The sequence below is a fragment of the Artemia sp. Qi Xiang Cuo genome, chromosome 8 (assembly GCF_049724085.1).
Source record: "Artemia sp. Qi Xiang Cuo chromosome 8, ASM4972408v1, whole genome shotgun sequence".
Taxonomy (NCBI): Eukaryota; Metazoa; Arthropoda; class Branchiopoda; order Anostraca; family Artemiidae; genus Artemia; species Artemia sp. Qi Xiang Cuo.
Window position 1 is genome coordinate 70266982 of NC_142801.1, and position 288358 is coordinate 70555339.

At 34.5% G+C, this 288358-nt stretch overlaps 2 protein-coding genes across 2 annotated transcripts in view; one reads left to right on the top strand and one right to left on the bottom strand.

Annotated features, from left to right (window-relative positions):
* Idh3b (isocitrate dehydrogenase [NAD] subunit beta, mitochondrial) overlaps positions 1-56385 on the top strand; it is a 302997-nt gene extending 246612 nt beyond the window's left edge. Inside the window, exon 9 of the mRNA XM_089093086.1 lies at positions 56241-56385. Coding sequence (XP_088949212.1) covers positions 56241-56318 — 78 coding nt within the window. The 3' untranslated portion in view covers positions 56319-56385. The remainder of the gene's footprint in view (positions 1-56240) is intronic.
* Positions 56386-92625: 36240 nt separating this feature from the next.
* Positions 92626-229988, bottom strand: LOC148949759 (alpha-1A adrenergic receptor-like). Its single transcript, XM_089093728.1, has 4 exons — positions 229734-229988; positions 224022-224207; positions 127072-127654; positions 92626-94953 (listed from the first exon to the last, which is right to left on the bottom strand). Exons 1-4 carry the CDS (start codon positions 229986-229988, stop codon positions 94745-94747), a joined length of 1233 nt encoding a protein of 410 aa, XP_088949854.1. The 3' UTR covers positions 92626-94744.
* Between the last annotated feature and the right edge of the window lie 58370 nt (positions 229989-288358).

The window sequence follows — 288358 nt, forward strand, 5'->3', positions numbered from 1 at the left end:
CTGCTGTAAGTGTGTACCTGGAGAAATCTGTGGGAGGTTAACATAAAGGGTGTGCGAAAGTACAGGATGGCTGGCCCCCAGCCGTCCCTGCATTGCACTTCCTGGCTGAAGGGCCATGAAACGGAGATCAGCGCTGCCGGTAAGGACTGTAAAGGCCAATGCCATATTCCTTACCTCACCTTTTACCATTTTGCAGTGGGCAGAGGGTCGAGTATTCCTGCTCTTCCACAGCCATTATTCTAGCTTGTGTTGATGCGCCCAACCATTTAGATTTACACTATAACTTAATCCCCTGTTGAAAGGGCATCTCCATGTGGAAAGCTAATACTTTTCCTTGTTGTTGTCATTTTTACATTTCCTTTTAAAGGAGTCTAGGGACCAAAATAGAAAACATATTTATTCTATGATAGATGGTATCTTTATTGGCTCAACAGTTGACTGAAATGTTGTCAGCTCCTTCGAGGCTAGGAAAAACTTGTAAACGTGGTATACTGAATCATATTAACTTGCAGTATTCAGGGATATGATTACATTCGTTATTGAAGGGGTCCTTTCTCTTGGAAAGTTTATAGCTGCCATATTTCGAGTTTTCTTTTTTCTTATGTTTCTTCCTAAAAGAGCCCAGGGCCACAATCAAGTCTGTCCTTCTTCAAGTACATATTTGTTATGAGATTAATAAAGGAAACAGTTTTTTTTTACTTTTTTCGTTTCTTTTTATATTTTATATTCTCTGTTTCGTTATGATAGAATAGTATAGTATATTTGTCACAAAAAAATCCGCAGAGCCATGGCTACAAAAAAAAACAACAACAACAACAAATACAAATGGAATTAAAAACTTACATTTATAATTAAATGATTCTATTTAAACTTTTGATCAAAACGATTAAAGTACAGAAAACCGTTGAAAAACACTAATACAAGCAAACAAACAAAGTCATCACATAACACCCTCACAGTGGGTTATACCCACACGAACAAACCATATCAGATTCTTAATACTAATAAAACACCCACTTCCCAACAATTTATCCATCCAAGGCTCATCCCCCTCATCTACTCCAAAAATCTCTTTTTTAAAACCCTTAACCCTTCACACTTCCCCAGAAAATGTAGCACAATTTCCTCGTACTCTCCACACATCGGGCAACTTTAAGGGCCACTCTTCATTCTTAACCCGTGATTCTCAACGTGGGGCACTTGCCCCTCCGGTGGGACATGACAATATTTTGGTGGGTCATGTGCACCCTTCGGTTGACTTTACTTTAGAATCCAACCCTTCCCAAATATCTTCTTCTTACCACATGTGGCATAAAATTACCTCTACAAGAAATTACCCACTTAATATCCTCCCTAGGTAGCCCAGCTCTAAAAATATACCTCCTTTCCCCTTTACATTGTTACTTACATTGTTTATTTACATTGTCTGCTATCTTTTTTGGTTGTATTACAGCATTTACTTTGTAAAAAATATTAGGGCCGTTCTTTTGCTCTAAGATCTCACATCTTAGTGGAAAGATTTCCATTCTTTTGCTCATCTTTGTTCTAAGATCTTACAGCCCACTGATGTTAGCAATAAGTGTGAAGGGCGCCATTTTTCTGCCGCATAGAACAATGATCAGAGAACTTTGATAATATACTCATCATTGTTCTTAGACCGCTGATCAGAGCAGAGTGATGAAAGATGGTTGCAAAAGAATGCCACAAGATTTAAGATCTTAGTGCTAAGATTTCACTTTTAAGCATTCTTTGTCAAAAGATGTAAGATCTTAGCACAAAGATGAGTAAATACTATTAAAAAAAAAAAAAAAAAAAAAAAAAAAGGAATCTGTTGGTCCTATGCAGTCAGAAAAAATATTGCTGATCCCACAGTCATTTTCTCGACTGACTTCTTATGTGACTATGACATAGTCATAGTCACAGTCATTTTATGCTGGTATTCTAAACCGTGTCAATTTACAGTAGTACTTCAACATACAGGCACGTACCCATGGTGAGAGAAGGTCCTAGCCTATGTCCCCTACCTCAATTCATGATAGTTTTACGTTTGTTGCTACAATTTCTTGTGTATTTCCGTATAATTGATCTATTTTTCCCTTTTTTTTTCTAAGTTGCAAGCCCTTCTCTCCTTCCAAGAGAAATTTTGTGTACGTGCCTGTGTGCATGACTAAACTCATTGTTGAAAGACTCCTCTGGGTTTAAAGGTAAATAACTTTCCTTGTTTGTGTCAGGTTTTTATCCATTCCCTAGTCAAAAGAGCCGAGGGACATTGTCAAAAACTCTTTTGATTTAAGCGAGATGCATTCTTTATTGGCTCAATATTCTTTGTAATATTTTTCATTTACAGGATTTTTCATGACTGGAAAAATATATTCTGACATATATATAATAGTTTTCGTCTTTTTTATGTTTATTTGATAAACTGGATGAATCCTTAATGTACTTGCAAATAAGTTGCAATTTAACAAGATTAATGTAGTCGTAGCAACTGGTGTTCGAAGAATTTATTCCGGGACCACGTGTTTCTTGTTGGATCGGGAAAGGGGAGGGGTTCAAAAAGGTTATTTATATGGAACTGATAAGCGATTACAGGGGAAATCGCATATATCGCGAAATATCAGCTGAGGAGGGTTTTAGATGCTAGGGTGGAACGAAAATTCCTTTTTGTGCTTTTGTGCTTTTTCGACTAGTTCTTTTGGAATGATAGTAAATGCATACAAAACAAACGCTATGTGCTGCTCGAAAAAGCCGCAGAATGTAATAAAGCCATACATGAAACTAAACGACGAAAGTACGTGCTCAATGGATCGACGAGTTCCCCTACCTTGGTAGCCAGCTCACCAGCGACAACAACCACTCGAAAGACATAAAAAGGCGGCTCGCCCTTGCGATTTTTAGTTTCAAAGCCTGCATTCCCATTTGGGTTAGCAAGGATTTGTCTCTACGGCAAAAGTCAAGACTTTTACGTTGATCACCCCCATCGCAATCTACTCTTTTGAAACTTAGGACGCTGAAAATGGATGCCCAGTATTTGAAACTAAACTCCTCCGACGAATCGTCGCGATCACCTAGCTTGATAGAATATCAAATATCAAACTCGTTAAGTGCCTTTAAATCCAGCAAACAATCCCAGCGAAGATTCAGCAACTCTGGTGCCTCGATCATGTCAAACGAATGGATTTGTCTCATCTCCTGAAAATCATTTTTATAAGCCAAATTCACGGTTTTCGCCCTTGTGGTCGTCCTCTAAAGAGGCAGAAAGATAGCTGTGCCAAATTATTTTCGTATATATATATTCATCATAGGCACGCCGGTGTGATGAAGGATACAACTTCAGACAACTCAAGAAATTTTTGTGAAGCGAGTTTTTAGCGTTAATAAAAACTTGTGTTAGGATAGAAAATATGGAAAGAAAGCTATAGGATAGAAAGCTATAGTTTATTATATATCTTGCAACCGTGAATGTAATGATAACAAAAGTAAATTGAATTCCAACATAAGGTCCATTTACAGTAATATTTTGCTAATACCGAGAGAGTTTGTGCTGATTCAAGCCAATCAGGAATTTTCTAGAATTTTCTGATTGGTTGTGAATGAGTCTGTATTTGGTCATAGGTCCAGTCATTATGATTGGGGAGCGTTGTGAATTGTTATGAATCATTCTGCAGTCTTTATGAGATCGTCACTAATTGTTGTTTCATTTTTTAACTCATTTAAATCTTGGGTACGACAACTAAACAACTAAATGAATACAACTCAAGAAGACTCCAGAAACAATCTGACAAAAGTATTTTTTTAACGTCAATAAGAATTTGTGTTTTGAGAAGGAATTATGGTTAATTAAACCACTTGCAACCGTGTATGTAGTAATAACGAATACTAATTAATTTCTTGTGATAGAAACAATCATAATAAGGGGGGAGCAGAAAAATTTCGCTTGGCTAAATTCCAAGCCTGATATAGCTGAACTGTACGCTACGTTTTAAGGCCAGAAGTTGTCAGTTACACAGTGATCTGGGGTCCCTTCTTAGGGATGGAGTGTGGCTGTGTTTAGATGTGTAGTCTAAGATGCTTAATTTCATCATTTATTCTATACTAAATATAATACAAAGAAAAATGAACAAAAAAGAAACCGGGCCCCCAGAAGCAAGCTTGTGGAGGGATCCATCAAATATTTGGAGGGATCCTTTGCTTTATTTTCTTCCATAACTTTATTTTCTTTCGATAATTTCACCACTGACTTTGGATACACTAGGAGCTTGAGTTTTAAATCTTTTTTCCGGCAGAAAAAGATGCTAGGATTGAAGACAAATAGCTATTATCTTTTTACTATTATATTGTTTTCTTTCTGAATCCCTGTTGTGGAACTTTATTTATTTTTTTACCAACAAATTGTGTTTATACTTTTTCACCTTCTGTGACATTATTTATGAGAAAAGTGTCTTGAAAAAATGGAAAAAAATGGCACAGCCTTTTATAAGATAAAGTTGCATTCAATATTTTAACCAATGATAAACAGCTACTGAAATTTTACTCTCTTATGTATGAAAATGTTATTCTTACTGCCAATCCCTCATAATCTTCTGTGTTTTTCAACTATACTTGTTTTCCGAAAAAGACAATTCCCATAAGCCGAATACCAAAACAAAATCATAGAAAACTAATAATGAAGTTACATGGGGAGATAATAGCATATTTTAAAGCGAAATGCTAGGCCGCTGTCTTTTTATGCACCGTATAATATTCTCTCGGTCAAAGAGCTGAAAAGGAGAAATATTTTTTTAAAGAAAGGGGAAAAATAATAAGAAATAGGGTCGATTATTCCAATTTTACTGTTTTATCCGTTTTTAATTTTTCAGTAAAGACATAGATAGGTAGATAGTTCGTTTTAAATTATCCATTATTATACTACTGGGGACCGGCCAGTAGAGCTAAATATCTTTGTGAAGTTTTTTTTCCTTGTATTTTTTGTTGTTCTGTAATATAGAAAAAAGAACTGAGAATCTAGGAGATAACCTAAAAGTGAATTATTCAGTTTTTACATTGTAACAGCTGCTCTAATCGAGCGTTTTCGATGGGATGAATAAGTAATGAAAGGCTCCTTGCTCTTACTCACCCAGTGCCATTTTCAACTCAAATTGCCTTAGCGAACCCTCAGATTGTTTGGGCAACTCCTCCAGATACCACCTGCAGCTCCTGCTCGAGTTACTTATGACTTTGACTCCGTATCGTCTGGTTCATTGCGGCCGAGGAAAAACCTTGGACCAGGTGGACGGTCAGCCCTAAGAAGTTTCTAAGGATGGCCGGCATTACCGTTGACGAGGCTCCCTCATAGTAGCCGATTGATCTGGCCGGAGGAGTAAAGTTGCAATGCTCTCTATGCCGCCCACCATGCGGTAGCATTCTTAAATAAAAAATCAAGTTATTCAATATTTGCCCTAAACAATAGCATTGCAAACAAGTAAAAACTTCAATGTGAAGCAATAAAGGTCAGTTTTCAAGGTCACGTTAAACACTATTATTGTGAAGAAAATCTGGGAGAATTTCAGGATGTTAACTTTTAAGTTTCATGTTGTATCTAATTTTTCATTCCTATATCAAGTACTTACGTGTAATATGTAATTCCAGTTAAATTAAAGTAAAGTTTGAATTGATATTCTATGGTTATTTATGGCCTCACACAAGGCAAAACTTTAATTATAGCGACAATAGGCGGTTTTCAAGGTAACCTCAAAAGGTATAAATGCCCCTAGAAGGTTGCTTTTCTGACCATTCTCGTTGTTGTATGTCGCAAAAAAATAACTTATGAATGTTGATTAATGTGGTTTATAAAATCACGAAGTCGTTAAATTTATTTTGATCAGCTGCAATACTTGTCTTAGCGATGTTATATTCTTTTCATCTGCTAGTCCACTGCTGGTTTGCGTGGCAGTTTCGTTGCCTTGCTCCTTGGCCCTGGGTAGCCCAACGATAGCCTGTGTGTACCCTTGTGATTTGATCTCTTTGTGATTTGCTGCATAGTTTGAGGTGCAGAGAGCCTGTAAGCACACGCACAAACGCACACACACTCACACACACAAAAACTAAAGCTAATATAACTGCTTAAGATCATTCAAATGCTTGAGTGCCACAGGCCTGCTTGAACATAATTGTTACTTCGCAGAAGGAGGGGTACTTATGCCTTGGGACCGTCCCTCGGATGAGTGTCTAGATACTGATCTGTAGTCTAAATCAGGGTTCAGTCAAAATTAGAACAAAGCATGTTTGCTGGTTAGGCATTAACCTTATTCGGGGAATCATAAGTTATAATGAACTGCTTGCAAATTTGGATGAATGTGGTGTAGAAAATCCCAGTTATCCGTTTTACTCCACTCCAATATTTGTCTTGGCAATATCTGCCAAATATTCTTCCAGTATTAAATTGGTAACCGAGGCGACGTGCTTAGTTTTTATCCTATGAACTAATTTCCGAGTCTTTCCTCATCTGCTACGTAACTATAAATTGAATTTAATCTCCTTTAGGTTTCCATAGTTAGTTTTCTTAGCTTTAATAAAGGCTTTTCCTCCTACATGTGGTTGGTTCGTGGGTCATGCTTCCAATAAGCTCCTTTTCTTAACCAAATTAGAATTGCTGTGGTCATTCTATCGAAGAAGACGAATAACTTGAAACTTTACTGATAGTTTCTTTTCATGAGTGAGAATGTGTCTGTACTGTTCTAGGATTAACAGAAAATATTGTATAGCTAATTAACTCTTTCTAAATAGTCCTAATTATAAATTGTATACAGGCTGCCGGTGCTTATACATATTAAATAAAAAACGAGTTTTTTCAACTAAAAGTAAGGAGCAACATTGAAACTTCAAAAGAATTGAAACTATTTCGTATATGACGGGGGAGGATGCCCCTTCGTCAGCCGTTGCTCTTTACGATAAAGTCTTAAAGCTCTTCAATAATACTTCAATACAATGGTAGTTGTGTTTCAGGTGTCTTTCTTAAATAATGTGGAATAAAATTCAAACTAGACCGTAAAGAGCAATGGATAAGGAACGGACAACCCACTCTTATGTGGAATAACATCTATTCTTTTGAATTTTCAATGTTTGTGCCTACTTTCAGATGAAGAACTTCCCCCTTCCTTCCCTAGAAGTGTATTGCAATACCACGTATAAAAATTTACTTTTTTTTTTCTTAGCAAGACTTAAGGCGCTAAAAACTCTTCTGCTTGCTATATGGATTGTTCTCAAAATTTAACTTTTCCTCCGTTAATTGATACTCCTATCGAATAGTCCTAGGAGAAGCATATTCTTCTGAAGATTTTTTCCCGTATTTTTGATAAAACTAAACCAATATCATTTTAACTTTCTGTTTCATTTTGAATTTAGCCCAAAGAATAGCAATATCATTTTTTTTTTTTACTTAATCCCTTTTTTTTTCACTGACGTTATTTATAAAAATTTATAACCTGTACATAACCATATCATTGCGATTCTTTATCCTTTATTCAAGCATGTTTATTATTAAAAGTTATAAATGCTGCCTCTTAGTTGGATAGCACCATAATGATGTTGATTTTTGAAAAATGATACATTTTTAATTTGGTTCTATCTTCTTTTGTAACATCTTCATTAAATTGTATCGTTTTTGCTCATTAGAATGTGTAAAATAAATCATGCCTCTTCCATTTTGAAATGCTAGGTTAAGGAATTCCCTGGATGTAATTTCTCGTTGGAAATTGGTGCTTGTCTTAGAGGTTCTTAGAAGAAAGTGTTTTGTGTTTTCTCACGGGAAAATACTGAAAATATTTTTTCTAAATATTTTGACGTTAATTTCTTTTTTGGTATCGGGAAAATTTTTATTCTTCGAAAATATGGTATATCTCCTCAACTAATTCGCCAAAATGTTTGGAAAATTACGCTTTAGAAAAAAAATGAAAGGTTCGTTGTAAAACCTGTTTTACATGAAAATCTGTATGTAAATACATTCTAAGACCACATTGGCTATACATGACAAATGAAACTCAGAGAGGAAAGAAATAACAAAATGAAAAATAAAATAAAAAAAGACCAACTGGTTGACAAAATCCTCGTTTTTTCACCTTTTTTTATTTTATTTTTCATTTTGTTATTTTCTTTCCTCTCCGAGTTTCAAATCTGTATGTATGCTACCAATTTTGTATTACAGGCCATCTTGTATGTATTTATGAATCTTATGGCTTTTTTTTGCCTTATAATAAATCGTCATCATTAGTATTATTGGTTTTATAGTAATTTACAACAAAGCTAGAAATCTATTTTCAGTTTTTCTGCTCTCCTGCAATAATTTATGCAGTATAGCCTAACGCCATTTAGATTATCGTGTCCAAAGTATGTCGGGATACAATAAAAATACATATATTGGTTTGCAAAGAAGACCAGTAGGCTATGACTCTAAAATACGCAAAAAAAAACAAAAAACAAAAAACATTTAATGATAAACGTAAAAACAAAAATCATATATCAATCTACAAACATTTATTAATCCTATATCAATATACAAGCAATTGTTAGTTAATCAAACCGCCTCGCCCTTCTAATTACTCGTCACTCAGTTAAAAGGTGCAAGGGAGGGTTTATAAGACTTCAATGCATGGGTGGACTGTATAAGATTTCCAAGCCTCTTGCCCATTAAAAAATGGTAAATAAAATCGCACTTCTTTACATTTTTACGCAGAGACTGAGAAGAATTCCAAATTGCTATGCAATTCTCTTCCAGGAATTCAAGAGAATTTCCAGAAATTATCTCCAGCATGTTATTCCTTTTTCAAATTGATACTTGTGTTAGATATTCTGGGTGAAAGTGTTTCGCACTTAAGATTTTTTTTTTCTTGGCTACCGTCTTTTTCTGCTATAATATTTCTAAGGATATCCCGTCTTGTTTGCCTCGAAATACTATAATGGATAATATATATTTATCTGAACCAAAGAACAATGGACCATAACTATAAGAAATGTAAAAAAGTAGATTTATGTTACTTGGCCTACGAGAAGGGCTAGAACAACGTTATGTCTGCTTCGCCAACAAGTTTTGAAAGAACAGGACAGTAGAAAGGGGTCAGGAGGTCGTGATAGGGCTCCATATATGGGCATAGAGTCCCTAGGGAGAACACCTGTGCTGTCAGTCCGACGGGTCACCATATCTGGGCATAGAGTCCCTAGGGAGAACACCTGTGCTGTCAGTCCGACGGGGCACCATATATGGGCATGGAATCCCCAGGGAGAACACGTTTCCGAGAAATGTCTCCGGGCGAAGTTTATTAATGTCTTTGGTGTTCGTCCAGGAGAATTGTTTCCGGGCGAATGTTATTAATGTCTTTGGTGTTCGTCCAGGAGAATTATTTCTGGGCAAGGTTTATTAATGTCTGAAGGATGATGTCAAGGTTGATTGATTTGTTGGTGTTCATCCAGGAGAATTGTCTCTGGGTGAATGTTTTGAACTTAGAGATGAAGAGATTAACGCGGGAAAGGGTTTCCTAGGAATTTCAAATGTGACAGCGCAGGGATGTCAAAACAAAAGGAACACGCTGAAATTACGTTTAGAGATTATTTGGGCGAAACCGTTTTAGGCATTTTAGGGATTATTGGGCGAAACCGTTTTAGGCATTTTAGGGAATTATTTGGGCGAAACAGTTTGAGGCATTTTAGAAGATGATTTTAGAAAACAAAAGAGGAACTTTTAAAATCACAACAACTGAAGGTCAGTAAATAATTCCTTTGTTTTTTTTTGTTAAACACGATTGGCTGAAACAAAAGATTTCTTTCGTTGAAATGCAAGAGTTGGAATATTTCAGTAGTGTCTTATCGTGGTTTACCTTGTCACAGTTACATTCTCTTGATTTTTCAAAGTTCATTTTGAATTTCTTTCGTTGAAATGCAAGAGTTGAAATATTTCAGTAGTGTTTTGTCGTGGTTTACCTTGTCACAGTTACATTCTTTTGATTTTCCAAAGTTCCTTTTGAATTTCATTCGTTTAAATGCAAGAGTTGGATTATTTCAGTAGTGTTTTGTCGTGGTTTATCATGTCACAGTTACATTCTCTTGATTTTTCAAAGTTCATTTTGGATTTCTTTCATTGAAATGCAAGAGTTGGAATATTTCAGTAGTGTTTTGTTGTAGTTTACCTTGTCACAGTTACATTCTCTTGATTTTTCAAAGTTCATTTTGAATTTCTTCCGTTGAAATGCAGGAGTTGGAATATTTTAGTAGTGTTTTGTTGTGGTTTACCTTGTCACAGTTACATTCTCTTGATTTTTCAAAGTTCATTTTGAATTTCTTTCATTGAAATGCAAGAGTTGGAATATTTCAGTAGTGTTTTGTTGTAGTTTACCTTGTCACAGTTACATTCTCTTGATTTTTCAAAGTTCATTTTGAATTTCTTTCGTCGAAATGCAAGAGTTAGAATATTTAAGTTGTGTTTTGTTGTGTTTTACCTTGTCACAGTTACATTCTCTTGATTTTTCAAAGTTCATTTTGAATTTCTTTCGTCGAAATGCAAGAGTTGGAATATTTCACTAGTGTCTTGTCGTGGTTTCCCTTGTCACATTTACATTCTCTTGTTTTTTTAAATTTTAATTTTTAATTCAGTTCTTATAAATGAATGAGTTGGATTATTTAAGTAGTTTCTTGTTTTGTTTTAAATTTTCACAGTTACATTATGTTGATTTTTCAAAGTTCATTTTGAATTTCTTTCGTTGAAATGCAAGAGTTGGATTATTTCAGTAGTGTTTTGTCGTGGTTTACCTTGTCACAGTTACATTCTCTTGATTTTTCAAAGTTGATTTTGAATTTCTTTCATTGAAATGCAAGAGTTGGAATATTTCAGCAGTGTTTTGTTGTAGTTTACCTTGTCACAGTTACATTTTCTTGATTTTTCAAAGTTCATTTTGAATTTCTTTCGTTGAAATGCAAGAGTTGGAATATTTCAGTAGTGTTTTGTTGTGACTTACTTTGTCACAGTTGCATTCTCTTGATTTTTCAAAGTTCATTTTGAATTTCTTTCGTTGAAATGCAAGAGTTGGAATATTTTAGTAGAGTTTTGTCATGGTTAACCTTGTTAGAGTTACATTCTCTTGATTTTTCAAAGTTCATTTTTTGAATTTCTTTCGTAGAAATGCAAGAGTTGGAATATTTCAGTAGTTTTTGCTGTTGTTTACCTTGTCACATTTAAATTCTATTGATTTTTAAAAGTTCATTTTTGAATTTCTTTCGTAGAAGTGGAAGAGTTGGATTATTTCAGTAGTGTCTTGTTGTGGTTTATCTTGTCACAGTTACATTCTTTTGATTTTTTCAAAGTTCATTTTGAATTCCGTTCGTCGAAATGCATGAGTTGGATTATTTCAGTAGTGTTTTGTTGTTTTTTACCTTGTCACAGTTACATTTTTTCGATTTTTCAAAGTTCATTTTTAATTTCTTTCGTTGAAATGCAAGAGTTGGATTATTTCAGTAGTGTTTTGTTGTGGTTTACCATGTCACATTTAAATTCTCTTATTTTTTCAAATTTGATTTTGAATTTCTTTCTTTTAAATGCAAGAGATGGAATATTTTAGTAGTGTTTTGTTGTAGTTTACATTGTCACAGTTACATTCTCTTGATTTTTCAAAGTTCATTTTGAATTTCTTCCGTTGAAATGCAGGAGTTGGAATATTTCAGTAGTGTTTTGTTGTGGTTTACTTTGTCAAATTTAAATTCTCTTGATTTTTCAAAGTCCATTTTGGATTTCTATAATAGAAATGAAAGAGTTGGAATATTTCAGTAATGTGTTGTTGTAGTTTACCTTGTCACAGTTACGTTTTATTGATTTTTAAAAGTTTATTATGAATTTCTCTCGTCGAAATGCAAGAGTTAGAATATTTCAGTTGTGTTTTGTTGTGGTTTACCTTGTCACAGTTACATTCTCTTGATTTTTCAAAGTTCATTTTGAATTTCTTTCGTCGAAATGCAAGAGTTGGATTATTTCACTAGTGTTTTGTTGTGGTTTAACGTGTCACAGTTACATTCTTTTGATTTTTTCAAAGTTAATTTTGAATTCAGTTCGTCGAAATGCATGAGTTGGATTATTTCAGTAGTGTCTTGTTGTGGTTTACCTTGTCACAGTTAAACTCTCATGATTTTTCAAAGTTCATTTTGAATTTCTTTCGTTGAAATGCAAGAGTTGGAATATTTCTGTAGTGTTTTGTAATAGTTTACATTGTCACAGTTACATTCTCTTAATTTTTCAAAGTTCATTTTGAATTTCTTTCGTTGAAATGCAAGAGTTTGAATATTTCAGTAGTGTTTTGTCGTGCTTTACATTGTCACAGTTACATTCTATTAATTTTTAAAAGTTCATTTTGAATTTCTTTATTTTAAATGAAAGAGTTGGAATATTTAAGTAGTGTCTTGTCGTTGTTTAACTTGTCACAGTTACATTCTCTTAATTTTTAAAAGTTCATTTTGAATTTCTTTCCTTGAAATGCAAGAGTTGGAATATTTCAGTAGTGTTTTGTCGTGCTTTACCTTGTCACAGTTACATTCTTTTGATTTTTCAAAGTTCATTTTGGAATTTCTTTCGTTGAAATGCAAGAGTTGGAATATTTCAGTAGTGTTTTGTCGTAGTTTAACTTGTCACACTTACATTCTTTTGATTTTTCAAAGTTCATTTTGAATTTCTTTCGTTGAAATGCAAGAGTTGGAATATTTCAGTAGTGTTTTTTCGTGGTTTTCCTTGTCATAGTTACATTATCTCGATTTTTCAAAATTCATTTTGAATTTATGTCGTTGAAATGCAAGAGTTGGAATATGTCAGTAATGTTATGTTGTGGTTTACTTTGTCACAGTTACATTCTCTTGATTTTTAAAAGTTCATTTTGGATTTCTTTCGTTGAAATGCAAGAGTTGTAATATTTCAGTAGTGTTTTGTCGTGGTTTACCTTATCACAGTTACATTCTCTTGATTTTTCAAAGTTCATTTTGAATTTCTTTTATTGAAATGCAAGAGTTGGAATATTTCAGTAGTGTTTTGTTGTGGTTTACCTTGTCACAGTTACATTCTCTTGATTTTTCAAAGTTCATTTTTAATTTCTTTCGTTGAAATGCAAGAGTTGGAATATTTCAGTAGTGTTTTGTCATGGTTTACCTTGTCACAGTTACATTCTCTTGATTTTTCAAAGTTTATTTCGAGTTTCTTTCGTTGAAATGCAAGAGTTGGAATATTTTAGTAGTGTTTTGTTGTGGTTTACCTTGTCAAAGTTACATTCTCTTAATTTTTCAAAATTCATTTTGAATTTCTTTTATTGAAATGCAAGAGTTGGATTATTTCAGTAGGGTTTTGCTGTCGTTTACCTTGTCAAAGTTACATTTTCTTGATTTTTAAAAGTTCATTTTGAATTTCTTTAGTCGAAATGCAAGAGTTAGAATATTTCAGTTGTATGTTGTTTTTGTTTACCTTGTCACATTTACATTCTCTTGATTTTTCAAAGTTGATTTTGAATTTCTTTCGTAGAAATGCACGAGTTGGATTATTTGACTAGTGTCTTGTTGTGGTTTCTATTGTCACAGTTACATTCTCTTGATTTTTTCAAAGTTCATTTTGAATTTCGTTCTTCGAAATGCATGAGTTGGATTATTTCAGTAGTGTCTTGTTGTGGTTTACCTTGTCACAGTTATATTTTCTTGATTTTTCAAAGTTCATTTTGAATTTCTTTCGTTGAAATGCATGAGTTGGAATATTTCAGTATCGTTTTGTCGTGGTTTACCTTGTCACAGTTACATTCTCTTAATTTTTCAAAGTTCATTTTGAATTTCTTTCGTTGAGATGCAAGAGTTGGAATATTTCAGTAGTGTTTTGTTGTGGTTTACCTTGTCACAGTTACATTCTCTTGATTTTTCAAAGTTCATTTTGAATTTCTTTCATTGAAATGCAAGAGTTGGAATATTTCAGTAGGGTTTTGCTGTAGTTTACCTTGTCACAGTTACATTCTCTTGATTTTTCAAAGTTCATTTTGAATTTCTTTAGTTTAAATGCAAGAGTTGGAATATTTCAGTTGTGTTTTGTTGTGGTTTACCTTGTCACAGTTACATTCTCTTGATTTTTCAAAGTTCATTTTGAATTTCTTTCGTCGAAATGCAAGAGTTGGATTATTTCAGTAGTGTCTTGTTGTGGTTTCTCTTGTCACAGTTACATTCTCTTGATTTTTTCAAAGTTCATTTTGAATTTCGTTCTTCGAAATGCATGAGTTGGATTATTTCAGTAGTGTCTTGTTGTGGTTTACCTTGTCAGAGTTATATTCTGTTGATTTTTCAAAGTTCATTTTGAATCTCTTTCGTTGAAATGCAAGAGTTGGAATATTTCAGTTGCGTTTTGTCGTTATCTACCTTGTCACAGTTACATTCTCTTGATTTTTCAAAGTTCATTTTGAATTTCTTTCGTCGAAATGCAAGAGTTGGATTATTTCAGTAGTGTCTTGTTGTGGTTTATCTTGTCACAGTTACATTCTTTTGATTTTTTCAAAGTTCATTTTGAATTCCTTTCGTCGAAATGCATGAGTTGGATTATTTCAGTAGTGTCTTGTCGTGGTTTACCTTGTCACAGTTACATTCTCTTAATTTTTAAAAGATCATTTTTAATTTCTTTCATTGAAATGCAAGAGTTGGATTATTTTAGTAGTGTTTTGTCGTGGTTTACCTTGTCACAGTTACATTCTCATGATTTTTCAAATTTGATTTTGAATTTCTTTCTTTGAAATGCAAGAGTTGGAATATTTCAGTAGTGTTTTGTTGTAGTTTACCTTGTCACAGTTACATTTTCTTGATTTTTCAAAGTTCATTTTGAATTTCTTCCGTTGAAATGCAGGAGTTGGAATATTTCAGTAGTGTTTTGTTGTGGTTTACTTTGTCACAGCTAAAGTATTTTTATTTTTAGAAGTCGATTTTGGATTTCTTCAATTGAAATGAAAGACTTGCAATATCTCAGTAATGTTTTGTTGTAGTATACCATGTAACAGTTACGTTCTCTTGGTTTTTCAAAGTTTATTTTGAATTTCTTTCGTAGAAATGCAAGAGTTAGAATATTTCAGTAGTGTTATGTTGTTGTTTACCTTGTCACAGTTACATTCTCTTGATTTTTAAAATTTAATTTTGAATTTCTTTAGTCGAAATGCAAGAGTTGGATTATTTCACTAGTGTCTTGTTGTTGTTTATCTTGTCACAGTTACATTCTCTTGATTTTTTCAAAGTTCATTTTGAATTCATTTCGTCGAAATGCATGAGTTGGATTATTTAAGTAGTTTCTTGTTGTGGTTTACCTTGTCACAGTTACATTCTCTTGATTTTTCAAAGTTCCTTTTTAATTTCTTTCGTTGAAATGCAAGAGTTGGAATATTTCAGTAGTGTTTTGTCATGGTTTACCTTGTCACAGTTACATTCTCTTAATTTTTCAAAGTTTATTTTGAATTTCTTTCGTTGAAATGCAAGAGTTAGAATATTTCAGTAGTGTTTTGTCGTGCTTTACATTGTCACAGTTACATTCTCTTAATTTTTAAAATTTCATTTTGTATTTCTTTCTTTTAAATGCAAGAGTTGGAATATTTAAGTAGTGTCTTGTCGTGGTTTACCTTGTCACAGTTACATTCTCTTATTTTTTCAAAGTTCATTTTGAATTTCTTTCTTTGAAATGCAAGAGTTGGAATATTTCAGTAGTGTTTTGTCGTGCTTTAACTTGTCACAGTTACATTCTTTCGATTGTTCAAAGTTCATTTTGGAATTTCTTACTTTGAAATCAAAGAGTTGGAATATTTCAGTAGTGTTTTGTCGTAGTTTAACTTGTCACAATTACATTCTTTTGATTTTTCAAAGTTCATTTTGGATTTCTTTCATTGAAATGCAAGAGTTGGATTATTTCATTAGTGTTTAGTTGTGCTTTTCCTTGTCACAGTTTCATTTTCTTGATTTTTCAAAGTTCATTTTGTATTTCTTTCGTTGAAATGCAAGAGTTGGAATATTTCAGTAGTGTTTTGTCGTGGTTTACCTTGTCACAGTTACATTTTCTTGATTTTTCAAAGTTCATTTTGAATTTCTTTCGTTGAAATGCAAGAGTTGGAATATTTCAGTAGTGGCTTGTCGTGGTTTACCTTGTCACAGTTACATTCTCTTGATTTTTCAAAGTTCATTTTGAATTTCTTTCATTGAAATGCAAGAGTTGGAATATTTCAGTAGTGTTTTGTTGTGGTTTAACTCGTAACAGTTACATTTTCTTAATTTTTAATAGTTAATTTTGAATTTCTTTAGTTTAAATGAAAGAGTTGTAATATTTCAGTAGTATCTTGTCGTGGTTTACCTTGTCACAGTTACATTCTCTTGATTTTTCAAAGTTCATTTTGAATTTCTTTCATTGAAATGCAAGATTTGGATTATTTCAGTAGTGTTTTGTCGTGGTTTACCTTGTCACAGTTACATTCTCTTGATTTTTCAAAGTTGATTTTGAATTTCTTTCATTGAAATGCAAGAGTTGGAATTTTTCAGTAGTGTTTTGTTGTAGTTTACCTTTCACAGTTACAGTCTCTTAATTTTTCAAAGTTCATTTTGAATTTCTACCATTGAGATGCAAGACCTGGATTATTTCAGTTGTGTTTTGTTACGCTCTACCTTGTCACAATTAAATTTTCTTAATTTTTCAGAGTCCATTTTGGGTTTATTCATTTGAAATGAAAGAAGTGGATCATTTCATTAGTGTTTTGTTGTAGTTTACCTTGTCACAGTTACGTATTATTAGTTTTTCTAACTTTATTATTTATTTTTTTCATCGAAATGCAAGAGTTGGAATATTTCAGTTGTGTTTTGTTGTGGTTTACCTTGTCACAGTTACATTCTCTTGATTTTTCAAAGTTCATTTTGAATTTCTTTCGTAGAAATGCAAGAGTTGGATTATTTCAGTAGTGTCTTGTTGTGGTTTATCTTGTAACAGTTACATTCTCTTGATTTTTTCAAATTTCATTTTGAATTCCTTTCGTCGAAATGCATGAGTTGGATTATTTCAGTAGTGTCTTGTTGTGGTTTACATTGTCACAGTTACATTCTCTTGATTTTTTCAAAGTTCATTTTGTATTTCTTTCATTGAAATGCAAGAGTTGGAATATTTCAGTAGTGTCTTATCGTGGTTTACCTTGTCACAGTTACATTCTCTTCATTTTTCAAAGTTCATTTTGAATTTCTTTCGTTGAAATACAAGAGTTGGAATAATTAAATAGCGTCATCTTGCGGTTTTCCTAGTCACATTTAAATTCTCATGATTTTTAAAAGTTCATTTTGGATTTATTTCGTTGAAATTCAGTATTTGGAATATTTAAGTAGTGTTTTGTCATGGTTTACCTTATCATAGTTACATTTACTTGATTTTTCAAAGTTCATTTTGAATTTCCGTCATTGAAATGCAAGAGTTTGAATATTTCATTAGTGTGTTGTTGTTGTTTAGCTTGTCACAGTTACAATCTCTTGATTTTTCAAAGTTCATTTTCAATTTCATTCATTAAAATGCAAGAGTTGGAATATTTCAGTAGTGTTTTGTAGTGGTTTACCTTGTCACAGTTACATTCTTTTGATTTTTAAATGTTCATTTTGAATTTCTTTCGTTTAAATGCAAGAGTTGGATTATTTCAGTAGTGTTTTGTCGTGGTTTAGCTTGTCACAGTTACATTCTCTTGATTTTTCAACGTTTATTTTGAATTTCTTTCGTAGAAATGCAAGAGTTGGAATATTTCATTAGTGTTTTGTTGTAGTTTACCTTGTCACAGTTACATTTTCTTAATTTTTCAAAGTTCATTTTTAATTTCTTCCGTTGAGATTCAGGACCTGGAATATTTTAGTATTATTTTTTTATGGTTTACTATGTCACAACTAAATTCTCTTGATTTTTAGAAGTCGATTTTGGATTTTTTCATTTGAAATGCAAGAGTTGGAATATTTCAGTAGTGCTTTGTTGTAGTATACATTGTAAAAGTTAGGTTCTATTAATTCTTCTAAGTTTATTTTGAATTTTTTTCATTGAAATGCAAGAGTTGGAATATTTCAGTTGTGTTTTGTTGTGGTTTACCTTGTCACATTTACATTCTCTTGATTTTTCAAAGTTCATTTTGAATTTCTTTCGTCGAAATGCAAGAGTTGGATTATTTCACTAGTGTATTGTTGTGGTTTCTCTTGTCACAGTTACATTCTTTTGATTTTTTAAAATTTCATTTTGAATTCAGTTCTTCGAAATGCATGAGTTGGATTATTTCAGTAGTGTCTTGTTGTGGTTTACCTTGTCACAGTTACATTCTCTTGATTTTTCAAAGTTCATTTTGAATTTCTTTCGTTGAAATGCAAGAGTTGGAATATTTCAGTAGTCTTTTGTCGTGCTTTACATTGTCACAGTTACATTCTCTTAATTTTTCAAAGTTCATTTTGAATTTCTTTCGTTGAAATGCAAGAGTTGGAATATTTCAGTAGTGTCTTGTCTTGGTTTACCTTGTCACAGTTACATTCTCTTAATTTTTCATAGTTAATTTTGAATTTCTTTCATTGAAATGCAAGAGTTGGAATATTTCAGTAGTGTTTTGTCGTGCTTTACCTTGTAAGAGTTACATTCTTTTGATTGTTCAAAGTTCATTTTTGAATTTCTTTCGTTGAAATGCAAGAGTTGGAATATTTCAGTAGTGTTTTTTCGTGGTTTAAATTGTCACACTTACATTCTTTTGATTTTTCAAATTTCATTTTGAATTTCTTTAGTTGAAATGCAAGAGTTGGAATATTTCAGTAGTGTTTTTTCGTGCTTTTCCTTGTCACAGTTACATTCTCTTGATTTTTAAAAGTTCATTTTTAATTTCTTTCATTGAAATGCAAGAGTTGGATTATTTCAGTAATGTTTTGTAGTGGTTTACCTTATCACAATTACATTTTCTTGATATTTCAAAGTTCATTTTGAATTTCTTTCATTGAAATGCAAGAGTTGGAATATTTCAGTAGTGTTTTGTTGTTGTTTACCTTGTCACAGTTACATTCTCTTTATTTTTCAAAGTTCATTTTGAATTTCTTTCCTGGAAATGCAAGAGTTGAAATATTTCATTATTGTTTTGTCGTGGTTTACCTTGTCACAGTTACATTCTTTTGATTTTTTCAAAGTTCATTTTGAATATCTTTCGTCGAAATGAATGAGTTGGATTATTTCAGTAGTGTTTTGTTGTTCTTTACATTGTCACTGTTACATTCTCTTGATTTTTCAAAGTTCATTTTTAATTTCTTTCCTTGAAATGCAAGAGTTGGAATATTTCAGTAGTGTTTTGTCGTGGTTTACCTTTTCACAGTTACATTCTCTTAATTTTTCAAAGTTCATTTTGAATTTCTTTCGTTGAAATGCAAGAGTTGGAATATTTCAGTAGTGTTTTGTCGTGGTTTACATTGTCACAGTTACATTCTCTTAATTTTTAAAAGTTCATTTTGGATTTCTTTCGTTGAAATGAATGAGTTGGAATATTTCAGTAGTGTTTTTTCGTGGTTTACCTTGTCACAGTTATATTCTCTTAATTTTTCAAAGTTCATTTTGAATTTCTTTCAATGAAATGCAAGAGTTGGAATATTTCAGTAGTGTTTTGTTGTGGTTTACCTTTTCACAGTTACATTCTATTGATTTTTCAAAGTTCATTTTTTAATTTCTTTCGTTGAAATGAAAGAGTTGGAATATTTCAGTAGTGTTTTTTCGTAGTTTAACTTGTCACACTTACATTCTTTTGATTTTTCAAATTTCATTTTGAATTTCTTTCGTTGAAATGCAAGAGTTGGAATATTTCAGTAGTTTTTTTTCGTGCTTTTCCTTGTCACAGTTACATTCTCTTGATTTTTCAAAGTTCATTTTGAATTTCTGTCATTGAAATTAAATAGTTTTAATATGTCATTAATGTGTTGTCGTGGTTTACCTTATCACAGTTACTTTGTCTTGATTTTTTCAAAGTTCCTTTCGAATTTCATTCATTGAAATGAAAGAGTTGGAATATTTAAGTAGTGTTTTGTTGTGCTTTACCTTGTCACAGTTACATTCTCTTGATTTTTCAAAGTTAATTTTTAATTTCTATCGTTGTAATGAAAGAGTATGAATATTTCAGTAGTGGGTTGTTGTAGTTTAACTTGTCACAGTTACATTCTCTTGATTTTTCAAAGTTAATTTTGAATTTCTTTCTTTGAAATGCAAGAGTTGGAATATTTCAGTAGTGTCTTGTAGTGGTTTACCTTGTCACAGTTACATTCTGTTGATTTTTAAATGTTCATTTTGAATTTCTTTCTTTGAAATGCAAGAGTTGGATTATTTCAGTAGTGTTTTGTCGTGGTTTACCTTGTCACAGTTACATTCTCTTGATTTTTCAAAGTTGATTTTGAATTTCTTTCATTGAAATGCAAGAGATGGAATATTTCAGTAGTGTTTTGTTGTGGTTTACCTTGTCACAGTTACATTCTCTTGATTTTTCAAAGTTCATTTTGAATTTCTTCCGTTGAAATGCAAGAGTTGGAATATTTTAGTAGTGTTTTGTTGTGGTTTACTTTGTCACAGTTACATTCTCTTGATTTTTCAAAGTTCATTTTGAATTTCTTTATTTGAAATGCAAGAGTTGGAATATTTCAGTAGTGTGTTGTTGTAGTTTAAATTGTCACAGTTACATTCTCTTGATTTTTAAAAGTTTATTTTGAATTTCTTTCGTCGAAATGCAAGAGTTGGAATATTTCAGTAGTGTTTTGTTGTGGTTTACCTTGTCACAGTTACATTCTCTTGATTTTTCAAAGTTAATTTTGAATTTCTTTCGTAGAAATACAAGAGTTGGAATATTTCACTAGTGTATTGTTGTGGTTTAACTTGTCACAGTTACATTCTCTTTATTTTTTCAAAGTTCATTTTGAATTCAGTTCGTCGAAATGCATGAGTTGGAGTATTTCAGTAGTGTCTTGTTGTGGTTTAAATTTTAACAGTTACATTCTCTTGATTTTTCAAAGTTCATTTTGAATTTATTTCATTGAAATGCAAGAGTTAGAATATTTCGGTAGTGTTTTGTCGTGGTTTACCTTGTCACAGTTACATTCTCTTAATTTTTCAAAGTTTATTTTGAATTTCTTTCGTTGAAATGCAAGAGTTAGAATATTTCAGTAGTGTTTTGTCGTGCTTTACATTGTCACAGTTACATTCTCTTAATTTTTCAAAGTTCATTTTGAATTTCTTTCGTTGAAATGCAAGAGTTGGAATATTTCATTAGTGTCTTGTCGTGGTTTACCTTGTCACAGTTACATTCTCGTAATTTTTCAAAGTTCATTTTGAATTTATTTCATTCAATTGCAAGAGTTGGAATATTTCAGTAGTGTTTTGTCGTGCTTTACCTTGTCACAGTTACATTCTTTTGATTGTTCAAATTTAATTTTTTAATTTATTTCGTTGAAATGCAAGAGTTGGAATATTTCAGTAGTGTTTTGTCGTAGTTTAACTTGTCACACTTACATTCTTTTTATTTTTCAAATTTCATTTTGAATTTCTTTCGTTGAAATGCAAGAGTTGGAATATTTCAGTAGTGTTTTGTCGTGCTTTTCCTTGTCACAGTTACATTCTCTTGATTTTTCAAAGTTCATTTTGAATTTCTTTCGTTGAAATGCAAGAGTTGGATTATTTCAGTAGTGTTTTGTCGTGGTTTACCTTGTCACAGTTACATTCTCTTGATTTTTTCAAAGTTCATTTTGAATTCCGTTCGTCGAAATGCATGAGTTGGATTATTTCAGTAGTGTATTGTTGTGGTTTACCTTGTCACAGTTACATTCTCTTGATTTTTCAAAGTTCATTTTGAATTTCTTTCGTTGAAATGCAAGAGTTGGAATATTTCGGTAGTGTTTTGTCGTGGTTTACCTTGTCACAGTTACATTCTCTTAATTTTTCAAAGTTCATTTTGAATTTCTTTCTTTGAAATGCAAGAGTTGGAATATTTCAGTGGTGTTTTGTCGTGCTTTACATTGTCACAGTTACATTCTCTTGATTTTTCAAAGTTCATTTTGAATTTCTTTCGTTGAAATGCAAGAGTTGGAATATTTCAGTAGTGTGTTGTCGTGGTTTACCTTGTCACAGTTACATTCTCGTAATTTTTCAAAGTTCATTTTGAATTTCTTTCATTGAAATTCAAGAGTTGGAATATTTCAGGAGTGTTTTGTCGTGCTTTAACTTGTCACAGTTACATTCTGTTGATTGTTCAAAGTTCATTTTTGAATTTATTTCTTTGAAATGAAAGAGTTGGAATATTTCAGTAGTGTTTTGTCGTATTTTAACTTGTCACACTTAAATTCTTTTTATTTTTCAAATTTCATTTTGAATTTCTTTATTTGAAATGCAAGAGTTGGAATATTTCAGTAGTGTTTTGTCGTGCTTTTCCTTGTCACAGTTACATTCTCTTGATTTTTCAAAGTTCATTTTAAATTTCTGTCATTGAAATGCAAGAGTTGGATTATTTCAGTAGTGTTTTGTCGTGGTTTACCTTGTCACAGTTACATTCTCTTGATTTTTCAAAGTTCATTTTGAATTTCTTTCGTTGAAATGCAAAAGTTGGAATATTTCAGTAGTGTTTTGTCGTGGTTTACCTTGTCACAGTTACATATTCTTGATTTTTTCAAAGTTCATTTTGAATATCTTTCGTCGAAATGCATGAGTTGGATTATTTCAGTAGTGTTTTGTTGTGCTTTACATTGTCACAGTTACATTCTCTTGATTTTTCAAAGTTCATTTTGGATTTCTTTCGTTGAAATGCAAGAGTTGGAATATTTCAGTAGAGTTTTGTTGTGGTTTACATTGTAAAAGTTAAATTCTCCTAATTTTTCAAAGTCCATTTTTGATTTCTTTCATTGAAATGCAATAGTTGTAATATTTCATTAGTGTTTTGTCGTGGTTGTCAGTAGTGTTTAGTCGGGGTTTACCTTGTCACAGTTACATTCTCTTGATTTTTCAAAGTTCATTTTGGATTTCTTTCATTGAAATGTAAGAGTTGAAATATTTCAGTAGTGTTTTGTTGTGCTTTACCTTGTCACAGTTACATTCTCTTGATTTTTCAAAGTTCATTTTTGATTTCTTTCATTGAAATGTAAGAGTTGAAATATTTCAGTAGTGTTTTGTTGTGCTTTACCTTGTCACAGTTACATTCTCTTGATTTTTCAAAGTTCATTTTGGATTTCTTTCATTAAAATGCAAGAGTTGAAATATTTCAATAGTATTTTGTTGTGGTTTACCTTGTCAGAGTTACATTTTCTTGATTTTTCAAAGTTTATTTTGGATTTCTTTCATTGAAATGCAAGAGTTGGAATATTTCAGTAGTGTTTTGTTGTGCGTTACCTTGTCAAAGTTACATTCTCTTGATTTTTCAAAGTTCATTTTGGATTTCTTTCGTTGAAATGCAAGAGTTGGAATATTTCAGTAGTGTTTTGTAGTGGTTTACCTTGTCACAGTTAAATTCTCTTGATTTTTCAAAGCTCATTTTGGATTTCTTTCATTGAAATGCAAGAGTTGGAATATTTCAGTAGTATTTTGTTGTAGTTTACCTTGTCACACTTACATTTTCTTGATTTTCAAAGTTCATTTTGTATTTCTTTCATTGAAATGCAAGAGTTGGAATATTTCAGTAGTGTTTTATTGCGGTTTACCTAGTCCCAGTTACATTCTCTTGATTATTTCAATGTTCATTTTGAATTTCTTTCGTTGAAATGCAAGAGTTGGAATATTTCAGTAGTGTCTTGTCGTGGCTTACCTCGTCACAGTTACTTTCTCTTAATTTTTCAAAGTTCATTTTGAATTTCTTTCGTTGAAATGCAAGAGTTGGAATATTTCAGTAGTGTTTTGTCGTGCTTTACCTTGTCACAGTTACATTCTTTTGATTTTTAAAAGTTAATTTTGGAATTTCTTTCGTTGAAATGCAAGAGTTGGAATATTTCAGTAGTGTTTTGTCGTAGTTTAACTTGTCACACTTACATTCTTTTTATTTTTCAAAGTTCATTTTGAATTTCTTTCGTTGAAATGCAAGAGTTTGAATATTTCAGTAGTGTTTTTTCGTGGTTTTCCTTGTCACAGTTAAATTCTATCGATTTTTCAACGTTCATTTTGAATTTATTTCATTGAAATACAACAGGTGTAATATGTCAGTAATGTTATGTCGTGGTTTATAGTATAAAACCTAAATTTTCGTTATTTTTAAAATTTCATTTTGGATTTCATTCGTTGAAATGTAGGAGTAGTTTTATTTAATGAATGTTTCATCGTGTTTGACCGGGTCAAGGTTAAAGTCCTTCAATTTTTAGAAGTCGATACTCGATTTTTTTAAATGTATTGCACAAGTTAGAATATTTCAGCAGTGTTTTTTTTTGGTTTCCCTTCTAACAGTTACATTTTATTGATTTTTCAACGTTAATTTCTAATTTCTTTCATTGTAATGCAAGAGTTGAAATATTTCAGTAGTGTTTTGTCGTGGTTTAACTTGTCACAGTTACATTCTCTTGATTTTTAAAAGTTCATTTTGTATTTCTTTCGTTGAAATGCAAGAGTTGAAATATTTCAGTAGTGTTTTGTCGTGGTTTACCTTGTCACAGTTACATTCTCTTGATTTTTTCAAAGTTCATTTTGAATATCTTTCGTCGAAATGCATGAGTTGGATTATTTCAGTAGTGTTTTGTTGTGCTTTACATTGTCACTGTTACATTCTCTTGATTTTTCAAAGTTCATTTTGAATTTCTTTCGTGGAAATGCAAGAGTTGGATTATTTCAGTAGTGTTTTGTCGTGGTTTACATTTTAACAGTTACATTCTCTTAATTTTTCAAAGTTTATTTTGAATTTCTTTCGTTGAAATGCAAGAGTTGGAATATTTCAGTAGTGTTTTGTCGTGCTTTACATTGTCACAGTTACAGTCTCTTGATTTTTCAAAGTTTATTTTGAACTTCTCTCGTTGAAATGAAAGATTTAGAATATTTAAGTAGTGTATTGTCTTTGTTTACAGTGTCACAGTTACATTCTCTTGATTTTTAAAAGTTCATTTTGAATTTATTTGATTGAAATGCAAGAGTTGGAATATTTCAGTAGTGTTTTGTCGTGGCTTACCTTGTCACAGTTACATTCTATTAATTTTTCAAAGTTCATTTTGTAATTTCTTTCGTTGAAATGCAAGAGTTGGAATATTTCAGTAGTGTTTTGTCGTTGTTTAACTTGTCACACTTACATTCTCTTTATTTTTCAAATTTCATTTTGAATTTCTTTCGTTGAAATGCAAGAGTTGGATTATTTCAGTAGTGTTTTGTTGTGCTTTTCATTGTCACAGTTACATTCTTTTGATTTTTGTAAGTTCATGTTTGATTTATATCTGTATAATGTAAAAGTTGGAATATTTAATTGGTATTTTTTCGTGGTTTACCTTGTTATTGTTATATTTTCTTGATTTTTCAAATTTAATTTTGAATTTCTATCGTTGATATGCAAGAGTTGAAATATTTCAGTAGTGTTTTGTCATGGTTTACCTTGTCACAGTTACATTCTCTTGATTTTTCAAAGTTCATTTTGAATTTCTTTCGTTGAAATGCAAGAGTATGAATATTTCAGTAGTGTTTTGTTGTAGTTTACCTTGTCACAGTTACATTCTCTTGATTTTTCAAAGTTCATTTTTAATTTCTTTCGTTGAAAAGAAAGAGTTGGAATATTTCAGTAGTGTTTTGTCGTGGTTTACATTGTCACAGTTACATTCTTTTAATTTTTAAAAGTTCATTTTGAATTTCTTTCTTTGAAATGCAAGAGTTGGAATATTTCAGTAGTGTTTTGTCGTGGTTTACCTTGTCACAGTTACATTCTCTTGATTTTTCAAAGTTCATTTTGTATTTCTTTCATTGAAATGCAAGAGTTGGAATATTTCAGTAGTGTTTTGTTGTGCTTTACATTGTCAAAGTTACATTCTCTTAATCTTTCAAAGTCCATTTTGAATTTCTTTCATTGAAATGCAAGAGTTGGAATATTTCAGTAGTGTTTTGTTGTAGTTTACCTTGTCACAGTTACATTCTCTTGATTTTTCAAAGTTCATTTTGAATTTCTTTCGTTGAAATGCAAGAGTTGTAATATTTCAGTAGTGTTTTGTCGTGGTTTACCTTGTCACAGTTACATTCTCTTGATTTTTCTAAGTTCATTTTGGATTTCTTTTGTTGAAATGCATGAGTTGGAATATTTCAGTAGTGTTTTGTTGTGGTTTACCTTGTCACAGTTAAATTCTCTTGATTTTTCAAATCTCATTTTGGATTTATTTCTTTGAAATGCAAGAGTTGGAATATTTCAGTAGTATTTTGTTGTAGTTTACCTTGTCACACTTAAATTTTCTTGATTTTCAAAGTTCATTTTGGATTTCTTTCATTGAAATGCAAGAGTTGGAATATTTCAGTAGTGTTTTGTTGCGGTTTACCTAGTCCCAGTTACATTCTCTTGATTCTTTCAAAGTTCATTTTTAATTTCTTTCGTTGAAATGCAAGAGTTGGAATATTTCAGTAGTGTCTTGTCGTGGCTTACCTTGTCACAGTTACTTTCTCTTAATTTTTAAAAGTTCATTTTGAATTTCTTTCGTTGAAATGCAAGAGTTGGAATATTTCAGTAGTGTTTTGTCGTGCTTTACCTTGTCACAGTTACATTCTTTTGATTTTTCAAAGTTCATTTTGGAATTTCTTTCGTTGAAATGCAAGAGTTGGAATATTTCAGTAGTGTTTTGTCGTAGTTTAAATTTTCACACTTACATTCTTTTGATTTTTTAAAGTTCATTTTGAATTTCTTTCGTTGAAATGCAAGAGTTGGAATATTTCAGTAGTTTTTTTTCGTGCTTTTCCTTGTCACAGTTACATTCACTTTATTTTTCAAAATTCATTTTGAATTTCTTTTGTTGAAATGCAAGGGTTGGATTATGTCAGTAGTGTGTTTTCGTGGTTTACCTTGTCACAGTTACATTCTCTTGATTTTTCAAAGTTCATTTTGAATTTCTTTCGTTGAAATGCAAGAGTTGGAATATTTCAGCAGGAATATTTCATTGAAATGCAAGAGTTGGAATATTTCAGTAGTGTTTTGTTGCGGTTTACCTAGTCCCAGTTACATTCTCTTGATTCTTTCAAAGTTCATTTTTAATTTCTTTCGTTGAAATGCAAGAGTTGGAATATTTCAGTAGTGTCTTGTCGTGGTTTACCTTGTCACAGTTACATTCTCTTAATTTTTCAAAGTTCATTTTGAATTTCTTTCATTGAAATGCAAGAGTTGGAATATTTCAGTAGTGTTTTGTCGTGCTTTACCTTGTCACAGTTACATTCTTTTGATTTTTCAAAGTTCATTTTGGAATTTCTTTCGTTGAAATGCAAGAGTTGGAATATTTCAGTAGTGTTTTGTCGTAGTTTAACTTGTCACACTTACATTCTTTTGATTTTTTAAAGTTCATTTTGAATTTCGTTGAAATGCAAGAGTTGGATTATTTCAGTAGTGTTTTGTCGTGGTTTACCTTGTCACAGTTACATTCTCTTGATTTTTCAAAGTTCATTTTGAATTTCTTTCGTTGAAATGCAAGAGTTGGAATATTTCAGCAGGAATATTTCATTGAAATGCAAGAGTTGGAATATTTCAGTAGTGTTTTGTTGCGGTTTACCTAGTCCCAGTTACATTCTCTTGATTCTTTCAAAGTTCATTTTTAATTTCTTTCGTTGAAATGCAAGAGTTGGAATATTTCAGTAGTGTCTTGTCGTGGTTTACCTTGTCACAGTTACTTTCTCTTAATTTTTCAAAGTTCATTTTGTATTTCTTTCGTTGAAATGCAAGAGTTGGAATATTTCAGTTGTGTTTTGTCGTGCTTTACCTTGTCACATTTACATTCTTTTTATTTTTCAAAGTTAAATTTGGAATTTATTTATTTTAAATGAAATAGTTTTAATATTTAAGTAGTTTTTTTTCTTAGTTTATATTTTCACAATTACATTATTTTGATTTTTCATATTTCATTTTGAATTTCTTTCGTTGAAATGCAAGAGTTGGAATATTTCAGTAGTGTTTTTTCGTGCTTTTCCTTGTAACAGTTACATTCTCTCGATTTTTCAAAGTTCATTTTGAATTTCTTTCATTGAAATGCGAGAGTTGGAATAATTCAGTAATGTTTTGTTGTGGTTTACCTTGTCATAACTACATTCTCTTGATTTTTCAAAAAGTTCATTTTGAATTTATTTCGTTGAAATGCAACAGCTGGATTATTTCAGTAGTGTTTTGTCGTGGTTTACCTTGTCACAGTTACATTCTCTTGATTTTTCAAAGTTTATTTTGGATTTCTTTCTTTGAAATGCAAGAGTTGGAATATTTCAGCAGGAATATTTCATTGAAATGCAAGAGTTGGAATATTTCAGTAGTGTTTTGTTGCGGTTTACCTAGTCCCAGTTACATTCTCTTGATTCTTTCAAAGTTCATTTTTAATTTCTTTCGTTGAAATGCAAGAGTTGGAATATTTCAGTAGTGTATTGTCGTGGTTTACCTTGTCACAGTTACTTTCTCTTAATTTTTCAAAGTTCATTTTGAATTTCTTTCGTTGAAATGCAAGAGTTAGAATATTTCAGTAGTGTTTTGTCGTGGTTTACCTTGTCACAGTTACATTCTTTTGATTTTTCAAAGTTCATTTTGGAATTTCTTTCGTTGAAATTCAAGAGTTGGAATATTTCAGTAGTGTTTTGTCGTAGTTTAACTTGTCACACTTACATTCTTTTGATTTTTTAAAGTTCATTTTGAATTTCTTTCGTTGAAATGCAAGAGTTGGAATATTTCAGTAGTGTTTTGTCGTGGTTTACCTTGTCACTGTTACATTCTCTTGATTTTTCAAAGTTCATTTTGGATTTCTTTCGTTGATATGCAAGAATTTGATTATGTCAGTAATGTTTTGTCGTCGTTTTCCATGTCTCAGCTACATTTTCTTAATTTTTCAAAGTTCATTTTGAATTTCTAACGTTAAAATGAAAGAATGGTAATATTTCAACAGTGTTTTGTCGTGGTTTACTTTGTCAGAGATACATTTTCTTGATTTTTCAAAGTTTATTTTGAATTTCTTTCGTTGAAATGCAAGAGCTGGAATATTTCAGTAGTGTTTGGTTGTGGTTTAACTTGTCAGACTTACATTTTCTTGATTTTTAAAAGTTAATTTTTAATTTCTTTCTTTGAAATGCAAGAGTTGGAATATTTCAGTAGTGTCTTGTCGTGGTTTACCTTGTCACAGTTACATTCTTTTGATTTTTCAAAGTTCATTTTGAATTTCTTTCGTTGAAATGCAAGAGTTGGATTATTTCAGTAGTGTTTTGTCGTGGTTTACCTTGTCACAGTTACATTCTCTTGATTTTTCAATGTTGATTTTGAATTTCTTTCATTGAAATGCAAGAGATGGAATATTTCAGTAGTGTTTTGTTGTAGTTTACCTTGTCACAGTTACATTCTCTTGATTTTTCAATGTTAATTTTGAATTTCTTACGTTGAAATGCAAGACTTGGAATATTTCAGTAGTGTTTTGTTGTGGTTTATCTTGTCACATCTAAATTATCGTGATTTTTTGAAGTCCATTTTGGATTTCTTCAATTGAAATGCAAGAATTGGAATATTTCAGTAGTGTTTTGTTGTAGTTTACATTGTCACAGTTACGTTTTATTGATTTTTCTATGTTAATTTTGATTTTCTTTCGTTGAAATACAAGAGTTGGAATATTTCAGTTGTGTTTTGTTGTGGTTTACCTTGTCACATTTACATTCTCTTGATTTTTCAAAGTTCATTTTGAATTTCTTTCGTCGAAATGCAAGAGTTGGATTATTTCAGTAGTGTCTTGTTGTGGTTTATCTTGTCACATTTACATTCTATTGATTTTTTCAAAGTTCATTTTGAATTCCTTTCGTCGAAATGCATGAGTTGGATTATTTCAGTAGTGTCTTGTTGTGGTTTACATTGTCACAGTTACATTCTCTTGATTTTTCAAAGTTCGTTTTGAATTTCTTTCTTTGAAATGCAAGAGTTGGAATATTTCAGTAGTGTTTTGTCGTGGTTTACCTTGTCACAGTTACATTCTCTTGATTTTTCAAAGTTCATTTTGAATTTCTTTCTTTGAAATGCAAGAGTTTGAATATTTCAGTAGTGTTTTGTCGTGCTTTACATTGTCACAGTTACATTCTCTTGATTTTTCAAAGTTCAATTTGAATTTCTTTCGTTGAAATGCAAGAATTGGAATATTTCAGTAGTGTCTTGTCTTGGTTTACCTTGTCACAGTTACATTCTCTTAATTTTTCAAAGTTCATTTTGAATTTCTTTCATTGAAATGCACGAGTTGGAATATTTCAGTAGTGTTTTGTCGTGCCTTACCTTGTCACAGTTACATTCATTTGATCGTTCAAAGTTAAATTTTGAATTTCTTTCATTGAAATGCAAGAGTTGGAATATTTCAATAGTGTTTTGTCGTAGTTTAACTTGTCACACTTACATTCTTTTGATTTTTCAAATTTCATTTTGAATTTCTTTCGTTGAAATGCAAGAGTTGGAATATTTCAGTAGTGTTTTTTAGTGCTTTTCCTTGTCACAGTTACATTCTCTTGATTTTTCAAAGTTCATTTTGAATTTCTTTCGTTGAAATGCAAGAGTTGGATTATTTCAGTAATGTTTTGTCGTGGTTTAACTTGTCACAGTTACATTCTCTTGATCTTTCAAAGTTCATTTTTAATTTCTTTCATTGAAATGCAATAGTTGGAATATTTCAGTAGTGTTTTGTTGTAGTTTACCTTGTCACAGTTACATTCTCTTGATTTTTCAAAGTTCATTTTGAATTTCTTTCGTTGAAATGCAAGAGTTGAAATATTTCAGTAGTGTTTTGTCGTGGTTTACCTTGTCACAGTTACATTCTCTTTATTTTTTCAAAGTTCATTTTGAATATCTTTCGTAGAAATGCATGAGTTGGATTATTTCAGTAGTGTTTTGTTGTGCTTTACCTTGTCACAGTTACATTCTCTTGATTTTTCAAAGTTCATTTTGAATTTCTTTAGTTGAAATTCAAGAGTTGGAATATTTCAGTAGTGTTTTGTCGTGGTTTACCTTTTCACATTTACATTCTCTTAATTTTTAAAAGTTCATTTTGAATTTCTTTCGTTTAAATGCAAGAGTTGGAATATTTCAGTAGTGTTTTGTCGTGATTTACATTGTCACAGTTACATTCTATTAATTTTTCAAAGTTCATTTTGAATTTCTTTCGCTGAAATGCAAGATTTGGAATATTTCAGTAGTGTTTTGTCGTGGTTTACCTTGTCACAGTTACATTCTCTTGATTTTTCAAAGTTCATTTTGAATTTCTTTCATTGAAATGCAGGAGTTGGAATATTTCAGTAGTGTTTTGTCGTGCTTTACCTTGTCACAGTTACATTCTTTTGATTGTTCAAAGTTCATTTTTGAATTTCTTTCGTTGAAATGAAAGAGTTGGAATATTTCAGTAGTGTTTTGTCGTAGTTTAACTTGTCACAATTACATTCTATTGATTTTTCAAAGTTCATTTTGAATTTCTTTCGTTGAAATGCAAGAGTTGGAATATTTCAGTAGTGTTTTGTCGTGGTTTACCTTGTCACAGTTACATTCTCTTTATTTTTCAAATTTCATTTTGAATGTCTTTCGTTTAGATGCAAGAGTTGAAATATTTCAGTAGTGTTTTGTAGTGGTTTACCTTGTCACAGTTACATTCTCTTGATTTTCAAAGTTCATTGTGAATTTCTATCATTGAAATGCAAGAGTTAGAATATTTCAGTAGTGTTTTGTTGTGCTTTACCTTGTCACAGTTACATTCTCTTGATTTTTCAAAGTTCATTTTGAATTTCTTTCTTTGAAATGCAAGAGTATGAATATTTCAGTAGTGTTTTGTTGTTGTTTACCTTGTCACAGTTACATTCTCTTGATTTTTCAAAGTTCATTTTTAATTTCTTTCGTTGAAATGCAAGAGTTGGAATATTTCAGTAGTGTCTTGTAGTGGTTTACCTTGTCACAGTTACATTCTTTTGATTTTTCAAAGTTCATTTTGAATTTCTTTCGTTGAAATGCAAGAGTTGGAATATTTCAGTAGTGTTTTGTCGTGGTTTTCCTTGTCACAGTTACATTCTCTTGATTTTTCAAAGTTCATTTTGAATTTCTTTCATTGAAATGCAAGAGAAGGAATATTTCAGTAGTGTTTTGTTGTTGTTTACCTTGTCAAAGTTACATTCTCTTGATTTTTCAAAGTTCATTTTTAATTTCTTACGTTGAAATGCAAGAGTTGGAATATTTGATTATTGTTTTGTTGTGGTTTAATTTGTCACAGTTACATTCTCTTGATTTTTCAAAGTTCATTTTGAATTTCTTTCATTGAAATGCAAGAGTTGGAATATTTCAGTAGTGTTTTGTTGTAGTTTACCTTGTCACAGTTACATTCTCTTGATTTTTCAAAGTTCATTTTTAATTTCTTTCGTCGAAATGCAAGAGTTGGAATATTTCAGTTGTGTTTTGTTGTGGTTTACCTTGTCACAGTTACATTCTCTTGATTTTTCAAAGTTCATTTTGAATTTCTTTCGTCGAAATGCAAGAGTTGGATTATTTCAGTAGTGTCTTGTTGTGGTTTATCTTGTCACAGTTACATTCTCTTGATTTTTTCAAAGTTAATTTTGAATTCAGTTCGTCGAAATGCATGAGTTGGATTATTTCAGTAGTGTATTGTTGTGGTTTAAATTGTCACAGTTACATTCTCTTTATTTTTCAAAGTTCATTTTGAATTTCTTTCGTTGAAATGCAAGAGTTGGACTATTTCAGTAGTGTTTTGTCGTGGTTTACCTTGTCACAGTTAAATTCTCTTTATTTTTCAAAGTTCATTTTGAATTTCTTTCGTTGAAATGCAAGAGTTGGAATATTTCAATAGTGTTTTGTCGTGGTTTTCATTGTCAAAGTTACATTCTCTTAATTTTTCAAAGTTCATTTTGAATTTCTTTCGTTGAAATGCAAGAGTTTGAATATTTCAGTAGTGTTTTGTCGTAGTTTACCTTGTCACAGTTACATTCTCTTAATTTTTCAAAGTTCATTTTGAATTTCTTTCATTGAAATGCAAGAGTTGGAATATTTCAGTAGTGTTTTTTTGTGGTTTACATTGTCACAGTTACATTCTCTTGATTGTTCAAAGTTCATTTTTGAATTACTTTATTTGAAATGAAAGAGTTGTAATATTTCATTAGTGTTTTTTCGTAGTTTAACTTGTCACAGTTACATTCTTTTTATTTTTCAAAGTTCATTTTGAATTTATTTCGTTGAAATGCAAGAGTTGGAATATTTCAGTAGTGTTTTGTCGTGCTTTTCCTTGTCACATTTACATTCTATTGATTTTTCAAATTTCATTTTGAATTTCTTTCGTTGAAATTCAACAGTTGTAATATTTCAGTAGTGTATTGTTGTGGTTAAACTTGTCACACATATATTTTCTTGATATTTAAAAGCTAATTTTGTATTTCTTTCTTTTAAATTAAATAGTTGTAATATTTAAGTAGAGTTTTTTCGTTTTTTATAATTTAACAGTTACATTCTAGTTATTTTTAAAATTTCATTTTGATTTTATTTCATTTAAATGCAAGACTAGGAATATTTCAGTAGTGTTTTTTTGTTGTTTACCTTGTCACAGTTACATACTCTTGATATTTCAAAGTTCATTTTGAATTTCTTTCGTTAAAATGCAAAAGTTGAAATATCTTAGTTGTGTTTTGTAGTGGTTTACAGTGTCACAGTTAAATATTCTTGATTTTTTCAAAGTTCATTTTGAATATCTTTCGTCGAAATGCATGAGTTGGATTATTTCAGTAGTGTTTTGTTGTGCTTTACATTGTCACAGTTACATTCTCTTGATTTTTCAATGTTCATTTTGAATTTCTTTCGTTGAAATGCAAGAGTTGGAATATTTCAGTAGTGTTTTGTTGTGCTTTACATTGTCACAGTTACATTCTCTTGATTTTTCAAAGTTCATTTTGGATTTCTTTCATTGACATGCAAGAGTTGGAATATTTCAGTAGTGTTTTGTCGTGGTTGTCAGTAGTGTTTTGTCGTGGTTTACCTTGTCACAGTTACATTCTCTTGATTTTTCAAAGTTCATTTTGGATTTCTTTCTTTGAAATGTAAGAGTTGAAATATTTCAGTAGTGTTTTGTTGTGCTTTACCTTGTCACAGTTACATTCTCTTGATTTTTCAAAGTTCATATTGGATTTCTTTCATTGAAATGCAAGAGTTGAAATATTTCAATAGTATTTTGTTGTGGTTTACATTGTCACAGTTACATTTTCTTGATTTTTCAAAGTTTATTTTGGATTTCTTTCATTGAAATGCAAGAGTTGGAATATTTCAGTAGTGTTTTGTTGTGCGTTACCTTGTCAAAGTTACATTCTCTTGATTTTTAAAAGTTCATTTTGTATTTCTTTCCTTGAAATGCAAGAGTTGGAATATTTCAGTAGTGTTTTGTAGTGGTTTACCTTGTCACAGTTAAATTATCTTGATTTTTCAAAGCTCATTTTGGATTTCTTTCATTGAAATGCAAGAGTTGGAATATTTCAGTAGTATTTTGTTGTAGTTTACCTTGTCACACTTACATTTTCTTGATTTTCAAAGTTCATTTTGGATTTCTTTCATTGAAATGCAAGAGTTGGAATATTTCAGTAGTGTTTTATTGCGGTTTGCCTTGTCACAGTTACATTCTCTTGATTCTTTCAAAGTTCATTTTGAATTTCTTTCGTTGAAATGCAAGAGTTGGAATATTTAAGTAGTGTCTTGTCGTGGTTTAGCTTGTCACAGTTACATTATATTAATTTTTGAAAGTTCATATTGAATTTATTTTCATTGAAATGCAAGAGTCGGAATATTTCAGTCGTGTTTTGTAGTGCTTTACCTAGTCACAGTTACATTATTTTAATTGTTCAAAGTTCATTTTTGAATTAATTTCTTTGAAATGAAATAGTTGTAATATTTCAGAAGTGTTTTGGCGTGGTTTATCTTGTAACAGTTACATTCTTTTGATTTTTCAAATTTCATTTTGAATTTCTTTCTTTGTAATGAAAGAGTTGGATTATTTAAGTAGTGTTTTTTCGTGCTTTTCCTTGTCACAGTTACATTCTCTTGATTTTTCAAAGTTCATTTTGGATTTCTTTCTTTGATATGCAAGAGTTGGATTATTTCAGTAGTGTTTTGTTGTTGTTTAACTTTTCAAAGTTTCTTTTCCGAGATTTTTAAAATTTCATTTTGTTTTTTTTTGTGTGACATTTAAAATTTGGATTATTTCAGAAGTTTCTTGTCGTGGTTTACCTTGATACACTTAAAGTCCCACGATTTTTCGAATTTCATTTTGGATTTCTATCGTTGAAATGCAAGAGTTGGAATATTTCAGTAGTGTGTTGTTTTAGTTTACATTGTCACAGTTACATTCTCTTGATTTTTCAAAGTTCATTTTTAATTTCTTTCGTTGAAATGCAAGAGTTGGAATATGTCAGTAGTGTCTTGTCGTGGTTTACCTTGTCACAGTTACATTCTTTTGATTTTTCAAAGTTCATTTTGAATTTTTTTCGTTTAAATGCAAGATTTGTAATATTTCAGTAGTGTTATGTAGTGGTTTAACTTGTCACAGTTACATTATCTTTATTTTTCAAAGTTGATTTTGAATTGCTTTCATTGAAATTCAAGAGATGGAATATTTAAGTAGTGTTTTGTTGTGGTTTACCTTGTCACAGTTACATTCTCTTGATTTTTCAAAGTTCATTTTGAATTTCTTCCGTTGAAATGCAAGAGTTGGAATATTTTAGTAGTGTTTTGTCGTGGTTTACTTTGTCACAGTTACATTCTCTTGATTTTTCAAAGTTCATTTTGAATTTCTTTCGTTGAAATGCAAGAGTTGTAATATTTCAGTAGTGTTTTGTTGTAGTTTACCTTGTCACAGTTACATTCTCTTGATTTTTCAAAGTTCATTTTGAATTTCTTTCGTAGAAATGCAAGAGTTGGAATATTTCAGTAGTGTTTTGTTGTGGTTTACCTTGTCACAGTTACATTCTCTTGATTTTTCAAAGTTCATTTTGAATTTCTTTCGTCGAAATGCAAGAGTTGGATTATTTCAGTAGTGTCTTGTTGTGGTTTACCTTGTCAAATTTACATTCTATTTATTTTTTCAAAATTCAGTTTGAATTTCGTTCTTCGAAATGCATGAGTTGGAATATTTCAGTAGTTTTTTGTGTTGGTTTAACTTGTCACAGTTATATTTTCTTGATTTTTAAAAGTTAGTATAGGATTTATTTTGTTTACATGCACGAGTTGGAATATTTCGGTAGTTTTTTGTCGTGTTTTAAGATGTCACAGTTAAATTCTCTTTATTTTTAAAAGTTCATTTTGAATTTATTTCTTTGATATGCATGAGTTGGAATATTTCAGTGGTGTTTTGTCGTGCTTTACATTGTCACAGTTACATTCTCTTGATTTTTCAAAGTTCATTTTGAATTTCTTTCGTTGAAATGCAAGAGTTGGAATATTTCAGTAGTGTCTTGTCGTGGTTTACCTTGTCACAGTTACATTCTCGTAATTTTTCAAAGTTCATTTTGAATTTCTTTCATTGAAATGCAAGAGTTGGAATATTTCAGTAGTGTTTTGTCGTGCTTTACCTTGTCACAGTTACATTCTTTTGATTGTTCAAAGTTAATTTTTAATTTCTTTCGTTGAAATGCAAGAGTTGGAATATTTCAGTAGTGTTTTGTCGTAGTTTAACTTGTCACACTTACATTCTTTTGATTTTTCAAAGTTCATTTTGAATTTCTTTCGTTGAAATGCAAGAGTTGGAATATTTCAGTAGTGTTTTGTAGTGGTTTACCTTGTCACAGTTAAATTCTCTTGATTTTTCAAAGCTCATTTTGGATTTCTTTCATTGAAATGCAAGAGTTGGAATATTTCAGTAGTGTTTTGTTGTGCTTTACCTTGTCACAGTTACATTCTCTTGATTTTTCTAAGTTCATTTTGAATTTCTTTCGTTGAAATGCAAGAGTTGGAATATTTCAGTAGTGTTTGGTATTGGTTTACATTGTCACAGTTAAATTATCTTGATTTTTCAAAGATCATTTTGGATTTATTTCATTGAAATGCAAGAGTTGGAATATTTCAGTAGTATTTTGTTGTGGTTTACCTTGTCACACTTACATTTTCTTGATTTTCAAAGTTCATTTTGGATTTCTTTCATTGAAATGCAAGAGTTGGAATATTTCAGTAGTGTTTTATTGCGGTTTACCTAGTCCCAGTTACATTCTCTTGATTACTTCAAAGTTCATTTTGAATTTCTTTCGTTGAAATGCAAGAGTTGGAATATTTCAGTAGTGTCTTGTCGTGGTTTACCTTGTCACAGTTACATTCTCTTAATTTTTCAAAGTTCATTTTGAATTTCTTTCATTCAATTGCAAGAGTTGGAATATTTTAGTAGTGTTTTGTCATGGTGTAACTTGTCACAGTTACATTCTTTTGATTTTTCAAAGTTCATTTTGAATTTCTTTCGTTGAAATGCAAGAGTTGGAATATTTCAGTAGTGTTTTGTCGTAGTTTATCTTGTCACACTTACATTCTTTTGATTTTTCAAAGTTCATTTTGAATTTCTTTCGTTGAAATGCAAGAGTTGGAATATTTCAGTAGTGTTTTGTCGTAGTTTATCTTGTCACACTTACATTCTTTTGATTTTTCAAAGTTCATTTTGGATTTCTTTCGTTGAAATGCAAGAGTTGGAATATTTCAGTAGTGTTTTGTCGTGGTTTTCCTTGTCACAGTTACATTCTCTTGATTTTTCAAAGTTCATTTTGAATTTATTTCGTTGAAATGCAAGAGTTGGATTATTTCAGTAGTGTTTTGTCGTGGTTTACCTTGTCACGGTTACATTCTCTTGATTTTTCAATGTTCATTTTGAATTTATTTCATTGAAATGCAAGAGTTGTAATATTTAAGTAGTGTCTTGTTGGGGTTTACCTTATCACAGTTACATTCTCTTTATTTTTCAAAGTTAATTTTGGATTTCTTTCATTGAAATGCAAGAGTTGGAATATTTCAGTAGTGTTTTTTTGTAGTTTACCTTGTCACAGTTACATTCTCTTGATTTTTCAAAGTTCATTTTTAATTTCTTTCGTTAAAATGCAAGAGTTGGAATATTTCAGTAGTGTCTTGTCGTGGTTTACCTTGTCACTGTTACATTCTTTTAACTTTTCAAAGTTCATTTTGTATTTCTTTAATTGAAATGCAAGAGTTGGAATATTTCAGTAGTGTTTTGTTGTAGTTTGCCTTGTCACAGTTACATTCTCTTGATTTTTCAAATTTCATTTTGAATTTCTTCCGTTGAAATGCAAGAGTTGGAATATTTCAGTAGTGTTTTGTTGTGCTTTACCTTGTCACAGTTACATTCTCTTGATTTTTCAAAGTTCATTTTGAATTTCTTTAATTGAAATGCAAGAGTTGGAATATTTCAGTAGTGTTTTGTTGTGGTTTAACTTGTCACAGTTACATTCTCTTGATTTTTCAAAGTTCATTTTGAATTTCTTTCGTCGAAATGCAAGAGTTGGAATATTTCAGTTGTGTTTTGTTGTGGTTTACCTTGTCACAGTTACATTCTCTTGATTTTTCAAAGTTCATTTTGAATTTCTTTAGTAGAAATGCAAGAGTTGGATTATTTAACTAGTGTCTTGTTCTGGTTTATCTTGTCACAGTTACATTCTCTTGATTTTTTCAAAGTTCATTTTGAATTCCTTTCGTCGAAATGCATGAGTTGGATTATTTCAGTAGTGTCTTGTTGTGGTTTACCTTGTCACAGTTACATTCTCTTTGTTTTTCAAAGTTCATTTTGTATTTCTTTCGTTGAAATGCAACAGATAGAATATTTCAGTAGTGTATTGTCATTGTTTACTTTGTCAAAGCTACATTCTCTTATTTTTTCAAAGTTCATTTAGAATTTCTTTCTCTGAAATTCAAGATTTGGAATATTTAATTAATGTATTGTTATGCTTTACATTGTCACAGTTACATTCTATTTATTTTTCAAAGTTAATTTTTAATTTCTCTCTTTGAAATCCAAGAATTGGAAAATTTCAGTAGTGTCTTGTCGTGGTTTACCTTGTCACAGTTACATTCTCTTAATTTTTCAAAGTTCATTTTGAATTTCTTTCATTGAAATGCAAGAGTTGGAATATTTCAGTAGTGTTTTGTCGTGCCTTACCTTGTCATAGTTACATTCTTTTGATTTTTCAAAGTTAATTTTTGAATTTCTTTCTTTGAAATGCAAGAGTTGGAATATTTCAGTAGTGTTTTGTCGTAGTTTAACTTGTCACACTTACATTCTTTTGATTTTTCAAATTTCATTTTGAATTTCTTTCGTTGAAATGCAAGAGTTGGAATATTTCAGTAGTGTTTTGTCGTGCTTTACATTGTCACAGTTACATTCTCTTGATTTTTCAAAGTTCATTTTTAATTTATTTAGTTTAAATGCAAGAGTTGGAATATTTAAGTAGTGTTTTGTCGTGGTTTACCTTGTAACAGTTACATTCTCTTAATTTTTCAAAGTTCATTTTGAATTTCTTTCGTTGAAATGCAAGAGTTGGAATATTTCAATAGTATTTTGTTGTGGTTTACCTTGTCACAGTTACATTCTCTTGAGTTTTCAAAGTTTATTTGGATTTCTTTCGTTGAAATGCAAGAGTTGGGATATTTCAGTAGTGATTTGTTGTGCATTACCTTGTCACAGTTACATTCTCTTGATTTTTCTAAGTTCATTTTGGATTTCTTTCGTTGAAATGCAAGAGTTGGAATATTTCAGTAGTGTTTTGTAGTGGTTTACCTTGTCACAGTTAAATTCTCTTGATTTTTCAAAGCTCATTTTGGATTTCTTTCATTGAAATGCAAGAGTTGGAATATTTCAGTAGTATTTTGTTGTAGTTTACCTTGTCACACTTACATTTTCTTTATTTCAAAAGTTAATTTTGGATTTCTTTCATTGAAATGCAAGATTTGGAATATTTCAGTAGTGTTTTATTGAGGTTTACCTAGTCACAGTTACATTCTCTTGATTCTTTCAAAGTTCATTTTGAATTTCTTTCATTGAAATGCAAGAGTTGGAATTTTTCAGTAGTGTTTTGTAGTGCTTTTCCTTTTCAAAGTTAAATTCTTTTTATTGTTAAAATTTCATTTTGGAATTTATTTCGTTTAAATGCAAGAGTTGGAATATTTCAGTAGTGTTTTGTCGTAGTTTATCTTGTCACACTTACATTCTGTTGATTTTTAAAATTTCATTTTGAATTTCTTTCGTTGAAATGCAAGAGTTGGAATATTTCAATAGTGTGTTGTCGTGATTTTCCTTGTCACTGTTACATTCTCTTGATTTTTCAAAGTTCATTTTGAATTTCTTTCGTTGAAATGCAAGAGTTGGATTATTTCAGTAGTGTTTTGTCGTGGTTTACCTTGTCTCAGTTACATTCTCTTGATTTTTCAAAGTTCATTTTGTATTTCTTTCTTTGAAATTCAGGAGTTTGAATATTTCAGTAGTGTTTTGTTGTGGTTTACCTTGTCACAGTTACATTTTCTTGATCTTTCAAAGTTCATTTTGAATTTCTTTCATTGAAATGCAATAGTTGGAATATTTCAGTAGTGTTTTGTTGTAGTTTTCCTTGTCACAGTTACATTCTCATGATTTTTTCAAAGATCATTTTGAATTTCTTTCGTGGAAATGCAAGAGTTGAAATATTTCAGTAGTGTTTTGTCATGGTTTACCTTGTCACAGTTACATTCTCTTGATTTTTCAAAGTTAATTTTTGATTTCTTTCATTGAAATGCAAGATTTGGAATATTTCAGTAGTGTTTTGTATTGCTTTTCCTTGTCAAAGTTACATTTTCTTGATTTTTCAAAGATCATTTTGGATTTCTTTCATTTAAATTCAAGATTTTTAATATTTGACTAGTGTTTTGTCGTGGTTTTCAGTAGTGTTTTGTCGTGATGTACCATGTCACAGTTACATTCTCTCTATTTTTCAAAGATCATTTTTTATTTCTTTTATTGAAATGCAAGAGTTGAAATATTTAAGTAGTGTTGTGTTGTGGATTACTTTGTACAAGTTATATTCTCTTGATTTTTTATAGTTCATTTGTGATTTTTTTCTTTTAAATGTAAGAGTTGAAATATTTCAGTAGTGTTTTGTAGTGCTTTACCTTGTCACAGTTACATTCTCTTGATTTTTCAAAGTTAATTTTGAATTTCTTTCATTGAAATGCAAGAGTTGAAATATTTCAATAGTATTTTGTTGTGGTTTACCTTGTCACAGTTAAATTCTCTTGATTTTTCAAAGTTTATTTTGGATTTCTTTCATTGAAATGCAAGAGTTGGAATATTTCAGTAGTGTTTTGTTGTGGTTTACCTTGTCTCAGTTACATTCTCTTGATTTTTCAAAGTTCATTTTGGATTTCTTTCGTTGAAATGCAAGAGTTGGAATATTTCAGTAGTGTTTTGTAGTGGTTTACCTTGTCACAGTCAAATTCTCTTGATTTTTAAAAGTTCATTTTGGATTTCTTTCATTGAAATGCAAGAGTTGGAATATTTCAGTAGTATTTTGTTGTAGTTTACCTTGTCACACTTACATTTTCTTGATTTTCAAAGTTAATTTTGGATTTCTTTGATTGAAATGAAAGAGTTGGAATATTTCAGTAGTGTTTTATTGCGGTTTACCTAGTCACAGTTACATTCTCTTGATTCTTTCAAAGTTCATTTTGGATTTCTTTCATTGAAATGCAAGAGTTGGAATATTTCAGTAGTGTTTTGTCGTGCTTTACCTTGTCACAAATACATTCTCTTGCTCGTTCAAAGTTCATTTTTGAATTTCTTTCATTTCATTGCAAAAGTTGGAATATTTCAATAGTGTTTTGTCGTAGTTTACCTTGTCAAACTTACATTCTTTTTATTTTTCAAATTTCATTTTGAATTTCTTTCATTGAAATGCGAGAGTTGGAATATTTCAGTAGTGTTTTTTTGTGCTTTTCATTGTCACAGTTACATTCTCTTGATTTTTCAATGTTCATTTTGTATTTATGTCGTTGAAATGCAACAGTTGGATTATGTCAGTAGTGTTTTTTCGTGGTTTACCTTTCCTCTGCTAGAGTTTCTTGATTTTTTCAGGTTTAATTTTTGATATCTTTCATTGAAATGCAAGATTTTAATTATTTAAGTAATGTTTTTACATTGTTTACCTTATCACAATTACATTTTTTTGATGTTTCAAAGTTCATTTGGGTTTCTTACATTGAAATGCAATAGTTGGACTATTTAAGTAGTGTTTTGTTGTTGTATACATTGTAACAGTTAAATTCTGATTATTTTTCACATTTCATTTTGAATTTCTTTCCTTGAAAAGCAAGAGTTGAAATATTTCATTAGTGTTTTGTCGTGGTTTACCTTGTCACAGTTACATTCTCTTGATTTTTTCAATTTTCATTTTGAATATCTTTCGTCGAAATGCATGAGTTGGAATATTTCAGTAGTGTTTTATTGTGCTTTCCCTGTTCAGAATTAAATTCTATTGATCTTGCAAACCCCATTTTGGATTTATTTCGTTGAAATTCAAGAGTTGGAATATTTCATGACAGTTTTGTTTTGCTTTTCATTGTCACAATCACACTTTATTAATTTTTAAATGTCAAGATTTATTTTCTGTCGTTGGAATGCATGAGGTGGAATATTTCAGTAGTGTTTTGTCGTGGTTGTCAGTAGTGTTTAGTCGTGGTATACCTTGTCACAGATACATTCTATTGATTTTTCAAAGTTCATTTTGGATTTCTTTCATTGAAATGTAAGAGTTGAAATATTTCAGTAGTGTTTTGATGTGGTTTACCTTGTCACAGTTACGTTCTCTTGATTTTTCAAACTTCATTTTGGATTTCTTTCATTTAAATGCAAGAGTTGAAATATTTCAATAGTATTTTGTTGTGGTTTACCTTGTCACAGTTACATTCTCTTGATTTTTCAAAGTTTATTTTGGATTTCTTTCATTGAAATGCAAGAGTTGTAATATTTCAGTAGTGTTTTGTTGTGCATTACCTTGTCACACTTACATTCTCTTGATTTTTCAAAGTTCATTTTGGATTTCTTTTGTTGAAATGCAAGAGTTGGAATATTTCAGTAGTGTTTTGTAGTGGTTTACCTTGTCACAGTTAAATTCTCTTGATTTTTAAAATCTCATTTTGGATTTCTTTCATTGAAATGCAAGAGTTGGAATATTTCAGTAGTATTTTGTTGTAGTTTACCTTGTCACACTTACATTTTCTTGATTTTCAAAGTTCATTTTGGATTTCTTTCATTGAAATGCAAGAGTTGGAATATTTCAGTAGTATTTTGTTGCGGTTTACCTAGTCACAATTACATTCTCTTGATTTTTTCAAAGTTCATTTTGGATTTCTTTCGTTGAAATGTAAGAGTTGGAATATTTCAGTAGTGTTTTGTCGTTGTTTACCTTGTCACAGTTACATTCTCATGATTTTTAAAAGTTCATTTTGGATTTCTTTTTTATTGAAGTGTAAGAGTCAGGTTAGGTTAGGTTTTTTGAAGAAGCGCAAAACGTTCAAGTTCTCTTCTGAATTTTCTTAAAGAAAAGAAAAAAGGTATATTCCAATTCTAATTTTTACAAAGAAAATAATAAATCTCCAACCTTTTAATAAACATTCTAAGCGTTTGACATGCTAACATATCCTAAAATAATGGAAATATAACAAAGTAATGTATGATATATTTTTAATGAAATGACAACATGTATCATATTAACACAAAAATATGTTTAAGATATTATTATACATTATTAACATCGTTGAACAACGTTGGACATTTTGAATCTGTTCCATAAAATAATTTATAATGTTCTCTTTTGATACTAGAGTTACTCGCTTCTCTTAGTTCATTACCAGTAGAATAATCATTCATCCATTTTATGTCATATACAATTTTTACAGAGGTGTCACCTACTGGCTCAATCTGTATATCTTCTTTAGTATTATTTGATTCATTGACTATATGATCTATAGTAGTAATAATGCTCACTTATGCTTCATTTTCCATCAATCTATCTTTATAATCATTGATGATATTGTATGCCAATGCCCTTTTTATTTTGCCAGCGATTTCACTGTCTATTTTCACACTGTGTTTACACAGGTAACAGTTCTGGCAGGTAGACATGATATGATTTATTACACTAGTGCAACAGTAGGCCTTTTTTTCCTCTTTGCTTTCATTTGAATAGTAATACCAGAACGATGGGAATAGGATCGCTCAATAGGTATCGTGTTACCAGAACCATTAGCAAGAAGATGACCATCTTCATCAACTATTATTTTTAAGTTGGCATTCTCCTTTAGCACTATCATCTCTGGTGCTCTCACTCTCGCATATCCACCTTGAGCAATGTTGAATTATTTCGATGGTCCAAAGAAATTTAGCTTTTAAGTATCATGACAACGCACACATACATTTCCAATAAGATCTCCATTATGCTTGTCTCATAGTTTAAATAACGATCTATGTCGGCATTCAACACGACGATGATTTTATCGTGTGTACACACTTTCGATGAATAATTCATTTTCACTTTTTTTCTAAGTATGATACAAGGTGTTTATAATGCCAAAGTGTGAAAATTACTGATTTAATGCCTACATTTAACTAGGTAGTGTCGATAACCCGCCATAGAGCATCACTGAGACAGCCGCATATTTCCAATGAACTTTTCATCCAATGAGCCCCTTCTGAAGTTTATACGATCACCCTTTCTATACAAACCTTATATGCTCCCTGGGCGTAACTTACAACCCTTACTCTGAAGGCTCTGGGGGGGGGTGTTATCCTCAAAGACATAATTTCCAGACCTTTCAAATACGTTGAACAAAATGGTTATCTCAAAATTTTTGATTGGATGTGTTTAGTTGCCCTCCAATGACTTTCGACTATTAAAAAGGGCACAAGCCCTTCCAATTTCCAATCAAGTTAGCCCTTTTGGAAGTTTCTACGACAACTCCTTCGATACGAAGTGTCCTGGTCTAAGTGAAAAAAAAATAATAGATTGTGCTCACATCACTCTTTACTTAGGCAGCGCTAATGCGCTGCCTACGCAAATTGGTTGGGAGAAATTGGGGGGATATGAATCTGATAGGAACCTCCGGCTCACTTTATTTCTCCAATATTACCAATCGAAAATCCTTGGTGATTCTTGTTCAAACAAGATACACCATGCCTGCTTTTTAACTAAAAAGGTGGCGAGGAGGATGTTTTTGACGGTGAAGAGGCCTTGGGTCACCAATTATTTGGTCTCCCAGTCATACAGATGCCAAATTAATACTCCTAACTAAAAATTGGGTTTTGGTTTTTGCTTAAGAATTCAGTTTTTTGCGTTTACTTTACTTGCATTTGAAAAACAAATTTTTTCAGGGAGAAAGTTATTTTCATATAACTAGATTGAGACCCACTACTGGATATGGTCATTTATCAATCAAAAGACATTAGAGAAAAAGTCTGGCTGCCTTTAAACCAGTTAAAGCTTGATTTCCGGAATTTCCTTTCGTATTTTGTACCATGCTTTCTTTGCAGGAAAGAAAGTACATTTGAAGAGTCGCTACTTTAATAGGCTTTGAAGAAGTTTGTCCAAATCTATTGGAGTATTTAATCTTTTCTAGGGCCAATTTGTCTTCAAAGCTGGAATTTTTTTAATTTAACGTTTTATGGGATAGGAAAAAAGTAATTCTCCCCGGGTTTCTTTAGGTATCCATTTTGAGCTAGGTCGACTCTGGCTAAGCTTACAGAGTCACAGCACTGACCCTCGTTCCAAACAAACTCTAAGTTAAATTAGAGCACTAGCTGCATCTAGATGGGATTAAGTTAAAACTCTCATATAATAGATTTCTTTAAAGATAAGTGATCTTTTCGCTTCGAAATGCAATCAAACCGTTTATGGTAACGAGTGATCTAGTATAAATTATATCTAGAATCAATTATAAAAACGTAATTCGAAAAACAATATGCACACAAAATGAATCTAATTTGCATGTTTAATCCAAATGTGTAAAATTCTTTAATCTTAAACTTTTCCATCAGAAGTCGTTAGCATAAGAAAAAATATATATAAGTTCATAAAAATGGGGAACCGCGTACAGAGGGAGTATGATCTTGATGAATATTGCACCATCAAATTCAATATGTCTGCTAATCCTAGAGAGGAAGTCTCAAGCCCCTATGCTTAAAAATATAAAATTTTGGATTTTTCCCGAAAAGGTTGGTTACAGATGCAGGTTTATTTGTATGTTATTTTTCCTCCCAGGGATGATTTTGTCATATCAACCACAATAGAACATCAACTACATAGAAATTTAAATATCTAGTAGCTTTTAATTGAAAGAAGGGATCATGCCTAAAAAAATGATAATGTTCGCAATCTTGTGTCATAAAACAGTAATATTAACCTGGACAGACAAGGTTGCCACCAAGTTTAAAATTAAACAACTATGAAAGTGGAAAAGCATCACTAAATAAGCCAAAAAATCATTAAACTCATAACTTGCCTGCTCTCTTATTGGAAGTGATAGAAAGGGCGTAGTTTCTTATTATACAGGCTTTTATAACAGGCCTAAGGTTTTTTGTTGAGGAAGTACGAGGTATTTACAATATCGTGAATGATGGTGGTGCCATTTTGCATGTATATCATTGCCATATTGCGGGGGGACAAACAAAAGTACGGATCTCATCAACGACAGTTGGCTCTATAGTTGTGACGGGCTAGCTCTATGGTCCAGATCGAGATCTCTTAGATGCGATAGATCAAGTGAACGCCTGTCAATGAAAATTGGATGATGTCGTGGTACCATATCTTGTATATGATGCCATATCTCATCTCTTTCCACCAGGCTGAATAATAAAGTCTCGCAAATCAACTAAAAGAACCAAGGTGCAATTAAAGAGCAACATTAACTTACAAGAGAGGAAACTTATGCTAATATTGGTTAATTCAATCACCAACGCCATCTAGCACTGGGCGTTTTTTGTCGTTTTTTCAAGTTTAATAATTATGTTTCTTTCAGAAACTAATATCATACACTTATTACTACACTATTCTCACCAATTACGCGAATTATACAGATTTTGCCTTATTATTATACTGAAAAAAATACCAAGAAACGCCATGGTGGTGATTTTTTTTTTTTCGACACTAGCGCCAATTTCCACTCTTGTAAGTCACCCATACTCTTTGCGTGCAACAGTAAAAAAGCACAAGCGAAGGGCTTTGGATGACTGGGACATTTGCATTCAGGCTGTGTTCTCAATTGTGGTTTAAACGTTTGAATTTTCGGGATATTTGCGATTCTATAAAAAAAAATTCACTAGACAAAACAATTTGGCAAACAAGAAGAAAAAGCCACACAAAATAATGATTTATCACTAGGGGTGGCAACCCTACTATTTGGGCCAAAATGCTATTGAACGGAAATTATAATATTAGAACTATTTAAACTCGGCTTATAACCACTGAAAATTAGTTCACCCAACCCTTTCGGTGGTCATAATGCCTTGCAGTGGCCCGTTGGTCCCTAAACGTGTCAGCTATTAAGGAGAGAGTAATTGATCTTTCTAAGTAGGGAGGAAGGATAAAGCCTCAATGAGTAAATTTATTCTTACTAATTTTTAATAATTACTAAATTTTAATTCTTACTAATTCTTCATATCAGTATGGAAGGGGGGTAATTACTCCTAAGTTCTATTAATTTAGTGGAATTTAATAGAGGTTCTGAGGGGGTAGACACTCCCTTGATAAGGCCAAAGTATCCTCTAAGAACGAGATTTGTTTAAAGAATCCCTTCTTCGGCATTTGCCTAACTTAATGTGGAAATTAATTTTTGCCCCTCCCCGCAGGAAATCTTTTTGAATATTTTTTATATTCGATAAATTGTCATGGTATTTTTTGATTCTAAGAGACTTCATGCTTCTTGAGACGAATCTCTAATTTTCTTTAGAAATGCTGTTTTTTAGTCATGGTCTTTATTTTCATAATCGTTTTCATCGTTGACATGTAAGGGTCTACCATTAACTTTACAGCTTCATTTGTAAAGAATAGTTTTGCTAAATTATGAAAGTTCTTTGGGAATTTTCTCACGCCATACGAGGGTTGACGTCCGAGAACTCCCCTAAAATGGGCAGAGGAGGGTGGCGACAAAATGCGAGTGAAGCGGGTTTTTTCCTGGCCTTGTTTCTCTCTGGCTTGTATTTCTAATCTTCTACTGTTCATTTATTTCTACTAGTTTGAAAAGAAAGTCCTGGACTGAAAGATTTATTTTCCTGTATACATTTATATTCACGTAAGCAATTTGATACGATTATTTTCTGACCAAAAAACGAAAAAAATAAAGAAGTAGATAAACTATAAATGAATTTTGCTCTTGATCAAGAACAAGCTGAGACAAAGGAAAACAAGCAATTAATCCTAGAAGTTGATTCTTCTATTTGTGCCACGTTTCTTTTCTTACACAAGGAAGCATAATTGAACAATCGTTGTTCCCAGTAGATCATGAGGTGAGTTGTTGCAACCAAGGGAACATTCTTGGAAGTTTTTGTTAATTCGCTATTTTAATAGAAAAGAGGGATTAGTAGCATAAAACCTGTGATTTTTGCTATACTTTTCTGAACGTTTGAAAGTAAGCTTCAAAAACGGAAAAATAGGCAAATTCTAATTAAATGTATAAGAAATTTTAGTTAATTTGTAAAAATTGTCTTTTTGGTGTGAATGAGAACGGGTGAAGTAGTTGCTTACTGCTGGTTTTGATTTGGTCACTTAATATTTGATATGATTAGGTCACTTAATAAAATGGTTACTTCCCATGGTCGTACACAGGAATAATATTTCGCGGGTGGGGGAAATAATAAATGAAAACATTTTATTTGGTAGTTTGGATAAGAAGTGCAAAGAAATTTGGGAAATTTGTAATTGTTCTTGGCGAAGGAAGGCATACCCCCCCCCCCTCTTTGTTCGTGCATGGCACCTGCAGTAAAGAAACTTCTTTTTCAGGAGCCCTGATTTTAATAATGATATAATGATGCTTCTTTACAGGGTCTTTTTTTATGTGTACTATGTTTACAATCAAGGACCGCTATTGACCTTTTTACCATTCTTAAACAATTTACCCTTTGCGTACAAAAGAAGTTGAGTCAAGTAGTTGACCACTGATGGCTTCTCTTCTACACCACTTTATGCTTTCAACTTGTCCTTGTGGACTCCCATGTTTCAAATTGCAAATAATAAGTGATATGATAGAAGCTGGATGAACAGTACAGAAACTCCTAAATGAGGGATTTCAGTTTCATGTCAATCAAAATTATTCTGTAATGTCGTAATGCATTGGGCATGCGACAAGGTATTTGCACATAAACTGACTTTCGGGCCTGGTATTCTGAAGGGGACCCAAAAAATCAACAAAAGCAGCAAAATTATATGGATTAAAAGCACCTTTAGCGAAAATAATAAAGCTATTGCTATTTCTCGGGTTGTAAGAGCCAAAGACCCCTTCCCGTGCAGGCATGTCTGCATACAGACCGCGCAAAAAAAAAATACATTGAGGCACAATCCTGTCTCTTAGTTCAATTTTCTGTTAAATTCATAGATATATCTAATTTATACAAATGGCCGGTGCTCGCTTTTTAGGGACTCAATTTCCTCTTTTTTCATAGCGAAAGACTTCCAATAATTAATATTTGATATTTTGGTATTAAATAAACCTTATTGACTAATTTGATTGACTAATTCCTTATTCCTTTTATTCCTTGTAATCAATTATATGATTTTCAAGTCATTAACTGTAAAATTTTAATAACAAAACAGCAGGAATTGATCAGTTTGTTTCGACTATCCTACTTTGAGAACAATCAAATGAAGTCTTTGTAGAGCAAAGATTTGTAGAGACTTTCAGTGATTAATATTTGATATTAACATTTTTTCTATTAAATAAACCTTATTGACTAATTTGATTGACTAATTCCTTATTCCTTTTATTCCTTGTAATCAATTATATGATTTTCAAGTCATTAACTGTAAAATTTTAATAACAAAACAGCAGGAATTGATCAGTTTGTTTCGGCTATCCTACTTTGAGAACAATCAAATGAAGTCTTTGTAGAGCAAAGATTTGTAGAGACTTTCAGTGATTAATATTTGATATTAACATTTTTTTTATTAAATAAACCTTATTGACTAATTTGATTGACTAATTCCTTATTCCTTTTATTCCTTGTAATCAATTATATGATTTTCAAGTCATTAACTGTAAAATTTTAATAACAAAACAGCAGGAATTGATCAGTTTGTTTCGGCTATCCTACTTTGAGAACAATCAAATGAAGTCTTTGTAGAGCAAAGATTTGTAGAGACTTTCAGTGATTAATATTTGATATTAACATTTTTTCTATTAAATAAACCTTATTGACTAATTTGATTGACTAATTCCTTATTCCTTTTATTCCTTGTAATCAATTATATGATTTTCAAGTCATTAACTGTAAAATTTTAATAACAAAACAGCAGGAATTGATCAGTTTGTTTCGGCTATCCTACTTTGAGAACAATCAAATGAAGTCTTTGTAGAGCAAAGATTTGTAGAGACTTTCAGTGATTAATATTTGATATTAACATTTTTTATATTAAATAAACCTTATTGACTAATTTGATTGACTAATTCCTTATTCCTTTTATTCCTTGTAATCAATTATATGATTTTCAAGTCATTAACTGTAAAATTTTAATAACAAAACAGCAGGAATTGATCAGTTTGTTTCGGCTATCCTACTTTGAGAACAATCAAATGAAGTCTTTGTAGAGCAAAGATTTGTAGAGACTTTCAGTGATTAATATTTGATATTAACATTTTTTCTATTAAATAAACGTTATTGACTAATTTGATTGACTAATTCCTTATTCCTTTTATTCCTTGTAATCAATTATATGATTTTCAAGTCATTAACTGTAAAATTTTAATAACAAAACAGCAGGAATTGATCAGTTTGTTTCGGCTATCCTACTTTGAGAACAATCAAATGAAGTCTTTGTAGAGCAAAGATTTGTAGAGACTTTCAGTGATTAATATTTGATATTAACATTTTTTCTATTAAATAAACCTTATTGAATAATTTGATTGACTAATTCCTTATTCCTTTTATTCCTTGTAATCAATTATATGATTTTCAAGTCATTAACTGTAAAATTTTAATAACAAAACAGCAGGAATTGATCAGTTTGTTTCGGCTATCCTACTTTGAGAACAATCAAATGAAGTCTTTGTAGAGCAAAGATTTGTAGAGACTTTCAGTGATTAATATTTGATATTAACATTTTTTTTATTAAATAAACCTTATTGACTAATTTGATTGACTAATTCCTTATTCCTTTTATTCCTTGTAATCAATTATATGATTTTCAAGTCATTAACTGTAAAATTTTAATAACAAAACAGCAGGAATTGATCAGTTTGTTTCGGCTATCCTACTTTGAGAACAATCAAATGAAGTCTTTGTAGAGCAAAGATTTGTAGAGACTTTCAGTGATTAATATTTGATATTAACATTTTTTCTATTAAATTAACCTTATTGACTAATTTGATTGACTAATTCCTTATTCCTTTTATTCCTTGTAATCAATTATATGATTTTCAAGTCATTAACTGTAAAATTTTAATAACAAAACAGCAGGAATTGATCAGTTTGTTTCGGCTATCCTACTTTGAGAACAATCAAATTAAGTCTTTGTATAGCAAAGATTTGTAGACACTTTCAGTGATTAATATTTGATATTAACATTTTTTCTATTAAATAAACCTTATTGACTAATTTGATTGACTAATTCCTTATTCCTTTTTTTCCTTGTAATCAATTATATGATTTTCAAGTCATTAACTGTAAAATTTTAATAACAAAACAGCAGGAATTGATCAGTTTGTTTCGGCTATCCTACTTTGAGAACAATCAAATGAAGTCTTTGTAGAGCAAAGATTTGTAGAGACTTTCAGTGATTAATATTTGATATTAACATTTTTTCTATTAAATAAACCTTATTGACTAATTTGATTGACTAATTCCTTATTCCTTTTATTCTTTGTAATCAATTATATGATTTTCAAGTCATTAACTGTAAAATTTTAATAACAAAACAGCAGGAATTGATCAGTTTGTTTCGGCTATCCTACTTTGAGAACAATCAAATGAAGTCTTTGTAGAGCAAAGATTTGTAGAGACTTTCAGTGATTAATATTTGATATTAACATTTTTCTATTAAATAAACCTTATTGACTAATTTGATTGACTAATTCCTTATTCCTTTTATTCCTTGTAATCAATTATATGATTTTCAAGTCATTAACTGTAAAATTTTAATAACAAAACAGCAGGAATTGATCAGTTTGTTTCGGCTATCCTACTTTGAGAACAATCAAATGAAGTCTTTGTAGAGCAAAGATTTGTAGAGACTTTCAGTGATTAATATTTGATATTAACATTTTTTCTATTAAATAAACCTTATTGACTAATTTGATTGACTAATTCCTTATTCCTTTTATTCCTTGTAATCAATTATATGATTTTCAAGTCATTAACTGTAAAATTTTAATAACAAAACAGCAGGAATTGATCAGTTTGTTTCGGCTATCCTACTTTGAGAACAATCAAATGAAGTCTTTGTAGAGCAAAGATTTGTAGAGACTTTCAGTGATTAATATTTGATATTAACATTTTTTCTATTAAATAAACCTTATTGACTAATTTGATTGACTAATTCCTTATTCCTTTTATTCCTTGTAATCAATTATATGATTTTCAAGTCATTAACTGTAAAATTTTAATAACAAAACAGCAGGAATTGATCAGTTTGTTTCGGCTATCCTACTTTGAGAACAATCAAATGAAGTCTTTGTAGAGCAAAGATTTGTAGAGACTTTCAGTGATTAATATTTGATATTAACATTTTTTCTATTAAATAAACCTGATTGACTAATTTGATTGACTAATTCCTTATTCCTTTTATTCCTTGTAATCAATTATATGATTTTCAAGTCATTAACTGTAAAATTTTAATAACAAAACAGCAGGAATTGATCAGTTTGTTTCGGCAATCCTACTTTGAGAACAATCAAATGAAGTCTTTGTAGAGCAAAGATTTGTAGAGACTTTCAGTGATTAATATTTGATATTAACATTTTTTCTATTAAATAAACCTTATTGACTAATTTGATTGACTAATTCCTTATTCCTTTTATTCCTTGTAATCAATTATATGATTTTCAAGTCATTAACTTTAAAATTTTAATAACAAAACAGCAGGAATTGATCAGTTTGTTTCGGCTATCCTACTTTGAGAACAATCAAATGAAGTCTTTGTAGAGCAAAGATTTGTAGAGACTTTCAGTGATTAATATTTGATATTAACATTTTTTTTATTAAATAAACCTTATTGACTAATTTGATTGACTAATTCCTTATTCCTTTTATTCCTTGTAATCAATTATATGATTTTCAAGTCATTAACTGTAAAATTTTAATAACAAAACAGCAGGAATTGATCAGTTTGTTTCGGCTATCCTACTTTGAGAACAATCAAATGAAGTCTTTGTAGAGCAAAGATTTGTAGAGACTTTCAGTGATTAATATTTGATATTAACATTTTTTCTATTAAATAAACCTTATTGACTAATTTGATTGACTAATTCCTTATTCCTTTTATTCCTTGTAATCAATTATATGATTTTCAAGTCATTAACTGTAAAATTTTAATAACAAAACAGCAGGAATTGATCAGTTTGTTTCGGCTATCCTACTTTGAGAACAATCAAATGAAGTCTTTGTAGAGCAAAGATTTGTAGAGACTTTCAGTGATTAATATTTGATATTAACATTTTTTCTATTAAATAAACCTTATTGACTAATTTGATTGACTAATTCCTTATTCCTTTTATTCCTTGTAACTAATTCCTATTGACTACGGGAGTCATTAGCCGTCAGACTAAAACGGATTCGAGTTTCTTAAATTCCCAATTATTTGGCTTATTTTGTAATATGCCCACAGAGTATATCCAATCTGTATCTCATCTGTATTTCACAAAAAAAGTAAATAAATGAAGCAGTTATCAGCTTCGGTTGAAGCAGTAAATTAGTCACCATTGTTTTGATTAACCGCTAAATAAATTTGAAGAAAAGAGCGATGTAGGAAAAGTTCACTGCATATAGGAAATTCAGGGTTTATGTATCATTGCACACAATTTCATTTGCATTAAATGGAATATCACTTGAACTTCAAAAAGTTTAAAGGGTTTAAACTTCTAACAAGGTCAAATGTTTCCAAGATGACCTTTGGATAAAAAAGAATTAATAATACATCATAGGAACATTCCCGGTGCCACAAGTGAACCATTGATGTCAGCTTCAGTTAAACTGTAAACAAGTTCATCAACAAAGTCACCCATTGTCGTCTAAAGTGGACTTTTTTAGGGTTTGAATGATACCGGCCACTTAAAGAAAGATTCCATACAACAACACCAATCCAAGGTAGATTTTACGGGAAGCTCCTTGAGATTTTTGCTGATAAGTAAAAAACGATGTTGGCGCAATATATTATTTTTTTTTCTTCTTTTAGACCAGGGCACTTCGTATCAAAGGAGCTGTCGTAGAAACATCGAAAAGGGCTCATTCGATTGAAAATAAAAAGGGCACTAGCCATTCCAATTTCCAATCAAATGAGCCCTTTTCGATGTTTCTATGACAACTTCTTTCATACGAAGTGCCCTAGTCTAAAAGAAGAAAAAAAATAATAATATATTGCGCCAACATCGTTTTTTACTTATCAGCAAAAATCTCAAGGAGCTTCCCGTAAAATCTACCTTGGATTGGTGTTGTTGTATGGAATCTTTCTTTAAGTGGCCGGTATCATTCAAACCCTAAAAAAGCCTCCACTTTAGACGACAATGGGTGACTTTGTTGATGAACTTGTTTACAGTTTAACTGAAGCTGACATCAATGGTTCACTTGTGGCTCCGGGAATGTTCCTATGATGTATTATTAATTCTCTTTTATCCAAAGGTCATCTTGGAAACATTTGACCTTGTTAGAAGTTTAAACCCTTTAAACTTTTTGAAGTTCAAGTGATATTCCATTTAATGCAAATGAAATTGCGTGCAATGATACATAAACCCTGAATTTCCTATATGCAGTGAACTTTTCCTACATCGCTCTTTTCTTCAAATTTATTTAGCGGTTAATCAAAACAATGGTGACTAATTTACTGCTTCAACCGAAGCTGATAACTGCTTCATTTATTTACTTTTTTTGTGAAATACAGATGAGGTACAGATTGGATATACTCTGTGGGCATATTACAAAATAAGCCAAATAATTGGGAATTTAAGAAACACGAATCCGTTTTAGTCTGACGGCTAATGACTCCCGTCGTCAATAGGAATTAGTTACAAGGAATAAAAGGAATAAGGAATTAGTCAATCAAATTAGTCAATAAGGTTTATTTAATAAAAAAAAATGTTAATATCAAATATTAATCACTAGAAGCCTTTGCTATAAAAAATAGAGGAAATTGAGTCCCTAAAAAGCGAGCACCAGCCATTTGTATAAATTAGATATATCTATGAATTTAACAGAAAATTGAACTAAGGGACAGGATTGTGCCTCAAAGTATTTTTCACTGCGGTCTGTATGCAGACACGCCTGCAGGGGAAGGGGTCTTTGGCTCTTACAACCCGTTAACTAAGAATCTTTTTGAAGTGTCCAATTTGTGAATGTTAGATTCGGATTCAGGATGAAATTTTGATCCCAACGGTATGTTTATATTCAGTTAATCGATCAATTTACATGCATAACTTAAATTGGAGCGGACTGAGTTTTTTATAAATTCCTTTGTTTGAAATTGAAATGAATTTATTACACTTGACAATTTTTGAAAAAGGTTTTCTCTACGGACATTATATCGTGACTCAGCGGTTGATTTAACTATCTAGTACTATGAGGTAGTGGGTTCATATCTTATTAGCCGTATAATTTTTATATAAAGTTCCAAACTCTAATTTTTCTATACTTTAGCTGATTCTTTTTTTCAGATTCGAACAAAGGATATTGGAGGACAGAACCTCACCACTCAATTTACAACAGCCGTTATTCAAAATCTTAAACACTAATAAAATTTCCTATATTTTTGTCAGAGTTTTTATTCATAACTCAATAAATAAGAAATTTCGAATCCTGTTTTTTACTTTATAGGAACAGACAAGATACAGCTTTACTGACTAGTATGAATTTCGAATTCAAGACAATTTTTTTGTCTTTCTTTTTTTCATTTCGAATTTTCACTTTTTTTTCAATTTTTTTTTTTCCACTAAGCCAAGCAGATTGATATATTTCATTGTTTATGAAAGGGTTTATGTTTTTTGTGGAAACGATTCTGTTTTATTTATTTATATGTTGTTTTGTTATAGGTGATGGTAAGAGTTTGGGGTGGAGCTCAGTCCCTCAAAAAGCTATATTTCAGGATTATCCCGTAATATCTAAAAAAAAACTCACCTGTTTTTTATGCTTTCGTAAATTGACCTATATTGATGTTAAGGTTCCCGGTCATATCTCAGTAAACAAGGAATATCGACCATGTTCTTGCTTTTTGGAAGTTTGGGAAGCATATAGCCTTACTAGTAAGATAACGCTCGGATTAAAGATAAAAATAACTTGTTTTTCATGAAGCCAGACAGATTTAAATATTTCTTCGTTAACAAAGGATTTATCTCACTCGTGGAAACGAATCTGGCTGACGTCCTTCGGAGATATTGACAGCCGACAAATTAATCAGAGAAAAATATCTAGAAAGGTAGAAATATTGTACATGTCTTCCGAAAGTAACAGGCGAAATAAATGTGTTTTTGAAATAGCAACACCGTAAGATGGGGGAACTATTAATCAACCTGTCTTAAAAAGGCGTGACAGAACCGCAGCCAATTAATCTGTCATAAAAAAAGGCACTGCCATAAAAAAAATGCTCAATTTGGGTCTTAGACTCGTGCCCCTGTCATTGATCCTCAATTTCAGTTATGTAAATATGTTGGAACTCGTTTGACCCAAGAACTGTATCACATTCTAACGATCATGTAAATCAACGATCATGATCGTTCACATACAATTTAAGAAATGGGCCTAAGCAAATAAGAATTAAGTAATTAAGATCCTAGCGTCACTGTCCCAAGTCAAAATACGCTAATCATATATTTCAAAAATGCTGTTTGATTTACAACAAAAATTGGTACTTAAGGTATCTCAGCTGGTTGATTACGAATCTTTGGCTGATGTTGCAACATGGAAGCGTAAGATTAAAACACAATAAAAACGTATATAAAACGTATTTCACAAATAATGCTAAACTTAATGTGTGAAAACCATCAAAAATCCTAATTAGAGATTTTTTTTTTATTTATCTAGCAAACAAGTTATCTAGCAAAAAGTGTGCCTCAATAAAATTGCAGCGTTAGGGGCCCTAAATCAAGACCCACTGACTAGATAATTCACAGATAGTGTTTGGTTTCTACCAAAGCTGGGATTTAAGGCTCTATGACCTCGTTGATTACAAATCCGAGACTAATATTGCAACATAAAAGTATGCAATCCTTTGGCGGCTACTCATATCGCTACCACTACCACGTTTCTGCTATTAATTAAAATTGACAGCTAATATTTTGCCAACATTTTTTACTATTAATAACATATGCACAGAATATGTTTTAATTAGGAAATGAACAGACATTAAATTTAAAAAAATGCTCCATAAAGAGTAAAGAGGGAACTTGAAACTTCAAATGAGCAGAGTTGAGCTTATATAAGATGTCAAACTTAAAACGAGCAGGAAGTACCATAAATGACGGATTGAAACATAAAATGAACATAAATTAACACAAATTGGGATTAATGGCACAGGAAAAGACTAGAGTGCCGTTTATGCTTACTGGAAACAAAATAGATTTTTAAAGTCATACGGTACCTTAGAGAATTACCTTATTTCTTTCATTATAAACGTTTTTATTTCTATAGCCAAAATATTTAGAATTCATTAATCGGTCTTGTCACAACTTGAAGAGCTTGGGTTAGAGACCCCAATAAACGACAGAAAACTAAAAACCGACATTTATTTTGCCGGAAGTTCAAGAGAGGGCAGTTCCAAAAACTTTCTAGCATACCGGCTCAAAAAACACTAAAAATCAGTTCAAAGAAATGATCATCTGAGTAATTTGGCCGCTTTGGCTGATCCGTGGGATGTCGCCTGTTTTGATTGAGAAGCTCGCTGACGAAAAAGACATAAATTTCACTGTCTTTTTAGTCAAATTGCCCATTCAAACCAGAAATCTCGACAGCTTTCGATGATTCCCCTTGGAGAATTCGCTAATGGACCTTTTTCTTTGAGACGGTCGGCCGACGCTGACTTTTAAGGCATTGCATCCTCTTAAACAGCCTACTTTTTCCCTTATTACTCATTACAAGAGTAAATACTGCACAAACCTCTAGCAGCTTGATTTTTTGATATCAGTATATCTGAAACAATTAGTTTAATTTTATTAGTCTAAAATGTAATAAATTTTTCAGCAATGATTGTTTCCTTTTAAATCAATCTCTTTCAGATATACAGAAAACGAATTGGCCAAGTACCACTTTCAATGTAAGCTATTTATAGAATTCTCAGTAAAGCGCAAACAGTGTGTAAAGATAATTAACAGTAAGTTCACCCCAGACGATTTCTCGCTCTTCATTTTCGGTGCGTACAAACAGCTCCTCCTACATACTCTTTCATTAGCGGTTTACTAATGTTAGTATGTGTCAGCGGTCTAATTACCCTGGAACACGTATTTACTCAGAACGATCACAAATTAACATAAGTTGGGCGCAAAACCCCTATGCCTTCCCAAGGCCATAACAAAATTTGCACTTTACTGAAAAAATATAAATGTTTTTATTTTTATAACTTTAATAAATCAAATAATATTAACAATTTGATTACTAAATATCAGTATATATATGTTAAACTGACAATGCACATTCATTTGTGTTGTTTCAGTAAAGTGCAAATTTTGTTCTGGCCTTGGGAAGGCATAGGGGTTTTGCGCCCAAATTATGTTAATTTCTGCTCGTTTTGAGTTTGACTCGGTAATTATTGTAATTTCTCTCCGTTTTGGGTTTCATTTATTTATCGATGCTGATTTGTGGTAATTTCACGCTTGGTAGATTATTTGATTTAATGTTTGCTCATATTTTGTTTAATGGAGTTCTTTACTTTTTTTTGAAAAACTTATTCTGTGGGAGAAGTTTTTAAAATTAATTTCTGTTCGTTTTATATTGACTTATTCTTTTCAGGGAAAAAGAAAATAATTATTTAAATCTTTTTGTTTTTTAAGACTTTGTAGTTTGGCCTGCTATTTGTGTGCTGGAGAAAAATTTTCAGGAATTTTTAACAACATACACCCTTTTAAAAATCTGGACACAAATAGTACTGTTTAATTTAGTTTCATATTTCCTCTAGTTGACCGGAAATGGGAAACTTGATACCATTCGCCAAAAAATCTGTTTACTTTCTTTGATAGCTTGGATACACTTACACTATTTTGATTTGTTTAAATTTTATGAGCAGAAAGGGGAGGGTGGGGGTGGGAGAGTGGGAGTGGAAGGAAAATAGTTGCCCTCAAATCACTTTTGACTATTAAAAAGGGCATCATCCCTTTCTATTTCAATCGAATGAGCCCTTTTCGAAGTTCCCACGATAACTCCTTCGATACGAAGTGCCCTGGTCGAAACAACCACAAAAATAATACATTATACCCACTTCGATCTTACCATAAAATGTCAAGCCTTCCAATCACTTTGGACTATTAAAAAGGGCACTAGGCCTTTCGATTCCAATTGAATGAGCCCTTTTGGAAACGACAACGCTTTCTATAAACACCTTACATTCCCCCGGGCATAAATTACAACCCTTACCCTAAGGTCTGTTAGGGTTGTTGTCATCCTCTAAGACCGAATTTCCAGAAATTTCAACTAATTTAAACAACATGGCTATCTCAAAATTATGACTGGAAGTGTTTGGGGAAATGGTGGGCGTGAGAGGGGTGCTATTCTCCTACCAATCACTTTCGACTATTAATAAGGGCACAAGTCACTTCACTTTCCAATTGAATGAGCGCTTTTCGAAGTTTCTACGATAACTTCTTTGATACGTAGTTTCCTGCTCTAAAGGAAAAAATTAATAAATAATACATTGTGCCAACATCGTTCTTATATGGCCCCACGGCATAACTTACAACCCTTGCACTGAGAGCTCTGAGGGGGCTGTCATCCTAAAAGACCTAATTTCCAGAACGTTCAACTACGTTGAACAAAATGGATATCTAAAAATTTTGATTGGATGTTTTTTTGGAAAATGGTGGGCGTGAGAGGGGCGTTAGTCGCTATCCAATCACTTTCAACTATTAAAAAAGGCACTAGCCCTTTCAATTTCCATTTGAATGGGCCCTTATGAAGTTTCTACGGCAACGCTTTCAATAAAAACTTTATATGACCCAGGGCATAACTTATAACCCTTGCCCTGGGGGCTGAGGGGGGAGGGATTGTCATCCTTAAAGACCTAATTTCCAAAACTTTCAACTACGTTGAATAAAATTGCTATCTAAAAATTTTGATTGGATGTGTTTGGAGGAAAGGTGGGCGTGAGAGGAGGTTTAGTTGCCATCAAATCACTTTCGACTATTAAAAAGGGTACTATCCCTTTGAATTTCAAATCAAATGAGCCCTTTTTCAAGTTTCTATGACAAAGATTTCAATAAAAACCTTATATGCCTCCAGGGCATAACTTATAATCTTTGCCCTGAGGGTTGTGGGGGAGTGTCCTCCTCAAAAATATATTTTCTATCTGGAAATCAACTACGCTGAAAAAAATTTCTATCTCAAAATTTTGATTAGATATATTTGGGGGAATGATGGGCGTGGGGAGGGGGCTAGTTGCCCTCCAATCACTTTTGACTATTAAAAAGGGCACTAGCCCTTTGAATTTCCAATCGAATGAGCTTTTTCTGAAGTTTCTACGACAACGCCTTCTATAAAAACCTTATATGCCCCCAGGGCATAACTTAAAACCCTTGCCCTGAAGGGCTGTGGGGGAGTGTCCTCCTCAAAAACATATTTTCTATGTGGAAATCAACTACGCTGAACAAAATGGCTATCTCAAAATTTTGAGTGGCTGTGTTTGGGGGACTGATGGGCGTGGGGGGGGGGGGGGGCTAGTTGCCCTCCAATCACTTTCGACTATTAAAAAGGGCATTAGCCCTTTGAATTTCCCATCGAATGAGTCTTTTTTGAAGTTTCTACGACAACGCCTTCTAAAAAAAACTTTATATGCCCCCAGGGCATAACTTAAAACCCTTGCCCTGAGGGTTGGAGAGCCTAGTTGCCCTCCAATCAATTTAGACTATTAAAAAGGGTACTAGCCCTTCGAATTTCCAATCCAATGAACCTGTTTTGAAGTTTCTACGACAGCGCCTTCTATAAAAACCTTATATGCCCCCAGGGCATAACTTAAAACCCTTGCCCTGAGGGTAGTGGGGGAGTATCCTACTCAAAAATATAATTTCTCTCTTGAAATAAACTACGCTGAACAAAATGGCTATCTCAAAATTTTGATTGGATTTTTTTTGGGGAATGATGGGCTTGGGGGGGCTAGTTGCCCTCCTATCACTTTCGACTATTAAAAAGGGTACTAGGCCTTTGATTTTCCAATCGAATGAGCCTTTTTTGAAGTTTCTACGACAGCGCCTTCTATAAAAACCTTATATGCCCGCAGGGCATAACTTAAAACCCTTGCGCTGAAGGTTGTGGGGGAGTCTCCTCCTCGAAAACATATTTTCTATCTGGAAATCAATTACGCTGAACAAAATGGCTATCTCAAAGTTTTGATTGGATGTGTTTGAGGGGATTTGGACGTGGGGGGGGGCTAGTTGCCCTCCAATCACTTGCGACAATTATAAAGAGTACTAGTCCTTCCAATTTCCAATTGAATTAGCCTGTTTTGAAATTTCTACGACACCGATTTCTATAAAAACTTTATATGCCCCCAGGGTATAACTTGAAACCCTTACCCCGAGGGTTGTGGGGGAGTGTCCTCCTCAAAAATATATTTTCTATCTGGAAATCAACTACGCTGAACAAAATGGCTATCTCAAAATTTTGATTGGATTTTTTTGGGGAAAAGATGGGCTTGGGGGGGGGCTAGTTGCCCTCCAATCACTTTCGACTATTAAAAAGGGCATTAAAACTCTCAATTTCCAATCGAATGAGCCCCTTTTAAAGTTTCTGCGACGACTCCTTTCATATGAAGTGCCCAGCTGTAAAGGAAAAAAATAACAAATAGTACATTGTGGCAACATCGTTCTTATATGCCCTCAGGGCATAACTTAAAAACCCTTGCCCCGAGGATGTTGGGGGGGTTTCCTCCTCAAAAACATATTTTCTATCTGGAAATCAACCACGCTGAACAAAATGGTTATCTCAAAATTTTGGTTGGATGTGTTTGGGGGAATGATGGGCGGGGGGGGGGGCTAGTTGCCCTCCAATCACTTTCGACTATTAAAAAGGGCACTAGCCACTCTAATTTCCAATCGAATAAGCCGTTTTCGAAGTTTCTACCACAACTCCTTCGATATGAAGTGCCCGGGTGGAGAAACAAAAATTGTTCCCACATCGTTCTTTACATAGGCAGCGCTAGCGCGCTGCCTATGATAGAAAAATTATTTTTTATAAAACTGCTATTTATTTTTTTTAATTGATAACTTAAAATGTTGAAAAGATTATATCATAGGCAGCGCAATAGCGCTGTCTTAGTAAAGAAGGATCTTGGCACAATGTATTATTTTTTTTTTCCTTTAGACGAGGGCACTTCGTATCGAAGGAGTTGTCGTAGAAACTTGGAAAAGGCCAATAAAAATTTTGAGATAGCCATTTTGTTCAGCGTAGTTCAAAGTTCAGGAAATTGTATATTTCCAGGAATTATATTCCAGAGAGAAAATATGTTTTTGAGGAGGACACTCGCCCACAACCCTCAGGGCAAGGGTTATAAGTTATGCCCTGGGGGCATATAAGGTTTTCATTGAAATCTTTGTCGTAGAAACTTGAATAGGGCTCATTCGATTTGAAGTTCAAAGGGCTAGTACCCTTTTTAATAGTCGAAAATGTTTTGAGGGCACCTAACCCCCCTCTCATGCCCACCTTTTCCTCAAACACATCCAATCAAAATTTTTAGATAGCCATTTTATTCAACGTAGTTGAAAGTTTTGGAAATTAGGTGTTTACAGGATGACAACCCCTCCCCCATAGCCCTCAGGGCAAGGGTTGTAAGTTATGCCCTGGGGGCATATAAAACTTTTATTGAAAGCGTTGTCATAGAAACTTTAAAAGGGCTCATTCAATTGCAAATTGAAAGGGCTAGTGTCTTTTTTAATAATTGAAAGTGATTGGATAGCGACTAACTGACGCCCATCATTTTCCCAAAGACATCCAATCAAAATTTTGAGATATCCATTTTGTTCAACGTAGTTGACAGCTCTGGAAATTAGGTCTCTGGGCAAGGGTTGTAAGTTGTAGAAACTTCAAAAAGGGCTCATTCGATTGGAAATTGGAAGGGGCTGTTCCCTTTTTAATAGTCGAAAGTGATTGGAGGATAACTAACACCTCTCTCACCCCCACCATTTCCACAAACACATCCAATCCAAATTTTGAGACAGCCATTTTGTTCGACGTAGGTAAAAAGTCCGGAAATTATGTTTTTGAAGATGACACTTCCTCCACAGCCCTCAGGGCTAGGGTTGTAAGTTATACCGCGGTAGCATAAAAGGTTGTTTTTTTTTTATAGAAAGCGTTGTCGTTGAAACTTCAAAAAGGAATCATTCGATTGGAAATTATTGGAAGTTATTGGAGGGCAAGTAACTCACGCCCACAATTTCCCCAGGCATATCCAATCAAAATTTTGAGATAGCCGTTTTGTTCAACGTAGTTGAATGTCCGGAAATCATGTCTTTGAGGATGACAACCCCCTCACAGCCCTCAGGGCAAGGGTTATAAGATATACCCTGGGACATATAAGGTTCTTATAGAAACCGTTGTCGTAGAAACTTCAAAAAGGGCTCATTCGATTGGAAATTGAAAGGGCTAGTGCTCTTTTATGTAGTCAGAAGTGATTGGAGGGCAACTAACCCCCCTCTCACGCCCACCATTCCCCAAAACACATCCAATCAAAATTTGGAGATAGCAGTTTTGTTCAGCATAGTTGAAAGTTTGGGAAATTAGGTCTTTGAGGATGACACCCCCCCCCCCAAACCTCAGGGCAAGTCTTGTAAGTTATACCCTGGGGATTGTATAAGGTTTGTATTGAAAGTATTGTCGTAGAAACTTCAAAAAGGCTCATTTGAATGGAAATTGAAAGGACTAATGCCTTTTTTAATAGTTGAAAGTGATTGGAGAGCAACTAACGCCCCTCTCATGCCCATCATTTCCCCAAACACATCCAATAAAATTTTTGAGATAGCCAATTTGTTTAACGTAGTTGAAAGTTCTGGAAATTAGGTCTTTGATGATGACAACCCCTTCACTGTTCTCAGGGCAAGTGTTGTAATTTATGCCCTGGGGGCATATAAGGTTTTTATAGAAAGTGTTGTCATAGAAACTTCAAGAAGGGCTCATTTGATTGGAAATTGACAGAGCTAGTGTCCTTTTTAATGGTCAGAAGTGATTGGAGGGCAACTAACCCCTCTCTCACGCCCACAATTTCCCCATACATATAGAATCAAAATTTTGAGATAGCAGTTTTGTTCAGCATAGTTGAAAGTTTGGGAAATTAGGTCTTTGATTATGACAAGCCCCCCCCCCAAACCTCAGGGCAAGTCTTGTAAGTTATACCCTGGGGAGCGTATAAGGTTTGTATTGAAAGTATTGTCGTAGAAACTTCAAAAAGGCTCATTCGAATGGAAATTTAAAGGGCTACTGCCTTTTTTAATAGTTGAAAGTGATTGGAGAGCAACCAACGCCCCTCTTACGCCCACTATTTCCCCAAACACATCCAATCAAAATTTTGAGATAGCCATTTTGTTTAACGTAGTTGAAAGTTCTGGAAATTAGGTCTGTGAGGATGACAACCCCTTCACTGTTCTCAGGGCAAGGGTTGTAATTTATACCCTGGGGGAATAAAAGGTGTTTATAGAAAGCGTTGTCATATAAACTTCAAGAAGGGCTCATTTGATTGGGAATTGAAAGGGCTAGTGTCCTTTTTAATGGTCAGAAGTGATTGGAGGGCAACTAACCCCTCTCTCACGCCCACAATTTCCCCAAACATATCGAATCAAAATTTTGAGATAGCAGTTTTGTTCAGCATAGTTGAAAGTTTGGGAAATTAGGTCTTTGAGGATGACAACCCCCACCCCCCAAACCCTCAGGGCAAGTCTTGTAAGTTATACCCTGGGGAGCGTATAAGGTTTGTATTGAAAGTATTGTCGTAGAAACTTCAAAAAGGCTCATTTGAATGGAAATTGAAAGGACTAATGCCTTTTTTAATAGTTGAAAGTGATTGGAGAGCAACCAACGCCCCTCTCATGCCCATTATTTCCCCAAACACATCCAATAAAATTTTTGAGATAGCCAATTTGTTTAACGTAGTTGAAAGTTCTGGAAATTAGGTCTTTGATGATGACAACCCCTTCACTGTTCTCAGGGCAAGGGTTGTAATTTATGCCATGGGGGAATAAAAGGTGTTTATAGAAAGCGTTGTCATATAAACTCGAAAAGGGCTCATTCGATTGGGAATTGAAAGTGCTAGTGCCCTTTTTAATAGTCGAAAGTGACTGGAAGGCTTAACATTTTTATAGTAAAGATAGATGTGGGCACAATGTTTTTTTTTTTTTTTTTTTTTTTTTTTTTTTTTTTTGAGCACTTCTTATCGAAGGAGTTGTCTTAGGAACTTCAAAGAAGGCTTATTCGATTGAAAATAGAAAGGGCTAATGCCCGTTTTAATGTTCGAGAGCGATTGGAGGGCAACTAATTCCCGTCCCACGTACATCCTCCCATTTGCCCATTCTGTTTAAAAACTAAATGTTGCCTTAAGATTAAATCAAAATGCACTGTGTTAATGCTAATTCCCAATAAGGAATCTCAGCAGTATCCTAAGAAAGACTCAAGGTATGATGTTCCAACTTTCGGGGCTGCTTCTGCTCTTAAAATTTAACCAAATCAAAATAGCGTAAGTGTATCCAAGCTATCAAAGAAAGTAAACAGATTTTTTTTTGCGAATGGTATCAAGTTTTCTATATCAGGTCAACTACAGGAGCTATGGAACTAAATTAAACACTACGATTTTTGTCTAGATTTTTAAAAGGGTGTATTTTGTTAAAAATTGCTCAAAATTTTCTTCAGCATACAAATAGCAGGCCAAACTATAAAGTCTTAAAAAAACGAAACGATTTAAAGCATTATTTATTTATAACGATTTAACCCAAAAAGAACAGAAATTACAATAAATAATCGAATCAAACTCAAAATGAGCAGAAATTAAAATGAGTAGGGCTCAAAACCCCTATGCTTTCACAAGGCCAGAACATAATTTGCACCTTACTGAAAAAAAAATACAAATGAATGTACATTGTCAATTTAATATACATATGCTGATATTTAGTAATCAAAATGTTAATATTATCGGATTTATTAAAGTTATAAAAGTAAAAACATTTATATTGCAGAAAGTAAATATGAAAAGGAGCTTGGCCGTTTGCTTGCTAATTCTATTCGTTCTGCTTTTATAGTGACGCCGTCAGATCCAGGATTTTAGGAAGGGGGGGGGGCGACTCGTTGCGAAAAATTCCTACTCGAAATTAAGCCTAACGTACCTTACTGATATTGAAAGTTGCATGCCTCTGCTTCTATCCGTCATTTTGCTGTCAGTTCTGTAAAGCTACGCACAAAAATAAATTTACAGAAACACTATGAATAATATACAACAAATCCTCACCTCCTATTTCCATTATTAGCAAATCTATCAATAACACTTTCTACACTTATGTTAATATCACGGTGAACATGAAGAAGGGCAAGTCCGGTGAGTCTTTCCTCCGTCATTTTATTTCTTAGCCACGTTTTCAATCTTATCAAGGTAGAACGCTTTCTATAAATACCTTATATGCCCCCATGGCATAAATTACAACCCTTGCCCTGAGAACAGTGAAGGGGTTGTCATCATCAAAGACCTAATTTCCAGAACTCTCAACTACATTAAACAAAATGGCTATCTCATTGATTGGATATTTTTGGTGAAATGGTGGGCGTAAGAAGCGAGTTAGTGGTTCTCCAATCACTTTTAACCATTAAAAAGGGTACTAGTCCTTTCTATATCCAATCGAATGAGCCCTTTTGAAGTTTCTACGACAATACTTTCAATACAAACCTTATACGCTCCCCAGGGTATAACTTACAAGACTTGCCCTGAGGTTTGGGGGGGGGTTGTCATCCTCAAAGACCTAATTTCCCAAACTTTCAACTATGCTGAACAAAACTGCTATCTGCAAATTTTGATTGGATGTGTTTGGGGAAATGGTGGGTGTGAGAGGGGGGTTAGTTGCTCTCCAATCGCTTCCGACTATTTACAAGGGCACTAGCCCTTTCAGTTTCCAATCGAATGAGCCCTTTTTAAGTTTCTACGAGAACGGTTTCTATAGAAACCTTATATGCCCCAGGGCATAACTTATAATCCTTGACCTAAGGGCTGTGAGGGGGTTGTCACCTTCAAAGACATAATTTCTGGACATTCAACTACGTTGAACAAAACGGCTATCTCAAAATTTTGATTGGATATGCCTGGGGAAATTGTGGGCGTGAGTTACTTGCCCTCCAATAACTTCGAATAATTTCCAATCGAATGATTCCTTTTTGAAGTTTCAACGACAACGCTTTCTATAAAAAAAAAAAACAACCTTTTATGCTACCGCGGTATAACTTACAACCCTAGCCCTGAGGGCTGTGGAGGAAGTGTCATCCTCGAAAACATAATTTTCGGACTTTTTAACTACGTCGGACAAAATGGCTATCTCAAAATTTTGATTGGATGTGTTTGGGGAAATCGTGGGTGTGAGAGAGGTGTTAGTTATCCTCCAATCACTTTCGACTATTAAAAAGGGAACAACCCCTTCCAATTTCCAATCGAATGAGCCCTTTTTGAAGTTTCTACAACTTACAACCCTTGCCCAGAGACCTAATTTCCAGAACTGTCAACTACGTTGAACAAAATGGATATCTCAAAATTTTGATTGGATGTCTTTGGGAAAATGATGGGCGTGAGTTAGTCACTATCCAATAGCTGCGTTTTTTTTCGAAGTTCCGTGTTTCATGGTTCATGTTCCAAGTTTCATGTTCTAGCCCAAAAACGCAGTTTTTGTCGCTTTCGTGTTCTCTGTCCATGTTCCTGGTTGAACGTCTAAAAACGCATTTTAGGAAAAGTGGCAAAATATTCAAAACTGTGGAAACACGGGTAGAAGGAAATATAGCTGAAAAAGATCAGAGAGAAACAAGAAAGCTGCGCTGACTGCAGCCTTAATGGTAAGCACTTTCTTCGTCAAAAATGCTGAAGAACAACTTGATATTTGGGACTAATTTGTGGATAACAGGCAGATAAAGATTATGCTAATCTATGACTCAGTATCAAAAGTTTATTAATAAAACCAGAGAACTTTTAACATAAAACCAGCGGTAGAATATTACATTTTTCTCAAAAACGGCTCCCCATATAGGTCATTAGCGGGTCATTCCATTCCTGTGCTCTAGCTTTCAGCATATCTCATTGCATTATGCTATGTTTGGCCAGGTTAGCAGGCACGTGACTTGCTAAGGGGCAGGGGGGGCAGCCACCCCCAGACCTGGGCTGGCCCACCACCAGTGGCGTATTTAGGATTTCAGTTTCGGGGGGGAGCCTGTCAACAAAAATTTTCGGAAAAAAGGCCCCTTATTCGGGCGTGAGGCCCAAAATTTGTTAGAGCTTTTTTCGAATTCATTGACCATTTTAACACTACAGAAACTAGTGCTAGCCAGGCATGAGTTTGATCCAAGTATTCGAATAGATGAGGTCAAGCAAGCACTGTTATATCTTTGTGATTTGAAGTGTTTCTGATTTCTGTTATTGAGTTTTTACATCTAAGAAGTGAAAAGAGTCTTAACTTAAATTCTCTTTCTGTTTTTCGCAAGGGTTTGCTCCTGTTAAAAACCCCATTTCCTCTGAAAAGGCCAAGGGGAGCACTAAGAGGAACGTCCTACTGATTGTGCTTCTGCTTGTTTTGGCTTTTCCAGACTCGCGTGGCTAGTCAAACTGTGTTGTAAACAGTCAATCTTATCTTCGACGAGATTAACGTCAGTAAAAATTTCCATAGAAGGTGCAGATATTTCGACTTCCCTTGGCAGAAGTCCTCCTCAATTGAGGTACTTTCACCACTTCCGCTTTAGATGTGTCTGCCTCCACTGCCATATAACGAGTGATCTGATTGTGAGTGATCAAGAGCCCAAAATAGCCACAGCAACACCTAGAGAGGAGACGCAGACTCAGGAACCATCTAGAGTAAAGAGATAGCAGAGATGTGGACTCTAAAGCAGCGAGGATCTCCGCCCAGGGAGATCACACATGGCACTGGAGACAGATACATCTAAAGCAAAAGTGGCGACGTCAATCTCGTCGAAGATAAGATTTGCTGTTTATAAGAGTGCGTCTACATTCGGCATTATCTAGAAAACTGGGACGGAAAACTGGGTAGTGTAGACTGCTACTGCCGTTCCAGTTTTCCGTTTCTGGGTATGGGACACTTTCGTCAGCATGGATCACCAGAATTTAGTCCGTTGTGGCTTATCTAAAAAAAAAACAAAAAAAAAAAAAAAAAAAAAAAAAAAAAAACATTGATAGCACACAAATACCTTAAGGCTGATTTAAACAGGAGGGATTTTTTTTTTTTTACTCATCTTTTTACTCAATTAGTAAAAAATTCAATAAATTATATGCTAAATGTCAATAAAATTTAAAAAGTAATTAAATCAACTGAATAGAATTGAAAACTATTTTCAAAACGGAACAAAATCACAGCATTTAAGGGCCACAAGAAAAAAGTCTAACAGAATCAGTTTGATTTCCTTTGTCGTTTTGACTTGCGGTCATCTTCCGAAGCGCTGTCACTATCATACTTTGATGGCTTGTTTGCAACTAGGGCCCCAAAAAGAGCCAAAAATCTGTCCGTTTGCTCCTCTGCTTTTTTATCTCTGTTCCGTCTATAACTTATTTCCTCTGCCCTCATTTCATCCAGTTTGTCTGCACGCTTCAATCATGTTTTAAATGTTCTCGAACTAAAGCATTATGCTGTTCCTTTTTCTGTTCACGCTCTTGCTGCTTCTGCTCAGTCTGCTTCAAAAACTCCTCGTGTTCCTTGCGCATACTGTATCTAGTTTTGGATTTCCCAGGTAGAACGTTTCTTGGGCTGGCTTTGTCACTGTCAATTCCTTCTGAGTCTGAAGGCAAAAAATCGTCGACTGACTCTAACTCTAGTGAAATCCTGCTACTCTGCTTAGCTGCTTCTTTTGTATTAGCATGTTTATCATCCACTTTTTTCAAGCTAAGGGTTGGGGAGAGCTTCTTTGTCACAATGATTTCTGCTTCCACAGGAACGGAGCCAGAGCTAGATGGAATGTCAAAGGAATCCAAGACAACTGGTGGACAGATTGAGTGCGGATCTACTTCTATGTCTATGACGTCATCGAAGAACGGAGGCTTATCTTTGGTGCCATTGCCCGTCTGATTAATATGAGACTTGTATGTACGGACACTCTTCAACAGTGCTCCCCACTTATTTGAAATTTTCTCCCTTGTCTTGGGACCCAAGTTGAATCCCTCTTCTGTCATGATACTTGAGATTTTGACCCATAATCCTCGGCTATTTCCGCTCTTGTACACTTTATGTATGTCAGGCTCCCGCATGAGAGACAAGAGGTACTCTGTTGCCTTTGTGTCGTTCAGTCTACTGCCTTTGATTTTCCAGATTTCATCTGTTGTTGGAGTGTAGCCATTCAGCAGGCCATTGTTCCGATCAACATCATCTCCTGCTGATATGTTAGCTTCCTCAGTAACGTTGAAGACTTCAGTGACTCCTATAAAAAATGAAATGAAAATATGCCAGGAAACATATCACCTAAAATTCTACTTCAAAGCATTCCATTGATGCAGCATCATGGTTGCAGCGGTAGTAACCGAAAATTCAAAAATGTGTTTTGAAAAATACTAGTTAGTGCGAAAAAAAAATTTTTGATACCGACTCAGGAATGTTAATTGTTATTCATTACCATTGAAATTGCCATGGTCAAAAATCTTGAACCGGAGGTTTACATCCCCCAATCGCGAAAACTAACGAAACCCCTTATATCGACGAAATCTGTTTCAATATCCCCCTTTTTTTTCGCCAGCGCTAGCCGATCACTGGATTGTCGCAGAGAGTCGTTTAACGGCTCATTCGAAAGCTTATGCTTACAAATAGTGCCGTTTTATAAATTTAGAATGATTGCGCCACATTAAAGTGCCATATGACACCAAAAACGGCAAATTTTTGTACCATCTCCGGAATGGGTGGGTCTACGAAACTGGTTAGACCGTCTCAAGAGAGGTCTTGTTAAGGTAACTCTATTGTATGAATATGAACCTGGTTGGTCACTTAGGCATGTTGCCAGATGCAACAAAGTTATATCTAACAGAGAAATTTTATACTACTCAGATCACCCAACCTGACATGGCTCAGTGGATAAAGCATTGGTCTCAAATGCTAAAGATCCTTGGTTCAGACCCAGGTGGTGGAACTTTTTTTTGTATTTCGGTTTGTCAAGCTTTATCATTCAGTCAGTCAAGTTTGCGCAGAGAGAAGATTGTTACAGATACACAATTAGGATTTATTTCAATTTGAAAGTTGTTATGATCCCTTCTTTCTGTCTCCGTTTTCAGCTAGCATATCTTGGTAAATATTTTGCGAACATGAAGCGTAAGAGAAAATTGTGCGCAATTTTTTTTTTTCACCTGCTACATTTTCTATTTGTACTCTTTACATTATTATAGAAGAAAAGACATATAATTTCTCAGTCGCTTTCTCCGTGAAGTAAAAAAAAAGAGCTAAAATTAATAGAAATAAACAATGTTTTTGTGATGAAAGTGAGGAGCGAAGTTGAAACTTAAAAGGAACAAAAATTATCACCCCTCAAACCATGCCGTATACTTACATGTAAAATTGCTGTAAAATTAAGCTGTTTTAGTGCTTTACTGAAAGCACTAAAACAGCTTATACACTATTATCTCGCTCCTTGAAAAAAACAGTTGCTATTATTAAACAATTGCCAGTCGCTCTCATCAATTATCGCCCCTGAGCCCATGTGGCATATTTATTTGGTAGATTCACCAGCGATATACTGAAAGCATGGGACAAAACAGTTCAAAGGTGAATTTTCTATTAGTTACTTGGTATTGTTTTAAACTTTTATCAAAAAAACAAACACATTTTTTTTCAATTAGATAACCATGTGCATACAGTAAACCTAGTTTCCAACGCATAATTCGCCTTTTTATTGTTCTGTTTTATTCTTGCAGTAAAGCGCTAGTCAATTTTACATGTAAGTATATGGCATGGGTTGAGGGGTGATAATTTTTGTTCGTTTTAAGTTTCAACTTTGCTCTTTACTTTCATCACAAAAATATTGTTTTTTCTTTTAGTATATACAAGGTTTCAATCATATGCTTTTGGTTTTACTTGCCATCATCTGGAGGCTGCACAGTATATGTTTTGACAACTGACTCTTTATTCGGGAGTTTGAAGTGCAAATTCTCTGCCATCTCTGTTGTCACTATGTAAACAGTCTCCTCGTCACCTGAAAATAAGACCGTATAGTTTTGGACAGTATTTACCTGTACAACACACAAACCACAGGATAGACCCCGAGGCCCCGCCGAAAAGTCGGCGGCGCGCCGCCGAAAAAAAAGCGGTGGCGCGCCGCCGAGCTAGCATCAGCGCGCTGACGCCGCCGCTGATTCTATCGGCGGCGGCGTCACTACAACGCCCCCGTTTCTTAGTTTTTTTTTCCCTTTTATAATTATCGGTATCGACCTCGAGCTTCAACCGTCATACCGGCCAATCTGTTTCTTAAAGAAAAATACTGTCATCTTGGGCTCGCCATGTACATCGGTTCGTAGGAATAAGTAGAAGAAATTTTTTTTGAAACAAAAATTCTACCTTCCACTTTAAAACTCATTTTCATTTTCTTTCTGATTTTTTGGATGAAAAGAGGTAGGTAAAAGAACATTAGGCGATTCAGGATGTTACATAAAGAAAGAAAAACGAGCAAAAATGGGGTTTTTATAGGCCAAATGAAGATACTGTATTCTGGATACTGGTTTCGTTTCGCGCTGAAGAAGAGAGGCGTTTGTCCTCTCGAAATATTCGCTTCGTTTTTTCAGTATCTTCATTTGGCCTATAAAAACCCCATTTTTGCTCGTTTTTCTTTCTTTATGTGATGTCAGGCCAATGTGGTTTAAGAAATTATCTTATTCAGGATGTTAATATACGCAGCGCAATCGCGCTGCCTAAGTAAAGAAAAATGTTGGCACAATGTTTTTTTTCCATAACAGGGCAATTCGTATCAAGGGGTTGTCGTAAAAACTTCGAAAAGGGCTAATTTGATTGGAAACTGGAATAGATAGTGCCCTTTTTAATAGTCGAAAGTGATTGGAGGACATATAACACCTCTTCTACGCCCACCGTTTCCCCAAACACATCCAATAGAAGTTTTAAGATAGCCATTTTGTTCAGAGTAACTGATTTCCTTTACAGGAAGGATTTTTTTTCTGGTGGTGGGGGGGATGGAGGAGGGGGTTACTCGGGAGAATATTTCCGTGGAGGATGTTTCTTTGGGGCAAGGGACATTTCTATGAAGGGGGCGCCGGATTTCCAAGCATTATTTAAAAAACGATCAGAAATAAAATTAAAAAAACAAGTTTTTTCAACTGAAAGTAAGAAGCAACATTAGAACTTAAAACGAACAGAAATTATTACGTATATGAGGGGGTTCTCCCCCAATTCCATACTTTGCTCTTTACGCTACAGTTTTTTTTAGTGCTTTCAAAAGAGCTATTTATTCTATTTAAACAGCCTTTGTGATTCAGGGGTTTGTGAATTAAATTTTTTTAACATTTAACGTAAAAAGCGTGGTATTAACTAAGAGGAGCCCCCCCCCCCGTTTATATTCCAATTAAGGGTATGTTTGTAAATTATGGCGGTGGGAGTAAAGTGTAAAATTAACACCCATTTACATCAGAAACAAAATTTACCCCCACCCCCACTAATGTAGAAATATATATCCTGAATTGGCATGTATAGGGGGGGGCTGAAATTCATTTCCGAGAGAAATGATTATTATATTCATAATCAGCATAAAAAAAAGGCATCAAGTGGTATATTCACTTTATGTTTAAGTCAATAATATGATTTGATAGATATTTACCATTCTTACTTCATAATATGTGGAATAACATATTTCCTATGCATTTTTCCATTTCTTGGTTAAGTAGTCTAACTCTTTTGTTAAAATACACTTAGTGGTTTTTTTTAGTGCTTTCAAAAGAGCTATTTATTCTATTTAAACGGCCTTTGTGATTCAGGGGTTTGTGAATTAAATTTTTTTAACTTTTAACGTAAAAAGTGTGGTATTAACTAAGAGGAGCCCCCCCCTTATATATGCCAATTCAGGGTATGTTTCTACATTAGGGCGGTGGGAGTAAAGTGTAAACTCACCTCCCATTTACATCATAAGAAAATTTGACCGCCCCCCCCTATAATTTAGAAATTGTTAGCCTTATTGGGATTTTATAGGGGGGGGAGGCGTAAAATAATTTCTGATAGAAATTATTATTATATTCAAAATAAGCAAAAAAAAATGAATAAATTGGTAAATTAAATTTATTTTTAATTAAAAAATATGATTTTATAGATATTTACCATTCTTACTTCATAATATGTGGAATAACATATTTCCTATGCATTTTTCCATTTCTTGGTTAAGTAGTCTAGCCTAACTCTTTTGTTCAAATACACTTAGTGGCAAAGACACAACATATAGGCTACAAAGTGAAATACATAGAAAATATATTAGTTTGGTCTAGTCTATAGGCTAATTGCACATTTTCTAGAGGACTGGTATCTACTAAAATGCTTGGTAAATTTTTACAAAATCATATTATTGACTTATCCCTAGGCATTGTAATCAGACAAGGTGCCTCCAAGTTTTTATCATTGAGTAACTGCACTGCCTTGTCTATATGAGGCGCCTTCTAAAGTTAGTGCTTCTGACTGTGTTAACCTAGAAGTAAAGGGTAGCTATATACAGCCTGGACTACTGGGGGAAAATCTGGATAAAATGAACCTGGACTCACTAAAATTCTGAGCTTTTTACTTGCCTGTTTTCTTGTACACATATGTTTCACCTTGGCCTCTATTCAAAAACGAATATTCAGCAGGATCTATGTCCATTTTCTTCCCTTCCATCTTATCCTTTCTTTTGTCATCTACAGATAACTTTTTTCTATCTGGACAGGGACCAATCGAACACGCAACACGCAGAAAGAGCAAGTTCCATGTTTGAGGAAACAGACAGTCGAACAGGCAACATGATGTTTCGTGTTTCGCAAAAAAACGAAGTTTTGTTAAAACATGCTGTTACGTGTTTTGTCGAAAACGCGAAAATGGCAAAACACGATTAAACCACGGAACCAACCACGCAAAAAAAACGCAGCTAATGACTTTCAATTATTAAAAAAGACACTAGCCCTTTCAATTTGCAATTGAATGAGCAAAGTAGAATAGCCAAGGCTCAGGGTGTTTTTTCACAGTTAAAAAAAGTTTGAAAAAATAGGAAGATAAGTCTGCAAACCAAGATTAGAATATTAGAAGCTACAGTGATGACAGTGGTCAAATATGGCTCTGAAGCATGGCCGCTTAGAAAAGCGGATGAAGATTTGCTAGATATTTTCCAGAGAATTTGCTTAAGTATTGTTTTGGGTACCCGGCTGACTGACCGTATTTCAAATAATAGGCTATACAAAAATGTGGTTCAATACCGCTCTCTAGGGCTATAATGAAAGAAAGGTTGAGGTGGCTAGGGCACGTTGTGCGGATGAAGGATGACAGATTGCCGAACATTGTTCATTTCGGCCAACCGTCTAGGGCTAAGTGGAAAGCAGGTCGTCCTCGTCTGGGGTGGGGGGACGTCATAAAGAAAGATTTAAAGGAAATGGGAACTTCGTGGGCGGTTGTAAAAAGGGAGGTTTTAAACAGATTGGGACGGAGGAGAAGCGTGCGTAGCTGTGTTGACCTCAGGCGGCTTGGTGCTGCGGTGGGTTGTTAGTAGTTTTAGTAGTAGTTTACTTACATATACTGATGATATCCTGAATCTGAGTCGCCCTTTTTCTGGTTGTGAGAGCACTTTCTCGAAGTTAAAACTAGAATATCAGCAGATTGGTTTAAGTTTTAATGTGGATAAAAATGTAGCTGTCGGTTTCAACCTCAAAGGATACTCTGATAAATCCCTCCAACTTACTGAAACTTGTATCCCCCTTTTTAAAAGCCTTATTTGCCTGGGAATGCCCATTAGAAATTTAATTAAGGAAACTATTAAGCTTGCCATCCAAAATCTTGAAAAAAAGACAAGGATAGCTTATGCGTCACTTGTCTCTAACGTTACACACCTTAGTCGTTTCCATCTTTCTAAACTTTATAATAGTCTAACTGTGCCTCATCTTCTTGTTGTGTCTCCTATTTGGCAACTTTTTCCTGGTTCAAAAAAAAAAAGACTTTGTCACCGGATTTATTTAAAATTTGCTAATTTCCTTTTGCATATTCCCCCTTGGACTAGTAACTCTTTTTTGTCCCAAAAATTTAAGCTCATTTTTCCTTCCACAATTATTGATAAAAGAGTAAAAGATCTTAAATATTCCGCCAGTATACTAAATCATGATTGGTCCCCTTTATTTTTTTGATTTTTGTGATTGGGTTATGATTTTTTTTTATGTCTTTTGATTTATTTCTTGATTATCTTATGATTATGATATATGATTTGTGATTATGTCTATGATTATTATGATTGTAAAAACTACTTATTTTTGTTCAGTGTATAAGTTTTCTTCTCTTTTCTCTTTTTTTCCCCTTATGTACTCTGTCATTTAGGGGATCTGCGCCCTTTTTTGTTTTGAGAGGTTATAAATAAATTGAATTGAATTATTTGGGCTATATATTTGCACATTAGGAGGAATGAGCGTAAAGTATTTGGACAGCGTGAAATTAGAAAACAATTCTTACTTCATAAAGAATTTCGCACATTTTGCATGCAAACCCGCTATACTTTGCCCCCCCCCCCCTCTTCCTTTCAATGTGCAAATATATAGCCCAAATTAGTTTCTAAAGTATTACATTTTCATCATGTTTTGGTATTTTTCATTAGGATTAACCTAACTTCACTTCTTGAGTGTGGTGGGTATATGAGATAAGTACCAAAAAATTATTCAAAGCATAGATCAAAATATAAATCAGTTGGGGAATAAGGCTGAACCTAGGCGATCAAAGATTAGCAGAATTGTTGCTTACATTGAAACACTAACACCGCGGGACTGCAGAAAAATAACACACAAAACTTGCAAAGGGAACGTAAACTACTGCTACTACCACAACTACCTATTCACTGCAGCACCATGCCACACGATGCCGACACAGCTACGCATGCCCCTCCTTTATTCAAATCTATTCAAAACCTCCCTCTTTACACCATCCCAAAAATTTTTATTTTCCCTTAAATTCTTCCTTGTGACCTTTTCCCAGCAAATTCGGGGAGGACCTGCTTATCGTTTGGCCCTAGAATTTTGGCCAAAAAGAACGATCTTTGGCAATCTGTCATCCTTCATCCACAGAACGTGTCCTAGCTATTTCATCTTTTCTCTCATTATAGCCCTAGAAAGCGGGATAGAACCACATTTTTTGGACAGCTTACTGTTTGAAATACGTCCAGTCTGATGAATACCCGAAACAATCCATAGACAATTCCTCTGGAAACCATCAATTAAATCTTCCTCTATCTTTTGGAGTGCCCACGTTTAAGAACCATACGTGACTGCTGTCATCACTAGCTTCAAATATTATAATTTTGGGTCGCAAACTTATATTCCTATTCTTACAATTTTTTTTAATTGTGAATAAAACCTGGGTCTTGGCTATTCTACTTTAACATCTTCACTGTATCCACCATCTTTAAAAATAATGCTATTTAGGCAAGCGAAGCTATTCCCTTGATCGATCTTCTAGCTACCGAGCATCACGCCTTCACCTTCCACTCATTCCCAGTCTAAGCGACTTAGTCTTTTTAACATTAATTTTCAAGCCTTTTTTTGTGCCCTGAACTCTCAAAACATCAAAAAAATCATTCACTTTACTGCTATTTTCATGTAGGATGCTCAAATCATCAAAATAATTTAAGTCCAGGAGAGTTATGCATTCCCATTTGATTACGTGCTCTCCCATTGCCTTTGGCGTATACTTTAGGACAAATACCGTCAAAATTTTCCATATAAATGGAGAAAGAAATCAACCCTGCTTAACTCCTGACTAAATCTTATCCCCTACCTTAGTCGCAGCTATTTTTATTCTCCTACGTAGCACTAATCTGGTCTTAGGGGGGACAGGGGGCACTGGCCCCAGGCAGAGAAATTTTAGTGGCACATTTTTTATTATTATTATTAAAACGAAGTAGTGGATGCAGTTGGCAGTAAGTAAAAGCAAATGGAATCTGAAGTTTTCATTTTTCTCATATCTTTTCCTATATTAAGTAAGAAACTTCAGATTTAAATAAATGAAAAATTTTGCTAATAAACGACAATTTTGTTTAAATTTGGCCTGCAAATTTTGGGAAACAAGGGGGGGAGGGCTCTAATCAAGTTTTGCCCGCTGCAAGAGAGGCCCGAATCACTACTGTAATGTATTTATCCGATATGCCATGCAAGGATAGGAGCTTCGCTGAAGCCCTTCTATCGGCTGAATCAAACGCTTGCTATCTATAAAGCTAACGACCAAAGGGGGCTGATAACCCAGGCACTGCTCAATTATCAATCTAAGTGTGAAAATTTGGTCGACGCATCCTCTTTCCTTCCTAAAATCACACATGTTCTTTTCATAAAAACTTATCTACAACATCTCCTAGTCTAAATTGTATCATCATACTAAGTAATTTGCTTCCTACGGAAACCAAGAAAGTGCCTCTATAGTTACCACACTCACTCTGATCACCTTTCTTATAGAGGTGTTTAATGAAAGTTTTCCTAAAATCTCTAGGTACTTCCATTTTTTCAAAAATCCTATTCATAATCTTCAATAATTTACGTTTGACTTCACAACAACCATATTTAAAGAACAAAAAACTCATTTACTATGCTATCATTGCCTAGGGTTTTATTGTTTTTCTATCCTTTTATTACTGTCTCTAATTCTCTCTCGCAAAATAAATCTTCCTTCACTTACAAAATGTCACTAATTTTTCATTCTTTTGTATGTCATTTCCTTTAATTTTATCATGGTTTAGAACATTCCCAAAATGTTCTGCCCAATTCTCTTTAACTCTTCCCTTACCAATAATTGTGGACAATAAGGAAAATGTACCACATAGTCAATAAGGGGAAAGTATTACATAAACGGATATTTCGTTTGTGTTTTCTTCGATCTTTACTATCGACTCGTTTAAGTCGGTTTTGGCAAGTAATCATCCCGTTAGTATCCATTTACATCTACATACTATCTACATGACTGTTGATTTTCGTAAACAACGAAATTAGCAATTGACATACCCGATTTTAGACAACTTTAAATTTCTTAGATACCGAAATTGAGCTTGGGTACATAGGATGTACTTGGGTACTTTGGTTACACAGAAGCCTAACCTAAATAAGTATATCGGCTTTAGCTTTACTCGGCTGCGACAAAACAAAAGCCAAATGGGCTATAAATGTGGCATTTCGTAAACTCTAAATGTTCAATCCACATTAAAATTGGCAACCTCTTAAACTTGACGCGGTTGACCGATCGGAACAAATCGCTTTCCCTAACCTTAGTTTATTCACAGTGTGCTTAGAATTTCCTTTTTTTAATGTGTTATCTCTTTCTCTTGAAAACAATGTTTCTCCTTGTACGTGTGATTCTTCATATTTAGAAGGTAGGTATAATTTCTGTCTGGTCTATTACATTCGATATCCGCTCTGTAAATGTCTGCTTATCAAATACTTTTCTATTTTTTAACTTTTCTTACATGTTTTATATTGCTTTCTGCCTTTTTTTTCACTTAATTGGGTTGCTAGACTTTTCACGACAGTCACCTTATGAGTGTAACCAGGGTTTTACAGAGGTTGGAACACGGTTCTGAGTCAGCCAAAGAGACATTCTATCGAGTACTGGGCTCAATTGGCTCAACTCCTTTTCTCGTATCTTATTTTGTTCTGAACATTTAGAAGTTTCTTTTTTTTTTCAAAATGCATTATGCGTATCTCTTAGAAATTACGTTCCTCCTTCTATGTCTAGTAACCTATATTTTATGGATGTCATTTTCATTTGGTCTATCAAATCTGGTCTTTTGCTCTTTTACTATTAAATAGTTTCCTCCTGCTTCACATTTCCTTGATATTTTAAGTTGCTATGCTTTTTTTACAATTTGGAGAATTTTTAGTTTTATCATGACAGTAACCTTATATGTACAACCAGGGTGAAACAGAGGAAGGATAAGGATTCACAATTGGTTGAAGAGACATACTCTCTATGGGTTGATCGGTTGAAATCACTTTCCCGCGTCTTATTTTGTTCCCAATATTTAGAAGTTTCCCGTTTTTTTTTGTTTTTTTTTTTTGCCTTTTTCATTCCTTAACGTTTATTAATGCATCATATCCCTACGGAATTATGTTTCTCTTTTTACATCTTAGAAAAGTTGTATAATTCATATTTGGATTTTATATAGCAAATTCCCTCTCATATTAAAGAATTTTATCCTCTTTGTCTTTTCTTAGATTTTATCTGTTGCTATCCCTTTTTTTTACAATTTGTGGAATTTTTAATTTGATCATGGAAGTCACCTTATATGTACAACCAGGGTTAAAACAAAGGATGGATAAGGATTCATAATTGGTTGAAGAGACATAGTATTTTCGACGTAACACCTTTAAATTAGGTGTCGTTTTCTTAGACCACACTGCCGTTCTAAGACGAACAAATAAACTTTCAAATGGGGATAAATCCATTTATTTAGACAGTGAAAAAACAGGTCTAAATAAATGGATTTATCCCTATTTGAAAGTTTATTTGTTAGAGACATAGTATCTATGGGTTGATTGGTTGAAATCACTTTCCTGTGTCTTATTTTGTTCTGACTATTTAGAAGTTTCCCGTTTTCTTTTTTTTGTTGCTTTTTTCATATCTTAACTTTTTCTGATGCATTATATCCCTTTGGAATTATGTTTCTCTTTTTACATCTTAGAAACCGTATATAATTTGTATTTGGTCTTTATATAATAAATTCCTACTCATATTAAAGAATTTTATCCTCTTTGTCTTTTCTTAGATTTTTAATGTTGCTATCCCTTTTTTTTACATTTTGTGGAATTTTTAGTTTTATCATGACAGTCACCTTATATGTAGAACCAGGGTTAAACAAAGGACGGATAAGGATTCATAATAGGTTGAAGAGACATACTCTCTATGGATTGATATGATTGGTTGAAATCACTTTTCCGTGTCTTATTTCGTTCTCAATATTTAGAAGTTTCCCGGTTTTTTTTTTGCTTTTTTCATTTCTTAACTTTTTCTGATGCATTATATCCCTTTGGAATTATGTTTCTCTTTTTACATCTTAGAAAAGGTATATAATTTGTATTTGCTCTTTATATAATAAATTCCATCTCATATTAAAGAATTTAATCCTCTTTGTCTTTTCTTAGATTTGTTATATTGCTGTCTCTTTTTTTAACACTTTAACTGATTTACAACCTTATAAATCATAATAATCATCTTGTCGGTGCAACTGCCATGGACTGGCACGGCAACCTTGCTGTGTTAGAATGTCAGAACCTATAGAATTTTCTTTTAGAGCAAGAAACAATAAAAGTACTGTCAAATTTCACATTAATCATCAATGCACTCAGAGAAAGCAGACATGGCGCTGAGGTGCGGGGAGCAGCAAATGCCAAAGGCTAATATTGTCCCAAAGGTGAAACCTGAAAGGCGATTCCAGATTGTTATAAAGGGAAGAAATGAAGTGGAGCAGGAGACAGCGCTGCTGCACCAACTTATTGAAATAACCTATTACATTGATGGTTTACAAACACACGGAGAATTGGAGACTGGAAAGCGAAATGCTCCTGATTTGAATGATTAGATAATAAGCTATCACATAGGGAAATTTGCCATAATCCTCTAGAATGAAATGTTTGGAATAAAATAGGCAGCTAAGAGACGGATGCAAATAAACAAGTCCATATGGAGATATATGTATCTTAGCTGAGACCCATGCATGCCTCAAGGCTCTTAAGAATAGAATATTAAGAACAGATAAAAATGAGTTGGAATGATTTGAAAGATTAAGCAGACTAGCATCCAACGGAACTCTGGGATCAGGACACTCTGGGATCACAAGTAATGAATCGGCAGATGAAACCTCTAGCGCTCAAAGCATTGACAAAATGTTCAAAGGTGACGAAACAGCTAAGGCCTTTACATTCTATGGAGGAATCGTTCATTTCTATCTTCTAAAGTTGTTGGAAAGCGGCAATAAGGAGACGGAGCTATGAAAGGGCGGATGCCTAGAAATGTGGGATACAAAGAAATAAAAGGAGTGATTCCGAAGTTTAACCCCATGCTGACTTACCATCTTTTATGGCAAAATAAGTCTGAAATGCCATTACAGGAATTGGGAATTTTCGGAATCATCTCACTCGAATAAGAAGAGCTGATTCCCTAGCTTTCCTAAAGTGTAAGTTTGCCTTGGAAACAAGAAGACGTTAAATAGAAGAATGTCCGGCCGGGATTAGACACCGGTTAGAACTGCTTCACAAACTGTAGTTTCAGCTGGAGGTCTTAGTTAGGGAAGGTAATGTCCAACAGCTTGGAAAATATAGTAAAGATGGGGAAACTAAATATTGCTACCCACACTAATAAAAGGAAAAAAAAAATGGGTAATGAGGCAATTTGGCTTTATTCCGCGTGCTATGTTTTGCTAATTTGTGCTAAACTTTTATAGTGATTATTTTATGCACTTAGTCCTTTGATATATTTTATTCTTAATTAGGTTTTATTGTTTTTGGTTAATTTTGTTGTTTCTTATTTTCTAGAAATACGGAACTAATTAGAATCTTATAGGGCTATTGCCATTCTTTTGGAAAGAAATGGCAACTGCGTCTTTCTTATAATAATTTTTTTAAATTAAAATTTGAAACAATTACCTTTTGAAGTTGTCACTCCTGGATTTTCCATCTAAATCTCGACTGAGCCTCGACTCAGTTTGATGATTTCGCCCATAATAATAAATAAATTATGGCTACAGCCAGAACTTTACCAAGGATAAAATAGGATTCGGAATTTACTCTAGACATATACAATAGACATACACTATAGATATATACATATACAAGAGATGTAATATCTTTGGGAATCACTTGCTCTATCTGGAAATCCTGTAAGGATAGACGGAAATTGGAACTTCTTACACATAAGATCCGTCTTTTATATCTTGAATGCCAGAAGAATCATTACTTGGTTAAGCAATAGGCAATTCAAAAAAGGGTTGAAAACACTTAAAAGCACTTGCGTATTTTATGTATTCCATTGAACTAAAGATTTCAAGGTTACTGTGTTGCCATCTATGACATATTGTATCTGGCAAGTTGTGATTGCTCAAAGTGTGTCCTTTGTGACGTTAAAGCATTCGCAAGAGTGCTATTTTAGCTGATTTTATTCTGTAGGGGTTGTAGACTCTGCTGTAGACGAAACCTGGTGGTCATTAGGAATGCAGTTTCTGCCCTCGTAAGAGTTTTTTTTTTTTTTTTTTTTTTTTTTTTTTTTTTTTTTTTTTTATTATATATTAGCTAGACCACTTTTCAATGAGATGTCAAAACCCCTTCTTCATAAGTAAGCTTAAATTGCACTCTTAATGTAGTAAACACTAAATCAGTTTCTCAAAAAAAAAAAAAATTCTAAATAAAATTCATAAGGAAGTTATAACAAAATCTTCAATGTCTGCAATGTCGGCAAAAGTACGCATTAGATATGAATGGTCGAACGAGTGAGAACAAAATGTCTCGGAAGATAGTTTTCACTTCTTCTGAAAATGTACACACAAGAGTGCGCAAAAGTGCACTCTTCTGCACAAGAGTGAAACTGTACGCACAGCCTCATTATAAAAAATTTTAAATCTCAGGCAGATGGCATTGAAACTTTTTTCCACATTAATTGTTTCACCCTCTAATTCTTTAACCCTTTCATTCCGTAGGTAACCATATAGTAACCAGTCCTTCCACGTACCTAGTGTCTCTTTTAGTTCAGATACTGCTTTCAAACTCAAGACTGTCAGATAGCACAAGTTCAGCCCTACGTGTTGCGATACTGTTTACTCTCCTAGATGGCTTTGTAAGTCGTCAGCTGATCAGTGAAAACAGTACTTTTTTTGCCATGCCTAAAAAGCGAAAATTAGCTGATTTTGACAGCGACGACGAAAACGATGCAGACGAGTTTTTTTAGTTTTTATTATCTTATTTTGTTCCTTAAAGTCTCTACTTTTAGCTTGTATTTATAAGAATCTTATTTAGTTTTATCTTCATCTCCCATTACTGTTTTTTTTACGGTTACCATATGGTAACTTTAGGTTTTGAGACGGGTAAGATGCTTTTATTATACTATTTTGTCTTTACTTGTTTAGTGTACTCTAGATTCTTTCTTTTACTTCACTTTGTTTTTCGCGAACCACTTCATTCTGATTGTTATAATTTGACGAAACAGAAGTACCCATGCACCCTTGGTCTGATCATAATTTTCTCTTCCAGAGACAACGAGCCTCTCTTATTCTGGCAAAAAATCCAAACCAAGAAAAGAGGAAAAAAATATTTTCAAGGAGGGCGCAAACGTGTAAGAGAGAAGCTCACCCAAGAGCTGGATTACAAAATCAATTTGCATGCAACGAGGAAAACACGCTAGGATTGCCCTAAAGCTGACCCAGCATGAGATGAACCAGTTCCTTGGAGTACAGATGCTCATGAGTATTGTAAAGCTACCAGCTACGAAGATGTACTGGGAGCGCATTTTTCAATAGACTTCAATCGCAGAGGCTATGAGCCGTGACAGATTTTTGATTATTTGGCAGTTTTTCATATAAATGACGATAGCTTAACATTGCCATCTGATCAAACTGGTCATGATAACGTGCACAAACTCAGACCAATGTATGATGAATTCAGCGAAAATCCAAAAAGCATACCGCCTGAGGAGAGAAAAAGTGTAGACGAACAGATGATTCCCTTCAAGGGTCGGCTAAGTTTCAAGTAATACTTGAAAGACAAGCCTCATTCATGGGGTGTAAAATTGTCTACGAGTGGGATTGTCTATGACCAAGAAATCTACACAGGAAATGGTTCAGTTCCGGCTAGTCTTTTGGGGATGGGTGCTGACGTTGTCCTTCGGCTGATCGACAATGTGCCATGGGGAATGAATTTCGAGCTGTACTTCAACAATTTTTACACATCTGTTGACCTGATTCATGCCTTACGCACCAATCGCGGCGTTGAATCTTGTGGGACGATAAGGAGTAATCGTATGAAAGGTGCAATTTTAGAAAATGATGCATCATTGAAAAAGAAAGGGCGTGGAAGTTATGATTATTGGCGATAGAGTTACACGAAAGTCTCCATTGTGAATTGGTTCGACAATAAACCAATGCATGTGGCCTCATCGTTCTGTACCGTAGCTCCAGTCGACCAGTGTCAAAGGTGGGATGGACGTACTCGTAGCCATGTCGAGGTACATCGCCCAGTTGTTGTCCGTGAGTACAAAAAGTCGATGGGTGGCGTAGACTTGTTTGATATGCTTCGGGAGCTCTACCGCACTGACAAACGGTTCAAAAAATGGTACATGCGGATAGTCTATTATTTCTTTGACTTAGCTGTGAACAATACTTGGCTGCTAAATAGGTGAGAGTGCAAAGACCTGGGTAGACAGCATATGTCCTTGATGTAGTTCAAGATGGATATTTGAAGATGCTTGATTGTGTCAGGAGTTGTCAATAGTCCTCGTGCTGGTCAACCCTCTATCAGTATTCCTAAAAAGCGGAAAACAAAACTACAGAAGCAGGCATGCCGTCAGAATCGATGCGATATGACACTGCTGGCCATCTACCCGACACACTCAAAAAGGGACGCTGCAAGCACGAAAAAAGTACAAGGGGTGCAACTAGCCGAATTCTCTGCGTTAAAGGTAAGGTTCGGTTGTGTCTGAATGGAAACAGAAACTGTTTTTGAAGTTTCATATTAAGTGAAATGAATCTTTTTTATCCTAAGGTAACCATATGATAACCATTTCTATTTCAGTTTGCGAATGAAATAAATAATTGAAGTCAAAATTAGGTTGAAACTTAGCTTAAGTTGATTATTACTGCAAGGTTTCAGAATTTTTCAAGCACACTTTCAATATTCAGGTCTGAAAAGGTTAATATGAAATTCCAGTTTCAGATGAAGCAGTACCAGAAAAGGCTTCTCAGAAGAAAGATATATATATATATATATATATATATATATATATATATATATATATATATATATATATATATATATATATATATATATATATATATATATATATATATATATATATATATATATATATATATATATATATATATATATATATATATATATATATATATATATATATATATATATATATATATATATATATATATATATATATATATAATATATATATATATATATATATATATATATATATATATATATATATATATATATATATGTATATATATATATATATATATATATATATATATATATATATATATATATGTGTGTATATATATATATATATATATATATATATATATATATATATATATATATTTATGCCCGCTTACAATGGAGAAATGGAGAAAAAAAAAAGCGGAGTACAAAATGAAACAAAAAAAGAAGAAAAACATGTTCAACACTAAAAATTAAATACAGGTATTTCATTCACTGAAACAGTTGAGTCAGCGGTGAGTCGTAGAGTTTACTGAGGGATCGTCTTGAGGCTCTCCGTTCTAGATCAATCTCCTTGGTTGATGGATCAAGGATTCCATATATGGATGAGATCTCCGTGTTAGAAAATCTTAGTGGAAGTCCCAGCAAAAATTTTGCAAATCTGTAGTACGTGGTTCGTATTTTTCGACGCTCGGTGAGCGACAACATTTCCCACAAGGGTGATATATACCAGATGGCAGGAGAGACGACGGCGTTGAATAGTTTTGACTTAATAAATCGATTAAATGACCACTTGCATTTGACAGCTTTTCCATATGCTGAGTGGATAGATTTACAGTCTGATTCAGCCAACAAGCCTCTAGTTGACCTAGGTGTCTGGCCATACGTGATACCAAGGTAATTTAGGGACTGGGACTGCTGGATTCTGAGACCGTCAAGGACAAGATTAGAATTGGTCGAGTTGGTTCCGATAAAAACGATAACTTCGGTTTTCTCTATGTTGACTCGAAGTCCTATTCTTCTGTATAGGGTCACTAAGAGACAAAGATTCTCTTGTAGACCCCTCAGTATGCTGCTCAGGAGCAACAAGTCATCTGCATAAGAAATGAAACTTAGATCCAAGCCCTCTAAAAAGAAGGTCCCACAAGCAAATCTAGTCACAGAGTAAATCGCAGAATTAAAGATGATAGTGTTTAAAATAGATCATTGCCGAATTCCTTTGAAGAGCCAAATGCCTTCAGTAGACTTTTGCTTGCGGTGACCAGTAATTGTTTACCATCCAAAACCTAGACGAATATGCGTGTGGGAGTACCAGTCATGGAGAACAAGAACAATGTGGGGTTCGACTCCTGAATCTAAGAGGCGCCACAGTGCCTGCGATTGGACGACAGAATCGAACGCAGCGGAAATATCGACACTGCAGGCAAAGAGTGGCTCTTTAACTAAAGATGTAGACCTCATTATTCTTCTTAGTAGCCGATGGGCGTGTCCACAGCCCAACCCATTTCTGAATCCAAGTTGGTTGTCTCTCATTAGAGCGTGCGACGTAATATGGGGCAACAGTACCTTCTCAAATACTTTGCTGATAACCGATGAAACTGAGATTGGTCTGTAGCTTTTACAAAGCAAGGGATCTCGATTCTTTTTCAGAATATTGGATGTGCGGCAACGATTAAACTTGGCAGGTGTGAGTCCCTGCTCGATGCTCATTTGGAATAGTAAGGCTAAGTACTCATGTAGACGTTCTGTGCCGTGCTGTAAGTGCCTCGGAGTGATCCCATCGAGCCCTGGAGACTTGTTCTTTTTCAATTTTCTCACATTTATCTCAATATGCCATTTAGAAACAATGACATCAGTGCGGCGGAGTTTTGCGCTGATTAATTGCCTATCTAACTTAGATTTATATACGGAGTCCATCTCGTTGGGTGGTGGCGCAAACACGTCCTTGTAATGACTTACCCAACTTTCATCGGGAATGGGACTTTACACATCAGCATCGGCCCTGTTAGATTGGAATCACTTCCATAAGATGTTTGGGTCACTCCTGCAATCACAAGACAACTTCTCTACCTGCTGGACTTGCATATTCTCGACAGTACGTTTGAATTCTTTTTTGGCATGTCGAAAGCACTGAAAACTACTCCAAAGCGGGGTTTGTCGCAATCCTTCCACAATTCGTACCAGAACTTGGATCTCTTCTTGGCAAACTTGATATTTGGGTTATCTCATCCCTTTTTACGAGTGTTGGGGTACACTTTTGCCACTGGAACAGCGGCAGATTCCGCAAGCTTCATCGAATGAACAATTTCGGAGCAAAAGATGTTCAGGGCTAGTCTGTCTTCATTTTGGCCATGAGTAAGCATGTGGAACGGTACTTTGATTTTAGCAAGAGTTGAGTCAAGAATATCTTTGGACAAGGACTGATCTGTCCTTTGCCATTCACTCTTGATAAACCATGATCGCCCGGGGCACCGCTTGTAGGTGGAGAATGGTACCATTAAGCTAATCCCAAGGTGATCGCTACAATTGTGTTCCGAGTCAACAATGGCTTTAATCCCGGTCGGATGTAGGAAATTTACGAAAAAGTGATCGATATCTGATGTAGCCAGGGATGCGCTGTGGACAAACGTGAAGGACTGGGATTTTGGAACCGGGGCCATAGCTTCTGGCAGACACCCCCTTAATATGGTGAAAAAACGATCATCATCCAGAAGCTGACAGTTGAAGTCCCCACAGATAATAATTTTTTCTGACTTGTATTGTTCGGCCAACCTCCCGAGTCTCGCACAAGCCTTCGTGTAACGCCTTTCTGAGAGGACATCACGATAATTTGTGGGGAGGTACACTGATATGACTATAAAGTGATATGACTATATATATATATATATATATATATATATATATATATATATATATATATATATATATATATATATATATATATATATATATATCCTGTTGAAATGTTTCACTTCTAATCTGAAATGCTTTATTTCGAAAGACAATCACAAATTCAAAAATCCTTACTCCTACTTATATAATATACAGAAATAGTAATCTAAGAATTGCTTTCTAGTCAAAATAACCTTTCAGATTGGATCAAAATCGTTCTAATGTTTTTACCAAATCCCCGTCTTAATCTTTGCAACAAGAATCATAAGGATTCTACACCTTAGGAAGTTTATGCACAAACTGGGGAAAGCAGATTGTGACATCTTAATTCGTGTATAAGACTGTTTAAAGAGACCACACAATTTTTTTTTTATTAATCTCCAAATTAATAGACGGAAGAAAATTAGAAAAGCCACGCCTACCTCTCCTTCTTGGCCAATTAAAATTTTGAACCTATTACAAGATGATACTTTAACACTCAGATAAATGACAAAAACATAACAGCGTTCTACTTTAGAATTATTAGCGCTATTACACTTATTCACACAATTGCCCAAAAATGAAAGACCTCTCTTATTCACGAATTAATATAAACTGTTGCACAAGTTAAGACTGGGCTTAAGAAAAAGGTTTATACACACTACCATTGTGTGATCAAACGATATCTGTAAGTAGAGGACATACCCTTTAGGGAGTGACGAGAAATATATATATATATATATATATATATATATATATATATATATATATATATATATATATATATATATATATATATATATATTAATTAATGACATCTTAAAACGTGCAAGTGCCGCATTTTCCCTCCTTAAACTCCTTAAGAATTTGAATGCCCTAAATCGCATTGTTTGAGGGTTTTCCTCTTATTTGTACCCCCAACCCTCGAGTACACCGGTCCTGTTTGACATCCTGACATCTCCATTGAATTGTCAGACAGAATAGAGGCAATCCAAAAAAGGTGCCTAAGAATTATATTCAATGAGGGTAAAGTACCCTATATTTCCCTTCTTCGTAGAGCTAATCTTGTCACCCTTAAGGAAAGCAGAGCAAAAATTTTCTTGCGTTTCGCTAACAATGTCCTTCATAACCCTCGAACAACTCCCCTTTTCCTTCGTCAATATTCACCTCTTTGACCCTGAAAGAGTTTCTATTGAAAGATAGAGAAGAACTTTCATCCCTTACATAGTTGAACTTTTCAATCAGTGAATCTTCGCAGCCCCCCCCCCCTCACTCCCTTCTTACCTCATAATTTTTAATTTAATGTTCATTTTGAAAATTTGGAGGTTTTTATATTTGTAGTTATATAACTAACTTACGTTTCTGTTTTGATTTTTTTATTCCTTTTTTAATTTTACGAGTTACGATTTTTTTGACGTTTTTGCAGATTTGGCATTGACCTTCTAATTTTATGAGTTTAATTTGTTTTTAATAGTTTTAGGTATTTGACATTGACCCTTTTATAATTTTCTGTTTTTTTTTTTGGTTCTCTTTTTGTTCGATTGACGCTTAAATGCGAATTCGGCCCATTTGGGCTTGTGATAGCCGTTTTTCATCAATAAATCTTATCTTGTCTTATCGTTACCCCTCCCCCGGGAACTACACCCCCCGTGGAAAATACCCCTAGAAAATACCCCCTCCCCATGGAAACTATCCCCCTGCGAAATACTCCCCTTGGAATATACCCCCCCCCCCCAACACCGCGGAAAATGCCCTCACCCGTGGAAAATAAGGCTTTGCAAATTTGATAATTTTATTTGAGTTTTATTATTTTAATTTCCGTAGGGGGGAAGGAGTTTTGGTACTTGCATATTATGAGCCAGTCACTCAAGTTTACGCTGTATAAAACTCGAGAACAAAGTGGTGTCTTCGTTATTTTTTTTTTTCAGCTAAGCGCAAGACAAGACAAAGACACGTGACAGAATATATGGGAAAGATATAATTTGGGCTATGTATTTACACATAATGGGGGGGGGGGGGGTAAAATATTCGGATAGTTTGAAGTCATAAAACAATCCTTTCTAGGTATATGGCCCCCAAAAAATTACAGACGAATAGCGAGGTATCTGGAAATTTTGTTAACTAAAAAAAAAAAAAAAAAAAAAACAAAAAAAAAAAAAAAAAAAAAAAAACATAATAAATTGTGGTACAGAATAATTGTACCAAACACATTTTGCATGCAGGCCCGCTATACTCCCCCTAATTTGCAAATTTTCTGGGGGTATTTACCGGAGGGGTATTTTCTGCCGGGGGAGGTATTTTCTGCGGTTTTTTTTCTGCCGGGGGAGGTATTTTCCGCAGGGGGTATTTTCTGGGGGGGGAGGGATAAACGCCTAGAACATATATATATATATATATATATATATATATATATATATATATATATATATATATATATATATATATATATATATATATATATATATATATATATATATATATATATATATATATATATATATATATATATATATATATATATATATATATATATATATATATATATATATATATATATATATATATATATATATATATATATATATATATATATATATATATATATATATATATATATATATATATATATATATATATATATATATATATATATATATATATATATAATATATATATAGTACGTACAAAAAACCGGTCACTAAAGGCACATTTCACAGTTATTCGCAGTTGGTACTTACGCATTAGCTGGTACCCACGCGATATTTTTTGCTAAAGGAAATTAGTCAAAACGGGTACCTGTTAATAGAGAATTGGATCGCAAACCGTGGTTTGTCATTGCATTTATAATATTTAAACTATTGGTTTTTGGGGTTTAGGGGGGAAAAAGGTACCTAGGTTAGGTTACGTATTTAGTATATTCTATCTTTTATATATGAGTTATGCTCTGGGGGTACATAAGGTTAATATAGAAAGTGTGATCGTATAGACCAGTGGTCGGCAAAGTGCGGCTCCGGAGCCGCATGTGGCTCTTTGGCCCCTCAAATGCCGCTCCAGCACAAATATTTAAATGCAGGCAGCAGACGCGCAAGTCGTGCCGAGGGTATCGGTCGGTTGACGATTGAAGGGAACGCGGCGCGGGGGAGACGCGGGCGTTTCTACATGCCATCCACTGCCCACTGTGCCAGTCAGCAGTCAGTTGCAGGTAGTTTTTGGAGCTTATCGTGTCTGTGCATGTTACTAGGGTACCTTCTTGAAGACTAAAGTTGTTGTATTTTTCCATCTAGCTGCACATCTAACAGGTATTTTTCTCATCAATTTAAAAATGACAATAAGTTTGTATTGGTGGCTTTTGAAAAGATTATAATTTGAAATGTTTTTTTAGGTGCCTTGAAATGGCTACCAAAATGAAGCAAAGAAAAATAGAAGCAAAGAAAGATAGAGAACCTGGAATCGTGCCTAAAATTAAAAACAACAACATACAAACCTAACATACTCAAACTTTCCAAGGAGATGCAAGGACATTGTTCGCATTAAGTGTTTGTCAGTTATTGTCATAATTAAATTTAATTTAATTTAATTTAATTTTTTTTTTAATCAATAAATATAATCTTTATTAATTTGAAATCAAGTTTCATTCAGTGTACACGTAATTTAATGAAGGTCTAAAATCATAATAAAGGTTTACTACATTAATAAACCCATCTGGCTCTATATATTTTTTTTTTAAATCCTGGTAATGTACATATATGGCTCTTTGGCGAAAAAGTTTGCTGACTACTGGTATAGACTTCAGAGGGGGCTCATTGGATTACTAATCATAAGCTTTAGAAACCTTTTTGAGATTCAGAGTGATGGGAGGGTGGGTACCCCCCCCTACACCTCGTATTCTCCCTAAATACATTTGATAGAAATCTAAATTAAAATTTACATGAAGACATTCACCACTGTCTTATTTTTGCTGGCTTAGGTTTACTGAGGGGTGTTTTAAAATTAATTTTTTGGTAGTCTTACCAAAACAGTCTAGGATGGAGTAAGATCAAACTTACAATAAAACCTTTTTAATTATCGCAACTGCCTTGGGTAATCTACTCTTTTGCACTTGAATAATATTGAGTGGTTCTCATGATAAATCACGACTAGCAGGGGCATCGTTTGTGGGGGGGGGGCGAGGGGCAGTTGCCCCCAAATAGTGTGGAGAAAAAAATATTATATATATCAAGCCCCTTGACTACCTTGGTATGGACCCCTCTTTCCCGTCCCCCCCCCCCCCAATAAAAATGCTGGAGATTCCCCCCTGTCGACTAGAGTCACAAAAATACAAGATATCAAAGCCCTTTACAATTTGAATCACTTTAGGTTCGTTCTATCAGCATACTGTAATGTAGTCTCCCAGTGAAGCTGGATATTGGCATTAAAGACTAGTTGGAGGGGAGAGCAAATGTGAGCGTTCTTGAGCTTGAGCCGTAGCGCATGTTACATTTATTCAAATAGTTCTTTAGTGTAGTATTCTTACATTTATTCTAGACGCTTTAAGTCTCGGCAGGGCTGTATCCAGGATTTTTGTTGGGGGCATGGTATTTTTTTCTGGGAGGGGTTTACAGAAAAAGGTTTAAAAACAGATCAAAAATTTGTTTACATGTTTTTTTTACGTTTTTACGAGTCAGCTAAACATTTCCGGGGGGGGGTCGAATCCCCTAGCCCTCCCCCTGGATACGGCCTTGGGTTTCAGGATAGATCGTGAATGGAACCAGTTATTTTTATTGTACTAAGCTTTTGCTTTCCCAGGAGGAAACGACCGAAAATGGTGGAAAGTCTAAATCACTTAAGATTTGTTCTATCAGCATATCGAAAAGTAGTCTTGTAGTGAAGTGGAGATTTGGTATTAAAGACTAGCTTTTTCAGTGCCCGCTTAAAGTCTCTGGAAGCCACTGTGTAAATAAAAGGATTCAAACAACTATTAATATATCCAAGCCAAAATGCAATATGGAAAGTTCTGTCTGATATTCCAAGCGAAGGACACAGAGAACCTGAAAAAAAAGGGCAAGTCTTAGTCTTTATGATGTCAGCAACGGTAAGGTAATCTACCACTTGATAGAACACTAAAAGGTCATTTTGGCTTTAACAAATACAGTTTGACTTGTAAAGGTAAGGTAAATAATACGTCATTAGACTTTACAGTCCCTACTGGTGGTCTTGATCCCTATTCCTTAGCTCTTCAGTAAGGAGGTGCACTGAGGCGAGGATGCCCTGTCCCAACGGGCAAGGGATTTTAAGTTTAGCGTGCTAGGCACTCAGCTAAGACTACAAGTTTGACTTGTAATATACTAAAATTGAAGAAAAATATACAATGGCATAGTGCAGACACTAGAAACTTTAAGAATTTACGTTTTGTGTAAATAACAGTGTTTCAGTCTAATTTCAATTGCTTCAAGCTAGATGTTCGCAGTTAACCACCTACCCACTTAAAACCGCAAAAAAAAACTATCAAAACGGACGATTATTGATCGGCAACTAAGGGTAAAAAAACGTCAGTAATATAGCGCCAGTGATATGATAGCACGCGAGTACGAGGTACATTATCTTAGTTGTAAGTTGTCTCTTCAAGTTCAAAATAACTGCTAAAATTACTAAATTGTGACATCATTCAATATATGATTCAATATATTTTATACATTATTTATTTTAAATTGATATATGATTATATGATTCAATCGAAGTTTCATTGGTTCTTGATTTTAATTCATTAGAAATTTCTCATTTTTCCATTAATTTCTCCAACACGGTCTGCCATTTTTTAATAGTAACAGCAGAAATTCTTCGCCTTTTTTTCCTTTTTTTCAAAATACATTAAAAATGAATAAAAAAGGTGAGCTCTGAGATCAACTTTTAACAATACCATAACTCTTAACAATGTCATATTTTAAATTCTTAACATTAAACATTAACCGGAGTTAGGTTATTAATATAAGGTAAGAATTTGATTGTTTTAGTAGTTATTTTAGATCATCCGTGGGGGAGGGTTAGAAACCCTCCTTGATGACTAACTGAGAAAACATGTATGTAACTTTGACGGAAGTTTCTCCAATTACTAAGAAGGGTAGCTATGAATAAATAGGGTTTTTCAACGCTCAAAATTTATAGATTCTTTTGGTATTAAAATGCCTAATCCTCAAAACTTCTTTAACGGAACCACTTTAAAAGTCTTTAACTAAAAGGACAAAGAATAGCGATAATTTATTACTACTTGAAAATATCTTCTTAGAAAGCATAACCTTTTCCTAATCCTCAAGTGAAAAAAGGCTCATTTTCGAAGACTACGAAGAAATCTTAGAAATTTTACTTTTTTTGCAACAATAAACAGTTAGCAGTCTACATTAATGAATTTGGTTAGCTTTATTTCGCTTCTGTCTTTGCCTTAGAAATCTTTTCCATGAAACTCACCTCAGGAAATTGGAGTTTTAGTGAAGGTTATATTTTGATTATGTCTCATTTCGGTAGTAAATTCGGATAATCTCCGCCGGAAAATGGGACATATGGCTTTACTACTAAGGCAAAGGTTTTGTAATACCTCTAAATTTCTTGAATGTTCCGAAAATAAAAATACTAGTAAAAATTTGTAGAGAACACAAATTTTTTGATATAAAATCTTTTTTATAACAAATTAAGTTTTACTATTCTCAATACTCTGATTTGCATTACCGTTTCCTTTCTTTTAATTTTTTTCCATTAAAACAAATATATTATTAAAGCTAAAAAAGATTCAAAAATATTAAACGGTAATCTTCAAATTAATCTATTCAGTTTTCAGTAAAACACAAACGACACCATGCTTTGTAAAATGCCAGAAGAACCTGACTTTTCTTTCAAATAGGGAATGACGTTATTTGTGATTTTAGCTTTCTTAAAAGGAAAAAAAGAATGAGGCAGCAGGACACTTTTCAGTAGCCCCATAGTAAATTAGCAATTGTTAGATATCTTGACAAAATGCAGAACAGCCCTAAATCTTTTTAATTTCTTATCCATCTTTTTGTTTTATTTCTTCTGTTAGCTCACTATTGTGGTTACGTTTGTGTTTTGAGACATCCTAGATTTCCCTTAAAATCGACTATTATGTAAAATACATAGATGAAATTGTAAAAAAAAACTTCAGCAAATAGAAAAAACCAACGATGAAAAAGCCTAGAAACATAACTGAACAAATTATATCAAACATTAAGATAATACGGTTGTGTAACTTCCACTTAACCTATTAAACAATCATGTTTAATTTTAATGTCCTTGGTACTTTAAGAGACAATATACCTAAATGTGGCATCAAATCACATCTTGCTTCGAGAAGACCCAAAATGCACTCAATGAGCCTTCTCGGTGCTCAACTGTAATTTGTTATCTTCCCTAACTCTTTGCGCCACTGCGGCTGTGATGACTAAAAGGCCGACATATGCCATTTCGGTCGAAAATGAGTTATGTATGTTTGATCGGTAAACTCAGCACGAGGAATCGAATGGTGCATTCAAGATTGTCCTATTTGGTATCGTTACAAAGATCAGGTCTTGTTGCAATTCAGAATGGCAGAAGAGGTTATCTTGTGAAGCTATAACATGGGAACCTAGTATTTGTCTCATTTGTTTGTCAAGGAAAAAGGAGAAATACGCCATAAAATGAAATAATTTTGAGTTTGCTCGGAATACTTGGATTTAATTTATACCAATGAAAAGAGCATAAGAAGTTGGTTTAGAATATAAATGTTTTTACTTTTATAAATTTAATAAATCATACAATACTAACATTTTGATTACTAAATATCAGTATATGTATATTAAACTGACAATCCACATTCATTTGAATTTTTTCAGTAAAGCGCAAATTGCGTTCTGGCCTTGAGAAGGCATAGGGGTTTTGCACCCAACTTATGTCATTTTCTGCTCGTGTTGAGTATGACTCGGTTAATTATTGTAATTTCTGTTCGTTTTGGAGTTTCATTTATTTATCAGTAGAGATGCCTCAGGAGGTCGTGTCAGCACACCATATATGGGCATAGAACCACGTGGTTTATGGTTTTTGTCAGTGAGAATGAAAAAACAGGAATTTTGTCACATTTATGGCTGTTTTCATGGATGGTTATGTGTGTTGGTCGATTTATTTGATGTTTTTCATGGATGTTTTATGGTTTTTGTCAGTGAGAATTTGAAAAACAGGAATTTTCTCACATTTTTGTATGTTTTTATGGTTTTTGTCAGTGAGAATTTTAAAAACAGGAATTTTGTCACATTTATGGATGTTTTCATGGTTTTTGTCAGTGAGAATTTGAAAAACAGGAACTTTCTCAGATTTATGGATGTTTTCATGGTTTTTGTCAGTGAGAATTTGAAAAACAGGAACTTTCTCACTTTTATGTGTGTTTTTATGGTTTTTGTCAGTGAGAATGAAAAAACAGTATTTTTGTCACTTGAAAAACAGGAACTTTCTCACATTTATGTCTGTTTTTATGGTTTTTGTCAGTGAGAATGAAAAAACAGTATTTTTCTCACTTGAAAAACAGGAATTTTCTCACTTTTATGTCTGTTTTTATGGTTTTTGTCAGTGAGAATGAAAAAACAGGAACTTTTTCACATTGATGTCTGTTTTCTTGGATGTTTTTATGGTTTTTGTCAGTGAGAATGGAAAAACAGGAACTTTCTCACATTTATGTCTGTTTTATTGTTTTGGTCAGTGAGAATAAAAAAACAGAAATATTCTCACATTTATTGATGAATGGATGGATGTATGGATGGATGGTTAGATGGATGGTTGGATGGATGGATGGATGGATGGATGTATTGATGGATGAATTGACGGATGGATGGTTGAAGGGATGGATGGATGGATGGATGGATGGATGGATGGATGGATGGATGGATGGATGGATAGATGGATGGATGAATGGATGAATGGATGTATGGATGGATGGATGAATGGATGAATGGATGGATGGATGGATGGATGAATGGATGGATGGATGGATGGATGGATGGATGGATGGATGGATGAATGGATGGATGGATGGATGGATGGATGGATGGATGGATGGATGGATGGATGGATGGTTCTTTCAATTATTTCGGCGAGAACAGAGACATTTTAAACGATGATTTTAAAAGATGATTTTTGAAGAGGATTTGAGGGTGAAAATCTGTGGTCGTTATAATACACAAGTTCAATTTGAACAGTGCTGTGAGGTGCCCTACCACAACCCCAAAGGGCTCCGATCCCCCCAACCCCAACCCCGAAGGAAGCCACCGGTCCAAAATGGTTCTCTGGGCTCCCAAATGGCCCCCGGCGCCCCAAAGGCTCCTGAGCCCCCATTATAATACTTTTTAAGGCTTTATTCTATCTTTTCAGGACAAATTATTATTTTAGGGAATTATTTCGGTGAAAGAGTTAGAGACATTTTAAAATATGATTTTTGAAGAGATTTTAGAGGAGAATTTGAGGGTGAAACTCTGTGGTCGTTATAATACAGAAGTTCCATTAGAACAGTGTTGTGAGGTCCCCTACCACAACCCCAAAGGGTTCCGATGCCCCCACCCCAACCCCGAAAGAAGCCACCCGTCCTCAAAGGTTCTCCAGGCTCCCAACGGGCCCCCAGCGCTCCAAACGCTCCTGAGCCCCCATTATAATACGTTTTAAGGCTTTATTTTATCTTTTCAGAACAAATTATTATTTTAGGGACTTATTTCGGTAAAACAGATAGAGACAATTTAAAAGATGATTTAAAAGGTGATTTTAGAAGAGGACTTGAGGGTGAAACTCTGTGGTCGTTATAATACACAAGTTCCATTTGAACAGTGTTGTGAGGTCCCCTAACAAAACCCCAAAGGGCTCCGATCCCCCCACCCCAACCCCGAAGGAAGCCCCCGGTCCTCAAAGGTTCTCTGGGCTTCCAAAGGGCCCCCCGCGCCCCAAAAGCTCCTGAGCCCCCAATATAAAACTTTTTAAGGCTTTATTATATCTTTTCAGAACAAATTATTATTTTAGGGAATTATTTCGGTGAAACAGTTAGAGACATTTTAAAATATGATTTTTGAAGATTTTAGAAGAGAATTTGAGGGTCAAACTCTGTGGTCGTTATAATACACAAGTTCCATTTGAACAGTGTTGTGAGGTCCCCTACCACAACCCCAAAGGGTTCCGATCCCCCTACCCCAACCCCGAAGGAAGCCCCCGGTCCCCAAAGGTCCCCCAAGCTCCCAAAGGCCCTCACCCGGTCCCCAAAGGTCCACCGGACCCCCAAAGGCCCTCCCCCGGTCCTCAAAGGTCCCCCAGGCTCCCAAAGGGCCCCCGGACCCCCAAAGGCCCTCCCCCGGCCCCCAAAGGCCCTCCCCCAGTCCCCACAGGTCCCCCGGGCTCCCAAAGGACTACCCAGCCCTCAAGGGCCCCCGGATCTCCAAACGCCCTCCCGGGTCCCCAAAGAGCCCCATCCCCATTTTGTTAATACTTTTTTTGCGCATTTGAGACACAGAAGGGTCCCCACATTTCAAAAGGCTTTATTATATTTTTCAGAACAAGTTTTTTTCTTAAGGTCCTTCCTAAACCCATTTTACAAGTTGAAGTACTTATCTTTTCACCACAACTTTACTTTACGACTCTTTTGCACACCCAAACACCAAGAAATACTTTTCAAAGACCATTTCAGAACAAGTTTTTTTCTTAATGTCATTCATAAACCAATTTTACAAGTTGAATTAGTTATCTTTTTCACCCCAACTTTACTTTACAACTTTTTGCATACCTCAAGATCAAGCAATACTCTTCAAAAGACATTTCAGAACAAGCCCCTTTCCTAATGTCCCTTCTAAACCCATTTTACAAGATGAAGCATCCATCGTTGTCACACACAACTTTACTTTACAGATTTTTGAATGCCCCAACACCAAGCAATACCTTTCAAAAGGCATTTCAGAGCAACTTCTTTTCTTAATATCCCTTCTAAACCACTTTTACAACTTGAAGTACCCATCCTTTTCACCCACAACTATACATTACAGATTTTTGAATGCCTCAACACCAAGCAATACTTTTCAAAAGGCATTTCAGAGCAAGTTCATTTCTTAAAGTCCCTTCTAAACCAATTTTACAAGTTGAAGTACTCATCTTTTCCACCACAACTTTACTTTACAGCTTTTTGGATACCTCAACACCAAGAAATACTCTTCAAAAGACATTTCAGAGCAAGTTTCTTTCTTAATGTCCCTTCTAAACCCCTTTTCCAACTTGAAGTAGCCACCCTTTTCACCCACAACTTTACTTTACAGCTTTTTGGATACCACAACACCAAGAAATACTTTTCAAAAGACATTTCAGAGCAAGTTCCTTTCTTATGTCCCTTCTAAACCCATTTTCCAACTTGAAGTAGCCACCCGTTTCACCACAACTTTACTTTACAGCTTTTTGGATACCACAACACCAAGAAATACTTTTCAAAGACCATTTCAGAACAAGTCATTTTCTTAATGTCCTTCCTAAAACAATTTTCAAACTTGAAGTACCCATCCTTTTCACCCACAACTTTACTTTACAGATTTTTGAATGCCTCAACACCAAGCAATACTTTTCAAAAGGCATTTCAGAGCAACTTCTTTTCTTTATGTGCCTTCTAAACCAATTTTACAAGTTGAAGTACTCATCTTTTCCACCACAACTTTACTTTACAGCTTTTTGGATACCTCAACACCAAGAAATACTTTTCAAAGACCATTTCAGAGAAAGTTATTTTCTTAATGTCCCTACTAAACCCATTTTCCAACTTGAAGTACTTATCTTTTTCACCCACAACTATACTTTACAGCTTTTTGGATACCTCAACACCAAGAAATACTTTTCAAAGACCATTTCAGAGCAAGTTACTTTCTTAGTGACCGTCCTAAACCCATTTTACAAGTTGAAGTACTCATCTTTTCCACCACAACTTTACTTTATAGCTTTTTGAATGCCTCAACACCAAGCAGTACTTTTCAAAAGCATTTCAGAACAAGTTCTTTTCTTTACATTCTTCTTAAACCAATTTTACAAGTTGAAGTAGTTATCTTTTTCACCACAAGTTTACTTTACGACATTTTGCACACCCCAACACCTAGCAGTACTTTCCAAAAGGCTTTATTATATCTTTTAAGTACAAGTTCTTGTCTTAATACCCTTCTTAAACAAATTTTACAACTTGAAGTAGTTATCTTTTTCACCACAACTTTACTTAACGACTTTTTTGCACACCCCAACATCAAGCATTACTTTTCAAAGGCATTAAGAACAAGTTCTTTTCTCAATGTCCTTCCTAAACCAATTTTATAAGTTGAAGTAGTTATCTTTTTCACCACAACTTTACTTTACGACTTTTTTGTGTACCCCAACATCAAGCAATACTTTTCAACGGCTTTATTATATCTTTTCAGAGCAAGTTCTTTACGTAATGTCCTTCCTAAACCAATTTTACAAGTTGAAGTACTTATCTTTTCCCCCACAACTTTACTATAAGGCTTTTTGAATTACCCAATATCAAGCAATACTTTTCAAAGACCATTTCAGAGCAAGTTACTTTCTTAAGGTCCTATCTAAACCCCATTTTACAAGTTGAAGTACTTATCTTTTCCCCACAACTTTACTTTACAGCTTTTTGGATACCTCAACACCAAGCAATACCTTTCAAAAGGCATTTCAGTACAAGTTCTTTTCTTAATATCCTTCTTAAACCAATTTTACAAATTCTAAGTTTTTCCATAGTAGATAGAAAAAGCTATATCATAGTTGCGAATATTTTCTCGGGAGATAAGCAGTTCTATTTCAATTTTAAATTTTATCAATGAAGTTAAGAAAAGTTAAAGTTCTATTCTGAATTTTCTCAATGAAAAAGAAATTAGTTATTAATCAATTCTATTTTTTCCAAATAATATAAAAATTTTTCACTTCGGATCAAATTTTTCTCAAAGAGCTTTTTGAATGCTCCATCACCAAGCAATACCTTTCAAAAGGCATTTCAGAACAAGTTCTTTTCTTAGTGACCGTCCTAAACCCATTTTACAAATTGAAGTACCCATCCTTTTCACCCAAAACTTTACTTTACAGCTTTTTGAATGCTCCAACACCAAGCAATACCTTTCAAAAGGCATTTCAGAGCAAGTTAATTTCTTAAGGTCCCTCCTAAACCCATTTTGCAACTTGACGTACTCATCTTTTTCACCCACAACTATACTTTACAGCTTTTTGGTTCTTTTGAATGCGCCAATACCATGCAATACTTTTCAAAGGCATTTCAGAACAAGTTCTTTTCATAATGTCCATCCTAAACCCATTTTACAAGTTGAAGTACCCATCCTTTGCACCCAACACCAAGCAATACATTTCAAAAGGCATTTCACAACAAGTTCCTTTCTTAATGTCCCTCCTAAACCCATTTTACAAGTTGAAGTACTCATCCTTTTCACCCACAACTTTACTTTACTGCTTTTTTGAATGCTCGAATACCAAGCAATACTTCTCAAATGGCATTTCAGAACAAGTTATTTTCTTAATGTCCTTCCTAAACCCATTTTACAAGTTGAAGTTCCCAGCCTTTTCACCCGCAACTATACTTTAAAGCTCTTGAATGCCACAACACCAAGCAATACTTTTCGAAAGACATTTCAGAACAAGATCTTTTCTTAATGTCCCTCCTAAACCCATTTTACAAGTCGAAGTACCCAACTTTTTTCACCCAGAACTATACTTCACAGCTTTTTGAATGCCCACAACATCAAGCAATACTTTTCAAAAGGCACTTCAGAGCAAGTTCTTTTCTTAATGTTCCTCCTAAACCCATTTTACAAGTTGAGGTACTCATCCTTTTCACCACAACTTTATTTTACAACTTATGTGCACGCCACAATATCATGCAAGTTTCCACTTCAGTTGAGATTTTTTTGTGCACGCCACAATATCATGCAAGTTTCCCCTTCAGTTCAGATATTTCTCAAAGATATGAAAAAATTCTAAAGACTGTTGCAAATTTTGGGGTGATGATATAAAATTCAAGTTATCTTATGAATTTTATCTAATATCTTACAGTTCAATTTTAAGTTCTCGAGAGAAAATGAAAATATTCCGCTTCATTTCTCATTTCTACAAAGGCACAAGGGAACTTAAAGTTATATTTGAAATTTTTTCGTCGAAGATAGAAAAAGCTATACCATAGTTGTGAATATTTCCCCGGAAGATAAAAATTTCTACTTCAATTTTAAATTTTCTCAACGAAGTGAAGAAAAGTTCAAGTTCTAGTCATCATGCAAGATTCCACTTCAGTTCAGATTTTTCTCAAAGAGATGAAAAAATTTAAAATACTGTTCCAAATTTTTCATAGAAGATAGAAAGTTCAAGTTATCTTCTGAATTTTATTAAAGAACTTACAGTTCAATTCTAATTTCTCCAAGGAAAATAAAAATCTTCCACTTCAGTTCTTAATTTCACAAAGACACAAGGAAATTAAAAGTTCCATTTGAAATTTTTCCGTAGAAGATAGAAAAAGCTATACCATAGTTGTGAATATTTCCCCGGAAGATAAAAATTTCTACTTCAATTTCAAATTTTCTCAACGAAGTGAAGAAAAGTTCAAGTTCTAGTCATCATGCAAGATTCCACTTCAGTTCAGATTTTTCTCAAAGAGATGAAAAAATTTTAAATACTGTTCCAAATTTTTCATAGAAGATACAAAGTTCAAGTTATCTTTTGAATTTTATTAAAGAATTTACAGTTCAATTCTAATTTCTCCAAAGAAAATAAAAATCTTCCACTTCAGTTCTTAATTTCACAAAAACAGAAGGAAATTTAAAGTTCTACTTGAAATTTCTCAATGAAGTGAAGAAAAGTGCAAGCTCTCTTCTGAATTCTCTAAATGAAAAAGAAGTTAGTTATTGATCAATTCTTTTTTTCTTAATAATATAAAAAGGTTCCACTTCAGTTCAGATGTTTCTCCAAAAACATAAATTTTAAATTCTCCACAAAATTTTTTGCAGAGGATAGAAAAAGTTACACATTGATCGTGAATATTTCACTATGAAGATAAAGAGCTAATTTTCTCATTGATGTGAAGAAAAGTTCAAGTTCTTTTCCTAACTATCCATATGAAAAGAAATAAGTTACAGATCAATTCTATTTTCAAGAAAAAATTTAAATTTTCCACTTCAGTTCAGATTTTTCTCAAAGAGATGGAAAAATTTAAAATTACTGTTCTAAATTTTTCATAGAAGATAGAAAAAGTTATACGTTGATCATGAAAAGTTCACTCAAGTCTGAATTTCATTAAAGAACTTACAGTTCAATTCTAATTTCTCCAGAGAAAAATAAAAATCTTCCACTGCAATTCTTAATTTCACAAGGACACAAAGAAATTTAAAGTTCTCTTCTGAATTTTCTTAGAGAAAAAAAAAGTTATAGTTCAATTCTAATTTTTTTCAAATAAAATAAAAAATATCAAACTTTTTAACAAACATTCTAAGCGCTTAACATGTTAACGTTTCCTAATATAATAGAAATATAACAAAGTAATGCATAAAATATTTTTATTGAAGTAACAACATGTAGTAACAACATAAAAATACAAAGTCGACCTGGGAGGATTTTCCGGTGAGTATGGTTAGGTTAGGTTAGACTAGATTAAGTTAGGTTAGATTAAGTCAGGTTAGGTAAGTTAGGTTAGGTTAGCTAAGTTAGGTTAGGTTAGGTTAGCTAGTAATTATTTCTCCATGTTTAAGTTAGGTTAGGTTAGCTAAGTTAGGTTGGGTTAGCTAGTAAACATCTCTCCATGTTTAAGTTAGGTTAGATTAAGTTATGTTAGGCTAGGTTAGGTTAGCCTACGTACGCGCGCGTACGTAGGCTAACCTAACCTAGCCTAACATAACTTAATCTAACCTAACCTAACTTAAACATGGAGAGATGTTTACTAGCTAACCCAACCTAACTTAGCTAACCTAACCTAACTTAAACATGGAGAGATGTTTACTAGCTAACCTAACCTAACCTAACTTAGCTAACCTAACCTAACTTACCTAACCTGACTTAATCTAACCTAACTTAATCTAGTCTAACCTAAACTAACCATACTCACCGGAAAATCCCCCCAGGTCGACTTTGTATTTTTATGTTGTTACTACATGTTGTTACTTCAATAAAAATATTTTATGCATTACTTTGTTATATTTCTATTATCTTAGGAAACGTTAGCATGTTAAGCGCTTAGAATGTTTATTAAAAAGTTGTATATTTTTTTATTTTCTTTGAAAAAAAAATAGAATTGAACTATAACTTTTTTCTTTTCTCTAAGAAAATTCAGAAGAGAATTTTAAATTTCTTTGTGTCTTTGTGAAATTAAGAACTGCAGTGGAAGAATTTTATTTTACTCTGGATAAATTAGAATTGAACTGTAAGTTCTTTAATAAAATTCTGACTTGATTGAACTTTCCATGATCAACGTATAACTTTTTCTATCTTCTATGAAAAATTTAGAACAGTAATTTTAAATTTTTCCATCTCTTTGAGAAAAATCTGAACTGAAGTGGAAAATTTAAATTTTTTCTTGAAAATAGAATTGATCTGTAACTTATTTCTTTTCATATGGATAGTTAGGAAAAGAACTTGAACTTTTCTTCACATCAATGAGAAAATTAGCTCCTTATCTTCATAGTGAAATATTCACGATCAATGTGTAACTTTTTCTATCTTCTACAAAAAATTTGGTGGAGAATTTAAAATTTATGTCTTTGGGGAAACATCTGAACTGAAGTGGAACCTTTTTATATTATTAGGAAAAATATAATTGATCAATAACTAACTTCTTTTTCATTGAGAAAATTCAGAAGAGAGCTTGAATTTTTCTTCACTTCATTGAGAAATTTCAAGTAGAACTTTAAATTTCCTTGTGTCTTTGTGAAATTAAGAACTGAAGTGGAAGATTTTTATTTTCTTTGGAGAAATTAGAATTGAACTGTAAGTTCTTTAATAAAATTCAAAAGATAACTTGAACTTTCTATCTTCTATGAAAAATTTGGAACAGTATTTTAAATTTTTTCATCTCTTTGAGAAAAATCTGAACTGAAGTGGAATCTTGCATGATGACTAGAACTTGAACTTTTCTTCACTTCGTTGAGAAAATTTGAAATTGAAGTAAAACTTTTTATCTTCAGTGAAAATATTCACAACTACTGTAGTGGCTTGTCTATCTTCTACGGAATAATGTTGAAGGGAAATTTTAGTGTTGTTGTGTCTTTGTGAAATTATCAACTGAAGCGGAAGTATTTTTATTATCTAGATACATGAGAATTTGGTTCTATGATCTTTAACAAAATCAAGAAGATAACTTGAACTTTGTATCTTCTATGAAAAATTTGGAACAGTATTTAAAATTTTTTCATCTCTTTGAGAAAAATCTGAACTGAAGTGGAATCTTGCATGATGACTAGAACTTGAATTTTTCTTCACTTCGTTGAGAAAATTTGAAATTGAAGTAGAAATTTTTATCTTCCGGGGAAATATTCACAACTATGGTATAGCTTTTTCTATCTTCTACGGAAAAATTTCAAATGGAACTTTAAATGTCCTTGTGTCTGTGAAATTAAGAACTGAAGTGGAAGATTTTTATTTTCTATGGAGAAATTAGAATTGAACTGTAAGTTCTTTAATAAAATTCATAAGATAACTTGAACTTTCTATCTTCTATGAAAAAATTTGGAACAGTGTTTTAAATTTTTTCATCTCTTTGAGAAAAATCTGAACTGAAGGGGAAACTTGCATGATATTGTGGCGTGCACAAAAAAATCTCAACTGAAGTGGAAACTTGCATGATATTGTGGCGTGCACAAAAGTTGTAAAGTAAAGTTGTGGTGAAAAGGATGGGTACCTCAACTTGTAAAATGGGTTTAGGAGGAACATTAAGAAAAGAACTTGCTCTGAAGTGCCTTTTGAAAAGTATTGCTTGATGTTGTGGGCATTCAAAAAGCTGTGAAGTATAGTTCTGGGTGAAAAAAGTTGGGTACTTCAACTTGTAAAATGGGTTTAGGAGGGACATTAAGAAAAGATCTTGTTCTGAAATGTCTTTCGAAAAGTATTGCTTGGTGCTGTGGCACTCAAGAGCTTTAAAGTATAGTTGCGGGTGAAAAGGCTGGGAACTTCAACTTGTAAAATGGGTTTAGGAAGGAAATTAAGAAAATAACTTGTTCTGAAATGCCATTTGAGAAGTATTGCTTGGTATTCGAGCATTCAAAAAAGCAGTAAAGTAAAGTTGTGGGTGAAAAGGATGAGTACTTCAACTTGTAAAATGGGTTTAGGAGGGACATTAAGAAAGGAACTTGTTGTGAAATGTCTTTTGAAAAGTATTGCTTGGTTTTGGGTGTAAGGGATGGGTACTTCAACTTGTAAAATGGGTTTAGGATGGACATTATGAAAAGAATTTGTTCTGAAATGCCTTTGAAAAGTATTGCATGGTATTGTAGGGGGTTAACCCAATCATACATATAATATTTTTTGTTCGTTTTAAGTTTTGATGTTACTCCTTATTTTCAGTTGGAAAACTTGTTTTTTTTTAATAATTAATTTCTGATTTTTTTTTAAATAATGCTGGGAAATCCGGCGCCCCCTTCATAGCAATGTCTCTTCTCCCAGGAAAACTTCCTTCATGAAAAGATCCTCCCATATAACCCCCGACCCACCCCCACTCCCCACTACCAGAAAAAATTCCCCCTGAAAACGTCTGTATACTTCCCAATAACCAATACTATATGTTTACATTGGGTAAAGTTCATAACTTTCAGCCCTCCCCCTGGGGGCTTCGAGGGATTAAGTAATCCTAAAAGACATAGTTATAATATTTTCGACGATGTTGAACAAAATGGCTATCTCAAAATTTTGATCCGGTGATTTTGGGAAAAAAATGAGCGTGGGAGGGGGACTAGTTGCCCTCCATTTTTTTTGGTCACTTAAAAAGGGCACTAGAACTTTTAATTTCCGTTCCAATGAGCCCTCCCACGATATTCTAGGACCACTGGGTCGATACGATCACCCCTGGGGAAAAAAAAAAAAAAAAAAAAAAAAAAAAAACGCATCAGTGATCTTTCTTCTGGAAAAAAATTTAAAATTACACATTTTTTTAGATAGGAGATTTAAACCTCTACAGTAGGGTTATCTTATACGCTGAATATAATGGTGTGATTTTCGTTCAGGTTCTATAACTTTTAGGGGGTCTTTCCCCCTTTTCTTGAAAATCAGCCAAATTTTCTCAGGCGCGTAACTTTTGATGGGTCAGATTAGACTTAATGAAACCTATATTTTTAGAATCAGAATTAAAATCTGATTCTTTTGCTGTATCTATTGGTCTCAAAATTCCGTTTTTTAGAGTTTCGGTTACCATTGAGCCGGGTCGCTCCTTACTTACAGTTCGTTACCACGAACTGTTTGAAGATGTCAAGCCTTCCAATCACTTTTAGCTATTAAAAAGTGCACTAGCCCTTTCGATTTCCAATCGAATGAGCCCTTTTGGAAACGACAACACATTCTATAAACACCTTATATGCCCCCAGGGCATAAATTACAACCCTTACCCTAAGGTCTGTTAGGATGGTTGTCATCCTCTATGACCGAATTTCCAGAACTTTCAACTACGTTAAACAACATGGCTATCTCAAAATCTTGATTGGATGTGTTTGGGGAAATGGTGAGCGTGAGAAGGGTGTTAGTCGCCTTCTAATCACTTTCGACTATTAAAAAGGGCACAAGCCACTCCAATTTTCAATTAAATGAGCGCTTTTAGAAGTTTCTACGACAACTTCTTCGATACGAAGTGCCCTGCTCTAAAGGAAAAAATTAATAAATAATAAATTTTGCCAACATCGTTCTTGTATGCCCTCAGGGCATAACTTAAAACCCTTGCCCTGAGGGTTGTGGGGGAGTGTTCTCCTGTTTACTTAGTCCCCATTTCTTGTCTCGTTCTCGAGTGTCCCCGTTCTTTACTTAGGCAGCGTAATCTTGCTGCCTATGATTTATGCATCAACTTTCTATATAAACCTTATATGCCCCCAGGACATAACTTACAACCCTTGCACCGAGGGCTCTGAGGGATGTCATGGATGTCAACAGCAATTTATGTATGTTTTATGGTTTTTGTCAGTGAGAATGAAAAAACTGGAACTTTCTCACATTTATGGATGATAACAGCAATTTATGTCTGTTTTATGGTTTTTGTCAGTGAGAATGAAAAAATAGGAACTTTCTCACATTTATGGATGTTAACAGCAATTTATGTCTGTTTTATGGTTTTTGTCAGTGAGAATGGAAAAACAGGAACTTTCTCACTTTGATGGATGTCAACATCAATTTATGTCTGTTTTATGGTTTTTGTCAGTGAGAATGGAAAAACAGGAACTTTCTTGTTTTAGCGCGGGAATCAGGTTTCTTAGTAATTTCAAATGCGTCAGCGCAGAGATGCCAAAAACAAAAGGAATACGCTGAAGTTACGATTAGGGATTATTTGGGCAAAACCGTTTTAGGGAATTATTTCGGCGAAACAGTTAGAGACATTTTAAAAGATGATTTAAAAGATGATTTTAGAAGAGGATTTGAGGGTGAAACTCTGTGGTCGTCATAATACACAAGTTCCATTTGCACAGTGTTGTGAGGTCCCCTACCACAACCCCAAAGAGTCCTCATACCCCACCCCAACCTCGAAGGGTCCTCATACCCCACCCCAACCCCGAAGGAAGCCCCCGTTCCTCAAAGGTCCACCGGGCTCCCAAAGGGCCACCCGGTCCTCAAGGGTCCCCCAGACCCCCAAAGGACCCCCCAGGCCCCAAAGGCCCCCTCCCCCTTGGCCCCCAAAGGCCCCCCTTCCTCTCCCTCCCTCTCCTCCCCCCTCCTCACCTTCCCCTCCCCTCCTCCCCCCCCCTCCTCCCCCTCCCCTCCCCCATTTTTTTTTTTTTGTGCATTGAGACACAGAAGGACCCCCTCCCCCTGGCCCCCCTAAAGGGCCCCCGGCGCCCCAAAGGCTCCTGAGCCACCATTTTAATACTTTTTTAAGGCTTTATTATATCTTTTCAGAACAAATTATTATTTTAGGGAATTATTTCGGCGAAACAGTTAGAGACGTTTTAAAAGATGATTTTGAAGAGATTTTAGAAGAGGATTTGAGGATGAAACTCTGCCGTCGTTATAATACACAAGTTCCATTTGAACAGTGTCGTGAGGTCCTCTATCCCCAACCCCAAAGGGTTCCGATCCCCCTACCCCCACCCCGAAGGAAGCCCCAGGTCCGCAAAGATCCCCCCAAGCTCCCAAAGGCCCACCCGGCCCTCAAGGGCCCCCCCCAGACCCTCAAAGGCCCTCCCTGGACCCCGTATTTCGTTGATGTATGTTGTCTAAAACCTATGATTTGGGGTGTATGGGTTGCTATTTTTGACTTTTCTGAGTTAGATTTCTTAGTCTTTCATAGGTATGTGTTGTCTGAAACCTATGATTTGGGATGGGTGGTTTGCTGTTTTTGACTTTTCTGAGCTGGATTTCTTAGCCTTTCATAGGTGTGTGTTGTCAGAAAATTATGATTTGGGATGTGTAGTTTGCTATTTGGACTTTTCACAGCTAGGATTCTTAGTCTCTCATAGGTGTTTGTTGTCTGAAACTTCTAGTTTGGGATGAGTAGTTTGCTATTTCAGACTTTTATGAGCTAGGCTTTCCTAGTATATCGTAGGTGAATGTTGTCAGAAAATTATGATTTGGGTTATTTAAATTACTATTTCGGGCTTTTCTGAGCTAGATTTCTTAGTCCCTCATAGGTGTTTGTTGTCTGAAACCTATAGTTTGGGATGAGTAGTTTGCTATTTTTGACTTTTCTGAGCTAGGTTTCATAGCCTTTCATAGGTGTGTGTTGTCAGAAACTTATGATTTGGGATATGTAAATTACTATTTTGACTTTTCTTAGTCCCTCATAGGTGTTTGTTGTCTGAAACCTATAGTTTGGGATGAATAGTTTGCTATTTCAGGCTTTTCTGAGCTAAGGTTGCTTAGTATTTCATAGGTGTGTGTTGTCTGAAACTTATGATTTGGGGTATGCAATTTGCTATTTTCAACTTTTCATAACCAGATTTCTTAGTCCTTCGTTGGTGTATGATGTCTGAAATCAATGATTTAGGATGTGTGGGTTGCTATTTTTTCAATTTTTAAAGCTGGATTTCTTAGTCTTTGTTAGGTGTGTGTTGACTGAAACCTCAGATTTGGGAATGAGTGGTTTGCCATTTTTGACTTTTCTGAGCCAGATTTCTTAGCATTTCATAGGTGTGTGCTTTCAGAAAATTATGATTTAGGAGGTGTAGTTTGCATTTTGGACTTTTCAGAGCTAGGATTCTTAGTCCCTCATAGGTGTTTGTTGTCTGAAACTTCTAGTTTGGGATGAGTAGTTGGCTATTTCAGGCTTTTCTGAGCTAAGGTTTCTTAGTATTTCGTAGGTGAAGCTTCCACGTCAGTTTTAAGTTCACCAAGACATAAAAAATTAAAAGTTCAGTTCTAAATTTTTCCATAGAAGATAGGAAAAGTTATACTATGATTGTGATTATTTTCTATGAAGATAGAAAGTTTCACTTTAATTCTAAATATTCTTAAATTCAGTTCCGACTTTTCTCAAAGAGATGAAAAAATTTAAAGTTCGGCTCCAAATATTTCCCACGTCAGTTTTAAGTTCACCAAGACATAAAAAATTTAAAGTTCACTTCTAAATTTTTCCACAGAAGATAGGAAAAGTTATACTATGATTATGATTATTTTCCATGAAGATAAAAAGTTTCACTTTAATTCTAAATTTTCTTAAATCTTAAAATGACATGAAATATGCTTACGGCTCTACCAATCGTACTCTGTGCTTGTTCATAGACACGACGCGGCTTTTCCACTGATACTCTATGGCAGGTTATCAACACTACCGAGTTTATTGCATGCATTAAATCAGTATTTTTTACACAGTGGAAGAATCAACACACAATTCATATCTGTAAAAAGTGAAGATGAATTATTCGACGAAAGAATGTGCACATGAAAAAATCATCGTCGTGTTGAATGCTGACAAGGAGAAATACCTGAACTATGAAACGAGTGCAAGTGGAGATCTTATTGGGAATGTATGCATACGTTGTCATGGCAGTGAGGAGTTAAATTCCTTTGGTTTACCCAAGAATTTCCATCATACAAGTGGTGGATATGCGAGAGTAACATTACCAGAGAAATTAGTAGTCAAAGAGAATGCCAACTTAAAAATAATAGTTGATGAAGAGGGACAACTTCTAGCTAATGGTTCTGGTAGCATGTTAGCCGTTGATAGATCTTATCGCAATCTATTCGGTGTTAGCATTCGAATGAAAGCAAAAGGAAAAAGAAGACATGCATACAGCTGCATCAACATCATAAATCATATCATGTCAATGTGCCAAAACTGCTATCTATGTAAAAATAATGTGACAATAGACAGTGAAATCGCAGGCAGAATAAAAAGGACATTAGCAGACAATATCATCAATGAATATAAAGATGAATTGACGGAAAGTGAAGCGCAAGTGTACTAATACTGTATAATAATGTATTTAACATATTTTTATATTAATATTCTACATGTCGTTATTTCATTAAAAATATCTAATGCATTATACTGTTAAGTTTTCATTATTTGTAGGGTATGCTAGAACGTCAAATGTTCAGAATATCTATTAAAAAGGTCAGAGATGTAAGAAAAATAATTTTAGAGATAATGATACTACTAGCAGGCTCAATTTTTCATAGAAGATAGAAAAGTTCAAGTTCTCTTCTGAATTTTACCAAAGAACACAATTCAATTCTAATTCCGCTAGAGAAAATAAAAAGCTTACACTTCAGTTTTAAGTTCACCAAGACATAAAAAATTTAAAGTTCACTTCTAAATTTTTCCGTAGAAGATAGGAAAAGTTATACTATGTTAGTGATTATTTTCTATGAAGATAAAAAGTTTCACTTTAATTCTAAATTTTTTTAAATTCAATTCCGACCTTTCTCAAAGAGTTAAATTTAAATTTCTATTCCAAATATTTTCCCGGAACAAGAAAAGTCCCAAGACATAAAAAATATAAAGTTCACTTCTAAATTTTTCCGTAGAAGATAGGAAAAGTTATACTATGATTATGATTATTTTCTATGAAGAAAAAAAATTTCACTTTAATTCTACATTTTCTTAAAATTCAGTTCTGAACATTCTCAAAAAGATGAAAAGATTTAAAGTTCTGTTCCAAATATTTCCCCGGAAGAAGACAAGTTCAACTTCGATTCTGAATTTTCTCAATGAAAATGAAATAAGTTATTGATCAATTCTATTTTCCCAAAATAATAGAAAATTTTCCACTTCAATTCAGATTTTTCTCAAAGAGATGAAAAAATTTAAAATATTGTTCCAAATTTTTCTTAGAAGATAGAAAAGTTCAAGTTCTAATCTGAATTTTACCAAAGAACACAATTCAATTCTAATTTCTCTCGAGAAAATAAAAAGCGTCCACTTCAGTTTTAAGTTCACCAAGACATAAAAAATTTAAAGTTCAGTTCTAAATTTTTCCTTAGAAGATAGGAAAAGTTATACTTTGATTGTGATTATTTTCTATGAAGATAAAAAGTTTCACTTTAACTCTAAATTTTCTTAAATTCAGTTCCGACCTTTCTCAAAGAGATAAAAAAATTTAAAGTTCTGTTCAGTATATTTTCTCGGAAGAAGAAAAGTTCAACTTCGATCCTGAATTTTCTCAATGAAAATGAAATGAGTTATTGATCAATTCTATTTCCCCAAAAAAATATAAAAAATTTCCACTTCAGTTCAGATTTTTCTCAAAAAGATGAAAAAATTTAAAATACTATTCCAAATTTTTCATAGAAAATAGAAAAGTTCAAGTTCTCTTCTGAATTTTACCAACAAACACAATTCAATTCCAATTTCTCCAGAGAAAATAAAAAGCTTAGACTTCAGTTTTAAGATAACCAAGACATAAAAAAATTTAAAGTTCTTTTCTAAATTTTTCCATAGAAGATAGGAAAAGTTATACTATGATAGTGATTATTTTCCGTGAAGATAAAAAGTTTCACTTTAATTCTAAATTTTCTTAAATTCAGTTCCGACTTTTCACATAGAGATGAAAAAAAATTTAAAGTTCTGTTCCAAATTTTTCATAGAAGATTGGAAAAGTTATACTTTGATCGTGAATATTCAAGTTCTTTTCTGAATTTTACCAAAGAACACACTTCAATTCTAACTTCTCCATAGAAAATAAAAAGCTGCCACTTCAGTTTTAAGTTCACCATGACATAAGAAATTTAAAGTTCAATTCTAAATTTCTACATAGAAGATAGGAAAAGTTATACTATGATTGTGATTATTTTCTATGAAGATTAAAAGTTTCACTTCAATTTTAAATTTTCTCAAAGAAGTGAAGAAAAGTTCAACTTCGATTCTTAATTTTCTCAATGAAAATAAAATAAGTTTTTGATCATTTCTATTTTCCAAAAATAATATAAAAATTTTCTACTTCAGTTCAGATTTTTCTCAAACAGATGAAAAAATTTAAAATACTGTTCCAAATTTTTGATAGAAGATAGAAAAGTTCTTGTTCTCTTCTGAATTTTATCAAAGAACATAATTCATTTCTAATCTTTCCAGAGAAAATAAAAAGTTTCCATATCACTTTTAATTTCACCAAGACATAAAAATTTAAAGTTCAATTCTAAATTTGTCCGCAGAAGATAGGAAAAGTTATACTATGATTGTAATTATTTTCAATGAAGATAAAAAGTTACACATTAATTCTAAATTTTCTTAAATTCAATTCCGACCTTCTCAAAGAGATGAAAAAATTTTAACTTCTGTTCCAAATATTTTCCCTGAAAAAGAAAAGTTCAACTTCAATTCTGAATTTTCACAATGAAAAGGAAATAAGTTATTGATCAATTCTGTTTTCCTAAAATAATATAAAATTTTCCACTTCAATTCAGATATTTCTCAAAGAGATGACAAAATTTTAAATATTGTTCCAAATTTTTCATAGAAGATAGGAAAAGTTATACTTTGATTGTGAATATTCTTCATGAAGATATGGAGCTCCACTTTAATTCTGAGTTTTCGCGAAGAAGTTCCAAATGTACAAGTTCTCTTCTGAATTTTCTTAGAGAAGAGAAAAAAAAGTTAGCTCAATTCTGAAATTTACCAATGAAAATGAAAAAGCTTCCATTTCAGTTCCTAATCTCGCAAAGACATAAAAAATTTAAAGTTCAATTCTAAATTTTTCCTTAGAAGATAGGAATGACTATACTATGATTGTGATTATATACCATGAAGATAAAAAGTTTCACTTTATTTCTAATTTTTCTTAAATTCAGTTCATTCATCTAACCACCAAAAACAATAGGTTAGGTTAGGTATAAATAAATATTAATAAATAATTAGAAACATCTCTACATGTTTAAGTTAGGTTAGGTTAACTTATCTTGATCGCTCATGATAAGCTAACCTAACCTAACTTAAACATGGTAAAAAGATTATATTAGGTTAGGTTAGGCTAGCTTAAGTTAGGTTAGGTTAAGTTAGGTTAGGTTAGGTTAGCCTACGTACGCGCGCGTACGTAGGCTAACCTAACCTAACTTAACCTAACCTAACTTAGGTTAGGTTAGGTTAGCCTACGTACGCGCGCGTACGTAGGCTTTTTTAAAAAAAAAAAACACTTTTCTAACACTAAAAAACACTAGTCTTGATTTTGCGCTCTAAGAGCTATTTCACGATTGGCCCACTTTCTGTGGAGGGCCCGCTACTTTGTCATTACGTTTACAAACTAAACTCATTATGCTATCTGAGTGCCCAATAATCTATTTTCAATATTCTAATGATTAGACATTCATACTCCTATGATAACTTAAGCTTCCTGTGAACTTTGTATCTCGTGATTTTTTATTGCCAAGTATTTTCACGAAATTCATAACCATCTTCCTTGATTTAATAGTCGGTCTGTAAGACAAAACATCTGCAATGCTATGAGGCATTTATTGGAAATATCCTCAGAAGGAAACAATTTTATTTTCTTTTTTATGTTTTAGATATATCTTTTCATTAACTTAACTATTTAGTCCTCGGTGAAAGATTTTAACGATTCATAGTCCTGTTCCTTCATCGGTCTTTCTGTAATTTCATCCTCAAACATGTCCCCACTCATTAAATCTCCATCGGATGTGTAGCTCCTGATATCTTCTAATTCCTTATTTTCTAAGTAGTCTGGCCATCTTGTTGCCTAGATTGTACCTTTTTCTTCGTTTGTATTCCTGGTTGATTCTTTTACAAGCTTCTAAAATTCTTTTAATTCTTTTTTTCTAATGGCTAACCTTAGTCTTTCAGCTTTTTCAATCTCAAACCTCGTTTTTTTCCCTTTTATAAGATTCTTACATTCCTTTCTCACTCCCTTGTAACTCTAATACAGTTGTGGAAAATCATCTGATTCTTCATTTAATTTCAATACCTTCAATGCCTCCCAAAATTCCTCCCTTTCATTCCTACTCTCCTCATCATAGAATTTCCTAATAGCCTGGTTCCCTCTATTTTTGCATATTTCTCTCCTGCATCGTAAACTACCCTATCCAAAATGTCTAGCGTTGAAACAACATTCCCTTCTTAGCCTAATTCGACTTCTATCCAGTATATCCTGATTACTTTATTTCGTCATTAAATCTTCAAAATTATTCTTCTCATTTTGTAGCTATTTTATCTATTCATAACTATTATTTCGATGGATTTTAATGATAAAAGTTTGTTGCGAAAACAAATTTATGGGAAATTTGAAAAATAGCTTGAAGCACACCAGAAATCGCATTGGATTGAAGTGGAAGCTGCACCATTGGAATCATGATACCCAAAAATTTCATCTAGAATAGTTACGGTCCTTTTATACCTTGAGAAAAAAGGAAAATCAGTTGGTTTGTTCTTTACTAAAAACTTCAATTTTTTCACAATAAGGATCAAAATTTCAGGAAATGGAAATTCTAAAAAAAGTAAGGGGTTTTCTAACGGTCTAAAGACTTAATAGGAGGTTTTGAGGTCCCTATCACGAAACCTATTGACTCTTAAAACGTGATTGTATTTACAAATAAACGCCAATTTCTTATTAAGGATTCCTTTAGTTTGACTTATAACTCAATTCCTCTTTGATCTCCTACCCACCCCTTCCTCTTCCTTATTCCACATCTTCAGATTGCGGTGATTTACCTCAAACCTTTCATACAATTTTATATAACATGCATTTACTTTCCGTTTAGGCAACCCCCCCCCAGACTTAGTTCGTGTGTCTGTGACTATTAATATACATGACAGCAAGAAATAATAGATAAAACCATTTAGGAGGATCGGGAAGATTATTTTTCAATATTTTTACATACTGAATATTTGAGGTAAAAATAATGACCAATCAAAATATTGACACGAGGTCGGCAACCCTCACTGCCTGTACGCAGACATCGTGAGGCCGGGTGAAGCTACAATATGTGGTGGACTAGATCTCAACGAAACATCCAATTGTTATAATAATTACAAGCCATTAAATCTAAGAATGGCTTACCAAATCATAGGTGCGTAGCTACGGAAGAAGCCTGAATATGCTTTCAAAGGATTAACATTCACACTAGTAAATAAATAAAAATTAGCAGGGATGTTAACTCAAGGCTGGCCAGCAATCCGGGTTCCCTGTTTTTTAAAGAAATGGTAAAGAAAAAAAGCTTTGGAAATTGGATTTTAGGCGACTGTAGGCTACCGTACACATCTTTGAAGACCGTCTTTCGAAGTTTTCGAAGAGGATGTATTTTCTTTCTGATTTTTAATATTAAGTTGGTATTGCTTCACTGCAACCCATTGCAGACGTAGCTGAACGTATCCAAAAGGTTTGGAAAACTAATCGAAAATTCCTAATTCTACTTGAGTAGTGCATAAACAGGCTATTTTTTCAAACCAGCTACATAGTGAGAAGGAGCCCTTTAGTAGTAAAGTAATTACCTAAATATAACTTCGAAACATACACCATATAAGCCGAACAGAACATAATATATTCCGACCAAATAGTATACTGTACAGAGGAGAGACTCACGAGGGACTAAACCATACCAATAGACACTGATTACTCTTAATTCATTGATCATTACTACTTGCATGATACCATAGCTATGAGGCCCTAGCAACCATCGATAGCAACCAGATTTAATATAAGAACAAATTTTTAATGTAATTCATATTAATTAGAGAATAGAATTTAGAGAGAGAACAATTTGATTATAATCATTTATTTGAAAAGATATATATTAGCAAAAATAAGTTGTTTGTTTACACTATTAGGAGTTGATACTGGAGCTGGCAGCAGCAATGATACAAAGACGAGAGTACCAAATGTAGCAGTAGAAATTGCAAGAGGATCTCGACTAAGCCTTGAATGGGATGAAATATATGCAATATATTTGATATTATTGAGCAAATTCAAATTGGAGGAGCAATTATGCTGTGAAGCGAAACTTGATTTAGTGCATATAAATAGACTTCAAGTTTCTTTAAATACAATAGTGAAATATATTTAGAGAATAAGTTTTATCAATAATTGAGTGATATATATTATTGTTTTAATTATATATAATAAAAATGTTTCTAAATCAATTTTTTTTTCTTCTTAGATATTTTATAGTAGGTTACCGAATATTCCTGAAGTAGAACGAATCCTAGCTAGTCTGAAGTCAGTTGTGAGAGCGTTAGGATTAAAAAATGGATGGATTTGAGAAACAAAAAATTATACGGAATCTTGTGATTATGGAAAAATGTTTGATTCTAGATGATGATTTTCCGGAGTTATCTCTTCAAAGGGAAATATTTTCTTTAGGAATACTTAACGATATTATGAGAAATGATTCTCCGTCTTTGGACTATTGTATGAAACTTTTATGTTGTTGTATAGACGCATTTACACAATTTATTGACATATTAATTGAAACAAAACAAATGATTTTGTGGATTTTCTTTTGAAAACTACTTTAGAAATTTAAGACTATCCAAATGATTTTTCATAACAATCACATATTGAGAATTTAGAAAATCCTGTTCAAACAGGTTTTATGATGTCATTCCATAACTCCTCTCTCTTCTTCTTCCTCTCTCTCTCTCTCTGTCTCTCTCTGTCTGTCTCTCTCTCTTTCTCTCTCTCTCTTTCTCTCTCTGTCTCTTTCTCTCTCTTTCTCTCACTCTCTCTCTCTCTCTCTCTCTCTCTCTCTCTCTCTCTCTCTCTCTCTCTCTCTCTCTCTCGCTCAATTTATCTTATGTCAGTTTCCTTTTCATGGGGAGAGTGCAAACACAGGGAAAATGTTGTAAAATTATTGACGAGTATGATGAAATGTGTAGATTGCTTAATTCGTGTAAATTGCATAGAGGATATGCAGTACAATTTAAAGATTAAAATTTCTCTCTTGAAGAGATTTGTGACTCTCATCCTATAGGGCACCTATGCTCCAATTTCCACTACGGAGAATGTGATCAGGGGGGAGAATACCTATCTTGATATGATTGGAAAGAACCCTAAACGAGATTTTAGTTTATCTCGAGGAAACTGGTATCGTCGTGGTTTTAAATTGTTTTGGGATGAAGAATCTGGTCTATGATTCAACTGTTGAAATAACAAAATAATTTGGTTTCACCATCATTGTCGTGAGGACAATGGCTACTATGATTATGAACCTACTGATTTTCATTTAGCTGTTACAGAATGTGATTCACCATTTGAACACTCTATGTGATGTTGCTTCAAATAAGCAAATTGAAACACGTGAATTTTACAATATGAATGAAAATATTATCATCGACTTCACAAAGATATACAATAAGAGTGAAGTTTCATTGTACTGTAGAAAATTTTACCCAGACTTTGCATCTTATATGGATCAATATATAGTGAATTCAAATGATCTACCAACATTTGTTGCTCTTGACAGTTACCTATACGTAGAGGAAGAAATCTTAAGAAGAGGAATATATATATATATATATATATATATATATATATATATATATATATATATATATATATATATATATATATATATATATATATATATATATATATATATATATATATATATATATATATATATATATATATATATATATATATATATATATATATATATATATATATATATATATATATATATATATATATATATATATATATATATATATATATATATATATATATATATATATACATTTTTGTTAATAAACAAATTTACACACAATTTTAGAAAATTTTATTCATAGGGCACTGAAAGTATATTTTCTATTGAAGTCATTTAGACGAGGATTGTCTACATAAATGTTGAGAAATTCGTTGTAAGTATAGCCACGACATCTAAAAACGAAATATAGTAGTACATGAAAGCCAAAGATTTTAGTCGTTACATCCTACACTCTCTTCTGGTTTTGAATAATAGTTTTCCAACTGCTTTAAATAGCGTTGTTGATATGTGGGGCTTAGAATTCTATATTCTTCGCTGTTTGAAAGATGAATAGCCAATGACCTCTCATTACGCTCGATGGACTGCAATTAACAATAATAATGGTATTGTTAACACTTTGAATTTTTTCAAGGAAGTCCGATGGTATACAGTAGGATTTGTATTTGACATGCATGGATCCATATTAATTACGTTGATTATTTGATTAGTTTTCATGATGCGAGGTCTAGTTGAACACTGCCTCCAGGAGTGATTTCCCAGTAATTTCTAAATTGATTTAATAAGATTAATGCAATACTCTCAGCTAATGCATCGGCAAATGTGTACTCTAAACATAAACTCCCCGTTCGTACGATACTCATATATTGATTGCCAGACAAGTCCAGTACAATGATACCATGAGTTTTTTCGAAGATTGTATCAGTTACTCCATTTTCAAATAGTTGTGACTCTCAATCTAGGGATGTATTGTCAACTCATACAGTGCCCTATAGGATTTTTTAAAGAAAACATTTTACAGTATGATTCCATTTACCTTATACACAAGAGATGAAAAACCAAATATTTAAAATTTATGTGGACAACTAGTCCATGATCCTATGGCACTAACACTTTTTACAAATGCCAATGCTAACTTTGATTGAATTTCATCATTGATAAACGAAGAGTCGGTGAATGTGCGTGAACCCGTGCCATTATGACGCTGATTAGTGATTTTATGAGGAACAAGTAGTTTGATATCACTTCTACTAGCTCCCAGTTTTCTCCCTGCCAAAGCAAAAGAACTCATAACATGTTGTTTTCGTACATGAATTATTGCCGAGGTGAGAGAGAGTGTTACAACGGGATTGGCAGGAACTTCCCTTCGTAAAATGAAATTGGATGTAACTAGCTTTGATTTTATGTCCACTCTAATATTTGGTTGTAACCATCGGGGTATATTAAATATCTCCTGATTTATTTTCCCAACTAAATGTGATTCACTAGTTCTCGCCTTTTCACGTCTATCTGCACTATCAGTGTCAGCAATATATTAATATCCAGTGGGTGATCCCTTCAATTCCTTGTATGACTCTTGTGCCATCAGCAAGAACTGTATGCAGCTCGTATAGTTTGAGAGATTGTTGTTAGTTCTCACTAACGTACCATTTATGCAGACACTGATTTGCCGAAATAAATTATGCATTATACAATTTTCATAAGATATTCAATCGGTAGGAATTGACATTGTATTGTCAGATTTCTTGATTGCCACATATATATATATTCAAATATTGAAGACATATTCACGAAATAGTCTTCATTGGAATAAATTTGAAAGTAGATACTATCAGAGAGCCGTTGTTGTGGATAGGATTGTTCATAGTAACCATGTTTTACGCTCACATCAAAATTTTCTTTGAAGATGAAATAATTGAAGGATGTGAATCCTTGTTTGGTAGGTATGCCAATGTTCATCTAGGAAAAGAAATCCTGTTTTTGATCTAACAATTTTCTTCCTTGGTTTTATCTTGTTTTGCTTTGACAAGAGTGATGTCTTTCGTTTTTTACCTGAGTAGAGACTGATGAGTGATCCAGTATTTCTCAACCTTTTCAAATCTCTTCCATTTTGTCGAGATTTCAATCACTCACTAAGGGTTCCTTCACGGACCAATAATTTTCCGAAACATTTTTTTAAAATCCATGCCAGAACCCCAATCATGTATTTAGAGGATGCAAAATCTGTCGCAGCCGGAACAGAATATTTTTCAGCCAAGGATAGTGCAGTCAGCTTAGCAAACCAACTGCTAATACCATTGCGGGACATTGATTAACGACCTTTGTACTAGTCAATCCCATGGCCCAACTATCTTGGACCAAGAGTAGCAACATAACAATCAATGTCAGGACAAACAAATGTAATTTTTCTATAAGATATCTTGTTATTGAACGACGACGGATCGAAAATGGCATGTAACCACGGCCAAACCTTTTGTTATTGCTAAAGGATCACCTAATTTAGTTCTTAGTGTTAACTGACCAAGTTCCAAATAGGAAGTGTCTCAGGGATATAATGAAGATGCTTTATATTTTAAGGATGAATATTTTCCTGACTGGTTTTTCGTTCAAGAACTCGTATGAGGGGAACATTGCTAATGCCAACTGTGGATGGTATCTGTGATTGCATCAATTGGCTAATGGATTTGGGAAAAAAATAAAGAAGTCTACAAACACATCCCAAATCATAAGTTTCAGACAACACACACCTATGACATACTAAGAAACCTAGCTCAGCAATGTAAGAAATAGCCAATTACACATCCCTAATCATAAGTTTCATACAACACACACCTATGAAAGGCTAAGAAATCTAACTGATCAAAGTCAAAAATAGCAAACTACACATCCCAAATCATAAGTTTCAGACAACACAAACCAGCGAAAGACTAAGAAATCTTGCTCAGAAAAGCCCGAAATAGTAATTTACATACCCCAAATGATAGGTTTCAGACAACACACACCTACAAAATACTAGGAGAACTAGCTCATAAAAGCCAGAAATAGCAAACTACCCACCCCAAATTGTAGGTTTCAGACAACACACACCTATGAGAGACTAAGAAACCTAACTCAGCAAAGCCAGAAATAGCAAACTACCCACCCCAAATCATAGGTTTCAGACAACACACACCTATCCTTCTGCCAATCAACCCATCTCCCCCAAAACACTTTTCAGCCTTTTCTCGTTAAAAATTTTATTTTCAAGTCATCCAAATGTGTTTTTCGCTAGCAACTTGGCCCCCACTAGCACACTATAACCAAGCTAAGACATCCTGATGCGCCTCAACCCATCTCCCCCAAAAATACTTTTCAGCCATTTCTCGTTAAAAATTTTATTTTCAAGTCATCCCCTCGGGTTTTTCGCTAGCAACTCGGTCCACGGTACGGTACTATAAGTACTCTAAGACACCCCGCTCCCATCACCCCACCACTTTTGTATTATACAGAACACATCGAAGAAGTAAAGCTATCCGTTATTAAAATTCTTTTCTTGCCATCTACATCTCTCTTAGAATCAACTTTTAGTATAGTACAACGTTAAACTCTATTTTAAATTGACAACACTGTTCAAACACCACTTGTGTATTATACAGTACACATCGAAGAAGTAAAGCTAGGTCAAGTCATAAGACCACCCCCTTTTTTCCTCCACCTTAATACGATCCAATTCGCGAATGTTATCACCGATACATTCATATCAAACTATTCTTGGCTAAAAGGAATTGTCCAAAAAAAATCAGAAACCACTCTTGATAGCACATACTTCAAAGAAATGGAGCAGTGGATAACGCATGGGTGATAGACAGCTTTTCCCACAAAATCATTCCTAAATACGCAATTTGACAATCTCTAGTTTTTGATTTAAAAAAAAACAAAAAATTATACTCTCAAAACATGTTGGACCACTTTATAGGTTTGCCAGCTTTTTTAAAATGTCCACATGACTGTAGTGCATATTCTTGTACAGTTGATATCAATAACAAAAACCCAGTCTGGTTGTCTTATACAACCTTGACTATACTCTCAAAACGTGTTTGGCCACTTTATAGGTAAAGGTTTGCCAGCTTTTTTGCAATGTGCACGTGGAACTGCATATTCTTGTAGGCGTGAATGTATTCGTGAATGTAGTCGTCAAACCTTTAAGGGAACTAAAGGCACGCAAATTGCATGTAGTTTCAAAACGTGTTCACTCACGTGTAGAGGTCCCATAGAGTAACATAGGAAGGAACATAGCGCTATAGAATAGCATGGGAGGGAACGTAAACTCCTAGAATAGCACAGGAAGGAACATAAACCGAACAAATCCATAGGTACATGCTCTGGAAAGGTGCCAAGGAACTTAAAGTAAGCAAATAGCACAGGAGGGAACATAAAGTATGCAAAATGGTACTTAGTCCTCTACTGAATAAGAAGCTTTTTTAAAATTCTAAATAACGTTCGCACGAAGAACGAGGTATTGTGGAGGGGATATCCTCCTCATATACGTAATAATTTCTGTTCGTTTAAGTGTTAATGTTGATCCTTACTTTCAGTTAAAAAACCTGCGTTTTTGTTTAATCACTCCACGGCAAAAACGATTCTCAGGGGAAAACATTGAAATGCTGCTGATTTTTAATAGCCAAAAATAGCCAGTAATTTATTTATCTTTATCTGAAGGCTAAGCCCCTTCAATTTCAAATCTCGATTTTTGTGGTAAGTATTTATGTCATCGAAGCTTGTTTTTATATTATTCAAAGTTTTGAAATTTTTTTTTTGCAAAATACTCTTTAATTACAATTTTTGTTATTGAACTTTGGCAAAACGAAGAGTTAATTAATTTGAACAAAATAAAAAGTGATCGGAGATATAGAAATCGATATAATAAATATAGAAAGTTAAAACATCGATATATCGTTTAATCAAATTATCACTTAACACTTCCAATTTGAAGCAAAATATCTGATCATAACACTTATTCATCTAATATCGGACTTGAAGCAAAACAGCAAACAGTTTTGGTTCCGTGAGCTAATTGCCTATAGGTAGTTAGATTGCCTCTGCAAACACCTTGTCAAAGTAGCGTTAACCAGCGATGTGAGGAAAGATTGTGACGTAAAGTATGTAATGTGATAATGTGATAATGTGAATAATGTGAAAATTTTTCAAGAGGTTCTGAATATAACTGAGAGGTTCTGAAAAGCTTGAATCCTCTACGGTAGGGTTCTCTGATATCCTAAATCTAATGGAATAATTTTCATTAAGATTGCTTGATTATTCGGTGGCGCTTTCCACCTTTTTGAAAATCAGCAAATTTTCTCAGGCTCGTAGGTTTTGATGGGTAACTTTAAACTCAATGAATTTCATATATTTTGAATCAGCATAAAAAGCCAATTTTTTTATGTAATAATTGTTATCGCAATTCCTTGTTTCTCAGTTTCGGTTACTATTGGGTTACTCCTTATCAACAGTTCGTTACCACGAACTGTTTGATATGGTACATAAGAAATACTTTATCGATTGGTTGTAAACATAATAAACATAGTAACATAGTTTTAGCAATTAGTAATATTGTTGTATTCATATCAAATATCAACCAACACTAGGCACAGGTCTCAATAAAATGTTTGACGTAATTTCGTGTTTTTTTTCGGTAAGATTCAAAAGAGCAAAGCAATACCTTAAGAGTAAATCAAGCTATATTTTGTACATTCTCAGAAGATTTGCCCCGTTTTGGCTGATCAAAGTTAAATTTTGAGTCTCAAGTCTAATACTTGCCTCCTTGACTGTAATTTTTACTACTACTACTACTACTACTACTACTACTAACAGATCACTGCTGCACCAAGCTACCTAAGGCCAGCACAGCTATGCACGCCCTCCTCCATCCCAACATATTCAAAGTCTTCCTTTTACACCTTCCCAAGGAGCTCCAATTGCTCTTAAATCTTTCCTTATGACATCCTCCCACCCTCTTCGGGGGCGACCGCTGTTCGTTTGGCCCAAGATGGTTGGCCGGCAAGGACGATCTTTGGCAATTATGAATTTAAAATATAAGAACCAATACTTACGGAGAGGTAGTATGAAGAAAAACGGGAACCAGCAAAAGAGAAAAGCCCCAACAACAATACCAAGTGTTTTTGCTGCTTTTTTTTCTCTTTTGAATTTTACTACTTTTGAAGCAAGCCCCGCTGCAATTGGATTGAACCTCTTTGCTGGCGAAATAGAAAAAGTTCTCGGTAATTTCGTTGAAAAACTCTCTCTCATAAATTTTCGTCGATGTTCAGGGATTGGAGAGAGGTTGCTGGCTATACTAGTATTTGATTGTCTTCGTTCAGGAACTTGCAGGAAACCTCCTGTCTGCTCAGTAGATTGCTCTTTCAACTGATGCAGGCTTCGTCCTCGGTGAACTCGTAACTCAATATCTGAGCTTAAAAGTATACCACTTTTTAAGTGTCTAGTTTGTTTAACTGCCGCCTTATAAATCTTCCAGTAGAGTGCCAAAATGATGAGCATCGGAAGGTAAAAAGAGCCAGCAACTGAGAAAAGAACGTAGCCAACCTCCATATTAACCTCACAGACATTGGGATCTTCATTTGGTTGCTTCCAACCCACTAGAGGCCCAATACTGATTATAAGTGAAAGCATCCATACCTGAAATATATACATTTATAAGTATCTGTAGGATTACATACCGTCACTCGGAGTGGGATTTATAATGATAAAGTGTGGAACGTAGAAAATACCTACCATAGGTTAGAAAATGGGTTATTTTGTATTTTTTCTTGTAAACGAGCATCATTATTTTGTTTCCTAATTCATTTCTCTGCAGAATTAAGACACTAATATTGAAAAGGGTGTTTCAACTCCGCTTTCTAGGGCTATAACGAGGGAAAGGTTAAGATGGCTAGGAAACGTTTTGCATATGAAGGATGACAGATAGCCGAAAATTGTACTTTTTGGCCAACCGTCTAGGGCTAAACGGAAAGCAGGTTGTTCATGGTTTGGGTGGAAGGAAATCGTAGTGAAAGATTTAAGGAAAATGGGAACTTCCTGGAAGGGTGTAAAGAGTAGGTCTTTGAGAGATTGGGATGGGAGAGGAGAGTGCGTAGCTGCGTCGGCCTCAGGCAGTTTAATGCTGCTGTGAGCTGTTGTTAGTAGTAGTAGTAGTAGTAGTAGTAGTAGTAGTAATAGTGGTAGTAGTAGTAGTGGTAGTAGTAGTAGCATTTTTGATGAAATTTAATCATTATGTTTGATCAACCAAAAGTCAGCGTATGTGTTTTTATATTCTAGTGTAATTTCCCAAGTTTTGATTAAAAGGAAGTAAAGTATTTTTGTGTGTTTGCCACCTTTGTTATCCCCTCCCTCGTGTTTAATATTTTTTTTTATTATGCCAATAAAAAAGGATAACAATTGATTCTGTAAAAGGGATACTATGCCACCCCTCCTACACTTGGGCTATGTTTCTGGTACATGTTGGGCTATCTACCGTGGTACATGTTCTCTAAGAAACACCTAATCACTTTGTTAGATTCACAAATTCATCTTATTAAGATACAAGACAGTTAGAAGTTAAATTTGAAGGGATGTGTAGAACCTTTTGCCTATTATATGACCCTAATTTCTTTTAGATTGAGCTTAATTCCTAGGAAATACCGACGGTTTGATCTTACCTTTGAACTTTTTTTTATGCTCGTTAAAGAAAAGTCCACTTGTGAAACAAATGTTTAAAATCCCACAAACGCATATATGAATGTCGATCCTACTTTATGAAGTTTTTGCTCACTTGTTTTTGCTCACTTATGAAGTTTTTGCTACTTTTGGAAGTTTTTTTTATGCTCGTTGAAGAAAAGTCCACTTGTGAAACAAACGTTTAAAATCCCACAAACGTATATATGAATGTCGATTCTTCTTTATGAAGTTTTTGCTCACTTGTTTTTGCTCACTTATGAAGTTTCTGCTACTTTTGGAAGTTTTTTTTAAGCTCGTTAAAAAAAAGGCCCACTTGTGAAGCAAATGTATAAAATCCCACAAATTTATATAGGAATGTCGATACTACTTTATGAAGTTTTTGCTCACTTTTTTTTGCTCACTTATGAAATTTTGCTACTTTTAGACGATTTTTTAAGCTCATTAAAAAAAGTACACTTGTAAAACAAACACACAAAATCCCACAAACGTATATATGAATGTCAAGCTCTGGTCTTGATCCTACTTTATAAAATTATTTGAAAAAAACTACGTTTTCTAAAGAGTTAAAGAGGCTGAGTTACAAGGTCGAACCTTAAAACGTACAGGGATTAGGAGGCACATTTGGGGGCTGCCGCCCCCAAACCCCCGCTTTCGCAGCCTTTAAAGAAAAAAAAGTTTTTTAAACTGAAAGTAAGGAGCGACATTAAATCTTAAAACGAACAGAAATTATTCCGTATATGAAAGAGGCTGTGCCCTCCTCAACGCCTCGCTCTTTACGCTAAAGTTTTTATTGTTTAAAAAAAGAGTTGTGAGAAAGTGAAACTTTTGCGTAAAGAACGAGGCGTTGAGGAGGGCACAGCCTCTTTCATATACGGAATAATTTCTGTTCGTTTTAAGATTTAACATCGCTCGTTACTTTCAGTTTAAAAAACTTTTTTTTTTATTTAAAGGCTGCGAAAGCGGGGGTTTGGGGCGGCAGCCCCCCAACTGTGCCTCCTAATCCCTGTACGTTTTAAGGTTCGACCTTGTAACTCAGCCTCTTTAACTCTTTAGAAAACGTAGTTTTTTTCAAATAATTTCTGCACGTTTTTGTACAGTTTATTACTTATTATTGCTTGACTAACTGTTAGATGATTGTGTATTATTCTTTTCTTTCTCGACAGGGTGTTTTAAGGGTCGACCTTGTAACTCATTTTTTTTAACTCTTTAGAAAACATAATTTTTTTCAAATAATTTAAAAAAGAAACTAAAATTTTTTTTTTCATTTAAATTCAGTATATAAAAAATTTGATCTATCGTTGAATCGAACTCGGGTTTTCCGCCTGACACCCAGAACTCTCACCGCTACACTAAAGAGACATAATTGAAATTGTTTTTTAGTGAGGTGATGAATCTTTTTGACGCAAGCAAAACTTGATATTTGGTTTTTGGAAAACAGGGAAGGAGTGATTAGATTGAGATGAAATTTTAAAGATCGGTTCCCAGGCCCCAGGAGATCTTGGCCTTTAAATTTTAACTCGATCAGACAACGGTAAAGGGGGGTTGTGGTGGGAAAAATTAAAATGGGCTAATATAGGAGAACAAGGTTTTTCGTAAATGTAAATTCGGGGGATAATTTTTCGGTCTGAAAATATCAAAAGGCCCTAACAGGTCGAAAACTGCTTCGAATGAGTCCTCATTCAACCGGATCCGTTGCCAACTGTGGCCTGTAGGCGTGGCTAAGAAAAAAAAAGAAATGATGAATTTTAAGTGGCTATATTTGGTTTTTTGAAAACAGGGAAGGAGTGATCGGATTGAGCTGAAACTTCGAGGATAAGCTCCCGGGCCCTAGGAAAGCTTAAGCTGTAAATTTCAGCCCAATCGGACAACGTTAAAGGGGGGCTGTGGTGGGAGGGTCCAAACTTCCGGCCCAGTTTACCCCATGAAGATAAAGTCGGAGGAGGATGAAATTTTGCAAGTTTCTTAGTTTGAGCTTGGGCTACAAAATGCGATTACCGCCGTCTCTCTGCGACCTCTAGGACCTGAAATCGCTTAACATTGTGGTGGGTCGCCTCTTTATAGAGGCACAAGTGTGCCTCCTTGATTCATTAACTTCCTCTGGATCACCGAGATGTGGATTTAAATTTCGTCACTGCATCCTAGAAATAATTTCTTTGGCAATAAGAAATACAATGCTGAAATTGGAGCAAAAAAACTGTATATTCCTAGCTTTGCAATCCTTTTTAAGACACCATTTTTAATTTGTTAAAATAATGTCAAATATAATCAATTCTTATGCAAGCTAGTATCAAAAGCTCTTTGACTTTCCGGATAAATATTTTATTTGTGACTAAACTGGAAACCAGGTATTTCACATATAGGCTACATTACATGAAAACTGACATTACAAGATTTGGAAAATAAACATAGCAAAATGAAAAAAAACCCACTACGGATAAAAAAAAACCAACAACAATAAACAGACTACGAACTATATGGTAAGCGCATCACTTTAGAAATCAACTATATTCAAATCAAAGACATTCACTGATAAATCGATTTGTATCAATGAGACATTGCAGCACTATAGACCTGAAAATTCACAAACATTGTTTCAATACAAATTGAATGAAAAAAAGATTACTCACTTATTTAAATGTTTGATATTCATCTCTTATAGCCACCACACTCGAGATCTTGGTCTGACAGAACCGGTTTCTTTCTGTATTTCAGTATGTACTCGGCGATAATCAGCTTAGCGTGAGTGTATATACACTACAATGTAGGTATATTTTAATTAAATATTTTAATTGGTATTTTGTTTTGGTTAGGATAGAAACCATTTAACATAATGCGTTCTGGGGGGCCTGGTTTCATTAATTGCCTGTTGTAGTTTCGTTAATTTTGTCACAAAAGTATTTTACTTTCATCATATTTAAGTATATTTCATTAGGATTAACTTAACTTCACTTCTTGAGTGTGGTGGCTATAAGTAATAAGTACCAAACGCTTTACTAAAATAGAGCAGGAAAGAGAATAATTGTTGATTTCAAAAAGGAGGTGGTAGCAATTTTCAACACCACCACACAAACTCTCTTTGACCGTACTTGATATACAACTTGGCCTAAGACTTTCCTGTGACTCAGCCTTTTTTTATAGTATATGATAAATTGAAAAGGAGAAAAAATCTAGATGAATAGGTACATACGTACATACGTACATACGTATATATGTACATACGTACATACTTACATAGGTACATACGTATTGGTGAAGGAGGGGCTTTCAAACCCAGTTATTTACTATTTTTTGTAGTTTCATACAGTTTTCACATGCAACTATTTTTGCAATATTTCAAACTCTCAGCTTCACGTACATATCATCGGCTTTTGTCAAAATAAACTTGTGCGTCCTTAATTGAAACACTTGACGTCAGTGCCTTCACTATCCGTGTATTTCACTAAAAGAGAACTAGTTTCTTCGAAATATCCCCAAAAACTACCGTTAACAAAAATTACTATTTTTATTTTGTGTTAGTTTTCATGTAATAAACGGAAAACCAATTTTCATGCAAGGAAACACTGGAAAATTCGGGGGCAGAGGGAGCACAGCTTGAACTGAAAACTCGGTTGGCAAAAGACATTACCTTCAATTTTACTTTCAATTTTCCCGCAATCATTTTACTTCAGAAAAAGAAATTAACGAGGATCTTCAATAAACTAGCTACTGCTAACAACTCACCGCAGCACCAAGTTGCCTGAGGCCACAACAGCTGTGCGCACTCTTCCTCTATCCTAACCGAGGACTCATGTTACTTTTCTATCTAAACAATTTACCAATTAGGCAATAAGCCTACCCTACGCTTATCTCTGCCATTATGTATTTATTCTTTGCTGGTCGATTTATTAGAAACCCAGCTAGTTATGTACTGACCATACAGTCCTTTTTTTTTACAACCTAATGGTCGACCACGGTTTTGTTCAAGTTGATTTCAAGCCTGAAAAACAAGGGAAAAAAGGCATTGCAATCTAGCTTAACGCCTTTCGATGGCGTTGTTGATTTTTCTTTTTCGAACTAGCTTAGGTTTTAATTTTTATAAGCAATTATAATATTTCTATCTTCATCTAAACATTGAAGCTATTTGCAGAAAACAACGTCAGACCATTACAGAATTAGTTTATAGTTTTAAAATAATGTTTGAACAGAACTGCTTTATCTGTTCAAATAGATTAAGATTGTTTACTTTGCTACAAAAGGAAGATCTTCTGGAATTGTTTATTGTCAAACTTTATTTTTCCTTTCATTGATATAAAACTCATCCAAGGGTCCTATTTTAGTACTATTTTCAGTCAAAGTAAAATATATCTGGCTATAGGTGAAACTATCTGTCCTTTCTAATGTAAACTAGGTTTGTATTTTGGGAGCATATTAATTGCCATCTGTTCTAAATTTTTCTTGCAAAATCTTCAACCAAAATTGTGACTTTTATCTTATTTGTACGCAAAGGCGTAGCTCCAGCATTTTTATGGGGGGCAGAGGGGCCTACATCCAGATTGTAAAGAGACATGGAAAATATAGTATTTTTTCTTCCCCAAATCATGGGTGGGTGGGTAGCTTCCCCCGCCCCCATTTTCAAACGACGTCTCTGTTTGTATACCCATTTTTGTTTAGCTACCCTTCGCCGACTGAATGGCGAACAGGACTTGTCATATTATGTCCTTTGTGATGCAGGCTCAAATCCTTGTGCTGCTAAAAATTATCAAGTCCTGGCTTGGGTTGGGGCTCAGTAGTGTGACTCTCCAAGCTCTGCCAAGTGTGGTGTGGAAGCAATGGGTCTTTGAGGCCTGAGCCTCAATCCAGATGGGTCCACCCCACCACAAATTGAATAATTAATTCCCATGTTTTTCGGTCGTCGGGAACTGGTTTGCAGTAGATGGTTAATATTAAAATGTATCCCATAGCTTGGTAAGTTTTTTTTTATTAAAGGCTTTGAATTTTGCTGGCAATAGATGCAGTAAACTCTTATTTTTTATTATTTATTTTATTTCATGCTCACGTGAAATTTTAAATTAGTAATTCGAAACATATCCAAGGCGTTCTTCTTACTGCACAGCGATTCTCTAAAGTGAGCTAGTTTCCGTACGGTACTTTTTGTAGTGAATTGAATGATTAAATCCCGTCATTTCATATCTCATGCTGTTTTAGAGACAAAAAAAGGGATATCGGCCACACAGATAATGCTAAAATAGGATAAAAACTATTTTGTATTTTTACTTAAAAAAGGGTAAAGGTAAAGGATGCGGCACTAGACCCTTAAGATCCAAACCGGCGGTGCTGATCTCCGTTTCGTGGCCCTTCAGCCAGGAAGTGCAATGAGGGGCTGGTGGCCAGCCAACCTATGCTTTCGCAAACCCTTCCTGTTTACCTTCCCCAGATTTCTCCAGGTACCCATTTAGAGCTGGGTTGACTCTGGCTAAGCTTACAGGGTCACACCACTGACCCGCGTCCCAAACTAAGAAACTGACCACACCAGGGATCGAACCCGAATTCACGGATTCTCAGCCCAGCGCGCGTCCACTGTTTTTTACTTCCATAACATTTACTCCCATATACTTCCACAGCAGGACAAAGGGTAAATAAGTCCTCTTCCCTACTCTCAAATAGAAGATCTAAACCTATAGCTCTCGCAGCGTGTCTATTGCGTCTTATTTGCGCGTGCAGGGGATAAGGATCACGCATTTTAAAAGAGAAGAAAAGAGGACACATCAGTGCTTCCCATGCAAAAAAAAGTGTTTTTCCTTGTTGTTCGGGCCCAGGGACTGTAATTTTCAGGTATAGGGCTTTCGGCCATGAAATTCTAATGGTGAATTTTTTATTTTGATCTGATTTGGTTTCAAAATAATCAATTTTGGTTACTATTGATCGAAGTCTTTTACTAGGTTGCAGCTACCACTGCAACACGATCATCATTTCCTTTTACAAAGCTGAGGTACGAGGATGCTTTTTCAGTCTGATAGGTGAACTAAGAGTAAAAGCTTGATTTTATTTTTTCCTATGGTGTAGATTAATCCGCATCAAGCGACTATTAATGGCTTGAGTTCTTGTTCTGATAGCATTACGAAAACTGAGTTTTATTGCAAACTAAATGAGTCACTGTATCAGTGTGATAGTAATCTGGACAAGAGCAAGGAGGAAGATGCACTCAATCAATTTAAAGCTTGAACAGCTAGAACCTATTGAACAGTGTGGTTCAATCCCACCTTCTAGGGCTATAGCAGATACTGATATCGATTAAGACGACAGATTTCTATTTGAAGAATCTGTCAAACCTACCGAAACCAGTTATAATTCCTATGTTAATAGCATCAGGAAAGCGTGACTGATTATCGGTTTTACTTGAACCTCTAAGCGCATTCATTCCTGAAGTTCAGAAAGCTGTATTTGCTGCTAGTGGTGCAATTCCGATTGATTTTGTATGCACCGTAAAAAATAGGATTTGTGACAGAACAAACTTATGAAGAATCCGTAGCGATAGCCAAAAGTGGTTCTCATGATTCTGAGCTGACTCTTTCACAAAAGAATTATAGAAAAAGAAAAGACGAAAACAGTTAGAAAAAGAACAAAGGAAAGAAGCTAATGGTGAAGCCCAGCATATACTGCATGTTACGGAAAAACAAAGAGAAAATGGACCATTCGCTCGCAACTTTGTCGTGGCTGGACTTGTGCCAAACGTTGCAGTGGTGTTTGGAGTGAGGAAAAAGGGTAAATCTCTTTAAAGCTTATTGAAAAAATAGTGATTATGTTTTTCAGAAAATGTAAATTCTTTACAACGTGAAAAAAAGCCAAAAGGCTACGATTTTTCCAAGCCACGATGCATTTTAAGGAGTTGTTTTCTACAAAATAAAGTAACAGACATCGAGCAGAGTTCTTTGAGTGCCACCCTTGGATTAGGGATAGGGCTTCGTCCAGTACACGCTGGAGAACTGTGAGTAGAACATTCTGAAGCTAGATCCGAGAGTTGGCCTTAGAGTGTGCCCTCCAGAAAAACTAAAAAGAGACGCGGAGAGCTGCACACAGTATCATTCCATTACACCCAAAATGACTCATCGAAAAAATACTTACTAGTTAAATTTTGCCCGGCTTTTTATGCCTTTTATTTTTATTACAAAAGCGGAGATGAAAAATAAGAAGCTCTTTGTGTGACATTAAGTTAAGTAAAAAAACAAGATTTTTCAACTAAAAGTAAGAAGCTACATCAAAATTTAAAACAAACAGAAATTATTACATATGTGAGGGGGTCGTCCCCTACTCAATACCTCACTCTTTACGCTAAGGTTTAGAATTTTTAAGTTTTAGAATTTTTAAAAAGACTTGTTATTCTAATTAAATGGCCCTTGTGTTTCCTAATTCTTAAAGAATTAGGACAAAAGGCCCAACTTTAGAGTAAAAAAAGAGATATTCAGCAGGGGACAGCCCCCTCATATACTTAGTAATTTCTGTTAGTTTTAAGTTTTGATGATGCTCCTTACTTTCAGTTGAAAAACCTATTTTTTAATTTCTGATCGTTTTTAAATAATGCCGGAAAATCCAGCTCCCACTCCATGAAAAATTCCTTCTCTCCACGAAAATCCCTCCATGGAGCGTTATTCCCACGTAAAATACCTCCCCTTCCCCCGCCAGGAAAATTTCTCCCGGCGAATTTTATTCTAGCAATTGACAATTCCATTGCCCCCAGAAAACTTCTTGTGGATGATGCCGGGAGAAAAATTATTCTTAGCGTACTTTCATTTAGAAAAGACTTTAATTTCTGATTGTTTTTAAAATAATGCCGGAAATCCCCTTTTCCATGATAAAGTTTTCCCACAAAAATACCTTCCATCCCCCCGCCCCCTACTAGAAAGTTGTTCCCGTAGAAAATTTGCTCTGGAGAATTTATCCCGCTGGACTATTTTCTCACCAGGAAATCCATTCCCCCTCCCTCCTATGGAAAGATACTCTAGACAATTCCAAGCCATTAGAAATCCCACCACACCGGACGATACCCCTTAACATCTCCGCATGCAAAATTGAGTCGGCAAAGATAAAGTAAGATAAGTAAAAATAATTGTGCACCATATAGGAATTTTGGCAAATTTCCTCTTGAAAAGTTCCCCTGGAAACTTCTCTGCCCACGGAAAATTCTCTCCGTGAAAAAAAAAACGAAAAATGTCTGTATACTTCCCAATAACAAATACTATACCTAAAGAATGGGCAAATTTCATGACTTACAGACCTTTTCCCAGGGGCTCTGGGGTTCATGTTACCCCCAAAGACATAGTTATTGGATATTTCAACTATGTTGAACAAAATGGCTATCTCAAAATTTTGATCGGACGACTTTGAGGAGAAAAGGAGGGTGGGAGGAGGACTAGTTGCCCTCCAATATTTTTGGTCACTTAACAAGAGCATTAGAACTTTTAATATCCATTCGAGTGAGCCCTTTTACCGTACACTAGGACTGTTGGTTCGATGCGATCACTCCTGAGGGAAAAAAGACAAAAAAAAAAAAAAAAAAATAAAAAATAAACACGCATACGTGATCTTTCTTCTTGCAAAAAAAAAAACAACACAAAATTAAACATTTTTAAATAACTGAGCTTGAAACTTGTTCAACAGTGTTCTTGGATACGCTGAATCTGATGGTGTGATTAAGATTCCTTGACTTTTAGGGTGTGTCCCCTCCCCTTTTGAACACCAGGCCAATTTTATCAGGCCCTTAGCTTTTTGCTGGTAATACTAAGCTAAATGAATCTCGTATATTTGGTATCAGCATAATAAGCCAATTCTTTTGATATATGTATTGAAATAAAAATTCTGTTTCTTAGAGTGTCAGTTACTATTGAGCCAAGTTGCTCCTTATTTACAGTTCGTTACTACGAACTGTTTGATAATACCTACAGAAAAGTGTAGTATGAAAATTACAACCGTTGATTTGATCAGCACAAGAAAGACATAAACACTATCTGTGAGGGAAAAAATTGTGAATTATACAATGTAAAAAAAAATTTGAATACTGCCCTGCTTGAACACAAAAAAGAATGTGAGATGCACAATAACAACACTGAGTTCTTGTGCACGATTATATAAATGTAAACGCTCCTAAACACCCCCTATGGTGACTCGGTAGTTCCGAAAGTACAGTCGGAAATAAGTAAATTTCAATTTCATAGTTTTCTAATCAGCTACACGAGTTTTCATGTTCTTTGTTTTTGTGGCGAAGCTTAAAGAGATAATCAGTAATTATATAGAAATATATTTTGAAGGAATGGATAAACCTTAAACATCTAATTAACAACTATGGTTGTTGTAGAGGACAAAATTGGGAAAAAATTATGATTGACATACTGCATGGCGTCATACATAGGCAAATTACATTTGATACATATGTAAAACTAGGAAATGTTCTCGTAGCCAAAAAGTTTATTGCTTGAGCTTGTCTGTCTTCATTTCCTTCCTAAACTATTTTCATGTTAAAGCAAACAAATTCAGCAAAGTAACAAATTCAGCAAATTCAGCAAATTCAGCAAATAAAGCAAAGCAGCCTGTTAAAAGCAAACAAATTCAGAGCATTTGATCATTTGATTTGAGTTACTTTTACAAAAGTAACTCAAGAGAATGAAAAATAAATTCTAAATAACCGTCTAAATGATCCAGTGATCCATTTTAATCCTATGATCATTTTACAAATATTATACAATAGACGTGAATTTATCGTTTGAATAAACCAGTCGTTTAATAAACATGGCAACGGTGTCTTAGAATATACAATGTCATCATCCCGAATAGCTCCGAGACATTTCTATCCCCCAACCTCTTTTTTTTTAAAGTTCTAGGACAGACCAGTAGGACATATGTTTAATGTTGTTTTTGTCTTTGCTTTCATTAATAACTACAAGTTTTCAGAAGTAATATTGATGAGACCTCCAGTGCCCCATACATAATCCATGAAGCTGTTAGGTGTGCTAGGAAAAAATTTTACATCGTAGGGCAAGTCGGAATGGCCTACTGTTATACTGATCATGCGAAACCAGTCCAAACCCTACCATACGTAAAATAAGTTGCATGTACTTTCTTTACTGAGCCGTGATCTCTTAATTATTACTACCTAGCAGCTTGAGATATTGCAAAATGAAAGGCTCCTTACAGTAAACTCAGACCTGCCAAGCCAAGTTTCAAACCTCATTCATAAAAAGGCCTCTCAGATTACATTTTATTGTACTTTGCGAAGGAATAGTTCAAGAAAAAGCAGAAAGATTAAAGTTCGGATATCCATGGTCAAGCGTATTTCTCCTGGATTGATTACAGCAGCAAACCAAAGAGAACTGAAAAATGATTTACGACAACGGTGTGATCCCAAGAAATTTTCAAAGAGGAACTTTGGGGTTGCCAAAACTGACGAACGATAGACACATTAGCATAAACTGACGAAGAAGATAATGCAATGCCTGATTGATGGTCTCGTTTATCTCACCAATGACACAATGATGAGAATAGAAAGTGTTCTTTCTGAGAATAGAAATTTGGTAATCGAAGTCAAAGTCTTACAAGTTTTATTCATTAAATGATTATGGAATTCCTTTTTTTCGATGACATTCCCAAGAAATTTTTTTGGCCTAATCGGATGACGAGCGTTATTTTAATAACCGCTGTGCACTTTCCTAAAGTAGGTTGTTTTCACCCACTGCTTAAAAGTCATTAGTTTTGTATTAATTGCCAAGTCCTTCATTAAGCAATTGGGATGAATATTTGTTTTTAATATTTCCTTTGTTCTTTAATTTCCCATTTTCTCACATTTCAATACTTGCCATATGTTTCGTGGCTTTGCTTTACGGTTTTACTATTCCCTTAAGTCTTTTAGTAATGGACTTTTAAGATACATTAAGAAGATACTAGCTGATTTCCCGGAGAAAATTTTACAATGTGTCTTAAATCGTATACTTTCAAGAGATTTTTCAGCAAAATAAAAGGGGGAAATGTACGCGTAAAATGTCAATTTTACGCGTGGAGATGTTAAAGGTAATTGTCCGTGATAAATTTTCACCGGAATTAAATTTTCTAGAGGATATATCCTTGGGCAGGAGGGATTTTCCCGTGGAGTTGACGCCAAATTTTCTGACAATATTAAAAAACATTCAGAAATTAAATATAAAAAAAAACAAGTTTTTTCAACTAAAATCAAGGAGCAACATCAAAAACTTAAATATTAACAGAAATTATAACGTATATGAAGGGGTTTACCCCTCCTCATCACCTCGCTCTTAACGCTAAAGTTCGAATTGTGTCCCAAATATTTAAGAACGCCTCCTGAAACACAAGATTCGTTTAATTAGAACAATAAGAAGATTTTTTATAAGTACTAAAGAACCTTAGTCTAAAGAGCGAGGTATTGAGGAAGGGGCAACCCCCCTCATATGCATAATAATTTCTGTTTGTCTGAAGTTTTAATGTTGCTCCTTATTTTCAGTTGAAAAAACCAGGTTTTTCGTTTTTTTTAAAGTTTAATCCTGCTGGAAGAACTGATTGGATTATTTGGTTTAATATGACAATTTTATTTTCTTTGAGTTCCATGACAGAATTTATGCTTTAGATATTTACAAAAAAGGAGTCCGGAGATTACAAGGGATTTTCGATTTCACGTTTTCAAGTAAAATAAAATATAAGCAAGGTTTATACTGTTCATTTGGGGAAAATTCCAAAGTAGTTTTCCCTCAGATACATTAATATGAAAATTTATTTCTTAAACCTTCCGGTAAACAGAAAAAAGTAATAACGATGGAGCAAACAGAGAAAATGGAACACTTAAATAATGTAATTCTTTTATTAGTCAACTATAAATTTAAAAGTGATCATTCACGTGTCATGATCTCGTTGTTGTTTTCCATGCCATATATATTTTTAGATGCGTTGATGTATGAAACAATTGGCAAATTTCTAAAATCCTGATTAAGACTTTTGCTTTTTTTTTTATTCCACGCGCCAGGTACTTCAAAGTATCTGATATGTCGCTATTCATTTACCTCTTTCAATGGCCTCGAGGTTTTAAATGTCTATTGAACCTTCTTTTGAAGGTGTCAACAGAGGGATTTGCAGGGATAAAATCCCAAGGAAGATAGTTCCAGATAGAAGTGCAACGCCGGATGAAACTGTTCCTTAAGTACTCGGTTTTCGGCATATCCTCCTTTAGATAATTGGACCGAGCTGTGTGCCTTCGTGTCTGCCTTGTCGGCTGGACAAAGGGGGGCACAATTCGAGAGAGCTCGTCTGAGGGAGTTGAATTCATCTACTTGTAGAAAACAGCCATCGACGCTACATCAAGCCTTTCATTTAGAGGCTGGAGCGATTCTTGTGTAGAGGCGCAGCCCGCCCTATTTTCCCTATTCTGGATCTTCTGAAGTAGTGCCAACAGCTTTTTTGGAGCACCAGCAAATAGCGGGAATCCATATTCAGCTATGGGTCTGATGCAAGACTTGTAGAGAGGGATGATCGAGCTTGATGGAAGAAGGTTTTTGCAGCAAAGAGTAACTCCCAGCCTTATTGCGCACGGGGTTCTCACCCTATCTCGTTGGTTGTTCCAACAGATATCAAGGGAGAAATTAATCCCCAGAGGAGGTTCATTGACTCTCTGTATAGTGTCCTTTTTTAAAACGAAACTGGGGTATTCACGTGGCACCTTTGATCGGGTAATTAGAAGCTCCTTTGTTTTCGATGCATTGAAGTTGATCATCCATGCATCAGAGCACTTTTCAATTTTCAAAAGATCCATTTTTAGGGAAAGGGAGGCTTGTGTTGGGTCTTCGTGTTAAGGGACAGCTGAGTGTGTCGTGGTATCTTCAGCAAAGTGATGCAGATGGTTTGCGAGGTTGTCTCCCATGTCGTTTATGTGTAGGTAAGAAAAAGCATAGGTCCCAAGACACTGCCCTGGGGTACCCCTGCTTTCACTGGATATTCGCAGGAAATAAACCCGTCAAGAACAACCCGCAGTGAACGATCGGAAAGAAAGCTCTCAATCACTTTTAACAGACATCCACGAACACCATACATCTAAAGTTTTTTTTAGCAAGCCACGGTGCCATACTCTGTCAAAAGCTTTCGCAATGCGAAGAATAATAGCCTGATGTCTCATCCCATTGCCAGAAGTTCCATCCACTTCTGATACTTGGCCACTAGGCAGTCTAATGTTGAGCGTTTTCTGCGGAATCCATATTGGTGATCGCCTAGAAGGTCATTTGATTCCAGGCACTGATGGAGTGTTTTATTGGAGACACTCTCGTAGACTTTGCCAACACAGGAGAGAAGGCTAATAGGCCTGTAGGAGACCACGCTCGTTGGATCACCTTCTGGCTTTAGAGTAGGTATAACATGGGTGGACTTTCATGTTCGTGGGAAGGTTCCAGAGAAAAAACACAGCCGGAAAAGCAATGACAAGGGTCCAGCTAGTTCGGCACTGCAGGACTTGAGGACAACATTTGGTATGTTGTCAGGACCCGTGGCTTTGGTCACATCCAGATGTGGCAGAATGCGAAGAATCTTGGGAGCAGAAAAATTCATGCGTTCCAGGACAGTGTCAGTTCAGTCTGAGAAATTTGTCACTTCTTCGCCGTTATTGTCTAGATTCGAGATTTTGGAAAACACGTGAGTAAAAATGTTAGTTAGGTCCAGTGGATCTTGTCCCATCGCTCTAGCTGCCTGGAGAGAAGAACGTGCGATTACTTTGAAAAATAGTAAGGCTTTCTTAACAATTCTCCAACGCCGCTGTGCCAACGCACATTAACGTTGGGTTGCTAAATTTCTCCTTATACTGAACCCAGGATTGCCGAATCACTCGAAATGCATCTTTGCGCTCATTTATGAATGCAATTCTGTCCTCTTCGCTCTTTGAAAGTAGCCATCGCTTGTGTGCCTTTTGCTTTGTTCGGATTGTCTTCTTACACTGGGTGTTGAATCAAGATTTGTCCTTACTGGATACCTGGATCCGCTTTGAAGGGATATACTTTTCAACAGGGTCAACTATGGTCTGGTGTTACTGTTCTGCAGCTTTTTCGTGATCCTTCAGGAAAAAGGGTCCTTATTTAAAATGTGAGAGGGCATATATCAAACTGTCCCAACCGCCTATTGTCCGGATCTCGAGGATTTTCGTATGTTGTGATAATAATAAAACGCGGAGGCTTATAGGCGAAATGAGAATACTGTAGGAACTGGGGAGAGCATGGGTGTCTACTTTAAGGGAGTCAGAGTGATCTGTAAGGAATAGGTCAAGACGAGATGATCCGTTTGGGCCGTGATACGTGTCGAAATTGACAAGTTGTTCCAGCCCGTAAGAGAGAGATAGATCATACAAGTCCGACCCTTCCCTATCAGTATTTTTGCTGCGAAGCCACACGCTATGATAGACGTTGAAGTCTCCATGAATGATAACGGCAGACTTAGCGTACTTGCCCCGAATATATTCGAGGGAGGCTTCAAGGTAGCTGGTAATCTGGTAAGTTGGAGGGTTATACAAGGTACCGACAATCACGGATTTATTTGGGAGGGTCACCCTGACCCACAGAGCTTCTTCACCTTCTGAATCTGGTATGTTCAGGCATGAATAAGGTATATGGCTCTGTATATAAACAGCGACACCTCCTCCTCCATATTTAGCGCCGTCATTACGCTCTCGATCCCGCCTGAGGAGCGTGTATCCCTGTATGGCAACCTCACTGCTCTGAATTTCTTGGTTTAGATTGGTCTCAGTAATGCACATGTTAGATGGCTTGACCGAGTTCACTAAATGTAAGAACTTGTCAAACTCAGATATGAGACCTCGTAAATTGCAGTGGGCTACCGTAAACAGGTCCGTTTGGATGGTCGGTGGACGTGCTACAGGTCGTCGTCGAAATGGCTGTTAGGTCCGAGGCTTTTTGTTGTTAATCATAACCAGGTAAAAGAAGCTTTGCCGGGTGGTTAGCCCAACAAAGGCCATAAATCCATTGCCATACATCATTAGACGGGGAACGGTGCCACCTGCCACGCACCTCATTACCGCATCTTCTTTGTCCTTTTTCCTTTGCTGAATTTTCTAGGAAATATAATTTCAAAAATTAAAAAACCTGATCATATATTTTTAGCTACTCGACTTATGTCTAGGAAAATATTGTGATATTTTTCACTTTTTCTGAAAAACTTCTGAGGAAACTGTGAAAAAGTTAATTTCTAACTAGATTGAATAAAAAAAAACACATTTTCAACTGAAAGTAAGGAGCAACATAAAAACTTAAAACGACCAAAAATTATTACATATATGAGGGGGTTCTCCCCCTAGTCAATACCCCCTAGTCAAACGAAGAGTGGGTTATTGACTAGGGGATGAACCACCTCAAATACGTAATAATTTCTGTTCGTTTTAAGTTTTAATGTTGCTCCTTATTTTCATCCCTGTCCTTCACTCTTCATCATTGCCAAATTTGACAAAATTGATTTTTTTAATTAAATAAACAAAATAATTTCGTTTTACTGAGAGTAAGAAGGAAAATTAAAACTTCAACTGAACAGGAATTATTCCCATAAGAGGGGAATGTCCCCTCCTCAATACATTTATTGAGCGTGATATTTTTCTCCAGATTTTATTGAACTTACTTTCCCAATATTTCAAGCCCATTGATTCGATACGATCGTCCATGGGAAACAAAACAACGACAGAAGACAAATAACACGCATCCGCGTCCTTTCTTCTAGACAAAAAAAATTGCAAAATTCCACATTTTTAAGGATGAGACCTTAATATCTCTACAGTAAGGTTCTTTGATAGGCTGAATTTGATGTTGTGATTTTCAATAAGATTCCTTGGATTTTCGGAATTGTTTCCCCCTTTTTCGAAAATCAGGCAAATTTTCTTTGACTCGTAGCTTTTAATGGGTAACTCTGTAAACTTAATGAGTCTTACATACTCGAAATCTGTATAATACTAATACTACAACTACTACTAACAACAACTCAAGCCTCCCTTTTTACACCCTACCCGGAAGTTCCAATTTCCATTAAATCTTTCTATATGACATTCTCCCAGCCCAACCGCGGACGACCTACTTTCCGTTTAGCCCTAGACAGTTGGCTGAAAAGCACAATCTTTGGCAATCAGCTATCCTTCATCCGCAGATTGTTCCCTAGCCATCTTAACCTTTCTCTCATTGTAGCCCTAGAAAGCGGACACTTTTCGTAGAGCCTACTGTTTGAAATATGGTCAGTCAGCCGGGTACCCAGAAACAATCCTTAGGCAATTTCTCAGGAAAAAATCTATTAAATCTTTATCCACTTTCTGGAGCACTCATGCTTCAGACCCACAGTCATTTGACAGTGATCTACCAAAAAATTATCTTCCTATTTTTCAAAACTTTTTTCAACTGTGAAAAAACAACCTTGGCCCCATTTGGCTTACTGTAAGTCAAACAATAAGCTCTACAAGATGTGTGTTCGAATTTGGTATACAGCTGAAGCAATATTGTAGTTATTTAAGCTTCAAACGCTCCTCGATTTTCTTTGGAAAATTCTCAATCTGAGGATTTCAGGCTCAAAAGCAGGAGTGCACCAAGCTAAACTTAGTTCTCAGTAGCTCCTACTACATAAATAAATAAAAAAAAACAAGTTTTTTTAACTGAAAGTAAGGAACGACGTTAAAACTTAAAACGAACAGAAATTATTCCGTATATGAAGGGGACTGTCCCCTCCTCAACGCCTCGCTCTTTACGCTAAAGTTTTTTTATTGTTAAAAAAAATAGAGTTGTGAGAAAGTCAAACTTTAGCGTAAAGAGCGAGGCGTTGAGGAGGGGACAGCCCCTTCATATACGGAATAATATCTGTTCGTTTTAAGTTTTAACGTCGTTTCTTACTTTCAGTTAAAAAACTTGTTTTTTTTATATAATTTTTGAACGTTTTTGAATTAATGCAGGTTTTGATTTTGGCTCACCGTACATGAATAATTAAAACAAAATTTGCATATTATATTTGGTTAAATGGCTTTCTCGAAACTTGTATAATTTTATTTACGAACGTTTTTATTAGTAATAAATATACGTAACTTAGAATTAACTTACGTAACGAACTTCTATATTAATAAATTTTTAACATGTATATTAGGGGGTTCGCCCCCTAGTCAATACCCTGCTCTTTAAACTATAGTTCAAATTTTTTTTTTCCAGTTCTTTAAAAATTACCTCTTAATCACACTCCGTTGATCAGTTGAAAAACTTGTTTTTTTTAATTTAATTCCTGATCTTTTTCTTTAATAATGCGGAGAAATCCGGCGCCCCCTTCAGATCAATATCTATTACAACATTAAAAATAACCTAGTTTACAGATACTTCAAGAGATACCCAGACACTCTACTTCCCCCAACTCCCGGAAAAAATAACCTAAGACAAGTAATTTATACAACAAAAAACAAACTAAACACTTTTAACATATAGTAAAGTTAATAACTTTAAGCCCTCCCCCCGGGGACTTTTGGGGATCAAGTCATCCTAAAAGACATTTTTATCGTATTTTCGACCATGCTGAACAAAATGGCTATCTCAAAATTTTGATCAGGTGACTTTGGGAAAAAAATGAGCGTGGGAGGGGGCCTAGTTGCCCTCCATTTTTTTGTGTAAATTCAAATGGGAAATATAACTTTTATTTTCCGTACAAATTACCCCACCCACTTTTTTATTGGCCACATGGGGGTAAACCATAACCCCGGGTTAAAAAAAAAAAAAAAAAAAAAAAAAAAAAAAAACAAACAAAAAAACCCAACCGTGATATTTATTATGGCAAAAAATGTAAAATTCCACATTTTTGTAGATAGGAGCTTGAAACCTCTAAAGTAGGTTTCTCTGATACGCTGAATATGATTGTGTGATTTTCATTAAGGTTCTATAACTTTTAGGGGGTCTTTCTCCCTTTTTTCGAAAATCAGCCAAATTTTCTCAGGCACGTAACTTTTGATGGGTAAGAATAAAATTAATGAAACTTATATATTTTAAATCATAATTAAAATATGATTCTTTTTTTGTATATATTGGTATCAAAATCCCGTTTTTTATAGTTTAGGTTACCATTGAGCCGGGTCGCTCCTTACTTACAGTTCGTTACCACGAACTGTTTGATGAACAATAGATTGAGTAGATCTTTTTGAGACACATAGAGTTTGCTATCAAAGCAATTTCCTTTAAACCTGAAAAGGCTTTGACTAGGTTGCTTATTGTATGAAACTAGATTTCTCGATTGAATTGCTCTTTAATACAGGGATCTTTATGTTGTTGTTTTACCAATCCCCTAGGAGAAACATAGACGAAAAAAAAATAGAAAGCACCAGTTTTAGGATGTCTAGCCCAAGTTTGTGGAAAAAAAACATTGTAAAATGGAAAATTATACATATCTGTGTTTATAAATTATGTATGATTATACAAAACTGCCTGCATGATTTTCACCGAGACTAATGAGATAATATTTTACAATTTAAAACACAAGATCTAGACAAATGGTGATTTACACACTCGCGCTATTTCTTGTAAGCTTTGTTAATTAAAAGCTACGGAAAATTTTGGATCCCCTATAGAGTCATCCCATATATAGATTTAAAAAGTATAAAAATATTTTGATCATAAATAAAATGGCCATATAAATTGGAAAAAAATATCCACCAAAACTTGTTTGTAAAATCCTTAAAACCAATACAAGTTTCAATCCAGAAAAAGGTTATGCAAGAAAAATCATATTCTCTATTTTGCGATATACCCTACCGAGTTGCAATGCTGAGTTTGGTGCAACTCGGTATAGTGACTCGGCGGTGAGTAGACGACAAGTTGTATATGTAAATAAGCTTTATCGTTTAGAAGGATATAGCCCTAAAACTTAGCCTATTAAACTTAGCCTATATAAAGTTTAGCCTACTATCGTGTGAAGGGTCATCGCAAAGATTGTATAATACAAGTAGAGTGCATTTATCGCGTAAACGTTAAGCACTACAAAGCACAACAGAAATAGGGAATGGCAATTAGAAATGGTATTCATTGAAAACTTTGAAAAAAGCCATTAAAGACGCTTAAAAATTTTGCTTGGAGCTAGAAAAATGCCTTATAAGAAAATGGACATTTTTATTCCTGTAAAATTCAGAAATCTCAGTTTTCTTCAAGACATGTTAACAGTTGTGATCGGAGCAAGTGGAGGAAAATGAAAAGCTTTTGTGATGGTCGAAGATCCAAACGAAGGAAAAGGACAAGATTCCAAGAAATAGGGTTTTTGCTAGCGAAGAGATCTGAAAAGTGCACCTCTTTGGCTAAAGAATTACAAAAATAAAATATTCGCCAATGACATTTGCTTTTTCAACAAGGTATATTTTTCAGAAAAGATAGGAATGTATTCCCCCTTTCATACTTACAGCTTTGTCCGTTTATTAGGCTCACATATTTTCACATACTCCTCGCAAATTGTTCAAACTATGTACAAATGTTTGATTAGAAATTGTGCTTCATTGTTAATTAATAAAATTGATAGAATATTACAGCTTTTCTAGTACGTTTTACACTGCTACTACTACTAACACCTCGTTGCAGCACCAAGGCGCCTGATACAAGCACAGCTGCGAAGCTCATTTTCCAGCCCAGGTTATCATTCACTCTTAGCCCCCTTCCATAATTTTCCTTTAAATCCTTCGTGAAGACTTTTTCTCATACCATTATCATATCCTTACCGTACCCACACCATACCATTTATCCCTGCTTTTCGTTTAGTCCCATATGAGTGGTGAAAAAGCGCGCTCTTTGGCAATCTATCATCCATCATCCGTAAAATGTGGTTTAACCATATTCACGTCATTTTCATTTTGTACCATGTTTTTCGTACGGCTTATTCTTTTATTTACGGTCAATCAAACCCAAGAAATACCAAGACATACCCCTTACATTCCCTCTAGGAACATCTAACACGTTTTCCTCAGTCTTTGGAAGCACTCACGCATAATACGGCATATCATGCTAGTGCGCCTTCTTCTTTTTTGTTGTTGTTGTTGTCTTTCCCGTAACTTTAGTTGGAAGAGCAATACAAAAATGACCCAATTGAAAAAACAATTCAATCAAAAAATCTTGTCTTGTACAAAAGTGATATAATCAAAGCGTTTTCCAGGTTTAACGGTAATTACTTCAATAGCAGAGTTTAGGTGTCTCAAAAAAAAATCCATTCAAACCTATTGTTAAACTATGCAGTAGGTCCTAATTTGGGACTGCGCTTAGCCAGATATTTCTCTGCTTTCGAGCTAGAAATCTTCAGATTGAATTTTTTCAAAGAAAATTAAGGAGCTTTGGAAACTGGATGAACAGTAATATTGCCTCAGCTGTGCAAAAAAAGAACATTTTTTGTTGAGCTTACTGTTTGATTTAGGGTCAGCCAAACGGGTGCATAGGCCTAGCCTTTGACAATTCTTCTGAAAATTCCTACTATTTCTTCCTCGACCTTTCAAAGCATCTACACTTCAGAGCCCTACTTGACCACTGTTATTGCCAAGATTTCCAAAATTCTAATCTTCGCTTACAGACATATCTTCTTGTTCTTCAAAACCCTTTTTAACTAAAAGAAAAGACCCTGCGCCTTGGTGATTCCATTTTTCATATTTTCCCTTCCTCAACACAGGCTAAACAATCCCAATCAATGAGCATATTCAAATACTTATCCTTGTAATTGCTCTAAGCGTTTTCAACGGCAAATAGTTCATTCTGGTCCTTCACTATTCTGCTTTTTACATCTTCACTGCCTCTACCTTCTTTCAAAATAGCACTACCCATGTAAGTAAGGCTAACAGCTAGGTGGATTTTTACATTACCTCGCATCACCTCTCTACCCTCATCTATTTTCAGCCTAAGTGACTTAATGTTCCTAAATTTAATTTTCAAGCCTTTTCTTGCATACTAGGCTCTTAAAATCTAAGAAACATAATTCATTTACATAAATTTTATCTGGATAATCAAATCATCTGAATAATCTAAGTCTAGGAGAGTTTGCCTTCTCATTTTATAGCAAGTTCTCCCATAGCCCTCGCCAAGTACCATGTGACAAAGTTCATAAGATAGTCTATATAAACGAGGGTAGGACACAACTCCACTCAGCTCCTGATTCAACCCTGAAACAACCCCTAACAAGCCTTCCTACCCAAACCGGGGCAACATGTAGATAGCACTGATCACTAAAGTATTAATTAAAAAAAACTTTCCGAAAAATAAGTTTTTCAAAGAAAAGTAAAGGCCATTTTAAACTTAAGCTCAGGAGATACAAATACCTGTTAAAATTCAAACTCAAAATGACCAGAAATTAATATTAAAGAATAAATGTAACCCAAAACGAACAGAAATTAAATAAACAATCACAGCAAAAAACATACAACAAGTAATAATATTAATGAATAAATAGATCTTAAAGCGAGTAATGCTTAGATTGAATATGAAAATCAAGCTTAAAACGAAAACAAATAATTGCGATTAAAGTATAAATGAAAATTAAAACGAACAGAAATTAAATATACAATCAATGTGAACAAACATACAATATATATTAATGTAAATGAATAAATAAATCTTAAAACAAGAGAAACTTAAATTGAATACACAGATCAAGTTTGAATCGAACGAAAATAACTACAACAAGAGTTTGGGTATCGTCTCACTGCAGAAGCCTAAAACCTACTGAGTCATTGGCGCTTTACTGAAAACAATTCTTTGAAATATTTTCACTTTTATAACTTTAAGAAATCAAAAAATAATTAATATTTTAAGGAATAAATATCAGAACATTTATATTAAACTGGCAATGTACATTTTTTTTTCTGAAAATCCATTTGATTTTTTTTTCTTTGAGTTCAAATAAAATTCGGTCGTTCTGTAATCAAAGGGGCTTTGAATCCTGCCCACGTTAAGCAATTATTGATTCGAGTTTGACACTAATATTTATTTTAATTTTTGCCCATTTCGGGGACCATATATTTATTTATAATAAATTGGGGTAGTTGTATGATTGGTAGATTATATAATAATCAGGACGCCAGGTGTTGAAAATGTGAACCATACCACGACGGAATGGGGCTGCTACGAGAATTAGCCTACCCTCCACCCCCTAAATTGGCCATGCGGATTCAAAAATACCAATAAAAATAATAAATTTGTAATATACGAGCAATTCGTTTCCAGTGAAGCACCAATGACCCAGAAGGCTTTAGGTTTTTACAGTTAAAGAAGGGGGCAGTATCCAAATTTTGCTTATAGTGAAACTATATTTGTCTTGACCAATCTTGAAAAGAACTAATAAATTAAACCGAATATTTTATACTACTTGATAAAAGCTCACCAGTCAAAAATTTTACTGTAATTGTAATATTTATTTTCAATTTTAAGCACAAAAGAATACATTTGAAATATAATCCACTTTCAGTAAAGTGCCAGTAACGGAGTAGGCCTTCGGCTACTGCAATGATGTGATACCTAAACTCTTGTTTTTAGTTATTTTTATTCGATTCAAACTTGATTTGTATATTAAATTTAAGTTTCACTCGTTTTAAGATTTATTTATTCATTTATATTAATATATATTGTATGTTTGTTCACATTGATTGTTTATTTAATTTCTGTTCGTTTTAAGTTTCATTTATACTTTAATAGCAAAAGTTTTGTTTTCGTTTTAAGCTTGATTTTCATATTCAATCTAAGCATTACTCGCTTTAAGATCTATTTATTCATTTATATTTGCTATGATTGTTTAGTTGATTTCTGTTCGTTTTGGGTTTCATTTATTCTTTAATAGTAATTTCTGGTTGTTTTGAGTTTGAATATTAACAGGTATTTGTATCTCCTGAGCTTAAGCTTAAAATGGCCTTTACTTTTCTTTGAAAAACTTATTTTTCGGAAAGTTTATTTTAAGTGATTTTTGTTCGTTTTTTGTTGCAAAAAGTTTCAAGTTTTTATGGCAGGGAGGGGGGGGGTGCTTACTGTCTGATTATTCTTGACTTTAAAAAACGGATCTAGAACTTTCAATTCAAATCGAATGAGGCTTTTTTCAAAGTCTATACGATTACCTCTTTGATAAAAACCTTATATATGAACAATAGACAGCTTGCATAACTTGTGGACAGCGATTGACAACAATGAATGGATTGAAAAAATAGCTCCAATAAGGGGGTTTAGACCATTTCACTCGCTGACACAAAGGGATCACGGCCGTTTTGAATTGACCTTAATAGGAATTTGTGTGCCAAAGCAATTTTGCATCTATCACAGAGTATGTATTTTAACCTTATAATTGGATAATTATAATAGATTTCCTATGTGTTCTTCCCATACAAAACCCCTTCCTATAAGTTATAAACCCCCCTTAATAAGTTTTGCCCCAGGATATAACTTAAAAAGCCTACCCCTGGGCCCTGGTGGGCTGTGTCGACACGGGAGTTTTTTGTTATCAGAACTTTGAACTATTTTAACAAAATGTCTATCTCAAAATTTTTATCTGATGCATTTAGGGCGTGGAGGAGGGAGAGGGGATATTTGCACTTCAATCTCTTTTGACTCTTAAAAAGTGAACAAGAACTTTCAATTTTCAATCAAATGAGCCCTCTCTAAAGTTTATATGAGCATCCCTTCCATAAGAAATAATATGAAGGATTCGGAGAATCCTTAAATTATAACCCTTGCCCTGAGGGATTTGGGGGAGTTGTAATCCTCAAAGACCTAATTTCTAGAACTTAAAACTACGTTTAATAAAATGCTGTCTTAAAATTTTGATTGTATGTGTTTTGGGAAAAGGTGGGCGTGAGAGGGGAGTTAGTTGCCCTCAAATCACTTTCGACTATTACAAAGGGCACTAGCCCTCGGAATTTCCAATCGAATGAGCCTTTTTTGAAGTTTCTACGACACCGCCTTCTATAAAAACCTTATCTGCCCCCAGGGCATAACTGAAAACCCTTGCCCTGAGGGTTTTGGGGGATCGTCCTCCTCAAAAACATATTTTCTATCTGGAAATCAACTAAGCTGAACAAAATGGCTGCATCAAAATTTTGATTGGATGTGTTTGGGGGAATGATGGGCATGGGGGGGGGGGGAGCTAGTTGCCCTCCAATCACTTTCAACTATTAAAAAGGGCACTTGCCCTTTAATTTCCAATTGAATGAGCCTGTTTTGAAGTTTCTACGACAACGCCTTCTATAAAAACCTTATATGCCCCTAGGGCAAAACTTAAAACCCTTACCCTGAGGGTTGTGGGGGAGTGTCCTCCTCAAAAATATATTTTCAATCTGGAAATCAACTACGCTGAACAAAATAGCTATCTCAAAATTTTGATTGGATGTGTTTGGGGGAATGATGGATGTGGGAGGGGCTAGTGGCCCTCCAATCACTTTCGACTACTAAAAAGGACACTATCCCTTTGAATTTCCAATCGAATGAGTCTTTTTTGAAGTTTCTACGACAACGCCCTCTATAAAAACCTTATATGCCCCCAGGGCATATCTTAAAACCCTTGCCCTGAAGGTTCTGGGGGAGTGTCCTCCTCAAAAACATATTTTTTATCTGGAAATCAACTACGCTGAACAAAATGTCTATCTCGAAATTTTGATTGGATGTGTTTGGGGAAATGATGGGCTTGCATGGGGGGGGGGGCGCTAGTTGCACTCCAATAACTTTCGATTATTAAAAAGTGCACTAGCCCTTTAATTTCCAATCGAATGAGCATGTTTTTAAGTTTCTACGACAACGCCTTCTATAAAAACCTTATATGCCCCCAGGGCATAACTTAAAACCCTTGCTCTGAGGTTTCTGGGGGAGTGTCCTCCTCAAAAATATATTTTCTATCTGGAAATCAACTACGCTGAACAAAATTGCTATCTGAAAATTTTGATTGGATGTGTTTGGGGAAATGATGGGCGTGGGGGGGGGGAGGAGGGGCTAGTTACACTCCAATCACTTTCGACTATTAAAAAGTGCACTAGCCCTTTAATTTCCAATCGAATGAGCATGTTTTTAAGTTTCTACGACAACGCCTTCTATAAAAACCTTATATGCCCCCAGGGCATAACTTAAAACCCTTGCTCTGAGGGTTCTGGGGGAGTATCCTCCTCAAAAATATATTTTCTATCTGGAAATCAACACTGAACAAAATGGCTATCTCAAAATTTTGATTGGATAGGTTTGGGGGAATGATGGGCGTGGGGGGGCTAGTTACACTCCCATCAGTTTCGACTATTAAAAAGAGCTCTAACTCTTTAATTTCCAATCGAATGAGCCTGTTTAGAAGTTTCTACGACAACTCCTAGTATAAAAACCTTATATGACCCCAGGGCTTAACTTAAATCCCGTGCCCTGAGGGTTGTGGCGGAATATCCTCCTCAAAAACATATTTTCTATCTGGAAATCAACTACGCTGAACAAAATGGCCATCTAAAATTTTTTATTGGATGTGTTTGTGGGGAATCCCGTGCGGGGGGGGGGCTAGTTGCCCTCCAATCTTTTTTTACTATTAAAAAGGGCACTAGAACTCTCGATTTACAATTGAATGAGCCTCCTTTGAACTTTCTACGACGACCCCTTCCATAAGAAGTGCCTCTGGGAAAAAAAAATAAAACATTGGAGCCGTATGGCCTTTACTAAAGGCAACGCTACAGCGTTGCCTCTGACTTATTTACTTATCTCGTATGTCAAACAAGGAAATTATCTTCACTAAACCGTATCTATCAGCTCAATCGAATCCTTATTCTTATTTTATGAAACTGAAGGTTAAATGGCTGTGATGATTCAGACGCTTCTCAATTATTGATCTAAGATTGAAAAAAGGGTCAACACATCTCCCATTCCTAAAACCGCATTATTGATCTCTTAAAACTTTATTCATAGTACTTCTTAGTTTGATAAGTGGCATCATGCTAAGCATTTTGCTTTCTATAGAAATCAGAAGAAAGCCTCTGTAGTTACCATTCTTACTATTATCACCTTTCTTAGAAAACAAATGAATTAAGGTTTTTCCAAAATTGTTATTTAGTACCCCTTTTCAAAACTCATATTCATAATCTTTAGTATCCTACCTCGTACAACGTAATTATAATTCTGAAAATTTATTTATCACCCAATCAGCACCTTAGGTTTTATTATTTTTCAATCTTTTAATACTGACCATAGTTCATCCTTAGAAAATAAATCTTCCTTCTCTTCCAAATTATCGAAAACAAATTTTGTTCTTTTCTGTATCATTTCCTACAAATTTATCACGTTTCAATACGTTCATCAAATGTTCTGCCTGTCTCTTCTTAACATATGCCTTACCACTAATTAGGGCCCGTTCTTACCTTTAACCGAAACCAGTACGGGCTGACCACTTGTTCTCAATTTCTCAACATAAATATCTTTTTATACATTTTGCCATATGACTGAATCTTCCAGATCCTTGGCAACCTTATATATGGCCTTCATTTCAATTCCTCTTAATTCACACTTCAATGATTTTTCTGCTTCTCTTACTTTGATCTTATCAATCAGTGTGTAGTAACAAACTGTAAGTAAGGAGTGACTCGCACAAAAGTAAAAGGGGAGTTTTGATAACAACATAAATATCAAAAGAATTGGTTTTAATGGTTATTAAATAATTTGTTTTCAATTGAAACTAAAGAGCAGCATTAAAACTTAAAACGAAGAGAATTATTACGTATATGAGAGGGGTCAGCCTGTCCTCAATATCTGGCTCTTTTCTCTAAAGTTCGACTTTTTGTTTCAATTACTAAAGAATGATTCCTAAATCATAGAGGCCGTTTGATTAGAATACAAAGCTCTTTTAAGAGCTTAGAAAAGCTTGAGCGTTGGGAGCGAGGTATTGGGGAGGGGGTGACCCTCCTCATATATATGTAATAATTATTGTTCGTTTTAAGTTTTAATGTTGCTAATTAATTTCAGTAGAAAAGAACTTGTTTGTTTTTTATTTAATTTCTGATCTTTTTTTTAAATAATATCGGGAAATCCTGCTTTGCCTCCAGGGAAAATACTCTTCACCCACAGAAATTCCTCTGTGTAAAGATTTTCCAATGTAGCCCCTCTCAATAAGAATGCCCGTATACGTCCCAATAACCATAGATAATTTCGGAGACCACACTGCCTTTCCATGACGAAGAAATAAAAGTTCAAAATAGGGATAAAATCCTTTTTAATAGACAGTGTATAGAAATTCACAAAAAATACCAGATATTTCGGTCACATATACAGTGACCGTCATCAGTAGTAGAACTAAACTTTTAAAAAAAAGTTTAAAGTTTTAGTAAAACTAAAACTGAAGTTTAGTTTTACTACTGATGATGGTCACTGTATAAGTGACTGAAATATCTGGTATTTTTTTTTTTAATTTCTATACGCTGTCTATTAAAAAGGATTTTATCCCTATTTTGAATTTTTATTTTTTTGTCAAAATAACCAATACTATATGCAACCAATGGACAAAGTTCATAGCTTGTAGCCGTTTCCCGGAGACTGTGGGGGGTCAAGTATAGTTGAAAAAAATATAGTAAGAAAATGGTGATCTCAAAATTTTGATCGGGGGACTTTGGAGAAAAACGAGCGTTGGAGAAGGGCTAGCTGCCCTCCAATATTTTTGGTCACTTAAAAGAGCATTAAAACTTTTGGTTTCCCATCAAATGAGCCTTCTCCCAATCTTCTACGATCACTGGCTGGATACAATCACCCCTGGGAAAAAAAAAACAAAAAAAAAAATAAACACGCATCCCTGATCTTTCTTCTGGTAAAAAAAAAAAAATTAAAATGCAACAAACTGTACATAGGAGCTTGAAACGTCTGCAGCCGGGTTTCCTGGTATGCTGAATCTGATGGTGTGATTTTTATTAATATCACTTAATGTTTTTTTTTTTTTGGGGGGGGGGGAATTGAGACTTGGTCCCCTTATGCAAGAATCAGGTAATTTTTTCCGGCTCTGTAACTGTTGATGGGTGACATTCAACTTAATGAATTTTGTATATTTTGAATAAGCATCAAAATTTGATTCGAATATTGAGCGGCATCACTCCTTTTTTACAGTTCGTTTCCACGAACTGTTTGATTCTGACAATAAAAACTCATTAGATTTGGAGTTATCTAACAGAAGCTGTGAGCCTGGTAAAATGTGCCAAGCTTACTAATAAAGGGAAAACAATCCCAGGGAAGGTAGTGATCTTGATGAAAATCACATCTTCAAATCCTCCATATTAGACCACCCCATTAAAAAAAATTTGAAGTCCCTTTTTCCAGCCTCAACAAATTTTGTATTATTTCAGAAAAGGATAGTCAGGGTTGAATGTTTTTTTTTCTTTTTTTTTCTTTGATGAGAATAGAGCTTATCTGATATTTTAGATTAGAGCTCATCTGAATTCACTAAAAAAGAGGAAACAATCATAAGAAAAAGTGTTATCTTGATGAAAATCACACCTTCAAATCCAGCATATTAGACAACCCTATTATAAAGATTTAATTTTAAGTCGCTTTTTCGAGCCTCAATAAATTCCGTACTTTTCCTGAGAAGGATGGTCAAGGATGCATGTTTATTTGTTTTTGTTCTTTTTTTTTCTTCCCCTGTGGTAGTCGTTCACAGCAATTGTCCTAAAATATGAGAATACTGCTCATCTGAATGCAGATAGAAAGTTATAGTACCCTTTTCAAGCACTAAAGCAGGTTGCACTAGAGCAAAGTGACGTTTTCTGCCATTTTGTTGCATAAAACATTACCTTTGGCCTAAAGAGGGCGAACCGATATAGAAATGAAAAAATTCTTAATTGAGCTTCCAGTTTCAGAGGTTGTAACGCCGCGTAGCGGTGTATCTGTCCCAAGAATGCACGCAGTCAATACAAAATACAGGGTTAATATAGATAACTATAATTATCAATGCACCGGATAGATTTGTTAAACTTGAATGTAAAAACAAGGGTTTGCGGAAGAGCACTGGTCCCCATCACCTTTAAGAGAGCATACTTTGCTACAACAAACTGTGAGTAAATAGCAGACCAAACAGGAAACTCCAGAGAAGAAACTCCACTAGAAAAGGAAACTCCAAACAATTAAGTCTTGGATAAAATCTGTGCAATAACAATTATACTGATTCTAGATACGCAAAATTTTATAATTTTAAAGTTGTTCATCAGAAGCGAATGGTACACAAAAAATCTGCATATTTAGAAAAAGGACTAGACTCCCAAAAAGTGGGGTGCAATCTTGACAAAAATAGCACAATGAAATATGCTGTATATATGCTGAGGGCATCTTACTGTGGAGACGATAGTTAATTCTGTAAAACTGTACTTTATTTCGAGAATGAAATTTGCGTGATAAGTATTTTCCTCTTGAAGCCTTGTTCTGAAAAAGTTAGACTTTGATGTAGTAAAAAGTTTGCGGGAACGGTAGTTCACCTCATATTTGGCGTAACAATTTGATATGTTATTAAAATCAAACAAACAAGTTTTTTCGAATGAAAGTAGAAAGTGACGATTGAATCTTTTTTTCTGTTCGTTTCAAGTTACAATATCGTTCTCAGCTTTCACTTGAAAAACTTGTTTTTTCTAAGACTTATTTTTTATTTTGAATAAATAAAAGCCACTCTTCACTTAAAAAACCACTTTTTCTCCGACTTTTCTTTAGTGGATTAGATAAAACGCAAGAAGCTTTGGAATGTTAAATAAAAATCAAAGTATATTCGGAAATAGATGGGACGCTGGCAAATAAGTTATTTCTTACGAGTATCCCCACTTGAGGCAGCTTCTAATATAGTCATTAATATACATCACAAAGGACAAAGCCTTCAGTCTTTTTTCAGCTGGAACCTAGTGAAGAGCGAACCATTTTTTGAAGCTATCACTCATTACTAAAAATTTGCTGAATTTCCTTATGCATAAGCACCATTTTAGCGTGATGTAGCGACGTCATAAATAACTCCATCCCCAAAAATGTTGTTTTTTGGTGAAAAATTACATTTTATCTACTGATATCAAGACGAATTTGCAAAAAAATAACGAAGAATGTAAGCATTGCCACTAAAGTGAGTCTTTAAACAACTCTCTACGATGTTTCAGTACCCCGCTATCACACGGGAACACAAAAAGGAAAAAAAGAATCCATCAATGCTACCAATGCTAAAATGCGATTTTCTTCAGTTTTCAAGATGGAGGGTTGAAAACCTATGGTTTTGAGTTTTCGACTATGTTGATTCCAATGGTGTGCTATTTATTTCAATACGCTACTGTTTTTGAGGGTTTTTAAGCTCATTTTCGAAATCCTCATTAACTTGTTTTAGTCATTACTCTTTGCGGATAAGCTTAGTATTATTTTCAACATCAACAGTCTTCTAAAACATCGATAAAAGACTAGCGGCACATTAGATATTTAATTGTAGCTAGTGCCGCAAATTTAGGAATAAAAAAAATAGTTGCTGTTCCTCAATCAGTGTCACATGGCAATGGTAATAAACTGGAAACCTAATTTGAAAGCGCGTTTTTTATTTTTCGGTTACTTTGGGGTGATTCGCTCTTTTCTAGGTTTCAGCTATTGCCGCAATCAAATTTAGAGCTAAAAAATTATTTGCTGTCATGAAATATGTATAATTCCTTAATGAAAATATATGGCATTTTGTTTCTAAGCAAAAAAGAAAAATACATAAATAAATAAAAGTTTATTTAAGGCTGGTATATAGGTGAAAGCAATTTGCAGCTCAATATATTAGTGGGGAATTTATTTTTAACCTTGGAATTAGTTACAAACTAGTACAGGAACTGGTTGACAGCTGACCCTTGGACAAAAACGTTCGAGCGGCCGCTGCAACATATGAGCGTAACAATAACAAAAATTATTGATGAAAAAAGAGTGGGAACCCTCATACTGAACAAGATTTTGTTATGAAAATTTTATGTTAATCTTTTAATTTAAAATAGAACTATATAGTAGAAGGTAATGAACCTTCTGAATAAGAAAAACAAGTTTTTTTAACTGATAGCAAGGAGCGACATGAAAACTTAAAACGAATAAAAATTATTCCGTATATGAAAGGGGCTGCCCCCTCCTCAAAGCCTTGCTCTTTTCGCTAAAGTTTTTTTTTTTTTTTTAGCAAACAGAGTTGTGAGAAAGAGTCAAACTTTATCGTAAAGAGCAAGGCGTTGAGGAGGGGGCAGCCCCTTTCATATACGGAATAATTTCTGTTCGTTTTAAGTTTAAATGTTGCTCCTTGCTTTCAGTTAAAAAAACTTGTTTTTTTTTATATTTCTGAACGTTTTTGAGTTAATGCAGCTTTTATATTGGCTCATCGTACGTGAATAATTAAAACGCAATTTGAATATTAATTTTACTTTTTTTGCTAAATGGCTTTCTCGAAATTTTGTTCAGACATAACTTACGAATTAACCTACGTAACGAAGTTCTATATTTGTATATTTTTATTACGTATATTAGGGGGGTTCACCCTTTAGTCAATACCTCGCTCTTTACGCTAAGTTCAAATTGTGTTCGAATTCTTTAAGAATGACCCCTTCATCACAAAAGGCCGTTAATAAGAATAAATAGCTCTGATGAAAGTACAAAAAAAACTTTAGCGTATAGTGCGAGGTAATAAATAAGGGGCGAACCCTATCATAAACGTATTAATTTTGTTTGTTTTAAAATTTTATGTTGCTCCTTACTTTCAGTTGAAAAAATTGTTTTTTTTATTATTTAATTTCTGATCGTTTTTCTTAAATAATGCTGGGAAATCTGGCGTCCCCTTCATAGAAATGTCCCTTCCCCAATGAAAACTTCATCTATGGAAAGATTCTCCCACGTAACACCCGACCCACCCCTACCCCCCCCCCCGCTACCCAAAAAAAAACCTGAAAACTTCCATATACTTCCCAATAACCAATGCTGTATGTAAACATTGGGCAAAGTACATAAATTGCAGACCTTCCCCCGGATACTGTGGGGGATTAAGTCATCCTGAAAGACATAGTTATTCTATTTTTCGACCATGCTCAACAAAATGGATATCTCAAAATTTTGATTGGATAGCTTAGGGAAAAAATGAGCGTGGGAGGGGGCCTAGTTTCCCTCCATTTTTTTGGTCACTTAAAAACGACACTAGAACGTTTAATTTCCGTTTTAATGAGCCCTCTCAAGATATTCTAGAGCCACTGGGTCGATACAATCATCCCTGGAAAAAAAAAAACAACAAATAAACACGCATCCGTAATCTTTCTTCTGGCAAAAAATACAAAATTCCACATTTTTGCAGACAGGAGCTTGAAACCTCTATAATAGGGTTCTCTCATACGCTAAACCTGATGGTGTGATTTTAAATAAAGTTCTGTTACTTTTAGGGGTTGTTCCCCCTTTCTTCCAAAATAAGGCACATTTTCTCAGGCGCGTAACTTTTGATCGGTAGAACTAAATTTATGAAACTTATAGATTTGAAAAAAGCATTAAAATCTGATTCTTTTTAGGTATCTACTGGTATCAAAATTCCGTTTTTTAGAATTCTGGTTACTATTCATCTGGACCACTCCTACTTATAGCTCGCTACCACAAACTGTTTGACAACGTTGAAAAATCTATTTTGAAATATATTATGTTGACCCCAAGTTTTTGTTATCTGACCTTTGGACTATTTCAAACGAACTGGCAATCTCAAGATTTTGATCGGATGCTTTGTGTGTGTGTGTGTGGGTGTTTGTGTGTGTGGAGATGGGGGGTGTAGATGCCATCCGATCTTTTTGACTCATAAAAAGGTAACTAGATTTTTAAATTGCCTATAAAATGAGCCACCTCTGAAGTTTATAAGATCCACCCCTACATAAAAACCTTATATGACTCCAGGGCATAACTTAAAACACCTGCTCCAGGCTCTGGGGGCTTGTGTTGACCCCGGGGTTTCTATTATTTGATGGTTGAGCTATTTTAAAAAAATGCCTATCTTAATTTTTTATCAGATGCATTTGGAAAAAAAAGACATGACGGATAGTTGCCCTCCGATCAGTTTTAACTTATAAAAAGACACTAGAACTTTCGATTCCCAACTGAATGAGCCCCTCCAAAGTTTATAGGACCACTCCTCTCATAAGCAGTGCCTCTGGAGGAAAAACAATAGTAATATTAATAATAAATTATTGGAGCCATATGGAGTTTACTATATTGTTGCCTCTAATCATTGACTTTTCAAATATTTTAAGTACTTTAACAGCTTAAAAACATATAAGGCACCTACAAGGCTATGAAGGTGCTTTTACATCTTCTTTGTTTTTTCCTCCCCCCCCCCAAAAAAAGCACTGAATTGTCGCAAACACGGAATGAATTCTATAATAGGCATATAAAACCCTCAAGAATGTAGCCATAGCTCAAATATGGTTCAACCTCAACCTCACATTCAACTTACACGGCACATGTACCTAGGGTTTGAAAGAGTCAATGAAGATGGTAATTTTTCTGTACATATATTATACATGTAGAAGAAGATATAAATGTACATGTACATATACAAATAAATATACATAAGCTGTTTGTAGAGTAGTTTGAAGTTTGGATAGAGCAGTTGTTTAATTTAAAGGGGAAGTAAAGCTTTAAATCATTAGCTTTCCATCATTTTTCGTAGAACCTGGCAAATTAAAGCAAAAAAATGGTCCACATGGTAGAAATACAATGCTTATCTAGCTCGGTACAACAAAACGTATATGTAAAGTATTTGATTTTGAACTACAGGTACGGATACGACATGTATTGTTCGTTAACAAATGACGTAGTCTAAATACTTATTAAGTTAAAAAAGCCCATCGTTCTTATGTTTTAATTGCCGATTGATGTAGTTTTTTTGTGAAAACTTATATCTTACTTTAGTCCAACCACATGCAGGTCTTAAAAAGGAGCAAGAACTTTCAGTCACAATCAAATAAGCCCCCCCCTCCTATGTTTCTACGACCACCCCTTCTATATGAAGTAGCCAAGAGAAAAAACAAAAGTACACGGAAAACACTTTACTCTTTACTAAGTACCCACAAAAGCAGGCACTCTGTTAATGTATTTATATCATTATGTAGTATTTTTGGCTTGAATGACATCACCACTCTGTTACATTTGATTTACGAACCTCATGCTTTTGTAGGCAAACAATACAAAAACCCTTTAAGGAAAACGCAACCTGAACATGGATATCTAGTTTCTTGTGATTAGTGACCTAGTTAAAGAGCATTCTAGCCTTAATGACCACTGTGCTCGTCAGCAAATTTTTTTGTTGCTGCAAAGGCCATTAGCCCTTTTGTGTCTCAATTCTAAACAGAACAGAAGTTGAGACTTGGTTTAGCTGGTACTTCCTGGCTTTTGTGAGAGAAATTGAAGGATTTAGAGTTCAATGAAATATCGAGGAGCCCAGGACACTGAAAGGAACTAGAATATCAAGTAACACCTGGTCATAAGGGGAAAGGAAAGAAGCAGTTAAATACAAGTGCAGAGATATTCATTCAAATATAGCTCTGTTAAATATAGCATAACGGATACTCAGTCTGATTTTCAACACTGACTTCTTTCCTGTGGCCTGAGGTCCATATCGCTCACTTTGAAGCTTGGATAAGTTGAGCTTATTCTTTACTATGCTGCAGCTGTTGCTGCAACTAGTGTTATAACTGGTAAAATCGGTCAGGGAAAAATTGGGTATTTTATTAGGTGTTTTACCGTTATTTTACGGACCCCCGTAAAATTGGCATTTTATGTAATTTTAATATTTTACATAATTTACATATTTTACCTATTTTATCTATTTTACTGGTATTTTACATACTCTACTGAGATATTTTACGATGCCTTGCAATTTTCAGAGCACAAAAACGCGAAGAGGCTTGCAGAAAATTCTTATGATTTTGCTTTGTATATAGCTGTGTTCCGCGGTTTAAAAGGTCGTCTGTCTGATTTAGATCTCTTGTTATCAGAACGATAATGTGTATTATAGTACAGGTAATTATAATTTTAAAATGGTGAAGTATTAAATGAAATAAAATAACATCATTCCTCTGAACTGTTAAAGACAGAAAGGGCCACATGCAGGATTGACATATAACAAACAAGAAAAAAAAATTAAACAGCCGAGAAAGACGAGGGTAATGTCAGCCAGCGGACAAAAATGAAGCGAAAATGATAGAGGCAGATATTTGGTCAGGGACTTCCACCAATGCTAAAAAAAAGAAGGAAACTAATTTTGTGATTTAGCTTTAGCTAAGCAGAATAAAGACTGAATTAAACAAAACAAAAAAGCCAGCCAGAATAAATGACAGACTATTCACCAATTATATTGGGCAAGAATTCTCTGCTTAGTGATTGACTTAGCTTGTCTACTGGCCTAATTTTCGATAAAAGTATGGCATGACGATCTCAATCTAAGCTGAAGAAAATTTTTATTTGAATTCTTTAATTTAAGTTATTATAAATTTGGTTTATAGGAATATCTCCAGTATCTCTATTTAAAGCAAGGTTCTATTTATGGATATTTTTTTTTAATTTCAATTGCCTTCCTAAAAGAATGTGGGAAGCAATTCGCTTCAAATATTTAAGTTGCCTCATCAAAAAGAACAACATAGTCTGGATTTTCAACCATTTGGAGGGCCATAAAATAAAATTTCAAAATAGGGATAAAATCCTTTTTAATAGACAGTGTATAATAAATTTCACAAAAAATACCAGATATTTCGGTCACATATACAGTGACCGTCATCTGTAGTAAAACTCATCAGGAGCTTTACTACGGATGACGGTCACTGTATATGTGACCGAAATATCTGGTATTTTTTGTGAAATTTATTATACACTGTCTATTAAAAAGGATTTTATCCCTATTTTGAACTTTTATTTTATCGTCATGGAAAGGCAGTGTGGAGTCCGAAATTATCTACGTCATATTTGTGGAGGGCCAAAGCAGATTTATTATGTTCATTTTTATTTTAAATTCCACATCTCCAAGAAATCTTGTATTCATGCCGTTTTTTCCCCGGGAGCTGACGTTTAACCCCCTGAAAATACCCCACAGACAATTCCCCCTCTCCACAGAAAATCTCCCCTATATCCCCCTTTGATAGTTCCAGATTTTCATTAGAAGGGAAATTGAAAATATAACTGTCCTGTTTAATTAAGGGGCAATCTTATTGGATTACCTAAGGGAGAGACGATGGGACGGTGGAGGTAGAAATTGATATATAGTCCTTAGGGGGGAGCGAGGTGTCCAACCAGAATGGCGGCCACTGACCTATCTTTAATTTTAGGAGAAATTAGAAACAAATTTAAAGCATATTGCTCTGGAATTTAAAATTTTTCTAACTTTAATCCATATTGGAGTTTAATAATTCAGTACAAGTAATAGATTTTTTGGTTATTGTTTCAGCTAAAAGAGTCGATTAATTTGATTTTATTACTCTGTATACAAATATGTCACTTAATTTAGTATTCGAAAAATTGAAAATGGTCATTAAGAAATATTTTCTTTTGCCTAATATCAGATTTTTGAAAAGTGATACTTTTGATAAAAAAGCCCGATGGACAAATTTCTTTAGATGTACTATTAGTTCAAGATGTTATAGCTTGAATATGGTATGCGATTTATTGGAATTTGTTCTGTTCAGTACTTTTATAAGATTTGATGGTAATTTATATAAACAAACTGTTGGCATTCCTATGGGTGGGAATGCTAGTCCATTTATAGTGGACTTGTTTTTAAGTCAATTAGAATATGAATATATTATAAATAAAAATAGCCCAAGCAACGTAAAATATAACCTTTCAAATAATAAAAGATATCTGGACGATCTCTTAGTAATAACTTGCGCGGAGTTTATTGAGATTTCTAAAAATATTTATCCACAAGAGTTAATTCTGGAGCCTAGCTATGGGACAGGACACTCTGTCCATTTCTTAGATTTAAATATTAATATATAAGATAATAATAAATTAGTTTTTAAAATATATAATAAAAAAGATGATTTTAATTTTGAAGTAATTAATTTTCCATTCATTGAAAGTAATAGCCTATACATTCAAATATTACTTATTCAGCTTATTATTCCCAATTATTTAGGTATGCAAGAATTTGCAGTAATTACACGGATTTTAAAAATAGATGTAAAAAGCTTAGCCAAAAACTGATCTTAGGAAGTTTTCCTGCCAATAAAATTAATTGGCAAATTAAAAAATTTAGTTTTCTACAACATGAACTTTTAGGTAAATATACAAAAAATTATAAAGAAATACTGAATGATATTTTATTATAATTTCTCTTTCACTTTTCTTTTTTGGAATTTTGAATTTGCACATTGTTTTCAAACCAGCTTGAAGGACTTTAAATCTATAATTGGTTCCAGATGCCAATAAAACAGTTTGTTTTATAACTCACGTCCGGACCAGTCTTTATTTGTTCCAGAATTGTCTTTGCTTTCATTGACCTATGGGATTTCACTAAGGAAAGAACCAATCTCATTTTTTTTGTATTTTTTGAATAGTTTTACTAGTATGCATGTATTTCCCAAGTTTTATCTAACATAAAGATACCATAAAGATCTTATGGTAGAGGCTCCACTGTGCCGGGTAAAGAATGTAAAGCCTCGAAACCCGTTAAGGCAGGTGGTATTTCTTTTGATGAGCCCTAATGAAAGGTACTACTTGAAAATATTTTGCTAGATTTAAGGTGCTTCTGCTTGCAAATTTACAACGACTTACATTTATTGATGACGACTTTGCATGGATTTGAACATTTCGATTTAGTTGATGGTTCGGTTAAACTGTATTGTCCTAGGTAATTGGATAGATGAGTAAGGTTAAAACCTCGTTCAAGTGCAAATTTATCTCAATTACTGGATTAGGATGACAGTCCTTTGCTTCTTCTTCTCTCTCTCTCCTTTTTTTCTCGCCAAGTAACTACCTCGCGTATTTTTTGAATAGTTTTACTAGTATGCATGTATTTCAAAAGTTTTATCTAACTTGTGAAATAGTTTACTATTTCACAAGTTAAACAAGTTAAAACTAAATAGTTTTAGTTTACTAAAAAGGGTAATTCCTTTCTAATTTAGTCTCATTCGTTTTTCACGTTATTTTGAAGGAAAATTCAATCATGCTTTGAACTATTTTTGGAAAAGCCAGTAGCCTACTATTGTATTTTCAGGAATTTTTGTTTATTTGTTTTACAATCTAAGTGTTATATAATAAGGTTTATACAATCTAAGTTTTAAGATGAAGATGAAAAAATTCAAATTCTGATCAAACAGTTCGTGGTAAGGAACTGTAACTAAGGAGTGACTCGGCTCAATAGTAACCAAAACTCTAACAAATGGATTTTGGTATCAATAGATACATCAAATGAATCAGCTTATTATTTTAATTCCGAATATAAGTGATTCATCAAGTTTAGGGTTACCCATCAAAGGTTACGAGCCTGAAAAAATTTGCCTGATTTTTTAAGTCGGGTGGAGACATTCCTAAAATTCAAGGAATCCTAATGAAAATCACACCATCAAATTCAACATATCACAAAGCCCCATTGTAGAAGTTTCAAGCTCCTATATACAAAAACGTGGAATTTTGCTATTGTTGCTAGGAGACAGATCATGGATGCTAGTTTATTTGTTTTTTTGTTGTTTCTTCCCCAGGGGTAATCGTATTGAAATAACGAACCTAGCAGATCGAGAGAGGGTGCATTTGAAGGGAAATTGAAAGTTCTAGTGGCTTTTTTAAGTGACGAAAAAGATTAGAGGGCAACTGCCCCTCCTCCCACGCCCATTTATTTCCCAAAGTTATCTGATAAAAATGTTGAGATAGCCATTTTATTCAGTATAGTTGAAAGCTTAGATAACTATGTCTTTAGGGGTAAAATAAGCCCTCACAGTCTGTGGGAAGAGGCTTGTAAGTTATAAAACTTGCTATGAAATCTGCCCATTGTTTACTTTTAGTATTTGTTATTGGGAAGCATAAAAGCATTTTTCAGGGGGAATTTCGTGCTTAGAGTGGATTTTCTTAGGGAAAATCTTCTTTGGGAAGGGTAATTTTCCAGGGGGTGGGGTGAATTTTCCAGCGAAAATTTTACACTGTGGGGATTTGAACGAATTCCTTTACGAAATTCTTTATAATTGTCTTACATTCTCTTTGCCTACTCAATGTTACAAGTGGAGATGTTCAAGGGGAAGTTTCTGGGAGCTATTTTCCGCGTGTTATTATTTCCGGGAAAAAAAATCCCACGAAGGATCCATTTCCGGAGTGATCGAGAAACTGATTACAGATTAAGGTCTTTTTTAAATGAAAGTATGCCACGGAGAATTTTCAGGGTGAATCGTCCGCAAGAAATTTTACGGGGAGTGGGATTTTCAGCGAGGATGGAACTGTCTGGAGGGAAATTGACGGGGGGGGGGGCGATGTACTTTACATTGGATGAAATTTCCACAGAGGAGTTTCCCATTAGGGAGGGGGTATATTTCAGGGATGAGCCAGATTTACCTGCATTATTTGAAAAACGATCAGAAATAAAAAAAAAACAAGTTTTTTTAACTGAAGGAAAGGAGCAAAATCAAAACTCAAAACTCAACCCGAACAGAAATTATTGGGTATATGAAGGGTTGCTCCTTCCTCAATACCTTGCTGCTTACGCTAAAATTTGACTGTTTGTCCTAATTTCTTAAGAACAGCTACTGAAACGCAGGGGCAGTTTAATTAGAATAGGAAACTTTTTTAAAAGTGATAAGAGCTTTAGCGTAAAGAGAAAGGTATTGGGGACGGAGAAACTCTTAATATACGAAATAATGTCTGTTCGTTTTGAGTTTTAATGTTGTTCCGTACAAAATTCTGAATTTTGTGGTTCCTGAGGGACCCTTCAGGCATCAAAGGGTACTGACAATGTACATTCATTTGTATTTTTTCAGTAAAGTGCAAATTTCGTTCTGGTCTTAAGAGTTTTAAGCACTTAGAGATTGTGTTTTTCGTCTATTAATTAAAAAAATTTTTCCTCAAAATAAGTTTTTCAAAGAAAAGTAAGGAACTCCATTAAAAAAAAATGAGCAAAAATAAAATCAAATAATCTACCAAGCGTGAAACTACCACAAATCACCATCGATAAATAAATGAAACCCAAAAGGAACAGAAATTACAATAAATAACGGAGTCGAACTCAAAACGGTCGGAAATTAACATGATTTGGGGTCACAACCCCTATGCCTTCTTAAGGGCCGAACATAATTTGCACTTTACTGAAAAAAATATAAATAGTTTTACTTTTATAACTTTAATAAATCAAATAATATTAACATTTTGATTACTAAATATCAGTATATGTACATTAACCCTTTGATGCCTGAATATTGAAAAAAGAGAGGAAAAAATTCCACGCCTGTTTCTGTGCTTTATTTAAGGTAATTCCACGACAAAAATGTCAAGACAAAATTTTTACTGATGAAAGTGAAGAAACTACAGAATGGCTCCCACAGGCAACATCCGGCAGTAACAGCACATAGTCACACATCGCCTAGCTAGTTTGGTAAGATAGGAAAGAGTTTCTGTTTTGCGTGAAACACAAAGCCACTTCGCACTTAATACACTTCACCTTGGAGTGGGCTTGAACACAAGCTCGGCACCTCTGTTTGCTGTCTATCCAAGCTGAAAAGTGCTCCTGGCCGTCGAGTCTCGTCGAGTCTGGTGGGTGGCAACTATACTTTCTTTTCTTTTGGGATAGACCTTCGTTGAGTGGTCTACCCCAAAGCCAGAACAAAATTTGCACTTTACTGCAAATTTGCAAAAAATCTGTTTACTTTCTTTGATAGCTTGAATACACTTACGCTATTTTGATTTGGTTAAATCTCAAGAGCCGAAGTAGCCCCGACAGTTTGAACATAATACCCTCAGTCGTTCTTGGAATACTCCTGAGATGCCTTATTGGGAATTAGCATTATCATATTGCATTATGATTCAGTCTTAAGGCAAAATTTAGTTTTTAAACATAATGGGCAAATGGGAGGGTGGGCGTGGGAGGGTGGGAGTGGAAAGGGGATTAGTTGCCCTCAAATCACTTTTGACTATTAAAAATGGTACTAGCCCTTTGAATTTCAAATCGAATGACCCCTTTTTCAAGTTTCTACGACAAAGATTTCAATAAAAAACTGTATATGCCCCCAGAGCCTAACTTATAATCCTTGCATTGAGGGTTGTGGGGGTCTGTCCTCCTCAAAAGTATATTTTCTATCTGGAATCAACTACGCCGAACAAAATGGCTATCTCAAATTTTTTATTGGATGTGTTTGGGGGAATGATGGGCGTGGGGGGGGGGCTAATTGCCCTCCAATCACTTTTGACTATTAAAACGGGTGCGAGCCCTTTCAATTTCCGATCGAATGAGCCTTTTTAGAAGTTTATACGACGACGCCTTCTTTGAAAACCTTATATACCCCCAGGGCCTAACTTAAAACCCTTACCCTGAGGGCTCTGGGGGAGTGTCCTCCTCAAAAACATGGGAGAATCAACTACGCTGAACAAAATGGCTATCTCAAATTTTTCCTTGGATGTGTCTGGTAAAATGATGGGCGCGGGGGGGGGGGGCTAGTTGCCCTCCAATCACTTTTGTCTATTAAAAAGGGCACTAGCCCTTTGAATTTCCAATCGAATGAGCCTTTTTTGAAGTTTCTACGACAGCGTCTTCTATAAAAACCTCATATGCCCCCAGAGCATATCTTATAATCCTTGCCCTGAGGGTTGGGGGGGACTGTTCTCCTCAAAAATATATTTTCTATCTGGAATCAACTACGCTGAACAAAATGGCTATCTAAAATTTTTTATTGGATGTGTTTGGGGGAATGGTGGGCCTGGGAGGGGGGGGGGCTAGTTGCCCTCCAATCACTTTCGACTACTAAAAAGGGCACGAGCCCTTTTAATATCCAATGGAATGAGCTTTTTTTGAAGATTCTACAACAGCACCTTCTTTAAAAACCTTATATGCCCCCAGGGCCTAACTTAAAACCCTTGCCCTGAGGGCTCTGGGGGAGTGTCCTCTTCAAAAACATATTTTCTATGGGAGAATCAACTACGCTGAACAAAATTGCTATCTCAAATTTTTGATCGGATGTGTTTGGGGAAATGATGGGCGCGGGGGGGGGGGGGGCTAGTTTCCCTCCAATAACTTTGACTATTAAAAAGGGCACTAGCCCTTTGAATTTTCAATTGAATGTGCCTTTTTTAAAGTTTTTGCGACAGCGCCTTCTATAAAAACCTTATATGCCCCCAGGGCATAACTTAAAACCCTTGCCCTGAGGGTTGCGGGGGAGTTTGCTCCTCAAAAACATATTTTCTATCTGGAAATCAATTACGCTGAACAAAATGGATGTCTCAAAATTTTGATTGGGTGTGTTTGGGGGAATGATGGGCGTGGGGGGGGGGGAGTTGCCCTACAATTACTTTCGACTATTAAAAAGGGGACTAGCCCTTCGAATTTCCAATCGAATGAGCTTGTTTTGAAGTTTCTACGACAAAACCTTGTATAAAAACCTTATACGCCCCCAGGCCATAACTTAAAGCTCTTACCCTGAGGGTTGTGGGGGAGTGTCCTCCTCAAAAACATATTTTCTATCTGGAAATCAACTACGCTGAACAAAATGGCTATCTCAAAATGTTGATTGGATGTGTTTGGGGGAATGATGGGTTTGGGGGCGGGAGGGGGGCTAGTTGCTCCAATCACTTTCGACTATTAAAAAGGGCACTACAACGGTCAATTTCCAATCGAATGAGCCCCTTTTAAAGTTTCTACGACGACCCCTGTCATATGAAGTGCCCTGCTCTAAAGAAACAAATAACAAAAAGTACACTGTGCCAACATCGTTCTTATATGCCCCGAAGGGCATAACTTAAAACCCTTGCCCTGAGGGCTGTGGGGGAGTGTCCTCCTAAAAAACCTATTTTCTATCTGGAAATCAACTACGCTGAACAAAAAGGCTATCTCAAAATTTTGATGGGATGTGTTTGGGAGAATGATAGGCGGGGAGGGGGCTAGTTGCCCTCCAATCACTTTCGACTATTAAAAAGGGCACTAGCCACTCCGATTTGCAATCGAATGAGCCCTTTTAGAAGTTTCTACGACAACTCCTTCTATACGAAGTGCCCGGGTATGGAGGAAAAAAAACACATTGTGCCCACAAGGTTCTTTACTTAGGCAGCGCTAGAGCGCTGCCTTCGAAAGTTTTTCTCTTTTTATTTCTATCTAAAGCTACATTGGTATTACGGTGTTACTACTTTTAAAGAAATTACTATAGTCTCTTATGGGAATAGATTTAGTGGAGTTTAGGAGTAATTAAGTTTTATTCTGCATAGAGGACAAAGATTCCCTAAAGGGACAGGGGCCTTCCGTCCCTTCTGATGGACGAGAAGATTTTGATTCTGATTAAAATAGGAATTTATTCTGAGTTTGTCTTTCCAAGCCAGATTTCAAACAATGGTCAAAACTACGGTGCGTCAGCTCTTGCCAATAGCTTGCTGTTTGGTAGAGATCATCAGTATGACTAGGAATAATACAAGTTCCCCTTATACCCATAACTTTGGTAAAGATTATACCGTAAATTGGTCAAAGAGAATGGGAGGGTAAATTTGGGCGCTTGTTGAATACCATAAGCTTAAGAGAAGAATCAAGATTACTGCAAACGAGGGGATTTAAAAGTTATTTGCAAGTAAATCAATAAGCTGAGAACTGATTCTTACTACTAATTCCTATTTTACATCAATGGTTTGTTTTGTTTGTTGAAGTAATTCATTTTTTATTTGTACGGTGATTTCATTTATGCATGATATATACTCCTCAATTTTGAGGGGAAAAATAAATAAAATCTTTGTATTCAAAAACCGTAGCTTGGTAACATGTCAGCTACATTTAGATGAGTGGGAAATGAATAGTAATCTGTTGGCTGTCAGTGTAAAAAGTCTTAGTCTTTGTTTAATGTTAAAAAGTTTTTTTTTTACCAACAGTTGATCATCTTTTCTAATTTAATTTGTAGAGGAAAAAGTGAAAAAAAAATAGCAACTTTTAATACAACATATAAGAATATATCTAAGAATATAGACTTTTATATGCGCCTCCAGAGACCTAAACAAATAAATAACTTCCAATCAAGTCATGATTCTTTTTGAATGAATCATTTAAATCAAAAAATCATTCATTAGCTTAAAAAAAATTAGTCCTTTACCTCTAGAGAGGAAGTCAAACTGTGTTCACGTTAGGTCCATAGTAAGACAAAATATAGGAAATAAAACTTTTTTTTGTACATTATATATTTTTTGAAACATATTGTTATTGTTGATGAAACTTGTAGGAATAAATTGACGCCTCTTGTAAAGTATAAAATGATTTTACACAGCGAGCATAACCATTTTTGAGGTTTTTCAACACCATGGCCATTTGAACCAAGTAGTGCTGGCCATGTCACAAAATTCTGTAAAGGCAATACCTCTCTCGCTTGTGTTGGAGGAATTGACTTATTTTTCAGGATCAAAACACTCTGCTGAACTTCACCCTAGATGTTTTACTCCTGTTGTCTTGACCTCGTTGATCTGGGCTTCTAGAAATGTGAAGGCCGTGTTGAAATGAAGGCTGATGAACTATTTTTGGTTAATCTGAAACTTTTAGGTGATGACTCTCTTCAGCTTATGAAAGACACCGGGAAGCTCTACCTCCATTAAATGCTGAAAAGGTACATACTACCTTTTCAGCATACATCTCAAAATGATAATAGTTAACCATGCGGTCCCCGGTTTCAACACCACCCACGTAGATATTGTAGTCTGATACTATATATGAAGAATTGATCTACACATAATACCATTAGACCTCCACCTCCTTTTATCGATTTAACTCTTTATTACATTACTTTTATTACATTAGACCTCTACTTCCTCCTTAGAATCAAATACCATAAATCTTTAGATGGGTATTTTCTCTTTGACTAATCAAGTCACAACTAAACTTCTGGCAAGGAGTTTATTCTTTCCTCTGTTTTCTTTCTTTTCATCGTAAAAGCAACATCACGTAATCTTTCTTTCCTATAAAAATCTAAAACACAACCACTTGTTGTTCTGGTAAGCTTTTTCGAGATGAACCTCAATTTGAAAGGACAATCACCTGCTGTTCAAAATAACTTCTCGACGTAAAACTCTCAAAACTGATAACATACCTTTGGCCCATCTGTCATTCAGTTTATTTCATATAAAGGTGAATAAGCCACACCTTGGTAAAATTCGTTTAATATAGCCCCAAAAACACATAAGTTGACATTTAGTCTTACTTGCTTAAATAAGCGTAATTTGAAAGTATGCTGCTATTAACAAAAGACCCATCAAAGCTATACATCCAAAATATCTTTAATTGTCAGTTTTACGTTAGCAGTCATTTTTAATCTTTCGCACTGTCTCTAGCATACCCTGAAAGCTTCAGCTTAATTCTCTAAACTGTTTCTTAAAAAATTCTGATAAGCTTTTTTGACGGCCTGCATGTATTTAGCTTCTTTTGGTTAAATTTAGCATCCCTCTTAACATACCCTGAAAGTTTTAGATGAAAACACTTAGCTGTTCCTATATATTGCAGATGAGTTATTTTGGTAACCTGGACACACTGAGTGTCTTTTGTTTTACTTCAATTGCCCCTCAACATGCCCTGAAAATTTCAACTCAATATCCTTATTCAGTTCCTAAGATATTAGAAATACACCCTTTGTTTTAAATCTCCTCGTTTTCTATTTAGTTTAAGTTCCCCTCCCCTGAGCAATTACTGAAAGTTTTAAATTAATGCCGTTAGCCGTGCCTGAGACATTACAGATACACCCTTTTGACAACCCGGATGCACTTAGTGTGTTTGATTTGGTACAATATCTCCCCTCAACATTCCCTAAATATTCAGCTTAATATATTCAGACTCGAGATATTATACCTGAGTTATACTCGGTTTTAACAACCAAGATACATAGTGTCTGGTGATTTAGTTCAATATCCTAAGTTTCAACTAAACACCCTTAGCTGTTTCTTAGTTATTGCAGATACACAAATTATATAAGCTGGGGGCATATAAAATCTTTCAACTTAATTCAATGTTCCCATCAAAATTCACTGAAGTGTCAACTAAACACCTTTAGTCGTTCCCAGGATATTTAAATATCCCCTTTGGACAACCTGAATGCACCTAGTGCCTTCATTATTTAGTTCAACATCCCCCCGAAATTTCTCAAGAATTTAAACATAATGCAGTTAGCTGCTCCTGAGACCCAGCACATACGTAATTTTGGCAATGTAAATACACATAGTGTTTTGGCTTAGTTCAACATCCCCATAAATATTCCCTGAAAGTTGCAATTTATTACGTTAGATTTTCTTGAGATATTTTACATTCACCCTATCATAGGCCGCGCAATAGCGCTGCATAAGTAAAGAAAGATGTTGGCACAATGTATTGTTTTTTTTTAGACCAGGGCACTTCTATCGAAGGAGTTGTCGTACAAACTTCGCAAAGGGCTCATTTGATTGGAAACTGGAATGGCTAGTGCCCATTTTAATAGTCGAAAATGATTGGAAGGGAACTAACACCCCTTCCACGCCCACCATTTCCCCAAACGCATCCAATCAAAAATTTGATATAGCCATTTTGTTAAACACAGTTGATTTCCTGATATAAATTAAGCTTTTGAGGATGACACGCCCCCACAGTGCTCGGGGCAAGAGTTGTAAGTTATTCCCTTGGGGCATATACGGTTTTTATAGAAAGCTTTTACATAGAAACTTCAAAAAATGCTCATTAGATTGGACATGGAAAGGGCTACTGGTCTTTTTAATAGTCAAATGCGACCGGAGAGCAGCTAGTCTCACTCTCACACCCACATTTTCCCCAAACACATCCAATCAAAATTTTTATACAATCATTTTGTTCAACGTAGTTGAAAGTTCTGGAACGTTTTGGAAATTAGGTCTTTAAGGGTGACAACCCCCCCCCCCCCAGCACACAAACAGCTCTCAGAGCAAGGGTTGTAGGTTATGCCCTGGCAGCAAATAAGGTTCTTATAGAAAGCTTTGTCGTAAATTCAAAAAGGGCTCATTCGATTGGAAATTGAAATGGCTAGTGCCGTTTTTCATAGTTGAAAATGATTGAAGGGCAACTAACCCCATCTGACGGCCACCATTTCCCCAAAGGTATACAATCAAAATTTTAAGATAGCCGTTTTTTGAAAGTTCTGAAAATTATGCCCTTTAGGATGACTACCCCCCCACCCAACACTGCCCTCAGGGCAAGGGTTGTCAGTTATGCCCTGGGGGCATATATGGTTTTTATAGAAAGCGATGTTGTAGAAACTTCAAAAAGAGCTCATTCGATTGAAAATTGGAAGGGCTAGTGCCTTTTTAATAGTCGAAAGTGATTGAAGGCCAACTAAACCCTCTCTCACGTCCACCATTTCCCCAAAGACATCCAAACAAAATTTTGAGATTTCCATTTTGTTCAATTTAGTTGAAAGTTCTGAAAATTAGGGTTTTGAGGATGGTAACCCCCTCAGAGCCCTCAGTGCAAGGGTTGTAAGTTATACCCTGGGGGCATATAAGGCTTTATGGAAAGTTTTGTCGTTGAAACTTCAAAAGGGCTCATTTGATTGGAAATTGAAAGGGCTAGTTCCCTCTTTAATAGTCGAAGGCGAAGGGAGAGCAACAAACCCCTCTCTCACGCCCACCATTTCCCAAAACACATTCAATCAAAGTTTAGAGGTAGCCATTTTGTTCAACGTAATTGAAAGTTAAGGAAATTATGTATTTGAAGATGACAACCCCCCCCCCCCTCCCAGATCCCCCAGGGCAAGGGTTGTAATTTATGCCCTGGGGGCATATAAGGTTTTTATAGATAGCTTGGTCGTAGAAACTTCAGAAGGGGCTAATTGAATTGGAAATTGAGAGGGCTAGTGCCCTTTTTAATAGTCGAAAGCGATTGGAGGGTAACTAACCCCCTTCTCGCGCCAGCTATTTCCCCAAACACATCTCACCATTTCCCCAGAATATAATTTGTACTTTACTGAAAAAAAAAATTGTTTAAATGTTTTCATTTTCATGACTTTAAGAAATTAAAAATTACTGAAGATTTTCTGTAATAAATGTCAGCATGTGTATTTTAAACAGACAGTGAACATTTTTTTTTCAGAAAATTAGTTTGATTTTTTTTCGGTAAATTACAAATTATATTCTGGCTTTTAGAAAGCATGGAGTTTAGAACCCTACTCATATTAATTTCTGCTCGTTTTTAGTTTGGGTTTTTCTGTTTGTTTTGGGTTTCATTTAATTATTGATACTGATTTGTGGTAGGTGCATGCTTGGTAAATTATTTGATTCTATTTTTGTTCATTTTTGGTTTAATGGAGTTCTATAGTTTTTTTTTAAATTTATTTTGTGCAAATTTTTTTTTTATTAATCCCTCTAAACAGTTTGTAAGAGTTTCAACTTAATACCCAAATCAGTTCCTGAGATACTGCAGAGAACGTTGTTTTGACAACATAGATGCCCCCAGCGCTTTTGATTTAGCTCAGCATTCCCATCATCATGAAGTGGCTTTAAAAAAAACAAAATAAAGCCTAATTCGCTAATTAGGCAGCACTATTGCGCTGCCGATGATAAATCTGATTGTGTCTTAAATCAACATGGTGTTTTTAGAACTAGGTTTATATTCAATTTTCTCTTAGATTTTATTTTGTTGTTTCTGAAGCAAAGCTGTCCTTTCTTTTCACGATAAATTCGAAAAAAAACAATACGCTTTTGGTAAAAGAAGGAGAGTTCATAACCCCAACTATAAACTCTTAAACTGACAGCTTCGGTTCGTTTGCCAATCAACACAGAATAAGTCACACCTTGCCATTTTAATTTTAATCAAGCCAAAGGTTACAAAACACATTTCAGAAGAGATTTGCCTTTCATCTTTTACAAGTGATCAGGAAGTACTTAACAAGTCCGCAACGAATAGAGAATAAGTTCAAACAAACAAGGTGTTGGGAAAAAAAGATCTGAGTCTGTCATATTTCTTATAAGTCAGACAAAGGTGACACAAGACGTTTGAGTTTGGCGAGGAGACAATACTGAAATACCAAAAACGGTGGAAATAAAAATCCAACAACTTGAATTGGTTAAGTGGAACCCATACAATAGCATATGCCTCAAAAACCGGGATAAATAGGAAATCTAATTTTTAAAGAATAATATCCTCATATTCAGTTATGCAGTTTTTGTAGTAGTGTGTGACATTGAAAAAAAAGAAGAAACTTGTGTTAAAAAGTAGCCAAAAATAAGCAAATAATATATGGCACCAAACACCTTAAGGCCGTTCAACGGCTTTAAAATCATTTTGCAAGCCGTAGTTTCAGCTGACCGATTCAAAGGTCCATTAGCAATTTTCCGCACCTCAAGGAACTCCCAAAGCTGCCAAATTACTCAAACGATGTTTTTTTTATTTTGGGAAAAATTTATGGGGGACCTTCTACGTGTAAGCATTTTGAAAAGCTAACAATAGGCTGACTAGAAATAAAAAATTTATAAAGTTTTTCTAATTGCTACGCAAGGTGCTGTCTAATCAATTTGCATGAATCATAAAATGATAGGTACCCTTTGTTGGCAATTTTGTTTAATCAAAGCGGGTAGCACCACAAGGAACTCACCAATCTGACGTACTGCTCAAATGATATTTCCTTACGTCTGATTGTAATAATTTCCTAACAGGTATGCTAGAACATATTTAGGAACTGTCTTCCCTGAACTTTTACTAAGATAGATCTAGGAGGGAGATCGGAAAAAAATGTATGCATTTATAGCTCCTCGGTACTTTCAAACAGTCGGCCTTTTTTTTAAACCTATAAGGAATTTTTGAAACTCTGCAGAAATTAATGAGGCAAGTTCAAATAAACAACTTGGTAGAGAGAAAATAAAAAGGATAATCTTCTCAACATTCTTTTAATTATGCCATACTTGACAACAGTTCTTTGTGAAAGAAAAGTGTTAAAATATTGGGTTTTTCATCCTCTAAAAAGTCTATACGTAAGAAGTCTACAAAAGTTAATGAAGGATGTTTGAATTAACAGATTTCCTCTCCCTCTCATTCTTATCTGCTCTCAAAAATTAAGATTGTTTGCCCTTTTTCGCCCTTTGGACGGTCGCCTAGTGTTGTTAATTTCAGTTCTAGATTAGTTGATGTTGAATAAGCCAATATATCAACCGTTGCTCACAGTTTCATCGCAATCTCATTATTTTATATGTTCTGCTCAATTTCTTACAGTTGTCTTATATTTATTATGTTTATTTCAAAATAAAACTTTTTGTTTTGAATTTTTTTTCAGCCCTTTGTTCAAATTAATTTGAAGAATGTCTATAAAAAATAAAGAGTATGGACGATGATTTTGCAATAACAAGAACAATTAAAGTAAGTAAGTAAGTATAACTTGCTTAAATGTATGCAATAGGGAATAAGGGCTATTTGAAATAAATAAATATTTTTAATTATTCTTGAATTCAAATAAATCTTTTTATGTTTGTATTTTATTAATGCTAAGTATTGTTAGGAGTTGAGACTCTATTAATAGAAGTTGAACTTCGCTTCGGAAGCCAGATTTCCCGTCTTCCAAAAGAAAATAATTTCTTTCAATGAATTTTGATGAATTTTGGGGGGATTTTCGGTACGCTTCTCTTTTGGATGCCAGTAGAAAAATGAGCTTCTCTGGCTGGTAAAGTTTTGGTCGAAGTAAATAAAGGCTTTCTGTTTGAAATATGAACTGTTTGTTGCACAATATTGAAATATATATATATATATATATATATATATATATATATATATATATATATATATATATATATATATATATATATATATATATATATATATATTATCAGGCGTACAAATGGGTTGACTTTTGGAAACCATGACAATCAACGTCTAAAATAGATAATAATTAAGAAGTAAGTTTCATGAAATAATTTTTATTCCATTTATTCTATCCAAACCTTTGCCTGACGCACAATAAGCCAGCTTTCACACTATGTAAGTAATTTTATTCTAAGTGATTAAGTTATGCAACCTTAAAAAGTCCTTTGACACAGGGCTAAAATAAAAATTTATAAAACTATGACAATCATTGTCTAAAATAGATGATAATCATCTTAAGCAGACTGTTCAAAAATTAAACGTGCGGAATTGAGATGGAGATTCAAGGTCTGATCAAGCGTGAAAAGCTTTCTAGGAAAAGTTACTAATTTATTTTTGAAAATTTATTAATTGCTCCTCAAGAAAATTTATTCATTGCTGCTTTTGACTTTTCCATACCGTAATAAAAGCAAACAAATCGTTGAATTCTAAGTAGAGCTATTGTTTTCTTAGCACGGCCTATGTCGCACAAAAATTTGTTCCGCAAGACTATCAAATGTAACATAAAATCTTAAGTTGTTGTACTGCATAGTATACATGAACCTTAAGTCACACCTTAATCTGTCGATCAATACGCAGTTAATTTGAGACATTTGGTCCAACTTAAAAAATATGTAGAAAATAATGAGACAAGTCCAAATAAATAACCTAGCAGAGACTCAATAACTTTGACATATTTTAAGATTTTAATCGCAACTAACATTAGACATTTGATAAAGATGTGATTTAATTGAAAAAACAAAACATACCTAATAAAATTCGCAAGGGAGTCGTTCCCCCCCCCCGTGTGATCATATTGAACCTGTCGCTTTAGAATGTATAGAGTGTTCATCCAAGGTTCAATGTTTTATTATGAATACCATATTTACACAACATATTAAATTCTACCAACAAATTTAGTAAGCCAGGTACGATTTATCTTAGAGGGTCAATAAATTCAGTATTGGCAAGGGCTGGTTTTAAATTCTGCTACATTGAATCATTATAATCAGGTTAAACCTAGTTTTGGAGAGGAAATTTATTTCAAATTTAATTTACCGGCTATGATCTTATGTCGATGGATTCAGCTTAGGGCGAATTGCCTTCCAATTCAGAGCAGGCAAATGGTGTTTGACAGGGGGATAGTACATCCTAATGGTCGGTATGTATGTCCTCTTTTTAGGGATGAGGACGAAGATTTAGACCATTTTCACCGAAAGTGCCCGGTGCTCTCTGATTTAAGGGAAAATTACTTACATGGGATTGTTTTGCTGCTTCCTAAAATTTTACAAAGCAGTAATCCAACCACAATATTTCGTATTGGTGCGTACATAGAGAAGGGAATATAAAGAAGGAAAAGTTTTTATAAATAATTATTTAACTATATGAAATTAAACTTATTTTCTCAATCATTTAACATAAGGTATTTTTCGCTATGTATCATGTTAATGTGTGTTCCGTAATTTGTTCTATTGTGATTTCTTTATTTTTCATAAATTTTTGTGTGTATATGGCTCTTGGGCTTTTGATATACACGATCTATGTATCTATCTATCTATTAAATTCCCGACAGAGAGAAAACTCGACAAAGTCGGGAACAAAAACATTTAACGGATAGATTTAAATTAATTATACCTCTACTATTATTCTAGTTATAGAGATTTGAACAAAAATCTTGATTTTTCAATTTCAAACTACCCTTAAAAATAAAATACAAAACAATAGATAACTCACCTTTCCAGACTCCTCAGCCCACCGGAAAATAATTAAATAAATAAATTCCAGAAAAATTACTAACTTTTTTCAACTCATTAACAGGGGAAAAAGGGTTACTAACTCCTCCCCACACACGCCATACAAAAGGAGGCGTACAGAGGTATGTACAAGCATATACACACATATAGGCCTACCATTATGCACATACATATATGCACACATACACATATGCGTACTATTAACAAATTACATCTTCATTAAGCATTCCATAATCTTCTTTTTTAGTCCAAATCGAAAGTAAAAGTTCTAGTGCCCTTTTTAAGTAGCAAGAAGCGTCATGCTGCCCGAAAGTACCAATTTCTGTCATTTTGTCCCGACAATTAAAATTCGTGGGTCAAGAAGGGCCAAAGTGCTGTCAGGGAGAAATCCGAAGATAATATTAGCTAAAAAGCATTTCCTGATTGAAAATTTTTCCAACAAATCCTCCTCTAAAAATGAAAACAACACAAGCTGTAAAATCATTTGGGATTTTAGGCAACCATTTAAAAATCTTTATTCGTCATTTTTTTTTTAGGGATGATGATTTCCATTCACGAAAGGCTGTTATGGAAAAGTTAAACTTAAAGTTAAAAGTAGGAGCTTTTCTCACATATTTAGATTAAACCGAGTATGGTATAAAAATTAAATAAAAAACTTTTTTTTTTCAAATAAAATTAAACAGCAAGATTAAAACTATAGACGATCATAAAGTGTCCTATATAACAAGGGGCTGTTACTTGACCGACCCCTTTCTTTTTACACTAAAATAACTTATTTATCTTTGTGGTTTAAGAGTGAATTATCTGACGTAAGGTCAATATGATTAAAAGTTGAAAAGAATAATACATTGCTTAAAGAGTTTATTGAAGCTCAATTGCTTTGAATAATCTAATTTCAGGCCAAATATTTTGAAGGTAATCAATACAGAAACCACATTGGATCAGTTAACGCTTCATATCAAACTGCAAGATGCTTTCAGTAAAACACTGGTCATATTTTAGCTTAAATGGCGGAAGGATGATGGGATAGAAGCCCTCTAATTATATGGTATGTACAAAATGGGTAATTGATACATCTTTGAATAAAGGTTAACTTCTCACACATTGTTGAACTATGGATCCTGCATATAGTTTGATAAAAAAAAAAAATTACAAGGTATTTCAAAAGACATTAAGGGGATGGAGCCCCAGCTAGTGTTAGCAGCAAATTTCAAAGGAAAAATTTATCAGTTATTTGCATTGAAAAACTGACATCGTTTTTCCTTGTGTAAATTTGGATCGCCCAGAGAACTTACCCAAAAATATTCGGAGTTTCCAATGACCTTTCCTTTTTTTTACGCAAATGAACAAGTTATACAAATACCATATCCTAAGCCTTAGATCTAAATGATATGCTTCGGAAAAAGCGTGATCATATCGCAATATTTTGAAATGAACATAGACAATAGATGTAGCCCTGTATGATTGACGGGATGTATGTCCCACCATTCTAAAAATACGATCAAAAGGGCTACTCAAATAAAATTTATGGTTGCAGAATATTGCAAGTGAACTCTGTTAAATGAAGATCGCGAAGTCAACTGCAAGGTGAGTCGGAGGGATAGTATTGGAAGTGATCAGGTGGTATCAAGACCCCTTGTTTTGTGGCCCACGGTTCCATCAAGGTAAAACTGTAATCAATATTAAAACTCTAAATACTTCAAGCGACAAAGATAGAAACAGACAAGTCCAAGAATCTGAAACATCTGAAATATGACAAAAATTATGTGAATGAAATGGCCAACATAGAGGCCAACTCCTTCAAATACCATCAAAACGGTATTTTAAAAAAAACAAGTTTTCTCAAATGAAAGTAAAGAGCAGCTTGAAAGCTCAAACGATAAAGAAATGATCCTGTATGTTAGGGGCTCCCTCCACACAGCGCACTGTATGTTAAGGTTTTACTTTTTTGACCAATGCCTCAGGTGCGAATGCACTAGTAGAAGAGCAATTTTGTAAAAGTTAACTTACTGTTTCATAATACCTGTAGAATGGAAGAATTTTGGTTCACAGAGAAAATATTCAGTTTAAGAGTATGCAAAGCCAATCAGTAAACAAACCACATGCAATTACAAACTGGCGATATTTTGGGCACTTTAAAAGGCTTCCCGTTTATAGCTAGTCAAACTTTACCGGCAGTTCCACTCGTATACATGGCAATTTCAGTTCATTTTGAGTTTTAATGTTGATGTTTACTTTAATTTGACGAACCTTAGTCTCTTTCATTTAACAACTATAAAATAGCTGGCATGATATTGCTATTCAGATTGAAAATAGCTTCCGTCAGTCATTTGGAAGATTGACCTTTCACTCTTTCCAAAGTAGTCGGGATGAAATCCGAAAGATATGGCAGAGAAGACGAACTAAAAACTTAGCACCTGTCTTCTTTTTCTTTTAATTTCGATGCAACTAAAATTAAACAGTTGGTGAAGAAAAACGTTACGCCTCTCATCTTATCAAAAGTAATCAGAGTGCTTTGCTTAAAGTCTGCATGATTTGACGGCTGAATTCAAAATAAACAACTGTGTCGAGCGGAAAAAGCTAAAAAAGAACTATACTGACATTGTTCTTCGGATTAGAACACAACTGACATGAGGTATTTGCAGAACGTTCGGTCTTTCGTTCTTACCAACTAATTGGAATCAAAAGCATGCAGAAATTAATGAGGCATATCCAAATCAAAAATGTTATAAAGAAAGGAGAACTAAAATTCAAATTTGAACTTATTCTTTTAATTAAGACGCAATAAACGTTAGACTCTTGACGAAGGAGTAATTTAGACCGTACTTAAAATATGTGAAAACTTGACGGCTGAAGCCGAAATAAACAACTCTTTACAACAAAAACAACTAAAATAAGGAACTACATTGACATTCATCTACCGATTAAAACACAAGTGACTTGAGGCCCTTGGAAAACATTCGGTATTTCGTTCTTAGTAAATCAATTGGGATATATTTTAAAACTGTGCAGAAATGAATAAGACGAGTCCGAATTAAAAGCTGTGTAGAGAAAGCAGAACTAAAGAAAAAAAACTTTGCCCTTATTTGTCTGATTCTGACGTAACTACCATTTGACATTTGATGAAGAAGTGATTTAAAAAGTTTGGTCTCTGATATCTTAAAAATTAACCAGAAAGTGCTTAAATCTACAAAAATTGACGGTCGAAGTCAAAACAAACAACTCTGTAGAGCGGAAATAACTAAAAATACCTACACTGACATTATTGTTTAGTTTAAAACACAACTGACATGAGGCATTTCGAAAACAATTGCGGTATTAACCCCTTCCGTCACCGTGACCAGTTAGTTGGACAAAATTAAAAATGCTCTTCTTTTCCTAACTATTAGGAATTTCGTAAATATGATCGCACTAATATATTCTCCTGTTCGCTGGCTACAGCCTCAGGGGTGTAATCGCCTCAGTTTATCGCTAATTCTCACCCTGACAGCACGTGAACATCGACTTTATTGGAAACAATGGATTGGGAAAAACCAGGTAAAATAATTTTTTTCTCTGCTTCAAAAAGACATAAAATGATCGAAAAAAAATTATTGTGTCAAAATATGGATCATTAGAAATAGACAGGTATTTTTTTATGGCCGAAATCACTTGAAGTATGTGCTTGAGGCTATGCTGAAGTTCTGTCCAATTATCTGGACTGCGCGACTAGGTTTAGAGAAATAAATGACGCATGGCTTGGTTTTATGGTAGTTTGGATGCCATCTACTATCTTGAAAAACGAATATTTTTATCGGAAAATTGAACAGATGTCATTGCTGCTTGTCATTTATTCCCCTTGTCCAGTTAAGTGGACAACGTGACACGTGCTCTTCCAGCGCACGGAAGAGCACGTTTGTTATGGCAAAAATGCCATAACAAACCCTCGGACGGCAAGTATTTTCCCCAAACGTCACTCCCCATCCAGAATACGGCCGCCTCGAGCTGTTTCTGAGCCCATCCCTGCTTTGTCCCCCCGTCGCTGCGGTACTTCCAGATACGAAAGAAATTTTCGCCCAGTACTGCAAGTTAAAATTAATAACATGCCTAAAGATTTTATTTTGTGCCATATTTGTGTTTTTTGTCGCTTTGGTTCCGACACAGTGTCGGGGTCTAGGGGTCTCTCCCCCACACAAGTTATTTAACATATTTTAGTTTATTTAACTATTTTATTGATTTTCTGTAGTTTTATTTCTTACACTTTATTAGTTTCCCTATTAATTTAAATGCATTTATTTTTTGTGCTAAGTTTAGTTTGACCAGTTTTTAATGCATTTATGTCTGGCTCTAAGTTTAGTTTGACAAATTTTTGCTTTTTTTTAATTTTTTAATTGACTTTTTAAAGTTTTAACTATTGACTTTTAAATGATTGTCATTATGGTTTTCTCTATTTCGTTGTTGTTCTTTGCATTTTCAGTGTAACCATTTATTTGTTGTTGACTCCAAACTCCGAATTCGGCCCTTTGTGGGCTTGTGATAGCGACTTTTTTGAAATAAATATCTCTCTCTCTCTCTCTCAGCGCCGCATCCAAACTCTCCTTTTTGTAGGTTCATCAAGACGAAATACCATGCGCATCCAGCCAGATAAACTACTTGATTTCTTCGATGCAATTGGCAGTGACTTGTCAGATATGGAAGTATCTGAAGATGAGGATGAAGAATACTTATCAGAAACAAATGGAACAAAACTAACACCACTAAAGACACTCGATCCTTATGAAGTGTCTTCTGATTCAAGCGACCCCGATGATATGCCACTCATATCCCAGGCTGGGCCTAAGACCGTTACTCAACAGCGAGTGATATGGAAAAGAAAACGGTTTATCCCGATCATTCCAGCTTGGTCTGATACTGCAACAGCTGCCAACGAACAACTATCAACACCCTTTCAATACTTCTGTAAGTACATTGATAGCGATTTCTTCCATTTGGCTGCCATCGAAACAAATAGATAAAGTACTCAGCAGAATGTAAATAATCCCATTGTAACCAATCCTACAGAAATGCGCAAGTTCGTTGGCATTCACTTGGTGATGGGCTGCATGAAATTTCCAAGGTACCGATGGTATTGGAGCCAGGCAACTAGGGTTTCCCTCATTGCGGATGCCATGGGTCTAAACCGTTTTATGAGGCTGAGAGCCTGCTTTCACTTGGTTGACAACGAAACTGCCAAAGATCCGAACAACCGTCTCTGGAAAGTTCAGCCAGTTATAGATAGGGTGCTAGCACGATGCCAGCAGCTGCTTTCCCATGAAAATGTTTCTATAGATGAGCAAATGTGCCCATTTACAGGTCAGCTTGAGATTAAACAGTACATTAGAGGAAAGCCCTGTCCATGGGGGATCAAGCTGTATTTACTCTGCAATTCTGATGGCTTGGTCCTAAACTTTGACGTGTATCAGGGAAAGACGACAATCATTCCTGAAGAATACAAGGCATTGGGGGTTGGGGGTGGCATTGTCATGAAGCTTATGACAGGAAGAAAGATTCCAAAAGGGACCAAGCTCTACACCGACAATTTCTTTACGTCAATCCCCTTGCTCCAAGCTCTGAGACAGGAAGGATGGTATGGAACTGGTACTGTTCGCGCCAATCGAATGGCTCGGTGCCCCGTCAAGCCAGAAAAAGAGATGAAAAAAGAAGGTCGAGGAGCAATGGAAGAAATTGTACTAGGTGCAGACGAGCTGGTTATAGTCCGATGGCTTGACAACAACATCGTTTCTATGGCCTCAAACTTGGTTGGGATCGGTGAAATAGGACATGCACGACGGTGGTCGAAAGCCGAAAGTAGATACATACAAGTTTCACAACCAGAAGTTATTAGAAGATATAATACCAGTATGGGTGGGGTGGATAAAGTCGACCACCTGATGAGTTTGTATCGTACCTTCATCCGATCTCGAAAGTGGCCACTGCGATTGATTTTTCACATGATTGATCTAGCAGTCACAAATTCATGGATGGAATACATCAGAGACTGCCAATCCTTATCTCTGGGTAGAAGAGACAAGCTGGATCTTGTTGCTTTCCGGAAGGAGGTCGCCTGTGCCCTAATACAAGCACACACGTCAACACTTCGATCAGTTGGTCGACCAAGGGAATCAAACGTGGAAACAGAAGAGCAAACAACGGTAGGGAGGAAGCGGAAGATCAGCTGCAAGCCTGTGTCTGATGTGCGATATGATGGATATCATCACTGGCCTGTAAATACAGGGGACAAGCACGCCCAGAGATGCAAGATGGACGGCTGCAAGCTAAAAACCACAACTAGATGTCAAAAATGCAATGTCGAGCTCTGCTTTCGGGGCGAAAGAAATTGTTTCAAGGATTTTCATGTAAAGTAAAGTGGTCACGTTGTCCAATTAACTGGACATCTATTTTCGTCATCCTAATAAATGAATTTGAGCAAATCACTTCGGTAATGGCTTACTTATGCTCTAAATAGTAGGTTTAAATCAGGGAATAATTTTTTTCACCTAGGAAAATAATTCGTGACGGAAGGGGTTAATGCACAATTGGCGTTCCAGAGAAGGAAACTTGCTAGGAAAACAATTCTTACTTCATAATACACGAAAAAATAGTAGTTAACACATTTTGAAGCCACTTACACTATATTCACCTTCGACCCCCCCCCCCCCCTTCTAATGTGCAAATCCATAGCCCAAACTATATCCCATGTATTTTGCCTTGCCTCACTCTTGTTTCAACCCGTGTACCGTGAATTAAATCAACACTGGCAAAATCAATAAACGGAAAAACACATAGGAAATATATTATTTCAGCTATATATTTGCACATTAACGGGGTTGGGGATAGAGCAAAGTGGATTAGCTTTAAAATGTGTAAACTGCAATTTTTCTGCATATTATGAAGTAAGAATTGTTTTCTTTACATGTTTCTATCTCAAGAGCTCCAATTGTGTATTAATATCACAATCACTCCTGAGATGTGTTCAAATGTATTATAACAGTATACAAAATTAATGAGACAACTCTTAATGTAAAGCTGGCAGAAAGAGAAAAACTGAAACAAAACAAATTTGACATTATTCTTTTAATTAAGGTGCATCTGACATTAGACATTTGGAGAAGAAGTGATTTAGAACAATCTGTCTTTCGTCCTTCCAGAAATAATCAGAGGTACTCAAGCGCCTGTCAAAATTAACCGCTGAAGTCAAAATAAGCAACCTAGCTACGGAAATACAGACTAAATAAGAACCTCCTTGACACAATTCTTTTAATTAAGAGATAATAAGGCATTTGGTAAGCCTTATGCCTTTCTTTGGCTTCGAACTTTTAACTGGGTGCTGGTTGCAACTAGTCATCAGGTGAGAAAACGATTTAAAATAGTCTATACTTGATTGCTTTAAAGGCAATTGGGAAGTACTTTCTTAAGTATGTATTACTTATTAGTAATTTTCTCTTTAATAAACAATAATTGTAAGCTAGAATAAACAACTTGGTGGAGAAAGAAAAGCTAAAGCATGTTCAGGCTGGTTTAATTTAAATATTCATGCTAGCTACGAGAAGTTCAGTTTAGATGCTGGTTAAACCATTCCCAAATATCACAGACAAAGAGTTATGATTATGATTGTACAATAATCGTAATTATACTATGTGATACATTATATAGTATATATGATATAATTCTATCTTGTCATATTATATTTCATTTCAATATATAATATATATCTTTATCGTCTATATTAGTTTTTGTGTTTCTTATATTTTATACATTATAATTATATATTTCCATCAAAGGGCACCAAAGGGGGTCCTTGTTCATCCTTTCATTTTTTTTTAGGCTTTTTTGCTGTCTTGTGTAAATTCTAAACTTATTTTAAATCCGGTACTTTGTTCAGTAGACTAGTGCCATGAAAGAACCGTTAGCCTATTTATAAGAAAATTATTAATGGGCTATTTAACCTCAAAAGGAGTATGCTGAGGGCTCCACTACGACTGTTTGGTTTTAGTGAAATAGTTTAAAAGAAGAAAATAAACAATACTGGTTTAATAGAGTAATCGTGTTTGATAGCATGATACACAGCATGATACTTTACAAACGACAAAGGTAAAAACAGACCAAAACTTTTGTTCTATATTTGTTGCGGAGCAACAAATACTACTTTCTCAGCTGCTTTTCGTTTCTCATGACGAGCGGTCAGTAGCTCTAAAATAGTAAGTGATACAAATTCGAAATTTATCCTAGGTATGAAAATCGTTAGACAGGGAAGAAGGATTCCAGTGAGAGTTGGTAAAATATCCAATAGTCCCAGAAAAACATAAAAACCGCTTTTTCCTTTTCTTGTACATGGTGCCAAAACAAAACTATCCTACCTGGGAAAGTATTTTTTTCTGAATTATTAAATGCAATAGCGCTACAAAACTTCAAATTGCTAAACTGAGAACCGGAAAAAAAAGTCCGTATTTCTTCTAGATTTCTTGGAAATAATTCTTGAAAAATCGTTCTCGAATGCAAAATTCCCACTTTCGGGTTGTTTTCTGATATTTTTGGTTTGATGCTCTTTCGTATTTTAATTGAGGTATAAAATGACAAGCACACAAGATGCTTAAACTTTAGTAGAGCAGTACCTTATATTTATACAACCGCACTAGGAATTACCATGCTATTCTACGACCGCAATAGGACCATGCTATTCTACGACCGCCATAGGAAAACATTTCTACGACCGCACTAGGAATTACCATGCTATTCTACGACCTTAAAAGTTGGCAGTGTATAATGTGGTTAAACAAGTTTTGAGAGTATGGTCATAATTATAGAACTTAAGGAGACCGGTTTTTGAGGCAGCATCCATTTTTTATAAGCCATTCAGAGAGCGAAGGTTACTCAACATGCGATAAATTAATTGATGATAGGATTTGAATAAAAGGACTGATTTTCTTTACAATTCATATTAGTAAGAGAATTGAATTCAGAGAGAATAGTTTATTTGAGAGGATATTAGTAGAGAAAAATGAGTGGTGCATTTACATTATTGGAGATTAATGATGGAGCCGGCAGCAGCAGCAACGATATACGAGTACCAAATGTGGCTGTGGAAATAGCCGGTGGCTGTAGACTATGCCTTGAATGGGACAATATGTATGCTAGATACGTGATATCATTAAGCAAATTTAAGCAGGTGGAGCAACTATGTTTTGCTGGAAAAGTGAATATTCTCCATATAAATAAACTTCGGTCAGCATTAGATGTCCTATCGAAATATATTGATGAGAACAAAATGCATCAGTGAATATTATTGTTGTAATAATGCTCAGTAAAATTGTTTCTAAATCAAAGGTATTTTTCTTTCTATAGCAGACTAGCGTATATTTTTTAGAGTAGAAAAAAATTCTGGTCAGTCTGTAGCTGGTTGTGAGAGTGTTAGGACTAAAAAAAAAAAATGGATAGATTTGAGAAAGAGCAAATCATGGGGAATCTAGTGCTTATGGAAAAACGTTTGATTTTAGATGACGATTTTCTAAAGCTGTCTATTCAAAAGGAAGACATGATCTCAGGGAATGCTTGTCGATATAATTAAAACTGATTCTCCATCATTAGACTATTGTATGAAGCTTCTACGTCGTGGTCCAAAAACATTTACATAATTTATTGATATATTGATCACGACACGGCAAAATGATATTGTGGATATGCTTTTAAACATTAGTTTAGAAATTTAGGACTTTTTTTTTCATTAGAAAGATGGTGCTCAAGGATGATTTACTCCTCTCTCTATCTCAGACAATTTTTTGTTGTTGCTAGCTCAGTTTCATTGTGGCAGTGAGAGTGTCAACACATGAAAAAATGTTCCATACATGCCCGCTATGTATGTACACACTGGGCAGCTGGTCATCATGTGAGAATTGCACAATGATTGATGAGTATGATGAAAAGTGTAGATTATGCAACCCGTGTAAATTGCATAGAGGATATAATGTACAAATTAAAGGTTGTAATTCCTGTCTTGAAGAGATGTGTGACTCTCATCTTAGAGGGCACCTACGCTCCAATTGCCATTATGATAAACGTAATCAGTGGGAGAATACATATCCCGCTATTATTGGAAGAAATTCTAACCGTGATTTTAGTTTATTGCTACGAGATTGGTATCGTCGTGGTTTTAGATTATTCTGGGAGGAGGAGCCGGGTCAGCGATTCAACTGTTGGAACAACAAAAGAATATGGTTTCTACGTCATCGTTGTGAAGACAAGGGGTGTTATGAGTATAAACCCACTGATTTTTATTTGGCTGTGACGGAATGTGATTCAACACTTGAGGACACTGTTTGTGAAATCGCTTCAAATAGACAAATTGAAACATGTGAATTTCATAGAATGAATGAGAATAGTATCATTGACTATACAAAGAGATATAACAAGAGTGAAGTCACACTCTACTGTAGAAAATGTGACCCTGACATTGCAGTACATCAGGATCAGTACACTGTAAATTCAGATAATCTACTTGCATTAGTTGTTGTCGACAAAGACCTAGTAGAAGATGAAATCTAAAGAGTAGAAAAGTCGTTTTTTATCATATATATAAATTTTTATCATTTATTAATAAGCAATTCCACATATATTTTTATAACATTTTATTCGTAGGGCACTAAAATCAATATTAAATACGCTTGTAAGTATATTTTCCTCTAGAAAGTCGTTCAATCGAGGTAAATCAACATAGATGTCGAGAAACTGCTTGTAGGTGTAGCCACGACATTTGAATATGAAAAAGAGTAGTGCATGAATGCCACATGTCTTAGTCGTTAAATCCTCTACTCTTCTTTGATTTTGATAGATAGTTTTCCCACTGCTTTCAATAAAGTTGCTGATGTATGGAGTGTAGAATTTATACGATAGGCCAAGAGGATCAATAATTTTATATTCCTCGCAATTTGAAAGATGCATAGCCAATGGCCGGTCTTCAAAGTCGATGGACTGCTATTAACAATGATTAGGGTATTGTTAACACTTGGCATTTTTTCAATGAAGTCTGAAGGTATGCAATAGGACTTGTACTGGGACATGTTTGGATCCATACTAAATACGTTGATTATTTGCTTTGTGTTCATGGTGCTAGGTCTAGTAGAACACTGCCGTCGGGTGTGATTTCCCAATAGGTTTCAAATTGACTCAGTGATATTAGCGTGATACTCTCAGTCAAAGCAGCGGCAAACGTACACTCTAAACGTACATTCCCTGTTCGTACTATGCTCATATTCTGAGTCCCCAACAAGTCCAAAACAATAACCCCATGATTTTTTGAAAACATTGAATCGGTTATTCCATTTTCAAATAGTTGAGAGTCATGATCTATGGATCGCATGATCAGCTCGTACAGAGTTCTATAGGATTTTTCGTCAAATGATAAAGTGTACAGTGGAATACCATTCACTTTTGCAAACAAGGCTAGATAGACCAAAAAAATTTAAATCATGGGGGGATTCAGTCCAGGATCCAACGGCACTACCACTCTTTACAAAGGCCGAACCCAATTTTGATGGGAATTCTCTATTGATAAATGATGAATTGCTATAGCTACGAGAGCCGGTTGCAATGTGACGTTGATTAATGATCGTATGGGGAACAAGAAGTTTAATGTTGTTACCATTGGCGCTTAGCTTTTCCACTGCCAATGCAACAGAGCTCATAGCTTGTTGTTTTCGGACTTGGAGAATTGCCGATGTGATAATGACATTTGCATCGGGTGCTGCAAGAAGTGGTTTTCTCAAAATGAAATTGGATGGGGGCAGCTGCAACTATATGTCAATCTTGAAATTGGGGGGTAGCTATTGAAATATATTGTATATTACATGATTTAATTTTCCAACCAGATGATACTCATGGCTCACTGCAGCAGTCAACTCACCATCAGTATCAACACCTGATCGATATTCATAGCCCAATGATTGTCCTCTCAACTCATTCTATAACTTCGTTTTTATCATAACAAATTTTATGTAAATTGCAATGTATAGAAGATTATTTCTAATCCTCACAAATGTACTTTTGTTGAATACATTACTTTGTTTGAACATACTGTGTTGACAAAAGTTCTTATTGTAGAGGCTATTGACAACATTTGGATCTGTGTTATCTGACTTTTTCTTCAGCGCAACATTTAAATCAATAAATGTTGATGACAAATCAATGAAATAGTCTTCATTGGAAAATATTTGAAAGTGTATATTTTCAGAAAGGGGTTGTTGGGGGTGAAATTGTTCATAGTAGCCTTACTTGACACTGACATCAACATTTTCAGCATTGAATAGATTCAATGAGAAACTGATCAATGGATATGATTCCTTGTGGGGGAGATAAGTCAGCTTAAGAGAAGAAATCCTTCTTCGATCTAACAATCTTTTTCTTCTTCTTCTGCTGCTTATTGGTCTTCCTTGTTTTATTCCTCAAAGTCGTTGTTGATGTCCTTCGCTTCCCGCCTGGGTGGAGACTGATGAGTGAATGACGTGGACGCATCCTTTTCAATCCCTCCCATTTTGCCGAAATTTTAGTTGCTCACCAACGGCTCTTGCTGAAGATCTAATATTTTCCTTAACATTCTCCTTGAAATTCTTGCCCGACCCCCAGTCCCGTAGTGTTGAGGCAGCAAAATTTGATGCAGCAGGTACAAGATATTTTCTGGCAAGGGGTAGTGCAGAACGAAATAGCCTAGCAAACCAGCTACCAAGACCATAGCCAGAAATTGTAGTACGCCTCTTGTAGTAGTCCAATCCATTGCCAATTTGACGTGGACTCAAAGTACCAACATAGCAATCGATATCGGGGCAGACAAATGGAATTCTTCTATTGTTTAATTTAGGGGATTGTGCTGTCATTAACAATGGGGTGAAAATGACATGTAATCACTGCTAGGCCTTCTGTTATTGCTAAAAGATTACCCAATTCATTTCTTAGTGTTAACTAACAGAGTCCTAAATTCGAAGTGTTTACAGGAACATAATGAAGATGCTTTATATTATAGTGATGAACAAGTTCATGATTTGTTTTTCGTTCAAGAACACGTGGGAGGGGGACATTTGAATTACCGACTCTCGATGTTTCCACAAAGGATGCATAGAGAAATATGCAATAGTCCGAGGTGAAACCAGGTGGATAATCAGCAAAAATAACTTGATCCATCCCGTAAACGGTGCCAGAATTTTTCCCATTGATCATTTTAAAGCTAAGAAAGTCTCTAATATTATCATTGAGTATAATTATTTCAGTGTCAACAGGTGAGGTAATGTAAATCCTATCGCGTTCCAATGAATAAGTAAAATAGAATTTACCATTCCTACGATATGAGATTTTTCTATTGATTGTATGACACAAATCTGTCATATTATCGTATTCAATATATTTCAATTTGGCATGTGGATATTCGCTAGATTTAAGTGCTTCAACCCATTAATAGCATAGTCGACAAAGAGGGTCCAATCGAATGGTATAACTTTTATATCGTACACACGATCCTTTCTAAGGATGTCATAGGTATTTTTGAAAATACAGTCGACAAGGGCCACTCTATACGCACCGTCAAATTCGATGGCGGGGGAGAGTTTTGTCCAAAAATCACTTGTCCTATTCAAATCGTTGTGGAGAGGATCGGAAACATTGGACATAAAAGTTACATAGAAATCATTGGGCATTGTCAATATCTTCAACACCGATCGAAGAATCAAAATCAGAGTTGTATGCTAGCCACCGAACAAGTAACTGTTTCCCACCCCTGCGAGTACGTGTCTTTAATATCTTTTCAATTTGATAGATTTCACTATTATTTTTAACCTTTTGTAGTTCATAGTGATAAAAGCCGCCGAGAATCTCTTCATCTTTGGTATCGCGCAAACGATAAGTTATGGGTTTTGTGTCTAGGATTTTTGCCACTTTAAAAAGTTTGGTGGACCACAAGTAATTCCCCTTTTCAAAACCTTAGTTGTTCTATTAATTCGAACAGTATCACCCACACTGAATTTATTTTTCTTCTTCTTGGCAATCGCGTGAATGTAATATTGTTTAAGAAAGGTGTCAATTGTATCATGATCAGAATGATGAACTTCCGTTGGGATTGAGTTGGAAAATGATTGATGGGGTCGTTGATTATAAATCAACAAGATTTTTTCTAAATCATGAATAAAAGCAGGTGTATTTTTCAATGTACAATATCTTGAAATTAAAAGTCGAATAGTTCTTATCAATCTTTCGACCAGTGCAGCCTTTATAGGACTATGACTATGATAGAGCATTGTACTATATTTCACTAGTACTTTTGCAACATGGGGGTTAACAAATTCACTACCACGATCCGTTTGAATTTTTTTATATGAATCCTGTTCGAGAATACTTTCAATGGCCTGAGCAACTTCAACGCCTTTCTTTGATCGCAATGGAATTACTTCTGGCAATGGAACTACTTCGGGCAGTTGAACATTGCCCTCGGTCAAATTTAAACAAAGTTCATATATTAAATTAATGAAATCATTGTCAATACCATGTTTGAGTATGGCTTTCCTAATCGAGGGTTTTGAAGTGCTTAGAACTGAAAATAAATGTATATTTTCATTTAGTTTCTACAGTGTCATGATAGGAACTAATAGGTCTTTGTAGTATTCATTGGGAGATATACTGTAATTCCATTGTCGAAAATATATGTGACCACACACAGATCCTCGGTTGTATTTTGATTAAGACGCAATAGGATATTGCCGTAGGGTTTAGTAGTTTCCTGATTGTATGCTGAGAGCAGAAATTTAAGGGCGCCGGGATATATCTTTTTATTGAGAGTTATTAGGGAGCTAGAATCACGAACAACTCTGTAGATGATATAGTAGGTGCAGTTCAATGCAAGTGTTCGCATACATTTGCTCTGATGAAAGAGATTGTGTAGAACCAGAGTAACGGAAATCTGTTCATGATGAGAGCGAACGGTGAACAATTGCAGCATTTCCTGGGACCATTGTTCAATAGATTCAGCCAGATCGTCAATAATCAGCCAAGAGTTCGCTTCAACAATGCTGAACCCATCAATTCCCTCTATGAATTGTATCTGCACCAATCCCGTCGTGGCAATTGCTTTTATTTCATCGTATGACTCCTGCCAAATACTGTAACAATAGTAGATCTTTTCGGCTTTTCCACAAACATTTTATCACAATTTTTAATTATTTTAGTTAAGAGTGTTGTTTTGCCCGACATTGACGGCCTAAACAGAAACAATCTGAATGGTGTTTTAAATTGATACATGTTCCCTTCAATAGTTCACCTGGACAACTAACTGTAGACTATAGTTTTCTAATGACTAAATAATTTCCCTATTACTAGTCTGTGGTCAAGAACAAAAAATCAATAAAGAATCATATTTCTTGTATTATAAATAGTACTTTACTGAAAACAAAGAAAAATACACTTTTACACAAAGAAAAAGCACTTAAAATAATATCACTTTTTCTTTTTTCAATGAAACATGTATATTTACAAAAAAAAAAAAATCTGCTCCAAGTAAAAAAAAAGATAACTTTGGTAGTGGCGGTGCGCCCCCCGCTGCCGGCCCCCCTGGCCGTGAGGCCCCCCCCCCCTCCCAGGCCATGAGGCCCCCCCCAAGGTTTTGGGAAAAATTTATTGGACTTTATTCAAACCGAAACTTTCCCTATGGATAACACATTCGGCCCGGTCTGAAGTTAAATACTGCCCAAGGTGGAGGGTAGTCACATGGTCTTGACAAACATAGACCTTGTCGGAAATGGTACTCATGGCAATTTTTTCTATATTTACAGTAAAGTTCCTGTAGTTGAGGGAACGAATTGCCAGCAATTGTGCTCGTGGAATTGTATTTTCAACAATACAATTCCTATAGATGTCCATGTCGAAATTCTTATCCAAATAGCGCGTGGGTACTTTGCAACGTTTGTTGATTTCCTCGTCGTGTTTCTGTATAAAGTACAACTTTATACTTACAAACACACCACTGGAGAGCAGGTCACTTCCCGTTTACGATTTAAAAAATAAAAATTGATTTTGCACCCGACGTTTCACTAGCTATGGGCAAATCCCACTCCAATTCGTGTAGTCCATCCGTGAGCTGATAATTTCCCCGTGCACCAAATCATCAATTAGATTTGGGGGTTTTACTTTTAACAGTAGAGAATCTGTGTTCCCGTAGCAGACCTCTACTTGCCCCTTCTCCGGCCGCCTTACCCTAGCCATGTTGTAGTAGAACTTAAACATGAGCTCTTTAGAGATCTCCAAGATCCCACTGCCGCCAGCAATATTTTTATTCAGGACAATGCTTCTTTTTTTTCTATTCAATAGTACCATGTCCGGGCCAAAGATTGTGAAGGAAGTGTAATTTGGATCGGCAATAATTCGAGCACATTGTTTGGGATCGGTCACGACGTCACAACGATTTCTATTGCAAACACACACATTTTAACAAAAGTCGATTGCAAATTGAACTTATAAATTTTTTTTTCGGCTTTCTTTTGTGGTTCAGAAAGTTTCTTGACAAAAGTGTCAACACACGTTTTTAGATATGGTTTTCGGCTAAACTGGAGGGCTCTATGAACCTTTGTGACGTTGAAACCGTTGTTGCACATCCATTTTAAATACACATGATGTAAAACAATATTTTTTTTAGGCAGAAGGTCAGCAATAAGTTTTTGTTTTGAGGGTGACCAATGCAATCCGTCCACCTCGACTAAACGCCTTTGGTTGCCGACAAATCTGGGTGGCATTTTATTCGTTGACTACTCCACATGAAAATTGTAAATAAACTTTTTGATTTACTGATACTTTAATCCCCCTTGACCCCCCCCCCCCAATTCTGAATCTGAATCTCAATAAGTGCTCGAATTCGGTCGATGTAGGTATGGAGAGAATTTACAGGGTCTGTTAAAATAACGCCCCGTCAACCATGTTTTCCTCGGGAGGATTAAAATCTACCCTATGTGTTTGTAAGTGACCTAGACCAGACTTTAACAAAAAAAATTCACGTAGTTCCGGGGTTGTGACACTATTTTCATGTACTGCACCTATGTGCAGAGGATCCAATTCACTAATTATAAAATCATCGTCAGAAATATCCCCGGAAACATTAGGTCCAACAGTTTGCATTAAGCTGTCCATTTCTTCTGTTTTAAATTCAAAATCCATGGGGATACCAAATAACGTACCTTCAATAATATCATCATCCGGCGAGAGGAGACAATTGTCCATGACACTTTGAAGTCCCAGGACAGGGACGTCAGTTGTTTTCATAGTTTTCCCCTTAAACTAAAAATTTAATGGATTGAGTTTTTTTTCTTTGACGAAAGTATTAGCACAATTATCGCACACTATTTTTTTTTCTTAGTTGGATTTATCAAACAATTTTTTTTTTAGGAAAGTTTTATCGTAATTGAAGCACACTATTTTTTTTTCTTAGTTGGATTTATCGAACAATTTATTTTTTTTGGAAAGTTTTATCATGATTAAAGCACACTATTTATTTCTTAGTTGGATTTATCAAAAAAAAATTTTTTAATTGGATTCTTATTTATCGAACAAATGCATAATAAATTACAAATTTTTGCTTATAGTATTATTTACTAAACAAATTCATAATAAATTACAAATTTTGTTAATAACACACGCACGCATACATACACACGCGCACACACTCACACACACACACACACGATCACACACACGCATACCCACATACACAAACACACACACTCAAACACTCACACACACACACGTATGCGCTTACACATTCACACAGACACGTACACGCGAATACACACACGCACACACACATGCGCACACACTCACACACACACACACACACACGTATGCGCACACAAGTTCACGCACACACATCGCAACATTTTACTAATAGCAATAAAATATGGTAGAAAAATCTCAATAATTCAATAATTGTCAATAATTATAAAAAAAAATAATAAAAAAAACTCAATAATTGTCTTAATAACTCATTAAAAAAAATTGACTCTTTTTTTCCTACAAATCTAGTCATCCATAAAAAATAGCGATCAGATTCATTATTCCTACAAATCTCCTCATTTTAAAAATCTACTATTTGTAATAGGAATAACGTAAAGTAAATTAGGTAAAAAATACGTACATTTCCAAATTCAGACTGCACGTGTGTGTCAGATGGGGCGGTGATGTCCGTATCTTGCATAGATGAGGTTGATGTATTATGAGAATTTATCCACTCCCTCTTGAATTTTCTGCCAGGTTGCATAGAGGTTTGTGTAGCGCTGACACTGGCTTGAGAGGCTCCTGGCTGTTCCAGAGAACTTGTAATGGAGCTAGCATATCTAATGATGGATGGTCTTGCAGCTTGCATCGATTTGATATCACCCCATCTTGGTCTCTTTTCGAAGGGGGAGTAATTGTAGTAATCTTCCTCTTCCTTAAAAAAGAACAAAAATTTAGCATGGAAAAACGATTTCCCTTTTTTACAGATAATTTGCCCTATAAAGTCGATTCTGATATTTGTAGCACTCTATGTCTTAGCGCTTTAGAAATAAATAAAAAAAAGCTTCTAAAGTAAAATTTTGGAAAATTTTGAGTTTGAGGGGGAGGGGGATTTCAAAAATATCTTCCCATAATTTAATTTGCCCTATAAAGTCGATTCTAATATTTGTAGCACATTATGTCTTATCGCTTTATAAATAATTAAAACATCTTCTAAATTAAAATGTTGGAAAATTTTTAGTTTGGGGGGAAGGGGGATTTCAAAAACATCTTGCCATAACATAATTTGCCCTATAAAGTCGATTCTGATATTTGTAGCACTCTATGTCTTAGCGCTTTAGAAATAATTAAAAAAGCTTCTAAATTAAAATTTTGGAAAATTTTGAGTTTGGAGGGAAGGGAGATTTCGAAAACATCTTCTCATAATATAATTTGTCCTATAAAGTCGAGTGTAATATTCGTAGAACTTTATGTTTTAGCGCTTTATAAATAATTAAAAAGAATTCTAAAGGAAAATTTTGAAAAATTTTGAGTTTGGGGGGGGGGATTTAAAAAATATCTTGCCATAACTTAATTTGCCCTATAAAGTCGATTCTGATATTTGTAGCACTCTATGTCTTAGCGCTTTAGGAATAATCATAACAGCTTCTAAAGTAACAATTTTGAAAATTTTGAGTTTTGGGGGACAGGGGATTTCAAAAACATCTTGCCATAATATAATTTGCCCTATAAAGTCGATTCTAATATTTGTAGCACTCTATGTCTCAGCGCTTTAGAAATAATTAAAAACGCTTCTAAAGTAAAATTTTGGAAAATTTTGAGTTTGGAGGGAAGGGGGATTTCAAAAACATCTTCTCATGATATAAATTACCCCCTAAAGTCAATTCTGAGTTTAGTGTACTATTCTTTAATTAATGATTTTAATATCATTTTTTTTTAGTATACCATAACGCTAGACCCTATTTGAAATTGATGACATTGTTCAAACATCACTCACGCATCCCATTTCAAAGGCTTTACTCTCGCTTAATTTGACCACAACAAGAATCTAATTCTCAAGGAAATCATTGGCACTGTCCTTAAATATGTGGTATTAATAATAATTCCAGATAATGAACATGTAAAAGGTTGTTTGGAAATAGTCACTCTTGCTAACAGGATAAGACACAGATGTCTTTAGTTAGAGCGTAAAAAGACGAAATATCTTAAACACACAATTGAGAAACGGGACATTTTTTTTTAACTAAATAACTAAAACTAAGGAATTTTGCTCGGAAACAGAGCAATAGAGGAGTGTTTTTTGATTACATAATAGAAAAAAAGTGTACTTTGTGTTTTGTAGTGAGTATACTCATCATATTTTAGGGTTTGTATTGATGGAGGGGGGAGGGGGGGGGGGTCCAAGCCTCCCTGAAATTTTAATTTAATGGTAAAATGATTTTTATCTAGAAACCAATTAATAAATTCAGTAAGCTATACTCACATTGACAGTTGAAGTATCCATTGTTTCAAAGTTAATAATATTCAGTGTACTATGTATGATATGTTAAATCATAATGAAAATTAAATCGTAATGTATGACCATTTTATACGAAATCTCAAGGATGAATAAAAAACCAGTCCTTTTATTTTTAACCAATCACCACTCGAGTTATCGTATATTGAGCAAGCACCAATGTCTATGATTGGTTCTTAAGAAATGGATGTTGGATCGAAAAACAGTCCGGTTTAGTTATATAATTTTGACAATACTCACAAAACATGTTGGACCACATTATATCATGCCAGCTTTAAAAAAAATGTGCACGTGAAGCTGAAGTGTAATTCCAATGTGCAATTGACAACAATAATGCAATCTTTGCCAGCTTTTTAGAATGTTCACGTGTAAGTGTAGTGTCACACGCGTGGGTACTCTCAAAACATGTTTGACCACATTATACCTTGCCAACTTTAAAGTAGAGCATCAAGCAAATAGTATGGGAATTCCTAGTGCGGTCGTAGAAATGTTTTCCTATGGCGGTCGTAGAATAGCATGATCCTATTGCGGTCGTAGAATAGCATTGTAATTCCTAGTGCGGTTGTATAAATTTAAGGTACTACTCTACTAACTTTGTTAATACAAAATCGCTTCGTTCAATTGGAAATAATTTCCGAAGTTTTCATGACACATTCAATTTTTTGACACCCTAGACCTAACTTTATTTTCTAAATAAAGTAAAATTTTTTCCAACACTGTTAGACAGATTTAGATCTTCTAAGAACAGAAACTGACATTGGATTTCAAAAATAAATTCCTTCTGTGACTTTTTTATTTTGAAGTCTTGATTTTGCAAATTTCTTATTTTTGTCTGAGTAAAATGTCCTAGCTTCCAACCTAAGCTGTGTAGAAATGAAATAAATTTGAATACTGATAGAAGTAGAGAGGGGGGTCCGACTCCCGTACGAACACATGTGCTGCCATCTACAACTTTTTTACATAATTCATGCATGTTTTTATGGTTTTTCTCACTGAGAATGAAAAAAACAGGATTTTCCCACTTGAAAAAACATGGTTTTTCTCACTTTAATGGATGTTTCATGGATGGTTATGAGTGTTAGTCAATTTATTTGTTGATTTTCATGGGTGTCAACAGCAATTTATGTCTGTTTTATGGTTTTTCTCACTAAGAATGTAAAAACAGGATTTTTCTCACTTGAAAAAACATGGTTTTTCTCACTTTTATGGATGTTTCATGGATGGTTATGAGTGTTAGTCAATTTATTTGTTGTTTTTCATGGGTTTCAACAGCAATAAATGTCTGTTTTATGGTTTTTCTCACTGATAATGGAAAAACAGGATTTTTCTCACTTTAAAAAACATGGATTTTATCACTTTGATGGATGTTTCATGGATGCTTATGTGTGTCAGTCAATTTATTTGTTGTTTTTTATGGGTGTCAACATCACTTTATGTCTTTTCTATGGTTTTTCTCAGTGAGAATGAAAAAACATGATTTTTCTCACTTAGCTGTATTTCCAAGGACAATCTATTTCTTGTTGTTGTTTTTGTTCGTCCAGGTGCACGCTAGAGAGAATGTTATGATCCAGGAATAGGAATGAGGATCACGTGTCTCCTTCTAAACCAATCAGAGAGTCGGTTTCAACTCCTTCTAATCCCAACAGAGGGAGGGGTACATATTAGCGGTCGCGGATTGCAGAGAATATAAGGAAAGGTTGTTTGGTATAGTTTTTATTAGTCTGTGAATATAATTAAAAGAAGTGAGAAGAAGAACAGTTTGACTTTACTCATTTGGATATATATTTGTGTTGATGATGATGACGAGTGAAATGTTTAACCTATTAGAAATTGATAGTGGAGTTGATGGCAGTAATACAAGAGTACCAAACAGTGCAGTGGAAATCACGAGAGGATCACGGCTTTGTCTGGAATGGGATGAAGTATATGCAAGATATGTGGTATCCTTGAGCAAATTTAAAATGAAGGATCAATTATGTTTCGCTTCTAAAGTTGATATAGCACATGTGAATAGACTTCAATGTGCTTTAAGTGCATTAGTGAAACGTATTGAAGACAATAAACTGTATTGCTAATTGTACATGCTTAGTATTTTTGTTGTTATAATTATTCAATTAAATTGTTTCGAAATCGAAAATGTTCCCTTTCTTTTCTGGTCAGGTTAGAATGCTAGGTCTAACGTGACATGACCACGTGGTAGCACCATATATGGGCATAGAGTCCCTAGGGAGAACACCTGTGCTGTCAGTCTGACGGGGGCACCATATATGGGCATGGAATCCCCAGGGAGAAAACGTTTCCGAGAAATTTATTGCGTAACCTAGCCTAACCTCATGAGCTCGTGACGGGGCACCATATATAGGCATAGACTCCCTAGGGGAACTGGATTTCTGAGAAATTGATTGTGTAATCGAAGGGAAAGTGGATTTCCGAGAACTTGATTGTGTAATCGATTGGGAATTTTATTGATCTAGGACTCATGACGGGGCTCCATTTATGGGCAAACCTTTAGAATGATATCTATCGTCAATCAAGTTTTCTATCAAAGATAGAAGTAAATCGTTCTTCAAATATTTATTCTTTCGTTATATCAATATTTATTATGGTTTTCAGATACACTATCTCAGGTTCAATTATTTGAACCTCCTCTTCTTCCTCCACTATCATAATATCTATGAGAGGAGGTGGTACACACTCAATCTCAGGAGACACCCCCTCGAATAAATCGTTACGTACTCGAAGTGTCGGGCGATCCGAAGGCCCACTCGTCAAAAGATCCTCTGAGAAACAAGTGCAGAGAAGCTCCTCCTCCTCATCAGGTGTAATCTCATTTGCATCAATTTCTGTACACTTAGCTAGAAGCTCCTCCTCCTCCTCCTCATGAGTGAGCCCCCACACACTCCACACATCCTAAAAAGATTGAGAACACAATGATGGAAATATAAATTTAAATTTAAACAATGTTGTGGGAGAATGGTTCTTGGAAATTTTCAGCGGGTTTCAATTTCTGGAAAAAATTTCAACGGAAGAGAGATTTCAAGAGCGACCTGAAAAACGATTAGAAATTTAAGTCTTTTTTCAAATTGAAGTAATTAAATAAAAATAAATTATTTCAGCTGAAAGTAAGGAGCTGCATTAAATTTCAAAACGAACAGAAATTGAGGAGGGGAGCTATATCTTCATATATTGAATAATTTGTGTTCGTTTCGAAATTTTAAACTTATGTCTAATGATAAACTTGTTAGAGTGACAAAAACTTTTTTTCCACAAAGGACATTTTGCAGCTAAAAGTAAAGAGCTGCTAGACTAAATCAAAGATGAGCAGAAATAATAACGAATAATTGTTCAAACTTAAATTTTCTGTAAACATTTCAACTAAAAGTAAAGAGCTGCTAGACTAAATCAAAGATGAGCAGAAATAATAACGAATAATTGTTCAAACTTAAATTTTCTGTAAACTTATATATAGTGATAAACTTGTTAGAGTGACAGAAACTTTTTTTCCACAAGAGGGCATTTTCAACTAAAATTAAAGAGGTGCTAGACTAAATCAAAGATGAGCAGAAATAATAACGAATAATTGTTCAAACTTAAATTTTCTGTAAACTTATATCTAATGATAAACTTGTTAGAGTGCAAAAACTTTTTTTCCACAAGAGAGCATTTTCAACTAAAACTAAAGAGCTGCTAGACTAAATCAAAGATGAGCAGAAATAATAACGAATGATTGTTCAAACTTAAATTTTCTGTAAACTTGTATCTAGTGATAAACTTGTTAGAGTTTATAACTAAAACTAAAGAGCTGCTAGACTAAATCAAAGATGAGCAGAAATAATAACGAATGATTGTTCAAACTTAAATTTTCTGTAAACTTGTATCTATTTATAAACTTGTTAGAGTGACAAAAAATTTTTTTTCCACAAGAGAGCATTTTCAACTAAAAGTAAAGAGCTGCTAGACTAAATCAAAGATGATCAGAAATAAAAACGAATAATTGTTAAAACTTAAATTTCCTGTAAACTGATATCTAGTGATAAACTTGTTAGAGTGACAAAAACATTTTTTTCCATAAGAGGGCATTTTTCAGCTAAAAGTAATGAGCTGCTAGACTAAATCAAAGATGAGCAGAAATAATAACAAATAATTGTTCAAACTTAAATTTTCTGTAAACTTATGTCAAATGATAAACTTATAAGAGTGACAAAAACTTTTTTCCACAAGAGGGCATTTTCAACTAAAAGTAAAGAGCTACTAGAGTAAATCAAAGATGAGCAGAAATAATAACGAATAATTGTTCAAACTCAAATTTTCTGTAAACTTATGTCTAGTGATAAACTTGTTAGTGACAAAAACTATTTCCACAAGAGGGCATTTTCAACTAAAAGTAAAGAGCTGATAGACTAAATCAAAGATGAGCAGAAATAATAACGAATAATTGTTCAAACTTAAATATTCTGTAAACTTATTTCTAGTGATAAACTTCTTAGAGTGACAAAAACTTTTTTCCACAAGAGGGCATTTTCAACTAAAAGTAAAGAGCTACTAGACTAAATAAAAAAAATCATGAATTTATGCACAGTTTTAACTAGCTAGGGCTAAATTTGTGAAAAAATTCAAAATTATGGAAGAAAACCAAATGTTCCTGTATTACCTAAGTAACACGACAAAAATCAAGAGTTTATGTGCAGTTTTAAATTATAATCACGAAAAAAAATGTCATGCTACAGTTGCGATGTGTGTATAATATACAAGTACCGGAATTGTTCATGGAGAGAGAACCGGATTACACGGTATTATTTAAAAACGATAAGAAATTTAATTAAAAAAAAATTCAACTGAAAGTAAGAAGCAACATCAAAGTTTATAAACGAACAGAAATTATTACGTATAAGAAAAGGGTCACCCCTTCCTCAAGACATCGTAAATAATTGTTCAAACTTAAATTTTCTGTAAACTTATGTCTAGTGATAAACTTGTTAGAGTGACAAAAACTTTTTTTTTCCACAAGAGAGCATTTTTCAACTAAAAGTAAAGAGCAGCTAGACTAAATAAAAAAAAATCATGAATTTATGCACAGTTTTAACTAGCTAGGGCTAAATTTGTGAAAAAATTCGAAATTATGAAAGAAAACCAAATGTTCCTGTATTACCTAAGTAACACGACAAAAAATCAAGAGTTTATATGCAGTTTTAAATTATAATCGCGAAAAAAAAATTGTCATGCTACAGTTGCGATGTGTGTATAATATACAAGTACCGGAATTGTTCATGGAGAGAGAACCGGAATACACGGTATTATTTAAAAACGATAAGAAATTAAATTAAAAAAAAATTCAACTGAAAGTAAGAAGCAACATCAAAGTTTATAAGTAAACAGAAACTATTACGTATAAGAAAATGGTCACCCCCCTCCTCAAGACATCGCTCTTTACACAACTTTTTTTTAGAATTTAAAAACAAAGCTTATTATTATTAAAAATATTGAATAAAACTTTTTATTTGATTATCTGAAGCTTAGTTTAATGTTTTACTTTGAACAAACTACTTTGTTAATGCGTTACTTTTAATAAACACCGAGTCTAAAGGCATTTAAATATTTAGGTGTTTGAAAACCAAGTTCAAAACTAACGATACTGTTTAAAAAATTAGGTCCAACGCTTCGACATTGCTCAATAGAATTAAATGTTGGGAGTTTATATCTTAGTTTTTGTAAGTAGGCTATTGTTTTGCGTATAGTTTAATCTAAATAAATGGTAGACAAAAATCAAGAGTTTATGTGCAGTTTTAAATTATAATCACGAAAAAAATTGTCGTGCTACAGTTGCGATGTGTGTATAATATACAAGTACCGGAATTGTTCATGGAGAGAGAACCGGATTACACGGTATTATTTAAAAACGATAAGAAATTAAATTAAAAAAAATTCAACTGAAATTAAGAAGCAACATCAAAGTTTATAAACGAACAGAAATTATTACGTATAAGAAAAGGGTTACCCCCTCCTCAAGACATCGCTCTTTACACAACTTTTTTTAGAATTTAAAAACAAAGCTTATTATTATTGAAAATATTGAATAAAACTTTTTATTTGATTATCTGAAGCTTAGTTTAATGTTTTACTTTGAACAAACTTCATTGTTAATGCGTTACTTTTATATAAACACCGAATCTAAAGGCATTAAATATTTAGGTGTTTGAAGACCAAGTTCAAAACTGACGATATTGTTTAAAAAACTTAGGTCCAACGCTTCGACATTGCTCAATAGAATTAAATGTTGGGAGTTTATATCTTAGTTTTTGTAAGTAGGCTATTGTTTTGCGTATAGTTTAATCTAAATTAATGGTAGGCAAAAAATGGGTTTATAGACACTTGATTTACAGGACAGGGTTTAGCAAAAAATATAGTTAATTCTAATTAATGGTACACAAAATGGGTTTACAGATACCAATTTACTGGTCTGGCTATCTCGTAATGTCTAAGGACTGCTAAAAATATTTATTTCTAGCAAAAAAAATATAGTTTCTTCTAAACAAATGATACACACAAATGGATGAGGGCTCGGGGGGTGTGGGCCCCGCATCTCTGATCGGCTTAGACTTAAGGGGTAATTAGAGAGAGAGAGAGAGACAAGGGGACCTCAATTAAGATAGAGAGATGGAGAGGGGGGAATGCTATGCTGATTAGTGACGCTAAGAAACAACCCCATTTTTTTTTAAATAGACCAAAAATTAGGACCAGTGGGAATGTATCAACTCATAGAATCCTTAAATGGACGAAAAATTGTTTTTCTCCTATCGCATTAAAATTTTTAGGGTTTGTACACTGGACCAAGGGGACCTTAACGAGAACAGATACCTAATTTACAGGTCTGGCTATCTCGTAATGTCTAAGGACTGCTAAAAATATTTATTTCTAGCAAAAAATATAGTTTATTCTAAACAAATGATACCCACAAATGGATGCGGGCTCGGGGGGTGTGGGCCCCCGCATCTCTGATCGGCTTAGACTTACGGGGTAATTAGAGAAAGAGAGACAAGGGAGCCTCAATTAAGATAGAGCGATGGAGAGGGGGGAATTCTATGCTGATTAGTGACGCTCAAAAACACCCCCATTTTTTTTAAATAGTCCAAAAATTAGGACCATTGGGAATGTATCAACTCATAGAATCATTAAACGGACAAAAAATTGTTTTTCTCCTATCGCATTAAAATTTTTAGGGTTTGTACACTGGACCAAGGGGACCTTAACGAGAACAATAAATTTTAGAAGAAAAATGCGGTTATATCGATTTTTGAGCGAAAAATTAAAGTGGTTGTAATTTATGCAAAGTTTTAACTAGCTAAGGCTAAATTTGTTAAAGATGGGCCAATATCCTAAGAAAAAACTCAAATTTACGGAAAACCAAGTCAGTTTCAATTCCTAGAAAATTAACAACTGTATATCATCACTATACAAAAATTCCACCATGTTTTAAAAAGTTATTTAAACTCACTTCAACCATTGGAGAATCATAGACTACATTTGAACTATTCATCATTATATTTCTGTCTATATTCCAATTTGCACTGGTTTTAAAACCTTCAAAACCACAAAATAAACTCTAATAACGGTTAATTATTACGGAAATCATACAGAGTGAAGAATCCAGAAGACTCATTGTCTACCATTTATCATATATCCCCCTTGGGAAAGGTTTCGAGTAGAAACATACATCTTTCATCAACATTTATATTTCTATTTCTTCACCCTAACGGCACTTTTTCCAAAATTGTCTGGGAAAAAGTGATTGGGAAAGGAAATCATATTGAGAAAAAATTACCTTTCGATAATTATATTAACAAATGCTATACAGAACTATAGAACAAATTCATATAAGACTTCATCCATTTGCATAAGACCTACAAAGTCCCCCCTCAATGGAACAGTTATATCAATCCGAGAGTTTTATTCTTAAAATAAATACATTAGTCTATCATTAAAGACATTTTCAATCTCATATCTGCAAAAATGTGGAATTTCGTAAGATGGATTTTTTCTTCAGCATAGTTGAAAGGCTCAATAACTATGTCTATAGAGATAAAATGACCCCTTCAGACCCTGGGGAAAGGTTTTTTAAGTTATGAAATTTATACATAAAGCCGGTTAAAGTTGGGAATGAAAAAGATTCGTACTCCAGATCGAAACACGACCGTCGAGAGAGGGTTCATTCTAATGGAAAAAGATTCTAGTGCCCCTTTTAAGTGACAAAAATAATTGGAGGACAACTAGGCCCCCTCCCACATCACCTTTAGGCCGGCCGCGGACGAGACCCCCCCCCCACCGGGGCTGCAGACCCACCACCCGGGGCGGCAGGCTGAAGGCCCATCGAGGAGGGACTCCCCACCACCGGGGCCATGCCCACATTGGGCGGGACCCCCCACCACCTGGGCCGCAGGGTCACCACCCGGGGCCACAGGCCGAAAGCCGGTTAGGTTAGAGGTTAGCTTTCTCCACGTTTAAGTTAGGTTAGATTAGGTTAGCTTGCATGAGCGCTCATGATAAGCTAACCTAATCTAACCTAACTTAAACGTGGAGAAACCTAACCTCTAACCTAACCGGCTTTCGGCCTGCAGCCCCGGGTGGTGATCCTGCGGCCCCGGTGGGTGGGGGGTCCCGCCCGCGGTGGGCCTTCAGACTACCCCCACGGGGGGTGGGGGGTCTCGTCCGCGGCCGGCCTAAAGGTAATGTGGGAGGGGGTCTGGTTGTCCTCCAATTTTTTTTGTCACTTAAAAGGGGCACTAGAATCTTTTTCCATTAGAATGAACCCTCTCTCGACGGTCGTGTTTTGAGCTGGAGTACGAATATTTTTCATTCCCAACTTTTACCGGCTTTATGTATAAATTTCATAACTTAAAAAACCGTTCCCCAGGGGCTGAAGGGGTCATTTTATCTCTATAGACATAGTTATTGAGCCTTTCAACTATACTGAAGAAAAAATCCATCTTAGGAAATTCCACATTTTTGCAGATATGAGATTGAAAATGTCTTTAATGATAGACCAATGTATTCATTTTAAGAATAAAACTCTCGGATTGATATAACTGTTTCATTGAGGGTTGACTTTGTAGGTCTTATGCAAATGGATGAAGTCTTATATGAATTTGTTCTATAGTTCTATATAGCATTTGTTAATTTAATTATCGAAAGGTAATTTTTTCTCAATATCATTTAATTATCCTAACCTAACTATATTCCAACTTTTACTGGTTTTATGTATAAATTTTATAACTTATAAAACCTTTCCCCAGGGGGGATAAAGAAACCTTTCCCCGTCACTTTTTCCCAGACAATTTTGGAAAAAGTGCCGTTATGGGGAAGAAATAGAAATATAAATGTTGATGAAAGATGTTTTTTTCTGCTCAAAACCTTTCCCAAGGGGGATATATGATAAATGGTAGACAATGAGTCTTCTGGATTCTTGACTCTGTATGATTTTCGTAATAATTAACCGTTATTAGATTTTATTTTGTGGTTTTGAAGGTTTTAAAACTAGTGCAAATTGGAATATAGACAGAAATATAATGATGAATAGTTCAAATGTAGTCTATGATTCTCCAATGGTTGAAGTGAGTTTAAATAACTTTTTAAAACATGGTGGAATTTTTGTATAGTGATGATATACAGTTGTTAATTTTCTAGGAATTGAAACTGACTTGGTTTTCCGTAAATTTGAGTTTTTTCTTAGGAAAATGGCCCATCTTTAACAAATTTAGCCTTAGCTAGTTAAAACTGTGCATAAATTACAACTACTTTAATTTTTCGCTCAAAAATCGATATAACCGCATTTTTCTTCTAAAATTTATTGTTCTCGTTAAGGTCCCCTTGATCCACTGTACAAACCCTAAAAATTTTAATGCGATAAGAGAAAAACAATTTTTCGTCCGTTTAAAGATTCTATGAGTTGATATATTCCCACTGGTCCTAATTTTTGGACTATATAAAAAAAAATGGGGGTGTTTTTGAGCGTCACTAATCAGCAAAGCATTCCCCCCTCTCCATCGCTCTATCTTAATTGAGGTCCCCTTGTCGCTTTGTCTCTAATTACCCCGTAAGTCTCAGCCGATCAGAGATGCGGGGGCCCACACCCCCCGAGCCCGCATCTATTTGTGGGTATCATTTGTTTAGAATAAACTATATTTTTTGCTAGAAATAAATATTTTTAGCAGTCCTTAGACATTATGAGATAGCCAGACCTGTAAATTAGGTATCTGTTCTTGTTAAGGTCCTCTTGGTCCAGTGTACAAACCCTAAAAATTTTAATGCGATAGGAGAAAAACAATTTTTCGTCCGTTTAAGGATTCTATGAGTTGATACATTCCCACTGGTCCTAATTTTTGGTCTATTTTTTTTTAGAAAAATGGGGTTGTTTTTTAGCGTCAGTAATCAGCATAGCATTCCCCCCTCTCCATCGCTCTATCTTAATTGAGGTCCCCTTGTCTCTCTCTCTCTAATTACCCCGTAAGTCTAAGCCGATCAGAGATGCGGGACCCACACCCCCCGAGCCCGCACCCATTTGTGGGTATCATTTGTTTAGAATAAACTATATTTTTTTGCTAGAAATAAATATTTTTAGCAGTCCTTAGACATTACGAGATAGTCAGACCTGTAAATTAGGTATCTGTAAACCCATTTTGTGTACCATTAATTAGAATTAACAATATTTTTTGCTAGAAAAACCCTGTCCTGTAAATTAAGTGTCTATAAACCTATTTTTTGCCTACCATTTATTTAGATTAAACTATACGCAAAACAATAGCCTACTTACAAAAACTAAGATATAAACTCCCAACATTTAATTCTATTGAGCAATGTCGAAGCGTTGGACCTAATTTTTTTAAACAATATCGTCAGTTTTGAACTTGGTTTTCAAACACCTAAATATTTAATGCCTTTAGACTCGGTGCTTATAAAAAGTAACGCATTAACAATGTAGTTTGTTCAAAGTAAAACATTAAACTAAGCTTCAGATAATCAAATAAAAAGTTTTATTCAATATTTTCAATAATAATAAGCTTTGTTTTTAAATTCTAAAAAAGTTGTGTAAAGAGCGATGTCTTGAGGAGGGGGGTGACCCTTTTCTTATACGTAATAATTTCTGTTCGTTTATAAACTTTGATGTTGCTTCTTACTTTCAGTTGAATTTTTTTTTAATTTAATTTCTTATCGTTTTTAAATAATACCGTGTAATCCGGTTCTCTCTCCATGAACAATTCCGGTACTTGTATATTATACACACATCGCAACTGTAGCATGACAATATTTTTTTGTGATTATAATTTAAAACTGCACATAAACTCTTGATTTTTGTCTACCATTTATTTAGATTAAACTATACGCAAAACAATAGCCTACTTACAAAAACTAAGATATAAACTCCCAACATTTAATTCTATTAAGCAATGTCGAAGCGTTGGAGCTAATTTTTTAAAACAGTATCGTTAGTTTTGAACTTGGTTTTCAAACACCTAAATATTTAAATGCCTTTAGAATCGGTTTTTATAAAAATTAACGCATTAACAAAGTAGTTTGTTCAAAGTAAAATATTAAACTAAGCTTCAGATAATCAAATAAAAAGTTTTATTCAATATTTTTAATAATAATAAGCTTTGTTTTTAAATTCTAAAAAAAAGTTGTGTAAAGAGCGATGTCTTGAGGAGGGGGGTGACCCTTTTCTTATACGTAATAATTTCTGTTCGTTTATAAACTTTGATGTTGCTTCTTAATTTCAGTTGAATTTTTTTTAATTTAATTTCTTATCGTTTTTAAATAATACCGTGTAATCCGGTTCTCTCTCCATGAACAATTCCGGTACTTGTATATTATACACACATCGCAACTGTAGCATGACAATTTTTTTTTCGTGATTATAATTTAAAACTTCACATAAACTCTTGATTTTTTGTCGTGTTACTTAGGTAATACAGGAACATTTGGTTTTCTTTCATAATTTCGAATTTTTTCACAAATTTAGCCCTAGCTAGTTCAAACTGTGCATAAATTCATGATTTTTTTTATTTAGTCTAGCAGCTCTTTACTTTTAGTTGAAAAATGCTCTCTTGAGGAAAACATAGTTTTTGCCACTCTAACAAGTTTATCACTAGACATAAGTTTACAGAAAATTTAAGTTTGAACAATTATTTACGATGTCTTGAGGAGGGGGGTGACCCTTTTCTTATACGTAATAATTTCTGTTCGTTTATAAACTTTGATGTTGCTTCTTAATTTCAGTTGAATTTTTTTTAATTTAATTTCTTATCGTTTTTAAATAATACCGTGTATTCCGGTTCTCTCTCCATGAACAATTCCGGTACTTGTATATTATACACACATCGCAACTGTAGCATGACATTTTTTTTTCGTGATTATAATTTAAAACTGCACATAAACTCTTGATTTTTTGTCGTGTTACTTAGGAAATACAGGAACATTTGGTTTTCTTTCTTAATTTTGAAGTTTTTCACAAATTTAGCCCTAGCTAGTTAAAAAAGTGCATAAATTCATGATTTTTTTTTATTTAGTCTAGCAGCTCTTTACTTTTAGTTGAAAAATGCCCTCTTGTGGAAAAAAAGTTTTTGTCACTCTAACGAGTTTATCACTAGACATAAGTTTACAGAAAATTTAAGTTTGAACAATTATTCGTTATTATTTCTGCTCGTCTTTTATTTAGTCTAGCAGCTCACTACTTTTAGTTGAAAATGCTCTCTTGTGGAAAAAAGTTTTTGTCACTCTAACAAGTTTATCACTAGACATAAGTTTACAGAAAATTTAAGTTTGAACAATCATTCCTTCTTATTTCTGCTCATCTTTGATTTAGTCTATCAGCTCTTTACTTTTAGTTGAAAATGCCCTCTTGTAGAAAAATGTTTTTGTCACTCTAACAAGTTTATCACTAGACATAAGTTTACAGAAAATTTGAGTTTGAACAATTATTCGTTATTATTTCTGCTCATCTTTGACTTAGTCTAGTAGCTCTTTACTTTTAGTTGAAAATGCCCTCTTGTGGAAAAAATTTTTTTCACTCTATCACGTTTATCATTATACAAAAGCTTAAAGAAAATTTAAGTTTTAACAATTATTCGTTATTATTTCTTGTCGTTCTTTATTTTGTATAGCAGCTATTTACATTTATTTTAAAAATGAAATATTTTGTAAAAAATAGTTTTTGTAAATAACAAGTTTATCATTAGATATAAGTTTACAGAAAATTTACGTTTGAAAAATTATTCGTTATTATTTCTGCTCATTTTTGATTTAGTCTAGCAGCTCTTTACTTTTAGTTGAAAATGCCCTCTTGTGGAAAAAAAGTTTTTGTCACTCTAACAAGTTTATCACTATATATAAGTTTTCAGAAGATTTAAGTTTGAACAATTATTCGTTATTATTTCTGCTCATCTTTGATTTAGTCTAGCAGCTCTTTACTTTTAGTTGAAAATTCTCTCTTGTGGAAAAAAAAGTTTCTGTCACTCTAACAAGTTTATCATTAGATATAAGTTTACAGAAAATTTAAGTTTGAACAATTATTCGTTATTATTTCTGCTCATCTTTGATTTAGTCTAGCAGTTCTTTACTTTTAGTTGAAAATGACTTCTTGTGGAAAAAAAGTTTTTTTCACTCTAATAAGTTTATCAATAGACATAAGTTTACAGAAAATTTAAGTTTGAACAATTGTTCGTTATTATTTCTGCTCGTCTTTGATTTAGTCTAGCAGCTCTTTACTTTTATTTGAAAAATGCCCTCTTGTGGAAAAAAAATTTTTGTCACTCTAACAAGTTTATCATTAGACATAAAATTACAGAAAATTTAAGTTTGAACAATTATTTGTTATTATTTCTGCTCATCTTTGACTTAGTCTAGTAGCTCTTTACTTTTAGCTGAAAATGCCCTCTTGTGGAAAAAAGTTTTTTTCACACTATCACGCTTATCATTATACATACGTTTACATAAAATTTAAGTTTGAACGATTATTCGTTATTATTTCTGCTAATCTTTGATTTAGTCTAGCAGCTCTTTACTTTTAGTTGAAAAATGCCATCTTGTGGAAAAAAAATTTTTTGTAAATAACAAATTTATAAAAATAAATAAGTTTAAAGAAAATTTAAGTTTGAACAATTATTCGTTATTATTTCTGCTCATTTTTGATTTAGTCTAGCAGCTCTTTACTTTTAGTTGAAAATGCCCTCTTGTGGAAAAAAAAAGTTTTTGTCACTCTAACAAGTTTATCACTATATATAAGTTTACAGAAAATTTAAGTTTGAACAATTATTCGTTATTATTTCTGCTCATCTTTGATTTAGTCTAGCAACTCTTTACTTTTAGTTGAAAATGCACTCTTGTGGAAAAAAAAGTTTCTCTCACTCTAACAAGTTTATCATTATATATAAGGTTACAGAAAATTTAAGTTTGAACAATTATTCGTTATTATTTCTGCTCATCTTTGATTTAGTCTAGCAGCTCTTTACTTTTAGTTGAAAATGCCCTATTGTGGAAAAAAAGTTTTTGTCACTCTAACAAGTTTATCACTAGATATAAGTTTACAGAAAATTTAAGTTTGAACAAAAGTTCGTTATTATTTCTGCTCATCTTTGATTTAGTCTAGCAGCTCTTTACTTTTATTTGAAAAATGCCCTCTTTTGGAAAAAAAGTTTTTGTCACTCTAACAAGTTTATCACTATACATAAGTTTACAGAAAATTTAAGTTTGAACAATTATTCGTTATTATTTCTGCTCATCTTCAATTTAGTCTAGCAGCTCTTTACTTTTAGTTGAAAAATGTCCATTGTGGAAAAAAAAAGTTTTTGTCACTCTAACAAGTTTATCATTAGACATAAGTTTAAAATTTCGAAACGAACACAAATTATTCAATATATGAATAAATAGCTCCCCTCCTCAATTTTTGTTCGTTTCGAAATTTAATGCAGCTCCTTACTTTCAGCTGAAATAATTTATTTTTATTTAATTTCTTCAATTTGAAAAAAGACTTAAATTTCTAATCGTTTTTCCGGTCACTCTTGAAATCTCTCTTCCGTTGAAATTTTTTACAGAAATTGAAACCCGCAGAAAATTTCCAAGAACCATTCTCCCACAACATTGTTTAAATTTAAATTTATATTTCCATCATAGTGTTCTCAATCTTTTTAGGATGTGTGGAGTGTGTGGGGGCTCACTCATGAGGAGGAGGAGGAGCTTCTAGCTACGTGTACATAAATTGATGCAAATGAGATTACACCTGATGAGGAGGAGGAGCTTCTCTGCACTTGTTTCTCAGAGGATCTTTTAAGGAGTGGGCCTTCGGATCGCCCGACACTTCGAGTACGTAACGATTTATTTGAGGGGGTGTCTCCTGAGAATGAGTGTGTACCACCCCCTCTCATAGATATTATAATAGTGGAGGAAGAAGAGGAGGTTCAAATAATTGAACCTGAGATAGTGTATCTGAAAACCATTATAAATATTGATATAACGATAGAATAAATATTTGAAGAATGATTTATTTTTATCTTTGATAGAAATCTTGATTGAGGATAGATATCATTCTAAAGGTTTGCCCATAAATAGAGCCCCGTCATGAGTCCTAGATCAATAAAATTCCCAATCGATTATGCCATCAAGTTCTCGAAAATCCACTTCCCCCTCGAATACGCAATAAATTTCTCAGAAATCCATTTCCCCTAGGGAGTCTATGCCCATATATGGTGCCCCGTCACGAGCTCATGAGGTTAGGCTAGGTTACGTAACCAATTTCTCGGAAACGTTTTCTCCCGGGGGATTCCATGCCCATATATGGTGCCCCCGTCAGACTGACAGCACAGGTGTTCTCCCTAGGGACTCTATGCCCATATATGGTGCTACCACGTGGTCATGTCACGTTAGACCTAGCATTCTAACCTGACCAGAAAAGATACAGTTTATTGTCTTCGATATTTTTCACTAATGCACTTAAAGCACATTGAAGTCTATTCACATGCGCTATATCAACTTTAGCAGCGAAACATAATTGATCCTCCATTTTAAATTTGCTCAAGGATATCACATATCTTGCATATACTTCATCCCATTCCAGACAAAGCCGTGATCCTCTCGTGATTTCCACCGCAATGTTTGGTGCTCTTGTATTATTGCCATCAACTCAACTATCAACTTCTAATAGGGTAAACATTCCACTCTTCATCATCATCAACACAAATATATATCCAAATGAGTAAAGTAAAACTGTTCTTCTTCTCAGTCCTTTGAATTCTATTCACAGACTAATAAAAACTATAGCAAAACTCCTTTCCTTATATTCTCTGCAGTCCTCTACAACTAATATGTAACCAGCCCTCTGTTGGGCTTTGATGGATATTTACCCAACTCTCTGATTGGTTTAGAAGGAGACACGTGATCCTCTATCCTATTCCTGGATCATAGCATTCCCTCTAGCGTGCACCTGGACGAACAATAACAACAACAAGAAATAGATCGACCTTGAAACATCCATCAAAGTGAGAAAAATCCTGTTTTTCCATTCTCAGTGAGAAAAACCATAAAACAGACATAAATTGCTGTTGACATCCATGAAAAACAACAAATAAATTGACTAACACTCATAACCATCTATGAAACATCCATAAAAGTGAGAAAAACCATGTTTTTTCAAGTGAGAAAAATCCTGTTTTTCCATTCTTAGTGAGAAAAACCATAAAACAGACATTAATTGCTTTTGACATCCATGAAAAACAAAAAATAAATTGACTAACACTCATAACCATCTATGAAACATCCATAAAAGTGAGAAAAACCATGTTTTTTCAAGTGAGAAAAATTCTGTTTTTCCATTCTCAGTCAGAAAAACCATAAAACAGACATAAATTACCGTTGACACCCATGAAAAAAAACAAATAAATTGACTAACACACATAACCATCCATGAAACATCCATAAAAGTGAGAAAAACCATGTTTTTTCAAGTGAGAAAAATCCTGTTTTTTTCATTCTCAGTGAGAAAAACCATAAAACATGCATAAATTATGTAAAAAAGTTGTAGGTGGTAGCACATGTGTTCGTAAGGGAGTCGGACCCCCCTCTCTACTGATAGATTCTTCGGCAACATAGGAAACATTTTCGTGTACTCTGAAAAATTTTCAGGAAATAGCACCGTTAATCCTGGTTTCAAAACATAGAAATCATGATTTCTTTTTTCCAAAAATTCTTTTTTGATATTTATTACATTTCAGATATTTATTTGTATGGAAACTAAGAAAGTAGACATGTGCTTTTCTATATTGTAAAATAAACTGTACACTAACAATCATTTCTAAAGTTTACATCGTGCATCGATTTCGCTGTCATACAAGAGGTAACTATTTTTCTAGACAAATTAAAATTCTTTTGCCAACGTGGATAGACGGATCTTTATCTTCTAAGATTTGAAGGTTGCATGGGTTTTTCAAAAATAAAATTCTTTCTGTGACTTTTTCTATTTTCAAGTTTATATTTTGCGAAATTCCTCGGTTTTTCCAAGTATAACACCTTAGCTCAGAAGCTTAACTTTTTAGAAATCAATTGACTTTGCATGATGATAGAACTTCACATTATCTATTGAATAATCCAAGGTACATTCCATTATCTCTCATAAATTTCCGGGAAAAAAATACCGGAAATCATGATTTCGGTCTAATCATGGGCAACGCAATCAAGCTGCCTAAGTAAAGAACGATGTTGGCACAATGTATTATCTATTTTTTTCCATACAAGGACATTTCGTATCAAAGGAGTTGTCGTAGAAACTTTGAAAAGGGTTCATTCGATTGGAAATTCAAAGGGCCAGTCGCCTTTTTAATAGTCGAAAGTGATTGGAGGGTAACTAACGCCCCTATCACGCCCACCTTTTCCCCAAACACATCCAGTCCAAATTTCGAGATACCCATTTTGTTCACGTAGTTGAAAGTTCTGGAAACTAGGTCTTTGAGGATGACAACCCCGCCCCCACAGCCCTCAGGGCAAGGGTTGTAAGTTATGCCCTGGGGCATATAAGGTTTTTATAGAACGCGTTATCGTAGAAACTTCAAAAAGGGCTCATTCGATTGGAAATTGAAATGGCCAGTGCCCTTTTTAATAGTCGAAAGTGATTTAAGGGCAACTAACACCCCTTCCACGCCTACCCTTTCCCCAAAGACATCCAGTCAAAACTTCGAGATAACCATTTTGTTCAACGCAGTTGAAAGGTCTGGAAATTATATCTTTGAGCTGGACATTCCCCCCACAGTCATCAGGGCAAGAGTTACGAGTTACTTGTTAATAGTTGAAAGTAATTGGAAGGCAACTAACCCCCCTCTCAAACCCCCCCATTTCCCCAAACACGTACAATCCAAATTTAGAGATATTCATTTTATTCAACGTAGTCAAAAGTTTTGGAAATTAGGTCTTTTAGTATAATAGCCCCCTCAGAGCCCTCGGGGCAAGGGTTGTAAGTTATGCCCTAGGGGCATATACGGTTTTTATGGAAAGTGTTGTCATAGAAACATCAAAGAAAGCTCATTTGATTGGAAATTCAAAGGTCTAGTGCCCTTTTTAGTAATCAAAAATTATTGGAGAGCAAATAGCCCCCTCACACGCCCACCGGTTCCCCAAACAAATCCAATTATAATTTTGACATATACATTTTCTTCAACGTAGTTGAAAGTTCTGGAATTTATGATTTTGAGGATGACAAACCCATAAAACCCTCAGGGCAAGGGTTGTAAGTTATGCCCTGGGGACATATAAGGTTTTTATAGAAAGCGTTCTCACGGAGACTTTCCAAAAGGGCTCTTTCGATTGGAAATTGAAGGGACTAGTGCCCTTTTTAATATTCGAAAGTGATTGGAGGGAAACCAAACCCCTCTCACGCCCACCATTTCCCCAAACCCATCCTGTCAAAATTTTGAGATAGTCGTTTTGTTCAACGTAGATGATAGTTTTAGAAATTAGGTTTTTGAGGATGGCCTCCCCCCCCCCACAGCCTTCAAGGCAATAGTTGTAAGGTATGCCCTAGGGGCATATAAGGTTTTTTATCGAAAAGGTTGTCGCAGAAACTTCAAAAAAGGTTCATTCAATTGGAAATTGAATGGGATAGTGCCCTTTTTAATAGGCTAGTCAAAACTGATTGGAGGGCAACTAATTCCCCTCTCACGCCCACCATTTCCCCAAACACATCCAATCAAAATTTTGAGATAGCCATTTTTTCAACTTAGTTGAAAGTTCTGGATATTATGTCTTTGAGGATGATAACATCCCCCCCCCATACTCCTCGGGGCAAGGAATGTAAGTTATGCCCTGGGAGCATATAAGGTTCTTCTAGAGATTGTTGTCATAGAAACTTCGAAAACTTCGAAGGGCTAGTGCCCTTTTTATTAGTCAAAAGTGATTGGAAGAAAACTAACAGAAAGCATTGTCGTAGAAACTTCAAAAAGGGCTCATTCGATTGGTAATTGAAGGGGCTAGTGCCCTTTCTAATAGTCGAAAGTGATTTGAGGGCATCTAATCCCCCCTCTCAAGCTCATCAATTCCACAAACACATCCAATCCAAATTTCGAGATAGCCATGTTGTTCAACGTAGATGAAAGTTTTTAGAAATTAGGTCTTTGAGGATGACACTCCCCCTTTCTTTTAAAACTCTGTTAAATGTTTACACTTATAACTTTAAGAAAACTAAAATTAATTAAGATTTTAAGGAATAAATAACAGCATATGTATATTAAACTGACAATTCACATTTTTTTCAGTAAAGTACTAATTATATTTTGGCTTTTAGAAAGCATAGGGTTTAGAATCCTACTCAGATTAATATCTGCTCGTTTTGAGTTTAACTTATTTTAATTTCTATTTTTTTGGGTTTCATTTATTTATTGATACTGATATGTGGTAGTTGTATGCTTGGTAGATTATTTGATTCTATTTTTGTTCCTTTTTGGTTCAATGGAGTTCTTTACTTTTTTTGAAAAACTTATTTTTTGCAAAAAGTTTTTTTGATTAATCTAAATAAACATTGCATTTGAAACCTTATGAACTTCTGTAGAAGAGGAAATCCTAAGTCCTTAAAAAAAAATATTGGCGAAGGAAGCGTCTGGCCTGTCACTCAGGTTATATAAGAACAAAACTGTCCCTAACAGTCGAACAAATTGGGTACCTGTTTTGAGAGTTATAATTTGAAAAAATCATTCATGGTAGTAAAACGTATTGGTAGCTAATTTACGGTAATTAGTTTATTAATTGGCAAATATTCATACTTTCTCGTAGTAGGTAAGTAAGTAAGTAACGGCACTAGACCTTCAAGGTCCAAAACAGAGGGGCTGATCTCCGTTTCGTGGTCCTTCAGCCAGGAAGTGCTATGGGGCTGGGAACCATCCTGTGCTTTCGAACACCCTTCCTGCTTATCTTCCCCACATTTTTCAAGGTAGCCATTTAGAGCTGAGTCGACTCTGACTAAGCTTACAGAGTCACGCCACTGACCCCCGTCCCAAACTGGATAACCTGCCACGCCAGGAATCGAACCCGTGCTCCTAGAACAAAGGATTCCCAACCAGCGCGCCAATCACTTAGCCAGGACGGCTTTGTAGATTCTCGTAGTGATTTACGGTAAGGACTAAATAAAGTATTTCTGCAGATATGTTATCTTTATTTTGATCACCACCATCAGAGCAGTGGAGAGGCAATTCCTCCGCCCATTGGTCATTCTTCTGATGCAATTCGTCAAAATCTCTAGAAGATTTATTGCCCACGGCCTGAGAATTGACCCAGGGCGCAATGAGGTAAGCTTTTTAGAAAATAAAGTTTTCCAGGGAAAGAGAATATTTAACTGAGCTGTAGATTAAAAATATCTGAAGCATAAAGCCTGGTTAATTCAAGTTCGAGCTGTTTTATCCTGGAAAATCTGCTCAACTTATTTCTAAGCTTCATTATATAGTTTCCAGTATACATTATCTTCTTAATTGAATTACCTCATATAATCAAAACGCCAGGAGTGCTGAATTCTCCTTAGAAATAAATGAAATTATTTTCCTATACTAGACAATTCAGTGAGTAGATTACTATTATGTTTCGCTCACCACACTGAATATTTGGCGTTACTTGTTTAGTTTTCCTTAGTAATTTTAATTAATCTTTCTGTTTTTTATAAGAACGGAAAAACCTTTACATGAAAGCAGAGACTGAGGGTAGAGCCTAGGAAACAAACATAAATTATCCAGTACTTCAGAAAGCCTACTAATTTATGTGTATTTTATGTAAAATACAGGGTTTTCAGTGAGACTGGAAACGTTAAATTTCTGTTTAACATTTAACACATTCAAAAATTATAGAATTATTTATCTAAAAAATATATTTTTAGATTTCATTCTTCACGCAATTCTGAGAACTATTCAAGCTAATTTAAAAATTAGCTTGAAAGAGCAAACAAACTTCTGAAATAACAAAAAAAAAACAAAAAAAAACGAAACAACCTTCTGGATGCACTCAACAATCTTTATCCCACCAAAAAATCTTATCCCACCAAAAAAAAGAAAAAGAAAAAAAGGAGTGTGGGGCCCCACAAGGGTCAACCCTGGGACCCCTTCTTTTCGTCATTTTCATTAATCGGGTGAAGGTCAGAGGCTGGTGTCATCCTGGTTGCAGATGACCTTTTGCTCTTTCTGGCAGCGCCTTCACTTGATGTTTTGTATAATAAAATTCAGAATGCAGTTTCTGAATTTATAACTTTTCCTCAACAAAATCTGTTAGCCCTCAACTTTCTAAGACTTGTTTCATGATATTTTCTAGACTTTTGACAAGTGCTAGAAATGATCAAATGACGTGTCGAGCAAATATGATAAAAAGAGTAGCAACAACGAAGTATTTGGGGTTTTTAATTGAAAACCTGTCGTGGAAAAAGTATTCAAGTGCGACAGCTGAAAAATTAAGCAGAGGCCTTGGGGTATCGTGAAGAATTAAAAATCTAGTCCCAAAAAACGAATTCTAAAAATGATTTATTTTTCTATAATTTGTCCATATATTAACTACTGATGCTCTATATGGGCAAGTAATTTTGTAACATCTTTCTAAAGAGTACAAAAACTTCAGAATAAAGCTGTAAAATGATTATTGAAGTTTTATGATTCTGATCAAGTTCCTGCTGATGAGCATTTTAAAAAGAATAAGTTAGTGGATGTATCCCAAATTCGAGATTACCAAGCTGCGATTTTCTCGCAAAAATATTTGAATCAGCTGCTCATCCCTGCTTTTGAAAATCTTTTCACTTTTAATAGATACTGTCGTTATCATAATACAAGAAAAGCTGATAACTTAACTTATGAGTTTAGGGACACCACTCGGGCATCTTTTGTGATTCGCCATTATGGTCCCAATGTTTGGAATATATTGCCCGAATGTGTGAAAAATGCGCCTAGTCTTCCTGCTTTAGAGTCACGGGAATAGAAGTTTCTTTTACCTCGTGAGTGATTTTGATGTCAGATACAACCTTTAGGCGTAACAAGAAAAAACAATATGTGCCCGTGGGGAGATTGTATGGTCGTAACTAACACAGCAGGAAGAAAACGAAAACAATGGTTAAAAACAAACTTACCATTAAGCAGGTGATGACTGCTAAACGATGTGTAATAATTACAGAGTAGTTTAGAGGCCTTGTTACACCGATATATCGATCTACGGAAATTGCACAAAGAGACAGAATTGATGCGGTGCAACAGAGTACGTCTACTGCGGCCCAAACATCGCAAAAAATTAATCCGAAATCCCATTTTTGGGTTACCTACAAGAAAAATAGCTTTGAAAAGGCAATTGTGTAAATGAGTGATAAATTCGATTTTATTCTTTTCTCCAAGTCCAAGGCCTTTTTTTTATCGATTTTTGTTCTCCGGTGTGCAATAGAGCCTATCCAAAAATATAAAAATTTTGTGTATAAATATTGCCTATTCAGGGTACCAGCAACAATAATTATAAACCCCTATTCTTACAAATTATAATTTTTATTAAATAAGTAGTTGGAAATCCTGTAAAAGAAAAATCATTTCTAAACTGCTGCAGAGATCGACAAAAAATTTTGTTAGAAGGGGGCTAAACCTTACACTACACATCTCTAGAAATTACCAACATAGTTGCCACGTTAAAACCCTTTTTAAATACACGAGGGGGTTTTGCAAGGCATCCCCGAGAACTATTGCTTTAATAGGATGATTTTGTCAACTCTTGAGAAGAGCTATGAGCTATATGAATTTTAGAGTTTTCGAAAACAGCATAATTCTTGGGATATCTCTACAAAGTTTCTCAAAATCAATTTTATTTATAAAAAATCAAATAAGACATTTTGACTTTTCTTCTTTCTGTGTACAATCGTACAATTTATTGCAATAATTGCATTAAGTGTTCCAGGAGGATGGAAAACCATCAGAAATATTTATGGGGAACGGGAGGGGGAGGTAATAATATTTGGAAAAAACAGTATTGCCAGAAAGTGGTATATTTCTTCCAAATAGTACTACTAAATATTTTACTTTTGGTAATGTATAATCTTCGAAACGAAAATGATGAGGTTGGAGCCTTGTACCCGCCCTCAGGTTTCACTTACTGGGACCTTTTTTGTTGGACTGAAAAAGGTTATTCGACACCTTCATCTGATTGAGCTTTGGTGAATTAAATAAAAAAAACAAGTTTTTTAAACGGAAAGTAAGGAGCGACATTAAAACTTAAAACGAACAGAAATTATTCCGTATATGAAAGGGACTGTCCTCTCCTCAACGCCTTGCTCTTTACGCTAAAGTTTTTTATTGTTTAAAAAAATAAAGTTGTTAGACAGAGTCAAACTTTAGCGTAAAGAGCGAGGCGTTGAGGAGGGGACAGTCCCTTTCATATACGTAATAATTTCTGTTCGTTTTAAGTTTTAATGTCGCTCCTTACTTTCAGTTTAAAAAACTTGTTTTTTTTATTTAATTTTTGAACGTTTTTGAATAAATGCAGGTTTTGATCTTGGCTCACCGTACATGAATAATTAAAAAAAAAATGTCATATTAATTTACTTTTATTTAGTTAAATGGCTTCCTCGAAACTTGTTTTATTTTATTTACGAACGTTTTTATTAGTAATAAATATACGTATATGAAAGGGACTGTCCCCTCCTCAACGCCTCGCTCTTTACGCTAAAGTTTTTTATTGTTTTAAAAAATAGAGTTGTGAGAAAGAGTCAAACTTTAGCGTAAAGAGTGAGGCATTGAGGAGGGGACAGTCCCTTTCATATACGGAATAATTTCTGTTCGTTTAAAGTTTTAATGTCGCTCCTTACTTTCAGTTTAAAAAACTTGTTTTTTTTATTAAATCTTTGAACGTTTTTGAATAAATGCAGGTTTTGATCTTGGCTCACCGTACATGAATAATTAAAACAAAATTTTCATATTAATTTACTTTTATTTAGTTAAATGGCTTTCTCGAAACTTGTTTAATTTTATTTACGAACGTTTTTATTAGTAATAAATATACGTAACTTACGAATTAACGTACGTAACGAACTTCTATATTCATATATTTTTAATTTGTTTATTAGGGGGTTCGCCCCCTAGTCAATACCTTGCTCTTTAAGCGAAAGTTCGAATTTTGTTCCAATTCTTTAAAAATGACCGCTTAATCACAAAGGTCGTTAATTAGAATAAATAGCTCTTATGAAAGTACTAAACAATCTTTGGCTTAAAGAGCGAGGCATTGACTACGGGGTGAACCCAATAATATATGTAATATTTTCTGTTCGTTTGAAGTTTCGATGTTGCTGCTATTGCAGTTGAAATACTTGTTTTTTTATATTAAATTTCTGATCTTTTTTTAAATAATGCTGGGAAGTCCGGCGTCCCCCTTATAGCAATGTCCCTTCCCCCATGAAAACATCCTTCATGGAAAGATCCTCCCACATAACCCCCGACCCACCCCGCTCCCCCACAACCAGGAAAAATCTCCCCAGAAAACGTCTGTATACTTACAAATAACCAAAACAATATGTTAACATTGGGTAAAATTCATAAGTTTCAGCCCTCCCCCCGGGAATTTAGGGGGATTAAGTCATCCTAAAAGACATACTTATTATATTTTCGAACATGCTGAACAAAATGGTCATCTCAAAATTTTGATCAGGTGACTTTGGGAAAAAAATTAGCGTGGGAGGGGGCCTAGTTGCCCTCCAATTTTTTTGGTAAATTAAAAAGGGCACTAGAACTTTTAATTTCCATTCCATTGAGCCCTCCCACGATATTCTAGGACAACTGGGTCGATACGATCACCCCTGGGAAAAAAAAAAAAACAAACAAACAAATAAACACGCACCCGTGATCTTTCTTCTGGAAAAAAATGGAAAATTCCACATTTTTGTAGATAGGAGCTTGAAACCTCTACAGTAGGGTTCTCTGATACTCTGAATATGGTGGTGTGATTTTCATTAAGGTTCTATAACTTTTAGGGGGTCTTTCCTGCTTTTTTCGAAAATCAGCCAAATTTTGTCAGGCGCCTAACTTTTGATGAGTAAAATTAAACTTAATGAAACATATATTTTTGAAATCAACATTAAAATCCGATTCTTTTGATGTATCTATTTGCATCAAAATACCTTTTTTTAGAGTTTCGGTTACCATTGAGCCGGGTCGCTCCTTACTTACAGTTCGTTACCACGAACTGTTTGATGAAGTGATTTATCAAATTATTGCGAACGAAAAACAGTCAACATATTTGCACGGTTCCCTTCGTTGTCAAAAACAAAGTTCAAAGAAGGTATTATACCAGGAGCCTTTTGAAAGTCAAGGGCCTTGAGGCAATTATGGAAAGTGTTAAAAATTAGGAATTGAGCCTTTTCAAGGTCGTAGTGACTGCAATATTTTAAACGAAAAAGACTACAATATACAACTTGGACAAATTTAAATTTCAGTCGACATTTTAAACAGCTTGCGACAACGAACTATAAGCAAAAACTGACCCGTGCTATCAGTAAACGAGACTCCGTTATATTGATAATAATAAATGCTTAAAAAGGATTGCTTTTGTGGTTACTTGAAATAAATAATGCTCATTTTGTTTAAGATTACCCACGAAAAGTTAAAAAACTTAGAAAAACTCCTTAATATTAAAAAACGGTGGAATACACCTCCAAGAAGGTGAGTGATCTTAATGAAAATTTAGGTCAAATTTAGCATTTCAGAGAGCCTCAGAACAGAATTTTTATGCCCCAGTCTGAAAAATGTGAAGTTTTGTGTTTTTTCGAGAAGGATAGTCACGAACGTGTGTTCATATAATCTTTTTTATTTAATTTCTTTCTTGGGACAATTATATCAAGCCATTGGTCCAAATAGTATCAAGGGAAATTTATTCAAACAGAAATTTAATATGCTAGTGTACTCTTTCAGCTGCCAACGAGTTTGAACTAAAACCAAGTGGCTTTTTCTGCCATTTTTTTTCATGAATCAGCAATTATCGACAAGGACGGCCAAAATGCAATCGAGCAAAGGTTTTGAGATAGTCAATTTAAAATTATTAGGCAGAATTATTCAGCCTTCCTGTTTTCCGGCGCAGTTATGCATTTGTTCCTAAGGATCCATGCAATCCACACACAAAAATAACGAACACGAAAAAAAAAAACAATAAAAAAAAAACGGAAAATCTAGACAAAATTATAGTTAGGCTTCATTAACTTTATTTGAGTTGATTCGTTTGGGGCTTCATAGAGATATGCACAGTGATCAAAAGCTGTACATCAGCTATTGAGAAGGAGGATCAGTAGAACGTTCTGTGGGTGGAGGGGAGGGGGGTCCTGAAAACTAAAAAATGAATTCTAGTCCTAATAAGGAATTTGAAAAATATGGAAGGTAAAGGGAGGAGCGGGATGAATTTCCTCAAATCATTCTCCATTTCAATTAATGTTTTGAGCTAAGCCTGTAATATGGAGGATGTGGGGTGACATTTCATTATTAGTGCAGAGCCATTTTAGTTGTATCATAAAGTTTTAAATTCATTAACATTCCTATATTGAGGAGAGACGGGTGTAGGGGGCCACTTATCGCAACAAAGATTTGTTGGAAGAACTCCCCTTGAAACTGTAAAGTTGGTGCCCCTAAAATTCTTTTTTTATAGTCCAGACCCTCTTCTTATAAACATTTTAAGGGCAGCACTTTTCTTAGACGATAATCATTCAGGGGTATTCAGAGCATTGTCTTACGAATATTGAAGTTGAATTTAAGAGATACATTTTCTGTTGTGAAGGGGGGGTCTAAGGTTCCCATAGATTGAAAAGAGCCCTGGATTGAGCAGTTCGTAGTAAGAAAATTTAAATAAAGAGTGACTCTTGTTAATTGAAAAAGAACTCTAAAAAACGAAGATTGGGTTATAATATATCCCTTAACGGTATCTACTGTTTGTGATTATTTTAAGTAAAGAACAACATTTTAAATTTGGTCACCAAAATTAATTAGTCAATGAAAATTATCCCATGCTCTCTCTATGCTATTTTTCGTAATTTGAGGTATACTTTTGCTTTTGAAACGTTTGAATTCAGTAGGGAAAAGAGCTGCAAATTAAAGTTCATTAGACATACTAAATCACAAATTAGTTGTACTTTGTTCATTTTTGAAAGATTATATTTAGAGGCTGGGTGGAGGAGGTTTTATATTAAATGGTCAAAACGTCTCTTTTTTATTGAGAGTAGTACTGATAGAATTTTAAGTAAGATTTGAACGGCCGTCCTGCATATTTTTTTTATTGCACCATAATAATAATGCAATTTCGAGGCGTTTTAGCTCCTTCTGGGGCGGGGGAGGGGGGTCAAAGTTGGATTTTTTTGAAACATTAAATGTATAACAAAAATGGCACCCGGCTTTCCCTGTATGAAATTTTGTTTCTTGAATTAAGTGGGCATGTAAAGGAATTTATATCGAGGGACTAAATTTAACACGAAATAAACTATGAAAACACGAAAAAACAAATATAATACTAAAAAAAATATTAAACTGAAGAAATCCCGAGATTAATGTGCTCGATATGGGTCTGAGGTCATTCCCCCTTCGTTTTTTACATGCTTTTTTAAGACCGAATTACGAGCCGGAGATTTTTTTTTTGGGGGGGGGGGAAGTTGTCTTCAAATGTTTTACGACAAATTTTGGAATCTGAGAAATGTTAAATTTTAGCATGGGGGGTTTTCAAATCTAGTATCCTTCTCCTGAGTACAACCCCCTTGGCTAAGCCAGTCCTAAGACTTCTCCATATGAAGTTAGAGTCACCCTTGCTAAACTCTTGAGTGCCATCGCAGCAGACTTACTTGATTTACAGCGGAAAAGGGGAGAACCAACGTTCCAAGAAGTAAATCCGCAACAGCTAAATTCACTATAAAGATGTGAGTTGGGCTTCGCAAATTTTTTGATCTTCCAACTGCACAAAGAATTAATAAATTTCCACAGACAGTTAATAAAACAATTATTCCTAGCCCAATGCTAAGAGAAATTGTTGCGAAATTTAATTCAATTTTAGCAGCAACAGTTCCGTTGGAAGTTGAGTTGCTGTCCTCACATAACATTTTGGAAACACAAATAGTCAAGGGACTATAAACTTGGGAATGAACTTAGCGTACTAGGAACAAATTCTCAAGGAGTAACTTTTTTGACGCATGGCCATTTTAAATGAACAATTTTTTTTTGTGACACCCGATTTCATGGTAAAATTCTGATAATGTACATAATCCACCAATCAAATATGATTACGTTTTGATGTTGTGAAAGCAAAGAAAGCGAGAAATAATGCTGTCCTACTGTCAAACAGTTTGTGGTAACGAACTATAAGTAAGGAGTGACTCGGCTACTGAAACTCTATAAAAGGGGCGCACATTAAAACTTATTCCGTATATGAGAGGGGATGCCCCTTCCTCGACCCTTGCTCTTTACGCTAAAGTCTTAAAGTTCTTTAAAAATACTTCTCGTTCAAACTCAACGGCCCTTGTGTTGAACAGTCTTTCTTAAAAAACTGTGACAAAAAGTCAAATTTTAGCGTAAGGAGCGAGGGTCGAGGCAGGGACAGCCCTCCTTAAATACGGAATAATTTCTGTTTGGTTCAGTTTTAATGTTGCTCCTTACTTTCAGGTTGGAAAAATTGTTTTTTTATTTAATATATGGGAGAAATTGCTTTAATTGCATTGGTTTGTGTTCCTGACAGATTCTCAAAAGCTAGTCACGGTAATCCTTTAGGAAAAGTACTTTCGTGAGAGACAAATAACCCATTCTTTTGGTTTTACAAAAATTGGTTCTCTTGTGTGAAAATCCAAATTATATGCTCGTAAAAATACTAAAAATTTAAATTCAACCTCATTGGTTCACCTATGTTATATTTTAAGTCAGTAAAAGGACCGCATGTTTTTTAGTTAAAATATTTTAAAAAGTAGTCTCTCTGTTTCTCCACGAAAAAATCCAGATGGATTGGTTCTGGATTTCTTTAGCCAACTCTCCCTTCCTGGCAAAACATTGTATGTAAGCAGTATGGGGTGAATCTATTTAAGCGCAAAGATTCCCTATCATGAGAAGTGCACACATATCATATCAGTCCAACGAAAGCCCTACCCCAACATTCCAAGTGGTTCCCCCTATCATTCCAAGCAGCAAGATATCCGAATATGCAATTGGAGAAGTCAAGTCTGTCGAGCATCTGGTATTACGTTATCACTTTCGGTGTAAATAAGGAAAATTCTTGGAAACATTATTATTTAAGTTTTGTTTTCCGAGTGTTTTGTTCAATAATAGAAGTGAGTTTGAAGTGAGATTATGTTTATTAAACTAAGTTTTGATATGGATTCTAATAAACAATTGGATTACATATTTTTGTACTCTAGGGGTATCGAGCCGATTATTGATTATTGACTATTGATAATTGGTTATGACTACAAAAGGGCAGGTATCATTATTGTAATGTAATGACCCTTTGCACATCGGTTTTCCATCACCAGGCTTGTGCATGATTTTAGGCCCCTACATTCCTATCCAGGGCCCCGAGTCCCCATCCAGGGTCCCAATTCCTCACTTCAGGGCCCTGAGTCCCCCACCAGGGCCCTATTTCTCCATTCTGGGGCCTCAAGTTTACCACCAGGGCCCCATGCCCCCCGCACGGCCCCAATCCCCATCTCCCTGTCTTTTTACTTAGATTTTTTTTACTGAAATTTTTTAACTTTTTTTTTCAATGTCTGAAAATCACATTAAATATCTTATAACAAAAGAAAATCACATGTGATATTTAAAAAAATACAAAATGAGGATGATATAAGTATATCAGTCGTAATAATTTATGTTAGAAAAATAATCTTCGTTGTGACATTTTTTTACTTATTTTTTTTCATTGAAGTGAAACTGAAACTTTTTCAACTTTTTTTCATGTCATTCATGTTTTTGTACAAGCAATGAACCCAATAATGCCAATGACGAAATGTGTGATAAAGTTGTAGCTGAATCTTTATTGATTCATATGTCTGACCCCAAAATGGAATAAGTGCCATGTCAAGAGAAAACATAATAAAGTATTTTATGGAATAAAGTCTGTGCATTCATTTCCTGTGATGTCATTCTACAAGCAATTATATCAAAAAAAATTATGCATTAATTTGTCATGTCTCCATTAATTTTAGGGTACGCTAGCAAGGCAATAAACGTATTGTGTCTGGGGCGCTGGCCAACTGCTGTAAAGCGTCACTACATCATAACAAGTTATTTGCGCACTCGATTTCTCATTTGGATATATTGTAAATGTTATCAGTGATCTGTTTCCGGACACTTTTTTGGCATAATCCCGAGAATATGCATACCATGGTGATTTCAGCTTTTTTCTAGACATCCATATTATTTTGATAGTTATTTGCGCAATCGATTTCTCATTTGGATATATGGTAAATGTTATCAGTGATCTGTTTCCGGACACCTTTTTGGCATCATTCTGAGAATATGCATACTATGGGGATTTGAGATTTTTGCTGGACAGACATATTCTTTTGATGGCTAATGAAACTTGTTTCAATCCCCAAAAAATTGTAATGACTGCAAACGAGTAGGTGTTTTTTTGTAATGTAATGGTCCTGAGAACGTTGGTTTTCCATTACTGGGACTTTAAACATGAGTGTGGGTCCCACACACCTATTCAGGATCCCATACCCCCTACAAAGCCCCAAGTCCCCCTCCAGAACCCCAATACCCCAAATATTTTTCCTTGATTATCATGAGTTTGTCTGAATTTTAAGAGGAGGGCCTTAATTTATACAGTTTAGTCTTTATTTTATGAATTCGTCGGGATTTCTGTGTATTGGTCATAATTTCTTAGAGGTTGGCCATGAATTTCTACAGTTTGGTCTTGATTTCTGTGGTTTGGTCTGGATTTCTATGATTTTATCTGGATTTTTATGGTTGCCCCTGACTTTTATTGATTCGTCTGGATTTCTATTCATTGGTTATGAATCCCCCATGAATGCTCCTGAATTTCTTGCATTGATTAAGATTTCTATGAAATTTTTCTGGATTTCTATGGAACGGTAATGTTTTTTCCAGTTTTGTCTTGATGTCTCTGGTTTGGTCTGGAGTTTTAGGGTTGACCTGATTTTAATGAATTTGTGTGGATTTCTATGAATTGCTCATGATTTTAGCTGGATTTCCCCAGATTTCTATGTATTGGTTTTGATTTCTATTAATTCGTCGAGATTTCTATGTATTCATAATGTTTTTTTAGGTTGGCCCTGATTTCTACAGTTTGGTCTTGATTTCTATGGTTTCGATCTGGATTTCAAAGGTTGACCCTGATTTATACAGTTTAGTCTTGATTTTTATAATATGTCCGGATTTTAAGACGATGGCTATAATCTCTATAGTTTGGTCTTGATTATTATAAGGTTGTCGGGATTTCTGTGTATTGGTCATGATTTTTTTAGAGGTTGGCTATGATTTCTATAGTTTGGTATTTCCTTTGGTATAGTTTGGTATTTCTTTCGTATTGTCTTGATTTCTGTGGTTTGGTTTGGATTTCTAGGGTAGGCTCGGATTTTTATGAATTTGTCTGGATTTCTATGCATTGGTTATGATTTCTAAGAATTCCCCTAAATTTCAATGCATTGGTAAAAATTTCTATTGGATTTTCTAGATTCCTATGGACCAGTCATGATTTCTAATGTTTTGTCTTGATGTCTTTGGTTTGGTCTGGGTTTAAAGGTTGACCCTGATTCTTATGAATCATGGCCAACCTCTAAAAGAGTCCCGACGAATCCATAAAATCCTGAATAAACTGTTGAAATTAAGGCCCTCCTCTGAAAATTAGGACAAATCCTTAAAAATAAAGAAAAACATTGGGGGAGCATTGGAGTGCTGGAGAGGGACCTGGGGTCCTGGAAGGGGCCATGGGATTCTGGATGGTAATGTGGTAACCCAAACTCATGCGTATAGCCCCGGTAATGGAAAACAAATGTGCTCAGGACCATTACATTACAGGATACCTACAGGATACAGGATACCTACTCGGTTGTAGTAGTTAAAATTTTTGGAGATCGAAACAAGTTTCATTAACCATCAAAAGAATATGTATGTCCAGCAAGCGTTTCAAATCACCATGGTATGCATATTCTCGGGATTATGCCAAAAAGGTGTCCGGAAACAGATCACTGATAACATTTACAATATATCCAAATGAGAAATCGAGTGCAGAAATAACTTGTTATGATGACTTGACGCTTAACACCAGTTGGTCAGCGCCCCAGAAACAATATACTTATTTCCTTGCTAGCGTATACTAAAATTAATGGAGACATAACAAAGTAATGCATGAAATTTTTTTACTGAAATAATAGTATGTAGAATGTCCTCATAAGAAAATGAATGGATTGAATTTATTCCATAAACTACTTCATTAAGTTTTCTCTTGACATGGCACTTATTCCATTTTGAGGTCATAAATTAGTTTTAACATAGATTCGGTTGCAACTTCATCACACATTTCATCATGGGCATTATTAGGTTCATTTACTGTATCTGTTGATAGGCCATCGATGATAAGTACATTTAATGTTATTTTAAGACATAAGAAAAAAGAATTTAAAAAAAAATTAAGTTTCACTTCATGAAAAAACTCTATAGTTCGGTCTTGATTTTTATAAAGTCGTTAGGATTTCTATGTATTTGCCATGATCTTTTTAGTAGTTGGTCATCATTTCTACAGTTTGGTATTGATTTCTGAATACCAAACTGAAAAATGTCGCTACGAAGATTATTTTTCTAATAGAAAAAATTACGACTGGCATATTTATGTCATCCCAATTTTGTACTTTTGAAATATCAAAAGTGATCTTTTGGTTAAAATTATATGGAATTTGATTTTAAGACATACAAAAGAAAATTGAAAAAAATTCAGGTCAAAAAATCTAAGTAAAAAAACTTCTGGGAGGGGGGATTGGGGACCTGGCAGGGGCATGGGACCCTGGAGGGTGATTATAGGTTCCTGGTGGGGTATCGGGGGTCCGGGAAGGGAGACAAGGGGCGCTGGGTGTGGCTCAGGGCTCTGAAGTGGGGGCATGGGGCCCTGGATAGGAATGTGGGGGCCCAAACTCATGCGCAAGCTCGGTAATGAACAATTGATGTGTACAAGGTCATTAAATTATAATAATGATACCTTCCCTGTTGTAGTCATAATCAATCATCAATAGTCGATAGTCGAAATTCAATAATTGGCTCGATACAATTGGAGTACAAAAAGATCTCATCCAATTGTTTATTAGAATCCATATCATATCTTCGTTTAATAGACATAATCCCACCTGGAACTTACTTATATTACTGAACAATGTACTTGGCAAACGAAAATCAGATGAAATGTTTCCAAGAATTATTTTTATCTCACTGGAAGTGATAACATAATACTAGATGCTCGACAGACTTGATGTCTCTAATAGAATATTAGGATACCTGGCCGCTTGGAATGATAGGGTAGGAGACCGCTTGGAATGTTGGGGTAGTGCTGTCGTAGGAATGATAGGATATGTTTGCACTTGTAATTATAGGGTACCTGTTCACTTAAATAGAGTGACCCCATATATATCTAAAATAATCTTCTTCAACACGGTAAATGAATAAATACATAATTTTTGCAAAATATTTTCATCGGAATTTGAATTTTTAAACCTATCCCAAAGAAATTGGATGTCGCATGTTGAATTGGATGTTGATTTGGCCTCTCAACAGCCTCTGATATTTTTAGCTCTATTCCCCTAGTTGTTTTTTAAATAATGCAGATACGTTATTATAACCTTTTGCTTTACATTACTACTTTACGGGGAATCTATTCTAGCCCAACTGGTATAATATTACCCAGGACCTAAATATTCAACCCTTCCCCTGTACCCTCTTTCTTAATGTAGGAACTCAGGGTTTACTTTCCTCCAAACAGTTCCTGGAGGTTCAAACTGATCCCCATAGCCATTCCATAGAAATTGCGTATACGCTGTTTTAGTCACTTGCCACCACATTGTTTCTTTTGATTTACCTCTTTCTGTTAACTCAACCATGTACAGAGTATAAATTTCCCTGGGGCTTGGAGCGCAAAAACATTTATTTTGATCAGCGAAAAGACATTTTTAGCCCAAAGCTCTTCCCTTCACGTCCACATTTAAGGTACACTTAGAACCTCTAACACTACTTGAGGGTCCCAACTTTATCAGAATATATTTCGTTTTTGAAACAACGTAGATAAGTAATGTGAATAACCTGGCAAAACATAGGGTCTTTTAATTTACCTCACTACATAGACATGAATATGTTTTAATTTCCATACAGACTTGTAGCGCCAAAACGTTTAGCTGGATAGCAGGCGTAACGTTTTTAGCCCCGTTCTGAACAGAAAATTTGAAGTTCCCTTGTTCAGTAGTATACTATCAACAGGGACAAGCGGGCCCATACTCCAAAGTACTATTAAAGTTGCTAACACCTTTTTTGGCACTATTTCAAAAATATGCATCACGGTTTGAGAGAATTTCAAGAATTTCAAGATTGATGAGTTATCTTATATTGCGTAATGACTTATGATGTGGAAGAAACAATACAAAGAATACAAGCGGGTCCATTTTCTGATTCCCGAGAATTTCTTGGCATGTTTCCGAGAAATTCAAGAATGATATATTATCTGGTAATTGCGTAATCATTCATGTAGTCGATGGAACAATACAATACGTTCTATGACGGCCCTCACATCTGGTCCCTTAAGATAAAAAATGAGCCAATAACAATTTTTTAGCTTCTAAGCAGTTTTCCAAAGATTTTATGAAATTTATTTCTGATGTATGAATCGAACGTCAGACCCATTATTTTCTATGGTAAAAGAACAAAACGTTGCTTGACTAAGCCAACAAGTCATATATTATATTATGCTCTCAAAAATAAATTCTAGGCAATCACTGTATTGTTTCTAGGACGCAAGCCATCTGGTGTTAAGCGTCACTACATCGTAAAACGTTAACTGCGCATTCGATTTCTCAATTGGAGTTGTATATATGGTAAATAATATCAGTGATTTTGTCCGGGCATCTTTTTTGCCATCACTCGATGAATTTGGATATCAGCGTGATTTGAAATGCTTGCTGGACAGACATATCATTTTGATGGTTAATGAAAATTGTTTCGAAAAAATTGTAATGACTCCAACCGAGCAGGTATCCTTTTTGTAGTGCAATGGTCTTGAGCACACCGGTTTTCCGTTACCGGTCTTGCGTATAAATTTGGGCCTTAAGTTCCCCTCCAGGACCCCAATGACCCCCCTGCCTGAAATTCAACCTTCATGATGGTGAATATGTGAGAATATCATTTCCATAGATGATAGTGCTCAAAGAGAATGCAAACATAAGACTATTAGCTTATGAAGAAGGGAAACTTCTTGCTAATATTGGTGATAACACATTACCAACTGATAAATCCTATCGTCATATTTCTGGTAATAGAATTCAAATGAAAGAAAAGGGAAAAAGAAAAACCTACTGCTCCATGAATATCATTAGCCATATATTATCTATGTGCCAAAACTGCAATCTGTGTAAAAATAATGTGGTAAAAGACAATGAAATCATATGTAAAATAAAAAAGGCATTAGTAGAAATATAACAAAAGAATATATAGAGGTATTGATGAAAAAAAAGTACCTGAAAACATGACTACTATCATCAATGGTTTACAAACAGATACAGTAAATGAGCCCAATAGTACCAATAATGAAATGTATGATAAAGGTGTAGATATATCCATGTTAAAACTTATGTAAGACCACAAAATGGAATAAGTGTCATGTCAAGAGAATATAAAATGAAGTATGTTACGGAATAAATTCAAAACATTTATTTTTTTATGATAATATTCTACAGGCTATTATTTCAATAAAAATATTTTATTCAATACTTTGTTATGTCGCCATTAATTTTAGAGTACGGTAGCAAGTCGAACATTTAGAATATTTATTAAAAATCCAGAGATGTAAGATAAGGAATTTTCAGAGGCATAGGCACTACTAGTGGATTCATTAGGGGTATATTAGGATCTAGATAGGTTAACAGAGTTTTTAGCGGAGTCTGAGAGAGATGAGCTGGATGTTTTATAAAATCAGCACAGACAAGCAAACAGCCACTCAGACATATAGGTAGAGAGAGAGGGTGGGGAGAGAGACAGAGAGAGGGAGAGAGAAAGAGAAAGAGAGAGAGAGAGAGAGAAGCGTGCGTCCATGGTTACTAAGCCCAAACGAACCATACTCAAAACCCGTTAACAAAACACAACGTAAAGAAAAAATCAGATGTGGTGCCATCTATAACCTTAGAAATTTTTAGGGGACTTAAAACTGTTTGAGGTGACTTCAAAAAATAACTTGGAATTTTTTGGACTTAGAATTTTCTTGAAGACTTAAGCCATATCTGCCGAAACTGCAATATATATAAAAATATTGTGGTAACAGACAATGAAATCGTATAAAAAAGGGTATTGGCAGACAATATAACAAAAGGAAATATAGATCTATTGATGAAAAACAAAGCACCAGAAAACAAAACAACTATCATCGATGGTTTACAAACAGATACAGTAAATGAACCCAATAATAGCAATGATTAAATGTGCAGTGAAGGTGTAGCTGAATCCATGTTAAAACTCATGTAAGACCCCTAAATGGAATAAGTGCCATGTCAAGAGAGACTATAATGAAGTATTAAATAGAATAAATTCAAAACATTCATTTTCTTAGGATGATATTCTACATGTCGTTATTTAAAAAAAAATATTTTATGCATTACTTTTTTATGGCTCCATTAATTTTGAGGTATGCTAGAAAATCAATTTTTAGGGTATGCATCACTCATAAGTCTCTTTCCACTCCGGAAGCGTAATGCATCAAAAACGAAAGTAAAAGATCGAAATTTCCCTAGAAAATGGCATATCTACCACATAATGAAACTCATCCTTCAGTCAACTCAGCACTAAATCTTTTCAACGCAGAAAATTTAGATGTCAGTGTAAAACACGGATACTATGAACAATTTTATCCGCAACAACTGCTCTCTGAAAATGTCCATTTTCAAGTTTATTCCAACGAAGATTATTTCATAGATTTTACTTCAACGTTTTGATATCTTCAACATTGTTAAGATATTTAACGATGAAAAGCCAAGTGTAGCTGAGGGGTTATCATATGAAAATTTGTACTACACAATTTGTTTAGACATATAAGTGTCCACATAAATGGGACATTGGTGAGCACGAGCAATAATATTTCAAATTATGCCAAGTTCTATACAGTTCATTTCGATAACTCCCATGTTTTATTAGCTATTGAGAAGTAGCGTTATTGGATACAAATATAAAACGGACACTGACAATACCAGTACCTTTAGAGATACGACAACTTAAGATTTGCATTTAGTTGGTAAACTAAATCATGAGATATTTAATATACCTCAATGGTTGCCATCAAATGTTAAGACTGATATAAAACTACAACTCACGCCATCAAATTTTGTTTTGCGAAAAGTACTTGGCACTGCACCCGATTAATCAGTCTCTCTCACGTCGACAATACTTCATGTGCAAAAACAACAAGTTGTCTTGGCAATTGAGAAATTAAGAGCCTCTGGAAATAATATCAAATTACAAGTTCCTCATAAAATCACAAATCAACGCCCTATTGCTAAAGGTACTTGCACCTATACGGATTCATCATTTATCAATGGCAAAATTCCATCGAAATTGGCATTGGCTTTTGTAAAAAGTGCTAGCGCCTTAGGATCATGGTCAAATTCCCCGCATAAATTTGTAATGTTTGGACTTTCATTGCTTGTATGTAAAGTAAATGGAATTTCTCTCTTCAAGTTATCCTTTGATAAACCCTACAGGACCCTATATGAATTGAAAATGCAATCCCTAGATCGAGATTCACAATTATTTGAAAATGGTAAAGCCGAACAAATGTTTGCAAAAACTCACGGTATCAATGTATTGGATTTATCCGGTAATCAAGATATGAGTATTGTCCGAACGGGTACTTTGCGTTTAAAGTATACCTTTGCCGAGCCACTGTTGAAAAGTATTGCATTAATGTCGTCAAATCAATTTGAAACCTATTAGGAAATTACTCCTGATAGTAGTGTTCTATTAGACTTGACCCCATGACAACTGATCAAATAATCAATGTATTCAATACGGATCCTTACATGTCCAAATAAAAATCCTATTGCATGCCTTTGGATTTCCTGGAGCATATTCAACATGTTGACAATACCCTTATCATTGTTAATAGCAGTCCATCAACTGAAAAAGACGGGGCATTGGTTATACATCGTTCGAACAAGAAGCAATATTGAATTTTTTTTTTATCCTCTTGGCAGCCGTATAGCTTCTACACGCCTCCCATCAAAAATTTCCTTGACCAGAGTGGAAAGTCTTTTATTCAAAATCAGAAATTGGTAAAACATTTATCAACTAAAAGCTTTGGTTTTCATGCACTTTTATATTTTGTTTTCCGATGTAACGAACATATAATATAAATTTTGGTACCCTAAGAGTGAAATGCTTTAAAAATGTATGTAAATTTGTTAATTGATAAAATTTGTATGTACAAAACACTGTATCCTTTAGATTTCTTCTTCTACGATTAGGTAATCATCAGAAACGATAAGTGGCGGCAGCTCGTCAGGATTTAGCTTGTATTTATCTTGGCATAGAATGTCATGGTTAAATTTTCTACAATATAGTGTAACTTCATTGTTATTAAATCCCTTTGTAAAGTCAATAAAACTATTCTGATTCATATTATAAAATTGACGTGTTTCAATTTGCTTATTTGAAACAATGCAACACGCAAAATTCTCATACAAAGAATAACTTTCTGTAACAGCCCAATAAAATTCTGTAGGCTTATAGTAAAAGTAGTCAGTATTTTCACAGCGATGTCATAAAAACCAGACTCTTTTATTATTTCTGCAATTGAAGCGTAAACCAAGTTCTTCCTCCCAAAAAAATTTAAAGCCGTGACGAAACCACTCTCATAAATATTTAATGAACTCACGTTTAGGATTTTTCGCAATCATGCCAGGATAATTATTTTCCCATTGATCACACTTATCATAGTGACAATTGGAGCACAAGAATCCTCTATAACGAAAGTCACAAATCTCTTCAAGACAGGAATTACAGTCTTTAATTGGCAAAGCATATCCTTTATGCGATTTACATGGATTGAATAATCTATACTTTTCATTATAGTCACCAAAAAAATTAATATAAAATGACTGAATTGTCACTCTTACATTCGATTAATGTTTCAAAGTTCATTTTGGATTTTTTTTTCGTTGAAATGCAAGAGTTGGAGTATTTCATTCTCTTGTTGTTTCAAAGTTCATTTTAGATTTGTTTGTTGAAATGTAAGAGTTAGATTATTTCAGTAGGGTTTTGTAGTGGTTTAGATTGTCCTTGTTACATTATCTTTATGTTTAAAAGTTCATTTTGGATTTTTTTTTTGTTGAAATTTAAGAGTTGGATTATTTCAGTAATGTTTTGTCGTGGTTCACCTTTTCACTTGTACATTCTCTTGATGTTTCAAAGTTCATTTTTGATCTTTTCGTTGAAATGCAAGAGTTGGAATATTTCAGTAGTGTTTCCTCGTGGTTTATCATGTCACTGTTACATTCTCATGATGTTTCAAAGTTCATTTTGAATCTTTTTCGTTGAAATGCAAGAGTTGGATTATTTCAGTAGTGTTTTCTCATGGTTTACCTTGTCACTGTTACATTTTCTTGATGTTTCAAAGTTCATTTTCGATTTCTTAAGTTGAAATGTAAGAGTTAGAATATTTCATCAAGGTTTATTGTGGTTTACCTAGTCACTGTTACATTCTCATGATGTTTCAAAGTTCATGTTAGATTTTTCATTCCTTGAAATGTAAGAGATGGAATATTTCAGTAGTGTTTGTTGTGGTTTACCTAGTCACTGTTACATTCTCTTATTTTTTCAAAGTTCATTTTTGATTTTTTTTTTTCGTTGAAATACAAGAGTTAGATTATTTCGGTAGTGTTTTGTTGTGGTTTACCAATTCACTGTTACATTCTCTTGATGTTTCAAAGTTCATTTTGGATTTTATTTTGTTGAAATGTCAGAGTTGGAATATTTCAGTAGTGTTTTGTTGTGGTTTACCTTGTAACTGGTACATAATCTTGATGTTTTACAGTTCATTTTAGATCTATTTCGTTAAAATGCAAGAGTTGGAATATTTCAGTAGTGTTACTCGTGGCTTACCATGTCACTGTTACATTCTCTTGATTTTTCAAAGTTCATTTTTGAATCTTTTTCGTTGATATGCAAGAGTTGGAATGTTTCAGGAGTGTTTTGTCATAGTTTACCATGTCACTGTTACATTCTCAAAGTTAATTTTGGATCCTTTTCGTTGAAATGCAAGAGTTGGATTATTTCAGTAGTGTTTTCTCATGGTTTGCCTTGTCATTGTTACATTCTCATGATGTTTCAAAGTTCATTTTAGATTTTTCATTCGTTAAAATGTAAGAGTTGGAATATTTCAGTAGTGTTTGTTGTGGTTTATCTAGTCACTGTTACATTTTCTTGATTTTTAAAAGTTCATTTTTGATTTTATTCGTTGAAATGCAAGAGTTAGATTATTTCAGTAGTATTTTGTCGTGGTTTTTCTTGTCACTTTTACATTCTCTTGATGTTTCAAAGTTCATTTTAGATTTTTTTGTTGAAATGTATGAGTTAGATTATTTTAGTAGTGTTTTATAGTGGTTTACCTTTTCACTCTTACATTCTCTTGCTTTTTCAAAGTTCATTTTGGATTTTTTTTGTTAAAATGTAGGAGTTGGAATATATATGTAGGGTTTTGTTGTGGTTTACCTTGTCACTGGTACATTCTCTTGATGTTTCAAAGTTCATTTTAGATTTTTTTTTATTTGTTGAAATGCAAGAGTTAGATTATTTCAGTAGTGTTTTCTCATGGTTTACCTTGTCACTGTTACATTCTCTTGATGTTTCAAAGTTCATTTCGGATTTCTTTCGTTGAAATGTAAGAGTTTGAATATTTCAGTAGTGTTTGTTGTGGTTTACCCTGTCACTGTTACATTCTCTTCATGTTTCGAAGTTCATTTTAGATTTTTTTCATTGAAATGTAAGAGTTGGAATATTTCAGTAGTGTTTTGTCGTGGTTTACCTTGTCACTGTTACATTCGCTTGATGTTTCAAAGTTCATTTTGGATTTATTTCGTTGAAATGTAAGAGTTGGAATATTTCAGTAGTGTTTGTTGTGGTTTACCTAGTCACTATTACATTTTCATGATGTTTCAAAGTTCATTTCAGATTTTTCTTTCCTTGAAATGTAAGAGTTAGAATATTTCAGTAGTGTTTTCTCGTGGTTTACCATGTCACTGTTACATTCTCTTGATATCTCAAAGATCATTTTGGATTTTTTTTTCGTTGAAATGCAAGAGTTGAAATATTTCAGTAGTGTTTTGTCATGGTTTACCTTCTCACTGCTACATTCTCTTGATGTTTCAAAGTTCATTTTAGATTTTTTTTGTTGAAATGCAAGAGTTGGATTATTTCAGTAGTGTTTTGTCGTGGTTTACAAAGTCACTGTTACATTCTCTTGATGTTTCAAAGTTCATTTCGGATTTTTTTCGTTGAAAGTAAAAGTTGGAATATTTCAGTAGTGTTTGTTGTGGTTTACCTAGTAACTGTTACATTCTGATGATGTTTCAAAGTTCATTTTGGATTTTTTCTTGGAAATGTAAGATTTGGAATATTTCAGAACTGTTTTCTCAATGTAACAGTGATAAGGTAAATCAAGATAAAACACTACTGAAATATTCCAACTCCTACATTTCAACAAAAAAAAATCCAAAGTGAACTTTGAAACATCAAGATAATGTAAGAGTGACAAGGTAAACCACTATAAAACACTACTGAAATAATCTAACTCTTACATTTCAACAAAAAAAAATCTAAAATGAACTTTGAAACATCAAGAGAATGTAACGGTGAAAAGGAAAACCACGACAAAACACTACTGAAATAATCTAACTTGCATTTCAACAAAAAAAAAAAATCAAAAATGAACTTTGAAACATCAAGAGAATGTAGCACTAACAAGGTAAATCACAACAAACACTACTGAAATACTCCAACTCTTGCATTTCAACGAAAAAAAAAATCCAAAATGAACTTTGAAACATCATGAGAATGTAACAGTGACAAGGTAAACCACTACAAAACACAACTGAAATATTCCAACTATTATATTTCAACAAAAAAATCTAAAATTAACTTTGAAACAGTAAGAGAATGTAACAGTGTCTAAATAAACCACAACAAACACTACTGAAATATTTCAACTCTTACATTTCAACGAAAGAAATCCAAAATGAACTTTGAAAAATCAAGCCAATGTAATGGTGATAAGGTAAACACGACAAAACACTATTGAAATATTCCAACTCTTACATTTCAACAAAAAATCTAAAATGAACTTTGAAACATCAAGAGAATGTAAGAGTGACAAGGTAAACCACTACAAAACACTACTGAAATAATCTAACTCTTGCATTTCAAAGAAAAAAAAAATTAAAAATGAACTTTGAAAAATCAAGAGAATGTAACAGTGAAAGGGTAAACCACTACAAAACACTACTGAAATAATCTAACTCTTGCATTTCAATGAAAAAAAATCATAAATGAATTTTGAAACATCAAGAGAATGTAACAGTGACTAGATAAACCACAAAAAACACTACTGAAATAATCCAACTCTTAAATTTCAACGAAAGAAATCCAAAATGAACTTTGAAACATCAAGGGAATGTACCAGTGACAAGCTAAACCATGAGAAAACACTAATGAAATAATCCAACTCTTGCATTTCAACGAAAAGGATCCAAAATTAACTTTGAAACATCAAGAGAATGTAACATTGACAAGGTAAATCATGACATAACACTACTGAAATATTCCAACTCTTGCATTTCAACGAAAAAAATCAAAAATGAACTTTGAGACATCAATAGAATGTAACAGTGACAAGGTAAATCACGAGAAAACACTAATGAAATATTCCAACTCTGACATTTCAATGAAAGAAAAATCTAAAATGAACTTTGAAACATCATGAGAATGGTACAGTGACTAAGTAAACCACAACAGACACTACTGAAATATTCCAACTCTTACAATTCAACGAAAGAAATCTGAAATGAACTTTGAAACATCAATAGAATGTAACAGTGACTAGGTAAACCCTGAGAAAACACTACTGAAATAATCTAACTCTTGCATTTCAACAAAAAAAAAATCTTAAATGAACTTTTAAACACCAAGAGAATGTAACAGTGACATGGTAAACCATGAAAAAACACTACTCAAATATTGCAACTCTTGCATTTCAACGAAAAAGATCCAAAAATGAACTTTGAAACATCAAGACAATGTAACAGTGACATGGTAAACCACGAGAAAACACTACTGAAATATTTTAACTCTTGAATTGCAAGGAAAGCAAAATCTAAAATGAACTTTGAAACATCATGAGAATGTAACAGTGACTAGGTAAACCATAACAAAACACTACTGAAATATTCCAACTCTTACATTTCAAAAAAAAATCCAAAATGAACTTTGAAACATCAAGTAAATGTAACAGTGACATGGTAAATCACGATAAAACACTACTGAAATAATCTAACTCTTGCATTTCAACGAAAAAAAAAATCAAAAATGAACTTTGAAACATCAAAAGACTGTAACAGTGAAATGGTAAACCATGAAAAAACACTGCTGAAATATTCCAACTCTTATATTTCAAGGAAAGAAAAATCTAAAATGAACTGTGAAACATTATGAGAATGTAACAGTGACTTGGTAAACCACGAGAAAACGCTACCGAAATATTCCAACTCTTACACTTCAACGAAAGAAATCCAAAATGAACTTTGAAACATCAAGAGAATGTACCACTGACCAGGTGAACCACAACAAAACACTACTGAAATAATCAAACTCTTGCATTTCAACGAAAAAGATCCAAAATGAACTTTGAAACATCAAGAGAATGTAACAGTGACATGGTAAACCATGACAAAACACTACTGAAATAATATAACTCTTGCGTTTCAACGAAAAAGATTCAAAATGAACTTTGAAACATCATGAGAATGTAACAGTGACTAGGTAAACCACGAGAAAACACTAGTGAAATATTCCAACTCTTACATTTCAACCAAGGGAGGGGGATTTGGAGGTATGAGGCCGGGGGAGGGGGAAGGGAGGGGGCTTTTGGAGCCTGGGGGGCTTTGGGGCCCATGGAGGACCTATGAGGGCCCGGGGGGCCTTTGGTTGCCCGGGGGGACCTTTGGGGGGCTGGGGGGCCTTTGAGGGGCCCGGGGGGCCATTTTGGGTTGGGGTAGAGGGGACCTTATAACAAAATTCAAATGGTAGTTGTATATTATACCTAACATAGTTGAGAACCGTCCTAATATAAAAATAATATGTATCTCTTAATAGTGTACCGTGAGTAATATTTGATATATTTAAAATATAAAAAAATAAAATTGTTTTTTTCTAAGGATGCTTCCGATATAAATGCCTCGCAGCATTCTAGACGTTTCGTTTTACATACCGACTATTAAATCAATGAAGACGGTTTGGAATTTCGTGAAAATACTTGGCAATAAAAAATCATGAGACAATGTCTTATTCAGGAAGTTTCAAGTTATCATAGGAGTATGAAAGCCTAATCCTTAAAATATTGAAAATAAATTATTAGGCAGTCAGATAGCATAATAAGTTTAGTTTGTAAACATAATGACAAGGCAGCGGCCCCTCAACAGCAGTTGGGTAATTTATGAAATAGCTCTTAGCACGCAGAATCAAGACTAGTGTGATATAGTGAAGAAAAGTGTTTTTCGCGTCAATTATGAATTGTCTCTATTGTCATTATTATTATTATGGGCATTATGATTACACATATTATGTTCCCATTCTGCGAGCAATTATGAAATTATTATTCTGACTGAAGTGAAGCCTTGCTCATATACATACGTTGTTGTACACCTGAAATGTAAGTCACAATAAAACCAATACTTTTCTATTTGTGTTTGTTCTTATTATGGGCCTGTATCTTATTGCACAGTAGATAACTAGTTCAATTGTACTCCATAGGCAACACACCTAAGGGACCTGATAATCCTACGAAGTTTGAATACACTCCTGGATTCACGGCCCCCCAGCCTAATTAATTACCTTATAAGGAAATTCAAACCTAGTACTTAAATCATTTTTTATTTTCTTCCATAGGAAGTGGGGCGTACACCCATTTATCTTACTCCCCATTATATATGGTGTAATCTATAGCGGCACAAGTTTAAAACAGTAACGGCGTAATAAAACTTAACGGCACAAGTGGCGTAATACTTAATGGTAGGAGTGGTGTGGTCGTTTCCATCCCCCATTGCAGTTGGCGAAGTCAGAAGCGGCACAGGGCCGAAAACCATTGAAACTCATGAACCAACAAAATTTAACCGGTACAAGAGGCGCAGCCGCTAGGTACCGCATAAATTTCCCACGGCAGAACTAGCGCGGTCGGCTAACACACAAAATAAGCGGTACACGTGGCGGTATATGAATCTAATTAAGCAAAATTCCCAGGGTACAGCTGGCGCGGTCGGAAAACTTGGAAGAAAACATGCGAACTAATAATGCTACAAACTTCTTAATTTAAATTTAAATCATTGGATAGATACAGACTTATAAGAAAAAGTATATAGGCCTATAACCGCTAAGCTATTGTAGGAAACCTTTTTAGAATATCTCATAGGAGATAGCAGTCTCCTCCAAAAAGGTTAAGTGAAAAAAAAATATTTTGAGTTATTCAAACGCAAAAATGTCAGAAGAATTAAGCAAACTATTAATTGTGCAAAAGTTGGTCGCGAAAAATGTAGAAATAACAAAATCTATTCCGCAATATGATGGACAAACAGATGTTGATGAATTCAATATCCAATTGGCCCAATTTATAGAATTAACAAAAAAGAGCTAAAAACGTTAGTCGGTATGCTCCTCCTAAGATTAAGAGGGCAGGCTTTAACCTTCCTAAAGCAAATTAAAATACTATAGGAAATAATGACAGTTGTCAAATAAATGTAATAGAAAAATTTTTAACATCATTCAAAGATAGATTTATAGAAACTAGTTCAACAAATAAATTAAAACACGGAATGTTTTGCATAGACCATACAAAGAGCTTAAGTGGCAATCTTCAAAATGTATAGATTTCAATAAAAGCAAAGTTGAAAAAGGTTCAGGAGAATTGTATGAAAAAATCATACTACAAGCCTTTTTGCAAGGGCTTCCCCCAAAATTATAAAGAATGGTAATATCCAAAAATATTAAGACGTTGGATCTTGCAGTTCAGGAGGTGGGACGAATGATTGAAATTGACACGATTGTAGCAAACGACAGTAAAACAAAAATAAATAGCCTAGGAGAATCGACCGCAAGGCTAGCCTCACTTGAAGGTCAGGTTTCTCCAAATTTCTTTTCAAGGGATAATTCCCCAGTGCCACAAAGAAATAGAACGCAAGAACCCACTAGGCAGAAAACAGTACGTTTTCAGCCCATTAAACCAATCAATTATGGAAATAGTTCCACAATTGTAAGATGCTATAACTCTAATCGACCTGGGCATATCACGAGAGAGTGCCGTTCTAAGAACAGAGACATAACGGCACCAGAGGGTGCCGTCGGTAATACACAAAATTATGGCAGCCACTTATTAGGGAGAAAAATTTTTGCCGCCATTGGCGCAAAAGGTTACAAGCAGGGAAGATTGCGCCAATAAGTACCTCACAATGCGTACCAACCGAATTTGTATAACCCTCCCCCCAATAGACAAAATAACTATCGATTTGGAAATCCCAAAAATTTGCCGACGGGAAATGCAAATTTTTCAAGCCAACGGCATTCGCAGTCGACACCAGCACCCGGTACTGGCGCAAGAAATCCAAACTACCGTAATAATACATGGTAAAATTGGCAAAATAATGTAAATCAATTAGCTAGAGATTGCATGGGCATATCTGAAGCTCTATTTCAGACGTCGACGTATGAAATAAATCCGCAGGGAGACGTTTGAAGCCCCTAAAAAGAATAAACTGGACCCAGATAGGGCACAGAATATTTTACGGATTCAATCCAATAATATTGCCGTCCTTTTGTAATAGCAATAGGAAGATACCTATATTTAATTATTTTTCGATGTTGAATACTTACTTTAAGGAAGTAAACGACTCTGGTGCCACGGTTAATATCATTAACTGATGCGTATTTAATAGTTTGCCTCCACATATTAGGCAACAGAAGAATTTTAATAATCCCAATTGAACTAGTGTAACAAGGCATAGATTGGACGCAAGAGGTTCAATTCGCCTAGACGTAAAAAGGGATAATAGAATTTTTCCGACAAATTTTATAATATGCAACAATTTTCCGTATGAAGCCATCATCGGAACAAATTTGTTAAGGTCTAATAGAGTATTATTAGACGTAGCGAACGAAAGGCTTGTCTACCCGGCCAATACCCCTTCCCCTAACTTAAGAAATTGTAACAGAGGTTAGGAAGAGAATGTAACAGTAAATAAATTTCTGGCGGTATAATGTCGCAATCTTTTAAACCTCATGTCTCACTACAAAGAGGACATGGCATAATCAGAAATCTGTTTACTTATTCTGGGAGACATTGCAGAAATGAAGTAAATTTAAATGATAAGTGGATTGAATCTGCAAAAATAAAAATAGGGGATATGCGACGATATAGGTCGAATGAAATCAAGGAAATAGTGGAATTATGGAAAAAAATAGGGAACCCAAATCTGGTTCAGGCGCAGCCAATGTTATTGGTGGATAGCGCCAGTCTAAATTTAATAGACAATGAAAACAAAGAAAAATATTATGGATTCACAATACGGAAAACAAAAGTCCCTCCCAAAACGATGAAAATAATTCAAATATCACAGATGATTCAACCAGTGGATAGCAAATCCGAAATATGGCACGCGATCCCGTCGAATGAAATTCCTGAAAATCTGTTATGCGAGGAACAGATTATATCTTACGACAAAGGAGAAGATTTTATTTGGGTAACTAATAACATCGAAAATGATAAAACCACAATTAAAAAGGGAACTTGTCTAGTTCAAATCCAAGTTATCTCGGAGAATGATTTAGATATATGGGAGAATTCCAAAAGAAACCTAGTTAATGGCATTAAAACCTCAATTAACAAATACCCTCTAACTAAATCGCAATTTTTGAACACATTTAATATGGATCATATTACGGACTTAGAACTTAAGAAAAAATTATGAGAATTATTAGGGAATTTCAAAGATGTGTTTTTCGCATCTGAAGATGACATCGGACTGATACCATTCTATGAACATTCAAATCTAACGACTGGTAATCCTGTCGCAGAACAGCCATATCGTGTACCGTATAAGCACAAAGAGTGGTTGAAAAATAAAATTCATGAATTAGAAAAAAATGAGATTATACGCCCCAGTATAAGTCCGTATTCAGCACCAGTGATCTTGGTCCCAAAAAAAAAATGGTGACTTGAGACTCGTAGTAAATTATAGAGCCCTTAACAAACAAGTAGTTAGTGATAAATTTCCTTTACCAAGAATAGATGAAATCCTTGACTCTATATCAAGCAAAAACACAATTTTTACTTCTTTGGATCTTCCCCAAGGCTACCACTAAGTGAAAATAGCCGAAAAACATATCCATAAAACTGCATTTTCTACAACTGAATGCGGTTCCTATGAATACTTAAGAGTATCTTTTGGACAAAAGACAAATTTCATCGCACTATGTAGACACTTATTGCATCTATTAAGAGGCTGAAAAAATATCATTCAGTTTGTTTATGATGTCAGATGTGTAGGAGAAAACGCTGAACAACACTTAGCAACACTAGCTAAAGTGTTCGAGAAATTCAGAGAGGGCAATTTAAAATGCCGGCCCGAAAAATTAAATTTATTTCAACCTAAAAGAAATATTTTAGGAGTAGTAGTGACGAAAGGAGAGATATCCCCAGACCCCGACAAAATAAAATGTGTTGAAAACCTAAAACCCCCTAGAACTATGAAAGAATTAAGAGGAATTTTAGGTCTTACTGGCTACTTTAGAAAATTCTTGCGCAATTATGCCCAAATTGCGAAACCCCTCACGGATTTAACTAAAGGGAACTCCCAAAATGTTACGTGGTCCCAGGAAGCTCAGACTTCCCTAGACCGTCTCAAAAAGGCACTCACTTCTGAACCAATATTATCGCTGCCTAATTTTGAAAACGGACAATTCGTGGTCAAAACCGATGCTAGTTCAAAAGGCATTGGTGCTATTCTTTCCCAAATAATTGCCATAGGAAGCCCCAATCCTTTACAAGGACCGTCTAATCAAAAAAATAGAAAAAGTTATATGCTATTCGAGTATACTTTATCAAAAGGCGAAAGTAGTTATTCCGCCACAAACTTAGAATTATTATCTATAATAGCGCGATTTAGTCGGGATTTAAACCCTGACTACGAAAGCTTTTATGTTAATAAATGATTCTGATTCTGATAATCCACTACTTGGACAAATTTGGACACTGTTTAATTGGTAGAAAATTTATAATACGTTCAGACCATAAAAATCTGTAATACTTGCGCACTTTTAAAAACCCCACGGGAATTCTAGCTAGATGGATTAAGAAAATCCAAGATCTAGATTACGAATTTGAATATTTAAAGGGTAAACAAAATGCAGCTTTTGACTTCTTGAGTAGATTCCCAGAAAATATGCCGTCGAAAGCCAGAAAATAAGGATAACTATTGTCCCTTGTCTTTAGAAAATGTAAAATAAAAATAAAAAAAGGACAAAATGTGTTTAGCACTTATTAATTATTTTGTGAATGATGATGTGTTACGATACAAACACAAATCTATTTGTAATGATATAAATAAGGTTTGCTATGATCTTAATACAGAAATATTACTCGAATTTTTGACTGCTTAGTTAAATACAAACGAAACTTCATTAATACCTTTAATACCCAAAAACTTAATAATACCTGCCTTTGAATATTTTGTATTCAGATATAGGTGCACATTTAGGAATAACGAAAACCTTCCATAAATTAAAACAATATTTTTATGTGCCGTCGGCATTAACAAAACTTAAAGAATTTGTAAGTACATGTGAAGCGTGTAACTTAAGAAAAAACCCCCAAGGCTATGCTAACCCCCCAATGGGAAGAGTCCCGGTAGCGAGATCTCCCTTCGATGTTGTCTCATTTGATTTGTACGGAACCAGTGGAGGCTTACCTGTTTCCAACAGAGACCATACTTGTATTCTTTCAGTTATAGATCACTTTTCCGGATTTACTTTTTCAAAAGCATTAAATAATCAAGGCGCGTACGCCACGAGTAAGGCGTTAGCGAAATTATTTATCTAGTTTGGCATTCCAAACAAGGTTATAAATGATAACGGAAGCAATTTTGTTTCAAAAATAACAAAGGATTTAATGAGTTTTCTTAATATAGAGAAGTTGGTGACGTCCCCATATCACCCAAAAGCTAATGGTAAAATAGAAAATAGGAATAAAATATTTTCGAATGTATTAAGCATTTATACAAAAAACAACAGGAACGACTGGGATCAATTCTTACCTTATTTAACCTACATAATCAATACTACTTATTCAGAAACAACCAAAGAAAACCCTTTTTATTTACTATTTGGTCACGACTTCAGAATACCGTATCATGATATTGTTGAATACCGACAATATTATAATAACTCGGAGGATTATAAACAAGAAATCATAAATAGGATGAGGAAAACTTATAAAATAGTAAAACAAGAGTTGGAAATATGTAAAATAAGTCAAGAGCTAAGACGCCTACCCAAAGTCAAAGGGAATATAGATTTTAAGATAGGAGGTTGTGCCTACCTAAAGAACGAGGCAAAGACGGAAAACAAAAACTTTCCAATAAATACTCTGGACCGTGTAGAATAGTCAAAAAGTATGATAATGATTTTACTTTTAAAATGGCGAGCCCTGATAATGAAAGAAACTATAAGGCCCATGCTTGCCGAATAAAAAGAGCCAAATTCTCGGAAAGATGGGTATCGCGTCCCTCTTCTACCGATTCGTCAGACGCGGAAGACGAGCCCCAAAATCAAGATTGGCAGTACTAAAACCCTTTAATTTCAAGCAAGACTATTTCGAGAATGATAGGGATGAGGAAAACTTTGAAGAATTTTTAGCTATTAAAAATCTAGTTATTCCCGAAAAAAAATCCCTAGTACAAGTGAGAATAAAACTGCCAAGAAGTCCAAAAAGCTCATCATCAGAGAGTGCAGGAGAATTAGATTATATGATATCTTCGAAAAACCAATTTTTTCCCGATAGAATTTTGACCCCTTGTCCCCCCAAAAGATTTCCAGACGATATGGTTTCCCCAGCAACCCCAATAGAGAGACCCCTGTCGCTACAGGGGGAATTGAACAGAGCTGTAGAAACTCCGGGTATTACCGTAAAGAAAACTCCTCCCAAAAATTCAATTAAAACAAATCTGCGAGAAGCTATGGATTTAACAAATTTCCCGATAAAAACGAGGCAAAGTACGTTGCCCTTGAATCAAACTCCCAAGGATGACCAGCAAGGACAATACCATGATATAACTGTGTCCAAGGTCAAACCTAATCAATAGACTTCATGGAGGGAAACACTAGTGAAAAAAATGCTCCATCCCCTGAAGACATGGCATTTAAACAGTGGAGGAACCCCGCCAAAAGCTTTTGATTCCTCTCAGAGCTCTCAAGAGTCTTTCAAGTCTTCCGAATTAAAAACTCAAAGCCAGGATGTAGAAAATAAACCCTCTACTTCCAGAGGAGTAGAAATTTACGAAGGAAGGGCAGGTGATACCTCAAAAACGCAAAGTGCCACTTCTAAAAGTTCTAATGCGGAATCATCGGAAACCAGTTCCACAGAATCTGACGGTGAATCAGACCATATGGTAGTTAAAGAAACAAGAAGGTCAAAACCGACTTCAGCGGTCGCGCATGCAAAAGAAACAAAATTAAAAGGGCAAGAATTTTTTAAAAAAAAATACAAAAAATTTGATATTATATCGCTAGCAAAACCTAAAAAGAAAAAAACCACAAGAACCAGAAGAAAAAGTAACGACACAATCGGGTAGAACGGTTAAAAAACCTGATAGATGGAGTTACCCTTAGTCAGTACAGGATTAAGAGATTTTGAATAGTTTGGTTTCATAAAGGAACAATAATTTAAAACTCTTTGTCTAAGAATAAAAACGGTATAGCTATAAAAATATTAAAGAAAATTTTGTCCAATATATTTCAGTATATGTGTAGTATATCAAAAATAAATTCTCGTGCTGAAGGCACACGGCAAATAGTTTTACAAAAAATAATATTGCTAGTAAAAAAACTATTAGTATAAATATACGCAATTATGAACTGATCATTTTCAGATATCATGACGACAGGATCAAAGCCTATCCGTAAGGCGATAATTAATACTGAATTTATTACAATAACGAACGCGAAGGAAAACATTATATATTCGTCAACCACCAACATAGTATATTAAAGAATATTTTTTATTCTCGAATCATAGTAAAGATTAAAGAATATTATATAATCGGCAGGTCCAGCACCAACATAACTAGTTGACGATAAAGGAAATCAGATATATGCGAAAGAATGGGATTTAACCTACAATCTTAAAGGGTATGCACCCCACACTTATAAGTATGGATTAGCACTCGCGAATACCCCTAAATATCTTCTGGCTAGAGGGGAATTTAAAAAAAAATATAGAACAAGAAGCATAAAACAACTTGGTCGTTTACAATTGTTAATAAGACGTCTACAAAAGAACCTCAATATCAAATATTTCTACTCTAAGGGACCCAATCAAACGGACCTTCTAGTCCTTGATAAATGCAGAGCTCCCAAAATTTGCTATAATCTAGAGAAAAATCCCCGATGTGTCAAATATGAAGGCATACATAATCCTTTATCAGAAATTCAATATTATAAACAATTTTTATTCGACCCTGAATCTGAGGAATAGAAATCCCTGGGTAGTAAATTATTTCTAAAACGAATGAAAACACACCAAAGAAAAGAGACGCCTATAAAAATAATAGCAAGAAAATTCAAAGAAGATTCTAAACCCTAAACCTAACAAAAAAACATCATAACCTCTGTTTTCGAAATTTTTTTTCGCCAAAAATAATAATAATAATGAATCAAGTGAATCAATATTGAGGAAATAGGAATATGTGACTATGGAATAAATTAATCTCATAGACATAAATTATTTTGTCTTAGTGCAGATTCCAATAATTCTAGTTGCAATAACAAAAATAATCTTATTAAAAGGCTGTTATGAAAATAGGTTACCAGCGTATTCATATGTTCCTTGCTTACTTATTTATGTGTTGCTTATTCGAAAAATATAATGTAAAATTAAGTCGTATAGTAATTATTAACTAAACCTCTAAGGCATATCATAACCAGAGTAAAGATAAGACATCCGTAACCATTCTAATCTCCAGATATAATTCATAAACAAAAATTCCGGTTTGTTTTTACAATTTAGTTTTGTTCGAGCAATGCCATAAAGCAATTCAAAAATTGAATTGATATAAATTAATATAATAAAATAGCCCAAGTTAAAAGTTAAAACGCACAAACTATCTTGAAATAACGAATTCCGTAAAGAATTCCGTAGAATTAATGATAAATTAATTCTAGAAACAAACAAAAAGATGAGGCTTAAGAATATCATCATTATCCTCGTTGTTCACGCAGCCACCCAAGATATTGTAAAGCATGGAGTAATATTCAAGCATGAAAATTCATTGCTAGCTAGCCATAATGCAAGGAAAATTATTATGAAATTGGACCCCAAACCCTTCGAAACCTTGTTTCAACAAGTAACAAGACTAGAGAAAAACACTAATGAACTCAAAGAATTGATATTTCAATTCCTAAGGTCGGATAAAGAATTAAAAACCAGTAATATAATGCATTATAAAGATAATAAAGTTTCCAATTCCAGTTATCCCCAAACAAAATCAAAATTCGTAATAATAATAATAATTATAATTTATTTTTGACCCACTATACAGAAAATGAAGTGGAGTAACACAAGAAAAGAGGAAAAAAAAATAAAAAAAAAAAAAAAAAAAAAAAAAACAAATATACAATTAAAAATAAAACAATAAATAACAATTACACTCAATGCGCTGTGGCTACCCGGATAAGTTGGTGGTTAACACCCAAAGTAGCATAAATGTTCTCTTGAAGACGGCTACTTTGTCTGACAAAACAATTTACAATATCCGGAGCGCCCAAAATCCGCATCATCTTTCTATTACTGTATCTGCGAGGTAGATACAATAAAAACTTGCAAGATTTAAAATACATATTTCTAATATCGCTAATATCCTCTGTCTGACACAGGATGTAAAGGCCAGCTCGGAACAAACTGCGTGGTCACAAAATTTCGAGAACTCTGTATGCGATGCTTTTCTATTTAACCTTCCCCTGTTGGGAAAAATTTTGGCGTACCCAAGTTTCAGTTTATCTCTAATATCACTCAATGCCCGGAAAAGAAATAAAGTAAGCGATTTGAAAATATTGATCCCAAGCCATCTGAAATATTCAGAACTTTTTACAAAAACTACACCACGATCAATCGGTGCTGCTGAAGATTTTGAATTAAATACTAAATATTCGCATTTATCAGTGTTGAGGCTTAATCCGATTTCCCCATACAGCCGCAATACAAGTAGCACAGACTTAATTAATGTAAACTTTGACCTTCTAACAAGCAGAAGATCATCCGCATATGCAATATAGGAGACGTTTGACAACCCTGAAGAGTAAGAAAGCGGTATCATATTTAGAACACTCAATAAACAAGCTTTAAAAATATGAGGTGAAAGCACACTACCCTGACGGACCCCAGATCTAACTGGGATTTTGCCAAAGGCCCGGGAACCCTGCCTCAACTGAATAAATGAATTCTGGTACCAAAACCGAAGTACAAACCAAAACAAAATAATTGAACTATTCACACCCAAACGTGCTAGAGAAAACCATGCCTGAGAGTGACAAACAGTGTCGAAAGCTTTAGATAGGTCTAACGCACAAAAGTGAACTTCCGTTTTTAAACGATGTGCTTCTTGTAACACCTTTACAAGTATACGGTGAGCATGCTGGCATCCTATGCGCGACTTAAAACCGAACTGATTTGCGTCATAATCCACCTTATCTTGAATAAATGGGAGCAGTACATATTCAAATAGTTTGCTTAAATTACACGCTACAGTGATAGGGCGGTAGGATCCACAATTAAGCGGATCCTTCCCTCGCTTCAGAACAAAAGTAACAGTACCACACAGGAAAGAATCAGGCACTAGTGAGCTACTAACACACATCTGAAAAAGTAGTTGCAGATGTCTAATCAACTCGGGAGAATCGATTCTTAAATGTTCAACACAAATTCCATCTAAATCAACAGACTTAGATTTTAGTTTTTTAATGCTTTTCACAACAGACTCAGCACTAATAGGGATAATATCTTTCTGGCGTTGTCTACGCGGAATAACTGAATCAAGCAATCTACAAAACCTGGAATGGACTGCATAATTTACTGTACTGAAAATTGTCGAGTAATGACTAACCCATGAATCACCAGGAATTAAACTGGACGAAACAGTCGGGTTTAGCTTACTAGAATTCAACACTTCACTCCATTACCGAGGACTTTTCGGAAATTCCTTACCCGTATATCGGACGCTTCGCAAGTAAGATTTGAATTCAGATTTGTTTTTTTTTTAATATTAAATACATGAACCAAGGTGGGGTGGCCACACGTATTTCATATCCAAAGCCACATTTTTTCCCGATTTTTCACAATTTTTAACTGAGGGTCCTCTTTCCATAAAGAACTTCTAGTTTTCTAAAGAATACGTGAAACAGGGACAGCTATGGCCTCTGCTTGTTTAAGGCAGGCAACAATCTGAGAATAGTAAGAATTAAGTTGTGATCGAGCATTAGGCGAGAGGACACTGGTACAAAGTAAATGGTAAGGAACTGTCACAGATGAGAGCAGAGTTGCCAAAGTACAGATATATAATGTCCAGTTAGCTTTATTCCCTTCACGCTTATAATACCATTTCGTGCCCCGAACAGAAGATTCACACTGATTCAGGCCAGAAGAATGCAAAACAGAGACGGTAAAAGAGAGGGGGAGGTGATCATAATCTCTTTCTTCATCATGAACCTCGACACTCGAGCATATCACACCAGCCGAGCAAACACAGTGGTCTATATCAGACACATATCCACTATTATGAATATACGAAAAATCTGCACACTTGCCTACTATCTGATATCCATCTGGCAAAGACTGAAGCACAAGATCAGACCGAGTTGACTCTCTATTTATGTTACAATTTAGGTCTCCCACAATGATCCACTTAAAGCTACGTCTTTCAATATTCCGAAGGAAATTCTTCAGAGAAGACACAATTTTTGTGAATTTATTAAATGACAAAACTGTTTTTTTATCATGAGGTAGGTAAGTATTGATAATCACTAGATCTGCAATTCAAAGGGCAATAAAATTATCACAAGAGTGTATGCACTGGAGAGAGAAGCACGAAAGTCTATTACTCACAATACATGCAAGCCCTCCGGAAGGTCTGCCCCTCGTCCGTCTGGCACTGGTTGTATAAACTACTTGTTCATCACTTCTGTTTAGTGAGCTGACACTTACAGCCGGCAAAAGATGTTCCTGTAGCAACACGATGTCAAAATCGATCATTTTCTGATTTATTGAATGATCTTTGTCTTTGGTGCCATTTATGTTAAAAGAATACACAGAATACGTTACTGTTCCAGCCATTTCTTATTCGAGGCATGCTTAGCTATGACACTGCGGATTACGCGGCACTTAAGACTGAATGCAACATGGCCTTCACCACATAGCGCACACTTCGGTTCAGCCAAACATGGTGCATCTTTTTTCGATAAATGCATTCCGCTGCAGCGGGAACAGTGGGAAGGGCTGGTGCGATTGACCTTCACATTATCAGGTTATTGACACTTATAACCGCAACGGGGAGGACGGAGGCACTCAAATACTCGGAAAATTTCATATTCTACCCTAACCCCGAGACGAAGTGCATTTGTAAATACAACAGCATCGTCGAAGAATATCTTAACAGTCAAGGACTGCCCGATGCGCTTAGCGTCTGCAACTCCTTCACGCCCCAAGAACAAACTGACTTCATAAGCTAGCGGTATGCCTTTAACTATTCCAACGGGTTTCCGCTCTGGAAGTTTTGCATCGCACTTCAGAACATTAGGTACCGCATCACAAAAGTCCTTTGCAGCAACTGGGTCAATCTGCACTAAAAGTTTATTGCCCGACGGCTTGATAGAATGAATGGCTTGGTGTCCCTTGATTTGGTCAATGGCATCACAGGATTGTTAAGCTCGGGAGAAATTCCAGAGATCACTGCAGTAGTAGTGGATTTGTTTACATTTGGCTTACACGAGGCACTGGGCAAGGAGGGAAAATTCAAATCATAAGATGTCACTTTTTCGTTTATCTGCTTAAGGGCTCTGTCTAGGGAGCTAATCTTACTGACTAACCTGGAGTAAGCTACTGCGGGGATAACCGGGACTTCAGTAGGTGAGAGACAATGACAAAAATTGGCAGCAGGGTATTATCAGATTCACATTGACGCAACAAGTCCAAAATATCTTTCAAATTTCTCTGCGAAGCTAGGTCACCCTGCCGCTTTGGAACAGATTTATTCGGATCTGCTATTCCCCAAAACTCCGCTTTGGCGTCTTTAATGACTTTATCATCAAAAAATTCCAGTGCATGATTAATTATCGTCACATCATCAATTCCTTCACGAAAATTTGATTGGAGAAAATTCAGAACAGGTGAATATGCATATTCCACTAACATCTTGCTCACGTTACAGCAATAACATTATATATGAACTACACAGAAAGAATGCTGACGAGATACAGCTAACAAAACCTGTGGGAAGTGCGGGTACTCAAATCACCTCTCCCCAGCACTTTAAGGATCAATATCCGGCCGGTACCGATACGGCTCTTGTGTTTGTTCCCGCTCTCTTCTGCACAGGCTGTCACTAATCAGCGAAAAAAAAATGAAAATTTGGCTATTAAACTATATTATTAGCCAAATAATCCTTTTTCTTTCCCTTCTTTCCTTCCTTTTCTTTCCCTTAAAATTTGAGCTTTGTTGCTACCGTATTAATAATCCAAACAAGCAATAAGTCCGTATCAATAAGTTTACCTTAGATTATAATCCGTAGCAGAAATAATCCTGTGAAGTAATCCTCAAGGTCACTGAATATATTATAGCTCAAGGCACTGAATTAATACAATTTCACAGCTGGTTTTAAAGTTCACTAGATCCAAAAAGATGATGTTATCACTCCGGAGACTAAACAGAGACTGATGACTAAATAGATGAGTTTGATAAGAAAATGGCAGAAATTGTCATGGCACTTGGAACGAGCAACCAAGGAAGACAAAAAGGAAAAGTCAGCGAATAATATTGTATACATGTCGAGAGACTTTATTGCAATAAGATCCATTGAAACCTCTAAATTATTGATTAAAAGGAAAGGAAAACATCATGATGGAAATTACTCAATGCTAAATGAACTACCAAGCCTTTGGACTTTTCTCAAAGAATTATGGCAAAGTCGTGCAGAGAAAAACGTCACGAAACGGATATCATCCAAAATAAGAAAGGAAAATGACAACAGACAAGATACTAACCTAAGGGAATTAGACAAATCAAGAAACGAGTTCTCAAGTACCCAACAAGATCATGAATATGCAAATCCCACAGAAGGAAATGAAAAAGATATCAAAACAACCATACCTACGTATGAGACCCCAACCAAAGAGATAAAATCTTCAATATTGGAAACCACGGCAAACACAGTGCCAGAATTGATCACACTTAGCAAAGAATCACCTGGAAATTTAACTATATTAGCTCATTTAAAACCCACGACATTTACAAAATGGACTTGGTCAAAAGGGCCCAAGTTTACGCACACCCACCCTATCGGCAAATTCCTTATAGACGCAAGAGCAAGAATCCTGGTAAGACATACCAAAATACAAACGATAAAAGTACAAGGGCTTAAGCCAGAAGAAAAGCAAAATAATTATAAAAAACAGTAAGAAGATAATTAAGTACATAAGAAATGTTGGACAATAGACAGTAAACGTACTTGTGCTAGACTAGCCATGGCCGACGAGCCAACAAAAGAAGGTATCTAACCATTACCTAATCTAAATGAGAAAAACGCCCAAAAAGTGTCAACTCATCGAGCGTTCTTAATATTATACAGACAAAGACTACAAGCCTTATTTGACCTATATAGTACGGAAATACTAAAATTAAAACAAAGTACCACGAAGATTTTTGAAGTATTCTTTCGAAGAAATAAATACCGTAGGTCTACAAGCCTAATTCCCATCATCGGAGAACTCGCCTCCCGCCTTTTTGGTTTGACAACGTAGGAAGACTTAAACATCCTGAGGAAAAACGTAACAAAGTTGAGTAATGCCTTGAACTTAACATTACACGTCCAGAAGATACAAGCCAGTATAGCAAATTACCAGAGAGATAAAGTTAAAATTATATCTAAGAAAATCTTAAAAACTGTAAACGTAATGAATTATTTAAGGAACGAAGTGGATCGTGTGGTGACAGACGAGAGCCTTACCATGGTATCACTCAATATAATAACAATGTCATCACTAAGTCTAGCGACGGACGTTAGTAGGTTCGAATTCGCATTATTTGCCCTCACGGGAGGAATCTTGTCATACGACCTGGTAGACCTTTCTAACCTAAAAAGTATTTTAGATGAAATAAAAACGGACCTAACGTTTGGTTCGTATTTACCCATAGAGCCAGAAGCATCAAATTTATTCCTTTATTATACAAAATTAAAAGTCCACATCACGGAAATAAATGTACAATTGTTCGCAGTAGTAACGATTCCTTTGATAAACCAACAATCCATATACGACTTGTACAAAATTTCTACCTTCTCTGCCAATATAAAGAGGACAAATTCATTTATGAATATCACATCGGAAGCAGAGTATTTACTTGTTGATCAAGATAGACGAAAATATGCCCAAGCCAATCCACAAGACTTAATAGAGTGCGTATCATTCAAAAACCTAGTATGCCAGCTTACGTTACCTATATATCACGTCAAATCTGGATGTATAGATATATTTTTATATTGTATGTTAGATATATTTGTAAAAGACACACAACAGGAAGAAATACCTGATTCATGCGAAGCCTTGATAGGAAGTACTAAACGAGAAATATTCATACACCTTAGATATGATCTTTGGTTATTTTCTGTTCCAAAAGAAACTATTGGAGCTTTGTCTTGTTATAATAATACTGAAAGAATCGATCCAAGTTACTGGACTGAATTACTATTACAAGATGTGGGTACGATAACCATAAAACAAGGATGTCAATTTGTAACTAAAGAATCAACAGTTCAAACGCCGTTAATTGCCTCGAGCACAAATATAATAAGTCCTAAAATAATCAATTTTAAGGCAATCAACCTGTCGTACACTATTCCCAATATAGAAAATTCAGGAAGTGAAAACCTCAATATGGTCCAAAATAGAAAAGAATAAAGGGACATTAAGGCTTACAAAAATAAGAGAAGCATTAGATTCCCAGATCCCTTTATTTACTAATGAAAACCAGAGATTAACGTACGTGGATAATAGATACGGATTATTCTCAACCAATTTTTGGTGGAACATACTACTGACCGTATGTTTCGTATTCGCGATTTCCCTGACTATGAGAACCTTACTAACTTTCAATTATGGAAGAATTTTGAGACTAAGAAGGCAAAACCTAAAGGAAGAACACGGGTAAACGGCTGAAATGCATAGGTTAAACCCGGAACCCCATGAAAACGTCTAAGCCAAGAAAAAGGGAAGACATTAGAAAACGAGCGGGTATACAGGCCTCTACTCGTCCTTACTATGTCTTGTTCCCTTATTGTAAGTGTTTTTTACGCAAAACCGTGCGGTTACGACGCTGCAACATGCGTTTCTTAAAAAGCACAGACTTGCATTAACAATGACGGAATGAAATATATTGTAAACTGTGACCTCAAAATTAAAGATGTAGAGTAACTTAAGTTTAAACGATTGTTCTAAATCTAATCTAGAATTAAATAAGTGTTGAAGGAAATTAAAATAAAGTGTGTGTAATAGCGTATACTAAGGATCATAATAAGAGACCTTACTTAAAGTTGAAGGAATTAATCTCTTATATCTTCGTTATTCTATAACAATTAGAAGAAATTTCTATACTTTAGGTTTCCCAATGGAAATTCTATATATTTGAAACCAAAGTGATAATAAGGTCGTTTTGTTAAAATCAATACATGTGTAATAATATTAACGTATTTGTTTAATATAGTCTTGTAGCGTAAAACTCGCCATAAATGTACTCAACCGTATTACCTATTATGCATTATGACTAATCATTTTAAAGAACGTGTGATGTTGCCTCGTTATTTTTATTACAGGAATTGGAATGACTTATCGGAAATCATGAATTACAATACTTAGTCCAGTGCAGATACAACCTAGTAGCATTTATTTTCATCATCCCTCAACCAACGAAGAGTACTCACCATAAATTACAGGCAACGAAGCTAGGACGAAAATTACGATTACCCTTTTGATCGTTGTCCCTTGATCACAAACCATATTATGTATCAGGTAACACTATGTAATAAATCTCAGCATCAAGTGCATTATCGAACTATATAAATACGTCAATCCTGAAAATCCCATCGACCAGTACAAGATATAAGTACATAAATATCACCCTTGATAATCCTTAGGAACCCATGCACCATATAACTGTATAGTTATGATAATTGATGAACCCAAATTATGTACGTGTCGAAGATTCACGCGTTAAATCCCTTTCAACCATTTCTCGGAACCCATCCTATCACCCCTATCAAATACGAAAAGTTCCTATCTCTGTTATTCCATAAATGTTACGGGATAATTTCTTAGAAATTGACCTGGAAACCAACCACTGAATTACAGAAACCAAAATTAACCCCAGTGACTAACCCCTCAGTGACAATATACTCCTCCCACAAGTTAAAGACAACAAGTTGAAGGAGTCACTAAAGTTTGATGTCGACCCATTCCAAATCCAAACATCAATTCCCCTGTGATTAACCAAGGAATCACCGCAAAAGCTAATAGATGCAAGCCATGCACGAACAATTTTATAAGAGAACTTAATCTTTAAGTGCACAAACGAACAATTTTATGTTCTTAACGATAAGACACCTTATGAACTATCCAAAAACAGAAGGTCAGATATGAAAAGTCTCTGATATCAAAATTACACACCCCTGTACCTGGAAGTATCATTTCCCGTTTGACAATTAGAGAAAGTGTTTCGTCCGAGATGAACATAACCATGCTCGAACTATTCTGTGAAGAAACTATATTGTAAGTGTTTTTAAATTTTTGCCAAAACGAAAAGAGTGAAGGACCATAATTTACAACAGAAGGAGTGAGTACGCTAAGAGACACGTAAAGTGGTGAAGTGGGTTTGAATTTACACATGTCACATTTTAATAGTTTTAATAAATTAACAACTTCGATAACTTATTACCAGAATTATATAACGAACAAACCCAGTGAAAATGTTTTAATGATTACCAGTGAATGTAGTAAACATATTATTAAATGCTTTAAGGCGTTCATATATATATATATATATATATATATATATATATATATATATATATATATATATATATATATATATATATATATATATATATATATATATATATATATATATATATATATATATATATATATATATATAATATATATATATATATATATATATATATATATATATATATATATATATATATATATATATATATATATATATATATATATATATATATATATATATATATATATATATATATATATATATATATATATATATATATATATATATATATATATATATATGTAATGCTAGTTACTTAGACAGAGTAAATGTAAAATCGATGTATTTTCCCATTAATTTAGCGTAGATAGGAAGCATAATTATCCTATAGTTAGCAAAGGATAAAAACTTGTAAAAGGTGAATGTTCAAAAAAATCTTGTAGTAATAGTAGAATAGTCCCAACCAGATGAAACATTTCCCATGATAATGTTTGATACAGTTGGAAATGTAGGAGTCATCCGTGTTAATTGTAGAAAAAAAAATCTTTAGTATAGTAGCTAGGCTATAACCATAGATAATCTTAGTCCGGTAGAGGAACTTTAGAAAGGGATATATAATAAATTAAGAAAAGTAATAGAGAAAATGTTTAAGCACCCTTGACAAAGATTAAATAAAAGCATACAATAGTGGAATGTCAATTAAAATTATGTAAGACAAATAGTAAATAAATCGCGAATATTTCTAAAACCCAAGGGCAAGCAAATCCTAATGACGGAACGTCATTAAATAATGGGAAGGATAATATGTACCGTGAATAATATATGATATATTTGAAATACAAAAAAAAAAATTCTAAAGATGCTTCCGATATAAATGCCTCGCAGCATTCTAGACGTTTCGTTTTACATACCGACTATTAAATCAAGAAAGACGGTTTGGAATTTCGTGAAAATACTTGGCAATAAAAAATCACGAGACAATGTCTTATTCAGGAAGTTTTAAGTTAACATTGGAGTATGAATGCCTAATCATCAGAATATTGAAAATAAATTATTAGGCAGTCAGATAGCATAATGAGTTTAGTTTGCAAACATAATTACAAAGTAGCAGACCCTCCACAGGAGTGGGGCCAATCGTGAAATAGCTCTTAGCGTGCAGAATCAAGACTAGTATGATATAGTGAAGAAAGGTCTTTTTTACGTCAAATTGTTGATTATCTCTATTTTCATTATTATTATTATGGGCATTATGATTACAGACAATATGTTTCTACCATTCTGCGAGCAATTAGGAAATTGTTATTCCGACTGAAGTGAAGCCTTGCTCATCTACATACATTGTTGTACACCTGAAATGTAAGTCTCAATAAAACTATTACTTTTCTATTTGTGTTTGTTCTTATTATATGCCTGTATCTCATCGCACAGTAGATAAATAGTTCAATTATACTCCATAGGCAGCGCTCCTAAGGGACCTGATAATTCTACGAAGTTTGAATACGCTCCTGGATTGACGGCTCTCCAGCCTAATTAATTACCTTACAAGGAAATTCAAACCTAGTACTTTAATCTATTTTTTATTTTCTTCCATAGGAGATGGCACGGTCACCCATTCATCTTACTCCCCATTACAGGTGGTGTAATCTTTAGCGGCACAAGTTTAAAATAGCGACGGCGTAATAAAACTTAACGGCACAAGTGGCGTAATACTTAATGGTACGAGCGGTACGGTCCTTTCCATCCCCCATTAAAGTTGGCGCAGTCATAAGTGGCACCGGGCCGACAACCATTGAAACTCACGAACCAACAAAATTCCCCCAGTACAAGTGGTGCAGCCGGTAGGTACCACATAAAATTCCCATGGCAGAACTGGTGCGGTCGACTAACACACACAATAAGTGGTACAAGTGGCGATACATGAATCGAATTAAGCAAAATTCCCCCGGTAGAATAGGAGTTTGCATTCCCTCAGATGGTTTACCAGTTTCGTTTCGACTTTAATATTTATCTTTTCTCCTGGAGAAATTGTGTCAATCAGTTATCTTTTCCTGTCTGTATTTTCAACTCTCGGATAAAAATATTCCAATATTGAACTTTCCTTATCTGATGATGTCACCTTGTTATCAAAGTATTCCAACCGGATGTTGACATCCAAGAAAATAATTTCCTTATCTGATGATGTCACCTTGTTATCATAGTATTCCAACTGGATGTTGACATCCAGGAAACATCCAGCAATTGTTGATGTGAACTTATGTTGACATCCAAGAAAACAGCAAACAAATTGACCTTGAAAGAGGTGTCATTGACCCATTAGACTCGATTATAGATGGCAGCAAATGTGTTCGTACTGGAATTCATGATAGGTTCCTACTCACGCAGGGTTAGTGCTTTCAGGGCATGCCCTCGGAAACCTTGAGGTTTTTACGAATTTTTGTGTGATTTTCAAATTGAGTTTCCAAGAAATGCTGCTATTTTTTATGAATATTTGAAACGATTTCCCTCCTCCCGAGGTGAATTTCAGGGTACTTGTACATTATATATCACCCATTGCTATATACTGTACAAGGAATATTACAGGAAACCAGACAAACGGGTATTTGCCAGATAAACGGATCGCAAAGCGTGATTTGTTGTTGAGTTTAAAATATTTAAACTGTTGCATTTTGGGGTTTAGGGGGGATGTATTTAGATTAGATTAGGTTAGGTTCCGTATTTAATATATGCCGTGCTTTACCCCCCCCCCCTAATGTGCAAATATATAGCCCAAATTTGTTTCTAAACCATAATATTTTCATCCTGTTTTATTTCATTAGTGTTAACCAAACTTGAATTTTTTCGTGTATAGCGGTGAGTGAGATATAATGCATAAGTACCAATTTCAGTACCCGATTCCTTGTTCATCTTGTACTCAATTAAGATTTCTCATATGGCACAAGTTTTACATTATTTTTGCAAGCTAATGTTGAAGTGAATCAATAAATTAGGCTAGACTTTAATTTTACATTAGTTTTACAAGCTAATATTGAAGTGAATCAATAAATTAGGCTAGATATTAGTTTTACATTAGTTTTGCAAGCTAATGTCAAAGTTAATCAATAAATTAGGCTAGACATTAATCTTACATTAGTTTTACAAGCTAATGCTGAAGTGAATCAATAAATTAGGCTAGATATTAGTTGACCTCCCCCAGGCAATTCAGTGTGTCCCCAGGTGGTGATAGGGGAACACCCTACAGATATGTAGGGTACCTCCACAGGAGGAACGGACCAAGGCGGGCCTTGTCCCTGGGGATCCATAATAGAATCTGGGGCACCCTCGTCCGGGGTCATAAATACAGGCGGAGGAGGAAGAAGGCCCCTCAAATGTACACTCAAAAGGGCCCACTGGTTTGTCCACAAGTCCCAGGAGTCACAAACCTTCTCCCAGTAATGGGTTAAATTGCATGGTGATGCAGAACACCATCGTGGGAGGTTCCTCTATAGGAGGACAACTGCGGCAGAGCATAAGATCCAGGTCCATGGACAACGGCCTCTGCAAAGGTCTGCCTCGACCCTTTTGGGGTTTCTGCAAGACTGGGGACCTTGCGGTCAACTCTATTCCTACTTGAGGAGTAGTGCCCCTCGAGGTAATTATAGCCTAGTAAACGATACAGCATTCGCACGGGATTCTGACTAATGAATAATTCTTCTGAGCTTGGTATGTTTCGACGGGCGTTTCCGGGCTGAAAAACCTATTCCTAGCTAATTTATCTATTATGGGCTGCCTCCCCATAATAGCATAGTATTTGTAGGCATGGATATATAAGGAGTTGGAGGTAATAGGCTTGAGATTGTCTGTGCAGGATTTCGACTCTTGCTGATAGAAGAGCATCGCCAAGTGCTGAAAACCATGTTGCGACCAAGATGGGCCCAGGATTGCACAAAGCCCCCATTCACGGAGGTCCCAGGGACTTCTTGCTTTCCGGTTCTAAACCGGCTTAAGCACTTCGGTGTAGACTTGAGAAGATATGTGATCCCCGTCCTGCATTGGTATCCGGGATCATTGCTTTTCCTGAGGCAAAAATAATTTCAATCATTTAAAGAACATGAAAACTGGACCTTGGAATGTTACAACGTTAAAAAATGACTATCGTATCGACATTTTGACTGATGAATTCAGACAATTCGAACTGAATTTATTAGGAGTTTCAGAATCGCATATCCCAGGGGTAGGAAGTATGATATTAGGTGATATAGAATTTGTTTACTCAAGTAGGAAGGATGGGGTACATAGACAGGGAGTAGGGCTCATGATGAATAAGGAAGCTACTAAATCTTGTTTAGGGTGAGAATGTATTAATAATAGAATAATAATTGCTCATTTTATGACTAAAAAGTTCAGAGTATCAGTTATAGTAGCATATGCCCCTGTAGAACCGACTGACGGAGATACTAGTGACTCGGGTGAATTTACTGACAGTTACAGGAGCAAATAGACAGGGTCCCAGGTAGAAATATGATGTTTTTACTCGGAGATTTTAACGCCCATGTTGGTAGAAATAGGGATAGAGGGTACCCTAGCCTAGGAAAATTTGGTGTAGGAAAAGAAAACAGCAATGGATACAGACTTTTGCAATTTTGTAGGTATCAAAATTTAGTTATAACAAATACGGTGTTTGGTCATAAAATGGCTCATAAGTTAACATGGTATTCACGTGATGGTAAAACAGCAAACCTTATTGATTTTGTTTTAGTAAGCCGAAGACTCACATGATCAATAAAATATACTAGGGTATACAGGAGTGCCGTTATTGATATTAATAGTAAAGATCACCATCTAGTAGTGTCAAGGGTTAATTTAAAGCTTAAATATCGGAAGGGTAACTACCTCTCGGGAAGTTATGATGTTGGTAGACTCCAGGATAAGAATTTGAGAGAAACTTTCCAGGAACATTTGAATAATAAACTTGAGGGTTTATAATTTGATTATCTAGAAGATGGTTGGAATAATTTGTGAAGTTGCTGGTGGTGTATTAGAGAAGAAAGCTAGAACTGCAGCTAAGAATATTAGTGAAAAAGCTTTGTGTTTGATAGAAAGGAGAAAGTACTTGTACAAGAATTACCTTAGTGACTGATCATATGAAAACCAAAGGAATGTAAAGAAAGTGGAGAAAGCATTAAAATATGAACTAAGGAGGTGTGAAGTAGAGGCCATGGATAAAATTGCCGAGCATCTGGAAGATGCAGCTAGACGGCATAATAGTAAAACATTGTACTGGCATGTTAACAAATTGAGAGGGAGTAGTCAATGCGGACTTGGCCCAGTTAAAGATAAGAAAGGGGCCGCAATTAGCGATAAGAAAAAAACTAAAGAGAGATGGGCCGAACATTTGAGGATTTGTTTAACCGAGATAGAGTTGAAGGAAGAGATACAGAGGAAAATGAAAAAGTTTGTGATACATTGGAGGTGAAGGAAGATTTTTTTTTTGTGTGAAGAGGAGTTAGTAAAAGAATTAAAAGGATTAAAAAATAAAGGGACCCCAGGTACCGCTTGTGTGGAAAATGAATTTCGTAAATATGGTCATTCTAAGTTTAAAAATATCCTAGTGAGGATTGTGAATATTAGTTTTCAAAAACAGGAAGTACCTAATGATTTTAGGAAAACCTTAATAAAGCCACTTTATAAGAAAGGTGATAAAAGTGAGTGTGGTAATTATCGAGGGAATGGTCTAGTCTCTTTAGGTAGTAAATTACTTAGCTATGGTTTACTTTTTATACTGAGAGATGCCGTAGAAAAAGTTTTAAGAGAAAAACAGTGCGGTTTTAGAAAAGGTAGAGGATGTGTCGACCAAACTTTCACTCTTAGGTTAATAATTGAAAAGTGCCTGAGTTTTCAAACACCTTTGGCCCTCAGTTTTATAGATTATGAGCAAGCGTTCGATTCTGTTGACAGAAGAGCTTTAGTAAAGGTTTTATCCTTGTATGGTATACAAGGCAAAAATATTAAAGTGATTGTACGAGAATAATACTGCTGTGGTTAAGGTAGGAAATGAGGTTAGCAGCTGGTTTTGTATTGAATCAGGAGTTAAGCAGGGTTGTGTTCTATCCCCCTTTATATGGATTATTTTGATGAACTTTGTCTTAAGGAGCGCATAGCCAATGGGACACCACGGAATCAAATGGGGAGGAGAAAGTCTCCTGGACTTAGATTATGTTGATGATTTAAGCATCCTAGATGAAAGTGTGAGCAAAATAAATGAAGTTTTAGAGGTTTTGCGAGTTCAGGGTGCTAGAATAGGTTTGAAAATTAATGTTAAAAAGACTAAGTCACCAAGACTAGGAATAAGTGAAGATGAAAAGGTGAAGTTGGGTAATGAAAAGATTGATCAGGTGGGCAGCTTCACTGACCTTGGTAGTATTATTAGTAAAGATGGTTGGAGCAGTGAAGATGTCAAAAGTAGAATAGCCAAGGCTCAGTCTGTTTTTTTACAGTTAAAAAAACTTTGGAAAAATAGAAAGATAAGTCTGCAAACCAAGATTAGAATATTAGAAGCTACAGTGATGACATTGGTCAAATATGGCTCTGAAGCATGGGTGCTCAGAAAAGCGGATGAAGATTTGCTAGATGTTTCCCGGAGAAATTTGCGTGGGGGTTGTTCTGGATACCCGGTTGTCTAACCGTATTTGAAACAATAGGCTATACGAAAAATGTAGTTCAATACTGCTCTCTAGGGTTACGATAAAAGAGATGTTAAGGTGGCTGAGGCACGTTTTGTGGATGAAGGATGACAGATTGCCGAAGATGATTCTCTTCGGCCAACAATCTAGGGCTACACGGAAAGCAGGTCGTCCTCGTCTGGGGTGGGAGGACGTCATAAAGAAAGATTTAAAGGAAATGGGAACTTCATGGGTGGACGTAAAAACGGAGGCTTTGAATAGATTGGGATGGAGGAGGAGCGTGCGTAGCTGTGTTGGCCTCAGGCGGCTTGGTGCTGCGGTGAGTTGTTAGTAGTAGTAGTAGTAAAACGAAATGCTAGAGCTCTGACGGAAGAAGTTCAAAATATATCAACTTCTTACGTTCACGTTTAAGCGCAATGGAACTTAGATGAAAAAATATTTGAGTTTGTAGAAGCTAGAAAATGTTATAAAGCTCAAAGGACCCAGTTTTCAAGGACAAGCAATTTAAACTAAATTATTTGAAAAGTCTGAGTCAAGTTTTTTATCAGCAGGAAAGAAAGTGGTAAGTATAGACCACAGTTTATAGACAGTAAGCTTATCGCAGATAATTTCTGGTCTTCGGTCTCGGTGCGAACAAAAAGCTCCTCCCACTTATTTCTGCCTTAACGGATTAGTCTGTTTTCGTCAATCACTGAGAAATGGTTACCAAGTGCATTATTCGTAATTGCGAAAGCAGAAAAAAACTTGGTGATCCAGCCAAGCGGTTTGCAAGTGTCCCATCTCACAGGTATGAATTAATTTATATACAAATTATGACTTATTCAATTTTTTACGTGAACTCAACTGATCGGCCTATGTAGGATTTTATAAAAAAGAGGCGGTGGGGTTGATGAAATTTGTGAAAATAAGGAATTTTTTCTTCTTCTAATAACTGGTGGAGTAGGTGTGATGGTTTCAGGGGCGGATCCAGGATTTTTTAGGGGGGGGGGCGCAAAATAGGTTGATCCGACAAAATTACGTTAGTAGCAAGTTTAATTAATGCAACCGTGCGTTAATTAGATAAATTACACTACTTTAGACTACTTTCGGGGGGTAACCCTCGCCCCCCCCCCTCTGGATCTGCAACTGGATAGTTTATCTTTTTTTTTTCACGGCGTAATATTTATTTTATCAGATTGTAGTTCCTGTTATATTTTAAAAGTCTAGTTACCTGTTTTGGCGGAGAGCCTAGATAAAACTATTTTTGTTTTATTTAGTCCAAACTAGTTTGGATTTTTTTTAGGGGGGGGGCTCAAAATAGGTTGATCCGACAAACTTACGTTAGGAGCAAGTTTAATTAATGCAAACTTGCGTTAGTTATGTAAATTACACTACTTTGGACTACTTTACGGGGGTAACCCTCGCCCCCCCCCCCGCAGGATCCGCAACTGGATAGTTTATCATTTTTTTTTCACGTCATGATATTTATTTTATCAGATTGTACTTCCTGTGATATTTGAAAAATTGAGTTACCTGTTTTGGCGGAGAGCCTAGATAAAACTAGTTTTGTTTTCAATCAATGTTTTCATATGAAATGGACAGACCTTTCCTGAACTTTAAACAATAAACACCTCTGTTTGAAAATCTTTGCACTTTCTGAATTTAGATAGCAATAAGGGTTCCCTTTAGATAGCGATAAGGGTTCCCACGTAATTTCCCTTTGAGAAAAAATTGATAAAACTTTTAAAACTGAAATATCAATGCGAAGCACCAAACATCATAATCAAATGTCATCGCTTTATGGCATTGTTCAAATAAAACTTATTTTGAACTTGATTATCGTCGTAAATTTATTCCTTGTCTTTCTTTCCATTCTTAAACCAATGTTATATTTACCTTTTGCATTATTACAGCCCACTATATATACATTCATATAAATTTATATGCAGTGTTACCGCCATACCAATTATTCTCCTTTCCTTTTTTATTCTTTAATAATAATTTCTGGTCGTTTTGAGTTTGAATTATTGTAGGCTTCTATTTCTACTGATCTTAAGTTTAATATGGCCTTTACTTTTCTTTAAAAAAAACTTCCTTTTTCGTAAAGTTCTCGTATATTTATATTTATATTTATATCGGCGCGTACAAACAGCTCCTCTCATTTGATCTGCCATCAGCGGTCCAATTACCCTGGAACACGTATTTTGGCAGAATTTTTCTCAAAATGCCTTTGAAACCAACTTGAGACTTCGAAACCTATTTTTAATTCCTAAAAACATCTAATAATAACATTACACTACTAACTACCGGTTTTCAGGTACGTATTGGAATAAATTAATTTAAAATTAGTTTCTTCAAAATTAGTGTTCCAACGTTGAAGCCAAGTTTCGCGTCCAAGAGAAATCTGACTTGTCTACCCGTGAAAAGATCTGATACCGCCTATGTTTATATCTGCCAAAACGTTCTCCGGAGCACTCGCACCCCGGTCCGGGTTTTTATAATGGGTGAGATAGAGAATGATCATAGTGCTAATTATATAAACTGTGGTCTAGACTGTCTTGATTTGTAGGCCTAGGCAAGGATAGGCTATACTTTGATAAATATTGCTAGTTTTTTCAATTCTATTTGGACTTCAGGCTAAAATAAAACCTCTTGTGGTGCAGCTAATCATTTAAAATGATGTTTACGATATTAATCTTGTAACTTAACTCAGGACATAAAATGTTCTTTATGAGGTTGAAGCAAGAATAAATTTAGCTAAGGATTTAACCTACTGTGGTACATTTAAATATATAGGCCTAGTGTGATCTAGTTTCACAACATTCTCTCAAATGAAAAAGATTTAGGATCATTGAGAAAAAATAAAGACTTTAAGTTAATTTCTTTGGCAGTGTAGAAGTTTTATATAGGCTATCTTAAGGATATATCCAGGACCATTAGGGAAGATAAGGTGCACTGTCAGAAACACATATGATACAGGAAAAGAGCATAAAATAAGGAATCTAATGGTATTTTTTTAAGTTTATTAAGCCATTTTCTCCGACAAAGCTGCTGATATGTAATGCTACCTTGCATTGTACTGCTATTCCCCATGATTGGGTTCAATATGGGCTATTTACGGCTATTTGTTTTTCCTCAAAATGATAAAATTGTACAATATTACCTAAGTTTTGATTGGAAATAAGTACAAAAACATTACAATCATAAATGATCTGCAAAGTTTTGTTTATAGCATAGGCAATAGTTTATACATTTTAAATTATTTTTTTACAACAACACTTTATTTAAATTTCCAACATGTGAAAATTATATTTATGTAATTCACAAAAGACAGCGTATTAATAGTAGGCTACAGCAATTTTTCTGTGGCGTTGAAATATAATTGTATGGATTTGTTGACACAGAAAGATATATCAACTACCAAATATTAGTAAAAATCTAAATGAAGGATAAAACCATTTAGTACAAAGAGGTGAACGACACAGTTAGAATTAATTTTTGGTCATTAGATCTATGTAATGTGTAATATTTAAGAACTTTGTCTGAAAGGAAGGAAAATGTCATAGAAAATTATGAACTTTGAAAAAAAGGAAAAAAAAAAGAGAATAGTAAGTACAATGTCATCACTTCCCCAAAAACCTGTGTGTGGATATTGTCTTCAAGTAAAAGTTGATTTTGACTAACTTTAGTTGGACCCAAAGCAACCTTAAAATTTGATGCAAACACAACAAATTGTATTGTATTTTAATGCTTCCAATCAGGACACTGAATATGCATGGTTTTTTGGCCCATGACCAACAGGTTTTAAGTGACACTCAACTTTGATAAACAAATGGAAATACAGTACAGTCTATTGAGTATTTATGCATTGAAGTGATATAGTAGCAAAAAAATGATATTAATTCAGTTAGTACCCTAAAAAATGTCTTATAATTGGGTGTAGACAAAGTACTTGTTTCAATAAATTTGATTTAAAGCACAGTAAATTTTACTTCTTTGCTAAGTGATCCTTTACTTTCTATGGTCCAAGAAATTCTTTTTTTGTTGCTCCATAGAATTAATCAGCTTTGGAGTTCTTGCTATTGAGGAGAATAATTAAGTAAATCTCCACAATATATCTTATGAATAAGCTGCAATAACAATTGGGCTATAAAATGAGTATGTTTAAAGTTTAAAAATTAAAAAAATTACTAATCATTGTGGTTTTTTCTAGTTAAGGAGCTTATGAAAAGATGGGGGAGCTTGAGAACCTGAGAGACTACTATGTCCCCCTGAAGAAAAAAGGGAGATCTACAAGTGGATCTGGTGCTAGTGTAAGCTTAAAGTCAGAAGAACAAAAGCTTGTACAAAGAATGAACTTCCTTTCTGAACATATAATTGCAAGAAACCGTAAGACAACAGAGAACACTGTTCAAGATGAGAATATATCAGGGGAAATTTATTGAGAGTATTCAGGGGTTGTCTCTAGTGAGAATACCTTAAACTATACAACAAGCATTTTCGCCAAATCTCCTGATCAAGATGTTTCACATACTGCAGTTAGCAGCCAACAATATAACTTTGATGAGATGAATGATGCTGATTTTATTACCCCTAGTGAAGAAATTTTCATTAACAATCAAACAGATATCCCAAGTTCCCAGGCTTCTAGTAAGCAACAAATGTATGCATCAACAAGCCAAAATCAAACTCATAATAGAACATAGATTGGGTCTAGAGATCAAACAGACCTGAAGGAACAGCAAGCAATTGACAAAAAACACAGCAATGACCAGCATGACCTGGAGCGGTACTTTCTACAATCACTGTTATCTCATCTGAATAAAATACCAGATGACTCAAAGTTAGAGCGGCAGATGAAGATCATGAAGCCAATTCAAAAACTAATTTAATCATTCAGTGTGTTTTTAGTTTTATAGACGAACTTAACAAAGCTTTTTTTCTCTCTTTAAGGTAAGCATTAAACTATATGAGAAAAATGGCTAGTAGGTCTAAAAAAACAAATATTCCAGCAATATAAATCATTAACAATAATATCACTAGTACCAGAGGAATAAGGTGATAGGAGCAAATAGTTCTGATATTTGTTTGGCTTTGTCTTGATATGCAGTAAATGGTTTCAAATTTTCTTTGAAAAAAAATCCTAATAGCTATAATTAGGTACGTTAATTCTATAGGACATGGTAAAAAAACAAGGTAAAGAGACGCTTTTTAACATAAAGTTATTAAAAATGTGTAAAAAGACATGCCTGTCATAGAACTGAAACTAAAGGAAAAAATAAAGAGATTTGGAGAAAAAAATAAATTTGGAAACTGCCATGCAGTGTCCTTTTCCTTTGCCAGTGTTCACTTCCAGAAGTTTAACGTTGGACTGGGATGACTAAAGAGGAAACTACAGCCATTAGTAACCTAAAGTTAAAAAACGCGTTGAAAAAAAAATACATAGTGAAAAAAAATGCCATCTGACACTGATTCAGGAATGGTAACTATTATTTTGGTTCTTCTTAAAAGTAAAGGTTAATTTCGAAAAGAAATCTATGGTGATTTAAAAAAGTCCATAGCCACTCTAAAATGGCATCAGATCAAAATGAAAATTGTACCGTTGGAATCAGTATGGTCAAAAACCTAGAATAGGGAAATTACAGCCCCCCTTCCCTGCACAACAAGGAAAACCACTTTGCATGGGTAGCACTGAAAATTGACGTTGCAGTGTGAAGGGAAGATTTTCGATGTGAAGGAATATAAACGTAAGACCCGTAACATGAAACGTAACAACCTTAGGACTAAACGTAACGTATAGCCTTACGTTTTCAATGTGAAGGAATAGAAAGTTCTAGAAATTATTAAAAAGGTTTCACAGCTGTTTAACCATTTTGACACATAAACCTGCAAAAAAAAGGATAACATTTAGCGGATCACTCAAAATGGTTGTTATTCCGTGAAACCGGAACAGGGTGAACCAGTGTTAAGCAAGCAAGGCAAAATTACAGTTATATTAGGGGCAAAATTTGGTCTTGCCTTAGCAGGAAAGTACTATTTTAGCACTATTTCATCAAATGTAGCACTGTAGCACATGCTACAAGTTATAGTGCTTTTGAGATAGAATTTCAACTTTTTGTTATGGACAAAATAAAGAGGGTTTTGAAAAAAAGGCAGAGAATTAACAAAAAGTGCAGACTGTATTTTCCGTATTTGTTTCGAAAGATTTGCGCAAAGTTTGATACAACCAGGACTGCCTTTTTGCCGTGTTGGTTTCGAAGGATTGGCGAAAGTTTGAAATAACCAGACACAAAAATAAATTAAAAATTGACCTAAAACTAATCGAATTACACTTAGCAGGCCATGCGCGTGCTGTGCAAATATTTTGTTGACTCTAGAACCCAAAATTGTTTCGAAACACGCAAATCTGGGCAATTTTAGCACTTTAAGAACTGACCGTGTTGGCAGTCTTGGTTTTAAGGGCTCTAGCGTATTTTGGTGTGCGCTTTTCACAGGGTCTGGCACATTTATTGTTTCATTCTCTGGGAACACTGCATAGCGCGTAATTTGGAAAGCTTCCAAACAGTCAAAGCAATAGATTCAGTTTCAACTATATTCAATCAGAGATGCGCTTAACATTTGTCATTGCGCAAAGGCGGTGTTATGAAGAATGGTTTAGCTTGCGTGGTTTTAGATGTGCTTAAAAAATCTTCAAAGGAGAGTATAGAACTTTTCACTACTGTATGTTACTTCTACTCTGATGGTGAAAAATTTCGTACTTCATGAAAGATTTTGACCCTTTACAATCTAGACCTTTATTTAAGACTTTTTCTTTTGCGCACGCGTAATGACGAATTTTTAGCGCATTACAATGGAATTATGGGAGATCTACGGCTCTGACACAATCTGTTTTCAGTTTCTGAACGCTTTGATCTGTGTTATTTTTTGAAGAAACTTTACGCTACTGTTATGTATTTATACTTTGGCGTAGTGTTGCCAACAGTGGTACAATTGTACCATTTTTGTACTTTTCACCTCTACTAGTACAATTTAGTACCATCAAACAAAATTTGGTACATTTGACAAAATATAGTACAATGTGGTAAAATTGAGTATTTTTGTATTCATATTAGGAAAACTGACTGATTGGTCGCAGATTGGCCAACTGGACATTTTCACATGAGCCGGGATACAATGACGTAAAAGGGGTATGTTTTGTAATTTTATAACATAAAAAAAAATATTTCCCTATTGAATATTTTTTTTGTAAGATAAACGTCAGTTTTGATCGAAATAGTGCTAATACTTAAATATACTTACTTTCTACTAATTTTTTACATGTTACACAGTATTTGTCGGAGTTGCAAATACCTCTTTCTTGAAGCAAAATTTCTGCAAATACCTTCTAAATTCTTTGCAATTTTGTATACATTTTCTATAACCGAATTTAATCATCCTGATTTTATTCGCCCCAGTCAAGATAATTGACAAGGATGCAGCTTTTTCGTTAACACTCACTTCTGGCATTCAATAATCAAGCAAAAACATCTATCAATGTATAAAGTATTACCAATTGAAAAGACAAAAAAAGTGACGAAATGGAATCTTTGGATTCTTGATTGTCTGGAATTAAAACAAAAGCCGAGCATCCAGGGTAAATTTTTTCGCTATAAAATCTTTATCAAGGAAAAGGAGCCTGTAGAGAGAAATTTAAGTAAGTATAAATTCAAAATAGAGTGGTAAGAATGCTTGTCCTGCCAAATTCTTCGGCTTGTGCGGAGAGGGTCTTTTCGGCTGTCAATTTAAGCAAAATGAAATTGAGAAATAAATTCGACTTTACTACCCTTAATGCTCTTCTGGGTGCTAAACGAGTCCTTATTAGGGACTGAACCCCCTCCCCCAGCCCTATGAGTATGTTGGCATAACCGTTCTGGCAAAAAATTGGAAGAGGGTAGAGAAAATCTGCAACTGCCAGAACCGCCATGGTTTCCGACTTATATGGTGATGTTTTATGTCATATTGTTTGTCATTTTGATGTGTAGTTTCGTCTTGTAATGTTGTTGGAGCCACAAATATCTCAAGGTTTTTCAAATATTGTACTTTTAGGTAAACCAATATTTTAATTGTTTTCAATTTGAAACATTGGATTTCAAGAGCCAATCCCTGTTTCAAAAATAAAAGATGCCGCCATCTAGATTTTCCGGTGCTTTCTGCTTTTTAAGGGTGTTATCAATTGAGGTAGAGTGTTAATTTAATCTATCCGTAAGCCATTGGTGAGATCTTCCGATGTACCAAAGACCACACGAGTATGGAATTATCTATACACAAGAGTTATCACCTTTTGGGATAGGGTCTTTACCTTGATCAAACAGTTCGTGGTAAACGAACTGTAAGTAAGGAGCGACCCAGCTCAATGGTAACCGAAATTATAGAAAACGGGTTTTTGATACCAATGGATACATCAAAAGAATCAAGTTTCAATTTTGATTTCGAATATATAATTTTCATCAAGTTTAGTCCCACCCATCAAAAGTTATGCGCCTGAGAAAATTTTGCTGATTTTCGAAAAAAGGGATAAGACCCCCTAAAATTATAGAACCTTGATGAAAATCACACCATCATATTCAACGTATCAGAGAATCCTACTGCAGAGGTTTCAAGCTCCTATCTACAAAAATGTGGAATTTTTCTTTTTTTGCCAGAAGAAAGATCATGGATGCGTGTTTATTTGTTTTTTTGTTTGTTTGTTGTTTTTTTTTCCAGGGGTGATCGTATCGACCCAGTGGTCCTAGAATATCGGAGGAGGACTCATTGGATCGGAAATTAAAAGTTCTAGTGCCCTTTTTAAGTGACCAAAAAAATGGAGGGCAACGAGGCCCCCTCCCACGCTTATTTTTTTCCCAAAGTCACCTGATCAAAATTTTGAGATAACCATTTTGTTCAGCATGGTTGAAATTATGATAAATATGTCCTTCAGGATGACTTAGTCCCCCGAAGTCCCCTGGGGGAGGGCTGAAAGTTATGAACTTTGCCCAATGTTAACATATAGTATTGGTTATTAGGAAGTATACAGACGTTTTCAGGGTTTTTTTCTGGTAGTAGGGGGGTGGGTGGGTTGGGGGTTATATGGGAAGATCTTTCCATGAAGGAAGTTTTCATGGGGCAAGGGACATTGCTGTGAAGGAGGCACCGGATTTCCCAGCATTATTTAAAGAAAAGATCAGAAATTAAATATAAAAAAACAAGTTTTCCAACTGGAAATAAGGAGAAACATCAAAACTTAAAACGAACAGAAAATATTACGTGTATGATTGGGTTCACCCCCTAATCAATACCTCGCTCTTTAAGCCAAATATTTTTTAAGTACTTTCATAAGAGCTATTTATTTTAAATAACGGTCTTTGTGATTAAGGGGTCATTTTTAAAGAATTGGAACAAAATTCGAACTTTAGCTTAAAGAGCGAGGTATTGAATAGTAGGCGAGCCCCCTAATATACGTATTAAAAACGTATGAACATAGAAGTTCGTTACGTAAGTTAATTCGTAATTTACGTATGTTTATTACTAATAAAAACGTTCGTAAATAAAATTAAACAAGTTTCAAGAAAGCCATTTAACCAAATAAAAGTAAAATTAATAAGCAAATTTTGTTTTAATTATTTGTGTACGGTGAACCAAAATCAAAACATACATCAATTCAAAAACGTTCTAAAATTAAATAAAAAACAAATTTTTTTAACTGAAAGTAAGGAACGACGTTAACACTTAAAACGAACAGAAATTATTCCGTATATGAAAGGGGCTATCCCCTCCTCAACGCCTCGCTCTTTACGCTAAAGTTTGACTTTCTCACAACTCTTATTTTTTTTAAAAAATAAAAAACTTTAGCGTCAAGAGTGAGGCGTTGAGGAGGGGATAGCCCCTTTCATATACGGAATAATTTCTGTTCGATTTAAGTTTTAACGTCGTTCCTTACTTTCACTTAAAAAACTTGTTTTTTTTTTATTTAATTTTTTTAATTTAAGAACTGATAGTTTTACTGCGTAAATAAGTGTATATATTATTTTTCTTTAGATCTTTGAAAATGTGTTCAGAAACCCCTTTTAAGTACGGGAGACAAAGGTAAACGGAATTTTCCCTTTGATTTGTTTCACCTGTGTCACCATCTGATAGCTTTTTAACACATTTTTCAATTACAGAATTCATTAAACTAATTGGATAACTATTCCCAAACAAAACATCACTAAGGAGGTCGAGCTCTGAATCCAGTTAACATGGTGAACAAACCTACAATGCTCTGTCAATTAAAGAAGTGACCACTCCTCTTTTAACCGCAGGAAAATGATTAGAGGAATAATTTAAGTCCCGGTCACTATGAGTAGGTTTTCCATAAACCTCAAACTCGAAACGTGTATTATTTCAGTGCACCAGAATATTCAAGAAAGGAGGACACGTACTTACCTCTGATTCCTGAGAAAATTTTAGTTTTGGATCCCAAGAGTTAAGCAAGTGAAGGAAAGAACCCAAAGATTCTTCACCATGCTCCTATGAATAATCCCATGAAATGGCTCTGACCTCAGCAATCTCTCCAACCTCCACCCGAGAGTCGTGAAATGCCCCTTCTGTGTTTGCTATAATTTAAATACAAGCTATTTTTGAGGGGGCTAGTGAAAATTTCAATCCTCTGGACAAAACCTGATTTTGCTCTATTGTAAGGGGTTTGGAGCTGAGGTTTATCACAGCAGGACCAGGAGATACTTTTGGGACAAAATGTGGATTGTTAGTGAATTTTTCCAATCTAAGACGGTGGAGTTTCTCAGAAAGTCTTAGTCTAGAAATTGTGAAACCAAGCTGAAAAGAATTTTTAGCAATAGCCTTAATTTGATGAAATTCAGCACAAGAAAGCGTGCATAGCATTTCTCGCTCTAGCCTGAAAATACCCTGATGTAACCGGTAGCGCTTGCTTTTGAAACCGCTAATAACATGATTTGAAATACGAAACCCTATACGTTCTGTAAATTTCCGTTTGTTGCGTGTGTTTAAGTGAAGTGAAGATCGCATTGACTTGGGTAAATACGGTTTTTTGAAATAATGGAGAAAATGCTTAAGATTAATCCAATTAGCTTTTTTTCTTGCAATAGATATGTTTTCTTGCAAGACCTGGGAGGCAAGTTTAGACAAGATTCCTTATCAAATGGGCGTCTAAGGTTTCTAATAGAAAAACATCGTGGGGGAGTCTACCACCTAGAAGGCATGTTTAGACAACATTCTTTACAAAATGGGCGTCTAAGGTTTTTAATAGAAAAACATCTTGGGGAATCTTGCCCGCTGGAAACAGGCCTATCGTGATGTCACAGGGTTCCGGTAGAAATCCCATGTTAATTTTCCTATCTGCAATGACGTCATAGGGCTGCGGTCGGAATCCTGGGAGGGCTTCGGTCAAAGTACCTACGGGGATACTACTTTTTTTTTGTTGGGTTTTTTCTTCATCCCTTACCTTGAATATATTATTTTGTTTCGTGCTGAAGAAGAGAGGTGGTTGTCCTCTCGAAATATTCACTTTGTTTGTTTATTCAGTATTCTCGTTTGGCCTTAAAAATCCCATTTTTGATCGTTTCCATTTTTTATATTATGGCAGGCCAGTGTTGCTTAAGAAATTATCTTCGTCATGCTTATGGGGAGCATTCTACCAATATAGCTACCACATTCATATCTCTTGCAAGAAAAAAACTAATTGGATTAATCTTTAGCATTTTCTCCATAATGTAAAATAACGTTTTTACCCAAGTCAATGCGATCTTCACTTCACTTAAAAACACGCAACGAACGGCAATTTACAGAACCTATAGGGTTTGGTATTTTAAATCATGTTATTAGCGGTTTCAAAAGAAAGCGCTACCGGTTAAATCAGGATATTTTCAGGCTAGAGCGAGAAGTGTTATGCACGCTATTTTATGCTGATTTTCATAAAAAAAGGCTATTGCTAAAAATCATTTTCAGCATGATTTTACCACATTTAGACAAAGACTTTCTGAGAAACTCCACCGTTTTAGATTGGAAAAATTCACTAATAATCCACATTTTGTCCCAGAAGTATCTCCTGGTCCTGCTGTGATAAATCTCAGCTCCAAACCCTTTACAACAGAGCAAAATCAGGTTCTGTCGAAAGGATTGAAATGTTTAATAGCCCCCTCAAAAATAACTTACAGTGAAATTATAGCAAACACAGAAGGGGCATTTCATGACTCTCGTGCGGAGGTTAGAAAGATTGCTGAGGTCAGAGCCAAAATTTGTTGAAACCTTTTTGGATTCACCTTCTGTTCACGATCCAAAAAAAAATAAAAAAATAGTAAAAATAAGCACTTAATCTTACGATCAATATATGAAGATCATTCCAGGATTACTACTAAATCAGATAAAGGCAATGCTGTTGTATTGGATTCAGATGATTACAATAAAAATCGGAGAAATTTTAATTGATTTTAACACATATGAACAATTAGCTACTGATCCTACAGAAAAATTTGTCTTGGACGTCCCAAACGAGCTTTCTTATTTAAAAGGAAAGGTGAGATCACGGATTAATTGTACAAAAGGTTTTACCCACGTGGCTGCACATCATCTTGTTTTTATAGTATTCCTGAGATTCATAAGCCTGGTAATCCACTTCGACCTATAGTGTCCTCATTTAATTCTCCTACAGCAGAAATAGGAAAATTATCATCTGTTGTATTTCGCCCACTAATTCAGGCTCAAAAGTCCTATATTAAAAATTCCGCTGATTTTGTTTCCAATGTAAAACAAGTTTTGATTAAACCAAATACAAGAATTGGCAGTTTTGATGCGGATTCAATGTGTACCAACTTTGATCCCCAAAAGGCCGAACTCGTTTTGGAGCATAAACTTAGTTTATGCTCCAAAATCCTTGCACATTTTTGGCGTACCTTTTCGGCAACGGAATAGAAGCAACTCCGACGAATTTATTACCGGTATGATAAATATCTTCTCAGCCTCCCCCCCTGGGCAAGTAATTCTAGGGCCAATAGGAAATACGGTCTAATTGACCCCAATGCTGTCATCGGCAGATGCATTGCAGCTTACAATAGGGGAATAAATGGACACCCATGGTGTTCCCTTTTAAAACAATAGGTCTTTCACTTTTACTGTTTTGTGTTTGTTATATATATACTGTATGATTGTTTGGTTTATTATTATGCTTGTGGGCTTGTTCCATAAGTTTTATCCTTGTTTTATTCTTACTTGTCTATGTGTTTGTTTTATTGGCTTGTGCTGTCATTTTCTAGTTTAGTACTATGCTTCTGCGATTGTTCTATGAGTTTTAATTTCGTTTTATTTGTCATTATCCGTCTTTTTCTTTTGCTTTTGTTTTTTCTTTTCTTCTTCTTTTCTTCTTTTCTTTATACTCCGTTTCATCATTGTATTTCAATGTGTTATAAATAAATTCAATTCAATTCAATATCAGAAAAATCTACACTTTCGAATCAGACACTTCTTTCACTTACAGCCCTGTAGAACAGAACTTCTGTTTTTCCATTATAGAAGCATTTTCTATAAACAGAAATATGGACTTGCAATGGGCGCTCCCCTTTCACCTATAGAGGCTAGTATTTATATGGAAGACATTGAAGAAAGGGTTATTTCAATAAGTCTTTGTAAAACTGAATTTTGGTTTCTTTTTAAAGATGATATTCCTTATTCATGGGAGCATGGTGAAGAATCTTTGGGGTCTTTCCTTCACTTGCTTAACTCTTGGGATCCAAAACTCAAATTTTCTCAGGAATCAAAGGTAGGTACGTGTCTTCCGTTCTTTGATGTTCTGGTGCGCCGAAATGATACATGTTTCGAGTTCAAGGTTTATAGAAAACTTACGCATAGTAACCTTTACTCAAATTATTCCTTTAATCATTCTCCTGTGGTTAAAAGAGGAGTGGTCACTTCTCTAGTCAACAGAAGTAGTACGTTAACTTATACTTTGCTTGCGTATATACGAATCGCCATGTTATTCTAGCACTGCTCTAAACCTTTTCAAAGAGAGTGAGTATCCTCTCACATGGCCTTACATTTCTATAGAAGTTATACGAATTACCATGCTATTCTATGTTCCTTCCATTGTTATTCTATGGGACCTCTACACGTGATTAAACACGTTATGAAACTACGTGCTATTTGCTTATGTCCCCGTTGGTACCATTCCAAACGAGTGGGGATTCCCCACCTGTTCCTAAACATTGCAAAAAAGATAACAGTATGAACGGGGGATTCCCCGCACACATTTGTTTCAACTCCAAGTTTTTTTTTCAACCAGAGTGGGGTTTTTTTCGAGCTGACACCTGTTTTTTAGGCAGCCAATCAGAGACAAACGAGATATTTACTCCTCTCTCTCTTTTTCTCTCTCAGACAATTTTGTTGTTGTTGCTAGCTCAGTTTCATTGTGGCAGTGAGAGTGTTAACACATGAAAAAATGTTCCATACATGGCCGCTATGTATGTACACACTGGGCAGCTGGTCATCATGTGAGAATTGCACAATGATTGACGAGTATGATGAAAAGTGTAGATTATGCAACCCATGTAAATTGCATAGAGGATATGCTTTACAAATTAAAGGTTGTAATTCCTGTCATGAAGAGGTGTGTGACTCTCTTCCTAGAGGCCACCTATGCTCCAATTGCCATTATGATAAATGTAATCAGTGGGAGAATACATATCCCGGTATGATTGGAAAGAATCCTAAGCGTGATTTTAGTTTATTGCCTAAGAGATTGGTATCGTCGTGGTTTTAGATTGTTCTGGGAGGAGGAAACGGGTCGACGATTCAACTGCTGGAACAACAAAAGATTTTGGTTTCTACATCATCGTTGTGAAGACAATTACTACTGGGATTATAAGCCCACTGTTTTTTATTTGGCTGTGACGGAATGTGATTTGCCGCTTGAAGACACTATTTTTGACATTACTTCAAATAAACAAATTGAAACATGTGAATTCCATAAAATGAATGAGAATAGTATCATTGACTATACAAAGAGATATGACAAGAGTGAAGTTACACTCTACTGTAGAAAATGTGACCCTGACATTGCACTACATCAGGATCAGTACACTGTGAATTCAGATAATCTACCTGCACTAGTTGTTCTCGACAAATACCTAGTAGAAGATGAAATCTAAAGAGTAGAAAAGTCGTTTTATCATGTATATAAATTTTTATTAATAAACAATCTCACATACATTTTTAGAATATTTTATTAGTAGGGCACTAAAGTCAATACTAAACACGCTTGTAACTATATTTTCCACTGGAAAGTCGTTTAACCGAGGTAAGTCAACGTAGATGTCGAGAAACTGCTTGTAGGTATAGCCACGACATCTGAACATGAAAAAGAGTAGTGCATGAAAGCCACATGTCTTAGTCGTTAAATCCTGTACTCTTCGTTTATTTTGAATAATGGTTTTTCCACTGCTTTCAATGAAGTTGCTGATGTATGGTGTGTAGAATTTATACGATAGGCCAAGAGGATCAAAAAATTCAATATTCTTCGATGTTTGAAAGATGCAAAGCCAGTGACCTGTCTTCAAAGACGATGGACTGCTATTAACAATGATTAGGGTATTGTTAACACTTGGAATTTTTTCAATGAAGTCCGATGGTATGCAATAGGACTTCTACTGGGACATGTATGGATCCATACTAAATACGTTGATTATTTGGGTTGTGTTCATCGTGCTAGGTCTAGTAGAACACTTCCGTCGGGTGTAATTTTCCACTAGGTTTCAAATTGACTCAATGATATTAGCGTGATACTCTCAGTCAAAGCATTAGCAACTGTACACTCTAAACGTACGTTCCCTGTTCGTACTATGCTCATATTCTGAGTCCCCGACAAGTCCAAAACAATTACCCCATGATTTTTTGAAAACATTTAATCGTTTATTCCACTCTCAAATAATTGGGAGTCATGATCTACTGATTGCATGGTCAACTCCTACCGTTTTCTATAAGATTTTTTGTTAAATGATACAGTGTACAGTGGAATACCATTCACTTTGCACATAAGGATAGATAGGCCGAACAAATTAAAATCATGGGGGGATTCAGTCCAGGATCAAACAGCACTGCCACTCTTCACAAAGGCAAAAGCCAATTTTGATTGCATTTCTCTATTGATAAATGATAAATCGCTATACCTACGAGAACCGGTGGCAATGTGACGTTGATTGGTGATCGTATGGGGGACAAGAAGTTTAATGTTGTTACCATTGGCTCTTAGCTTTTCCACCGCCAATGCAACAGAGCTCATAACTTGTTGTTTTGGGACGTGGAGAATTGCCGATGTGATAATGACATTTGCATCGGGTGCTGCAGGAAGTGTTTTTCTCAAAATGAAATTGGATGGGGCCATCTGTAACTTTATGTCAATCTTGACATTAGGGGGTAGCCATTGGGATATATTGAATATCTCATGGTTTAATTTTCCAACCAGATGATACTCTTGGGTCACTGCAGTAGTCAACTCACCATCAGTAACAACACCTGATCGATATTCATAGCCCAATGATTGTCCTCTCAACTCCTTGTATGCCTTTGGTGTCATCATCATAAATTGTATGTAGCTTGCATAGTTTGATAAATTATTGCTAGTGCTCACCAATGTTCCATTAACAAATACATTAATTTGTTTGAATAGATTGTGTAGAATACAATTCTCGTAGGAGAGACCATCGGCAGCAGTTGGAGTTTTATTATCTGACTTTTTCTTCACTGCAACATTTAAATCAATAAATGTTGATGACAA

Coding starts and splice junctions, on each gene's coding strand:
- LOC148949759 (XM_089093728.1), bottom strand. CDS start 229,988: ATGTTATGTGAGGACAGCAACTCAACTTCCAACGGAACTGTTGCTGCT. Junction 224,208..229,733: donor CCTTTTCCGCTGTAAATCAA/GTAAGTCTGCTG, acceptor TTTTTCTTGTAG/GTAACCCAAAAATGGGATTT. Junction 127,655..224,021: donor CAGTCATCACCTGCTTAATG/GTAAGTTTGTTT, acceptor TATATATTTCAG/GTATGGATGCTTTCACTTAT.